The sequence below is a fragment of the Pleurodeles waltl genome, chromosome 6, assembly GCF_031143425.1.
Source record: "Pleurodeles waltl isolate 20211129_DDA chromosome 6, aPleWal1.hap1.20221129, whole genome shotgun sequence".
Taxonomy (NCBI): domain Eukaryota; kingdom Metazoa; phylum Chordata; class Amphibia; order Caudata; family Salamandridae; genus Pleurodeles; species Pleurodeles waltl.
Genome location: NC_090445.1, coordinates 204108528 through 204396885, shown reverse-complemented (window position 1 = coordinate 204396885; position 288358 = coordinate 204108528). Strand labels below are relative to the sequence as shown.

Here is a 288358-nt window from a genome sequence, read left to right as displayed (position 1 = left end):
CAAAGAAACAACACATGCAAGCCTATGGCAAAGGATCATTGGCTGCATGCACAAAATAGCTACCAGCCACATGGTCAAACAACAACAGCAAGGAGTAAGGAGAACAAAGAAGAACACATGCAAGCCTATGGCAAAGACACACTGACTGGATGCAGAAAATGGTTGCCAGCCACATGGTCAAACAGCAACTGTGAACAAGGAGACATGGAGAACAAAGAATATCTCAAGCCTATGGACATTGACTACACAAAATGGCACTTGGGCACACAGCATGGAGAACAACAACAAATGGTGGATGATGACAAACACACACACATACAAGGGTTGGGTGATTATGGGAGTTGACCATAGTGGCTGGGCACCCTAAAGGCGAACTTCAAAGGTGAAGCCACCTTTCTAAGGTAACCAAACTTGAGCAGGATGCCTTTTGTTCCTGCAGGCAAAGTGGAGACAGAGTCGAAGAGGGAAAACTCACCCCAAACCGGTTTTACCAGGGGCGTGTAGCCCAATGGTAACCACACCTCTAGGGTTGGCTACCATGCTCCTACCGACCGAGGAAAGGTCATGTGATCTTGAATGGGGCAAGGATGTGGCACTCTGGGACAGCCACATATCACAGGTACCTTATCACTAGGTAGGAGGGGACCCAGTAACCCATTAGCAAATTACCGTGTGGTCCCCTTGGGGCACTTTCCTCGGACAAATATTTCACCTTTACCCTCAGATCACGCTAGAATCAGAAAAAAGACCACTGTAGGACTCCCCAGCTGCCTTTCAATCTGCACAAAGAGGGGCTGCACTGTCGGAAGGACTGCACCTGCTGAACTTTGGGCTAGCAATGTTTGGACCATACCTGTGGCTTGTGGCTCCTGGCTCGGGAAAAAGTTGCTTCCCAGCCCCAACCTACGACAGAGATTCCCGCTCCAGAGTCAGCTAATCTCCTGGAACCATCTCCAGGGACACAAGAGCTGGAGAAGCCTTAACCGACAAGTTGGTAGCCACTGCAGAACATTTGTCGCTACCAGTTTTTGGGCACCCAAGAGGACAAATACAAGGTAGCCAAAAGTTGCACCTGAGTCGACCTGACCTGGGAGTGCTACCCAAATCTGGATTTGCCAAGGAACTCTAGCCCACACCTAAGGATTTCACCCCAACCATGGTGCAGATTGACCAGTAGCCCAGCATCGCCTGCTACTGCAATGTAGAGGACTTCAGGGATCTCAGTCTCTGTGGCTAAATTCATCCCACTTCACCCGTGAACCGAAGAGCAACAACAAAGACAGCCCCGTTGACAGCACCACATCTGGAGCATCCTTTGATCATCTCTTGCCTGCATCTCTCAGCCTCAGGACCACTCCACTGATGTCTATGGTAGTCGTCCTGTAAAGTTTGGATCTTGCCTTAAAAATACTCTGGTGGCCAGGTAACTATCCAAAGTGTCCACTCTGGCCCCTTAGACCTCTGTCCTTCTGGAATTGGTCACCCAACCCAGGCCAGAGTACTCAAACTAACTGTTTCCAACTTTTTAAAAGTTTCCAATGTTTTTATTGATCAATACTTGTTTGCAGTTGTATATAAAAGTGATGATATCTTCTGAAATCTGTATCTCTGGAACCCTACAGTGGATTTGTTTATCAAGGACTCTAAACATTCATAAAGATATAATCTATTTTAATAAGTTGGTGTCTTCTTTCTTTTGTGTGTTGTGACTTTCTTCTTGCATTGTTTAGTGCTGTTAAATGCCTTACACATAGGGCCTCATTACAATCTTGGCGGTAAATGCCGCCTAACGCCGCTCTGACGGCCGCCAACATACCATGACTGCGGCGGTATACTGCTACGGGTATTATGACCCACACAGAGAAATCCACAACTATACAGACACCCACACAAGTCCACCACACCAAAGGTCAGTGATAAAATGGCAATACCAAAACCCACACCGTTAAGCCAACAGTAATACGCCCACAGTATCAGGACCCACAAATCACTCTGACGGTCTTTCAACCGCGGTAAACCATCGGCGGTACACACCGCCGTGCTCAAAATACACACACACTTCAAAACTACACCACATTGGACAATTCAAACTACACACACCTGACACACATACACACACCACACCCACACAGTCAGACCACTATAAAACACACGCCCACATTACCCACAACCCTTTCAACAAAAAAAAAGATTGCGAACAGAGAGCGAGACAAGCCAGGAGCACCCACTCAATCTGAGCCACAGAACACCATCACCCATACACCATCCACGCACCTCACAGCACACACCACAACACATCACTCCACACATCCTCACACATACCACTCAAACCACATCCATGGCACCAGAAAGACACCCAGGTTTTCAGAGGAGGAGCTAGGGGTCATGGTGGAGGAAATCATCCGGGTAGAGTCACATCTATTCGGATCACAGGTGCAGCAGACGTCCATTGCAAGAAAGATGGAGCTATGGCGGAGAGTCGTGGACAGGGTCAACGCCGTGGGACAGCACCCAAAAACAAAGGGATGACATCAGGAAGAGGTGGAACGACCTACGGGGGAAGGTGCGTTCCGTGGTTGCAAGACACCAGGTAGCCGTACAGAGGACTGGTGGTGGACCCCCACCTCCTCCCCCACAACTGACAACATGGGAGGAGCAAGTCTTGGCAATAATGCATCCTGAGGGCCTCGCAGGAGTAGCAGGCGGACTGGACTCTGGTAAGTCAACTCTTTACTACTTTCACCTCCCCTACCTGCATGGCATCACAAACTTCTACCCCTACCCTCAATCCCATCACTCCACCAACTCACAAATACCCCTGCTATTAAAACCCACCCATCCCAATACCAAGCCCTGCATGCAACACCTATGCATGGACACCCATCACAGACCTGCATGGACAGCCATCACTAAAGCATGTCCATTAGAGAGAATCATCTAGCCCACAAAATCACCACGCACACAAAGTGAAGCTGACAGGGCTATCACAACCATACAGGGAAACACGCCCATGCACAAGATGGCACACGCAGATACAATAACACAGCATTTTCATCCCAACAGGACTCCCACTCAACGTCACCGGAGAGGAGATGCCACCAACATCCAGTCCCCCCACAAAGAGGCCCACAGTTATGACAGCAGATCTGCACGCCTAAATCACGATGACCAACCTGGCCCATCAGGGAACTCTGGACAGTCGGTTACAATGCCACAGTCCCATACCACCACAGAGCGTCCCCCCTCAGGAAACACCACGACAGCGACCACCCAGTGGGCCCATATCACTGTCCCAAGGACATGTCAATCAGCAGTGTGTCCACCACTACAGGGACCCCAGGCAACCCAACTAACACAGGACGATCAGGGACCTGGGGTCAGTGGCAGTGGGCACACGGTTCAGGGGACAGAGGCACAGGACAACAGGGAAGCTTGGAGGACTGCTGTGCGACACCGGGGAGGACAGGCCCAGGGAACCCACTCTCCACAAGGTACTTGCAGGGATCCTGGGAGCATACCACCATTCCCAGGAGACCATGGGCCAGATACTGGCCAAGTTGCAGGAGACCCAGCGGCTGTAGGAGGGACAGTACCTGGGGATCAGGGAGGACCTCAAATACATCCACACCATCTAGGTCACCATTGCAGGGGTGCTGGCTGACATGGCCAACACCATGAGGGAGGCAGTGGCCCAATAATGGGCCCCTGACACTAGGCACACCAATGAACAGCCGTCCACCTCTGCCGGCGCTAGTGGACAGGAGGCCCCGCCACAGGACCAACAAGCCACCAGCACCCTACCCCCTGGAGAAGGAGAACCAGCCCGCAAACGGTCCCTGCGATCCAGGCAGAAGCCAGAGAACATTGCCAAGACCCCCACCAGGAGATAAGGCTCTCCTGATTGTCACCCTTCTGTCCCACTCTGTCACCCTGTCCACCTTGAACTGCCATTGCTCCCCTTCCTAGACCCCATTGGACAATGCACCTGTGAGACCAAGAGACTGGACTCTACCCTGGACTTTCCTCCACCATCACCCCAGCCCATTTCACATCCACCTCTACTTATTAGCACTTAAATAAACACCCTTGGAAATCTGGAGTCTGTCAATTGATTGAATATGTATTAGTACAACATTCTGAAAACACTGCAAATCTTATGTACAGTAATTTATACATTGGTATGACCTGTAGTGGGCAGCAGTAAACATACCAGGAGCCAGAGTGGGGCACAGAGATCTGAAAATAGAGATGCCAAAGGGTACAGTAAGTGGCAATAGGCACAGGGAAATCATGCTGCCATGTACAATGTCGAACAGAAAACTGAAAAGAAAAGTGGAGTTACAGTGTCTTACCTGTGTGTCACTGGAAGTACTGCTGTATGATATTACTTCTGTTGTCCACATCTTCTTCCTCTCCCTCACTGTCCACATGCTCCACCGCTGCCACAAGACCATCTCCAGGCTCATCCTCCTGTAGAAAAGGCACCTGGCGTCTCAAGGCCAGATTGTGCAACATGCAACATGCAACGATGATTTGGCACACCCTCTTGGGTGAGTAGTACAGGGATCCACCTGTCAGATGGAGGCACTGGAACCTGGCCTTCAGGAGGCCGAAGGTTCTCTCAATAATCCTCCTTGTTCGCCCATGTGCCTCATTGTAATGTTCCTCTGCCCTTGTCCTGGGATTCCTCACTGGGGTCAGTAGCCATGAGAGGTTGGGGTAACCAGAGTCACCTGCAAATATCAAGGGAATACTGTTAGACACACACTAACCCTTAGGGACAACCCCAAACACCAACATATACTGGGTGGGGTCCTTGGGCTCACCTATTAGCCACACCTCTGGAGTTGAGCCATCACATATGGGATGCTGATATTCCTCAAGATAAAGGTGTCATGCACAGACCCAGGATACGTGGCATTCACATGGGAGATGTACTGGTCAGCCAAACACACCATCTGCACATTCATAGAGTGATAGTTTTTCTATTCCTGAATGCCTGTTCATTTCTCCGGGGGGGGGGGGGACAAATGCTACATGTGTACCATCAATGGCACCAATGATGTTGGGGATAAGTCCCAGGGCATAAAAGTCAGCTTTCACTGTGGCCAAATCCTCCACCTGGGGGAATACGATGTAGCTGCGTATGTGCTTCAGCAGGGCAGACAACACTCTGGTCAGCACGTTTGAGAACATAGGCTGAAACATCCCTGATGCCATGGCCACTGTTGTTTGGAAGGAACCACTTGCCAGAAAATGGAGCACTGACAGGACCTGCACTAGAGGGGGGATACCTATGGGCTGGCGGATAGCTGACATCAGTTCTGGCTCCAATTGGGCACTCAGTTCTTGGATTGTGGCCCGATCAAGTCTGTATGTTAGGATAATGTGTCTGTCCTCCATTGTTGCAAGGTCCACCAGGGGTCTGTACACTTGAGCATGTCTCCATCTCCTATTCATCCTTAGCGGTTGAGGCCTAGGGAGGTAAACGGTGAGCAGACGGTCATATTCACATATCAGTTGCAATCATGATGCATCTATTTATTTACAGAACCAGTATGTGATTCCGAGAGTCAGATGATGTGCCAATGTCTGCTGTGACGCAGTTAGGTGCCATCGTCTGTGCTCCCCTGAAGTGGCACCTGCCTGACCTGTGAGGAGGGACAAGTGGAAATTGTGAGAAAGTGCCTCTTTCTAGCCTTGTTACCCCCACTTTTGGCCTGTTTGTGAGTGTATGTCAGGGTGTTTTCACTGTCTCACTGGGATCCTGGTAGCCAGGGCCCAGTGCTCATAGTGAAAACCCTATGTTTTCAGTATGTTTGTTATGTGTCACTGGGACCCTGCTAGCCAGGACCCCAGTGCTCATACGTTTGTGACCTATATGTATGTGTTCCCTATGTGATGCCTAACTGTCTCACTGAGGCTCTGCTAACCAGAACCTCAGTGGTTATGCTCTCTCTGTACAAATTGTCACTAACAGGCAAGTGACCAATTTCACCAATTTACATTGGCATACTGGAACACCCTTATAATTCCCTAGTATATGGTACTGAGGTACCCAGGGTATTGGGGTTCCAGGAGATCCCTATGGGCTGCAGCATTTCTTTTGCCACCCATAGGGAGCTCTGACAATTCTTACACAGGCCTGCCACTGCAGCCTGAGTGAAATAACGTCCACGTTATTTCACAGCCATTTACCACTGCACTTAAGTAACTTATAAGTCACCTATATGTCTAACCTTTACCTGGTAAAGGTTGGGTGCTAAGTTACTTAGTGTGTGGGCACCCTGGCACTAGCCAAGGTGCTCCCACATTGTTCAGGGCAAATTCCCCGGACTTTGTGAGTACGGGGACACCATTACACGTGTGCACTATACATACGTCACGACATATGTATAGCGTCACAATGGTAACTCCGAACATGGCCATGTAACATGTCTAAGATCATGGAATTGTCACCCCAATGCCATTCTGGCATTGGGGAGACAATTCCATGATCCCCCGAGTCTCTAGCTCAGACCCGGGTACTGGCAAACTACCTTTCCCGGGGTTTCACTGCAGCTGCTGCTGCTGCCAACCCCTCAGACAGGTTTCTGCCCTCCTGGGGTCCAGCCAGGCTTGGCCCAGGAAGGCAGAACAAAGGACTTCCTCAGAGAGAGGGTGTTACACCCTCTCCCTTTGGAAAAAGGTGTCAGGGCTGGGGAGGAGTAGCCTCCCCCAGCCTCTGGAAATGCTTTGATGGGCACAGATGGTGCCCATCTCTGCATAAGCCAGTCTGCACCGGTTCAGGGATCCCTCAGCCCTGCTCTGGCGCGAAACTGGACAAAGGAAAGGGGAGTGACCACTCCCCTGACCTGCACCTCCCCTGGGAGGTGCCCAGAGCTCCTCCAATGTGCTCCAGACCTCTGCCATCTTGGCAACAGAGGTGCTGCTGGCACACTGGACTGCTCTGAGTGGCCAGTGCCAGCAGGTGACGTCAGAGACTCCTTCTGATAGGCTCCTTCAGGTGTTGCTAGCCTATCCTCTCTCCTAGGTAGCCAAACCTCCTTTTCTGGCTATTTAGGGTCTCTGCTTTGGGGAATTCCTTAGATAACGAATGCAAGAGCTCATCAGAGTTCCTCTGCATCTCTCTCTTCACCTTCTGCCAAGGAATCGACTGCTGACCGCACTGGAAGCCTGCAAAACTGCAACAAAGTAGCAAAGACGACTACTGCGACCTTGTAACGCTGATCCTGCCGCCTTCTCGACTGTTTTCCTGGTGGTGCATACTGTGGGGGTAGTCTGCCTCCTCTCTGCACTAGAAGCTCTGAAGAAATCTCCTGTGGGTCGACGGAATCTTCCCCGTGCAACCGCAGGCACCAAAGAACTGCATCACCGGTCCTCTGGGTCTCCTCTCAGCACAACGAGCGAGGTCCCTTGAACTCAACAACTCTGTCCAAGTGACTCCCACAGTCCAGTGACTCTTCAGTCCAAGTTTGGTGGAGGTAAGTCCTTGCCTCCCCACGCTAGACTGCATTGCTGGGAACCGCGTGTTTTGCAGCTACTCCGGCTCCTGTGCACTCTTCCAGGATTTCCTTTGTGCACAGCCAAGCCTGGGTCCCCGGCACTCTAACCTGCAGTGCACGACCTCCTGAGTTGTCCTCCGGCGTCGTGGGACCCTCTTTTGTGACTTTGGGTGAGCTCCGGTTCACTCCACTTCGTAATGCCTGTTCCGGCACTTCTGCGGGTGGTGCTTGGTTCTGAGAGGGCTCCTTGTCTTGCTGGACGCCCCCTCTGTCCCCTCACGTAATTGGCGACATCCTGGTCCCTACTGGGCCACAGCAGCATCCAAAAACCCTAACCGCAACCCTTGCAGCTAGCAAGGCTTGTTTGCGGTCTTTCTGCACGGAAATACCTCTGCACGACTCTTCACGATGTGGGACATTCATCCTCTAAAGGGGAAGTTTCTAGCCCTTGTCGTTCTTGCAGAATCCACAGCTTCTACCATCCGGTGGCAGCTTCTTTGCACCCACAGCTGGCATTTCCTGGGCATCTGCCCACTCCCGACTTGATCGTGACTTTTGGACTTGGTCCCCTTGTTCCACAGGTACTCTCGTCAGGAAATCCATCGTTGTTGCATTGCTGGTGTTGGTCTTCCTTGCAGATTTCCCCTATCACGACTTCTGTGCTCTTTGGGGAACTTAGGTGCACTTTGCACCCACTTTTCAGGGTCTTGGGGTGGGCTATTTTTCTAAACCTCACTGTTTTATTACAGTCCCAGCGACCCTCTACAAGGTCACATAGGTTTGGGGTCCATTCGTGGTTCGCATTCCACTTCTAGAGTATATGGTTTGTGTTGCCCCTATCCCTAGGTGCCCCCATTGCATTCTATTGTGACTATACATTGTTTGCACTGTTTTCTATTGCTATTACTGCATATTTTGGTATTGTGTACATATATCTTGTGTGTATTTGCTATCCTCATACTGAGGGTACTCACTGAGATACTTTTGGCATATTCTCATAAAAATAAAGTACCTTTATTTTTAGTATATCTGTGTATTGTGTTTTCTTATGATATTGTGCATGTGACACTAGTGGTACTGTAGGAGCTTCACTCGTCTCCTAGTTCAGCCTAAGCTGCTCTGCTAAGCTACCTTTTCTAACAGCCTAAGCTGCTAGACACCCCTCTACACTAATAAGGGATACCTGGGCCTGGTGCAAGGTGTAAGTACCCCTTGGTACTCACTACAAGCCAGTCCAGCCTCCTACAGAAATGAGGTAATTCCGCTGGCGTAGTGCGCCGTTGCGGTAGGCGGTCGGGGACTGCCACGCAACTTCGCATTGGTTATCATTGGGCCCTATGTGTTCCACGAGCCAATGGTGATGTACGCCAGCGGTGACGGTACGCACCAGCGCGGACGTGACTGATATTTTCTATCTGTTCACTGACTTGCTACCTGACCTTAAAAAGGAGAGGACCTACACTGCAAGTGCTGCTGTGGCCTGTGTCTGGAAGTAACAATGGCTCATGTGTCTGTGGAAAGGGCCCCTGTCTTCACTGCAGAGGAGTTGGAGAGACTGGTGGATGGGGTCCTACCCTAGAACACTTTACTCTATGGTCCTCCAGACAAACAGGTGAGTACACTGTGTGCATGATGCGTGGGACATCAATGTATGGAGTGCTGTGTGTGTAAGCCACATGTGGGGGGTCTAAGGTGTCCTGGGCAGAGAGCTACATGTATGGTGGTCAATGTATGTGCCTTAGTGGATGGGTGGGATACGATGGGCCATGAGTGTGATGGTCCGGATGGTATTACTATTCCCTTTTCTGCTGTCTTTTTCCTGCAGGTCAGCGCCCGCCAGAAAAAGGGTATTTGACGTGCCATCACCAAGGAGGTGCTGACCCTGGGGGTCTTTGACAGGCGGAGCACCCACTGCCGCAAACAGTGGGAGGACCTGCGCCGCTGTGCAAGGAAGACGGCGGAGGCCCAGCTGGGGCTGGCCTCCCAACGAGGAAGGGGTGCCCGTCGTACCCTGGCCCCCCTGATGTTCTGCATCCTGGCAGTGGCCTATCCGGAGTTGGATGGGCGCTTGAGGGCATCACAGCAGCCACAAGGAGGTGAGTAAAAATTCAGATTCATGAGTTGGCGCGCATTAAGGTTTTACCTGGGAGGGGGATGTGGACTGTGGGTGCCCCTAGGCCAGGGCGAACATGGCAGTGTAGGTCCCTTGTTGGACAGGCTCTCAAGCACTCCAAACACAATGGTGTTAGTGGGCATCTACTACTGGGCAGGGCCCTGTGGGTTTCAGGTGTGCAGCTGATGGCGTTATGCCATGTCCCCCATGGGCTGGTGACAAGCATTGTAGCTGGTAGTGCATGGCCTAGTGCATAGAGCTGTTCCCTGTGTGTTGTGTACGCCAACAGTAGTGTTGTTGCTGGCATTGACCAAGTGTATCCTCTGTCTCCCCCCCCTTTTTGTTTTGTTACCCTATCCTTGTGTGCATTAGCATCATCTGGCGGAGGAGCAGAGGCACCGGCGACGGAGGAAGCTGCATCCCACATTGGCCTGGAGGCCGAATCCACAGAGAATTACTTCATTAATACATTGAACTTGCATAAACTGTTGCAAAATTATACATTGTTGACACATTGTGCATATGTTTCTATAAAGCTGAACTAGTCTCTTCCTCTTTTTACAATACTTTCAGAGTCTCTGAAGCAATGTCCAAACTCAAAAACAATCAACTTGACTGAAGGGCTTCTTTGTGTTCTGGCATAATCTCTTGCCAATAATAGTTTTGATAAACTTGCTCAATTTCCAATCGCCTTATTCTCAGGGGAGCGCTTTTTACAGCCAATACAGCTTTTCTTAATGTCTGTTTAGCGTTATCTAGGATTCCCACCCAAACGATAAATCATGCTAGTTCTTATTGTCATAAGGTATTTAAAAGGCAGAGCTCTGTTTTGTTTCATTTAAGCAATTAATCTTTGTTTACCTTGAAATGAAGTTACTTGCTTAAAATTTTCACTAGAACCCAAATTACGATTTTTCACCTTTCTTATTTTCTCTCTTTTACAGGAAATACAGGCTCATCGGCAGAAGGCAGAAGAGGAGAGACGGGACTCTGCATGAAGCAGACCGGAGGGTGAGTATTACCAGAAATCGATTGGAGGCTGTCCGGAGGATAAGAAATGCTGGAACTCGACTAGAAGCTGGTCGGAGAATGAGGAACACTGGAACTCGACTGGAGGCAGGCTGGAGAACAAGGAACGTGACTTGCACTGAAACTTGACTGGAGGCAGGCTGGAGGACAAGGAACTTGACTTGACTGGAATCAGGTGAGCAGAGCAATAGGTACGAAGCCAAGCAAGGCCTCAGACTCACAAGCATCCTTAAATAATTAAATGTATACATGTGCCTTTTGGCAGTTGATTGCTTGTTAAGGAAATGTACAATTATCCTCCTGATTGTGGCCCATGTCAAATACAGATCACATTGTAAAGAGCACATGTTTTGGCAGTTACAGTTGGAGCAGGTGAAAAGGCAGTTAGTTGCTTATTCAGGAAATTAGCAATTAGCCTCCTGATTGTGGCACATGTTCAATGCAGATCACATTGTGGAGACCATATGTTTTGGCAGTTACAGTTGGAGCAGGTGGAATAAAATGTGCATAATCAACAAGCATTGGTTATAAAAACTGAGACATTTAACAAGCATTGGTTATTGCAAACTTGATATTCAAGGATGTAATTAATATACCCAAATAAGTCTGAATGTTGCAAGCAACCGCATCTTACTGTAATCGAGCTCTTGGAAGTGGTAGTGTACCGACAACACCACCAGATATCCTGAAGCAATTTCTCTTTGAACGTTTACTGGTCCTGCAGTAGTTACAGTCCTATTTGGTATTTGTTCCAGAGTGGGTTTTCCTACGGAGGTAATTTTAGATGAAGGCAAAATCTTCATGTCTTCCTATCTGAAAGCGATGTGGGATGAGTATGAAGTGACTTATAACTTCACAACACCTTACAGTACCCAAGTAAATTGACTTGTTGAAAGATTGACAAGACCATGAAGGGCATGACTATAGTTTTACTTGAAAAACTCAGGAGAAGATGAAACGTTATTCTGCCATGCCTCTTGTTTGCCTACAGGGAGGCTCCTCAGAAGGAAGTAGGTTTCAGTTGCCTTGGGCTTATTTTTGTATACTCTGTCAGGGGTATCTTAAGTTTGGTCAAAGAAGGTTGGGAGAGACCTCTCAAGGAGCCCAAACAGGACATCTCAGATTATGTATTATGCCTTTGCTTCAGGATGGCAGAATACAGGAAAAAAGCAAACAAGTATTTGAAGGCCAGCCAGGCACTTGTCAAGCACTGGCATTACCAAAAGTCTCCAACTTTGACAATTGGAATAGGTGTTAGGGCCTGTGCCACTCAGAGCCCTCCAAGACGAATGAACTGGGGCTTACCCCATCTTGGAAAAGAAGGGGTAATCATATACGTGATGGACATAGGTACCCCAAGGAACCATCATAGGTTGACACATGTGAAAAGGCTCAGGATACATCATGACAGAGCAGATATCCCAATCCTTATGGTGACAGATGTTGGGAAAGAGGAAGAAAGTGAACATCTCCCAGGCTGATGTCAACCACAGTCAAAGATGGTTCAGTGGAGGGAGTAGTTCTATCTTCTGATTTGACAAGCCAGCAACAAAAACTTTACAACTTCCTTGGTCAGTTTTCTGGACTATTTTCCTTGACTCCAGGTTTGACAACATGATGTATCCATGATGTGGATGCAGGTGACAGTTTACCTGTCAAAAGTAGAATTTACAGATTGTCAGGCCAAGGCAAGGCTAGCATTAGAGCTGAAGTTGCTAAGATGCTAGACTTGAGGGTGATTGGGCCATCTAGTAGTCCGTGGGCCCGCTCAGTGGTTCTGGTGCCCAAACCCAATCCAAAAAGAGGAAGACCAGAAATTAGTTTTTGTGTGGACTACGGAGGTCTAAATGCAGTCACCACAACTGATGCTCACCTCATTTCCAGAGCTGATGAGCTCATAGATAAGTTGGGAGCTGTAAAATATCTGAGGAGCTCGGATCTGATTTCAGGGTATTGGCGGATACTCCTGACATCGGAAGTCAAGGAGAGATCTGCCTTTTCAACCCCAGAAAGCCACTTTCAGTTCAAGCCTATGGGCTGGAAAATGCACCTGCCACCTTCCAGAGGTTGATGCATAGAGTACGTTCAGGTCTGGAATGTTATAGTGAGGCATATCTGGATGGCATTGCTGTCTTTAGTTCCATACGGGAGGATTACCTGGTCCACCTCAAGGAAGTGCTTCAAGCCCTTCAAAAGACAGGGCTGACAATCAAGACAAGTAAGTGCCAGATAGGGCAAGGGTCTTTAGTATACCTGGGCCATTAAGTAGGTGGAGGCCATGTACAACCTTTCCAGCCCAAAATCCAGATAAATCTGGCCTGGGGAACTCCTCCAAAGACTCAGACCCAAGTCACATCATTTTTAGGCCTGACAGGGTATTATAGGAGGTTTGTGAAAGGACATGGTACCATAGTGGTACCTTTAAAAGAGTAAACCTCCAAAAAGCAGCCAAGGGAAGTCATATGGACTGACTCCTGTCAAAAGTCCTTTGGTACCCTTAAGGAAGCTCTGTGCTTAGCACCTGTCCTAAAAGCACCTGACCTTATTATAGAGTTTAATGTCCAAATTGATGCTTCAGATCATGGGATTGGGGCACTTCCATCATATCTGAATGACCAGGGTCAAGATCAACCAGTTGCCTTTATCAGCAGGTGACTCCTCCCCAGAGAGCAGTATTGGAGTGCCATTTAGAGGGAAGCCTTTGTTGTGGCTTGGTCCCTGAAGAATCAAAGACCCTACTTATTTGGGGCTCACTTCACAGTTCAAACTAATCACAGGCTTTTCAGATGGTTGATGCAGATGAAAGGAGACAACACCAAGTTGCTGATGTGGCCCATTTCGGTACAAGGTACGGACTTTACAGTGGAACACAGATCTGGGACTGACCATGCTAATGGCCTTTCCAGGTTCTTCCGCTTAGCTCATGAGAAATGCCAGGATAAGGGTGAGTCATTCATCACCATCTGGAGGGGGCCATGTAAAGAAATGCCTCTTTTTGCATGTCCACCCTCACATTTTTGGACTGATGCTGCTGATTTTTCGACACTGAGGGCTGCTAACCAGACCTAAGTGCCAGTGTTTTGACCCCATTCAAATTGCATGTCGAATTTGATATATCCAATTGGCATGAACTAACTTACTTATAAATCCCTATTATATGGTATCCAGGGCATGTAAGTCAGAGTGTACACTCAGGGCTGCATCACTGTGTTTGTCACCCTGTGTGTGACAAAGTACAAAAGGGCACCCAGCCTGTCACTGCAGGCCGGAAGGACAGTGTTTGCATTCCCAGTTAGATTTGGCCATTCTCACCAATGGCAAAGGCTCCCTATCCCTTAACAATATATATAAATCTCCCCAAAGAATGGCTGAAAGAGCCCTGTGGCAGGGAGCTGTTTGCTGTTAAGTAGGACATATATTTTTAATATGTCTTTACAGCAGCATCCAAAACCGTTGTTTTGCTGTGGGTAAAGTTAGTAGCCCAATTGGCTAACTCAGGGTTAACGGCTGGCGCCCCAACCCGGCTACCTCATGAATGGGACTATCTAACTGGATCAGGTAATGTGTCACATTTATGGTGGCATTAAACCTGACCTGATGCCCACATCGAATTTAATGCCACAATTAAAGCTTAGCAACTTTAGGAAAGATGGCCAAAATGTACTCCAGTTAGCCCAGCAGCCACATAAAGGTCCTGGCACACAGAGAGCTTTCTGACCACCTGGGGAGTTGTGTGAATGACTCCCCAGCCCAGGAACAAAGGCATTTGCTGCAAAGTGAAGTGTCAGCTCCTCTCTCAGGATGTCCACTCAGAATGTTAGCCCAAAAAGTGAGCTTCAAAGGTGCAACTACCTTTGTAATGGAAGTAGCACCAACACCCCTGAGCAGGATTCCTTTTGTTCTTGCAGACAAAGTGGAGACAGGGCCATAGAAGGAAAACTCATCCCCCAAACTGTTTTTACTGTGGATGTGTAGTCCTCTGGTAGACACACCTCTGGGTGGACTACCAAGCTCATGCTGTCTTGAAAGGGGAAATAATTTTGCACTTTGGGATAGCCAGATGCCACACATTACTGAAACACAATCACTAGGGAGTAAGAGACCCAGTAGCCCATTGGCTAGTGACTGCGTGGTTCCCTCTGGGGCACTTTCCTGGGACAAATATGGCGCCCCTGGCATCCTGACTCTAAGATCATGCTGGAAATGGAGAGGGCGACTAAAAAAGGGTTTCCCAGCTGCCCTTGAATCTGCATAGAGAGGCTGCACCGTCTGAAGGACTGCACCTGCTGCACTCTGAGCTAGGAAACTTTGGACTGTGTCTGTGGCTGCTGGCTCAGGAAAAAGTTGATTCCAAGCCCATCCCTACAGCATTGACTCCAAGGATCAGTCAGCTGATTTTGTGGAGCCAGCTTCAGGGATACAATAGCTGAAGAAACCCAAACCAATAAGATGGTAGTCACCGGCCACCCAAGAGGACAAATCAGAGATAGCCAAAATCTGCACCCAAGTTCGCCTTACCCAGGAGTGCCAACCAAGTCTGTATTTGTTGCACCCAAGGGGCACTTGCCCCCCTAAGGAATTTGCCCCAACCATGGTGCATACTGACCAGCAGACCAGCATCGGCTGGCCTGCTACTGCAATGTGGAGGACTTTAAGGGACCAGGATCTCTGTGGCCAAATTCACCCCACTTCACCCATGGACCAAACAGCAACCACAAAGACAACCCCATTGACCGCACCACAACTGGAGCATCCTTTAAGCATCTTATGCCTGCATCCCTCAGCATCAGGATCACTCCACTGATGCCTATGACAGTTGTCCTGTAAAGTTTGGATCTTGCCTTAAAATGCTCTGGTGGCCAGGTAACTGTCCAAAGTGTCCACTCTGGCTCCCTAGACTTCTGCCCTCCCGGAATTGGTTGAACAAATTGTTTCAAACTTTTCAAAAGTGTCCAATGTTTTTGTCGACCAAAGCTTGTTTGCAGTTGTATTTAAAAGTGATGATATCTTCTGAAATCTGTATCTCCGGAACTCCACAGGGGATTGTGTTCATCAAGGACTTTAAAAATTGATAAAATACAATCTGATTTTATAAACTAGTTTCTTCTTTCTTTCATTTGTTGTGACTTTCTTATTTCATTGTTTGGTGCTGTTAAATCCTTTACACGTAGGTACTTTGCCAAGACTTACTGCTCACAGCCACAGCTTCCCAGGGTTGATCTTAAGGTTAAGTAAACAAGCCTGACTGGACCGAAGGCCATATCTGTGAGTATACTGCATGATAAGGCCCCTCAGTCCTATCATACTGAAGACCCAAATCCTCACACATGTAGAGGGCAACAGGCATATGGAGGACAACAAAACAGACACTGAACAGAAGTTTATTCTACATCTACTGGAATCAGAGACAGGAACATCTTTGCACCAATTCTTAATTAGGACTCGAAATTGAGCTAGTAATGCATTCAGAAATACTGTCTTGCTGCAAGTTTATGACCTTTTTTGTCTTAACAGAAGTACTCCAGAAAAACAACAACAGTTGTAATTTCCCAAAATACCTTAAAGCATAAACTGTACATAATCAGAATTTCCCCTTTGTTCTAAATTGTGAAATGGAAAGTTGATGGTAAAAGGCATTTGCATATTTTGGTTTTCTTTATTCTCTGGGGAGAAAACTGTTTTTCACTACTTCTGAAAGCTCTATTAAATATAGTGTGTTACCTTCTGATTTGTGCATAGTTCCTGATTGCTGAGGAGGTCAAATATAGGTCCTGCTCACAGAATACAAGTAGTAAAGGCCAGAGTGACCTAAACCATCAGTCCCACTCACCGCGGTAATCTGAAACAGTTCCTGCTCACAGAAATTGACAGATTTAGCTCCTGCACATAAGGATAGAGTGCCCGGCATGCATTTGTTCACATAGGGGTCAGACACAGCTCCAGCTCCTGCAAAGTGTGTCTTGGAGCCAGGGTCGGACTGGCCTATAGGGCAATCAGGTAGTGACTGATGGGCTGGTCTGACAGATGAGGGTGTGGGCCGATATTTTAGCATTTTGTGAGCCTGTTTTATGGCTAGGTGAACCACAACCTCACCAAGGCAAAGCCATTGGCCTGAATGGTATACAAGTAGGACTATATAAACTAATGGCTGCAAAACTTACTCCCCTCTTATTGTGCATGTCTCAAAACTAGAAACACTTGGGCTGGCCACCACTGTGGTTATAGCCAAGGAGGGAAGGCCCCCGGACAACTGTTCATCATACTGGCGTGTTTGCCTCCTCATTGTTGAAGTCAAGATCCTTGCCATGGTGCTGGTGTCTCACTTACTCAAAGTAGTCACTATCCTGGTCTACCTGTACCAACCGGGCTTCATGCCCGCCCGCAGTACCACTCTTTATCTGTGACACCTTCCTTCAGGAGGATGCGTTGGTGCTCTCTCTTGATGCCAAAATGGCATTTGATGTCATAGAATGGCCATATATGTTTGAGGCCATGGGCCAACTGGAATTTGGTCTCTGTTTTACCAGCTGGGTCAGTTTGCTCTATACACAACCACTGGCCCAAGTCAGAGTAAATGGGGTGGTATCTCAAGTGTTTAACCTCCACTGTGGCACTCTACAGGGCTGCTCCCTGTTGCCGCTGATCTTTACTCTTACGCAGATGCCCTGGCGGCTTGGGTCAGGCAAGATCCGCTGGTCAGAGGTCTTATCAGGGCAAGAGGACTGAGGCAACAGAATATTGTTATACAACATATATATATATGTAGAAGACATCCTTCTCTATGTTATGGACCCTGATAATGCACTCAACAGACTCACTCAAATTATTATGACTTTTGGCCGTTATTCAGGCTACACTATAGATTAAAGGAAATCTCTGGTGTATATCCTCAGGGACCTGGCACCCTGCTTGCCACAAGACTATGAGGCATCGTCCACGATAGAGCGGTTTTGCTACCTGGGAATATACATCACCAAAAGCCCTGATTTGATCGACACCAGAAACCACTTAACCCCGTTAGCTAGACTGAGATGAGAAATTGAACATTGGAGATCTCAGCCCCTATTTCATTTAGGCAAAGTGGCCCTCTTTGAAATGATGTCCCTGTCACACTTTTTGCCTTACCCAGTACAGGACTCCTATTTCAAGGCAATCAACACAGAACTTAGAACACTGCTCTAGAATGGAGGCTCAGCTACAATAATGTTAAAAAACTTACCAGGGGATGGTATTATGGAGGAATATCCCCTCCAGACCTCCAAAACTATTATTGGGTATCTCAGCTCATCATCATAAACTGTTGGGCTTACCGTCCTCCACATGAACCAGCATTTCACATGAACAGATTCCTTATGCAGGCATTGGGTTACCTTAGGGCACTGTATAGCCCCCAAAAAAGCTCCTGTATATCTGGTCCTACAAACACAGTAGTCACCATTTGGCACATGGCCCTGAATACATTGGGATGGAAGGGCAAAATAACAGAGCAACACCCTTATGGGACGCTGCAATACTGGTCACCCTGGGCACAGTGCTGAGGATTAATAAATGGAATCTCATTGGCCTCTCAAAAGTGAGGGAACTCTAGGCAAATGAGGGAGTAATCCTATGATCAGACCATAGATGAGACTAGCAACTTGCACCCTCCGAGGTTTATCGCTATCTCCAGGTCCACCATGCGTACATGGCAATATTGCCTAAGGGATCCTTCCTGCCCGAGTCTTTGCACCTGGAATACTATTTGATGGACGAATATATGCCTTGGAAGGCAACCGCCCTCATGTACAGGAAGCTACTCAACAATACCCCTGACACCTTAAAACACCTGAGGGAGAATTGGGTACATGACCTAAGAGAAATTATAGAGGACGAGTGGGTGGAGGGCCAAGCATCCCCACTGGAGGTCACCATACAGGCAGGGTTTAGATTAGTACAATTAAAAATACTCCATAGAACATATTATGCCCAATTCTTCTTGTTTCAAATGGGTCGAGTAAGGGGCATCGACTGCTGACACGGATGTGGGCATCCTGGTATGTTCCACCACACCTTTTGGGCCTGTCCCATATTCCAAACCTTCTGGAAAGAAGTGGTGGAGTATATAAGTGCAGTAACATGGAGCTCGCTCACGGCATCTGTAAAGTGGTGTCTCATGAATATCTGGGGAGAGATTGAAGTGACACGCATGATGCAGATATGGTGGGCATTGGGTCTTGTGGTGGCCATATGTAACATCACAAGAATGCAGAGGGTAGAGCAGTCGCCCTAGTCGGAAGACTGGAAAATAATATGGATTGGCCCATGCTAACTGAAAGGTTGGTGTAAAAGAGTTGTGGGTTCTCCGCAAATGGAAAAAGATCTGGGGACCTTGGAACACATACAGGGAAGCATCTGTAGTGACTTTACCTTTCTGGGACCCTCAAGAGTGGACCTGGGTTCACAGGAGCCCCGTATGAATGTCGACTAATACATGGGTAAGCTGGCCAGGATACAATGTATGGGTAAGCTGAGTCAGGATACAATGTATGGATCTCATTAATAATGTTATTAATACACCGTCAAATTCTGTCTCCACCGTTTAATTTACTGTCAATAAACCGATTTATGAAAAAACTAATAAAGAATGGATGGATGGCTAACCCCACCTCCCCCGGATGACTGCCCGCCATTGTCCAGAGTGCCCGATCACTTGATGACACCCTTGACAATCATCTCAATCTTCACAGCCACATCACAGCCATAACCAAAAGTGCATGACACAAACTTAGGCAGCTTCAGGGCATCAGACAATTGATCCTGGGACAAGACCTCAAAACAGTGGTGCAGTCTTTTGTTCTCTCCCGACTAGATTGCCCTTTCTCAGGCATTCCCAAAGTTCATGTACACTCACTGAGAGCAACACTACATGCAGCAGCGTGCTTCGTTTTAGGTCTCAAGTAAGTTGACCACATTTCCCCTGCCCTGCTAACCCTCGAATGGCTTCACATTAAAGCGTGAGCCTAATTCAAAACTGCCTGTATTACCCACAGGGCGCTGCACTCATCTTCACCCTCCTATCTAAATGATAAACTGAAAATCTTTGGTGCAAATAGGGGGTTCCAGAAATGCCTGGTCCATGCTCCTGGAATCCCCCCACCTTCAGTCGAGAACGATACAGGAGCCAATAATTCTCTGATACTGCTACAAGAATCTGAAACTCTAAGCCTCCCTCCACCTAATCACCTGCCTAGTTACCTTCTAAAAGGCCCTCGAGCTCCTCGTATCTTACAGACACCTTGGTGAATCACCCTCGACCATACTTAAGTACTCGCTTCACCAGAATCTAAACTTCCTTCATTATGTGACCCCACATTCTAAATCGATGTCATAACTGTGTACGACCTTTCACCATCTGTTTCAATTCTCTCATGTGGTAACTCCTGCGCGCCTCTACCAATGTAAATGTCTGGGTTTTATTACTGTAACTGGTACTCTCTGTAACCATGTACCCCGCTACTGTTGTAAAGTGCTTTGATGACTTCAGGCCATGTCCATGCTATATAAAACTGCAAAAATAAATTTAAAAAAACTGCCTGTGGCTTCTGGTGATAAAGAGAATGTGTCAGACACAACTCCTACTTACCTGGGTGGGGTCAGACAGAACTCCAGTTCATAGATGTTGTCAGACATCAGTGACCACTGCACATGACAGATAAAGAGTGATGGACACTGCTTTTACTCACAGAGGGCATCAGACATAGTTCCTGCTCATAAAAGGCAGTAGACAGCACTTTTGCTGACAATGGGCGAGTGTGTGTCAGATACCGCTTTTCTAACAGAGGATGTGACACTTACCTGAAGATCGAACCTCAGATTATCTAAAACATGGGGCTGATTATTTCATTACGTCCTAACCTACCATACAGTGAAGCTGTCTGGTTTGCTAAAGATATCCTAGGGACTTTAGGAAAGTTGATCCAGTAATGCATTCTACTCGTTGATTACCATTGGCTTTGTGGTTTGCAACTCACATTTTCTAGTTTTCCATTTGCTGGCTTTATTTGCTTTTGGGACTTTATGTTCAGTTTATCCTTCCCTTTGCCTAAATCATGTTTTTTGTATTCTTCACAAACTCGCCTTCTGTTAACAGGCCTTTAAATTTTGTTCTTATCTCAGCACATTTGCTGTGCATTCAAAGATCGAGGTCAAATGTCAGGCACTGTCTTGCAAGGGAACTTGTTTGCTTTTTTTTCTCTGACGTCAAAGTGAGAGGATTTATGTGAAAATCTTGCTGGATACTGGGGGTAGGAAAGAGTTTTTTTCTAGCACATGACAACTTTTAAATAAAGTGTGTTGTATTTCGGAATGTATCAGAAAAAAGGACACACAAATGAAGCAGATTTTTTTGTACTTCTGAAGTGTGTTGGAAACAAATACTTTAATATGATCAAAAGGAATCATTAAACTAGGTAATGCAATTCCCACACATTTTTGTCTGTGCACTGTATAGTTTCATTAGTAAACCTGTATGTCTGTGCAAACGTAATGGTCATATAATTTAAACCTTTACACCACTCCAGGCCACCGTGCACTGCACCACTCCACCCTATGCCACTTCACTCTGTGTCACTTCATGCGACGCCTCTCTATTCTATCCTGTAACACTGTACTCTCTGCCAAGGCACTCTTCGTCACTCTACTCTACACCACTGTACTGTTCAACACTGCACTCTTTGCCAATGCACTCAACATCAGTCCACTCTACTAAAAGCCACTCCAATGTATGCCGCTCTATGCAAAACCCCTACAATGCCACTCCAACGCACAACACTCTCTGCCACTCTATATTACTCCACTCTACTCCACTCTTCGCCGTTCCATTCTACCACACTCCACACCACTCTCCTCTATGCCACTAACTTTTAGCATGCTGAACAGCAGCCATGCTTGTGCACAACATAGCTAAAAAGGCATTGGATAAGCTAATAGTTTGTTCATAGGCAAGACCTATTGGCTTTGTCAATGCTTGTTTGGGTGTTGCTGTTTGCCTACAGGTCATATACAAAGTGAACACGGACGAAGGAGTGACAGTCCGGGATCCATGACCTTGTTATGATTTGTCGGATGGAATTGTTCTGCCCGTCACTCATTACGTGTTGACAAAACCCTAAAACCTTCAGTACAACATCACTACTTCCTTCATCTTCTTAAATCCCCCCCCCCCCCCGCTTCCGATGTCTCCCCGGTGACCCCTGGTGAGCTTCTGGATAACGGGACATTACTGCTGCAGCAGCTCCTTTCTGCACCTCTTTAAATAGCTTTCTAACTTTCTCGAAATCATAGGCATGATTGCCAGGCCTACCACAACTGAGGCGCTCGGGTGGCTGCACAGACGGGAATAGCCTGGGTGGGTACAGTGCGGCCGGCGTGTTCGCCACTCCTGCTCCGCATGGGCCTAAGAATTCAGCTGCACATCTGCAGTGAGGAGGTCAGATACTTGAAAGTGGGTGAGCTAAAAGGCACACCTGAATCGACGATTTCTTACTACACCACCCTGCGTTGTTGTCAAGACTCAGATATCACAACGTATGCCAGACTGATTAACTGAGACGAATGCGATTTTCGGCTTCTGCATACTTTTTTGTTGTTAAAAACGGTCTGCACCCTCAGGCTTACTATCTGGTATAGCTGTTGGTGATTTATTAATTTTAGGAATTCACACAGGTTTCCAGGGTGTAGTCCAAGGAAACAATGTTGATCTACTTGCAAGGTGAAGGCTTTCTAAATGAGCAATTGTACCAAAGGTAATATTGTGCATGTGAAAATGCGTTTCTGTGAGAGTGCCCTTCCATTTTTTACTTCTCAATGGAGAAATACTTTTTCATAGATAAACACCCTATACTACACCCTCACCAGTTATGAGAGAGTCCTCTAACCATTCCCACTTGGAAAATAATTTACTCCTGCTCTTGACAGGAATAAACATCCAACCGTTTCCTTGGTGGAAACAGGAAGTGGACAAGCTTGTCAATATACAAAAGCAAATGGGCTTGTGGGTGTTTACAATCTTTCCAAAACTTTCCATATCATCCCTATCCTGAAACACCCACTTCCCATCCCGGTAGGAGATTTAAGACCTGATCTTAAGATTCCCAGTTACTCCCACGTCCATCGAGGTGGTAAAGGACGTTATGCTTGCTACCCTCATAGACAACTGCTTGCCATTTTGCAGATCATTGCCTCCCAGCGGGATTCTCTTCTCCGTGCATAGTCAGCCACGGCTCAGAGTTTTCCGAGCAGTTGCCATGTCTGAGGTGGCTGGCCATCAACCGTTTTAGTTTTTCAAAAGCAAGCTCCCAAAGTTGTTTATTTTTTACAAACAAATAACTAACCCTGACACCTTGACGTTTTCTGTTCCCTGGCAGTCCTGACCTGAAACCTAAGTAGGCTGTGTGGTCTAATATGCTTAACCTGACACTCAGCAGAGTTGTCAGGGCTCCACCTGCAGAAACCTAATGGTCGCTTGATTCATAATACAGAGAGCGGACCAAAAGTTGAAGGACAGTGTACTCTGCTTACTTAGTGTACTTGTGGTGGAGTACCTTGTTCACTAAACTCTAAATCAGGCTCGTAGTCAGAAGCAATATTAGTGATGTTATATTTCGCCAGAGTTAATCGCTGTAAAGTGCAAATTCTACTTTGGTGAATTGCTTTTAGTTTTAATTAGAAACATCTGCATGCGTAAGTTGAACTTGCGTGCAAATAGCTTTGTGAGTTGGGACCTTTACTTTTTGTATGGCCCTTGGGTCTTATCATAAAAGACTTCCCTAGCTCAGCCTTATTGTTTGTGAAGTGTCCATAGTTCATACATACATCTCAGTAGTCAGAAACAGAAAGAGGCAAACTATGGTCTCTGTTTCAGAATTTTGCTGCTTATATTTCGTGTTGAAACTTGGATAAATTCGGAATTATGCTTCTGAACTTTAGACACTTCAAGCACATAAAAACAGTCACCCAGATCAGGGTTGAGGCAGCTCTGCTCTTCATGATACTGGCCCTGATCACAGTCACACGTTCACCAATTCTTCTAAAATGTGTACACCCACTTTCTTCAACAAATAAACAATCATGACCCAGAACACACCCAGAAGGATTGTTTGATCATAGGCATCAACCCTTGGTGATGATTTGAGTCGATCAAAGGAGTCAAATTGAACTATGTCAAAATCCAAGCTACTATTCAAATCAAGATTTTGAAATCAACCTGCCACAAAACGTTTGTCAAAATATTGACTACCACAATATCATTGATGTAAATATACATAGGCAAATATAGATTTACTATTCTTAACACCACGTATATGGTACTTAACAATCTACATATATATGTACAAGGAAAGTGTAGAGCTAAGGACAGTTCATCTACATTTACTTATAAATATGTACATACACTGTAGTAATCAATATTTTGACCACAATATTTTTGTAGGTTGATATTTTGTCCTTGATATACAACAGATTTCATTTATGCTGGAAGGGCAGGCTTCTTATCCAATGTAGTTGCATTTAGACTAGGCCTGGGCGGAGTTCACGGAGTTCTGCTCAGCGGAACTCAGCGAGGGGCAGACAGAACTCTGCCACCTCCATGGAGTTCCTCATGCAGCAGAATGTGGTAAGTTGCACTGCTCATGCTGATTTTTAGTGCCATGAGTTTGTCCCGCGCTGTAAAATCAGCACGATCGGCACAATGAGCAGCACAAGAGGGCGCTGCTTCTTTCTGCCGCTTGAGTAGATTTCCTACTTGAGCTGCAGCTTCCTCAATGCGAGTGGCAGGTTTCTCAACACGAGCAGTAGTGACCTGCTGCAACCGTTGGTGTTGAGAAATCTCGCCGGGAGTGGTCTAGTGTGTGATTTTTATTTGTCACCAACCTAACATTGGTGAGCTGCAAGAGAGGAAAAACTACGCTCCACGTCGCTCTGCGGAGTTTCTCAGAACTCTGGGAAAAACTCTGCGAACTCCGCCGGTAGAGCGGAATTCGTCACCCACTCCTAACTTAGACTGAATTCCTGAAACAACAAATGCCCTACAGTTGCAATTACATTAGGTTTCTTAACCACCACAATTAGGGGCCAGATGTAGGAAAAATAAAAATTGCGAGTCGCATTTTGCGAGTCAATGCGACTCGCAAAATGCGACTCGCAATTTGGTATGCCAGGAAAATAACCGGTCCGATTTAGCGACTCGCAGCCGGACTCGCAACGCTGTGTGCGAGTCCGCAGATTGCGAGGTCGCTGTTTGCGAGTGTGCAAAAAACGAACTCGCAATTAGCGAGTGGGTGTCGCAAATTGCGAGTACCCTCAAAATTGCTTGCAGGTGCAGCAGAACACTCCAGAAAGCACACCAGAACACTCTGGAAACACTTCCTGGCACATGATGATGACATCACAGCCAGGAAGTTAAAAAATACACCTGGGAGGAGGCAGGACCACACCCTTTTATAACTGCCAGTCTTCACACTGAACAAGCAGCAGCAGCCATGGAGGGAACCCCCCGAAAAAGGAAAATGAAATTCTCTGAGAGGGAGCTTGAGGTGCTGACCGAAGAATGTTGTCAGCACCATGATGAGCTCTTTGGGAGAGCAGCCCACACTGTTCCTGAGGCCACCAAAAAGAAAATCTGGCAGGAAATGCAAGAGAAAATTAATTCCCTGGGTGTGAGCCACAGGACAATTGAGGACATAAGGAAGAGGTGGTATGACCTCCGCTCCCAGACCAAGGAGAGGGTGGCAGAAAGGCTCTGGGAGATGAGAGGCACTGGAGGGGGACCATCATATGTGCCACCACCCACACCCCTTGAAGACATGATTGAGGAAACCTTTGAGCCGGAGGCAGTGTGTGGATTTGGGGACCTGGACACCTCAGAGCCCAGCACATCAACCGGTGAGTACCGTGTGACATGCCTGTACCCCTATCAATGTCATACCCCACCCACCATGTACACAGGTGCATGCACAACCAAAATAGCTCCATTTCAGGGTAGAAAAAGCCAGAATGATGCATTATGGGAAATGTAGTCCAATAGGCAGTTCATAGGCAAATGTTTATTAGGAATTGTGCAATAGATACTATACACTGACAGTGTGTTCCCCATGTCCCACAGGTCTCCAGCAAGACACCCCCTACACCCCAAGCACCCAGGCCCAGGAGGACACCCCAGGACCCGCCAGCACCCCCACATGCACAGTCAGCAGCATTCCTGCAGTGGTAACGCCTGCTGCAACAACAACGCCAGGAGCTGCCCCAGCAACAGCCAGGGAGGATACAGGTGGGAGCACAGGGCAGCCACCACAGCGCAGGCGTCACAGGGCAAGAGCGTCTGGATCCCGGATACTTCCTCCAACCAGCAGTGAGGCACATCTGCTGCGGGGTCAGCGCCTGCAGAACACAATATTGGGCAGGATTAGTGGGGTGCTGCACCGCTTTGTAAGACACAACCATGCCAGCATGCAGCACCTCAACAGACGCATGGACCTGATGTGCCAGAACACTGGGGACATTGCCTCTGCCATCAGGGAACTGGCGGCCGGACTGCTGGGCCAGGCAGAGGCTGGGCGGCGCAGAGATCGCCAGATCATGCTAAGACTGGACAGGATGGCCACATCGATCGGCAGGCTAGCCATCAACACAACAGGCCTGTCGAGGAGGACAGTTGGCCTGCAAATAGAGATGGGCCATTTTGCTGGGGATGTTGCCAGGGGCCTGGGACGTCTCACACATATAATAGAACTAATGAAGACATGGGAGATGTCGAGGGCCACCGGGGAAACACCCCAAGATAGTGAGGAGGGCTCCACAGTGAGCAGTGTATCTGCTACTGACAGTAGGGTGCTAAGGAGTGGGAGGCAGAGCACCATGGACGCAGCAGGGACCAGCCAGGCTGGCAGGAGGGGCAGGAGAAGCTAGAGAACAGCCCGGAGAAATAAATGTGGCACATGGCGTTAATGTGCCACATGACTGGTTGGCATTTCCCTGCCCATGGACAAATTCATCTTGTATATAGTTCATTCATTACATTATTAAAACAGTTATTTTTCTTCCACTTAACTAAAGGAGTGTTTGGTTAATGGGTGAGTATGGTGGGAGTTGACACGTACCGTCCAAAATATTGCGTTGCAATGTGTTCCCGTCTCAGTCTGCCTTGATTAGCTAGACTCCTATCCGTATGATGGCGATGTGGTTGTTCTTGCTCTTCCTCATCAGGATCTGGCTCTGCAGGGGTGAGAGGTAGCCCACGTCGGGTGGCTATGTTGTGGAGGATGGCGCATGCGACCACAATTTTGAATGCAGTAATGGGGGTGTATTGGAGGGCGCCTCCACTGCGGTGGAGGCATCTGAATCTTGCCTTCAGGAGTCCGAAGGTCCGCTCTATCAGGTTCCTGGTCCTCTTATGCGCACTGTTGTATTGCCTCTCAGATTCATTACTTGGTGTTAAAAACGGAGTCATGATCCAAGGCCTGAGAGCATATGCACTGTCACCTGTTGGGCACAAAAGTACACTGTTAGTAAGTCCAGATAGTCGTGCACAGTGACCTGTGTGTATGTCTGCAAGTGTCTGTGGCTCTACCTAGGAGGTATCCGTCTCCAAATTCCCCACGTTCCAGGCGTTGATGTATCCCACTATGCCTAAAAATGTATGAGTCATGGGTACTGCCTGGAAACTTAGCAACGATGTCCGTGATGACGTAATGGGCATCACAAACAACCTGTATGTTGAGTGAGTGGGTACACTTTCTGTTGCGGAAAATATGTTCCAGATTAGCAGGGGGGCATATTTGAATGTGTGTCCCATCTACACATCCAATGACATGGGGGAAGTGGGCAATGCGGTAAAAGTCCAGCTTGGTGCTGTTAATTTCTGCCTCATTCCTTGGTAAGTATATGAAGTGAGACCTGTGCGTGACTAAGGCATCTAGGAAGGCCCTGAGGAACCTTGACACTGCACTTTGGGATACCCCACCTGCCACGGCAATGACCCCCTGATAGCTCCCTGAGGCCAAGAGGTGCAGTGCGCATAGTACTTGCACATGCGTAGGGATGGCGCAGCCACGCAGAGTCTTGTGTTCTAGCTGTGGTTTTAGTAAATCTATTAATTCTAGAATGGCTGCGCTGCTAAGGCGGTCTTTATCATAGATCTCCTCTTCAGTTTGCTGGAAAAGGGTCTGCCTGGTTCTATATATCTTCTCCTGTCTGTGGCCCCTCCTCCTCCTCTGCTGGGCTGCGTAGACTCTCCTCCTCACTGCTATCAGGTATATGTCCGCCATCTTGAGTAACCCAGATGCCTTCTGGGTCTCCTTTTATACTTTGGTAATGGTTACCACCTGCTCTGAGTTAGTGGTAAATGCGACATGCAAACTGGGCTTTTTGCGACTAGTCGCAATTTGCGACTTGCAATTGCATATTGGTTGCGAGTCGCAAAATGCGAGTCGCAATTTGCGGGTCGCAAAATGGGGTCGCAACGGATGCGACTCGCAAACGGGTCCCATCGCTTTTTGCGAGTCGGAAATGGGCTTTTTGCATCCCATTTCCGATTTTGCACTGTCGCAAATTGCGAATTGGCCCGTTTGCGAGTCGCAAACGTTTGCTACATCTGGCCCTAGATCTCTAACAGAAGTGTACTTTGCCTTTGAAAAACATATTTTAGTCTTCTTTGAAAGGGTTTAACCATTTTTACAGGTACTCTGGCCAGTGTTACCACAGGAAGATTTACCAGTTTTTGCCTGCTACTGAAGCATTCCAAACTTATTGAGTATTGGCAGAGAAAACCTTTAGATACAAATATAGGGGTTCTTAATGTTCAGCAAGGATGCCTCATCTATCTCTTAACTATGTTTACGTCAATAACGTATTGCACTGTCACTGCATATCATTGGTAAGTACTGCTTGTGTGACTTTGACTGTTGTTTTGTGTTGTTGTTGTGTGCGTTGTTCGATGATGATTGTTTTGAGCAATTTACTATTGTGTGTGCTTGTAGGAGGCTGTCTCTCTATATAGTACACTAAAAAGAAGTACATCTTGCAAAGAGTCCAGTGGATCCCCAAGTGGTTTGCAGTGGCAAACGTAAATAGAGCTAATGCTCTATTTTGTAGTAGTGTGGGCAAGCAGTTAGGCTTATCAGAGGATAGTATTAAGCATTTGTTGCATTCAAAGAGGCACTACATGAGACACACACTGAAAGAATAAATTGGAGGCCAATTAAAAAATGAACACCTCTTTTTATATATATTTTAAGCCCAAGAACTTCATTACAAGGTAAGTACATTTTCAAGCATAAATACTTTTTATTTTCAAAAATCGACAAAGTGCAATTTCAGAGTTCTTCAATGTTAACCTAAGAAGAAAATCAATGTTCAGCAAACACACAGTTAACAATGACTTACGAGGCCAATCTCAGAGAGTTAAGGTATGTACTGGGCACTGATCAGAACCACACCAGCAGGTCACTCCAGGCAGCAGTGAGCAGCCGGGTGCAGGTGTGCAGTAAGGCGCCCAGTGGTCAATGGTTTTCAATGGGAAACAGTCCTCGTGAAAACAGGCTGCAGGCTCTGGCTAGGGGGCCAGTCGGGGACAACAAGCAGGTAGGTGACAAATGTGGGGAGCTCAGGCACATAGGTGCATCTTTGGACCTTTTCTGCCTGGCCCAGGGATGACGAATGCAGGGGTGTCCTTAGGCATCGTGTTTCTTCGTCCAGGAGCACTCGCGGTCAGGGAGTCCAGTGTGTTGAGGCTGCAGGCATCGTCAAGGGGTCCAGCAGGGGTGAAACCAGGGTGAACTTGAGCTCAAGGGAGCTGGGGGACATTGATGGCACTAGTGACCCACATCTGATGGGGTTCAGGGAGATGGGTGCAGTGGTTGCTGGAGGTGTTGGGTTTTCTCTCACCTCAAGACTGCAAGAAAGGGGCCCTTCGTGCAGAGGCTGAAGGCAACCTGGAGGAGTCCAAGATGGGGGAGACCACAATAGACTCAGACTCTGGACAGCTGGGGAACCTTGCTAGCACCGTTGGTTGGCTTAATCTCGGGTCATGGACATCAGGTGCAGTGGTCACTTTGCATGTTGGGTCTGTTGTTGTTCTGGAGTTTGCAGAATCCTTTCTTGAGACTTTGTTGCAGAGTAGATCAGCTGCTCACAGGAGTCTTGCGTCTTTGTGGAGGGCAGACAGTCCTCCAGGTTTCTGGAGGCTCAGCTGCAGGATGAGTTGTCTTTTTGGACAGAGTCCGCCAAGGGCAGCAGGCAGCCTGGTGGGGTTCGTACCAGGTCAGCTGCTTCTTCTTTCCCTCTTCTGCAGGTGCGATTCCTCTGTGTCCTTTTCTTTGTAGGCCACCAGGATCTGAGTTAAAGGGTTCAGGGATGCCACCTAAATACTCAATTTAAGGGTGTTACAGGGAGGGTCAGGTGGTAGCCAATGGGCTGGCCACCTTTAGAGTGACTACACTTATACGTTGCTGGACTTGTAGTCCGTGTAGCATTCTTAGATGATGCGCAGTATGGCCGCAAGGAAGTAACCCTAATAAAATAATTTTGGTCTCAATCTGGACCTGCTGTAACCCATAGTTTGCTTTCTCTGAAAGTCAAAAATACAATGTGTTACATTAGTCAATGCATGATAAAAGTATTTGGTTCATGATAGTATGTCCCCATGGTGTAGTAGGCCTAGTAACACAACCTGTGCTGTGACCAAAACCAAAGTGTGAATGCACTACCAGTGGTACCATTTACTAAGGACTTCAAATTCATCATTCCGGAAAGACGCACTTCTTCACAGACCCAAAGGCTTCTGCCAAGTTTGTTAGAGGTATTCCTACTGTTGATGCTGGTGGGTCATCGCCGTATTCAAAGTCAGACAGAGGCACAGAATGCTTAAAGTAAGAAAATGCCAACTTTCTAAAGTGGCATTTTCAGTCTTACAATTTAAAATCCGACTTCACCATAAGTTGTGATTTTAAAGTGTGAGACCAGATACGCAAAAACTATTTTGGAGAAGCCAAGGTTACGACGTTTAGAGTAAAGAGCACCTGCACTTTAGCACTGGTCAGCAGTGGTAAAGTGCCCAGAATTCCAAAATCCAGCAAAACTAAGGTCATTAAAACTGAAGCTCAGAGGATAAAAAGTTAGGGGAACCACATCAAGGATGCCAGATCTAACACAAGTCGCGGTTCACTCCTATTTAAAAGGGCGGGCGTGTGTGGCACACAGGGAAGGGGGGAGAGGGACATTTAATAATAAAAAAAATAATAATAAAGGAAAAAAATTTACCCCATCTGTTGCTGCCGCAACGGACTGCTCCTCTTTCCCTCATCATCACTGCAGGAACAGGCTCCCAGCCTGCCCTGTGCCAATCCTGACACTGCTCAGAGCAGCATCAGGATTGGCTGGGAGCTCCCTGGCTGGGCTTTACCTTACTGCGACTGCCTCTCATAGGGCAGCGAGGGGCTGTCCAGCCAGGTTCTTGTGACCTGAATCTGTTCTCACTACGCCCTGCTGATGTGTTATTCATGCCAGCCCACCTGCCAGCCCCTGCGCCCCTCCCTTCTCTTGCAACATGCTTCATGAATGTCATGCCCCTTCAACCATTCCCAGCACTCCCTAAGCTTTTAACCCTCCACTGTCAGCAACAGTGCGGAGGAAAACTTACAAAAATACACTGCCAACTTTGGGCTATGAACATATGTGTGCATGTGCATAACAGGGGCGTTCAGAGGGTTAGCACTAGCCAGGCACAGTCTTGGCCTGCACCACTGCTCCTCTGGCATGTACGTGGTGCTCTTGGCTGCCTGAAGGCCGCACTTTATTAAAACTCCATCTCCATACTCTGGACAGACCTATCTGAGCACCGAGTAAGAAGCAGTAGAAAATGGCCCTCAGAGCAGGAGGTGAGCCCCGTCTGAGCAGCAGCAGGTCTAGCCTAAGAGACACTTAATATAAATCAGACCACGGGTCTGGCAGCATTCACAGCACATTGAAGAAACCATGTTCAGCGGTCCGCTGCCTGTGCTGCTTTATTTTACACAGCCACATCCAAGTAATAAAAAATATGGCAGCGATTTTTTAATGCTGAATAGTTTTCATTAAAATTCAATGCACCCTAAGTTGTAATATTTTGTATAATAAATATGTCCACTGTCCATCACAAGATGGCTAGAACTGTTCCATAAAACACACAACAATAAACATAAATGAGACACGCAGGTGCCGCAATTACTTGGCAAAATGTCCCCAATCCTGCAGGGTCCCCTCAGATTCTGTTACCAATATGCTATTGATGTACTAGTATTTTCTATGCAATGATGCAAAGAAGTAAGACATGACGTGATTGTCACGTGATGTTTGTGAAGGGTCATTCCTTTTATAGAATCTAGTCTCTCTACCTTCTATGGGGTTTCTGTTGTGTTGGGTCTGGGTGTACTGACTACTCCTACGCTGGTGGCTAGTACTGACTAATCAATCATCACATGTTTAAGGTTGGTCATGTGGGTGCCGGATAACTCCACCATGTGGCGGGGTTTTTGCTGAACTCGGTGCTCTAAGCAGAGTAGGGAGTTGCAAAACTCAAGGAACGCCGCCTGTGGAGCAGAGTTTATCGCATACCCCTACTGAAGACCGCAATGTCATCTAGATAGGCAGCAATGAAGTTCCCTAGCTAGCTAGGACCTGATTTACGAACCTCTGAAAGGTGGAAGGAACATTTTTGAACCTGAAGGGCATGACCCAGAACTGGGAGTGCCCTTCTTGTGTAGAGAATGCAGACTTCTCTTTGTTCAGTCAAGACAAAGTGCCAGTACCCAGATTAGATCAAACTGACTGAGGAACTTAGCAGTCCCAAACTGATCTATGAGCTCATCAACCCTCTGCATGGGGTGTGCATCAGTTCTGGTGAATGATGGGGTGTGCATCAGTCCTGGTGACTGCATTGAGTCCACTGTAGTCTACACAGAACAGGAGTTCAGGTGTGATGCCTGGTGGGGCAGCTTTGGGGACCAGCACCACTGGGCTGGACCAAGGGCTGTTGGAGGGCTCAATAACACCAAGTGCCAACATTTTGGAGACCTCCTCCTTAATGTGAGCCCTCACTTTGTCAGACAACTTGTAAATGTTATTCTTCACAGGTATACTGTGAAGTCAGTGTCAATATAATTGGTGCACCATGTAGTGAGTTCTGGGGTAAGTGAGAATAGAGAGGCAAAATGCTCCAACAACTGGCAGGAGTATCTCTGTTGATCTAGGGTCAGTGTAGGGGAGAGGGCGACACCTTCCACTGACCCATCCTGCTCTTTGGAAGATAGGAGATTGACGAGAGGTTCACTCTCCTCTTCCACCCCATCATCAGTAAAGAGATGAGGGCGAGCAGGGCAGCCTAGCCCCATAGGCTGTCATTATAAGAGTTAAAAATAGAGGCTGTGCTCACCTTCAGGAACACAGACACGTCCTCAGTCACCATGGAACCCGAACCCAAAGTCTTCCAACTGCTTCTGTTGGCCATACTACTCCAGAACCAGCGACAGCGACGAAGACAACCACCGTAGGTACACCCACCTAGCACACACTGGAGGGAACGCAATTAGTAAACACCCATGCACAACACACAACCCCAGCACGGCTAGCCACGGCCACACAGACACGCAAACATACACCCGTACCAACACACAAACACATCTACGTACAAACACAACACACAAACAAGCACCATGGCCAACATACATGTGCCATATACACAGCACACACACACACCACCGCCACTCTCAAACACATCTACACACAACACCATCATAACCACACAAATGCATTGTCAGAGAGGCACACCGCACACCTCTACAGGAAAACACTTGCTGGCAGCAACATGTAACAACAACACACAACCAATACAAACAATAACACTGTCAAACAACGTATGTGTCAGATCACACACCACATTCACCCAACACACAATGTACATCACAGATGCATCACAACACACACACCACTACCACACAATGCCACACAACACCAACACAACACAACAAATCCATAGCACAATTCACCCACACAACTCATGCTGCTACACAAACACATCTCATAAACAGAAGGCACACACCAAATTGCACATTAACAACAAATACATGTGGAAGGAATGACAGGACAAGTTTGTAACCATCGACACCAACGGTTGAGTGGTGCAGATATAATGATTAAATATAAAATTATGGTAAATAAACTATATACAAAATGGGCTTACTGGGCAGTCCAAATGTTCACAGTGCCCCAGGCACACTGGGCAATGCCTCTGGGCCCAACTTGACTCCTGACAGCAAAGTGGCCTCCATATGGCAGAGGCATCAATGGGGCAGGCAAGCAACTCAGGGGTAATGGCGGGGCAAAGTGGGTGCTTGGGTTTGGGAGGGGTGTCCTTTGGTTTTGGTTTGGAGCGGGGTAGCCCTTAGACTTTGACTTAGGGGGAGGACCCTTGCTTTTGTGGGGGTCAAAGTCTTTTCTGTGGGAGGGGCATGGGCAGTACCAGGGGGCCATGGAAGGAATGGGAGGTGGAAGGACTGGGTTTAGGGAGGGTAGCAGGGCACTTGGGGCCAACAGGGACTGGGTCAGTGGGAGGGAATAGAGCAAACTCATACAGGAATCTTTTTTTTAGGAACACAAGGGCAGTCATGAGAAAAGTGTTTGGGAGTGGAGGGAGTGCTTGAGAGATGTTTACGTGTACGTGCCTTGGGTGCTGGTACATGGGTGGATGCCATGTGTGTGCTGTGTGTCTGTTGGGTAGATGAGTGTGGGTGTTTAGGTGTACTGGGAGGAGGAGGAGATGCAGGGAGATGCCAGGGTGGATGTGTGAGTGTCTGTTGGGGTGGTGTCTGAATATAAGGTGGATATACTGCATGTGGGGGTGGTGTTAGTCATGGTGGGCGTGCATGTGGTGTATGCAGTGGATGTATGGGTGTCTGCTGTTGTGGTGATGGTGGGCATGAGGGGACTGGTGGCTGGATCTGGGAGTGTTGATGTGGTGATAGCAGGTTTGAGTGGTGTAGTGTCTGTGAGGGAGGATGAGATGGGGGAGTCTGTGTAGGGAGTGGATGTTGTTGTGTCTGTTGTCTGTGTGCATGGCGGTGGTGTGACTTGTGGTGCCTGTGTTTGTCTTTGGTAACCGTGTCTGTTGAGGTGGATGAATGGTGATCTGATTGTGTGCTCTGGATGGGTGTGGGGAGAGGGATGTGAGATTGGGCACAGGTAGCTGGAGGGGAGGATGGAAGATGAAGGGACACTGGCTGCTATCAACGAGGAGGCCAGAGCCTGAAACGATCTCTGCAGGCCGCTCAGGGCACCAGGTGTGCCTTCCAGGTAGGCATTTGTCTGTTGCATCTTTGATGACCGTCCCTGGATGGCATTCACAATGGTTGACTGTCCCGCAGAGATGGACTTCAGGAGGTCAATAGCCTCCTCATTGAGGGCATCAGGGCTGACTGGGGCAGAGGTGCCTGCAGCGAAGGAGACACCCACCCTCCTGGGTGAGCAGACACTAGCAACTAGGTGGGGAGCTAGGAACAGGAAAAAAGTCTACTCCATCAATGTCCAGGTGGTGTATCTCCCAAGTGACAGCCAAGTTTCCTAGTTCTGTGCATTCGGAGGAACATCAATGTCCCACACATGATGGCACAGCTACAGAGAGGGAGGGCCTGGCTCATTAATATGTATCCAATTATATGTGTACATCTGTTATCTCACCTCTCTTCACATTTTGCCCACTGCCTCTACCGGTATTGGGATGTGTCTAATCTTTGTGCACACAAGTGACTCTGATGAACCTAACCTGCCATGGCTGCTGGCACCAGTGAGATAACCAACCACAGATGGGGAACACCGTTTCAATGAGGCCCACTGCAGGACGAGGCATGTCATCGAGAGGGCCTTTGGGCTACTAAAGGCCAGATTTTGGTGTTGACACGTCTTTGGTAGTGCCCTACTCTACGGACCACTAAAAGTCTGGCAGATCATTGTTACCTGCTGCATGCTACACAATCTAGCCCTGAGATGTCACATCCCATTACTGGATGTTGAGGAGGTGGCAGCTGGACCAGTGGCTGATGATGGTGACATAGATAGTGATGAGGAGGCAGATGATGAGGATGCAGCTGACACTAGAACAGAGTTGATCCAACAATACTTCCAATGACATACAGGTATGTGTTAATTTTGCTGTATGTGAACTGTACTGCTGTCTGCCTTGTGACATTGCTCATCCTGATGTGTGCCATCAGTGGAAGTGTCAAGTGCAGCTATTCCACTGTGTGGTTTTAGGGGGCAACATGTTGGCCTTCAGGAGAGGTGTTACTGTTCTGATGTCAGAGCTATTTTACAGCAATGACTTGGGAATGTTCCATGTTCCCTGGACTGCTTTGTCAACTACAATTAGGCTGCCACACATATTGTTGTTATAAGCATTGCTATCTAACCTCACTGTACACAAAGTACGATTATGGAACAGTGGGACTTGCCTTTAGTGGAGTAACATCAGCTGTGAAGGATGGACCATTGTGTGTTGACATTCCACTTGCCTATTTGCACTATGGAGCTCGACAATGTACTGCATGTGTGTTGAGTGTGCAACATTGACTCCTAGTGTGATGGTTGTCCCTGTCTTGGTCTATTTGCAGGTCTTTTGGGTGGTGCTACTCTGGTTCCTGGCTTGACTGGTGGATCCCTTGACACAAGAAATCAGGATATGTCTGTTCTACTGTCATACTCCTTGCACATTGCAGCCCCTTCTGTTCATCTTCCACACTTTTATTGGTCAATTTGTTAACTGCGATGACATTTTGTACAACTGTAAATCTTACTTGTTACAATAAAGACAGGTAAGCTGTAACTCTGCACAGTTCTGTGACTGTGATTCACAAGTGCAATGGGTGATGAATGGGGTCATGGTGGATGACATTATCAGAGAAGTGGGAGCAGCAGTAATTAGTCCAGGTCCAGTATCCAAGGGGCCATGGGAAAATGGAGACATGACAGTGGGCAGTCAATAGGGTGTCTCATTGGCACACAAGGGAGAATGTTCAGAAGAGGGTCACTTCCTGGCAGTGGTTTTGGTCTGTCTTGGCATCAGGTCCTGCAGGATGTGTTGATGGACGTCCTCGTTTGCGTGGCGGTTCCTCAGCTACAGAGGGAGGGGTTATGGTTATGGTGGTCTGTGGGTCCTCTGACAGGGCCTCAATTCCACTAGCTGTGGCAGAAGTGGATGGCTCAGTTGGTATGTGGCTAGTGGAAGGGTCCTGCTGGATGGTAGTAAGTTCCTTCAGCATCCCTGCAATGGTTGCCATTTTGGCATTGAGGGTCTACCACTGCTGCATGGCCTCCTGGTGGGATTTCCTATGCAGCCTTTGGTTCTCCTGCAAGATTGAGAGGATCTAGCCCATCTTGTCCTGGGATTGCTGGTATGCTCACAGAACTTTGAAGATGGCCTCCCGGCCAGTCGTTTGCCTTTGGGCCCCATCCCTTGGCCCACAGGTGCCCTCCAACTGCCGCTGACCCCCTGTGCCTGTGCCCCTGGCACAGTGTGCCCACTCCCAGTTACACCAGGACCTTCATTGTCTTGGGTGTGAGGGATTGACTCTGGTCCCTGTACTGTGGGGCACACTGCTGATTGTACAGTTTGGGGGTTGGATGAGCTGTTGTTGCCACTTGGGTGGGGGGACTCAGATATGGTCAGAGTGGGGCTGGTGGTGGTGGACTGACCAGTTGTCCCAGATGGGCCAGGTAAGTCATTATAGTCCAGACATCCACTGGGCCCTTCATCCTGTTGGTGGGGGGGTGCATGTCTTCGGTATCTTCTGCAGGGAGGCAGTGGCAGGGGTACCTGTGGATGGAGAGGGAGAGAGTTGCATTGTGGAGGTGTACTTGTTAGTTTCATAGTCAGATGCATACAATGGCTTGACTTGCTTCCCAGTGATGGCAATGACAGATGCAGCACTGCAGACATTGTTCGTGGGACATGGATTGTGACATTGGTTCCATGTTCAATTGAGGGTTGTGGATAGTGGATAGCATTGCTGTCATTGCCATGTAGTAGTACGCAGTCGAAACATCCAGTTAGTGTAGCTGGAGCGATGGTTTTAAGTGCAGGTATTCCACTGTTAAGTGGAAATAGCAGCTTTTCATGTGTAGGGAGCAATGCCTTGTGGGAGATGTAGTGCTTGCCATTGTGGGTGCTATCCGTGCACTAGGGAGGGACTGTGTGGGGATAGTGGTAGTGGGGTGGTGTGGCATGCAGGGGACGAAAATAAGGTGATTGGGGGAAATGTAAGATGGGGTGAATTGCGGAGTGATAGGGTGGTGGGGACGCATGCTGTACAGGAGTCGTTGGTGCCAGGGGTGTTTTGTTGGCTTACCAGAGTCCAGTCCTCCGCTTATTCCAGTCAGGCACTCTGGATGCTGGATGCATGATGTCCAAGACCTTCTCCTCCCACGATGTAAACTCTGGGGGAGGAAGTGAGGGTCCACCGCCAAACTTGTTGATAGCAATATGGTGTTGTGAAGCCATGGAACGCACCTTCCCCCGTAGGTCGTTCCATCTCTTCCTGATGTCCTTCCTTCTGCGTGGATGGGTGCCCACTGAGTTGACCCTGTCAACTATCCTCTGTCATAACTTAATTTTCCTGGCTGTGGATGTTTGCTGGGTGTGTGCTCTGAACAGTTGTGGCTCTACCCTGATGATTTCATCGACCATGACCCTCAACTCTTCATCTGTATATCGTGGGTACTTGTGAGGGGACATGGTAGTTATGATGTGGTTTGGAGGGCTGTTGTGTGCAAGGGTGGGGTGTTTGGGGCTTGATGGGGCGTGGGGAGTGGTTTGTTTGGTGTACTGGTGTGTTGTGGTGTTTGTGTGCAGTTGTGATGTGTGTATGGTGTTGATGGTGCAGTTGTGTGGTGTGTACTGCGTGTGAAGTGTAGATGTGCCTATGGTGCATATGTGGTAAGTGATGGGTTTGTGGGTCCTCGCGTCTGTCTGTGGTTGCAGTTGTAAAGGATTGTGGATTGTGTGAGGGTGTGTTTTGTAGTGTGGGTATGTGTGTCAGGTGTGGGGTATTCATACTGTCCAATGTGGTGTTGGGTTCTGGTGGAGGTGTCAATTTGAGCACGGCAGTTCACACCGCCAATGGTTTTCCACCATGCAATGACTGCGGTGCTGATTTGTGGTTCGTAATATGGAGGGCGGGATGTTGTTGGCATGGTAGTGCTGGTGGTGGGACCGCCTCTCTCCCGCCCTCGGTCGGCCTGGCGGTGTCGGATTTGTGGCTTTTTTGCGGCAGTTTTCAGAATGTGACTCGTAATACAGCAGTTGGGATACTGCCATCACTGCCAGTATTTTGGCGGCTGCCACCACAGCTGTCTTCCGACAAGACCGCCAAACTCGTACTGAGGGTCTAAATGTGAAAACAGTGCTTAGAAGTCATTAGCAGTCAAAAGGTTACTTGAGGACACAAGGTACTGGTGCAAATTCAAAGTTCAGGCTGACCGCAATGGAGGGCAGGCCAGCTACAGAACCCACACAGGGTCCGATGAAACAGCACCTTTTATGGAGCAAAGCGTCAACGTCAATGCCATGAAGCGTCTGTTTCAACAGAAATCAGCTGCAGAAGGCCCTTCTGAGGCCCAGGACTGGGGGGTACCTCTGGCAAGGGCAGGACTCACAGATGGCACAGTCCAGCAGCACCAGGAACATTGCAGGCAGTCTTTGATGTCCCTGAGACTGCACAGAACAGGGGCAAGCCAACACGCCCTTAGAGAATCTTGCATTCAAGGATGTAGAAAACAGGTCCAGTCCTTCTCACTCCAGGCAAGAAGCAGCAGGCCAGCCCAGCAAAACAAGTAGCAAAGTGGCAGTTCCTCCTACAGCACAGCACACAGCAAGCAGTGGGCCAACATAGCAATGCAGTTGTAGAGTGGCAGTCCCTCTTGGCAGCACAGTAGTCCTTCCTGGCAAAGTGTCCTTGGTTTCAGTAGGGTTTTAATTTGCTGGGGTGTGAGGTCCTGTACTTATACCCAAATGTGCCTTTGAAGTGTGAGAGACCTCAAAGAGGCTTTTGAAGATCACAAGGTCCCTGCCTTTCCTTCCATGACTTCAGACACTCTACTGGAGGTTATGCAGCACTTTGCGTGGGGAGAGGCACAGTCCTATTCAGGTGTAAGTGAGGCAGTACTGAGGTTCACTCCCACATCTAGCCACTAATGACCTATTTAGGCCCATTAAGTCACACCTAAGCTCCCATTGTGTGTTACTGTCAGGAGGGAATGCACAAAGTCTAGCAGTCACCAACCCCATATGGGTATTTATAGACAGGTAGTGGCACAAAATGGGTAAAGTAAGAAAATGCCAACTTTCTAAAAGTGTCATTTTCAGACTTACAATTTAAAATCTGACTTCACCTTAAGTTGTGATTTCTAAATTGGGAGTCCAGAGATATGAAACTCCAAATTTCGATCTTTTCGCAATTGGAAGTTACACTTAAAGGCTGCTTCAAGGTAACTCCAATGTTAATCTATAGGAGAGATAGAGATAGGCCTTGCAGTGGTGAAAAACGTATTTAAGAGTTTTTCACTACCAGGACATATCAAAGTTAAAAGTACATGTCCAACTTTTTAAATACACTGCATTCTGCTCTTGGGGCTAACTAGAGCCTATCTTAGGGGTGACATATATATAATAAAAAGGAAGGTTTTGGCCTTGCAAGTGAATGCACTTGCCAGGTCAAAAAGGCAATTTAAAACTGCACACAAAGGCTCTACAGTGGCAGGACTGAGACATGCATGCAAGGCTACTGTAGGGGGTGACACTGTCAGTGCTAAAGGCCCACTAGTAGCAATTAATTCACAGGCCCTGGATACATACAGTGCACTTTCCCAGGGACTTAAAAGTAAATTAAACGTGGCAGTTTTAGAGAAGCCAATGTTACCATGCTTGAGTACAGAGCACCTGCATTTTAGCACCAGTCAGCAGTGGTAGAGAGCCCAGAATCCTAAAAGCCAGCAAAAATAAGGTCAGTAAAACTGGAGGTCAGAGGGCAAAACGTTTGGGGAACCCCGCCAAGGATGCCATGTCTAATACCCCCGCCCCAGCGGGGTATTAGGCACAGCTTACCAGATTGGCATTTACTGAATATGGGCTTGCACATCTCCCCTCATTCATAGACTTCAATGTCGCCAATTAAATGTGTAACCTGGAATATCCAGGGGTTCAAAGACAGGTGGAAGGCACAACACGTGCTGGCATACTTGCAGCAGCACAGTATTGATACTTGTCTCATACAGGAGCTACATCTTATGGATGGGATTCTAGTGCACCTGCGTGCGGGTTGGATTGCGGAGCGACATGCTACTTGTTATTCAAACCATGTGTGGGGAGTAGCAGTGCTGATCCATATAGGGATGCCGTGGTGCATGTGCCAAGTTATGTGCAACAGGCAGGGATGATGTTATACTAGCAAGCACGCTCAGGGCCACCCATTGACACTACTATCAGTATAAGACCCCAATGGTGATGATCCTTATTTCTTCATATCGGTGTGGAGGGTGGTCGGGACGCTTGGACCAGGAGTGATTCTCTTGGCGGAGGAGGGCAGAGGGGGTATTTTAATGTGGTACTAGATGCCAGCACAGATAGATTCAGCATGTCCCGTCACCCTCACGTGAATGCCGCTGCGCAACTGCTCGCTATGACTGACAATGATCTTACTGATCTTTGGTGCTCCTGCCATGTGGACAGTGTAGAAGGTACATGCATAGCACCCACGCACAATACGTGAATTGACTACTGACTGGCGTGTAGGAATGTAGATATCTGGAACCCAAGGGTCCTGCACCTCCCAGGAAGCTGTCTGATCATGCCCCGGTCCTCTTAGAGATGACCCCCCTGGAGTATGAACTACAGGCTTTCACCTGGCATTTGCTGGACGCCCTTGGTGACCCAGTGTTTAGCGAAGTGAGAACGGCTATCCCAGAATACTTAGAGCATATTGTACAGTCTGTTCCATCTCCATCCACCTTGTGAGAGGCCTTTAAGGCAGTGGTAAGGAGGGTTCTACATTGCAAAGCAGGAGGGGGTGCTTAGAGCCCTGTACAGAGAGCTGGTGTGGCATGAGACAGAGATCCAAGATTTGGAAATCCAATACTTTGACACCTGTAGTGACTTCACACTAGCATCCATATGCAGTACGCTCTCAGAATATGATGAAGCAGTGCATAGAGAAACACACTATTTGGGGAGGGAAGTTTGAATGAGGTGGTATGGAGAGGGTGATAGAGCAGGTAAGGCCCTGAATAACATTCTTCGCAAACCCTGGACAAACAGTTACACAGTTGAATTGATAGACGAAAAATAGCCTTGCATGCCGCGATGCAACCTACACAGCATACAATAACCGCCTTCTACGCAAACTTATACACAGCCACGCAGGCTTGTCACAAGGCTTTACAAAGAAACGCAGATGACTGCCCCAATACGAATCACTGGATCCCATCAGGCGTGGGATGTGGATTTAGGGGATCTCATCACCGATGAACAGTGGAAGCACTGCTGCTGCTCTCCATCTAGAGCCCTCTCCCCCAAATTACAGGCTATGCTTAATTCATTTTAAATATTTGCAAAGTTTATTTCAAACACTTGAGAGGCTACATAGAACCGGGATGGTTGAGGATGCGAGCTGCGTGCGCTTCACCGCGCCATGCCAGTCAACAACTTTCTGCAGGTAGTGTGGGACTGCCCAGAAGGGGGCACTTCTGGGACACGGTCTTTGATGATATCGAGGCATTTGAGCAACAATATGGATTTCATATTAATTTAATTGAGTTTAGTGCCTGAGTTTCTGAAATTTGGCAATTTGAGGGAATTAAAGTATTTCTCCACATGTTATGTCTACATTCTCTTGGTAAGAATTGGGGAGGACTTGGACAGTCAAGAGTTAATGGCCTAATTATTTTTAAAAAGTGAAAAGTGGAAGTGAGTGGAACATGAGAGTGTGGAAAAGAGCTGTGTAATAATAATAATACTTTCTAGATATATGAGTCAAATCAAGGTTAGAATTATTAGTGCAACGTGGTCAGCCACTTCAGTTCCTTTTAGGCATCCATTTGGATAGAAAAGGGGGGGAGGAAGGTGCTTAGTATAATACTGTGGTACAATTTATGTAGCAATTGTGGGCAGCTGCTGTGCAGTCCTTGAAAAGGTGGGTCCCTTCTCAATAGCTTCTAAGTGTTTATTTGACTTAAATCTCCTGACTTCTCTAGGTGAAAGTCATTTGAGCTTTGTGGTTGGTTCAGAGGTCCGTTATTTTCCGTCTTAAATTCTAATCACATTTAGTTTTGGGAGTTTACCAAAATATAGGCCATAGGTTAGGCTCTTATTTATGCCTGTCAATGATGGCTTGTTAGAATATAAGAATATTGACCCCAGTGCATAGAAGAATAAGGGCCCAGCCTTTTGACATTTAACAGACAAAAAGTGTGTTACATGACTGGATGTCTCTGAAGCACACAGTAAATTCCCTGCTTCTGTAGGTACCCAGAGCCCTTGCTCCAGTGATCCTTGAGGAAGGTTGAGCGAGTCTTGCATTTAATTCCGCCCTCCACTGGTTGCCAGTGATATTCTTTCAGTATATGTGATCATGCGTTTTCAGGTTGAGGCTTAACTTGGCTGTTTGTTTTAATTTAGCCTTACAGCCTTTCAATGAGGTTTTGGAGAGGCATATAGAACATTGCAAATTGATGTCCCTGGTTGACTTGTTTGTGTTTGGAATGAGAAGGCTGAAGCAGAATGACATCCAGTGGCTTTTGTTTGCTTTGATGGAGCTATGTTCGTTCACAAAATGAAGTTCTTATAAAAAATTAGATTTTTCTTTAGCAATAATCACCATCAGAGTTCCTGTTTTAGCATCACTCAATTAGAGATAGTTGTCTTTCTTTTATAAGTAGATGAGGTTGAGGTAACTTGTGGTGGATTTCTGAGAGCACCATTTGTTTTTGAGGTGGAGCTAGATCTGTGCATGATCTGGGAATGATCTACATACAGAAATTAGTGTACCATTTACTATGCTGATAGTGGATATGTACGAACTTAAAGAGCCTGTTATATACCACATGTGCTCTTGCTACTGGATGAATCGACTCACCTAATTTCTATCACTTAGCTGATATTTTGTATGGAAGATTTTGGATCCATTCTAAGGTGCTAGCATAATTTACATCCTCACTCTCCACCTGTACATCAATATACCATTGTCTATAGAAATATGACATCTTCAAGGTTTTCTTTGTAAAAATGAATCAGACATTCCTCTATGATGTTAGCTATTGTAGTCACTGTACCAGGACGCATGTCTGTGAAGGTTTTGTTATTCCACATATTGGTAGCACTGCCATTTCAAGTCGCTCTTAAAGGTGTTTACTGTGACACAGGATGTGCGATTGGCTGTTAACTGGCAAGCACCTCTGAGTCTGATGTTGCTTTTATAGGGAGAGTGGGATGATTTTCCTCTAAAGGATGGATGTAATCACAGTTTTAACAGTGATGAGGGTGAGAGTGAGGCGAAACGTCTCTATGCACAATTTGTGACAAAGCATCTCTAAATATTTGATGGTTTGAACTTGTTAACAAGCCTTGTCATCATCTCTTCTTTTCTTGAGCTTTCAGATCACTAAAATTGCCTGGATAGTTAGTGTGTGGTTCAAGATGGGCAGATGTTTTAGGATTTTTCTTGATAGACTTTTAATTTTGCTGTTTAAGTCAAAGAAAAAAAGCATCTCTTATCAGTTAATGTATTAGACAGGCGCAGTTGCACCTCTGTAGTTAAGGTTAAGGTCTTGCCCAGCAGGAAATCAAATTTTGTATACTCAATAACCTTGGCACCCTTTGATCAAACTGCACCATATCTGGCAACCAAAATGTATATGATGGGATCCATGACATTACCACATTTGATTCAGGTCAGTCTTAAAAATTGAAGTTATGTTTTTTTTTACGTTCAGATATTTCATGGAAATTTTTTCTCTGAAACTGCTGGCTACCAATTTATTTTTATGGCATTGTATTTTATGGGTAATTTGGTAGCTTTTCCTGGTTTGGTGAAAATGTTTCTAGTAGGTTTTAGATCTATAAAACAAACTGTAAGCTTCTACTGTGCATGCTAAAGTATGTTTATATATATGTTTTTTAAATCAGGCATCACACCTCACATGCACAGAACTTTGCACATGCAAAGTGGGAAAATATTAATTTGAAGGATTGCAAACTTGGAAAAAAACGTATCACAAACATATGAGAGTAGACTTTGTGTGCCCTGGAGTTGTCACTGGTGACGCTCAGTATCTGCTCAGTGCTATAACAAACTAGAAATTATGTGCACATGGAAAGTTCTCAATTTTCATTATGGTAGCTAACAATTGTATTAATCTAAGTAGCAGTAAGTGGTTTACGGGATAAACCTGCCCAACGCTTAATCGCAGATCTCCGGGCCCTCAACCAGTTAAAAGTCCATACTGAAAACATGTAACAATGTCGTCTGTGGCTGTTGACTGATTCAATTGCCAATGTAGATAGATAGACTCTCATTTCAGTTTTGCTGGTGACACAGTATCAATTTGAGCCAATTTGCATGGCGGCTCCACAACCCACGCCCGGCCGATTGCATGTAGAGACACAGGGAGGTAACCAATGCAAACCCAGCTACAACCGACAGCACGTGCTTCAACAGAACCTGACAGGTATGGCAGGAACCCTTGTGTTCAAGGTCAAACCAAGCAGGCCTGTCTTTGGTTTTCCTAGTGGATTCTGGGAAGCAGCAAGTGACTGTCCAACACTTGGTGTCATAGAAAAACTTGTGGGATCTTGAAAGCATCAATCACTTGTTAGACTTGTCATCCGGATATCCTTGTACATCTGTCAGAGAAGCAAGGCAAGACCTTCTCTTACAGCTCACTATGACAAAAGGAAGACTTGTGTCATATCTAGTCTTAGCCAAAATATGTTTATTGTTTTGTGGGACCGGATTAATCTCACAAGGAGATCCGATAATGTTGGCAAATAATGCAAACTGTGTCTCCTATAGGGTGAACCACCTCAAATTTATTTCTGTAGTAATGATTCATGTCGCTACATAATTTAAATCGATAGAGCTCAAGGGGGGTTCAACCAGTAAATCTGCTGTCCTAGAAGTCTATGGAAAAATATAGTGTTTGTTACATTCAAACTTGAGAAGGCAGGTTTAGAAGTCAAACCATTTAGAACTTGCACCAAAAATATCTCAGTCAATTTTATTAGGCTTGAATCTGTACAAAATTGAAGAGGATGATGGTGAAAATGGCGATTCGAGTTGTCTCTCACCTCCAATATTTGTGCGTTGATTGCATCGTTACGTAGTGACGCAAGGCCTTTACTACGTGTTGCTTCTCATCATTCAGTGCCGGTAAATAGGTGCACAAAACACGACGGCTTCCTTATAAAGGCTCTCAGTGCAGGGTGTGACTGCATTGAACAATTCCTCGGTGCAGGTCGTGTGGCTACGTGCCAGAGCCTCTGGTCATAGATGCCGACTCCACGGAAACACATCTAGCTGCAACTGCTTACAGGATGAAACGGTTTCTGAGGTGCGGGTGGTGACTGCATAGGACGCTCTACCTCACACGGTGTAACTGCGTGGAGCGGGCCCCTTAGTTGATGTGGTGGCTGTAGGGAATATTCTCTCAGTGCTTCTCACTTCAAGTGTTTGCTGTATAACTCGGCATCTGGTTTCAGGTGGGAACTGAATTGAACAGTCCCACAGTACCTGGGTCGAACCCACTGGGTATTCTGCACGATATCAAGATTTTAACATTGTCCTGTCAAAACAATGTAGCCAAACTATTACTACAATATCATAAAGTTAAGTGTATACAGGTATGTTTTGGTCCCAACATTCTTACATGCATCCAATGCTTGAAACACATTTAAGTAGTAGTGGTGAATGTGTGTAACAGCCCGTCAGTGCAGGTTGTGACTGCACAGAAGTCTTTCAGTGCATGTGATGGATGCTTCGAACATCCCTTTAGGGCATGTGGTAAATATCTAGAATTGGCCCTTAGTACATGAGACAGTTTCAGCCACTCACTTGAGGTGGGGTTGCAATACACAGCTTGCAGTCCAGGTGGCGACTTTATGCGATATTCTGCTATGGCATTGGGATGTTAATATCGTCCTACCAAACAGTGTATCCAAAATATCGACTATCACAATGTTGTCAAGGCAAGTGTGTTTAAGCACATTATATATTATGAAATACAGCTATGCTTGAAAATACATGTAAGTAATAGAGGTGACTATATGTAACAGTCTTTCACTGCTGGTGTGTATGCAAGTGAAATGGTCACTCATCGAACAGTTTCTGAAGTGCAGGAGGTGACCACATTGAAAATATTTTCATGGCTGATGGTGACTGCAAGGAACAGGCTCTCTTTCATTGCTGGTGATGGTGACTGCACATTCAGCCCATAACTAATAGCGGAGAAGTCATGGCACATCTTTACATTGTAATGATACCCACATGGAACACCCCTTTTGGTGTAACTGGAGACTACATTGACCATCTCAGTGCAGGAAGTGACTGCATAAAACAGATTCCAAACTGAGGTAGTAACTGCATGAAACAGCCTCTCAGTGCATGTGTTAAGGCAGCATTAACCAGCCTCTAAGTAGAGGTGGCACCTTCATAGAAGCATATTGCTTGTTATGAGTACATGGTACAGGCTATCTGTGCAGGTGAAGACTGCATGGATAATCATCTATGTGCAGGGGGTGACTGCAAAAGGATATGTGGTGACAGCCACGCAGTATATATGGTGGGGTCTTCATGATATAGGCGGTCATTATGAACATGGCGGGAAAGACCGCTGACCCCCGGCGGCGGCGAATGGAAACCCGACATATAATGATTGAAAAACCCAACCCCGCCAAAAAATCTCAGACCACCACTCCCCGCCAGGACACTGTCGGTGGGAATCCACCGCCAAGCACACCCACATCCCGCCTTCCAAATAATGATGCAAAAATCACACGGCGGACAGTGGAGGCCGTACAACCATTGGCGGCTGCGACCGCCACGGGCGGCAAGTGGACTCAGCAGCAACAAGTGCACACATTGGATAGGCCTATCACCCACACACCTGACACACATCCAGAACCCCATAAACCCTGGACAACCAGCAACAGATGACCCAAGCAGCAGAAACAGCACAGGAAATACCCTCCCAGGAATCACAAGGGCCAACCATGCCACCCCAAGAAGCTCCACAGCAGGCGCCCAAACCTAGTCTCAGGCCAAGATATGGCACTGGAAACCCAGCTAAGAACAAGCCCCACTCTAACAATTGACACTGCTACTACTGCAAAGCAACCATCCCACCCATTCACCAACAACACTTAGCTGAGGGCAAATTGAAGTACTATACTACAAATAGGACCCACCTATGACATCTAACAGGGCTGCCCCCAAGCCGGTTTAGAGGACACCCAACCCTTACGACTTCCACCACTGTATATAACACAATTCACTGCATTCGACCAATAAAACACATTTCTAACCTGTAACATTGTCCCCTGTCTTCAATGTTGAACAAAGTGGAGTATGGATGCAACTGGCAGAGAACAACTTTATTGTCAATTTGTGCTTGGTGGTGTTAATGTGTCTTTCAAATTAGGCAAGGAGGGAATGCATATATTGTCTTTCAGTACCATGCAGAAGAGGTCCATGTCTCACCTGTCATGACCAATCCCCCCTATATGACATGGCAATCTGACAGAAACTGTCCCTAACCACAATTACATGCTTAAGTCCCAGACAGTTATTGGAAGTAGAGTTGTATCAGTTGGTTACTGCAATTGACATCTTCCCGTTCCTCATCCTGACCATCACTCTCCCCACCTCTCTGAGGTAGCTGATCAGGACCTATGCACCCTCCACCTCCAAAAGGGGGATAGAATATCTCACAGCCACATTGTGAAGCATGCAGCAGGCCACCACTATTCTACACACCTTATCAGGACCATAGGCCAGGGAACCCCCAGAGACATGTAGACACCGGAATCTAGCCTTCAGGAGACCTATAGTATGCTCTATCACCCTCCTAGTACGTCCATGGGCCTCATTGTATTTCCTTTCTGCATTCGTCCTGGGATTCCTCACTGGTGTCAGGAGCCAACGCAAGTTTGGATAGCCAGAATCACCTAGAAAAGGGTCAATACAGACACATCATTGTAATATCCCTTAGTCAGACAGGCTGTTTTTCTGCAATGTGTCAGTTAGTGACAGGCAAACTTACCTATGATCCACCCTCTGTCCTCTTGTAGTTGTTCCATCTTCTGTGGCACAGTACTGTTCCTCAAAACAAATGAATCATGGACTGAACCCGGAAACATGGCATTCACATGGGAAATGTACTGGTCTGCAGGACATACCAATTGGATGTTCATGGAGTGAAAGTTCTTCCTGTTTCTGTACACCTGTTCACTCACTCTTGGGGGGATGATAGCTATGTGGGTGCCATCGATGGCACCTATGACATGAGGAATGTTTGCAAAGACATAGAAGTCAGACTTGATGGCAGGGAGGTCAGCACTTTGGGGGAATCACACATAAGATTGCAGATGTTGTACAAATGCATTCAGAAATCTTGTCAGTACCTGGCTGAACATTGGCTGTGAGAAACCAGCACCCATGCCCACTGTCACTTGAAAAGAGCCTGTGGCCAGGAAATGGAGTGCGGAGAGCACCTACACCTCAGTTGGAATGGCATGCTGATTACGATTTCCGGGAGGCAGTGCAGGATCCAGTAATGCACATAGGTCCTGAATAGTTGCACGTGTGAGTCTGCAAGTGATAATGATCTGACGCTCCACCATGGTCCCCATATCCACAAGTGTTCTGTACACCGATGGTGCCCTTCCTCGCCACAAGGGGCGGTACCTATGAGGGGTTACAAAAAGGAGTGATGTGCACACATGCATTGGCATATTTGCTAAATACATGCAGTGCATTGTTCATAGTCAAGCAATCAATTAATCAATCAATCAAACAATTTATAAAGCGCGCTACTCACCCGTTAGGGTCTCTAGACACTGGGGGAGGGGGGTTAGAGGTCGAAGAGCCATGTCTTGAGGTGTTTTCTGAAGGCCAGGAGGTCTTGGGTCTGGCGTAGTTGGAGCGGTAGGAGTTCCAGGTCTTGGCGGCGAGGTAAGAGAAGGATCTTCCTCCGGTGGTGGAGCGGTGAATTCGGGGGACGGAGGCGAGGGCGAGGCTGGCGGAGCGGAGCTGGCGGGCGGGGGTGTAGAAGATGAGTCTGTTGTTGAGATAGACCGGACCTGTGTTGTGGAGGGCTTTGTGTGCGTGGGTGAGTAGTTTGAAGGTGATTCTCTTCGATACGGGTAGCCAGTGTAGTTCTCTGAGATGGGTTGAGATGTGGTTGTGGCGTGGGACATCAAGGATGAGTTAGGCGGAGGCGTTTTGGATGCGTTGCATTTTCTTTTGTAGTTTGGCTGTGGTTTCTGCACAGAGCGCGTTGCCGAAGTCCAGTCGGCTGCTGACTAGGGCGTGGGTGACTGTTTTTCTGGTTTCGACAGGAATCCACTTGAAAATCTTGCGGAGCATGTGGAGGGTGTTGTAGCAGGAAGAGGAGACTGCGTTGACCTGCTGAGTCATGCTGAGTGCTGAGTCGAGGATGATGCCCAGGTTCCGTACATGGGTGGTGGGGGCTGCTCTGAGGGATGTAGGCCACCAGGAGTCGTTCCAGGCGGAGAGATTGCTGCTGAGGATGAGAACCTCTGTTTTGTCTGTGTTTAGCTTCAGGTGGCTTGATTCCATCCAGTCGGTGATAACTTGAAGTCCCTTGTGTAGGTTGTTTCTTGCTGTTTTGGGGTCTTTCGTGAGGGAGATGATCAGCTGGGTGTCGTCTGCATAGGATACTATGTTGATGTTGTGGGATCGTGCGATGTTGGCGAGGGGAGCCATGTAAACGTTGAAAAGTGTTGGGCTGAGGGAGGATCCTTGAGGGACGCCACAGACGGTTTTGGAGGATTCGGACAGGTAGGGCGGAAGACGGACTCTCTGGGTTCTGCCGGAGAGGAAAGAGGAGATCTAGTCGAGGGCCTTGCCATGGATCCCGGTGTTGTGGAGGCGTGTTCAAAGGGTGTGGTGACAGACGGTGTCGAAAGCTGCGGAAAGGTCGAAGAGGATGAGAGCTGCTGTTTCCCCTTTGTCGAGCATGGTCCTGATGTCATCTGTGGCAGCAATGAGTGCGGTCTCCGTGCTGTGGTTTTTGCGAAATCCGGATTGGGAGGCGTCAAGCGCTTTGTTGTCTTCCAGGTAGCAGGAGAGTTGGCTGTTCACGATTTTTTCAATGACCTTCGCTGCGAAGGGGAGGAGAGAGATGGGTCGGTAGTTAATGGGGTTGTCTGGATCTGCTTTGGGTTTCTTCAACAGGGCGTTGACGTCTGCGGGTTTCCATCTCTCCGGGAAGGTGGCTGTCTCGAAGGAGCTGTTGATGATTGTGCAGAGGTGGGGTGCGATGATGTTGCTGGCCTTGTTGAAGATCTGGTGCGGACAGGGGTCCGAGGGGAAGCCGGAGTGGTTGAAGGCCATGGTGTTGATGGTGTCTTCATTGTTGACGTGGGTACAGGAGCATAGAGGGTTGGTGTTGCTTGATGCGTCGGGTTCTTGGTTGTCCGTGGTGGGCTGATGGGTTTGGGGTTCGAAGCTGTTGTGGATATATTCGATCTTTTGACGGAAGTGAGTGGCGAGGGAGTTGCAGAGTTCCTGTGATGGTGAGGGTTCGTGGGAGCAGGTCCTGGGGTTGGAGAGTTCTTTGATGATGCCGAAGAGCTCTTTGTTGCTGTGGGCGTTGGTGTCTATTCGGCTTTTGTAGTTGGTTATTTTGGTCGTAAGGATCAGCTGGTGAGGTTTGCGCATGGCAGTTTTGAGGGCGGTGTGGTTGGATTCGGTTGGTGCTAGGCGCCAGGTCTTCTCCATTCTTTGACATTCCCGTTTGGAGGCCTGCAGGTCGGGGGTGAACCAGCTGGCCTTGGGTCTGTGGTGGGAGTCTGAGGGTTGTTTAAGTGGTGCGAGGGTGTTGGTGCAGTCTTCTAGCCATTTGTTCAGGTAGGTGGCGGCTGTGCTGGGGTCCCGGGCCCTCGGGGAGGGTGCTTGGGTGAGGGTGGAGATCAGCTGTTCTGTTGAGATTCTGTTCCAGTAGCAGAAAGGGGGTTTAGTGGTGAGGTGGTGAGTGACCGGCTTCTGAAAGGAGAAATGGATGCAGCGATGGTCGGTCCATAGGAGTTCGGTGGTGTGGCTGAAGGAGACGTGGTTACTGGCTGAGAAGATGGGGTCGAGTGTGTGTCCTGCGGTGTGGCTGGGTGACGTGACAAGTTGCTTGAGGCCGAGGCTGGTGAGGTTGTCGATTAGGTTGGTGGTGTTGGTGTCGTTGTTGTTTTCTAGGTGGAAGTTCAGGTCGCTGAGGAGGATGTAGTCCGTTGAGGCGAGGGCTTGGGAGCTGATGGTGTCGGCGATGTCATCGCAGAACTGCGGTCTGGGGGTCTATAGACCAGTGTTCCTCTGAGGGTGGTGTTGGCGTTGATGTGTATTTTGAAATGGAGGTGCTCGGCAGATTTGATGGTGTCGTGGCAGCTGGTGGAGACTTTTATGGTGTTTTTGTGGACAATGGCGATTCCTCCTCCTGGTTTGTTGCTGCGGTCTCTTCTGGTGATCTTGTAGTTTTCTGGTATGGCTATGGCTATGTCTGGTTCCGAGGCCGAATTCATCCAGGTTTCGGTGAGGAATGCGACGTCGGGCGAGGATATGGTCAGTAGGTTCCAGAGTTCAATTGCATGCTTGTGGACGGAGCGGGTGTTGAGCAGGATGCATCTTAGGCGGCAGTCTGAGGCCTTGAGTTGGAGTTTGGAGGTTAGGTTGCAGGTGAAATTACAGGCTTTGCAGGAGAAGGGTCCTTTGGTGCGCGTCGGGGTGGATTGGAAGCAGGTGGAGGAGCGTCCTGGATTGAGGGCGTGGAGGTCGTAGGCAATGTAGTGGTGATTTGTGGTACAGGGGGCGTGTTGGCCAGGGGGTCTGGTGCTGGACGCAGTCTTGGTGCGGACGGGCGCAGACGGGCTTGCCTTTGGCACACCTTTGGCGCGCGTGTCCGCGCTGCGGCCGGCATAAGAGGGGAGGTGGGAGGGAGTGGCAGCTGGGAGGAGGGAGGGTTGGACCAATGAGAGGGCAGGGGGGCGGGGAAGCGGGGCTCTGGGCAGGAAAGAGAGACGGATAAAACGGACTGGGGAATCTAGGTCGGGGGAGGGTGGCGAGGCCGTGGGGACGCAGCGGCGAAGCCGAGTCGGGGAAGGTAAAAAGTGAAAGTTTTAAAATACCAGGATAAATATGGTTAAATATGGCAGCCGGGTTAAGCGGCGGTGAGGAGAGGAAGCGACCTGCCTGCAAGAGCAGGGTCAGAGGTCGCTACCTTCTCCGCGCTGCGACCGGCATAAGAGGGGAGGTGGGAGGGAGTGGCAGCTGGGAGGAGGGAGGGTTGGACCAATGAGAGGGCTGGAGGGGCAGGGGAGCGGGGCTCTGGGCGGGAAAGAGAGAGGGAGAAAACGGACTGGGGAATCTAGGTCGAGGGAGGGTGGCGGGGCCGCGGGGACGCAGCGGCGAGGCCGAGTCGGGGAAGATAAAAAGTAAAAGTTTTAAAATACCAGGTTAAATATGGTTAAATATGGTAGCTGGGTTAAGCGGCGGTGAGGAGAGGAAGCGACCTGCCTGCAAGAGCAGGGCCAGAGGTCGCTACCTTCTCCGCGCTGTGGCTGGCATAAGAGGGGAGGTGGGAGGGAGTGGCAGCTGGGAGGAGGGAGAGTTGGACCAATGAGAGGGCTGGAGGGGCAGGGGAGCGGGGCTCTGGGCGGGAAAGAGAGAGGGAGAAAACGGACTGGGGAATCTAGGTCGAGGGAGGGGGGCGGGGCCGCGGGGACGCAGCGGCGAGGCCGAGTCGGGGAAGGTAAAAAGTAAAAGTTTTAAAAAAACAGGTTAAATATGGCAGGTGGGTTAAGCGGCGGTGAGGAGAGGAAGCGACCTGCCTGCAAGAGCAGGGTCAGAGGTCGTTACCTTCGCCGTGCTGCGGCCGGCATAAGAGAGGAGGTGGGAGGGAGTGGCAGCTGGGAAGAGGGAGGGTTGGACCAATGAGAGGGCAGGGGGGTGGGGGAGCGGGGCTCTGGGCGGGAAAGAGAAAGGAAAAAACGGACTGGGGAATCTAGGTAGAGGGAGGGGGCGGCGCCACGGGGACGCATCGGCAAGGCCGAGTCGGGGAAGGTAAATAGTAAATGTTTTAAAATACCAGGTTAAATATGGTTAAATATGGCAGCCGGGTTAAGCGGCGGTGAGGAGAGGAAGCGACCTGCCTGCAAGAGCAGGGTCAGAGGTCGCTACCTTCTCCGCGCTGCGGCCGGCATAAGAGGGGAGGTGGGACGGAGTGGCAGCTGGGAGGAGGGAGGGTTGGACCATTGAGAGGGCAGGGGGGTGGGGGAGCGGGGCGCTGGGCGGGAAGGAGAGAGGGAGAAAACGGATTGGGGAATCTAGGTGGAGGGAGGGGGGCAGGGCCACGGGGACGCAGCGACGAGGCCGAGTCGGGGAAGGCAAAAAGTAAAAGTTTTAAAATACCATGTTAAATATGGCAGCCGGGTTAAGCGGCGGTGAGGAGAGTAAGCGACCTGCCTGCAAGAGCAGGGTCAGAGGTAGTGTCTGTACAATAACTGCAACCAGACAGAAGTACATGTACATCACTAGGAGGGAACAGAGCAAATCGTGTGTGCTACTATACACAATGTCTAGAGCCCTAGGTGCTTCATGTGGCTAGTAGGCCCTGCATTGTGAGTAGTATGAATTTCAAGATGCGTAGGTGCTGAAAAAATGTCTGCCCACTGTAGTTCTGCCCCTTCGTTGTGGAAGTGACCTAATACCGCTAGCGGTTGACGTCACAGCATATGGCAGTGTTGACCGCTGTTCGCACCCTCATTGGCTAACACGGATGCCAATGGGGAATCCTGGCGTATCATGATCGCCGCCGCCGGTGCATACCACTGCGGAACGTACGCGCGTTCGTCATCGTTTGATCACTTGACTCCCTGATCTCGTGCGGACAGGTACTCCACTCTGTGTACTGCTGTCGCCTGCCTCTGGCTATGGATGTTCCATGTGGTGCAGGGGAAAGGGCCCAGGCATTCACCCAGGATGAACTGGAGAAGCTAGTGTAAGGGGTCCTGCCCCTGTACGACAGACTCTACGGACGGCCAGAGGTACAGGTGAGTCTGGGTTTGGGGGGCACTGTGTGAGTAATAGATGGAGTGGCTTGCACATATGTGTGCTCCGGTGAGCCAGGATGGGCCATGGTGCATGGAATGCTGCGTGCCACTGTCCTGCATGTCTGAGAGTACTGTCAGTCCTATGTTTGACATTCTGCCAACTGTTCCCATCGTGCAAGTGCCTGACCTCTGTGTTCCATTTCTGTGTCACCCTACTAGGTCAGCGCCCACCAGAAGAGGGCACATTGGCATGCCATCGCCAAGGAGGTACGGACCCTGGGAGTCTACAACCGGCAGAGCACCCACTGTCGAAAGATGTGGGAGGACCTGCAGCGCTGGGCGCATAAGATCAGTGAGACCCAACTGGGGAAGTTCTCCCAACATGGAAGGGGTGCCCGTCGGGCACTGACCCCCCTCATGCGTCGGATCCTGGCGGTGGCGTACCCAGATCTGGATGGGCGCTTGAAGGCTGCACAGCAGTCACAAGGGGGTGAGTACTCACAGACCATACTTCTGTCTGGAAGGATGAGTGTGTTGTGATAGGGCTGATGCTGCTTAGAGCAGGGAATTTGACTGGTGTCCATCTACTGTATGTTCCCCAAAGCGTGTAGGGGTGTCCCTGTCAGGTTTCACCTACCTCAGCTCCAATACTATTTCAGGGGATGGGTGTAGGTCAGTATTCTGCTCAGTAGTCAGGGGCATGGCCATGCGCATAGTGCAAGGTGCTGCCTGTTGGGTGTGTCTGCTGGGTGGGTGTATGTCTGGCCATTGTGTATCAGCATTCAGCTATTTACAAGTGTCTCTCCTGTTTTGTCTCCCCATCCCTGTTCTCTTGTGTTGGTTTGGTACAGCATTAACATCAGACGAGGGAGCTGAGGCATCGGCAAGTAGGGAGGCAGTGGCCCACTGATCCTCCGAGGCAGAGACAAAGGACGCCCAGGGGACCAGTGGGTGAGAGGGCGAGGGGACTTCCACGGGGAGACTACTACCACAGGAAGTAGTGACTCAGAGACCTCCTCTGATGGGGGTCCTCCGGCGGTGGCGGACTCTAGTGGACACACCACTTCTGTGAGATCTTCCGCCACCACCCATACCATCACCGCCCTCCCTTCTGCTCCCCACTGAGTTGCCTGTGCCCGCCCACTCAGAAAGGTGGGCGTCTACTTCGCCTCAGGCACCTCCTCCCCTGCCCCAGTCAGCCCTGCTGCCCTCACAGAGGAGGCTATTGACCTCCTGAGAACCATCTCTGTAGGGCAGACAACCATTGTCAATGGCATCCAGGGTCTGGCATCAGAGGTGCAGCAGACCAATGCCTATCTGGATGGCATTCACTGTGCCGTGTCTGCCCTACAGAGATCTTTTCAGGCTCTGGCCTCCTCTTGGACAGCAGCCAGTTTCCCTGGCCATTCCGTCCCCCCTCCAACCTCCTCTACCCCTTCCGGCACCCCACTCCCTTTACCCATCCAAAGCACACAATCAGACCTGCTTACAGGCACATCAACACACAAGAAGCACACTTCAGAACACAAGCACCACACCTCCCACCACAAGAATTCACACAGCCAACAGATACCTGCACACACGACAACATCCACTTCCCCCAGTGTGCCCAACTCTTCCACCTCCCTGTCTGTCCCCTCTACATCCACACTCTCATGCACTGCACCTTCACTCACTGTTACTGCTCCTCTTCCTGCACTCACCATGACAGCAGACAGCCATACATGCACCACATACACCACACCTGCACTCACCACCTCTACTGTAGTTGACACATGCAGCACACTCACCAGACTTGCAGACACCCACCCAACATACATCCACATTAGCTGTCTGTCTTCTCCCACTGTGTCCACCCCCACCTCCCAAAACACACAAACGCACCAAGACATCCACCACATCACAGCATACTGAGCAGTCACAAGCACCCACTACACGCACACCTACACCCCATACATCAACTCCCTCTTTCTCCACTCCCACGCCCTCATCCACACCCACCCCAATTGCTCCCAAGAAACGTTTCCTCTCCCGTGAAGACCTGTTCCAACCCACTAGCCCACCCCGTCTTGTCCCCAAACGTGCCCACCTCCTTGCCCTTTCCGCTCCTTCCACATTACTGCCCACCCCGGTCCAGCCTTCCCATTCCTGTGCCCCTTCCCCGGTGAAGAAGAAGGCCCGCTCAGAGCCTAGGCCATCCAGCTCCACACGAGCCAAACAGCCCCCACCCCCTTCAAAGGAGAAGCCCACTCCCACTCCAACCTCCTCACGCAAGTCAAAGTCACACCCCCGTCGAAAATCCCCACCCCGACCCCCTTCCGTGAGGTGCCTGGATCCCCATATGGTGCCCCGTTCAGTGGAGTACCCAGCACTTGTGGGAGTCAGGTGTGGCCAGTTGTGGCCAAGGACAATGTGAATTTTATGGACTGGCTATTGGCCCTGTTGGCACTGTTTAGCTCAGTGAGCTACTAATTAAAGTTTCTGTGTGGCCTGTGTTTGGGCTGCACGCAGTTCCACCCTGGTGTTTGTTTTAATTTTGTATGGGTGTGGGGCTATTGTATGTACTATGGTCAAGTTGCAGTGGCCTTCAGTCGGGTACATACCTCTTGGTGAGGGGTGTATGACTTGTGCTGCTGGGAAGGGTTGGGGGGGCGTTGCAGAGTGGGTGGAGTGGGTGGGTATGTAACTGTGCCCTTTCCTCCCGTGTGTCGTAGGTTGCGGTACTTACCGTCGTCGTCTTCGTCGGCGGTCTCGGTCGTGTAGGTATATGGCAAGGAGCAATACTGGCATGATCAGCAGCTCTCTGTCCATGGCTGCCGCTGCACGTTTTGTGGAACTCCGGTGAGTCTTTCCTACTATTTGTTTCATTTCCACCTGGCTTTGTGTGGCGGGGTTCCCGCCCCAGAACTGCCGGCGGAATGGTGGTTCAATATTTGATGGACGGGTTGGGCCTTTCCGACGGCCTGTGGGCAGTCTCTGCCGTCGTCAGAGGGAACCCTTTCCTGGCGGTGGGTGGTGCAAGGGATGTGTGTGTGTCGTTTGGTTCATTATTTGGCGGTCTGGCCCGCTCCTCTGTTGGTGGTTTCTACCGCCAGTGGAACGGACCGCCATGTTCATAATGAGGGCCATAGTCTTTCAGGCTAGTTGTGACTACATGGGACATCCACTCATTTCAAGTGGTGACTGTGTGAAATAGCCTCTCATTGCGGGCAGTGACTGAATAGAAAAGTTGTTTCAAGCTTGTGATTACAGGTGGTGACTGTATATAGGATATCTCTGTGCACTGCTAAGCAGTAAGTATCAGCACTTTGTGCATGACTGAATGCATGTAAGGCAGTGAGTACCAACACCCTGTGTTGAAATGTGTGCACAAGAGGCGGTGCATACCAGCAATTCTGCAAAGCACTCCATGCACTTTCAAAGAATTAATACTGGTCCTTCTGTTTAGGGCTGCCTGTCCTATGAGGCAGTGCATAGCAGCACACCTGGGTAGTGCTGCATGCACTTTAGGACTGAGATACTGCCAACGTTTCTTTGCAGACCAGCAGAAGCCACAGGAGTGAGACAGATTGATTTGAGACTTTCTGTTATCAGTGTCATAGAAAATACAGAAAAGATAGAAGGGCCACTTTTGCTAATGCACAGATCAGCAGGAAAAAGTGCAGAATTGTCTGTGGTCAAGGCCAAACACAGGCCCAAACTGTTTACGATGTCAAAATAGAGAGCAGGTAGAGAATGGGGCCAGGGTGACAGGCAGACACAAGTTGAAGTAGATAAAATAATTAGTAACACAGCTGAAATGGAAGGTGACAGCATGAATCATAGGCCACATGGTAATACACATTTCTGAGAAAGAATATAGCTTGCAGAGCAGCAGACACGTAGGAAGGAAATGCTGATATTCTTCAGAGCATAAGACCAAAAGACACTGTACTTACTAGCATGTGCACTTCAGTCGCATTCTTGTAACATGTGATTAGACATTTTGCAGAAAACTATTGCTTCGTGCTGAAATTATTAGAGCTAACAATGTACTAAGCAAGCAGTTTAATTGATATGCAGGATACAAGTTTGTTGTGGTTTTGAGACTACAGAAGAGACTGTCTGTTATGGTGCAATTTGAGTGCAGTTCAGTCATAGAGCTGATCTGTCCTCCCGGCCGTATTTGATAAAAACCAATACTATATTGCAAACCAGAATTGTACTGCTTCTTCATTTCTCTCATCCGACAACACCAGTGGAGATGTATTCTTAAAATTAGGAAAGAAAAGAATGAATCCCATGTGTCTGCATCTGATGCAAAATAAAGGGCCCCAGATGCTCTGGGTCTGATTCAGTCTTCACTGAAAAGAGACTGCCTTGAAAAGAATGAGGCAAGAAATCAATGTGCTGAAATTATTATCACTTCTGCTTGTCAGCTTTAGTGGCTGCTGTTGTGCTGAGGTCTCCACTTCTCCTGCTAGAGCTCTTATAATTCAGGAGTCCACAATATGTTATGTGACCTGGCTCTAGGCATTCCCTATGGTCTACCTCCAAGACCTATGAGAAGGACACCTGATTACTTACTGTCTGACTTGTCATCCTTGGTGTGGGTTTCCCTAACGTTTTTGCCTTCAGACCTCCTATTTTGCTGACCATGTTTTTGCTGGCTTTAGGACTCTGGGTGCTTTACCACTGCTAACCAGTAATAACGTGCACATGCTTTCTAATTAAAACATGGTTACATTGGCGTATCCACAATTGGCATATTTAGTTTACTTATACGTCCCTAGTAAAAATGCAATACATATATGCCCACTGCTTGAAAGTTAAATGCTACTGATGGGCCAGCAGCAGTAAATGTGCCACCCATTTTATTAGCCCTTTAAACATGACTCAGGCCTGCCTCTGCAGAGCATGTGTGTGCAGTTTTTAACTACCAAGTCGATCTGACAAGTTAAACGTCTTGCTAGGCCCAAACCTTTGTCTTTAATACATATAACTCACCCATGAGATAGGCCCTAGACAGACCAATTACAGGGTGCAGTGTATTTAGAAAACAGGACATATACGTCTAAATTTTACTTGTCCTAGTAATGAAAAACTCTTCAATTTGTTTTTCAATACCGCATGGCCTATCTATCCCATAGGATAACATTGGGATTACCTTATTACATTTTATAAGTGCAATTCCCAATTAGAATGAGATGGGACCCCAGAGTTTGGTGTCTTTGGAACCACAATTTAAAATCACAACTTATGGTGAAGTTGGATTTTAAATTATAATTCTGAAAATGCTACTTTTAGAAAGTTGGCATTTTCTTACATTAACCATCTACTGCCTTCTGCCTGTCTCTAAATACATATCTGGGTGGATGACGCTGGGCTCTTGTGAATTCCCTCCAGAAAGCCACATACAAAGAGTGTTTAGGTGTGACAGGTGTGCCATCCACAGCCTGATGGGCCATCCTGGGCGGGAGGAGCTGACACCTAGACATAAATGGGCTGCAGCCTTATCCCACACAAAGGGCTGCATAACCCCCTGTAGTGAACCTGGAGCCAGGACTACAAGGGCAGGGACTCTTCCACGTCAGAGGCCTCTCTTCAAAGTCTTCCCCACTTCAAAGGCACCACTGGGTATAAGAACTGGGCCTCAGACCCCACCAAATCAGTACACTTCTGGACCTGTGGATACTCTGCCAGCAAGAAAGACAGCTGTGCTGCTGAAAGGACTGTCACTCTGCTGGACTTGGCTGTACTCTTGCTCTGCTGTGCTGACCTGCTGCCTGCTACTCTCCTTGAATGGTAGTGAGAAGATCTGGACCTGATTCTCTCCAACCCATAGCCAAAGTGACTCCAAGGGCTTACTGGCTTGAATCTTGTTCTTCAGAATCCTCAGGGACATCAAAGACTTCTCTTCATCCTGCAACAGCACCTGGACTTGCGCTGCCAAGTGGTGCCAATCCAGTCCTGGGCTGTGAAAGTTGGTATAAAATGCTGCGCATTGATGCTGTTGCGCGATCAGAACCAGTGCATCTCCATCAATGCTGATGCATCTTCGCTGCTGTGAGGAACACAAACAACCCATCACTCCTGACGCATCGCTGCGAGGATCAGGAGCATCTCTGATTTTGTGTGGCTCAGGGCAGACGCATCACCTACATCTGCGGGATCAATGCCAATGCATCGCCTTCACTGATCCTCACATTGAATCCTCAATGTTGACGAAATCCCAAACCAAGGTATTGTTTTTAGCGGGTCAAGGCTGGTCCTCGTATTGGACCCGTGGTCCATTGTGGTTGGCCTGACTTTTCAGATTTGACCCAGTCTTGCAAGACTAGATAGCCCTGGTGGTGCTTAATGCTTCTAGGCACTACAACTAAGTTTATTCTCAGGGGCGGGTGCTAGCAGGTAGGGATGGTAGACCAACGCACAAAGAGGGGGGCAAATAAAAAAAAAAGAACACTTACCTGCCGTGCCATCTCGCCTCTGCCGCTCCCGCCACCTCAGTGTTTCTGCCTTCCCCCCCGCCTACCCAATCCAGATGCTTTTTTCATGGTGTTACACAGCATGAAAGAAGCGAATGGATTGTCCTGAGTGGGCTGAAATGCTGCTCACAGAGGGAGTGGGAGCCTACACTTGGTCTCCACCCAGCTGTGTTCTTAAGTGCGCATGTCAGTTTGGCTGGACTCGAACGGCTGGACAAAGCAACATGCGTATTTGGAATGCATTTTGCACTCCTTCTCTCTACACCCCCTTATATGATGCGGAGATGGCTGGCCCCGCCCCACCTAAGCAGAAAACTAAAAGAACAATAAAAATGCATTTATTATCATTTTATTTTTCTGCTTCTTTGCTTCCCTCATTTCAGCAGAGGAGCGCGACGCTCCTTCCCCATAGCGGAGGGGCCACTCCTCCCCCATAGCGGAGGGGCCACTCCTGTTCATTATTTGAAACTTCACATCTCAACTTTTAGTTATTGGATTTTTGTCATTTTGGTCTTATTTTGGAAATTAAATTAAGATCTATTGTTCTAATCTGTAGTGGATTATTTTTGTGTGGTGTCTTCAGTGTTTTACTTTTTGGAGTGTTGCCCAAATACTTTACACATTGCCTCCTAAGTTAAGCCTGCCTGCTCTGTGCCCAGCTTCCAGAGGATGTGCACAGGTTAATTTATGGTGTGTATCTGACTTACAATGAGTAGGAGGGTGATTCCTGCTTGGAAAAGCTGTATACCTCTGCCGACCACAACCCCAGTTTCTAACATTGGGGATCAGCGGTGAGGAGAGGACCTGTATCTGTTTAATACTTTACAGTGACTTGCTGTACACTACCTTTCTACACTAAAACCAATTTGAGTTTAAATTCTTCCTGATTGGCCTTTTTGATTTTTCAAATCCATTCCTACCCTGCCTGAGTGCTTGTGCCAGTGACTACACCTGCAAACATGGAATTCGAGCTTCCCAATATGAAAAGTTACACTGTTGCTGAGCTCAAGGAATTTTGTCAGGAGAGAAGTTTGCCATGTAAGAAAGATTCAAGAAACAGCAGCACTGAAAATCTTTGAGAGCCTGGACAGAGGTCACCACTTGCCAGGCACAACAAGTGTCCAGCAGGAGGAGTCTGAGGATGGATCAGCGCTAGACCTATAGGAGGGTCTGGTACTACAACCTGTGGAAAGGGAAGGCAACATATTCCCAAGCATAGATGTGCCTTCCAGGGCAGGGATCAGTATGTCATCCCACAACCTATCCCCAGAGGAGCTGGCAGAGAGGAAGGCAGAGAGCGAGTACAAGCTAAAGATGGCTAAGCTTAAAATGGAAGACAAGAACCTAGTGGTGGAAACAAAAAGTAAGAAATTAGCCATAGAGGAGAAAAAAGTGATGTTGGCTCATGAAAGAGTCTGAGAGAGCTGGACCTTAAAGCCCGGCAGGCTGAGGCCAGCAGTGATAGTGGCAGCTATTCCTCAGTGTCTTCCAGTGAAAGGAGGATACACATTCACAAGGGTCTGTAGTCTGATGTTGTGGTGGAAGGTGACATAAATACATGGTTTGAGGCTTTATGAGTTTGCACTGCAAATGCACAGGGTCTCTGAGGGCTGTTGGGGTACTATGCTGTGGAGGCACATCCCTGGTGAAGAGATGGACCTTCTACTTGCCCAAAATGCAGGTGACAGAATGAGGTACCCCAACCCCCAACCAAAGCCCTTTAAAGAAGCCATGTTCAGGAAATTTAGTTTGACCCAGAGAAATATAGTCAGAAGTTCGAGGAAAATCAGAAGCTATCCAAAACAACCTGGGTGGATTGTGTGTATTCCTTTTGCAAGGCACTGGACGGTTGGGTGAATGGCAGTGAAGTAAAAAATTATCAGGGCTGTATAACTTGATTGCTTAGGAGCACATGTTCAGTCTTTATTTTCCAGATCTGCACCAACATCTTGTTGACAGTAAGCTCACTGACCCCAGGGAGCTATCTAAGGAGGGGGACAATTGGGCCAGCAACAGACTCACAAGAAGGTATCTGGGGAGATCACCACAAGAGTGGGCAGGGTCCTCTGCAGAAGAAGGAAGGGGAACAAAAACAAAAGCAAGGAGTTCTCTAAAGGGCCCCAAAATAATTATTTGGGTCAGGACACCCATCCTCCTCCCTAAAAGAAGAATAGATGGTTCCCTGACAGTAGGTATGCAGGGAAGGCACCCCACTAAGTACTTGGAATGTTGGCAGGAAGGGCACTTCAACGAAGATGCCAAGTGTGCCAAGTGGTCATGGCCCCCCCACCCAGTGGGGAGTCATGGGGGTTGATTAGTGTAGCGCTTGGGGAGGAGTTTGTCCCAGATAGTGTGGGAGACAGAGTAGAGGTTACCCTATTGTTCCTGGGAGATGCAGAAATGGTGCAGAGAACCAGCATGTCTAGCACAGGCAATGGGTCACCATTAATGGGCAGAGGGTGGCAGCTCTGAAAGACACTTCTCGGAGCAGGTAGTCCCTAATGTGTTCCACCAAGTTGTTGCAGCTGGCAATCGCGAGAGCCACAACTCAGTGGCTCTGCTTTTACTGGTCGTGGTTCCCTTTGAATGGGAAGGGGTCTCAGGTTCCTTGGGGGTTGCTGTGAGTCCATCTATGCCTGTGCAATGTTTGCTTGGCAATGACCTGGAGCATACCGCCTGGAAGGAGGTGGAGCTAAGGTCCCATTTGGAGATGTTGGGGTTGCTTGAGTGGGTATGCCTGACCACACGGTCCCAGGCAGCTTGAACAACCTGTAGCATGGTAGAATGGCCCAGGGTCCTGCCAAAAAGAGGAAGAGTAAGGTGTGCAGGAAACCCGCTCCTGAAACTCCAACCATCCAAGAGGAGGCTGACCTATGAGAGGAAGGCCCCAGAATCTACCAAGGAGGATGTGGCTGAACAGGGGAACCTGCCTGAGATGTCCAACTGGCACAAGGAAGAGGGTACTACTAGGGAGGAGTTCTGCAAGGTACAGAAGGAATGCCCTACTCTTGTAGGTCTGTGGCAGCAGGCTGAGACCCATGCAGCTGGTTGCACCCCTGGCAAACACCTGATTTACTGGGAGAATTGTCTCCTGTATAGTGACCCTAAGGCTCCTGAGCCTAGTGTAACTCATGGGTTGGTGGTCTCCAAGGAATACAGGGCCAGATGTAGCAAAGGGTTTGCGCCTCGCAAACGGCGAAAATCGCCGTTTGCGAGGCGCAAAAGCCTCTTTGCTATTCAGAAATGCATATTGCGAGTCGGTACCGACTCGCAATATGCATTTCAGAATCGCAAATAGGAAGGGGTGTTCCCTTCCTATTTGCGAGTCTGAGTGGTATGCAATACCATTTGCAACCGCGTACGCGGTCGCAAATGGTATCGCAGTTACCATCCACTTCAAGTGGATGGTAACCCACTCGCAAATTGGAAGGGGTCCCCATGGGACCCCTTCCACTTTGTGAATGGACCCAAAAAAAATTTTTCAGGGCAGGGAGTGGTCCCAGGGACCACTCCCTGCCCTGAAAAAATACCGAAACTAAAGGTTTCGGTTTTTTTTTTAAGTGCAGCTCGTTTTCCTTTAAGGAAAACGGGCTACACTTAAAAAAAAAAAAAACTGCTTTATTGAAAGCAGTCACGAACATGGAGGTCTGCTGACGACAGCAGGCCTCCATGTTTGCGAGTGCCTATACTCGCTATGGGGCCGCAATTTGCGACCCACCTCATGAATATTCATGAGGTGGGTCATTGCGACCCCATAGCGAGTTGCAGTCGGTGTCTGAGACACCGTACTGCATACCAATTTGCGAGGTGCAAATTGCGAGTCGCATGGACTCGCACTTTGCACCTCGCAAATTGTTACGTTGCTACATCTGGCCCACAGTGACTTCCTACTGGGGCTGGCTCATGATGTTCCCTTGGCAAATCATTTGGGGCAGGACAAGATGTTTGACAGGCTTGTCACCCATTTTTACTGGACCCAAATGAGGAAGGCCTTAGATGCATTCTGGAGAACCTATCCTACCTGCCAGGTGAGTGGTAAGACAGGAGGGAAGGGCAAGGCTCCCCTAAAAACGACTCTTTCCTGTCACTGGCACCCCCTTTGAAAGGGTGTGCATTGACATCGTTGGACCCCTGGATCTCAAGACAACCCTTGACAATAGATTCAATCTGGTCTTGGTGGACCATGCCACCCGGTACCCGAAGGCTATCCCTCAAAGGACTGTGGCTGCACCTCCATTGGCCAGGACACTGAGGGGGATCTTTACCCCCAAGGAGGTGGTATATGAGTGGGGCACCAACTTCATGTCAAGGTACATGAAGGCCATATGGAAGGAGTGTGGGGTAGCCTACAAGTTTCCTACTCGTTACCACCCCAAACTAATGGGCTTGTTGAAAGGTTCAATCGGACCCCAAAAGGCATGATTATGGGTCTGTCAGAGCCCATAAAGCGTACGTGGGACATCCTCATGCCATGTCTTTTGTTTGAAAACAGGGAGGTACAGCAGACGGAGATTCACTTCACCCCCTTTGAACTTCTGTATGGTCACCCCCCAAGGTGACCTGTTAGTCTGGTGAAGGAGGGCTGGGAGCAAGTGCCCCACATGGCCCCTCAGGATGTGGTCAGCAACATGCTGGCACTTTGCAACCAGACAGCACACTTACAAAAACTCACTCAGTAGAATCTGGAAGCCAGCCAGGAGACCATAAACCACTGGTATGACCAGAATGCCACTCTGATTGAGTTTCAGCCTGGAACAAAAGAGGGGGTGATGGAGCCTGTGGAGCCCACTGCCCTGCAAGACCGCTGGTCTGGGTCTTATGAGGGGAAGGAGCACAAGAGCGATGTCACCTGCCATGAGGGACCTCACCTCCCAGGAACTCTTTGAGGATCCTGCATGTCAATCACCTCAAGCCCCACTTTGAGAGGTCTGAGCTTACCAGGCTCCTGATTACTGATTATGGGGTGGAAGAGGAGAGTGAACTTCTCCCTGACCTCCTATCTTCCAAGGAGCAGGATGGGTCAGTGGAGGTTTGCAGTCTCTCCCCTACACTGACCCTGGACCTCAGACAGACTGCTTTCAGTTGCTGGGATAGTTTGCCTCTTTTTTCTCACTGAACACAGGACTCATTACATGGTGCACCCATGATATTGACACTGGGGACAGCACACCTGTGAAAAATAAAATGTATAGGTTGCCTGACAAAGTGAGGACCAGCATTATGGAGGAGGTCTGTAAGATGCTGGTGTTAGGGGTTATTGAGCCCTCAATCAGCCCTATGTCCAACCCAGTGGTATGGGTCTCAGGGCTGCCCCTCCCTGTGTCACACCTGAACTTAGGTTCTGCATGGATTACTGTAGGTTTAATGCGGACACAAAGACCAACTCACACCCCATCCCCAGAGCTGATATGCTCATAGATCAGCTTAGAGCTGCCATGTTCCTCAGCATGTTTGACTTAACGTCTGGATACTGGCAGTTTACCATGGCCAAGGGGGTAAAAGAGAGATCTGTCTTCATTATTCCCGAAGGGTACTTCCAGTTCGGAGTGATGCCCTTTGGGCAGAAGAATGAGCCTACGGTCTTCCAAAGGTTGGTCAACCATGTCCTAGCTGGATTGGAGAGCTTCAGTGCCAACCACCTACATGACATTGTGGTCTTCAGTTGTAGCTGGGAGGACCACCTGCGCCACCTCAAGGAAGTGCTTCAGGCTCTGTAGAGGGCAGGCCTAACCATCGAGGCCAGTAAGTGTCAGATAGGGCAGGTTTTAGTGGTCTACTTGAGTCGCCAAGTGCGGGGTAGAAAGGAACAGCCCCTCCAGACCAAAATCGAGACCATTCTGGCTTGGGAGCCCTCAATGACCTAGACAGAGGTGAGAGCCTTCCTAGGCCACGCTGGTTTTTACAGGAGATTTGTCAAGGGATATGGCACCATTGTCACCCCCTTGACAGAGCTGTCTTCCAGGAAGCCGCCACGTCAGGTGATCTGGAGAGAGGCGTGTCAGAAAGCTTTTGACACCATGAAGGAGGCCATGTGCACAGCACCCATACTAAAGGCCTCTGACTTCTCCCAAAAATTTGTTGTGCAGACAGACGCCTCAGAGCATAGCATAAGGGCTGGTCTCTCACAGCTAAATGAAGAAAGGGCCTGGATCAGCCTGTAGCCTTCATCAGTAGGAGGCTACTTCCCAAAAGAACAGAGGTGCAGTGCAAGACAAAGGGAAGCCTTTGCTGGGGTGTGGGCTCTGAAGAAGGTGAGACCATACCTGTTTTATACTCACTTATGGGTTCAGACAGACCACAGGCCCCTCAGATGGTTAATGTAGAATCCCAAACTGTTGAGGTGGTCCATCTCCCTACACTGAAGGGACTTTACAGAACACCGTCCTGGAACAGACTAGCCAAATCTGATGACTTCTCCATGTTCTTCAGGCCTTAGTGCAGAGAACTCCCAAGGGGTTGGGCAGCTCTCCCCACTTTCTGCTGTAGGGGGACACGTATTAGACTTGGCATCCTTGCTGTGGGTTCCCCTAACTTTTTTGTCTTCAGACCTCCTGTTTTGCTGACCTCCTTTGTGCCAGCTTTAAGACTCTGGGCACTTTACCACTGCAAACTAGTGTTAAGATGCATGTGTTCTCTGCTTAGCACATGGAAACATTTGCTTATCCACAATTGGCATATTTTATTTACTGATAAGTCTCTAGTAAAAGTGAACATGTACCTAGGGCCTGTAAATTTGGCGGGTCTACAGCACTGATTGTGCCCCCCACTTCAGTAGCCCTTTAAACATGACTCAGGCCTGCAATTGCAGATTCTGTGTGCAGTTTTTCACTGCCGTGTTGACCTGACAAGTTTACCCTCTTGCCAGGCCCAAACCTTCCTTTTCAATACATATGTCACCCCTAAGTTTGCCCTGGACAGCCCAAGGTCAGGGTGCAGTGTTTTTATAAAGTAGGACATGCACTTTTAAGTTTTACTTGTCCTAGTAGTGAACAACTCTTACATTTCTTTTTTCACCACGGCAAGCCCTATTTCTCTCATAAGATAACATTGGGATTACCTTATCACATCCCGATTTCCAGTTGGGAAGAGATGGTGTCTCTGGAATCCAAATTTAAAATCATAACTTATGGTGAAGTTGGAGTTTAAATTGCAATTCTGAAAATGGCATTTTTAGAAAGTTGGAATTTTCTTACTTTAATCATCTAGTGCCTTCTGCATGTCTCTGACTACACTTCTGGGTGGGTGACAGCTGGGCTCTTGTGCACTCCCTCCAAAAATCTACACACAAAGGGAGCTTAGTTCAGTGGTGTAATGAAACTTGAGGGCCCCCCCCCTGCAAAATACATAGAGGGATCCCCACCCAGTCAGGAGCTCTCAGGCACGGGGCCTGCACCTGTGCACAGTATTCTGTACTGAGGGGGCCCCCTGGAGCACGGAGGATACCCTGCACCACGATGGCTGTAGGGGCTATTGTTACACCAGTGGCTTAGGTGTGACTGATGGGCCACCCACAGCTTGATAGCCATCCTGGGCAGGATGGAAGGGAGGAGCTGACACACCTGAATGGGCTGTGTTCTGATCCCACAAAAAAGGCTGCATAACCCCCTGTAGTGAGTCTGGAGCTAAAGCAGGAAGAACATTGAACATTAAGGGCCTCTCTTTGAAGAAGGATTGTTGTGCTGCTGAAAGGACTGTCACTCTGCTGGACTTCTACTTATTGGATTTTTGTCACTTTGGTCTTGTTTTCTTCACTAAATTAAGCTCTATTTTTCTAACCTAGTGTTGAATATTTGTGTGTGGTGTTGTCAGTGTTTTACTATTTGGAGTGTTGCACAAATACTTTACACATTGCCTCCTAAGTCAAGTCTGCCTGCTCCGTGCCAAGCTACCCCACGGTAAATACAGGTTAATTTATGGGGTGTATCTGACTTACCCAGACTAGGATTGTGGTTCCTGCTTGAACAGGGTGCATACCTCTGCCAACCAAAAACCAAATTCATAACACCTGCAAACATTGAATTATAGTTTAATGATTTATAAAGCTTTGTTGGTGTGCCATGATGCTGCCTCATGGTATGGGAACCCGAGCCACAATAATTGACTATTCCATGTATTTTGACCGCCCCAAAAATGTACTCTAGTGGCTGAGCTCTAGCACCCTTGACCTAGCAATAAGGGTGACTGGGACCACTCACTAACTGACTTATAGACTGATAAAAAGTTAAAGAGCTTAATAACAAAAATCTCAAAATGACTACAACAGAGAAATACAGTAAAGGCCATTAAGGCTCAAATACAGAGTCCATTCAAAGTGTGGAAAATGTTCTTAAGTCCAATACGCAACAAATAGCATAAAAGTAACAGACAGAAACCATATCTAATAGTTTTAGGAAAAAAGTCTCTGATTTCAAAACCAAGGTTTTTTACGCCTAACCAACGAGTAAACTTGCACATTCAGCACGGCATGACTACCGATGACGTGTATTGGACAAATCAGATAAAAGATCGTCATTACAAGTCTTACAATACTAACCCATTTCTAAGGTACAGAAAAATATTCCATTAGCTTCCACAACAACAGCAGTTTGAAGATGTAAAACACATTATGAAGCATTCTCAAACAAAGACTCATATGTGTGCTAGTAAGCCTTCATCGGGACTTCCGGTGAAAGTGTCTTTCAAAATGATACTTTGGGATCATGATAAAAAGTTGAATTTACAAAACATGCTATCTGACGAAAATAACTATTTGCATCACAGTGTACTGTGCTCTGCGAAAACTGTGAGGAGATAAGACTCACAGGGAGATGTTGACTAGGAGGAGGAAAGAGCAGGAGCAGAATGAACAAAATGCTAGAAACTGCATCCATCTTAATAAAATGGTGACTCCACGAAAATGTGGCATAACTAAACTTCAATAATAGCACACTTCTAAACATCATAGTAAAATCATTTTAAGTGCAACATCATTAATTCTTCAGCTACGACTATATGCATCATACAAATCACTAATATGCACGAATTATTTGTTAAAATTGTGCATTAAAAAAACTTTGACAGTAGTAACTAATTTATGCTATGCAGATAACAGCTAAAGAATAGATCGAGAAAATAGGGGCCTGGAATGAAACGTGCCACGGAGACAGCAGGCGTGAAATGCTTATGAAACTTTTTCACATACAGGTTAATATCTTCGTGAAAGGACCACCCAGCAGCAGTCCTTTCAGGGCACAATTAGTGCTAGGCATGTGGAAGATTAAAAATTCATCTGAACAATATTGTTAATATTAACGTAGGAGCAAAAATGAACCTGTAGAGAAAGTTGGGCGTATGGGATAGGATGAGAAGAAAGAATGAAGAACTAATTCCAGTGTAATTGAATGCACATGGGAAGTAGATACCCCTGCAACAAGAGATTTTATATCACACTGGTGATTTTTGTAGAATGTGAGGGTTGTGGCAGAACCAATCGTGCTCAACATGTGACTGTCTTTGTCCTGGTCTTTCAGAAGGACATGTCAGTCCATGAGTCTCTTGCTACGCCAGAGGACTTCTTTCCCTTAGAGGGCTGATGCCCAGCAATTCTTCATTTCTGGTAGGTGCTTTTCACCTGCCATGGGCAGGGAACTAGTGCCACTAATCCAAGGGAGTGTGGTCTTGTCTTTGGCTCACAAAGGGTTCTCTTCTGGAGGAATGAGTCTTTGGTCCAGGACAAGCCACAGAAGAGCAGCTCCAGGAAGGCTCCCACAGGTTCAAGGTATCACGCCTTTTGTTAGTGCTGGTTCATGTTGTCGTCATTGCAGGGCTCTTCTTGTCCTGTCTTCGCAAGTTGTTACAGTTCTGGGGTTCTGGTTCCAAGGGAGCCCCTTAAATTCTAGATTTAGGGGAGCTAGGGGTGGGTGCAAGTGGCCAATGGGCTGTTAGCCCCAGTGGCTAATCCACCTCTGAGGTGACCACATCCAGTGGGTTGTGGCACCTTTTCTTCCCAGATTATCTATTTTGTCACTTTTCAAGATGAGAGACGTCTTCTTCAGCTGTAAAGACGAGGCTGCCCACTCTAGAAGTATGGCTAGCCTTCTGGCAGTGTACAGCTCCTGACTAATTAATTTTCCCACCTGCCTGTGTGCAAATGAGCCTGTGGGCAGGGGTGGAACTGGAGGACAGCCTGCTTGCAAATCAAAGGCGGTGTGCACTTTAAAGCTCACTGCCTTGATGTGCCACTTCACTAGCCTTCCTGGGAGGGAGAGAGGTGTGACCTCCTTCCCGTCCAGGCAATTTTCCTGACTCCCGGGAGTGTTCACACTATTGTCCATGGGGTCAAAATCCTGTCTTGGTGCAGCATCTTTTAGATGAGGAAAACTGAGGTAACTTGGTGGGTAACCCCTAAAGTTGGTCTCTGGGTCCAGGGGTGAGAAGGCACATTGTTTGATACCACACATTACCTGTTTCTGTTGTACCCGAACTGAGCTGGCGACCTCGGGTTTGCCCAGGTGGCAGCCCAGGTTAGTCTATGGACCAAACCAGTAAAGCGGCCTTGGCGCGACGATCAAAGCGCTTCGGCCACATGAGTAAAGCGCCCCCTTAGCAAGATAATCAAAGAGCTTCAGTCCACACGAGTAAAGTGCCCTTGGCAAGACAATCAAAGGTGCTTCAGGCCACACGAGTAAAGGGCCCTTGGCATGACAATCAAAAGCGTTTCAGGCCACACGAGTAAAGAGACATTGGCACGATGATCAAAGCGCTTCAAGCCACATGAGTAAAGCGCCCCCTTAGCACAACGAGCAAAGCGCTTCAGATCACAAGAGTAAAGTGCCCTTGGCACGACAATCAAAGTGTTTCAGGTCGCATGAGTAAAGCGGTCTTGGCACAAGGATCAAAACGCTTCAGGCCACATGAGTAAAGCGCCCCTTGCCATAACAAGCGTAGCACTTCAGACAAAGCAAGTAAAAGCGCTCTGTGGCATAATGAACAAAGCGCTTCATGTAGGATTATCGAAGCGCTTCATGAACAGTAAACAAGGCGCTTCTGCCCAACGAACAAAGTGCTTCAAGTTCAATGAGTAAAACTTTCAGGCCTTAGTAGTAAATGTGAAAATGTTTTGGAGATAAGCAAATTATAGTTTCATTGTTTTTTGGGAAGCATAATATGTGAGATACATATTTAAGTCTTTGAGAATGTCTAGGCTGAGATCAAACGTCTATGTTATGAATGCATAATTGTTACATGATTGATATTCAGAGTATGACCATAGTCCAAAGCTCTTGCCATCTCTAGGTTCAGAGGTTGCAGTTTGTTTTTGTTGCATGATTCAAAGAAGGGACTACGCCCAATTCACAAGGGGTCTCAATCTGATACCATGGAGACGCCTTTATTCAAGAGTCTATTGGTGAGTTTATACTGTTATGAATGAGTATATGCATATTTGTTCTAACCGTTTCTTTTCAGATCTCTCTCCCTGCAGTTCCCTACCCTAATTCCCTTCCCCCAGCCTGGCTTCATCATAACTCTGTTCTCTGATAGCTTTCTGAGTTGGTGACGCCGGGAGGTGGGCCTTTTGTTCAGCAGCGTGCGGATCCCGAGGAAAGGGCACTGTGATACCATGATTTGGGGTCCCTGACCTCAGTGTACAGAAGCATATCTCCCAATAGACCCTATGAGTGCCACAGTCATCACCCTCTTCTTGCCTTGCAGCCTGTTACCTAAGGTTTTCAGGATTAGGGCATGTCCTTTGCCCTTCATATAGGTTCTCTCTGGAGGGGCCCCCTGCACTTAGGAGCTCTGCCAGGTCAGGCCAGGCTCCATCAGCTGCGGCTTCCTTCTCAAATGTCAGGGCATTTCACTCAGGAGAACTCCCCACCTGATCCTGTGACCTCTTTGAAGCTGCCTTAGCGGCCTTCTTGCCCTTTCTCTTGGACTTAGAGTCGTGGGCCATTTTTTCAGACTCCAAGTCCTCTCAATTTTCCTGTCATGCTGTCTGTGCTCTGGTGGAACATGTATTTGAATGATAGTATTACCCTTGTGCTAGGGATTAATGGGTGCCCTTTTGTCTTTGGTCTGTTTCCTGGTTGTCACACACACCCTCCCCGGGAGACTTGGCATTTCTGCATGAGCCTTCCATCATCCTTGGGCCCAAAGCCCATCTTCACCCTTCTTTCTTCAAGGGCTAGTCTCCTTTCCTCAAGTTTCAGCTTTCTTTCCTTTAGTGAAAAATAGGTCAAACTTATACTTGAGGGTTTCTACCTTATCAATCTGTTACTGCTAGAGTGCTTATGTCACTTCCCACTGCTTAAGGGTGTCTGGTAAAGTAAGGAGGGTTTTGGTCTTCACTTTCTTCCCCATCTGTACCAGTTTTGGCTTGGGCATCATCCTCACCCTCTCTAGGGTTGTCTTCTGAGATATGTCCCTCCCTCTCTGGTCTCTCTTCTTCATAGGAGCTACGGAGTTTCTCAAGCCCCTCCTTTTTAGCTGTAGGTGTATAGCTAATGCCCCTTGCTTTGCTCAACACTCTCAGATCATTGATCCTCAGGGATGGGATGACTGACAAGTTCAGTTTCTTACCAGCCTCCATGGTGCACAAACTTTTACTTGAAAGTTGGGACCTTATTAAAATGTTACAATAACGTTTTTTAACTTTTGCCTAGCTTTCTAAAAACGTTTTTTAACTTTTAAAACACTTTTGGAATGGGAGTCTACACAGGGCCTTAACAATTCCAATTAGAAACTTGTTCTAAAAAAAAAATCAGAAAAATTACCTTAACTCTAATGAAAATTGAGGCTTTCCCACACACGTAAAATACTTTTGACCACTGATACTGTGAAATACAAGTTCAGGATCCCATCGCTGCCACCAATGTAGGAAAGTAAAGTAGGCAGTGGTGATGTTAGGCTTCAATATGTAATACTCTCACAATACCCCAAATATGGTCCTTTGGATTCAAAATAATAAATCTTTAGCTCAGTCCTGGTAGTGTGGCAAAGTAGTTGTGGGGGTGATCATTCAAAAAGGGCACTTTCCTACATGTACAAACTATTTTTTGCTAAAATCTTCAGATTATGCAGCAGATGATGGATTATGCAGCACATCCACAATTGTGTGTAAAACACAGTGACACTCATATCGCATAATTTGAGTGGCTCTAGTATAAGGTAATACAAGATTAACAAACTATGAACATTTTACTAGTATCCTTGTGTTATTTATGTTCCCACATTATGGACCACTGTAGTACCTCCATAACAGTAACACGCCTACATCACACCACCATTCCTATTACCTGGAGAGTTTTCAGTCTTACTATAGGGGTCCTTCAGTGGCAGGCCATTGCAGGACGCCTCAAGGAGACTCCATGCAAAACTCGCAGTTATCTCAGATTTGTTTGTTTGGGCCACTGCCATCTGCTCATTTGCTGCTGAATGGCTGCTTCACACCATCATGATAAGAAGAGGAGAAATTACAGGGGCAGTAGATAGCATATGAAACGTTTTCAGGTTATCTTTTTTCATGGGGTCTAATTCCTCCTGGCTTTGATGAAAGAGCACAATGCTCAGCTTAGTAAGACCCTTTAGATGGTGATGGCTTCAAATTGTGCCATGCCACTCTTTGTGCTCTGCCAAGGGAATGCTTTTGAATAAGTTTCTATTGCATAGCTTTCACGTCTTCTGTAGATGTCAACAATAGGGCAGTCTAAAATGGTGTGCCAAAAAGAGAAACAACACGCTTGACGAGACTTTCATCTAAACTTTTTGAAAATCATTTTGATGTCATGCATATTTGTGGGGTCAAGACTAAGAATGGATACTGTTTGTCTCATCTTACAATTTTGAACATGGTGATTGACCAGAAGTTGAGTGTCTGATGGCAAGTGTTACCTGGTTTTAGAGCAGCTATGTATGTGAAGAAGACTGGAGGAAGGCTTTTAAAGAGGATCAGGAGTTGAAAAGTCTGATGGAGTTTGAGAAGAAGGAATGGTCAAAGGAGAAAGGTTTGGCCCTGTATCTGGTTCCTTATTTGAAGGTTGGAACAGAATTGTCTATTGAGAGAAGACACATGGATGCTCCCTAGTAGCATCAAGGGAAGACTTTGAATCTAATTCTAGAGGGACATTTAGGTGTGACTCAATAACAAAAGAATAAAGCATAATGGATGCAGTCTCTATCAACTCCTAGAAAATTATCTGGTGGAAAGAATTAACATATAGGTGAATGGCTGTGTCAAGTGGGGATGTGTCTAGTGGATCAGATCTCAGTGAGATCAATGATGTGGGTCTATTGCAAAATACCTCACAGTGTAACAGGTACTGCACTTTTGAGGGCTGTGATAGGAGGATTAGCACAGACTTGTTTAGTCCAGTATAGCAGGGCATGTTCAATATTATGAAGTTGAAGGAGGAGAGACTCAAGGTCAAGGTAGGAGATGTTGCAAACACAATTATGGAAATTCAAAGAAAAGGCGAACACCAGTATCATTTGTACAAGTTTTTATAGAAAGTCAAAGAAAAGGCGACAAGCAGTCTCATTCGTACAGGTTAGTGAAAAGGTGGCATTATGAAGGGTGAGGGAAGAGGTAGGCAGAAGAGTTAGAATGTGATTAAGCATAAGATAATGCAGTTGGTTTGTACAGTGGTGGAATTGTGAAAGAGTGGTGAAGATTAAAGTCGGAGGTGGGGACTCCAGGAATATTAGATCAGAGGATGTGCTGGTGAGGAAATTGTCTCAAAATATATCTGATGGAGTGAAGATTGCAAGAAACATGTTGCTATCCTACCTGCTTAATTCAAAGATGATGTCACATAAGTCCCTTTCTTTTTTACTGAGATACTTTGATGTTTATACCTGGTACACATTGTTTTCACATGTTTGTATTCCCTAGCGTTTGTTGAGTTGTTTGTCCTGCTTTTTATGTGGCAATGTGTGTTTTTGTGGTTCTTTGATAGGGGGGGGGTTATGTCTTTAACCTTGTCCATGCCCTCCAGCAGGTCTTCTTTCTATGGGTATTGCTATTGGTCCTACTTGTTGAACGTTGGGCGGGACTGTGGAATATGTTGGGTTTGGAAGTGTTGCAGCTGGGGGAGGGCCCGGCCTGGGATGACTGCTGGTGTGGCTGGAATACGCTTGTTTTTAGCTGCACATGCATCTACTTTGTTACTTCTTCCCATCTCCATTCTTTGCACTCCCCCCGCTACACACACACACACACACACACACACACACAATATCCCCATCCCCGCCCCCCGGTTCCGCAAACACATTCTTACGATATTGCCAGGGGTTGAGCTCGTTGACTTTACTGACACATTTTTAAAGTTCGGCATCGGGATACTGTTTCTCTCCAGACTCCTTAGCCCTCTATATTGAATCACTGGTGGTCTGTTTTGGAAATATATTACCTAACTTGGTTTGCCTGGAAAAGATTCTCTGTTAAATGCGGCCCGTGAAGGACAGGTACAGGCGTGCAACCTCTGCTAAAAAATAATGAAAAATGGCTCCGAGATTGGTAGTGGGTAGAATTGTATGTTATGGCAAACTAGAACGTCTAGAACTAGTAATGTTATCTGGGTATAGCAGAACCCAACATAGCCATTATGCAGATTAGAATCACACATAGAAAATGTGAACCAGCAAAGGGACTCCAGGCTAGTCACTATTGTAAGCAGGGCACATTCCCGATGAAACTCATCTTGATGCGGCTCCACTCAATGAACCCAATGTGGATGCATAAAAAGTACCTTCTTCAAAGAAATTAACCTTCTTTATTTAACAAAATTGCATAACCAATGATATCACCTGATGAGGCATTTCTCAGATTTAATAAAGCATGTGGTATTGTCCTACAAGCTATGTATGCCCTTGGCTTCTGTTTAGCACTTTTAACCTATATTATGGCATCATGATGCATTCATAATCTAGACACCTTTGAGAGAACTCGATATTCCATGGTTCAGTTGTGGATGTTGTAAAGTGTTGTTTAGTTGTGTGAGATTAACAGAGAGTTTGTTTAATGTTTGTATTAGAAGCGGATCTGTGAGTTAACATGAAAGCGAAACACGTACAGTCTGTGAAAGACAAATGTAGCTTTATCCTTTATTGTCCTTGGATTGGTTGCTGACTGTCCATTGTTAGGCCAGGAGAAAGTGTGTTCTATCAAAGCATCACAATCCCAATTTGTTACTTACAGCACGATGTTGAGCACATGAAGGAATGATCTGCTCATGAGAGGATTCGGTGTTTCTAGAGTGTATGTTCATGTGGTGCCTGACAGTGCTGTTCACATGTCAACAGATTGCCACCAATATTACTTGGGTACTCTGTTCTGTGAAAGATGACAAAGTGGTACTGTCTAGTGAGTGCTGTCTGAGACTGGCCATTTGTGGGTGTGATTAGTAGGATGCTGTGTAGTGTGCTAGTACTGGGCAGAGAGTGCTGTCACATGTCCGCAGTAAGACAAGTATGAACTATAAAACGTGTGCTAAATGTATGCTGTCAGTGTTGCTTATAATGCATTGATTGGACAGTTGTGTGGTTGATTTTGAAATGGGTGATGTGAGGAGTTGGAATCCGGCTATTTTCTAAAACCAGATGCATTTTATAAACTGTGTGGGATGGTGAGTGTAGTTCCTGGGGATGAGTAGTCAGTCCTGTAGAAGTGGAGCAAAGAAGGCAGGCAGGCATGTTTTGACAAAGTTGATAGAGAAAATGGCCTTCACAAACCTCTTTTATCAATATCCTAGTCATAAAAGACTTCTTAGAGGGGTTAAAGAAGGTATTTCCTCCCAAAAGTCGCCCATCTCCTTCTTGGGAGCTCAATATAGTACTCTCACATCTTATGCAGGTTACTTTTGAGCCCATTCACAAATCATCCTTGCAAAACCTCTTGTTGAAAACTGCTTTCCTCGTAGTGATCACATCAGCATGTAGGGTCAACGAAATCCAGGCATTGTGTGGTCATGAACCGTACACTGTCTTCCATTCCAATAAAGTAGTAATGAGGACTGATCCGAAATTCTTTCCAAAAGTGATTTCCAATTTTTCACGTAAATCAGACAAATTCTAATCTTCTTTTAGCATCCTTCCACACTGGCTGAAAGGCGTGAGGCGAGTCTTAAAGTTTTATCCAGACAAAACATGAGACTTACGCAGATCAAACCAACTGTTTGTTAATTACGGTCCGGTCTGCACAGGCCTAGCTACTTCCATACAATTCATCTCCTGACGGATAGTATCTTGCATCCTTTTCTACTACAAGAAAGCCAACAAGACCTTATCAGATAGACCTAAGGCATTCTACAAGGGGCAAGAAGACTACAGCTGCATTAATGTGAAATTTCTCTATAGCTGAAACTTGGAAAGCAGCCGCATAGAAATCTGTTTACACGTTCAACAAACACTATTGCATGGGCTCTGTTTCTACAACAGATGCTCAAGTAGGACAGGCCTCCCTTAGAAATGTATTTAGTTAAACAGCTAGGTTCGGCCTTCCTATGTCTTTTCTGCTGCTCTTGGTGGGATGGGCTTGCTACTCTTTTCAGTGATTATGACTGTCAATGGAGATCCCCTGAGAGAGAAGGAATGGTTTCTTACCTGTCATCCTGTTTCTCTCTTAGGGCAATCTCTATTGAAGTCATAAGCAAGCGTCCAACCTCCCCCGTGAGATGATAGAGGCAATTATGGGACCTACCTATCACTCACACATCTTGTCAAAAAGAATTTAAGCAACTGCCAACTGCTGGGCATGATGGGATACTGGTGGTCCCTTGGTCCTTAAAGGAACAGAGGCTGTTTTAAACTCACATGACAACTTATATGGCAACACTGTCCTGCTATCCTTCATCTCTCTATGCTTACAAAAATGATTTGTGAAAGAGATTTAAGCTGTTTTTACTAAGCATCAGCATTATATTATGTACATATTATGGGTTTATGGATCCTTTTTTAAGTACAGTCTGAAGAATTTGGCCATTGTAGCCTGTTCCTATAGGCTGCATAATGTTTTTAATTCTTAAGTGATTCTGTAGACCTTCCTGTAGAAAGGCGAACATCTACACTCAAGAAGATATACTATGGAAAAGTGCTTTGGGATCCTTGCACATGGGCAGAACTATTCAGTGCTTATGACTATCAATGGAGATGCCTTAAGAAAGAAATAAGATTTAACAGGTAGAGAAACGAAAAAACAATAGGGCAATGTGAGTTATGAAAGAAATTATTTGACCTGTATCCAAATACAAACAAACCTTCAACAAACAAATGCATTTTGGGAGGAATAGAATGAGACACAAGTTTAAAACTAGAGAAACAGAAATTGAGGATAGACAGTAATGACAACTTTCTATCCATTAGAATATGTAACCAACAGCTTTCTTTGTAAATTGGTATTTTATGCTAAACACTACTTGTAGACTTTGCTGCACATGCATGCACAAGGGATGTATCAAGTGCTAGGGTCACAGATGGAGGGATTGCCAAGCAAAAACAAAATGACAAAAGCAACCAGGAAAATCTATCTGACTATGGAAAATGGTATTGAATAGATAAGGTGTTTATAAGGTATTGAAGCCCTTGAAGAAGGACACGTCTGAAACAACATGGGCTGGGGCTCACATAAGGAATGACCCAGATATCACAAATATGCATGTGCTGCAGACCCCTCACGGGTGCCCTGGTCCTAATCCGATGGCATAATACTTTTCACACTCTGACTGGCGATGGCCGTTTTTTCAATGTGATGGGTCAGTGGAAAGGTACTGGCCATAATTCCATTGCAACTATCCACGTGACCGGTCTTTGACACTTTAAAGGACAGAATGTTGTGGCACATCTACCTCTGGGTGAAAACCAGGCAAACTAAGATAAATCATCAAAGTAACGCTGCGAACAGCATTATAAATAAAATAAGGCATGCTTTAATACAGCGATGATTGATACACCACAGCAGCAGGTGGGACAGTGTGGCTCATGTGACTGAGTCAATGAGTACAACAATTGATCTTGTACCATTGAATGAGAAAGAATGGTATGGTCCATGGGTCCTAGTAAGTGAGTGTAGCAATAGTTTTTGAGCAACAGCAGGAGGTGGGACGGTGTAGTCCCTGGGCTCTAGTGAGTAAGTATAGCGTTGGTTCTTGAGCACAGAAAGATGTGGTATGATGTGGTAATTTGGGCCTAGTAAATGAGTACTGCAAATGATCTTGAACTGTAAAAGGAACTGGGATACGGTAATCCCTGGGACATTGTGAATGACTACACCAATGAAACTTATGCAACAGCAGGAGGTGGAATAGTATGTTCTGTGGGACCTAGTAAATGTGTTTGGCAATAATTCTTCCACCACATCAGAATTCAGACCAATGTGGTCCATGGGTGCCTGTATAAGACTTTAGCAATGGATCTCGCACCACAGCAGGAGCTGGGACCATGTGGTTCATCTAGGGTCCTAGTCCATCTATTCTTGTAAATGAGCACAGCAGTCACAGCAGTGGTTGTTGCACCACAGCAAGGGGTGGGACAGAGTGATGCACAGGTCTTGGTTCAGTGGTCTTCAAACTTTTTAATGCTGCGCCGGTTAGTGAAAACAAAAAAAATCATCAGGCTCCCCCCCTCCAAATTTTTCACAATTATTCTATTAAACTGGCAATGTTTAAATATGTCTACACTTATTTAAGCAATGCAGTTAAGTTATGTTACTGTTTTAAAAATGTAATCAAATACATGATGCCAAACATACTATTCTGGTCAGGCAGGCATTACTAACCTGTAAAAGTATTCACAGTGTGATAAATAGAATTGGGGTGGAAGTTTTGAAGAGTATTTGGAGTCCCTTCCCTTTTGACATATACTGCCAGCTTTAATATAAACAACAAAACATGCTAGTGATAACCCATTACACAGTGGCTTACTGCTGCTCATTTTTTCAGCTTAAAACAAAGCCCTGTTATTACGATAATGCTTCTTTTGGTCAGAGCCAGGTGACCCTCTTTCTCGCCCCCCACACCCCCCCCGATCACTTGAGGCCCCCTAAGTGTGCCCGGCACCCAGTTTGAAGACCCCTATCTTAGTTAATGACCACAGCAAGGATTCTAGCATCACGGTGTGACTGTGTGGTCCATTGGACACAGTAAATGAGCATAGGGTAGAAAAGGTGTAAATCAGAGGTCCCAGTAAGTAGGCACAGCAAAGATTTTTACACCACAGCAATGGCTGGACCTGTTGAGCTATCAGTCTGAGTGTATCGCTTGAGCAATTGGTTGTGTACTAAATAAATGGCTGAATTATGACATGTGTCAACTAAAATAAGTATAATTTAATGGTTTTTTTTATTTAAAATATCTTAAGTATGGCATAGAGTGAACTGCATATGTAAAGAAAGGTTGTACCACAAATGTTCTCCCAGTTCTGCCTTTTTGTTTAATCCAAGGGATGGACGTAAGAAACTTATTCTGTCCTCTGAAATGTCTAACAGGCTGGTTTTTGACGATCCTAATCTAAAAGTAATTCCATACAAGATTGTTGTCACATTTTAAAACTAAGCATCCAAAGACATTCTGTTTTGAACCGGTAGCCAATGCAGTCTCCTCCAGGCCTTGGATCCATGGCCTCTTCTGCCCACCTCTGAGCCATGTAGTCTGTAGCTCTTTGTACCCTCTGGGGATGATGAGTCTGGTTGGTGTGAAGGGCTGAGTAAAGCTGTTGCATTAGTCAGGGGAAGGGTTTACCGCCGCCCTCATTACCATAGCTTTGTGTGTGGAAGATAAGAAAGGAAGGGGTGTCTCACACTGAGGTGGTGGAAGCAGCTTCACAGGACGGCTCCTACCTGAGCATTGATAGCGGTCTCAAAGCCAGCCGAGATGCTTCACCTTGGAAGACAGGGGACGACCTTGCCCCAGAAGGTCAGGAGTAATAAGGGAAGACCTGGCAGGTCAGCGCTTGGTGACAAAGGGTGTGAACTCTGTTCTAGTGATATATTTAGATGCACGAAACTATTCTGCATAAAATATTTTGCCTCCTTAAGGCATTTCTGCAATTCGGTGACAAACTTTCGATCATTAGTCAGTGTAATACACACCTGCGTTTAATCATTTATGGACTGAATAACTACTTAGCAATCCCTGAAGATACTGAATAAGGCCCGTATATGCATGTCAAATATGGCTGGGGACAGTGGGGAACTCCATGCCACCCCACAAGTGAGATGAGGGGAGACGTGTTGGCTGGCAACGAGCGTGAAGAAGGAGTGTGTACCATTTGAGCTAATCAAGATGGATATGGGCCACCGTGGACAATGTCCCTAACCACTGTCTCAAACACAACAGAGAGATCCATCAGGACTACTAGGCAGTCTGCACCATCATCATAATGTCTCAAAACATCTTCACAGCCTCAAGAAGAGAACTTTCTATTCCATGTCTGGATCTAGAACAAGAACACAAGGGGGACAAAGATTCTAAAAGGTTTTGGAGTTGAGCAGATATCTTTGTCTTAGAATCTCGTGGAATGGAAATGGACATAAAGCTAAGGGCGAACTATGAGAAGCATATTACAATGTTGCTGAGGCAGGAAGTTGGTAATAGTGATCCGTGGGTTCACAGAATATTTCTGCAAGATGGTTCCTATTCGGAGGTTAGACACGTCGACTAGATCCCACCAGATATGAGCACATATGTGTCATTCCATTACATATAAGCCCCACCATGTATAACATATTCCACAAAAAGTAATGTCTTAATGTGCACCCCTGCTAAAATACACAGTGCCAACAAAACGCAGATAGCACCGTGGCAGAATCCCTCCAGGGTGGGCACTGTCAGCTATCATAGCACACAGGGCACACGCACTGCATTTTACTTCACTGTAAAGTCCCTTGGACACACATCCTGGGCCCTTTGTCGGAGAGATTTTGTTTCAAATAACTGATGAGTTTACCAGCCTTAGCATCTATCAGATCTGTCTTTTCTGCTGTTCTCACCAGTCACCGAAACAGACCGTGCATTCCAGAAAAGTGTTCAGCGCGCAGGCAGTAAATGGTGAGGTGGCACTCCCCCCACCCCTCCCACTTTACATCTCGCATATGAAAAAAATATTGCATTCTTCTCTTTTTCTGTCATGGTTAAAAAAATGAAAGACACATCTCCAGCCTGGAAGACATCCAGCTTTTTCAAGTCAGGGAAGCGGGGCCTGATTGGAGAAGCCCGGTCTTGCAACGTGTCTGTGGAGCTTGGATACAGATTCTTCTGACATTAAGCCAGGGGGATTTTTTTTTAAATACATACGTATTGCAGAAAAAAAACACAGACTTCTGCCTTGGTGGAGCTGCATTTCCATTTAATTACAGTCCACAGAAAAGCTAGAAGTTTGACTGTTTCCCCTGTCCCCTCCTCTCTTCCAACGTGTCCTCCTACCCCACGAGACAATGAGAAAAGAGAGGAAAGCTTCTCGAGTGAAGTAAAACGTTTTACGACCCCTTCCAGAGGAGCTTGCAAGTTACTCACGTGTTACCTTCTGCCCACGCACACAGGCAGAGCAGGAAGAGCCTCGGAGGTGCCCACAGAGAAAATGGCTTCATGTCACCATAGATTGTACCATACAAAGCGTCACCATTTGAAAAACACTGCAAGCATCACATCACCAGAGACACGTGTCATAAACTGCACGTTTGTAGCCTCTTAAGAAAAGTCTGAGTTATAAATACAACAAATACCACGTTTCAATTGTCAACCCCTCGTACCCAGCAGATGCACTCGTTTGCAAAGTGTATGTGCCACAAAATGTCCAACAAAATAAATGTCAATTCAATAAATTGCACAGTTGCATTCCATTTTGAATTGAATAGGCAACATCAATAAGTGCCATAAGTGACACTGGTGCACTTTCTATATGTGTATCATGTAATAATCTACAGCTTAATGCCCAGCAAATGTACGTTCGAATGTAATAAACTACTCTCAACTAGATTTGCAATAACAGTATGCAAACGAAATTATTTATGCACGCGTGTACCCATTTGAAAAGAGTTTATACCACAATAAAAGTACATACAATGTAGAAAATGGCACATTTAGACCCCTGAGAAAAAAGGGCGGATGGTTGTTATGAGGTGGGTGGGATGATGTCTGGAGGTGAGTGTGCGTGGTTGTTTGTAAAATGTGTCTGTTTCCTACTTGGGTGTGGGGGTTAAAACGATCGGGTACATATGGTGGGGGGGGGGGTTCATATTGTCAAGACATATTTTTTTTGGGCAGGTGCATATTCAGGGCCTGATATGGTCAGTTTCACGTAGGAATCCTGATACGGACAGGTGCACATTTGTATGTTCATATGTACAAATAAACCTGGGGACTGTTTATATGGGGCGGTGCACGTGGCGATTTTGAAACGCACAAATGCACGAAGAGCTTCACAACGCCAGGTGCACACGGGGCTCTGATACGGCCAGGGGCAAATGGGGTATCTAAATAGCCAGGTACACATGAGAGTATTTACATGCCCAGGTGCACGTGGGGTCTTGAGATGACCAGGTGCACATCGGGCTTTTGACATGGCGGGAAGCACGTGAAATGGCCAGGAGCACCGGAGGTCTTCACATACACGGGGGTCTCTAAATGTCCAGGCGCACGTGGTCCATGCGCGAGAGAGGGCCATGTCTGATTCCCCGTTACCAGGCCGCCCTTGTGTGGTAGCCCCTCCCCCAGCCCCCAGTGTAATTACAGCTTCTATAAGCGGTGCGCTGGCACCCGACCTGCGTGTTATGGTGAAGATGTCTGCCTTTTTTTTCCCCTTATTTCCAACGTGGCTCTTTTACATATAAACAGCTGTGGCCTGGTGCCAATTATTTTCTTTCTCTTTCTCACAAGAAATAAAAAATATATAACATCCTGATGTTTTTTAAATCAACAAGCAAAATAGGCAGAAATATATGGTCGCTTTCAGCTGTAAATGAAACTTTTTTTCCTTTAAAAAATACATTTCACCCAAGAGGTGTTTAACAGATGGTAAAACTATTGTTCAATTGAAATTGCCTTTATTTCGGTTAAAATACTACATTTTTCTGACTGTGAAAGTTAGAAACAGAGATTTTTGAGGCAACAAGTATGACTGAGTCTTCCTGAATACCTGAGAGGTAGTGTGTGAAAATAGTGTTTATATATATATATATATATATATATATATATATATATATATATATACACACACATACACATATATATGTATATATATCTATATATATATACATATATATATATCTAGATAGATAGATAGATAGATAGATAGATAGATAGATAGATAGATAGATAGACATTATTGTCACACACTACTTTCATCGTCGGTTCATCCCACAAAACGCAATATACTGTTAATTTTGTCGCAGTTCTGTTGAGAGAAGCCCCTGTGACCCTGTGAGCAGTACAAAACACAATCTTGAAAACACACTTCAACGAAGTTTGCAAAAATGTATTTGTAGTGCAGCCGATCCACAATGCACAACATTAAACATTAAAGTATCCCTTTACACTCCAATCCCTCAGTGTAATTTCTCCACTAAAGTGACTATGTTTTGCAGAACTGTGTATAGTTAGGAAAAAATGTCACTATGCTAAGAAGTAAAGTTCATAAACGTAGTTAGGCTGGATTGTGGCTGCAGCTGACACTCTGAGCATAATCTGATAGTCCTGACTTTGATGCAACTGTCAAACTTCCCCCAAAGTTTAGATGTTACGACGTTTGTATTAGAATAACAACTGCCCCGAACACTGTCCCACCGCTGGCAAATTTGGGACTCAAATTTGGTTCCTATTGAAGAATTGTGTTTTCTGCCTCCTTTGAATCCATCCAGCACGGTGTACTTCAGTGACCTTGTCACACCTGTCTCACCTCCTCGTCCAGCCTGTCGCACCCTTTATCGTGTTAGTGTCGAGCAGTTTTTAATATTGAGAGGGCTGCGGTGTTCTCGTTGTACATCAACCCGCTGTGAGTTATAGGCTCGTTAGATGTAGGCTCGAGAAAGCTTCTTTGATGGAAAGTCGAGGGTAAAGGTTTCCCCAATGCAAAGTTTCCTGCAAACTTTGTCTCTTGGTAGCCACGGGACAACGGGCATCAAACCTCTGCCCTGCAGCATCAGGGCTGTGGCGCCTGTGCAGAGTCAGGAGCTGTTCCCCTGCCCTGTGCTGAGTTGGAGAGGGAGGGGCCGCTCCAGATCCACTGCTGCACGACGTTTTTTTCCTTGTCCAGCTGGGCTGCCTCTGATTGGCTGAGGGGCTGGTCCAGGTTTCCCTGCACACTCATCGGCAGGGCCCGGGTGGTCCCCACCCTCTCGAGGGTGCTGCTTGGGTATAAAAGGGGAGCCAGCCAGTGCAGAGACAGTAGGAAGTTTCTGCTGGGGGCTTGGATTGAACAATACACAGCAAGATCACCCCCGTATGACCGGACTCTAAGAGAACCAAGGGGCCCAAAGAGTCTACATGTCTCAGATTTAGACATGTTCAGCTTTGTGGATAACCGGTTAGTGGTCCTGCTGGCAGCCTGTGTGCTCCTGGTCAGGGCCCAGGAGCAGGAGGACAGTAAGTACATCTTTTATTCTTAAACTGTGATCGGGCATCTTAAGCCTCTTGAAAGCAGCTAGAAGTGCTAAACGCTTTTCATAACTTTCTTTAAGTCAGCAAAGTTACCTAGTATCGATGACAACTGTGCAGTTAACTGTACAATAGTCCTTTGTTTTAACCGGCAAAATGATCTAATATTGATTGTAAATGTGTTTGAGTAGTTAGCAATGCAACAATCAAATAAAGCATGTACCAGCGGGACAAAATGTGGGCACAGTAAGTTGCTCCCACATTTAAGATGTGCACGAGCAGCAAACTGAAGCAAGCGTCCTTTTCAAACGTTTACTTAACTGTAAAAAGGTACAACATTTGTAAACGTTCTATTGAGCAGTAAGGCCATTCAGTTTGTTAAACTTGTTCTGATCAGAAAGCTAATGCAACAAACTTGGTATAACTTTTTTTTGGGACAGTAAATCAACATTTGGAAACTGTCTTTGAGCAGCCCACCAATGCAGTATCGGTTTTATACTTTGTCTGGGGATCAGAAAGCTGCTTTTAAAAACGTACTGTTTGGCTTAAGAATGTTCATGCAAAATCAAGGGCAAGACGTCCATATTTTAGTGATGAATGTACTTTACATTTTGTAAAAATAATCAATGTATGAAAAATTCATTATGAAACAGAGAAAGGGTGTTAGTATTTGAAGAGAAAACAACCATTGTATTGGGAGTGATGGAGTTACATGCTCATCAGAAGTTACTAATATGTGACAATGCATGGTTTTCATCGTAGAGCGTGAACAGCGGGGATGTTTTAAAGTTAGGATGTATATTTTTTGCAAGTTGTTGCCAAAGGTGTTACAAGTAGTGTGAAGTTAATTCTTTGTCAAAGGGAGTTAAATATATTAGAAATGATCAAAAAAAGTTGTCACTTGCCAGTTACTCTGTAGATGTTCGCTCTGTTGGTGCCTTCGGGTCAGTATTTGGTACAAGGGGCGGGCACAGAAGCATGGCCTAGGGAATGTAGAACATGTTCTGATTTGAAAAAAATAATGGAAAAACAAAGAAGAACAGAAAAAAGAATGACAGACTCGAGCTGTCCAGCTGCAGAGAGGGGGAAAGGGTGTGTTCTTTCTCTTAAGTGGCCCTGGGGGGCTGTCCACGAGTTTGATCCGTTTGGGCAAGTTTTTCGTTTCTGTCACTGCCAAGTTCTAAATGAGGGAGGGGTCGAAGGGTGGGAGGTACAGGAGGCAGGCGCAGTGTGCACGGCATGCTAGAGAAAGTATGTGTAGGAGGGAAAAAGGAGGGGGTTCTCTAAAAGTTCATCTCATAAACAATAGATGACAAGACAGATGTGATTTCTGTGGTAGAATATGAATCTGTGTGGGGTTTTCGGGGAAGGAGGGTGAAATCTGCAAAGACCATCAGGAAAGAATTTAAAAAGGGGCCTGGGATGATTCATAGGGAAAATGTTTTAGCAGGCTGTAAGCAAGTACAAAAGTCTAGACATCACTTCACGAGACAAAAAAAAACAGTATTGAGGATGCTGGAAAGTTGGGTTTTTTTCGATGAGCGCAAATGAAAGGCTCTACCGCCATCTACTGGCGAAAAGTATAATTGTGCTTTCTGTACTGAGCCATTAGTGGTGGCTTCTGCTGTATGTAGCTTTTCTTTAGTGCATTGTAAACTGTGTTGTCTTTTAGAATGTCATTAACGGGACAGAAGGCGCTGCACACCGACTTTTTAAAAGGCTTTTGAAGTTGACATTCAGCGTGATTTGTTAGTCAGTGACCGGTTTGTGTTTGGGATTAAGTTTCTAGTTTAGGGTGCGATGAGTAACCTAGACTGCAGTAGCCGTAAAGATGCACCGCGTCCTAAACAATAACACAGCTTAGTGTGTAATTTAGACTAGACATTCTGATGTTACCTTATTATGTTAATTAGTATGGCACTATATCTTAAATCAGATGAAAAAGATGTGCCTTGTGCAGCGGCATTGTTTATTTTCTGTCATTTTGTCGCTGTTAGTCGTGTGATATACATTGTCAAATGTTCCTCCGAGGAGCACTCGGGTTTTTGCAGTCAGTCCTTAAGTGGCTGCATGTGGGAGCCAGAATCTCCTCTCGATGTGCACGTCATATGCCCTAAGCATGTCCAGGGCGCTAACAGCTCTGCTAACCTGCTCGTCTGGAGAGGATGTTCCCATTCCAGCAACCACCAGTGCATCTGCACGGTCCTAGGAACACATGCCCTCACCCCACCCACCATTGTGCCAACATGATCACCAGGGCCCCCTCACCAACAATCACCCCCATCTTCCTTGGAAGGGGCTGTGGTTTTGGCCCAATTGGCGGCAGGTCTTGCTCTGCTCTCAAGCCCGCTAAGAGTGCTGTTTTAGTGTTTATTCCTTGTCCCAAAGCGATGCTGATGAGAAGCAGATGCGCTTCAAAACTCCGGAAAGGACTCCTGCCAGAAAGACCACGTAGATGGAAAACTTGGGCTCCTATTATCTTGGAAGGGAAGCGGCAACGGGTCTGCAAAACATGACCGGGGAGACGCCCAGACAAGCCTAGGCATTCTCATTTCTTTCCTTCCTTAGATATCCTGACTAGGCCATAGCCTCTAACACAACATCTGCTACTATATATGGCGCCAACCCCAGTTTAGAAAAGCCCCGCAGACCACCAGGTACTCATCCCATCGGCTTCAGCAGGCGCGAGGGTCAGCCAGGGGGCACGGTGTATTATGGCTGAGGTTCGCCCCAGATGAATGACCGCTCTCCTTTCATGTCTCGTTTAGTTGAATATGGCCTCTGCCACCAAGAAGGAGTAACATACAATGACAGGCAAGTCTGGAAACCCGAGTCGTGCATCATCTGCGTGTGCGACAATGGCAGCATCATGTGTGATGACATCACCTGTGGAGACGACCCTATTGACTGCCCCAACGCTGTGATCCCCTTCGGAGAGTGCTGCCCAGTCTGCCCCAACAGCGACGGTAATGCCCACCTCATGGTTCCCATGGGGGTGAAAGGAGTGGCGGGGGGAGGGCCTTATGGCAGAAGGTGTGAAGGGTAGGGTGGACAGAGATGATCGAGGTACCCTCACCTCCCAAGAGGCCTCCATTATTTACTGTCTCCACAAGTGCCAGAGAGCTCCTGTGTTTTTAGCATGTATAGCTATTTGCCACCATCCTCTAAGGCGCAACAAGGCCCTAATAAACAATAGGTACAGTAATGTTCCCACAGAACAATGCTTCTTTCTTGCGCCCAGAGATGTTCTTCTCAGAAGTGGACTTCAGGGGGATGACGCCCACACAGCGTCACTAGGGCACCTTCAGTCGAGTCAGGAACGAGGAAGTATAAAGCGAAGCAGCCAGACATAGCATGGTGCTACCCCTAAGTTCATCAATGTCCTCAATCCCAGTCTAGCAACTCATGGTTTGTTTTGTTGTGGGAGACAAGCTACATATCTATTGCTCTTCCTTTGTCCTTGTTCGGCTACCAAGATAAGTTGTCATTGGTTTCGAACCAGTGTCTGCATTGAGCCATAACTTGCCGGGGACACTCTATGGAAGTCTAAGACTGCTATTCCACTTCCATTATGTGGACAAAATGGCTGCCACTTGCGCAAGGCAATGCGATGCATACAGTGTAGAGGGAGGAGGCTCGGGAGCCTTGGATTTTATCTCTTAAAGTGTCTAAGGTGCCTGAAGGTTTAAAGCACAAAGGTGTGTGTGTTCAAGTAGATAGCTACAGAATCTGAATATTTATTGAAAGAATATAGGCCCACTAACATCACTAGAGTAGAGCACAACAAATATGTGATGTTTATGCGTTTCTTTCTCTTTATAGGAACTTCTTATTCAGAACAAACCGGAGTTGAGGTAATGAAGAAATCTTTCTCATTTAACTTGAATGATTGTTCTCATTTGCTTACATTGCAAAAGGTCCCTCAGGATGACTTATTGCTTTAATATAACGCCCACACAACAGCAGATGTGCATTGTATATTTGCACCCTGCTCGTTGTATCCAATACTTTCTGCCAAGCTTGGTTGAGCAATGGATTTTAACAGGCCGTGTTGTTTATTTCCCGCAGGGACCCAAGGGAGAAGTAGGCCCCAAAGGAGATCGGGTAGGTACCCAGCCACAGCAGCTATCTTCTGCACCCATACTCACACCTCTTACTTTCACATCTTGTCTACCTCCCACTCTATTTCCAAGATCTTTTTCTGTCTAGCCTCTCCTTCCAAAACCCTCATAAGCTCAATATATGAAGGTCACTCATATCTCATCCACCTTTTTGTACTTACAGGGACTTCCTGGCCCACCCGGCAGAGATGGCAACCCTGGCCTTCCAGGTCCCCCTGGCCCTCCTGGTCCCGCAGGCCTTGGTGGAGTAAGTTGCATATTCTATAGATTTGCAAATAGATTCTTCCTTATCAAATGTATTTTGGTGACCTATACAATGCCCTTTTGAACTCACATTCTCATGTTGTTCTTACTTCTCTACAGAACTTCGCTCCTCAAATGTCTTATGGTTACGATGAGAAATCTGCTGGTATGTCCGTGCCTGGCCCAATGGTGAGTGCTTTCTTTTTTGGTCTTGGTCCAAAGAAAGGGAGAATGTGAAGGGGAATAAAGTACATGCTTAAACTGCGGGAAATGTAATGAGTAAAGGCGTGCAAGTTTGCTTTGAACTTACCAGTCTTACAGAGAATGTGAATGGGCAACAAGCATGGCTGAAACCCTGCAGGCTGACGAGGTGTGTGACAGCATTAGAGCGCCCTGCCCGCCACAAAGAAAGAAGCAGTATCTGAGACTTCCTAGAGAATGATGCTCTTTAGATACATACGGTGTTTTTAGCATCAGACCATAGGGAAGAAATATTTTAAAAAGAAATGGAAAAAAGTAAGATGGCGGGCAAGAAATAACAGTTGCATTAGACAGGAAACACAATTTCAATTACAGTTAAACAGGAAACAAGATGGCAGACAACCATCAGGAAACAAGATGGCAGATACCAAGTCAAAGGAAACAAAATGGCCGATTGCAATGCATGTAACTGGCAGCTGGGTGTCAGAATACAAATGGCAGGAAAGCAAACGAAACAGAGAATTGAAAAGTAAACAGGCTTGTTGGCTGTAACTGGCATAAATCAGGATGAAAGGTAGGACTGGGTGAGATATCTGACAAACTCTGTTGGGAAAAAGTAGTCTCTCGTAGTGTCAGACAAGGGAAAGGATAGCAAAGTGCCATTTACAAAAAAAAAAAAGATGTCTGCTGACTGATGCTCCATTTTGTAGTCTTCACTTATTAAAAGGTGTTCTCTTTCTCTTCTTTTCTAGGGTCCAATGGGTCCCCGTGGTCCTCCCGGCCCTGCTGGTTCACCTGTAAGTAACCTCTTCTTTCCAGCCTGTACCCCCATGTCACCCTTTGGCATTCCAAACTAATTCCTCTAATATGGGTTATAGGGGTGTAACTGATCAAACAGTGGTCAGTGGGGAGTGTTTTCTTGTTTGCTTTGATAGGTCTCCCTTCGGATTCTCCCATTCCACCCTCTTCACTACTGCACCCCACTCCCCCAATTGGACTGAACAGCTTAATTTCTAGACATACACTTATGTATCTGAAATAAACTCTACTATAATTCCATTAGACTTTCATTGAAGAATTTGTATTTGTTTATTTCTCACACATATTTGATTGTTCTTTAGATATTGCTGATTATTTTCAATGTCTTGGTTCAAAACGCAGTTTCACAAATGTAATCTGAATGTCAATTGGAAGAAGCCAGAGTACAGCTCTGTGCAAGAGGGTTATATCCTAAGGAATAGTGTTGCAGTTACAAGAATTACAGATGTTGGCAGAAAGTTCATTTCTTTATTAACTTCTTTCTGTTTTCAATCCTCCAGGGCCCCCAAGGCTTCCAAGGCCCCCCTGGCGAACCCGGCGAGCCTGGCGCATCTGTAAGTACTGCATTCTTGGGGTGCTCCTATGAACTGTATACTGAGTGACGTGTTTCCGGCTTTTCTTGTCCAACTCCTGTCCTTCCTCTGCTGAGATCAGGGAAAGATCCACTTGAAGACGGTGCTTGGGTATATTCTGACTGTGCCCAGTTCTTTGGACGTAGTCTCCTATCTTTCTCCTGTGGGGGAAGGGCTCTAGTGGTGGCACCCAAATTTATATGTGTGTCTTATTTCAAGTTCCGTAAACAAATCACTGACCACAAAACTTTCATGTGACTGCTGTATGCCCTCCCATGGTCCACATGGACTGTTAAGATTAGCTAGTGGTGTACTATTCTCTAAGTGGGACCCCTTTCTCAGGGATTGCTGGATGCCATTCCAGCTATACCCTTTTCAATGTAAAAAAAAAGACTTATAACACTGGTCAGCAGATCTCAGAGTAAGAGCAATGGGCAGTTCTATGTGCAATTAGATTTGTGATTGATGCTCCAGAAGTACTTCTGGATACCGCTAGAGGGGGCGTTGCAAAAGCAGGTCACAGCTCACTGTCTTTGACGTAAAGCTGCTGTTCTATTTCTTGCCAGCAGGTGTCCCCATACAAGCCACCAATGCACAATGATTATGTTACAAATATCAAGACCAGACATAATTCTTCTGTAAAAACAACATTCTTACTGACTTTACTTGTGGTAACAAACATAAGTGCCGGCTTTATGGGCCTTCAGGATTAACATGTAAATCGATCATATGTGGCCCAATATCCAAAGGTGGCTTCTTTGGAACTGGAGAACCATGTTCAAGTGCCGGCGTCTGCTCAACATTCTGTAACTTTGGAAAAATTACATTACCTCCCTGTGCTTTGAAACAAGAGTATGGCCCAGGGGAACGTAGTGCTCATGTAAAGCACTCCAGGGCCCTCGGGCCGCGTTCGCAGTGGTAAAGACAAACTTGAGGCCCCCCTGCAATGTAGATGAAGGTACCCCCAACACAGGGCCGGCTTTAGCGCTGGTGGCACCTGTGTGCCAGTCTTTTTTGGCACCCCCATGACCTCTTTCTCCACAAATTCCCTCTCTACCTCTCTCCAAGAGAGCCCCCCACCTTTACATAGCCCCTCTCTGACACGCATTTCATTTTTTTTAAGTGCTTCTCATAATTCAGTCACAGTTTCGTGATCTACATGGCAGATGTTCTTTGCAGCAGGCACTTTATCCTCGTGCTCTACTTTATGATGAGTAAAACCTGCCACTAGACAAAATTGGGATATTTCACCAGCAGTAACCTTAATCACCAGAGTTATTTTGACATTTTTATTGTTGCTTGAAAACTGATGGATGCACAAGCAACTTCAGGGCTTCTATACCCAAATGTTATTTTTAAACACAGCGCCCGCACCAAAGTCAGTGCACTGGTTGAACCGCCCTAAAGCCGACCCCGCCTCCACGCTCCAACCCCACTTAGCTTTCCTGCCTCTAATCAATGAAGATTTCTGCTAACTGCACTTCCAGCTGTGACCCACAGATGTCCCTCTTGGTTCAATAATGGCCCACCCCTTATTCTGTTCTGTATGTCTTTGCTTTTAGAACTCGTGTAAAGCGAGAAGTACATATGAATGTCCTGTGTATGGTTGTAATTCACGTGCACGTGGTGCAATCATTTAGAAATGTATCGCATCCTAACATAGTTGCTTATTTCTTTCTTTTAGGGTGCTCTTGGTCCCCGAGGTCCTCCAGGACCACCTGGCAAGAACGGTGATGATGTAAGTAACGTAATGCCTTAAAGGTCAAGCAATTACACTAGATGTGTGCGTAGCCTCTATTCCAGTGTTCCGGCCTCGTAGCACTACTGAACACGTGTTATTATTCACCCGGTGATTGCGGCCGTGAAAGGCTGCCACTGGACTCTAGCATGCAACGTGAACGCACATGCATTGACCTACTGGCCACTTGTACTTGCGCTCCAAGTGTATTCACTTGAAGGTATAAGGTGCCTGACCCGGGCCAGTGGCCCCCCAATATTGTGAGGCTTCAGCTTCCTCACTTAGGTCCCTGCTGGAGTCGGGTCTGTAGGTTACAGCAACCGCGAAGCGCCTCACCGAGGCATGAAGTTAAACACTGAACATCTATTGAGATATATTGCGAGATGAACTTTCCAGAATATTACTTCAGATTCAAATCAGTTTTTGAACAGTGAGATTTGTACATGCAGCTTCTAAGTTCTGGGAGCAAACCGTGTGGTGTGCCACAGAGTAAATACATTACAACATGGGTATATGGATCCCGGATCTGAATTTCAACAGACATGCACTGTGATCCTGCGCAAATCATTATATGTCCACCGACTAGGCACGCGCTCATCGGCTGCGCTGTAAAAATGTATCAGCAATTATTCCTTGATGCATGACATGCCAATGCAACTATATACACCATCCCTCCTCGTTTCAGCTTGCAAAGTTCGCGTAGTTTGACAGTTGCCCACCCTTTAGAGCCCGTCTGAATATATCCCCATTGTTGACGTACTTTCTTGGAGGACCCATCACGTTTATCCTGACTTTTTCTTTCCTCTTTCCACAGGGTGAATCTGGCAAACCAGGCCGCCCTGGTGAGCGCGGAGCTCCTGGCCCTCAGGTAAGATCGACCTTTGGAGTTTAATGCCCCTTGTGCCCTGCTGACGGCGCTAGACTTGGGTAACAATCCTCCCCTACAGCTCATTCACCCAGTAACTTTAAATCTCAGACTCCTGTTTGTTATAACATAACACCATTTTTCACACTTCTTTTAATACATTGGCAATGTTTAAATAAGTCTATACTTATTTAAACATTGCAGTGAAGTTCTGTTACCCCTTTTAAAAATGCAATCAAATGCACGTTTTCCACACATACTATTCTGTTCAGCTAGGCCTTACTAGTATATAAAAGTATCCGCAGTGTGATAATCAGAATATCGGGGGCGGCGTTGAGGAATATTTTGAGTCTTGCAGACTCTTCCCTTTTGACACATACTCCCAGCCAGATAGAAATGCCTAAAGATGCTACTGATGGCCTATTACAGAGTGGCTTACTGCCGCTCATTTTATTCAGCTTAAATCAAAGCGCTGTTATCAGCATAAAGTATCTTTTGGCTAGAGCCTGGCGCCACCCCGATCAGTTAAGGCCCCCCCAGTTTGAAGACCCCTGCCCTAAGTAATGACTTATGGAAGCAGCTTCCCTCAGAAAAAAAAGTACTGATTCGAGCAGGAAGTACCACCTCCTTGCCACACAAAAGCAAATTGCACTCTAGACACTGTCAGACAGCGCCCCTTCCCCCACACCACCACTCTCACCTACACAAGAAGCACTAACTCTGCTTTCCTTTGCCCAGGGCAAGCATGCCTAGGGTGCCTCCTTCACAATCGAAGCCACACTGCCTCTGGGGAAGGGCTCGTGCCCACATGTGCCCTTTCAACTTCAATATAAAGCTCTTCTTTTCCTCCACATATCAGGTGGCAGCTCCTCCTCAATATGTTTTCTTTCCCTTCACTACAGGGTGCTCGTGGACTTCCCGGAACAGCTGGCCTTCCTGGCATGAAGGGACACAGAGTAAGTTCCTCGTCTTCATTCATTTTTGGTAGGGGTTGGTAGTGCAGCTATTGTTGCAAATTCTTTCAAATACAGATAGAAGAGAACAGGTTCAGCCCAGAGGAGTATCCTCTCCCTCCTCATGCTACTGGCTGTTTAGTGTTTCATTCCGCCTTCTATGGAGCACTTGTACTGCAGTGCACGAGGGACTACTTTACTTCTCAAAGCTGCTCTGAATTAGCTCATTCAATTCTTTAAATCATAAATATATTGTAAACAGAAAACAATTGTTTTTTTGTTTTGTACTTTGAAAGCAACAGGATACTTTTAATGTATTGGCCAGGGCTCAAATGCAAGCCAGAACTATTGTTCTGCCAATGCTTGCTTGATTAGCCCTGGGAAACTCTAGCTTTCACTAGCCCCAGTAATTGCCACTGTCACTAACATTGAATCTGTTTGGGGTTGTGTCGAGTTGGAGGTTTTGATCCTGTTGACTGGCCTGATGTCTGGCTGTCTGTTTAATTTTTGTTTCTTCTTCTTCTTCAGGGTTTCAACGGTCTGGATGGAGCCAAGGGAGACTCAGGCCCTGCTGGCCCCAAGGTACAACACGAACCTCATTCTCCTCAGTCCTGTTCATGACTCACCAAAGAAACTTCTCCATCCTGGCAGCATTGGCAGGGCTGTACTGATAAACTGTACCCTTTTTTTTCTAGGGCGAGCCTGGCAACTCTGGTGAGAACGGCGCTCCTGGACAAGTGGTGAGTGGCCTTGGTTTAACTTGCATTGATCAAGGAGTGCGGCACAGCAGTGGCTACCGCAGGATAGGAGTAACCTATGAGTTTAAAGGAGGTCATTTTAGGCAGAGACAGCACAGGGATATATTACACAGGAAGAAGAGTGGAGGACACAATGATGGAAGTATTGGGGACTTTAGTTCTGTACACATTAACATTTCCACCAATAGGAGGTGGGTGGCAGTTATGTGCCAGCTTCTTCTTGTGACTCTGACCAGGGGTGCTAGTTGCCACTAAGCGGATACAGTGTGCATGTATCTATAGTCCCAGCACCAGTTAGTAGAGAGACAGTGCCTCAAATACAAGGTATTTAAAAACAAGGTTTTCAAGGAGTAGGGTGAAGGGTGATATCTCTCTCTTGAAGTTTGTCCAGCTGTTGATGCCTGTGTTCTCTCCTACCACAGGGACCCCGTGGCCTGCCCGGCGAGAGAGGCCGTCCCGGTGCCCCTGGACCTGCTGTGAGTATCCCATCATTTTTCCTCTAGAATCATGTCGGCCCCTGTACTACGAGTCCTGTTACGACAATGACATGCCCACTCAAAACTAAACTTGTTCCTTTTCACTCCTTCTGCCTCACAGGGTGCTCGTGGAAACGATGGTGCTCCTGGTGCAGCTGGTCCTCCAGTAAGTAACATACTTGTTGTTTCTGATCAATCTGTGCCCCTATCAGAGAAAACAGTTTGTCTTTTGGTGTTCTTCGAAGACCTTGATATATATAAACAGATACAATATTGGTTTGATGAAATATAGGATTTCATCTCTCCTTAATCGAAGTATCCTGTCTGCATTATATACCTTCTCATAGTCTCCAGCATTATAGCCTTTCTAAATTATATTCACCTCTCCAGCATACTGTCCAGCGTAGCTCCCTCTCCACCTGAACTATGATCAGTCACCTCTCTCTCACATGCCTATAGTTTACTCTACAGTCCCTATAAGATCATAGCCTCTCTCCATCATATTAGAATAACAGACCCCTCATAATATCCCCAATATAGCTCATAGCCTCGTTCCATTATGTTGGGATCCTAGCCCCTTCATAATATCTCCAAAATAGCTCACAGCCTCGTTCCATTACATTAGAATCGTAGTCCCCTCATAATATCCCCGAGATAGTTCATAGCAGCTCTCTGTCACATGGGGAAAATAGTGCTCTCTCATTCAAACCCCGACTGTAGCAGCATCTCCATCAAATGAGGATCATATCCCTTCTTGTTCACATCAGAACTGCAGCCCCTTCTCCATCACAGGAGGATCATAGTCCCCTCTCGTTCATGGACCTCAATCTCTCCTCCATCATATGAGTGTCATAGCCCCCTTTCGCTCACATCAGGAATGCAGCCCCTTCTCCGTGACCTGATGACTATTGCCCCCTCTCGTTCACCTCAGGAGCACAGCCTCAAAACCATCATATGAGGATCATACCTGCCCTTTTCACGCCCATCAGGACAGCAAACCCGTCTCCATCGTATGAGGATCATACCATCTTTTTGTTCACATCAAGACCACAGCCATGTCTCCATCATATGATAATCATAGCCCCTTTTGTTCACAGTGGGACCAGAACTCCATCTTCATCTTTTGAAGATCATTGCCCCCACTCATACCAGGCTGAAGCCCCATCTCCATTATATAACAATCAAAGACCCTTCTCATTCAAATCTGGACTGAAGCCCCAGCTCCTTCTCCTCTTGCTCCCATCAGGACCACAGCCCCATTCTCCATCATATAGGGATCATCATCCCCTCAACCTCCAATCAGGACCACTGCCCCATCTCCATCATATGAAGATCATAGCCCCCTCTTGCTCACATTAGGCCTGCAGCCCCTTCTTCACAACATCAGGACCATTGCCCCCTCTCGCTCCCATCAGGACCGCAGCCCTAGCTCCATTTTATAAGGATCATAGCCCCCTTTCCCTCACATAAGGACCGCAGCTCTATCTCCTTTATATCAGGACCATTCTCAATCATAACTGCTTCATTACGTGCTTGATCATAGCCTCGCTCTATAATACCCCTAAAGAAAGCTCCCTGCTCCATCATATCCCCAAATATATGTCCCTGTCTGTTCTATTCAGGACCATAATCCCCATTCACCATAATCTCAAGATTGCCCCCCCCCAATAGTATCCGGATCACAGCTCTGCTTTACATTAAATCTTATAGCACCCTTTCTATCACATCCGATCGTCACTGTCCTTATTATCAAACCACCCAGGGGTAGCCGCATCTCCTCCAAAGACCCCTGCCCATGTCAGTCTTCTATCATGGACACTGTTACCCACAGTTCTTTCTGTAAAAAACAAATGCCAAAAGTGTGGGCGTTATTCTTTGAAGAGTGTATTGATTACATTTTTTTCTTTTCCCCTCTTTTAGGGTCCCACTGGCCCAACCGGACCCCCTGGATTCCCCGGAGCTGTTGGCGCTAAGGTGAGTCCATGTAAAGCTGTGAGCTTGGACTCCTGTAAGAGTCATGGCTGCTCTTTTCTCACATTGTGTGATCTTAGTTTGGCAGACTTTTCTCACTTTCTTTCTCACATAGTTCCATCAAAGCATCTCTACTTTGCTCTGCAAGCAGACATGCTGTTCACCTTTGTTGCAACACAGATCTCCCATTGCTGATCTAGTAATGGGTGACATCCCACACAGCTCTGCCAGTGCATCTGTATACTAATACGTCCATCTTTGCTGTTACAGGAGCCAGTGGTACCCCCACAGCTTTCCACTTACGCCTCAATTCCAACACTTATTCCCTATTGCAGATCTAGTACTGGGTGACACTCCACATAGCTCTGCCAGTACAACTGTATGCTAACACATGTTCCCTATTGCGGATTCAGTAGTGGCCAGCACCACAAACAACGGTCAGTGCACTTCTTCTCCAACACGCATCTCCCTTTGCCGACCCAGCAGTCAGTGATAATCCACACAGCTACTTTACTGCATCTAAATTCTAGTACACACTACCATTGGTTGTGGGTGCCACCACTCATAGCATTGCCATGCACATCAAATTCCATCACACACCTTCCAGTATTAGTGGCACCCTATATAGCTCTGCTTTGCAAATCATATTACATCACACACTTCCCAGCAGTGAGTGGCTCCCCACGTACCACTGCCAGCACACCACATTCCATCACACATCTCCTATTACTGATCCAGAGCTGAGGACATCCTACCGAGTTTTGCAGACGCAACCCTCATTCCCACATACATCTCCCATTGTTGATCCAGCAGTGGGTTAACCAACAATGCTACTGCATCTGTTCTCTGAAAAGACACAAGGACATTTTGCCCCAGAAGCACCTCTATCCTGAGCTGCAGCGTACCCTCACACAGCTCTGCAATTGCACTTTTGATCAGGTGCTCTACACTGTAGTTGAGGGACCCACAACCATTCACATGGGCCTCAGCACCGTTCGACTCCTGCAAGCCATCACAAGGGCGTCCTCATATTGTGATGGTGCTACACATCTCTACCAGTACATCTCAGCGTTCACCTTTGATAATGCACATCCTCCCTATCCCGCAGCAGATGTTGTTATTCCACTGATGGCTTCAGTCTTGCTCTGAGCCTTCAGCACTTTTTGCTTGCCTCTTGCAGTCTTTGTTAATTCCTTTGCAGAGTAGATCAGAACCGGATACTATGAGTTTCACCAAAGACAAGTATGCCCCAAATTATGCAGCAAAGATTACTGGCTTAGGCACCCATGTCATTCACAAATCAGAAGAAACATTTGTCATGCACTCAGCACCTGGCCTTTGACTCTTGATGGGCCACCTCACTCCTCAGTCCAGTATGCCCCATGCTTTACAAACCTATTGAACAAGTTGGTGTCTGACCATAGCTGTTAAATATGCTCTGTTGCATCCTTGCTTGACTTCCACCTACAAATACCACTACATACATATTTATACGCACACATACATACATGCTTATTGTCTCTGATCAGATGCAGCTCTCAAATGCCATATCCAAGGGAAGCTTCTATACAAGGCTCCCTCTTACAGATGCATCCAGATGAGGCCTCCACTGGCAATCCACTTAACTCCTTCTTCTTCCTTCATCCAGGGTGATTCTGGTCCTCAAGGTTCTCGTGGTTCTGAAGGCCCCCAGGGAGCTCGTGGTGAGCCTGGTGCACCTGGTCCCGCTGGCGCTGCTGGACCCTCTGTAAGTACAGCCTACATTTTCTACTGATAAATAACCCCGCAGAATGCGCTGTAGACACTAAAACTCAACTATGATTGTCTCTTCTCTCTTGCAGGGAAACCCCGGAACTGATGGCCAACCTGGTGGCAAAGGTGCTACTGTAAGTATCCACCAAGGAAAGGTTGCTGATAAATGTGCTGCCTTCCAATACATGGGTGGAACTCTGGAACTAACGTTCTCTTCTCTCTCTGATAGGGCGCTCCTGGTATTGCTGGTGCTCCTGGTTTCCCTGGTGCTCGTGGTACTCCTGGACCACAAGGCCCTGCTGGAGCTCCCGGTCCCAAGGGTAACAACGTAAGTGGCTTTTTATTTACTCTAGCAGTCACCTGTACCTGAGTGACCTTGTAGTACATTATATGTGAGTCTTGATTGCAGTAATTCTGAAACGCAGAAGTAATAGAAGCAGTTTACTGAAAAACATTAAGAACAGGCTAGTTACTGACAATTATTAGCAATAAGGCATAGGGAACTTAAGGTCTGGAGCATTGAGTCTGGATCTTATAAATGTGTGATCTCCTTCAGACCTATCAGTAACTAGTAAAAGCCCAACAACTGTAGCTTAAGGCCACGACCAATTATGTTTTGACAGTATTTGACACTATTAAATCATGCTGTCTATGAAACTTTCCAGGAGGGCTTATCTTATACATGTTTTCCTCCTCCAGTCCTGTATCTCAGAGCCCGAGTCTCATCAAAGGTTGGCCATACTTCCCTTTATATGAAAGCTATTTGAGGCGATTTTTTGCAATCTTGTACACTCTTGAGTCCATTCATGGTTACTCTACACGCCAGGTGTCTGCAGTGGTTTTTAATATAGCACCAACCCTGCTGTGGAGTGGTCAAGTCCTGTATTAGTGAACCTGAATTTTGGGGAATTGTGATTGGCCAGCGTTAGAAAGCCTAGTACTCAGTAACTTAGGATAGGAAAATATCTGTGCCTGAGAACATGATTACAGTATTTTTTTTAATAGTTTAGGCCTTAACTAGAGATCTTGACAGTCAATGAATTGGTATTTCATTTGCTAGTATCACAGGTGTATTAAACTTGTCACTTGATCCACTACAGACTGTCAAATTTTTTTCACCGCATCGAGGTCCAAGTGATCTCCAATTCTACTTCATACACTAACTGCACCCTCACCCATCTTCTTTCCCAGAAGGTTGCATTTTACAAATGTTACAAACCTCACTATTATTATTACTCTCTAAAGACGCTCAATCACTGCTGACTACATCTTTTAAATGTCCTGCGACTCTATGGATGCCAACCACAAATGAATATAGCTCTTTCTTACCTCAGTATTGTACACATTATGGAAGGTGTCCTTCACTGGCACATGTTGTGCAAGTTCTTAGCCTACTGCTATCTATTGCAAACACTCTGTCACTCTGCTGTGTAGCACAGCTATATAAAACATCAGAAATAATAGATAAATAAAATAAATCAGGCCCATACATGAGAGTGCCAGAAAACACACCACCCATTCTAAAAAGTGTATTCTCTTTTTAAGAGAACAAAGCTTTACTGAATTTTCACAAATAAAACGAAATGCATTCAATGATTCGATGTCTAGAGAATGCTACATAGTTTGGATTGTAACTTTTTCTTTCTTTGGTTCTTTAGGGTGAACCTGGTGCTCAAGGTAACAAGGGAGAGCCCGGAGCCAAGGGTGAACCTGTAAGTACAAGCAACCAGTTTTCTTGCTCTCTTCTACCATGGCAAAGGTACAATGCTTGACAGATTCTCACCTGCGTCTCTGACATTTTCCCTCTCACAGGGCCCCGCTGGTGTCCAAGGCCCACCTGGTCCATCTGGTGAAGAAGGCAAGAGAGGTTCCCGTGGTGAGCCCGGCCCCGCTGGCGCACCTGGCCCTGCTGGCGAACGTGTACGTATCCACTTTAATATGCACTATATACTCCTCTTATAATTCCCTTTTTGGGCACTGACTGACCATAGGGTCTCTTGGATTTTGTTAAAACATTCAAGGGATGGACTGAACAATGTGGTTGGTGTTTAGTGAGTCAGTTTGGGGAACCTATGCTATTCCTGAAGTGTGTCTCAAGTTCCTTTGTGTCTTATCTTCTCTCTTAGGGTGGCCCCGGAAGCCGTGGTTTCCCTGGATCTGATGGAGCATCTGGCCCCAAGGTAAGAAGTTACTGAGCTCAATTTCTTGAATCCCCTCAGCCAACTGAGATCAAAGAGGCACAGAATATGGAATCACTGCCGTGAGTTGGCAGGGTTGTATCCCACCTTGTGAAGAGTCCAGTGTATTCCCGAGGATCATGGATCTTAAAAGGGGGCTCTTTAAAGTTGCAAAAAATATCTTGAACACAGCTACACCCCCTGCTTGGCTATCACAACCTTGTAGGGCAGTGAGTTAGCAGTGGTTCAGCTGCTAACTGTGATGCAGTTCAGTGTCTGGCTTACTTTGATGTTTTGAGCAAACCACAAAAAACTTGCTCACATAAGAGTGGCTGATTTACACAGCTTGATATGTATGCAAAAAGCTGTGGGAATACACTGTAGAAATAAATGAAATTCTCAAATTGTCCCATAACAGCAGAATGAGACAATCTCCAGTGCGGTAAATGCGCCTGTGGTACAATCCGCCAAAAAAGACTAGCACTTTTACATGTCTATCTAAAATTTTACCTTGGTCAGAGGATGCCATCCACTTAAAAGGGTTTATTATCCATAATGGCTGATTCAACGTAGTATATTGATAATAAATTCCCATGCTCTTTTCCACAACATATGCTGTAGGATAGGCACCACTATTTAATTATTTGTTTTTCTCCATCCATAGGGTGTACCTGGTGAGCGTGGTCCCGTCGGCCCTGCTGGTCCCAAAGGATCTCCCGGTGAATCTGGCCGTCCTGGTGAGCCCGGACTTCCTGGTGCTAAGGTGAGTATTCAGAATGTGCCCGGGAAATGTCATGATCATCTGCAAACTCCAAGCTGGTCGCAATGCTAGAGGGAGGTGACAAGAGATTAGACCTACAGGTAAAAAATAAGGCGAGCAGGGACATAAGTTGGGAACAGGTGGCTTTGCAGAGTTAAGGGCAGGAAAACTTGAAATAATTAATTCGCCATGTTGAATCATTAAAGAAAAGTGCTTAGAAATCCATGCAACAGAAATGTTCAGTCTTCAGAATGCTGACTGATTATGAATCATAAGTCTTGCCTCATAAAATAATCTGTTTTTTTCTGACCTTGAATCTCTAACGACGCTCGTCTTCAAAATTAGTTTCCTTTCCAGTTCTTTCACACTTCTGCAAAGAGTGTGAATAACCACAAAGACCTGACCCTTCCTTTCTTCCCTCCTAGGGTCTGACTGGTAGCCCTGGCAGCCCCGGCCCTGATGGCAAGACTGGTCCCGCTGTAAGTAGCCTTTCCGGTTTGATAAACGGATGTAAACCTTCTCAGTCTCATTCCTTCACAGGCTGTTGTCTAACCTGTTTTGTCTTTAAACTGACAGGGTGCCCCTGGTCAAGATGGTCGCCCCGGCCCCCCTGGTCCTTCTGGAGCAAGAGGTCAATCTGGAGTGATGGGTTTCCCTGGCCCCAAAGGTGCCGCTGTAAGTATAAACATGGAAGTATATGTTGACTTGGGAATGGAAATGTGATGATCTCTGTCGTAGAGTTGGTACCTCCTGCTACACTGTACATGAGGAATCTTGCTACGAGTTCAAGAAAGGCGTCAAAAGCCAATACAAATGAAGCATTCTGTTCATGTGATGTCTCTTTCTAGTTCTTCAACAGTATACATCTCACATGCCCCATTTAAATACGATCCGTCCTATCCCCATACGTTGTCACATTCTTTTGACAGTGGTTAGTAGTAAGAACTAAACTTTATATATTTCTTCTTTTTGGCCTTACACAACATTGACATTGTCATAGACGAGTGACGGGAAAGTTGTCACTTCCAGAGGCAAAAAAGTTATGATGTAACTTCCTACCCACTACTTAAATACTTTAAAGACTTTCTGGTTCCTAGACAACTGGTTGAAAGGCAGTCCCCTTTTATGGGAGACTAAACACCTCATACCTTGCCACCGGTAGTGATGTCCCTCACTGCTGATGTCATCCACATAGCTGACTTCCTGTGTCTGTCTCTGCCTGATGAGCTAAATATTGTAATTCCAGATGCTAGATGGGCAATTCGGAAAACTATTCGTCTTATTATGATTTTACTGGAATCTATTGCTTCTATCCAGTAAAACAAAGATACTTCATAACAGTATGCATTTAAATATTACTCCAATACAAAATATCTTACCTTAGGATTTCCTGCTATTTTATTATTTCCAACTTAGAGAAACCCCTAGTACTGTCCCAAAATTTCCACTGCCAGCAAAAATTCATGTGTCTAGTAGCCATGTGCAATAAATGTTCTCTCAGATTTATAACTATATCTCTCCTTGTGTCTTTATTCATCGTATACCTCTCTTAGAGTGCCTTCTCTTAACTCACTGTTTTCTCCCGTAGGGTGAGCCTGGCAAGTCTGGCGAGAGAGGCGTGGCTGGTCCTCCTGGTCCTACTGTAAGTACTGATAACATTTATTTGCTTCTTGCTTTGTACGCCTTGTAGTAGCTGTTGCAGTTCGAACTCTCAGCACTTCAGGTCGTTTCTCAGCTGTTTGTGGACTTGAACTATGTTCTCCTTATTGAGATGTGGCATGCAGGAGTTGTTTCCTTGCAAAATGAAAATTATGATTCACAGAATGGTACAAGGCAGCAGTGAATAGGAGTATTTAGTAGCAGTTCATGAGCATGCAGATATGGGTGTGGCAATTACTGGATGAGCAATTTCGGCAATTCATGGCCCTGTAGAAAAGGATGGGGCATTTAGTGGACAATTCCAATTAGTCCATTGGAATATATATGTAGAATCAGATAAGCTTCATGGCCAGCACGTGGAAAGAGAACCCCTTATGTATTTACATTTTCCACTTTTAACTTTGTCCACCCTAAGGTGCCTGAGAGTGTGTTGAACCTGTCTCACTCCTTCCACTGTTTCTTCCCTAGGGTGCTCCTGGTAAAGATGGTGAGGCTGGCGCTCAGGGTCCTCCAGGCCCATCTGTAAGTATACGTCTTCTTCTAACCTCTGTGTGTTTGCTGCTGTCCACTCTTGAGGTGGTGTAGAAAGGACTCACATTGTCTGTGTCTCTGTATAGGGTCCTGCTGGTGAGAGAGGTGAACAAGGTCCCTCAGGCTCCCCAGGATTCCAGGTGGGTGATGCAAAATAAAACATACTTTTCTATGCCCATGATACAATATTTTTTAGTGGTGATGTGAGCTTACATTACATTTTCGTCTTATGATTTCCCCTTTGCAGGGTCTACCTGGCTCTCCTGGACCTGCTGGTGAAGCTGGCAAACCCGGTGAACAGGTGAGTAAGTCTGCGCAAGTTACAAATAATGTGAAGACTCAAGAACACAGAAACAAATAAAGGCTTTAAAGAGAACCTTCATATGTCTCCTCCATGAAGAGTTGCAATAATCATTCAGCAGTTATCATTTCCTCTCACAGTCTAGCCATCATATGTGTACAAACCTCTTCCACTCTAATTTCTTCATAAGGTTAGGGTAGTGTTTAGCCCTTCACTGCTCCCCTGGTGGCTTCAATTCACAGCCTTCGATCAAGAGGTGGGTGCCCGGGTTCTGATAAGGGCAAAGGAGGAATATAAATGACTCTACGGGATAGTCAAATAAGAGATTAACACACAGACTGAGCATTCTCCTTTCCCAAGAAAGAAACTATAAAGCTTTTATTTGCAGGATTCATGAAATATAAGGACTAAAAAGTGGAATGAGCATGTGTCATAAAGATACAGGGGCTCCACTTCTTGCTGACAAGTTTTCCACTTATCCTTTAACAGTCACTCTGTCACTTCACCTCCAGTGCCTCCCGCTAGCTGCCCCACCGCTTTCCACTTGCCCTCGGCTCAAATCATGGAAAAAACCCTTAAAAAGCTTCCTTTGCTAATGTTCTCCTAATCTTTCTGTTCCTTCTCTTGCAGGGTGCTCCTGGTGATGCAGGTGGTCCTGGTCCCGCAGGCCCAAGAGTAAGTACAACTCTTTTTCTCCCTCGTAATAAAAATGCCTTCCCAATTTGATATCTTGTCGTCTGTTGCCCTTACTCTTTGTAACCTGCATCTTCTATTCCTCTCCACAGGGCGAAAGAGGTTTCCCTGGTGAACGTGGTGGTCAAGGTCCTTCCGGCCCTCAGGGTGCCCGTGGCTCTCCTGGATCTCCTGGTAACGATGGCGCAAAGGTAGGTATTGCCCTCCTGCCTCACCCCCAAAACTTTGATTAAAGTTGCAAGAAGCAGAAAGCTTCCTCATGGTTAGGGATCAACATGCCACCACTCCAGTTACAGTAAAATGCCCAGAAATTGCCATACATTTCAGTATGATAGTGGATAGCCCAAGATACACTACTAGATATCCTAGCATGCATTAGAATAACACTCCTAACATGGCGAGGGAACACCTGGAATTTATATTTAAATAAACATTTTTAAAAAACGTGTATTTTTATAGAGGTCAGCTTATGGTTCTTTTAGATTTCAAAGCAAGACCTTGAGACTGCTCTCAGCTGGGAGCCATCTTGAATGACGTAACTAAGACTCTTTGCTGTGTACTGGTGACCTAGGCACAATTCATTATTATGGCATCTGTGCTTTGGCAAAGGTGCTTTCAGGTCTTGTCTTCCTTGACCTGCAAACTCTCCTATTTACTGATCCACATCTACCTAGCTACATTGCATCAAGGTTGACATTTGTCTATTGAAACCTTAGTGAGCATTGGTGCCACAACACCAAATCCTTTGTGGCCCTTACAACTAATTAGAATATTAATGGAAGGCTATGGACTTCGTAGCTTCAAGATAATAAACTATTGCAACTATAGCTGGTCAGTGATTTCCTCACCTTTATTTTTACACGGCAGACCACACCAGTGTCTTATTTGGTCATGCTTTTATCTGGGTGGCTCTTTCACATGTTGCATGTGTTGCCTCGGTGGTACATCACCACTACATGTCTGAGAACATGGATGAAGCTTATTTTGAATGTAAAAAAATAATAAAAAGTGATATAGACAGACAGGGAGACAGATAGATATGTATGAATAATTGATGTTTGATTAATTGGCCAGCGGGTTTCCGCCATAGGGCAGGCAACCACTGCGGATCCTTCAGCAGAAGTTTAAATTTGCTGCTCTCTCCTGGACAAACTTGCTCATCTGTGTTTTCAAACATTAATCTTTTTTAGGGTGAAGCTGGTGCTCCTGGTACCCCTGGCGGTCAAGGACCTCCCGGTCTTCAGGGTATGCCTGGTGAACGTGGATCTGCTGGCATGCCTGGTGCTAAGGGAGACAGAGTAAGTATCAGAAACATAATATTTTTACCCCACTAACTAAAAGATTGTCTATCTCATTCAATGTTGCCTTATATTTTCTGCCACTTTAAGAAGGCAAATAATAACAGCCATCTACCCAAAAATACTAATGTCATCAAAACTCTCCCAATTCACACTAATTCCCACTACCTCCCAAGCAGCTTTATCCTTATTCCTCTCTCTCTCTCTCTCTCTCTTTTTCAATGACTTACATTTCTCTTTCCTCCAAGTTATGTTCCCCTGCCCTGACAGCAACCTTCTCCCTCTTCTTGCTCTAGGGTGATGCAGGTCCAAAGGGTGCTGATGGCACTCCTGGCAAAGATGGTGCCAGAGGTTTGACTGGTCCAATTGGTCCTCCTGGCCCATCTGGTGCACCTGGTGATAAGGTGAGTTGGAAATAAGTTGGTTGATACTTCATTTTTTCAATAAAAATTAACTTGCACCAGCACTGAGAAGGTAGATGAAAGTTATAGTTGCTATAGTCATGCTCTTAACTGTGGGTAGATAGCCATCATCTCATAACTGCTGAGGGCCACAGAATGTCTTCTTAGTGCTGCTTTGTTGGAGCTATTTGGGTTCTGGGATAGGGAATAGTCTTAACATTGGGCACTTCCTTCTTGGTCCTTGTTATCCTGTAATCCATAACAGGTTTCAAAGGGTTGAGGGTTGTCTTCATGTTAGAAATATGTGCTGTTTCCAGAGCTGCTGCCTTCATTTACTAACAAGTTTTCTTTGCCTCCATTGAATAGGGTGAAGCTGGCCCAGCCGGTCCTTCTGGTCCCACCGGTGCTCGTGGATCTCCTGTAAGTTGTCCTTCTTCTGAAGCCACATTGGAATAGTGTGCCTTTTTTTTGGATATTTTACAATGAAATGTATACACTGGCCAAGTTACTGATCTTCTCTATGTCTTATTTTCCTTAAGGGTGAACGTGGTGAGCCTGGTGCCCCTGGCCCTGCTGGATTTGCTGGCCCCCCTGTGAGTAATGATCTTTGCTGTCATTTATAGGAAAGGGCTTGTAGTCAGTTTATCCACAATGGTTGGTTCTTTTAAGACAGGATCATGCCTGGTCCCTCAGATTGCATTTCCACAGTACAGCCAATAGCCTCCAAGTAACACATCCAGTCCTTAAGAGGTGATGGTGCACCTATGGGGCACACATGTCAAACCAATGCATACCCAGCTGCCTCTTCTAGTTGTTTGCTGTATTCAGATGAACCGGTGTGTGAAATAGAGCAGACAGCAATGGAACAACGACTTAGAAGTGAAAGTTACCAGAAAAGAACATGTGAAAGGAGTCTCTAAGTTTTGACTCAATATACCCTTGCCCAAAGTGCACAAGGGTGAACTTCATTGCCTTTAGGTTTTTGCAACAGTGCATCCTTGACCTGAGCAGTAAGAAATTGGGATGGATGCTATAGTAAGCCAAGCTTTGACATAGTCAGTGTCTAAACATGTTCTACAGAAACCTTTTTCACATGTCCCGTTCTCTTTGGATGATATGCTTAGTATGAGTAAAATTAATGGGAGAACATGCATGCTCTTAAATATACTGTTAATTGACACTATTACCTATTTTGGCTTTATCAAAAATAATATTAGCCTAGGAAAGAATTCCATACGTCGGTATTCATTTGAACAGTGATAAAAAAGTTTGTGAATTCGCTGGCTACATACAATGATTCATCTTTCATCTTCACAGGGTGCTGATGGTCAACCTGGAGCTAAAGGTGAAGCTGGTGATGCTGGTCCTAAAGGTGATGCTGGTGCTCCTGGTCCTTCTGGTCCAACTGGCGCCCCTGGCCCTGCTGTGAGTCCTGTTACCTTATCTAGATTGTCTGCTCTTGTTCCTTTGTATCTCTCAGTGCAGATTTCACCTCACGACTCCTCTTTTCTCTAACTCTTACAGGGTAACGTTGGTGCTCCTGGTCCCAAAGGTTCTCGCGGTGCTGCTGGTCCCCCTGTGAGTATTTGCAAGACTCGACACATGGGCTTATATTTTTAACGGAAGGTATAGGTCAGCCAGCACAGCAGTGCAATGATGGGTAGTGTGAATTATTTGTATAAACTAAAAGGGGTTCTCAGTCACTTCTCATTTAATGCACATGTGATCCTTGAGGGATGACACTCGGGCATAATCTGTTTGGAATGGTAGAACTCATCTGACGATGTGGATATTTCAGAATGTTACAATAAGGTCTGCTTCCACACAGAACAGGTGCCATTGATGTCAGGTGTAGTTCTACAATTGGTGCAGACTACGAATACTTCTCTATTTCAATAATCTAACTCTTTAAGTAAAGCGTGAAGTTACAGTGACATGGCTGAGACCATGATCAAAGTCACTTTTGGGGGTGGGGGGCTGTTAAAGTCAGGAGCCCTCTCTTCTCCCTTTGTCTTCATGGCTCTCTCACGTTACTAAAGAAGCATAGACTAAAGGTCAGCTTTAGCATAAAGTAATAGATTCTTATGGCAGGTCTATTACCCTGCCTGTCTGCTCAAATCTGCTTAGAGGCAAGCTGAGGAGCGACAATAAAAAAATATTAAATAAAATGCAATGATGATTTTCCAATCTCTGTCTCTCCTCTAGGGTGCCACTGGATTCCCTGGTGCTGCTGGACGATTGGGACCCCCTGGCCCATCTGTAAGTAATAATTATTTTGTGTGTCCACTTAACATGTGCTCTTTCATTATAGGGAATGTTGGATAAATGTGCTCAGCCTACACTCTGATCTTTCAGTCACTAACCCGTTTTGTGGGAAGAATGTTCCACCTACCTGAAAGCATTACTGAATACCAGTACTCTCTCAGTATAGTTCCAGGTCCTCTTTTCCATGGGGTACAAAAGAAATAAATGGCCTTTGCACAGCCAAAGCATACTAGAAACAACATCCTTTTCTTAGCTCATCTATCAGTGTATAAACAGAGGGTGAAGATGCTAGACTCTGAAATCCGAATCATGGGGTGGTGTGTCGTTGCATAAGGTACCCTTTACCAAGATGGCAGGCATGTACACCTGTCCATATTGCTAATGCCAGAAGGTGTGAGGTAGTTTCTTCCCATTACTCTACCTGTCAAAACTAACAGATACTTGTCCTTCTTCTCTTCTCTCACAGGGTAATGCTGGACCTCCTGGCCCATCTGGCCCTGCTGGAAAGGAAGGCGGCAAAGGCCCCCGTGGTGAGACTGGTCCTGCTGGTCGCCCTGGTGAGCCTGGAGCTGCTGGACCACCCGGCCCCTCTGGTGAGAAGGGATCTCCTGGCAGTGACGGACCTGCTGTAAGTACTGACATCACTTCCAGAAAGCAGCACACTGACCCCTCTGAAACTCTGTAATGTATAATAGATGCCCATCTTGATAATCTGTTGGGTAATGTCTTTTCATTATCCCAACACTTTCCACTGTCTGTGGGCTTTTGGGGGCTCAAACTGAAATGAAGGTCATCAGGAAAATTGTACACATTATTAGTATAATCACCATCTTTAGGGCATAGGGTGATGTCCAGTTAGGTGCTGGGTGACCCCCCAAAACTAGAGTTCATTTAACCCAGATGGTAATCACCCTATCTCGTTGTGATGTTCAGTACTCCTTGGACCCATTCTGTGAAGTTTCAGAGCCAATGCATTTATGTGTTTCTTCTCTTTAGACTACAGTAAATGGTGACGTCATTATAAATGAGGGAAATGTAAAGTTTTGCATTCCGTATTCCTGTTGGTTGTGAATGCCATGTTTACCTCTGTAATGTGTTACCTTCTAGGGCGCTCCTGGTATCCCCGGGCCTCAAGGTATTGCTGGACAGCGTGGTGTTGTTGGTCTTCCTGGTCAAAGAGGAGAAAGAGGTTTCTCTGGTCTTCCAGGCCCATCTGTAAGTATTCCTTTCTTCCATCACCTGAATTCTAAAGGTCTGTTCTATAGCGTTAATGACACCAGCTGCCACTTGAGTGGCCATTTCCAAGCTTGTTGCTATTTCCTTGTGTCAGCTTGCATCTTGCCCTGCAGGGGACATTGGCTCAAATTACAAAATCATTAGCTAATTAGGAGATGAGACAGGCTGAGGGCACTGTTAGTGCATTTTCAGGAAAGAAAGTCGAGAACAGGAGCCAAGGAAGTAGCTGTAATGAATGATGGGCAGAATTAAAAATAAATGATTGAAAATGCATGTTTTATGTACCAGTAAAATGTCTCTTTGCAAGGGTGCTTTTGTAGAAGACAGCTTTCAAAATGTTGCGAATTCACCTGCTGCTAATAAACTGTCTGCAAATAATATATAAAAGTTACAGAATAAGACAAGAGAATCTGAGAGGTTGGTGCAGTGGCCTATAATTCAGGGAAGACAAGTTGATTTGCAATATTTGTATATTGTGCTTGAAGCATTGTTGTAACCTGAAGAGCCATCTGCAATTCACCACAACTCTAAGGGGAAATCATATATTTCTTCTACAGGGAGAACCTGGCAAACAAGGTCCATCTGGTCCCAATGGTGAACGTGGCCCACCTGGCCCCAGCGGCCCACCTGGCTTGGGCGGACCTCCTGGAGAACCTGGACGAGAGGTGAGTGACACACATTGTAGACTGGAAATGCATCACCAACCCAGTAAAACTCTTGACTAGATAAAAGTAAAATAAACACCTGATTATGATGCTTCTACATGGGCTAAGTTAGACAATGCCACGGTCTTAAGCAATGGATGAAATCAATTAGAGCCATTCTACATCCTACTATTCCATTATTCAATGTAAAGGAATGAAGGGAGAACTCTTCTTAATAAATTCCAGGTCTCTATTAAAACGAGGATATAGTTCTCATCACTCAATAAGGAACATTTTGAGCAGTAAGTATTTAGTTTTCAATTAAAAGAGAAATACTGTGTTCCAAGAAATTAATCACTTCTAGGACTCATGTCACCCTCTGGAAGTACAATTAGTGTTCCACAAGAGAGCTTTTGATCCTTTTGATAGATATCACCAGAAATTCAATAGATTAACTCCATTAAATATTGGACTTTAGAAATGAATGCATCCCTCAGTAGGCAGAAGCCCCCAATACCATACAGGACATCTTCTGTATGTATTAGAAGATGTATGGATCAGGTATGAGCAGACTGCAGTCTCTTCTGATACATTGCTGTTTACATGAATCAGAAGATCGTCTCCTAATATACTGTTCTCCAGGAATCAATAGATCTTCTTTACATGCACTGTTGCCACAAGGAACTAACAGATCATCTTCCAAAACATTGGTGTTTCCAGGAATCAATAGGTCATCCTCTGAAAGACTGCTATCTTTAAGAATCAATAATTCTTCTTCCAGTATACTACTGTCTCGAAAAACAATAGGTCCTCGCCCAGTAGACTGCTATTTTAAGAATCTATAAATCATATTTCAATACAATACAATGCTTTCTCCATGAATGATCATACTGCGAGAGGATAATATTGCAAATGCCTCTGGGTATTAATAGACCATCTGCCAATACACCCCAGTGTTCATGCATTAACAAACATTGTTCCAATACAGGGCCATCTAAAGGAATCAACACATCACCTTCCAATTAGACTGCTATCTCTAGTAATCTATCGATCATCTTCTATTAGACTATGCCAATAGATCCCAGGCTGGAAATGCCTTACAGACATTTCCCTTTGTGTTTCCCATCCAGGAATTCCCCTAGGACTGCACAGTGGTGTTGATCATCTGTGCTATTTTGTGGCACAGACTCTTGGCACACTTCATGCTCATATATATATATCTCTTTTCTGTTTTCAGGGATCTCCTGGTTCTGAAGGCGCTCCCGGACGTGATGGTGCTCCTGGACCCAAGGTGAGATGTACCTTCATTACTGATTAGGGCACAGCTCCTTCACCCTGTGTCTACTTCCGGTGAGTGATAACTACTCTAAAAACATCTTCTTTCTCCCTCACAGGGCGATCGTGGAGAGAATGGTCCTGCTGGTCCCCCTGGCGCTCCTGGTGCCCCTGGCGCTCCTGGCCCAGTCGGTCCAGCTGGCAAAAATGGAGATCGTGGTGAGAGTGTAAGTACTATTCACTATAATTTTGAAACTTAAGTATTTGTGGGGGCTTAAACTGTGGATGTAGGTATGAGGAACACAGTGCAGGGAGAGTCCCAATAAGATTAGAACAGATGAGAGAATGTAGCCATTAGCACAATAAAATAAACAGATCCCTGTAAAGAAAACATGCAGATGAAAATTGGATGAATCAATTCACTTCTTAGCAGTGCCAGCAGAAAGTTATTTTAGGAATAAATACACAGGCTCATGGCATGGTTGGTTATAGATATTTAGCGTCACCCCAATAAATGGCTTTCAAAAAATTGTAGAGGAATTGCAAATAAAGGAAAAAAGTTGTTAGACAACAAAACAACAAATGAATAAGTATGAGCGGTAACAGGAGGAAAACAATATTTTCATATGTCATTAAAGCCTACTGCTTGCATATCAGTCTGTGTTGAATAATCATAATAGAAAGGGGAGAGAAAGTGGCATTGTTATGGAAAGAGACAGACGTATCCTATTGTACACCAGAAAAGCAGTAGGCTAGTTTAAGATTAACCATCATATCTTAAAGCACGTTTATAATAACCCTAACTAATCTTTTTGCTCTCGATTGTCTCTCTTTTTTCCCAGGGCCCCGCTGGTCCTGCTGGCCCCGCTGGTCCTGCTGGTGTCCGTGGCGCTCCTGTAAGTTGTCAGATGAAATGTAGTTGCAACTTCAATTAAATGCACTCTACATATGCTTGATCTGGGAATCCTTGGCTTTCAGATTCCCCATATGTGAGTCATTGACTGTACGCGCCTTTCTTCTTTTACAGGGTCCCGCAGGCGCCCGAGGCGACAAGGGTGAAGCTGGTGAACAGGGTGAAAGAGGCATGAAGGGTCACCGAGGCTTCAATGGCATGCAGGGTCCACCCGGTCCTTCTGTAAGTTTAGGAATATGTTTCTTCAGTGCAAGGGGCACACTTGGGGCGTTTGGCATGTCGGCAGCTGAGCAGGACAAACTAGGAGACACTGTGTCTGGTGAGGGCAGGACTGAGATGTATGTTTTTAAGGAGGTCGTGTTTTGAATAAGTAGCTATCTAAGGACGGGCACTTGTACATCTGGAGTACAGGGCAGGTCGTGCCTGCGTTTTTATCCAGGAAAGGGAATGTACTCTCTGTTTGACATGTGCAGTCCTTATATGTCGACAGATAACTGCAGATGCTGCTGGGTAGCTTTAGCGGCCTCCACATCTTGGATCTGAGGCCTGCCTCCGAGGCCCTATAACCTAGGAGAGAAGGCTAGGGTTATCACACCTTAAAAGAAAAGGTGATGGAGAGAGGAAATCATAGGTCATTTTTAAATGACAGAACTCCGGAATACCCTGGAAGATAAAAGTAGGCCTGCATATTTCCACAGATAAAATAGGCGCTTCCTGTATGCACAGTAGCAGGTCGGGGCATCTCCGAATGTCAGATATTAGGTATCTGCATCTCGGAACGGTCGGCCATGAGTCTCTGGACTTGAGTAGCACAGAAACTAGTTTCTGTTGGGCAAGAGTAAGACGTGGGGTAACATGGCTTGGCTGTATGTGTCTGTAGAGGGCAGATATTTGCAAGGGCGTGGTGGAGGAAGGGAACGTTAGTGGTAAGAACGAACCGATCATTGTAATTTCATCCTTGCGTGTATGTAAATGAAAGGAGTAGAACTTTGGTCACGAGAAAGGTGCACCATGTTTGAAAGCAAGTCCTTCGCTCCTTCACATTTGCATCTTGCTGAACTATAAACTTTCTGGATCTCTATGGGAAGTCCAATGCCACTGAAAACTCTCAGAAACCTTACGAATTTACACCTGTGAGGGAGTTGTCCATTACGAAGCAAGCTAGATAATACCGAACTTTCTATATTGACTAGCCCATGTTAATCTATGACAGTGATCTGATATTGTTGTACTTTGTTTCTCCCTTATTAGGGTTCCAGCGGCGAACAAGGTCCCCCTGGTCCATCCGGCCCAGCTGGCCCAAGAGTAAGTAAAACTTTTACATCAACAACATCCACAAGGCCACCCAGGAAGACAAAGTAAATCTGATCAGATTCCATGCTGAGGATCTTAGATCCAAATTTGCTATAGTAGAAGAGAGAAAAATTAATTTTGGGAAAGATATATATCTTATGCAATCAATTTGGAAAAACTCACTCTTTAGAAAGTACAGCAAACATATCATAGTTTTGCATGAAACAGCATCATCATTGTGATGCTCTCTTATATGAATTTATGCCTACACGTTAGCTGACAGACACTGGAGCTGTGCACTATGAGATATTCATATTTCAACATTTCTCTCGGTGACAATTAGCTGTTTTACCTCAGTATTTTGATTATGAAGTTAAATGACGCTCTTTTATTACTTTAATTTCCTCAATGAAGCAGCACTCTGTACAGAGCTGTGACTAACCTATGGTTTACTTACCCTCTCCAGGGCCCCCCTGGCTCTTCTGGTTCCACTGGCAAAGATGGTGTAAATGGTCTGCCCGGTCCAATTGGCCCACCTGGCCCACGTGGTCGCAATGGAGATGTTGGTCCTGCAGTAAGTAGAATGCACTTTGCTTTTCCCTGAGTCAGGTGGAAGAATTACTTTGCTTCTCTGGGTACCACGGCATATTGGTCTCATTGCCACTTCACTTTACAAAACAGGGTCCCCCAGGTCCTCCTGGCCCACCTGGTCCTCCTGGTCCACCAAGTGGCGGATTTGACTTCAGCTTCATGCCTCAACCACCTGAGCAGAAATCCGATGGAGGTGGACGCTACTTCAGAGCTGATGATGCCAATGTAGTCCGTGACCGCGACTTGGAAGTAGACACTACCCTGAAGAGTCTGAGCGCACAGATTGAAAACATCCGCAGCCCAGAAGGAACCAGGAAGAACCCTGCCCGCTCCTGCCGGGACCTGAAGATGTGCCACTCTGATTGGAAGAGCGGTAAGCTCACAACTGACTTGTGAAGGCTCACATTATATCTAAGAATAAGGACTTTGTTAAAGAAGTTCTTCAATAACCATGACACCGTGCTTGCCATATGGCTTTTGTGAAAGGAGATGGCCTAGCTCTACCAAAGAGTTTGTGACTGTGGCTACAGTAATTGAGAAAGATTTTGGACAGGACAGCAAATAGAGATGAGACGGTTTGTCAGTATTAAACTTGGTTATTTGTGTCTGATTCACCTGTGACTCACTAAGCTAAGTGTGTATGGTTTATTGTTAGTTTCGGTAAGATTTTTAGTTGACTTACTAAATCTGTCCCCAGTGTGTAATTTCTCTTTAACTGTCTACCTCTGCACAGTTCAAACATAAGGACAATTTCCATTTGATTGTTGCTTCAACACCTTCTGTGTTGCTCCAGAGCTTGCCCATCTGACTTTTTCTTTGTTTGTTGCTTTCCAGGTGATTACTGGATTGATCCTAACCAGGGCTGCAATTTGGATGCTATCAAGGTCCACTGTAACATGGAGACTGGTGAGACCTGTGTCTACCCATCCCAGGCTCACATCCCACTGAAGAACTGGTACATCAGCAAGAATCCCAGAGAGAAGAAGCATGTATGGTTTGGCGAGACAATGAGCGATGGCTTCCAGGTGGGTGAAACCTTTGACATGATGATGCAGAGCTTCTTATAGTGTTTGCACTAGCTCTGCAGGTTGTGACAAATAACCTTCTAATCCATGTCCCTTTCCTTATGTTCATTCTGCAGTTCGAATATGGTGGTGAGGGATCTGACCCAGCTGATGTTAACATCCAACTTGCATTCCTGCGTCTCATGGCCACTGAAGCCTCTCAGAACATCACCTACCACTGCAAGAACAGCATCGCCTACATGAACCAGGAGACTGGCAACCTGAAGAATGCTGTTATCCTTCAAGGTTTCAGTGACATTGAAATCAGGGCTGAGGGCAACAGTCGCTTCACATACAGCGTTACCGAAGATGGTTGCACGGTATGTTCCCTTGCATGCACTCTCAATCTATCTCCACCAGCTCCCAGCATGACTTTTAGACCTGGAATGAGAATCCTGTGGACCATTACTCTTGGCCTTAAAAATACCCTAGTATTAATCCAGCCAACTTGAAGGAGGCTGCATAGTCACACCATTCTAGGGCTGGGTCTTTAGGTGACAGCCTTGCGATACAGAGTCTGGCTGTCACAGAATATGCAGCCCCGTTTCACATGGTGTGACATGGGGAACGGTTCATGGTAGGCTACACACACCCTCATGCATTGAACCTACTATCTGTTTCTACGTGCTAGAAACTCTATGGAATTTGAGAGCAGAAACCACCCAGGGGTACCAACTGCTATGAATGTTGGGATTCATTTCACATTAAGGATCTGCATGTTTTGATGTATTTTGTTGCACAGTGCCTATCTATGAGCCACTGTGGCCGGTGTATCTCTTATGTCTATAACACGTGAATCATGATGACCCACATGTGCCTCTGGTTACTCAAGAAAATAAGCATCCCTATAGGTTTCTAGCGCGTGCACATGCAGCTGCACACCACAGGGTTAATGTGCATGCCCTGCACTTGCCTGTGCACATGCGTATTTTTCAGTAACATAACATCAGACTGTAAGCACTCTTTTTTTAATCTCTGTATCCTTGTCTTTATAGCAACACACCGGCGAATGGGGCAAAACCGTCATCGAGTACAAGACAACGAAAACTTCCCGTCTGCCCATCATTGATATCGCACCAATGGACATTGGCACACCTGACCAAGAAATTGGATTTGACCTCGGCCCCGTCTGCTTCTTGTAAATCCCTACAGGAAAGAATTTCACATGGACTTGAATTCATTTTTCTATCCGTCATCTCTCAAGCGATTTTTGTTTCTCTAAAGCATTCCACAACCCAAAACAACGAAGATGGAGGGGGCTCCACTTGCTTGACCTTTCACACCTGAAGACAGCTTTGGGTGGGGATTCTTTGGACCACTGACCTACACGACTGCCCTCCCACCCTGCGATAGAAAAGGAACACTTTGAAAAATTGGATCTTTCCATGGCAACACAAAAACGGTGCTAAACTTTGTCATAAGTTAAAAAAAAAAACGACAAAAACTGAATCCTGGAGATGGGGGGAAACAAATAAAGAAATCCTTAAGTTAAAAGCTACAGGTGAAACCTTTTTGCGCTGGGGTCGCACATTTTTGATACCAGCAGGAGGCGGAAGTTTAGTTCCACTGAATCGTTGTAATGTAACTTTTTTTAATTTTTTTTGTTCCGGTGGCAAAATAAATATAAAAAATTAAATGCAACTTGTCGTAATTGTTGTCCGAGAGTTAACACAGCATAAGGAAAAGAATCAGAGCGATAACAAGGGGGCTCGTTAAACACGGGTTGAGTTTTGCAGTTCGGGCGGCAAAGGTGGTGTATTTGACTTTTTCTTAATTGTTGGCTGGGCCCCAGCACCTCTGCATGTCCTACTACACAATGTCATCCAGGTCCAATCTTTCAACTTTTAACTGGATGCATTCGCTGTCTGCAGTTCTGGCTTTTCTCTAGGACTAATACCACAAGAATGCCCTTGGTGTAAAGGTGCAAAGCTCCTGGGCCTGGGTTCACTGGGGAGGTGTCATGTTCTGGGCACAATATGACATAAGTGCATTTTGGCGAATATTACTCTCTGCTGCACACTATGTCTGGAGTTTGGCAGGAAAGACTTCAACCGGTTCTAGCATTTCCTTGAGTGCCACAGTAGAGCACTTTAATTCTGGACAGAAAGGCTTCTCCAAAAGGGAACCCCCGACGTCAGGTACAGGGGTGCCCCAACAGGGCAGCTGAGAGGAAAGGTAGGCCTCAAGTCTGGCTGCCAAGAAAGGCTTGGGAGTATCTATCTGTAAGGGTCCCACATGCAGATCTGCATGAAATGAGTCTTTCTAGAAGCTACCTCAGATGCAACCTCTATCGCTCCTAGTGCCACCACTTAGCCAGTGCCAAGTCGCCATTTCCTTTTTTGTTGAACCCCAGGAGGCCGCTCTTTTTCAATTTGTATTGTTGGACGTGGTCCTCGTAGAGATAGATAAAGAAGTGATTTTGTGAAAAGCGGTGGGGGGCTGCAGGGCCTGATGGTGCTATTTGTTCACTGGAGGCGTAGAGTCCCTTCTCCCTCCTGCCCCAGGGACATTGTAAATGGTGCTAATTTTAGAGTGTACAATTTTTAAAGCAAACTTTTTGAAAAAAGAATCCAAAGTCGTGTTTTGAAAGTGAAGCAGGTGGATCCTAAAATGCTGTTTTTCTACTCCGTCCTTTTCTCTCTCCTCCAAACTTATTTTCAAACTTTCTTGCTCTCCTTCTGACCGCATTTCCAGGTCTTTTCTCTCCTTCCCACTTCTCTCTTTTTCATATCTTGCCTTCTTTTCTCTCCCTTCCTCTCCCCATGACTTTCCAACTGCAAGAGGGGAGGATGGGGGTGCATTGGGGGTATATCATGACCGTGGATCTGTACCTATTTTGTATGTATAATAAGTTGAGATGTTTTTAATTATTTTGGCTGCTGAAATAAAGCATGTGAAATGATCCAAAACCAACCCGTGGTGGAAAAATGTCTTTTCTTGCCCGCAGCCTGATGGGTACAGTGCACGTGGGGTGTGGCAGGGCAGCTTTGCATGCGTTGGTCTGGGTATGATAATATGCAAGGGGAGCGGGAATAAACAAAGTGTCTGTGATGTTAACCTGCCCTAGAACTCCTAAAAACCTCCCCAGGTCTCTTTTTGGGTTGCACAAGGCCTTATTTTCCAATGCCCCACCGTTGAAAATGTACCTCCAATCCCTTGTCTGCTGCTCATTTCCTTCAGTCTGTTATTATACAAGCTGCCTGACAAAGGCTCTCTGATTCCTTTAAATCTCTTATTCTATCTGCCTTTGCTTCCGTTTCCCGCCCTTCATTAAAGGATCTTGGGCATTTTAATATCAGTTAGATGATGGATCTGGCAAGGTTGGGGAAGTGAGAATGCAAGAATTTTCATAAGATCTGGTTAAATTAGCTACAAAATTTAAACAAATAACTGAAGGTACAATAGAACTTTATGAGTTAGTTAAAGATTGCTATATCATACCCAGGGCCCGAGCATTCCATCCATAGTCATGGAGAAAGGTGATACATGCCAGGTACGTATCCTGTGCATTCCTGATCTACAGGACACATGTGGCTTAAGGTTTACAACAATAGTGTAATGCAAGGAGGAACTTTCCATTCCCAGAGGATAGGGGCCTAGGACACCTTCTTTGACAATCCCCTCAAACACTGAGGGCTACAAGTGAAATGGTGGTTCTCCTTATACCAGTCTCATAAGCCAACCTGGCCTATGGTTTATGTACCTGTCTCCTGGATCAAATACTTATAGAACGTAAACACTGCATATATTTGCTAATTTTGTCAAACTATCCAACAATACAGAGGAAAGGCTCACTATTCTTACACTATGAAGTAAATGAAGTAAACACATTCACCCCAATACCACTCACCTGAATTATACAGCCATGGAAGTGAAAATCCACTTCCGTTTGAACAGATCAATTGAATCTTACACTCATTAAAGTAAATGGCTCTTACCAGGCACTTTATAATTCCATCTATTAAAGGGAATCGTTTTATATTCCTGTAATAGTTAAATGAAAATTCCAAATATTAAAGGAATTCAAAGTGTTTGCGGACCCATGACTTTCATAAAACGTTCCTGAAATACAAGGTGAACTATCGTTTTCTAGATGTGAAAGGCTATGCAAGTCAGCTACTTCTGCAGATGTGACTACCAACTCCATTTTATTAGGACTCTCATGCCTTTAAAGTTAAATAGGCTCCTTGATAGATGCCTTCATTGGGTCCCAGTTCAATTGCATGACAAGATAAACCTGATATCTGATTGGCTGCCGTAGCACCACTGCCATTATCGATCTGCACAGCAAGTGACTTCCCTGCATGTCTCATCATCCACCTGTACTAGAAGTGACATCACTGGTTCCCTGCAAAAACCATCTCTAAAAGAAGAAGCCAGACAACAGGAGTTAATTTCCCATCAGCACAGGAAGAGACATCATTGAATTCCTCATCATTTATCTGCACAGGAAGTGACATCACCTCGTACTTGCTTCTTAATTCAGTCATCTCCTCAGGGTGTCCCACCACCAGGGAGTCTCCAACAAAGGGCAGACATAGACAAAGACAGGGATATTGCCAGAAAGCGCCTTGGGGCAGAACCCCTGTTACACGTAAATCTAGCTGGTAATTACACCAAGACCAAAACCACACTCAAGTATCATTGGCTCAAGACATAGTCCCAACTTAGTAAAAATCCCACGAACTACCACAAACCCTGCAATGATGAACACGCATTCCAACTCATGCTTATTAATGCTCGCTCTGCAGTTTTCCATGCATGAGATATCATAGACCTCATTACTTATCAAAAGCTTGATGCACTCTTCCTCACAGATTCGTGGTTTACCCCCACATCCTAGATGTCCTTCTGCTTACAGGCTAGAACATCTATTGTGGGGACTGTGTACATAAGTATGGAGAAGGCCCGCTCTGATCCTTAATTCCGGCTGCTCCTGCGCCCTAGGCAAGCAAGTTACACTCTATTCCATGGAGCTGATGACATGTCGCTTACCACTCTCTGCAGCCCAGACATCCACCTTCCATTTCATTTACAGGCCTCCCTGCCAGAACAATAACTTAACTGATGAATTCTTGGATCTCCTTACCACCTCATCCATCTAACACACCACACCACTTTCTTGGATGAACTGAATGTCCCAGAACACACCAGCTAAAAAACACAAAACAACTTCCTTAATCTCAGTGAGACACAGAACGTGATAGAGCATATCAGAGAGCCAACACGCTCCAAAGGTCGCACCAACTATCACCCCTTTTCAGGATCACCAACAATCCAATGCAAACCATCCACACTCCTGGACCAAACTGACATTCTCTCCATCCCAATGTCCCTGCTCAGCATCCTACGAACAAACTGAGGTCAACTCAAAAGAGATCATACCTTCAGATCATTCGCAGTTCTCTCCATCGACAACCTAATGAATGAATTTATCTTTCCCTTGCCAACTCCACATATAATACCAACACCTTTCAAAATGAATTCAGTACCTGTTTTGGAAAACTATTGGTACATGCGTTCTCCAACTAAAACTTACAAGTGCACGCCAAAACCTTCAGTATATCAATACTCTAAAGACCTCAATGATAATACTCTAACGGCCTCAATGACAATAAATGCTCTATTTGCAGACAGGAAAGAAAATGTAAGAAAACAGAACTCCTGATGACCTCATGATACCGATATCCCTCTTCACATCACACAGATAACTCATCATATCAGATAAAGTAAACTACTAAAGCAACACCATCAATGAAGCTACCAACAGAAGCATTGCAATTTTCAAGACAATTAAGCACTGCATGTATCCCCTGTCTGACCTATCTTTCCCACACTTCATGGACAAGTACAATGCCATCAACCTCATCTTCAGTGGAAAAATAAAGAAGATCCAACAGCACACCGAAAACACCAATCCTGCTTCTCCACTTACACCCACTCATTCTCATAGAATCCCACACTGGTCACCAATAAAGGCTCTGTCTCTCACAGATCTCACCAACACACTCAACTCCCTCAAAGTGAATACTTATGAAGATGTTGTCTTGGCCACTCCTTTAAGACTATCATAAATTTGTCAACTACCTGTAGATTACTCGCCTACCTTTCGTTAGCAAGACCATTGAAAAACAGTCTATGCTCAACTCAAAGATCATATCAGTGCTAACCGTCTTCTGCATGACAATCAATCTGGCTTCAGATCAAGTGCAGCACAGAGGCTGCTGCCTTACACATTGAAGATGATGCTGTCCAGACCACAGATGAAAATGACCCAAGACTCCTGATATTGTTGGACCTGGGAACGACTTTCAACACAGTTGATCATCTAACCCTCATCCACACCCTGGAGTCTCAAATGGTATTCACTGTCAATGTGTTTCATTGTTTTTTCTCCTACCTTTCCAACCAACACCACTTGGGAACCTCCAAGTCCCAAAAGATGCCTATAGCCTGCATAGTCCTTAGAGTTTCATACGGTCTCCTGTCATCTTCAGCCTCTACTTGGAGCCCCTTGCAGCTGTGCTCATAGATTACAGCATAAAGGTTCACTGATGTTGCAATGATACACTAATCTACCCAAAAGTCTCCTATAGTTCAGACATTTAACACCTCAAACACTGCCTGCACCACATCCAGCCATTGATGTCTACTGCCTAACTAAAGCTCACCCCAGCCAAGACACATTTGCTGGTATTTGTCAAAAACAACAAGCAAGGAACAGTACAAACCTAGCGCAGTTATATGAAACTTGGCAGCTTCCAAATTTCATCAAATGCAAAGTCACTTGGATTCACTTTTGACTCTAACTTCACCCTTCAGGAGCACGTTTGTTAAAAAAAAAAAAAGATGTCCTGATACCAGTTCTCTTTTCTACAGAAACGGAAACTGTTTTCTCCAGAAAGTGACTTCAGAAGTGCTATTCAAGCCCTAGGCGTCTTTCACCCAGATGGTGGTAACACCCTGTTTCATGGCCCCTCAGACTTCACATTTCACACCACAGCATGCCTCAACCAGAGCTGGAAGAACAATGATCATATCAATCACATCCTGATGGAACTCCATTGGCTCCTTTTGCCGGACAGCACCATCTTGAAAACTAGCAGTATCATTTACATAGCCATTACAACTAGTGCCCCCGTTTATCTTGCACACAAGCCCTTTAATGGCTCTCTTCACACCTACAGCCCTGCCGCCATCGGAATCCAGACTAATTAGTGCAAAAAAAAAAAAGGTCAGCAGGCCTTTCCCATCTTTGCATCCAGGATCTGGAACATCATTTCTGTATCCACAGGTACTACTGCAACTCTGTTCTAACTCCTCCTTAAGGAATACCACATCACAATGTAATACAAATGTATTAATCAGCTACTTCTATGATCACTCGTTGACTGTGCTTTCCTCACTCCTTGTACAATGCTTAGTGTCTTTTCAGTTAGGTTCATGCTATACAAATACCACATGTGTAAGTGTGTCTGTTTACCTCTGCTCACAAACCCTGCACCACCTTTGACCTATATGACCCACTCATCATGCATCCAATATTCAGTTTTAGGCAACAGGCATAGAAGTGAGCCCTTCCGGAATTGTCTCAAGCACTTCACATTCACAACAAAGGACCTCTTTACAATAGTTCCAGTTACTACAGGCCTGATTTAGATCTTGGCAGAGAGGATACTCCATATGACAAGTTCCAAAGGCTATTATGTAATTGGAATAGGGCAGTTGGGACTCTGCCAAGATCTAAATCAAGCCCTAAGTCTCAAAGTTTTCTTTAAAAATAGGTTTCCAGTACTAAATTGACCACTGACCTTCACGCTTGACTTCTAACCATTCTCTAAATGAGCACTTAGCATTGAGGACAAATAGGGTTCAGACAAGCTGATGGATCCTCCAGGTGTACAAACATTGTGAACATACCATAAAAGGCGAATCTAATCAGTAGTGTTTTTACAAGGATGGCCACTACAGAAACGGCAGGCACCAGCAGGCCAGGGAAGAGGTACTGAAACCGGGTGATTTATGGCAGCATTCCCAGCACCCCGCAAATATGTTCTCTGCTGAAGAAGGGACTAACCCAGAAACACATGTGTCCAGAGATGCACAGTAAAGGCTGTACCTACTTAAAGGTGAAATATTTAAAAATTAATGGAGTTCGTTTTTTGAAGATACTACATCTACCATGATGCAATGGGGCAGATTAATTGCTGGGATGTCAGGCAGGTGCGCTCCTAACTGTTTGTGACTTTAAAGGCTCCCTTGAGCTATTGGGCTGACGAGCTCTGGAGCAGGCACCAGCAGGCCAGGGAAGAGGTACTGAAACCGGGTGATTTATGGCAGCATTCCCAGCACCCCGCAAATATGTTCTCTGCTGAAGAAGGGACTAACCCAGAAACACATGTGTCCAGAGATGCACAGTAAAGGCTGTACCTACTTAAAGGTGAAATATTTAAAAATTAATGGAGTTCGTTTTTTGAAGATACTACATCTACCATGATGCAATGGGGCAGATTAATTGCTGGGATGTCAGGCAGGTGCGCTCCTAACTGTTTGTGACTTTAAAGGCTCCCTTGAGCTATTGGGCTGACGAGCTCTGGAGCAGGCACCAGCAGGCCAGGGAAGAGGTACTGAAACCGGGTGATTTATGGCAGCATTCCCAGCACCCCGCAAATATGTTCTCTGCTGAAGAAGGGACTAACCCAGAAACACATGTGTCCAGAGATGCACAGTAAAGGCTGTACCTACTTAAAGGTGAAATATTTAAAAATTAATGGAGTTCGTTTTTTGAAGATACTACATCTACCATGATGCAATGGGGCAGATTAATTGCTGGGATGTCAGGCAGGTGCGCTCCTAACTGTTTGTGACTTTAAAGGCTCCCTTGAGCTATTGGGCTGACGAGCTCTGGAGCAGGCACCAGCAGGCCAGGGAAGAGGTACTGAAACCGGGTGATTTATGGCAGCATTCCCAGCACCCCGCAAATATGTTCTCTGCTGAAGAAGGGACTAACCCAGAAACACATGTGTCCAGAGATGCACAGTAAAGGCTGTACCTACTTAAAGGTGAAATATTTAAAAATTAATGGAGTTCGTTTTTTGAAGATACTACATCTACCATGATGCAATGGGGCAGATTAATTGCTGGGATGTCAGGCAGGTGCGCTCCTAACTGTTTGTGACACTACAGAAACGGGTCTATAAGTCTTGCTTTTCTAGAATTTGTGGAGTGGATTGGATGCATACCGAGGAAAGAGGATTTTCAGATTTTGCAGTTATTTATAACACGACAGCAATACTGACTAATGTCACCTTATCTGTTGTCCTCTGCGTCAAAGCTTCTATGATGGCACTTCTGCTAACCAGTTAAATTCTGAAGAAACAGCATTGCATTGCTCACACACACAATACAGCCTCTTGCTCCAGAAATTGCGAGTTGTGCCATAGCAGAGGAGAAGAGCTCCCTTTAAGTGTTTTCCTTTGCACTTCGGTATTTGTTTTACTACATGAATAATGGTAAAGCCATGCGTCAGACAAGACATGCTAACGAAAACTAGCATTGGCAAAGCCAATAGGCCTCACCTCTGCAACCTATTACCTTTGCGAATGGTTTATAGCCATTCTGCACAGTACCCCGGATGGTGTGCACAGTGGCGAAAGTTAAAGAAAAAGGCATTTGACAGGACCACAGTGACATTTTTAGGTGGGTACACTACAGATCTGCATCCCTACAAAATAAAGAAGGTTGTGTTTTTATTTTTAATTACTGCGAAGAGCTGGACCAGAAACTAAAAGAAAAATAAAGTATACAAAAGTGTTTTTTGAAACAATTTTTAAAGTGAGCCTTGTGGGAGGCAGAAGCAACTCAGGGGAGGATAGCGGAACCCAGAAGCAGAATGATGGAGGGCAAGGGGGAATGCAAAAGCAATGCATGGAAGGTTGAGGTGGTGGCAAAGCCACACGTGTCAGGAAAGGAGGGACACAAAAGCATCATAGGGAAGGCAGGAGGTAAGGGGAAGCAAGGCGAAGCTTGGAGGAGAGGAACACAGAGGCGAGAAGGTGAAGGAACAACGGGGAGAAAGGAGTAGAGTGCAGATGGGGTGGAGGCAACATAACGGGTGGACGGAGGAAAAGCACATCCATGAGCACAATATGTAGACCGACTCAGGCAACAGACAGCAACATGGATTGCAGGGGGACGAGAAATACATGAGGGAGACAGCTCGAAAACAAATGCACTCTCATGGTGGTCTTACCACAAAAGGAAAAATGTACTGCTTGAACTGCAAGCAGTAGAAGCAGAGATGCCAGCCAGTTAAACTAATGGGAAAGAGACAATGCTGCATGGGAGGGGCAAACACAAGATTGACAAGCGGTGGCACAAATAAGAAGCAGCTCAATGAGAGTAACAGGAACCAATATTAAGCAGTGAGTGGGCTTCGAGCCCCTCTATGTTCTTGGTAAGCTACTATATTCCTGTGACGACTGGGGTATTGAGGCACCAGGACAATCAGGGGTTACTGGGCTCCAGCTGCATCAATTGCAGTTATTCACTACTGTTGTCCTAGGTCCACAGCACTACTAGACCCCCTACTAGACCCCACAGGACTCCTCTCCAGCACTTCATTCTCTCAGGGTAGCAAGACAAAACAGTCCAATGCTTGCTCGAGGAGGTGAGGTGGGTTTGACATTCAGAATACAGTTCATACCACAATCCTGGCTAATAAGATCAATGTCCAATCAGTGCTTTACTTTATAAAAGAAAAGTACTTTAATACACAAACAAGGAAAATATACAACACATAAAACTAAGATACACAGTGAAAACCCAAAGTTTTCACAGCTCTCTGGGCCAGAGTTTTGACACCAGGCAGTAATATAGTGCCTAGACAGTAGGCACTGAAAAATCACAGTTCACATTGCATTAAACAGACCACCCTGCACAGGGTTCTTATTCAAAGCTAGTGTGATGGCACCAGTACTTGTAATGCAGTGCTATAGTATCAACAGTTGATATGGAGTCAAATGGTCCTGGTCCACTCCCTGTTCCACCACCTAAATCAACAGAAGCACCAACCATTCTTTGGCCAGGGCACTGCTCTGGTGGTATCAGGGGTCTGGATAAGGGTGCCTTGTGTAAGGGTTCTCTAAAAGGTTTTAAATGTTAAGCATATATACCAAGATGCTACAAACGTTTCTCTACTATTAAGGAGTGATACTATTTGTAACATATATTATGTGAGTGGCTGTGTGATTGTGTGTATCCATATGTGAGTGGGTGTCTGAGTGCCTGAATGTATATATACAGACAGATTCATTCATTTAATGCATGTATATATAAACACTAATGTTTATACACACACTAATGTATATATTTACACAGAAAATAGATGTTAATGCTTATATTGTGTGGTTAGGAGATTATGAGTCTAAATCTATGTGTGCGAGTTAAGGCATTAGGACTAAATATATTTGCAAATAATAAGGAACTGTGAAGGCTTGAATCACAATCCAGCACCGGTAACTAAAAGCATTCAATCAGACAACAGAGTTTTGCTTGTGAGAGGACTGTAAATGAGTCAATCCCAAGCCATTATCATCTTTCCCTAGAATCCAAAAATTTGGAAGCAAAAGGACGCCCTGACTGCCCCCTTCCTAAGGAAGGCCCTGGGACATCTTCCTGCTAAGGCTAAACAAGACAAGTATAACTCTTGTTAGGTCTGAAAAAAAGCTCTGTGCCAGAACCCCAGAATGTCAAACCTTTGATAAACTATCACCATGTACCATTTCCCACACAACCTCTGCACTATACCCACACTCATACAAACAAACCCATCCCACTTCGATACACGCTCAGCCAATCACAACAGTTTTATACCCCTGAACCTTACCATCTCTCATTAAACACAGATCGCACTCTGCTGCTTATGCTTATCAAGACACACTCTGCACCACAACATGCAAGTGACAATACAAACCTCATATCAACACACAAAATTGACTTTCTTGTTATCACTGAAAATTTGCTCCATACTACTCCCACATACATTATTGACATTCTTGTCCCATCTCGATACAGCATCCAATACATTGATCACTCACGCAAAACAGGAAGTGGTCCTGCTGTCATCCACAATGCCAGACAGTCTCTACCAGCTATCCTCAATACAGTCTTTTGAACTTCTCATATTTCACTTCCTATTATCTTCAGAAAACACAGACACATTTCACCTCATCTACAGACCCCCAGAACCAGAACTACCTTCATTACTGAAACTTTCAATCTCAGCTCCTTGGCCTCACTCACGTAATTCAAAAACATTTTCCTTAGGGACATTGTAGAAAGCTGGCTCTGTATATACTATATCAAAATGAGATATAGTGTGCACAGAGTCCAGGGATTCCCCAGAGGCATAACAGAGGCTAAAGTAGTTAGTACTAATGACCTCTTTTGTGGTAGTGTGGTCGAGCAGTTACGCTTATCAGAGGGTAGAGCACAGCATTTGTTGTACACACACAAGCAATAAATGAAACACACACTCTCAGACTAACTCCAGGCCAACGTTTTTGTATAGCAAAAAATATATTTTGTTACCATATTTCTAGAACCACAAAATTTAAGCTGCAGGTAAGTACATTTGCAAAGAAGTATCCAACATATGTATGAACGCCACTTTGTTTTAATTTGGCAAGTTATACATTTTTTGAATAAATAGCAATAATCTGTTTTTAAGGTTCACAGTACAATTTTCAGAAACAGTTGTGGGGGGAAGAAAAGCTAGCACAATTTTGTGGTAAGTACAAGACTCACAGTTCCAGTCTCTGGGGGTTAGGATGTCCACAGCTTGGGGTTCAAGTTAACCCCAAACTCCCACCACCAGCATCATGGGCCGGCCGGGTACAGAGGCCAGAGTTGAGGTAGATCGAACATGGGCTCCTACGGAGACTGGGGGCAATAGGAATCAGGCCTGCTTGCAGGTAAGTACCCGTGTCTTTGGAGGGCAGACCTGGGGGTTTAGATTAGCAGCCAGGGGGCCACAGGTCAGCACCAAACACACACCCTCAGCGGCGCAGGGGCGGCTGCGTGGAGGGTGCAAACAGTGTCCGGCTCCCAATGCTTTCCAATAGGGGGACCCCGGAGGTCACAAAGATGATGCAGGCTAAGTTTAGGGGATCTGTTCCAGAAGACCAAAGGCTGGACCAGGCGAAGCGCAGCCTGCTGGACATTGCTGTACTGGTGGTCGGATTCCCAAAGGCCAGGGGATTTGCAGGTGCAGTGGTACCTTTGGGCGTCGGGTATATTTTGTTCTCTTGCGATCGGGGGGTCCTCTGGATTTAGGCTGCAGGCATCGTCGTGTTGGACAGGAGGGGGACACTAGGTGAGAATCTCCTGGGGACCAGCTCTAGTCTGCTGGGCCACCTGGACACAGGCCGTGGGCGTTGGGTGCAGAGTAGGCAGGACTTGCGGATCAGGGGCGGTTTTGGGTTCCTTTGCTGGTGTCTAGACAGGGCTGCTGTCCACTGGAGATCTTGGTCCCCTGGGGTTCAGGCAGTCCTCTTGAGGCTTTTAAGAGGTCGGTAGTCCTGCAGGATGCATCGCCTTGATGTCGCAGGGCTTTAGAAGCTGGAGAAAGGCCTGTAGGGCTAGGGGCCAAGTCAGTTGGTGTCTTTAGTCTTCTCTGCTGGGCTTCAGCTTGGCAGTCCTTTTTCTTTCTCCTTATCTTCTTCTTGAGGTCGCCAGGAATCTGGTGAGCTGGGTTCAGAGAGGCCCTTAAATCTTGAATTGAGGGGCGTTACAGGGGCCAGGGGCAGTAGCCAATTACTACTGTCTCTGAGGGTGACTACACCCTTCCAGTGTGCACACCCTATGGGGAGGGGGGCACATACCTAACCCTATTGGTCCATATCCTCCAAACCAAGATGGAGGATTCTGCAGGGAGGGATGTCACTTCAGCTAAGGACACCTTAGGGGTGGCCCCAGCTGAAGTGGTCACTCCTCCTTGTTTTTCCTAAGTTTCCCACCAGACTTGCTGCCAAAAGTGGGGCTTTGTCCAGAGGGCAGGCATCTCCACTAGCTGGAGTGCCCTGGGGCACTGCGACAGGAGGCCTGAGCCTTAATGGTTCACCGCCAAGTGTTACAGTTCCTGCAGGGGGGAGGTGTGAAGCATCTCCACCCTGTGCAGGATTTATTTCTGGCCTCAGAGTGCACAAAGGCTCTCATCCCATGGGGTCAGAAACTTGTCTCTTAATGGCAGACTGGCACACACTGGTCAGTCCTGTACTAAAGGACTGGGTAAAATACAGGGGGCATCTCTAAGATGCCCTCTGTGTGCATTTTACAATAAATCCAGCACTGGCATCAGTGTGGGTTTATTGTGCTGAGAAGTTTGATAGCAAACTTCCCAGACTCCCAGCCCTTGTACTTAATATAGCCACACTGCACTTACAATGTCTAAGAATGGTCTTAGACACTGTATGGGCATATTGCTCATGCAGCTATGCCTTCACCTGTGGGATAGTGCACCCTGCCTTAGAGGTGTAAGGCCTGTGAGAGGGGTGACTTACCTATGCCACAGGCAGTGGTTTGTGGGCATTACCTTTTTCTCCCCACCAGCACACACAAGCTGCATTGGCAGTGTGCATGTGTTTGGTGGGGGGTCCCTTACGGTGGCACAATATATGCTGCAGCCCATGAGGACCCTCACTGGTAACAGGGCCCTTGGTACCACTGGTACTTTTTACAAGGGACTTAGTTGTGGGCCGGTGGTGTGCCAATTGTGGAACAATGGTACAGTTTTAGGGAAAGAACATAGGTGCTGGGGCCTGGTCAGCAGGATCCCAGCACACACTCAGTCAAGTTAGCATCAGATATCAGGCAAAACATGGGTGGTACTGCAAACAAGGGGCCAGTTTCCCATAGACCTCAACATTCTTGAGAATGTAACCACTGTCAGCTTCCTGAACACAATGAGCATTAATCACCACATCTCACTCCTGACCCAAATCAAAGGAAAGGCGCTCAACCTTGCCCTCTTCTCCATGCAGATCCTTACACGTCATGTAATCCTAGCCCTGGACATACCACACATGCCATCCACTTACTCATTTTGGATAATCACATTGTGGTTAACCACACCCATCTTTAAGGCAGCTACGTTCATTCATAGACTACCTCACCCACAATCAGAAACAAGGACTGCTTCATTAGACTTCTTGTTCCAAGTCAACTGCCAAATCGACCTCCTGAAACCAAACACAAGACACTGTAGAAGATTCCCACTCTTGCATGAATCCTTCAGCACCCACTATATCCACAGAGAAATGGGAAGATAATCTTCCAGCTGCTATGAATCAGTCAGCAAGTGCTGAGATCAGAAGGGCGATGGATGCAGTAATGCTCACCAAATGGGAGGGGCTACTGTTTCTGCAGGTCTACATTAGGGATATAAAGATACTTTAGTAGCACAATGGAAATGCAACAAGGTGTAACTGCCCAGGGAGGTTTGGGAAGATCTCAGCTAAGGTCATGAGTTGGCTACTCTTTTGTCTTATTTTGACTGGTTGGCACAAAACCTGTAAGTGAATGCCGTGATCTATGACAGATATTGTTCTCCAAACTTCCAAGTGCTGCCCTCATCTTCCCTGCACCACTGAGTTCTATGCATCCATCAAGCATTCGGCTAGAACTCTACTGAGGCTCTCGTCTGAATAAAACTTGATGCACCTTAGGGAATCTTCCCTTGCATAGGTGAAGTCCTGAAACATTTCAAGGGAAGGAAACGGTCTTCCTGTGAAGACCATTTCCTTCCCTGTGTGCGATACCTGTGGATCCACTTTACCCACTGGTGAGAAATATAGCCAGGACGTACCAGTTCATTAAAAGACCTGCATCTACAAAATAGCTAAATGGAAGAATGCACCCAGACAAAGAAAGATACAGAAGCTGCATTGCACCTGAGTAGACCTGGAGGCTCTACTGAGGATGCACTTTGTGTGGAGGCTTTAAATATCTCCAGACAGCAACACAGATTGCGAGAACCTCAAGCTGTGTCATCATATCAAACCCCAAACATGGCAGACATGCTTACAGTGACTACTGAAGAACTATAGTATGATATCAGCAACACTGAAATTATGCTGCACTTCTTGTTTAGGAAACACAGCATGTTGGGAAGCCATCAAGACCAATAGGCATTTAATACAAAAATATCAAAGAGCACAGCAGCTAATCAAAAGGCAACTGTCATTTCAAGTGACCAGAAAAGGATTATTTGGTGCCTAATGCTATAATACATGAAAATTAGAACAACACAATACAAGTATACTGAATGTAATCACGAGACAGAAACTAGTTAGCAAAAACGTATCGATTGAGCAGGTGGCAGGAACTTCTGCTAGAGGACAAGTGAGACGTGCTTGAGAAGGATATATTATTCATGACTAGAACACTGAGCCCATTACTTTCCTGTTCGCCTGCTTCCCGTTCCCAACACTGAAAACAGGGTTCTGACTTGTAAAAATGTACAAATGTAATACCCTTTATGAAATGGCTTCTAGGCCTACTAGAGCCACAAAACTTAGAAGTATAACAGAGGCTGCAGGTCACTTCAGGTCAATAAGAAACAACATTCATAGTTGAATATTTGATTATAAAGTATATATGTATACATAGAGATATGCAGACATACAGTATACATTAACTGAAATAAACAAAGCTTAAGGGGATGTTATAGGTGAAAATGTTATTTTAACAATTTCTTTCTGAACTAACAAAACCAATGAAATTCCCCAATTAGAGTGTCTCAAGTAACTATAACTCATGCCCTAAAGTAACTATAACTTGCTCGCCCATGCTTAATGTTGTCATCAATGATATAATTTCAGGTGTTGTGATTTTGTCAATGATGTCACAGAACAGGTCATGAGTGATGTAATATATGAGATCATAAGCAGTGCATAACGTCCCTTCAATATTTGCTTTTTGCATGAATTTCTAAGGTACTATGGGCCATACGTACGAACACTTTTTTCCATAGACACAGAATGGGTAAAAACCTTTGCTACATCTGCCCGTATATTATTACCATACTTAACTTCAACATCACTGTAACTGTTGGTTATTTCAGTTAATTATTATTTTGTTTTTTAAAGTAAAGCAAGACGTCCGTTGCCAATGGCAAAGATGTGGGGTTGTGTGCAGGGCCTGTTGCCAGGCCCTGCACCCATCCCCACACTGGCACCATCTCCTTGCTACACATCGCCTTGCATTCAACCCCCGATGGCAGCCAGCAACTCACCCCCTATACTCAATCCCAGCTGGCAATCAACCCTGCACTGCGCGAGGTACAGTGGGGAGTTGAACACAGGGTCCTGCACCCAACCCCTCACTGGTCTGCACAGCTCTGTATAGCAATATAAAGGATGTAATTTTAAGTATGGAAAATATGCTGGCTTTGTCAAAAAGCTAACAAGAACTATAATAAAATTTATATTTTATATATTCACTCATTGTAATGATTAATAAAGGTGGTTGTCAAAAGATATGTCCAATAAACATGAACATGTCTTTGAGTCTTTTTTCATTTTGTTAAAGGCACAAAGAGCAACCCTAGAACCAACAACTAGAATTCCTCGCACTCTAGATGAAGAGCATATACCTCCAGCTTGGAGTGCTTTTAAAAGTTGGGGTAAGCTCTCCTGGGGCACTCCTGGATTTATTACCCCAGGAGACTTCCCTCAGCCTCCCACAATATTAAAAAATGTTTGGTGATGCCCCTGCATCTTCAAGGGGTACCACCAGCTAAAAAATATGTTGTTGGAAAAAGCCCTAGGCCATTATGGGGCGCTCTTTGCTAGGAGCAGTAAGAGGTTCTTGCCGCTCATTTATTTTTCATGTTTGGCTTTTGTTTTAATGTAGGGTTGGGTGGTGTGCAGCCTTTCTCCTGGAGCCATTGCTGGCCACAGGGACCCCATCCCCCTGGGCAAGTTATTTTTTATTAGGAGGTGGTGTACTGCCCACTCCCTAAGCCTAGAAATACCCCTTGGGACTATATTCCCCAAGGCCAACATTCATTAAAAGAGGAGGGGGGCATGTGGCCCCCCTTCCCGATCCAATATTGACCCCAGGGATCCCATACTCTGGGGCCGACATACAGTTAAATGAGAGGGGGTGTATGCCCCCCCCCCTTCCTGACCAAATACTGACCACGGGGACCTCATCCCCTGGGGTTCAACATATATTTAAAGAGGAGGGGAGTCTGGCTCCCCTCCCAAAGCCTATACTGGCCCAGGATCCCCACTCCCTGGGGCCTAGAGTGGGCATCCTGTCCTGCAGAGACAATCACAACATAATACAATGGGGGAGGAAGAGGAAGGACCATGGCCCCCGCAGGCCCTCCTGCTCCCGAGCATGCACCCAACCTGCTTTGCTCCCACTTGGCAGGAACATGTTTTTTCATAGCTCCTGCCAAGTAGGAGCAATTTCTGTTTCCCTGCCTACAAAATCGAGGGCAGGGAAAAAAATGTGTGCCCCTCCCAGCGGGAGCATTTCTGTAGCATACAAGTCCTCCCTGACTGCACTCTGATAGACAGGTAAACAGTGTGCCGGAAGTGGGCTCTCCTAAAACACAACATTGAGCCTGTCCAGGGGGATGAGGTCCTTGGCGAGGCTCAGTGAGAGGGGCCATGCACCCCCTCCCTTTTCATTAACTATCGGGCTTAAGTAGATGGGGTCCCCGGGGCCTTTGTAAGGCTCTGGGAGGAAGGCCACATGCCACCTTCCCATTTCATTTAATATTGACCCGAGGCATGGTGTCACCACTGCCTCAGAGAGGCTCTGGGAAGGGGGGTGCATGCCTACTCCCTACAAAAGACTTTGCATCCCCTGGGCCCTGCCCATCCTGGCAGGTGGAGAGGTGGCTTGCTTTTTTTTAAGGGGCGGGAGCCTACACTTTTGTTTTTAATTTAAAGTTAATTTTGCATATCCACAGCACATTTGTGGCAACATTTAAAAAATATATATTTCTGGCCCCAGGAGGAGCTCCATTGAAACCCCTTGCCAGGCCAAGGGGGCAAGGTATCCCGTCCCTGCTCCCTTATATCTTATTTTACCATTTTTGCCAGGACAAGGAACAGAGTCTTGAGTCCTAAAATGGCTGCCGCCACATCACTGTTAATGCTAATCCTATTTTATCTCAAGATCTGCCAGCCCTGCAAATTCTCAGTAGAGTGAAATAAACAAAATATTTTAGCCTTAGACTGTCAAAAACTACTGAATAGATTTACACCAAATCACAAAAAGCATGCTTTCTGGACCAAGATCCAGCTTTCTTCCAACTGTTGTGTAATTCTGTTCAGCCATTTGGGCTGTAGCTGTGTCTAATATTCCTATCGAAAAGTGAATGGGAAAAAAGGTGTTTTGGGTCTCCATCTTTTTCTCTGCCCATGCCTGACTGTTCACTCAGAACAAATTCCAGTTATGAGCTGAGGTGGAAGAAATTTTTTTGGAAGGTTTCAAGAAGATCTGTCAAACACTGCCCAAAGTATTATGAAAACTAAAAATGTTTTTATCATGGAAATATTGTCCTACCTATAAATATCCAGTAATACTATAATATTAAAAAGCTGAAGTGCATAACAATATAGGATTATGTTTTCACATGACTGGACACAAATTATAAATTAACGGACTTTGCAACAACCTGTTGACTTAGAAAATACAACCATTTAAGACATTAGACTATGGAGACCCCACTGGATATTAGACCATTCGTAAAGTCAGGCGGTTTTGTGTAGTATATTTGGAAAAAGCCTCAGTGTTTCAGTTTTTGGGCTCCTTACTTATGTAACTGGGATTGGTTGGCCTATACTGCTGAGAATATGGATCCACATTTGACAAAAAGGTGGAATCCTGTGGGAGTTGGGCACATTTGAAGATAAATCTGGCTAAAAATCATCTGATATGACATTGAACTGGTCCATGTTTGTTGGGGTTTATATGCAAAGACGTTTCCTGCACTATACTTATCCCTACCTGTTATTTTCTAGCTACAACATCAACTATGATAGGTCACGCCTACCCTTGGAGGTGCAACCCATCCACTTAGAATAACTGTGCTTAAGTAGTGAAACTGACCCCCATTGAAACGTAGGGCATTTTGTAACCACCAAGGACAACAATCCTTGTCAAGGCATTCATCTCCTATGACAACACTGTTCGTCTTTCCCTGGTCATCAACTTGATGTATTCATGCATGCAGAATTATCACATTGGAACGAGAAAGTCAACAGGGAGCCAACAGGAGTTGACAGACAGGGCTATATTTACAGTCCAGTGCAACACTGAAGGGGTGGTGAAAGGGCAAACCCAAACAGCCCAAAGCAAAAGGTGAGAGATAATTACTCCAGTGGACTGAGCCAAAACATGACTGACAAAGTCTCCAACTAGTGACTGAAAGAGTCTGGTCAAAGAAAGCAAGAGGATGAAAGGGGCATGACCCAAAACCGACGATGTATTATATTAGAAACAGCTCTGTTTGGCAGTTGCACTATCAAACCTGATACTTAAAAGGAGCAAAGTTGTGGAATAATACTCATTTATTGTTCTGTGTATTTATATGTGGTGTGCTTCTTGCTATTTCATAACCCTGGTATAAACACTTGTGATTCCTCTGCATACCTGGTATGTGAAAGCTTAATTTCTTGGATATCCTAGCATGCAAATGGGACATATTCAAATTACCTTAAAATTACGAGCAGGCAATTATCAAGGTACAAAGAGTGGAGAATGACGATTCATGGGTATCAGTGCAGTGGCAATGTGGAGAGTCCCTGGCATAGCATGTGACCCTTCATGGGTATCCCTGCATGTGCGGATGCCATACCAAGATAACTGGCATGCAGAGGGGGCATCCTGTCACATGTAGCATGAGCCCTACCCTAGGAAACTCCAGCATGTATATTAGCAGGTACCTCACTAGAATTAGGGTCATCCACTAATAAAAGGCTTGCAGAAGTGCACACCACAGTACTCTAACCCTTACAGTACTCAATTTACACCCCAAAGTAAGCACCATTTCCAAGGTCCAAGGATTCAATTTACATATTGATGTATAAGCATACTATGGCATACTGCAACCGATCTTTTAGAGCGCACCAAAGCAGGACTGAAGAACGAAATGCAACCCTAGCAAAAAAGCTCAAATTAGACCCTCCTCCCTGCCCATCTTCACTCTGGCGCGCTTCCCATCATTCTCTCCTCTCCCTCTTCTTCCTGTTATCTCTTTCTCTCCACCTCCCTCCCACCATTTCCCTCTCTCTTGAAGCCCCCTGTGCCAGCTGCAATCTATGTCAAAAAGCTTGGGAAACTGATGGTGTCACCTGCTGCAGACCTTGGCTTTTAAAACCAACCTCCAATGGCTCCAGCCTCCCAGGGAAATGCCCAATGGGAACAAGCATTTGCAATAGGTCTTGCATTTGTTTGAGTTAGAGCTATTGGCGATGTAAATTTATAACTGGACTTTTCTTGCCACATAAGTTGGTCAACCGTGCCTCATAATGTTATCTTTTCCTGACACATAATTCTAGTGGCCCTGCATATAACTAAAGCACTTTCATTTACCTTCTTCCTCTACCTGCAGCCAAAAAACACAAGTTACAACCATGAAAGCACTTAAAAAGACACCTATTGGTGGGAGGGGTAATTAATTTGGGGTCCCTACTAAGCTAGTGTGGGGACCCAGAGATGATGTAGACAGAAAGAGCATGTTGTGGTGAATGTTTTGAAGGTGGTCTCATTGTCCTAGGACCACCACAGGATGAGTTATGAGCAACAATGTTTTGTAAAAGAAATGCCATGCGAAGCATTAAGGTTATTATTTTGGGGTCCCCACTAACCTATTGCGGGTATCCAGAGAAGATGTAGACAGAAACAGCACATTGTCATGAACATTTTGGTGGTGGTCCCATTGTCCTAGGACAACCACAGTTATGTTATCTATGACACTTTAGTGGCATTCCAGTGTCATGTATGTACCACTAAAAGTTCAAGATAAGGCAGCTGGATAAATAAGCAAAATGATCACAACTGTGTGGAATGCAAGTACTTTTTGTGGAAGCACACATCTCCTGCCCAATCAAATCATGTATTCCTGGCTCCCAACATGTGGGCGGGGCCAAAGCCCCTCTCTAGTGATGCTAATATAATTGTCTGGTGACAGGCGCGCTGTCAGGCCAGACCACAATGATCCCAGCTGCAGAGGATGGCAAGCACACAACTTCTGCCCAATCAAAACATACACTCCTGGCTCCCACCATGTGGGTGGACTCAAAGCCCCTTTCTAATGATGCTCACATAATTGTCTAGTGACAGCTTTGCTCTCAGGCCAAACCATAATGATCACAGCTGCAGTAGAGGGCAAGTACTTTTTAGTGGAAGCACACAACTTCTGCCCAATCAAGAAATGTACTTCTGGCTCGAAACATATGGGTGTAGCCAAAGACCCTCTCTAGTGATGCTCACATAAAAGTCTAGCAACAGCTGCACTGTAAAGCCAGACCATAAAGAATGTGCACCGGCTTTGGGAAAATTTACCTCATGCCCTTCTCATGAGCTGTGGAGTTTTCCTCACTGGTTGACATTTTGGATTTGGACATGGAAAAGGTTGGTAAGAATAGGATTGTATTAGCCGCCCTAACTATGTTGTCCACTTCAACACAGTTCTTGCCGCCACCAGGAAAACCACCATTCTCTACAACTCTAAATGAGGCAAACTATGCAAGAGTTAGGTAGATGGGACAGCCTCCACAAATTAGCAGCTGTGCAATGTACCATCTAGCTCTAAAGTAGGTGATTAAATAAGCCTGGGACGAACATAAAAGTGGTCCCTCATTAGTGAACCAGATAGCTAAAAAAGTGTCCCATGTTTGCAAATGGTAAAGACTTATGTGTATAGGTGGCTTGCAACGTATGAGAGACTGCAAGCATTTGTGTTTGCTTGGAACAATGTTTGCAGTAATATCATAGAAAACAATAGTGAAACACTGAAAACCGGCCCACCAGTCCGTAGAACTGGAAGACAAACAAACCCACATGGTAACCTCTCAGGTCAGCCCTTCTAGCACTGTCAGATTGTCCTATAGGTCTGTCCCTCCCTAGCTGAAAATGTATATCTCTCCTGTGGCCACTGCTCATATCCTAAACACAGAATCTGACAGCAGATCGGAAACAACGGCTCATAGTCTTCTAATTTCTGTAAATACTTTTGGCACTCATATCAGCAATGATCTCCAACTTTATAACTTATATCTGACACATGGGACAATCAATGTGACACAGAAATCTCTACATCTGAAGCCACTCGTTTTAGGAGCAAATGGGCGCAAGTCATTATTTGTGAAATCTGACTCCCTGGAGAGAAAGTGTGCATCCCCACACACAGGCAGACAAATGCACGTCTCATGAGAACACCGACTGCAGCACGCTGACACATGCACGACATGACTTGTGCACAGGCTGACAGAGGCTCAGACAACACAATCCACAGATAACTGCTGGTTACACAACTGCTGTCTGTCTTCAGATCACAGCGGTGACTCTTGCTCTTCTTGGCCCGTCACAGATCTCTCCCATGTTCCCCTTTCCGATGGGCCTCCATGTCGCCCCCTTTCTTCTCGGCCACTGCTCTGTCCTGCTGTCCCGCCTCCCCCTGCACACGCTCTCCCTGCTGGGCCCTTTCAGTGAGCTGGTGCTGTTCACAAAGCGGGTATTGTACCCTGCAGCCCCACCTCCATCCCAGGCACAAGCAGAGCTTTTAACACCGTAACCCCAGGAAGTACTGAGTAAACTTCTTCCAGACGGGAGCTTGGAAGGAGAGCGGCTTGTTTCGGCTTCAAATCGCCCGTGCTCCTACGAGGCCGGGAGTGCAGCGGCTTTGCTTAGGAGTCTGGACCCAACAGCCCTCCCTTCAGAACAGCCCATGCAAGGACCGGAGTCACATCGGTGTGCAAGGGCCAAACTGCATCTACCCAGAATTCACCAGGCTTGTTTGGGATCAAGGAGTGGCAGCTCTACGTTCATACGGAGGCTCACAAGGAGAAGGCTGTCCGCGTTCCAAATCCCCGGACAGGCTGCATGGTTGTACCTTCACACAGGAGCCTTCAGGGACTAGACTGAGGTTGCAACGATTCCCTTCCTTGACAAGGCCCAGCTTTTCAGTTCTTCCTTGGGGAGCTTGCAAGACCCGTTTGTGAGCTCTCATCTGAAGCAGGGGCCTGTAAGGACTAGGCTCGGCTTTCCCCGCAGACAGAAGCCTGAAGTGACCTGAATGTCAGCTTTCGTCTGAAGCAGAGGCCTGTAAGGGATAGTCTCGGCTTTCTCTGGAGGAAGAAAGGACCGGACTGTATCAGGTGTTTTTGCAGACTACGTTCTATATTTTCACGGGTACGTGAAACGGCCGCCCTGCGTGACCTAGTCTTTCAGCCACAACCCGGCAAGACCTGCCCTAGATGGGACCCTTTTTTAAGCAGTATCAGGGCGGGTAGTCTTCTGCTATCCTGACACAACTGGTTCGGCAAGGACTTGCATGTTTCAATTCACCCATGTTTGTCTTTACACAGGACTCTGCAAGGACCAGCCTGCTTGGATACTGGCACAGGACGAGCCTGCAAGGAATGGCCTGTTTCCGCTTTCTTCTTCTCCCTTTACAAAGGCGAGGCTGTGTCGGCCACATCTTTGCACTACTCCTGGCCTGCAAGGACCAGTCTACAAGACCGCAGATCACCGGTTTATTGTCGTTCCAAATTCAAACAGGAGCCTCTGCGGACTATTACCCCAGCCCCCCGGCCTCTCTGCAAGGACCGGCCCAAGACCGCCGTAAGGAACTGCCTGTAGGCGTACCCACTTCAGTGAGGGCCCTAAACGCCTTTTAGCAGCCCCGATTGGGCCTTTCGAGGACCCTACAGGGGCCAGCCTATAGGGACTCAAATTCAGTTCTCTGCAAGGATGCAGGGCCCTGCCGCCTGGGGCTTTACACTCCCGGCTCTCGCTTTCACTTCTGTTGTCAGGCTTGCCCTCTTCTGGCCTGCCTGCTCCTTTTCTCCCAATCTCCTAGTCCCAGCATCCCGTCCTGCATGGTTTGTTTATCCCCCTTCTTTATATCTCAGGCTTCTTCTTTGTCGTCTTATTCTTCCCTTTTCGTCCTCCTTCTGTGCCTCTTTATCTTCCTGGTGTTCCCTGCCCTCTTGCAGTTTGCTTCTTTCCCACTTCCTCTGTCCGTTTTTTAAAGGGGATCCTTTATGGACCCCAGCCATGCATCATCCCTAGTGCCAGTGGTGTAGGATTGGATGGCGATAGCTTTTCTCAAACCCAAGTCCGTTTACCCCTAGCTGCTGGCTCATGCTCTCATCAGTATCACGCCCACGTGTGAGAGCACATATCCCCCTGCTCCTCATAGCTCCTGCGGGTAGTAAACCTCCCCAGACTCCCTCGGATGGAAAGGTGCCTGGTGAACCTCCGAGTCCTCCACGCTACTTCCGTCTCATCATATGCCACTGCGTGAAGACCCTCCTCGGTTGCCTGGTGTGGTGGTTCTCTGAGCAGAAGGGCTTTCATCTCTGGATATTTATTTATAATATGGTTTGAACCTAGAAGATCTCCTTGAGCAGAGGATTTCTGTGGCATGTAAATCCCCGGAGCTAAACAGGGAGTCCTGGACAGAGATCGTGACTTCTGATTTATTTTCCTCAAATTGTTTGACATATTTTTGTGTTTTTTGTTGCTGGATACAAAGTAGGCCTCAGTTCAGGGAGGTGGATTTAAAATCAAACGGAATAAAAGAGGAAACTTTGGACATGGAATTTCGGGTTCGATTTAGTCTCTTGGGAACTGAATCCCTAGCAGTTAGGATGCACCGCCTTTCCTCTGTTGTAAGGGACTGCTGCGCTCATTTGCCTTTCCACTTTCACGCCGATCGTCTCACCACGGTACAGAGAAAAGATGAAACAAGTTTAAGCTAAGTCTCAGGGGTGTATTCCTTTATCTCAGATTCCACCCTTCCCTTTTCCGGTTTACCTCAAATCACCCTTTTCACTACCTCGCTTTCTCTGTCTCTCTTTACTGCCCTGCCGAATCTCTAGCACTTTCTTGAATATTCCTGCTTGTAACATTTTGGTTCCTCCTCTTTTTAATTTATTTCTTACCCTCACCACACCCTGTACTCTGTTCCTTCATCTCTTTTCATTTCCTGCCTCTTTCCACATTTATTGTGCACCTCCTGTGTGGTCTTGGTTTTAGGCGGCCAGCCGTAGAACCAGAGGACACGATTTCTAATCCCAGTTTCCCAATCTACCCACAACATGTGGCACTGTGCACATCACTTAGTATCTTCGTGTTACACGTTTCTTACCTGCAGACACTGGAAGCGCGTACAAAGAGATTGAAGACCAGCCGTATGTTTTTAATTTTAACAGTGTAAATGCCCTTGCGCATCTTGCCTTTCCCTTCCTTTGGCCCTCTCCGTTCACTCTTTTTTTCTTTCTATGGCTCACCCTTCTCTCGATCTAGACTAGAGGATGGTCCCAGTGTTGCAGTGCTGCAGGCAGCTGTCCTGTAGTATATAATTCTTCCGGCGTCTCGCACTTTTTCGGAAATGTATACGTCCTCTTGCACATTTCTGATTAAAACATTTTGTACTGCGAATATAACACATTAATAATAACTAACCACGCAAATGTTTGTGCCGTGGGAGAACAGATACCGTGTTAGGACTACCAATTTACCTTCATTGCCCCTGGGATGGTGTCCTACTATTTGCTTTCAGAACAAAACTTGGAAACATTGTAACACCACATCTTCAATTAAAAAGCACATTGCAACAATTCAATTCTGAACGAAATGCTACATAAATCTAATCTTTTCCTCACTCATAGATTCACCCATTTATTCCCCAAGACATTCTTCCAGTTAAAGGTCATCAAGTTAACTCAATGGAGAGCTTAGGCTGGGCCAGTATTTGTCCATCTGCTCTCAGCACAACTTTCGCAAGTACAGTGTGCAATTTTGGTTGGGTGCAGTGATCCTTAGTGTACCACTCCTGTGGGCTCTGAGGGTGTAGGAGTGTATTACATCAATGTGTGCTATTGGATGGCCACAGGAGGAAGTTAAATGTGTGAGGGAAGTTGTAATTATATATAAATATGCTATTGTGACGTAGGCCGCATACAGTAATGCCGGCATGTAGGGATGAGAAGTAGGCAGTCACGGGTGCTACTAGGAAGGGGTGGGGGTCAGCATGTGGAGCAGGGGGGGCAAATAGGGCAGTAAAAAATTAAAACTTGCCGGCCCCTCCGTGATCTGCTTCTCCCACTCAAGCCGTCTCTAGTCTTCTTCCCTCCCCAACCAATCCCGATGCTTCTCTCATGCTTTTACACAGCATGAAAGAAGTGCTGCCATTGGCCTGAGCAGACAGAAAGGCTGCTCAGGGAGGGAGTGGGGCACTGTGCTTGGTCTCCACCTGGCTGTAAAATAGAGCCCAGGTGGAGAGTTTCTAAGTGCGCATGTCAGTTTGGCCGGCCTAGGACAGCATGCCAAACTGACAGGCGCACTTAGAAACGCTCCTCCTCCACTTGATGACATGGACGAGGCCGGCTCTGCCCTACAAAAGCAGAAAAATAAAGGGATAATAAAATATTTTGATTATCCCTTTATTTTTCTGCTTTCAGCAGCGGGGCGACACTTATCCACCATAGCGGAGGGGCCACCCCTGGAAGTAGGGATGATGAGTAAGGAATGAGGATGTCCTAAGATGGATTCCGCCTTTCTCCAGAATAACTGCCTAATGCCTTATTGCATGTATAATCTACTACCTTTGTGTCCAAGTGTTGTCCTGCCTTGGTGCAGTTGGAGGTCATAAATGAGCACAGCTTAAGAATCACAACTGACTGCAACACCCAGCAGCCTTTAAGAGGAAACAGAGACATCCTGTGGAGTGTAACTGTGCAAGTTTAGAGCTAAACAGAGACTTTAAAGTGGTTTTGACTTTCTCAGGCTTTGGGTGAACATAAGGAACCATGTTCATTATGTACTCTGTAGAAAGGCTAGAAATGCCTGTTTATGCGTGTAAGTACACTAATAATACAATTTTACATAGCACACAATACAACATGTATTTTTGGCACATAGTGTTTAATAATACCCACAAGAAGGTTTCACCCATATGTATTTCAGCATACATTGTGCTGTTTGAAGCAGGTACATAGCCCAAAAGCTGTTTTACTGAATTGCATTGGAAATAACATGATTATCTCTGCAGCAACATGATTAAGCCACTGAGATGTCTTTAAATCACAAATAGTGACCTAAACGTACATGGTACATGCTGCAAAATGAAGACTAACTTGTGGAGCTATTTTTCATACCTGTGACCAGAGTGCAGAAAAAATCTATTGGCAACTGCACTGGCAACCCTGTATTACATGCTGACATTTGCTCTGTACACACAGGCCCTGATTACGAATCAGCCAGTGTTTCTCTACCCTTGCGTTAACCCGTTTGTGGAAGGGCCAGAATTGTGAGCTGGGTGGTACTAACTACATACGGTAGTTACCCAGTGCATTAAATACCTCATCTTTTGGTAAATTTCGGTCAGTCAAACCTACCAGAATTTAACAGGGGAAAAGTGTACTGTATTTACCGTACAATGAGGATTTTGATGCAGAAAGCATTAAAATATGTATGTTATGTCTCACAAATCCGTAACTGTTTCTATTAGTCGCACATAATAAATAATGTGCCCTCAGGTATCATTATTTATCTGGTGCAATAAAAAAGCTTTTGGATTCCGACAAACTCGAAATCAGAGCACTATTTTTGCAACCGGTGCCTTAACCGCCTAATCAAGTTTATAATATGACCTTTTGTCACCAAATTATTTAACCAAAATGTTTCCCTTTGGGGGCAGGGAGTTTCCGAGAATAACGCATACGTTGTAATGGACCCTACCCCTTTCTGCCACCAACTCCTCACCCCCATTTATACATTTCGGAATGCATTTTCTCCTTTTCCTGTACTCAATGGTACCATGCTTCATACACGTCAATACTCCTATTTAAGGCGGGAGACTTTATTTTTTCAGCAACAAAGTTTAACTTTCTCTTGATTAAAACTACCCTCTCACCCCCCCACCCCCCCCCCCCCCCCCACCGCTCACACACACGCTAATGAAAGTTAATAGGGGCATTAAGTTCCCTCGATTTTTAACAGCATCTTTCATCCAGGTGGTTCCAAAAGTTGGCACATCTGATTCGAAAGTGCTTTAAGTGGAACTATGGAAATACAGGCACTCGCTTTTTAGAGAACCTATGAGCTCTTGAGAAGTGCTGGTACTCTCCATTAAATGAATTGCGGCAGAACACGCACTCTCCTCTTCAAATTAAAACAGTGCAGGTACTCACTCAGTACCGGGCAGTACCTTGACATTTAAAGCATTGATGCCAGCATTTCAGTACAAAAAGAGCCTCGTTCCGTCTTTGCAAAGATGAGCACGGTTATAGTTACCAGGTGCCTCAGTGTCCCGAAGGATATGGTCCTCCAGTCATTGGCTTATTTTTCACAAAAAAGACAATATTTTCTCTACTAGTTCTCACTTGATTAATTAAAGTGCCGCGTGCCGTTTTTGTGAACAAATGAAAAAGAGATTTAGGAAAGAAAATCAGATTTTAAGTTCACCAGTGACTTTCATGAAGAGGACTTCCCTTTAAGTTGTACAAAGCTAAAATGAACATAACATTGACTTTAAACGTCGAGTAAGAAGCAACTAGACTACGACTCCTAGGATTAATTAGTTTGGAGCCATCTGGTAACCTTACAGACTACTGTTTAAGTAACGCCTCTGTAGGCATCGCTAAAAGATAAATTATAAGAGGGTGGCGGCGTCGGGCACACTGAGGCGGCGAGATAAATCCCCTTGGAGGCAATGAGAACTGGTATCAACTTCAAAACAGGAAGAAAATCAGAAGTGGTGCATGCGCAGTGTACATCTGACAGAAACACTAACCTTCACGTTCGACGTCCGTTTAGTGCCGCGTTAAGCAGCCAGCCAATCAGAACTGAGTCGGTCTCCCGCGGCTGCGCTGTCAACCACTCTTCATTTGAACTAAACTATTTTCTAGCGAGAGTCGGGTACTTGGATTGTGTGAGGGTTGTAGGTCGGGAATAAGCAAAGAAATATAAATGAAATGTTTCTTAGGAACTTTTTTTTTGTAAAAAAGAAAAGAAAACTCGTCGTAATGTTATTTTTGAATGAAAATAGTTTTATGACTCGAAGTGTAGGTTACAAAGCAAAAACAAGTGATGGAAGGAATGCTGAACATTGTCAAACATTCACCCCCAGTACAGTGATCTGGGCCTAAATCCATCGTTTTTTTGCTGCCCATGCCATTCCAGTAGGTTATTCCGTCCTTGCACCTTACCGTTTCAGTGGCAACAGCACACCGGAGTTCTGGCATTAGGAAAAAAAAATACTCTCGGGCCCCGTAAATTGGGATGGAATTATAGGGACGGAACTTGAAAAGCAGAGGCAGTCAATTTATACTTATTAAAAAAAAAAATCTGCATCATGAAATTGTCAATAAAGACATACTTGAGTCTAAATGTATTCTAGCTTACTCAGTTGGTCTCAAAGGGGCTGCATTTTAAAACATCCCACATGGTTAAAACACATGCTGCAGAGATCTTTGTGTGCCCGATAATTTCAAGGGGATTATAAAAGTGGAAGATAACTCTAGTGGTTAACATGGTTCTTGCAGAGTCACGTGTATGTCCAGTCATAGTTTTGAGTCCTAAATTAGCCTGGAGGGTTAATGTACCTGCTGCAAAGCACATCCTGTAACATGCAAATCACAGATTTGTATTTCATGTAGCTAGGTAAGCGGGCTACTTTTGTTTACAATGACATCATGGTTTTAGTTCAAGGTCATAAGTCACAATTCTACTAATATAGTACAGGGATCTATTTACCAAGATCAAGGAGCTTCATGCAAACTGAACGTCATGGGGTTTAATTATTATTATTTTCTTTCTAAATCTGTTGGTTATTGTTAGACTACAAAAGGACAGATCTATTGGGAAGTAATAAAGTCTTAGTACAAACAACCACAGTCACTGCCTTGCAGTTTATATTCAGACTGTGTTTCTCCTGACCATTCACTCCTAACTTATTATGCCTACAAATGTGAACAATATGTGCTTCCTACAACTTATAACCCCCATTGTCTTTTGTTATATTTCAAGGACATTAATTTACACACTAGTACGATTTATTGAGCCTCTGTGTATGACGTAAAGCTCACTGACACCTTACATTGGGACGAGTAATGCTATAAAAGAATTACATAAAGAAATAATAGATACCTTTTAAATCATTATTTGTGTAAATACCCAAACACAGATAAACCTTTCATTCTTACAGTGCATGCACATCTCTTACTTATAGGGTTCAACAAAGTCCAAAACCTTCTCCCAAGTCATAGTTTCTCCAAAGTGGTGCGAAGTTAAAAGATGTGTGCCTTTGTTTCCTCGCCATGTAGCTGTTAGGCTCCAGATGGCTCCCAGCCAAGATTAAAGTTGAACAAAAAAGAAGGGCTGATGGCCCTTTAAAACAGACCTTTGTTTTAGGCCCAGCTGGATGTAAAAATAATCAAGCCCCCTTATTGCCTGTATGTTGCTGTTCCTTACAGGGCGCTGTTGAATTGTGTCCCCATGTTTGAAAATTAGACCATGACAAATTCAGCATGTTGGCCATAAATAGCTGGGGGAACTAGGTTCAAGCGGGTCTCCCTAGTTTCAAGTCCTGCTACAGGCTCCCCTGAAATTTTATGGATGCACAAACTCCATGCCCCCCCACAGGCCCGGGGACTGCCCCTTCCAGCGACACTAGAGAAATATGATGCAAGGGGGGTGGCCAGCCTCTCCCGCAGCCCCAGGGATGCCACCTCCCTGGGGCAAAAAACATATATGGTGCGGGGGCCACATGCCCCCCGCAGCCCCGGGCACCACTACCTCCACAAGGCACTAGAAAAGTGTGCTTCCCCCGCAGTCCTGGGGACCACCACTTCCCTGGTGCTTTTACAAATTTAATGGGTGTGCTGCCTGCCCACCCGCAGCCCTGGTACCTCCATCCCCCAGGGCTTCAATAAAGAAAAGAAAGGGTGTCCGTTTTGGACCCCTGAGCCCCAAAGACCACCACCTCCCGGGGGTTATGCTATTTGGAGGGGGGGCGCAGGGCCCCCACTCGAGGAGCCACTGATGGCCCTGGAGACCGTCACCCCGCATGGCCAGCTCCAGCTATGTTCTGTTATGCCCACCCGAGACATAGCTGTTTGCTTTTGCTTAGTGGGAGCTGACAGCTCCCACCAAGCAAAAGCAAACAAAGTCTGTTTTCTGCAAGAAGACAGGTGAAAACATCACTCCTGCAAGCAGGGAACTGCTACTTAAAGCAACTTCCTGCTTCTGGGAGCAATGCCGGCTCCCGTCGGTCCTTGAGGCTCCCCCCGCGGTCCTTTCGCTCTCTCTCTCTCTCTCTCTCCCTTCCATCCCACAATGGGAGGGAAGAGAGAGAAAGAGAGAGATTGTCATTGCATCGTCTGTCCATGCAATGACTTCCAACAGTTTAACTAGCAAGATATGTGGGTCAAATGTTATAGTTACTATTTGATACAAAGCAGAACGGCGTTTCTTCTGACCTACTAGTAAAGCTCTTGGACTGTCACTCAGTAGACTGAAGGTTCAAATCATAATACCGCATGGCAGTGTGCTTGTTTATTTTCTAGTGTTTTGACTGTTAAAACTTCCTAAAGATGGAACATTCACATATGTGTGCTATCGCAGTCCTTGGGTTAAATTTCATACCTATGTGTGTACATACAACAGTGATGAGTCACCTGTGGCATAATGCTTAAGATCTCAGGCCCTTGCACTGAAAGTTGAGGGTTCTACTCCAGGTGTGTCTGTGGCGATTTTCCTTCTTTCATTTCTTTTACACTTCAAAAGTTTAAGTTTCATACTGAAAAGTTATCTCACTCTTTTTAATTGACAAATACATTTTTCTTTTCAATGTGTCCAGAAATATCTCTCCCTCTGTTACGCTCTCTCTCACAATTTCTCTTTTTCAATCTCTTTCTCCCACTCACACACCTACTCAGACCCTTACGCAGCCACTCATATACCCACTCACAGACCTGCGCAGACACTGATGCATCCACTAAGACACTGATGCACACACTCTCACACACAGACAGAAACTCTCACAGCCACTCTCATCCCTAGATACACCCTCTCACACCTATTCTCTCATCTAGAGAGACAGGCTGCAGCCAGCTCCCGCCAAAGGGCCGAGCACAATGTAGGGTTGGGTGGTTGGGGGGGGTTGTCCACAGAGTGTTGTTGCAGGCCTCGCTTTGCGGGCAACCCCTGCAGGGCACGGACAAAGGCCGTGCAGGGTGCAAGGTTGGGTGCTTGTAGGGGTTTGGCCCATGGCCAACCGCTGCCGCACACGGCCAAAGGCCATGCACGGCAGTGATTGGATTAGTGTAGTAATAATAATTACTGTATGTTAAAAAAACATAGAAATTCACTAAAAAACAAAGGTTACAGGGATGTTATAATTAGGAAATAGAATTACAAAAAAAATAAAAATTCACTGAAAAAGCCAAAGGTTACAGGGACGTTATAGTTAGGCTCACATTTTAAATGCACAGACCCATAGAAATTCACTTTTTAGAGTTATCTCAAGTAACTGTAACTCGGACCCTAAGGTATCTATAACTTGTGTCCACGCCATGCACTGCTAAACAACACTCATGACAACTTTGATGATATCACTGATAATATCAATGTAATATTTGCAGTAAAATATTTTGTGAAAAAACTGCGCATGGCGGGGGCGTGAGTTATAGTTACCTTGGGACATGAGTTACACAAGATAACTCTTACTATAACAGGTGAATTTCTGAATTTCTATGGTTTTGTACGTTTAAAATGTGAGCCTAACTATAACGTCCCTGTAACCTTTGTTTTTTTCAGTCAAATATATATATCTGCCACTCAGTCACTGATTCCCCGTCACTTTCCGATGGTTAGCCTGCAGCAGGGTAGTGGCACCCTTTATATCCCCCCGTTATAAAACAACAAATCTGCTTCTGTTTAGGACAGTGTTTTAGAAGTGGCTTTAGACAGTAGCATAGATGGCATCTTGGTGGATCACTGCAGCTCAGTCCCTTACTCGGGTTATGGAGGACATCCCTGAGGCAGGATCAGAGATTGAAACAGCATCTGAGGGAGAGAAAAATGGAGCAGAATCTGGAAATTATTTTTTCAGTTGAGGGATTTCCACCCGATGACTTATCTTCCAGTAATTCTGAGGGACGCAATGCTGGCATTCGTGCTGTCTCTTCACAAGCACAGTATATGTAGCAATGCAACCATAGCAGGTTAGACCATCCCGGGGAGCAGGAACATGCGGCGGCAAGCACAGATGGAGGGCTCTGTTGGCAGCCCCCCAATTTAGTTCCTCCCCAAATTCCGCTGTTCACTGGCAATGCTGGATGTAAAGTTGATACAGCCAATTCTTTGCCAATTGACTGCATCCATCTCATTTTGGATGTTGACTTCCTTGAGCAAATTATGTAGCAAATAAACTTGCATGTCAAACAATTTCTGAGGGAGCATGAAGGCACTCTAGGGCCTCATTCTAAGGCACACCAGTGGGCTCCTACTTCGCTTGAGAAGTTGAAGATATTTCTGAACCTTACACTGTAGTGGGGTCAGTGCAGAAACGAACCTTGCAGTCCTACAGCTCTACTCACATGGATTCGGTAACCTCCATCTTCCCATCGTACATGAGCACAGATCGTTTTTTTGCTATTGCTGTGCATACTGCATTTCAATGACAATTCTAATGCATTGCCCTGGGAGCATCCAGACGGTCTGTCTTAGAACATTTATCTGGCAGGTTTCCAGACATTTATACTCTTGGAAAGAATATAGCCATCAATGAGTCCTAGATATTTTACAAAGGGCAGCTACTGTTTGGGCGGTACATTGCGAGCAAAAGAGGTCGCTATGGCATCAGGCTGTACATACTGTGTGAGAGCTCTACTGGGTATGTATACAGCTCGGAAGTGTATGCAGGGAAGGACTCCACTCCAAAGCCTGTAGGTTGCCCGCCAAGCTAGCTGTCACAGGAAAAGATTGTATCGGAGATTGTCTAGCCACTGCTTCACAAAGGTTATAACCTTTATGTGGACAATTTCTATACGGGTGTAGAGCTGGTCAGTGAGCTATACAAAGCTGGCACTGTGGCATGAGGTACAGTGCGTTGTTGCTGCAAAGGATTCCTGCAGGAGCTTTTTTGTGAGAAGGTCCAGTAATCCAGAGTACTGCGTTGGGTTCTAACAAACTGCTTGCAGTCAAGTTGTCTGATTGTCGTGATGTGTATGTGCTCACTACAATTCATGATGAGGATACTTCCCTGTCATGGTTTATGGTCAGATGGCCAAAGTTCACAAACCCACCTGTATACTTGATTATAAGTACATGGGCAGAGTGGATAAGAACAACCAGGTTCTTCAGCCATAAAGTGTGAGTCGTAGAACTTGCATATGGTACAAGAAACTGTTTATCCACCTAATCCAGATGGCAGCATACAATGCATATGTTGTTTATCGTCAGACAACCACAGGAAAATTAATGTCTTTCTTTGACTTACAGTTGTCTGTAATTGAAAGTCTTACTGCTACAAAAGCAGCAGCCTCTACTTTATAAGGTCGGGAGGATGTGGCAAGGCTGCAGGATCGACATTTTGCTGATCACATTGTTAAAACAGCTAAAAAGACTTAACCATGTCGTCATTGTAGAGTCTGCTCCAAGCAGGCAAAGAGGCAGGAGAGTCATGTTTACTGCCCCAGTGCCCATCCCAGCCAGCCCTGTGTTTTCCTACTTGCTTTATGTTGCACAATACAAAAGTAAAGAACTGGGAAATTGACTGAGGTGGACCTTCTACTAGGTGAACCTTTAAAATGGCTGTGCATGGATATCTACCTTCCATGGGCTACCACTTCACTAGGCAAGCAGCTGTAGAATTGTAGTTCCTGTACTTGATGAAATCATGGACTTCCTTATGGCCTGCTCAACACCTTTGTGTGGCAGAACATGGTAGGTAGTCTGTTCACCGATTGACATGTAAATTATAGACCCTACATTGCACACAATGGTGGATGGAACATAAGCCATGTTGTCACAGAGTATCCTGTGTGGTAAAATCTTGAAGGTATGAGTACATTATGAAGTGCTTTCTAGGGAACGTATGTGTTCAACAATAGGACCACCCTGATTGCCCACAAGAAACAGAGTAAGTGTAATAAGTCAAACAAATATCCTGTGAAACTTATCCACCAACATTTCTACTGGCTTTAAAAGTGTGAAAACTCAATTAGTAACTTGTATCATAACCAATGTTATTGAAAAAGGGTTATAGGACACAATATCTTGTTTACAACCTTGAAATCTGTTCAGTGTCTTGTTCTATGTTATTGTATAAATGCTTGTCCACTGTCTGAGCACTGCATCGTCTGCTCAATTTTGCAAGTAAGTTGAGAGCACAAAATAAAGGAAAAATGGGCTACCTCTTTGAAAAATGCCAAAACTGTGGTGCAAAATTAGTTTTTTTGATTCAGCTTTGCATGCTCCTGAAAGCTGGGAGGATGGTGACTTCAGTACAGCAAACCGTCCATTGATGCTACTTTTAGGAAAAAACCAAACACTTTGATCTGGAGCACTTTATACATTTGTTTTATATTTTGCCTATTTTTGTGGTCCCCTCCAAGGGATTCCACAAACCATGGATACCTCTAGAATCCCCAGAATGTTGGGACAAAAAAGGCAGCAAACTTGGCACAGATACCTTATGCAGAAAAACGGTTATGGAGCTCTAAGTGCGAACTACCCAAAAAAGGGAAAAAAGACCTCTGCATAGTGGGTGGGGGAGTGGATGGGGGTTTGCTGGGGAGGTGTGTCAAGGCGAGGCAGCTAAGGGGTTGATTGTGGGTTTGTGGGTTCATGTTTTTGTTATTGTTATACGAGTTGTGTGTGTTTTTCCGTAGCCCTAATGTATGAGGCTTGTTATATTGGCTGACTGAGCCTCCCTGTAGCCCTTTCCTAATAGGCTGTTATAGTGTTTGTCTGAACCTCCATGTAACCATTTTAACTCATTAAGCTCCCTTTATTAGTGGTTACACAGAGTTTGTTGTTTTTATATTGTATTTGAAAGATTCCATGTTACCATTTTCGATTAGACTTATTATAGTGTCTGTCCACGTCTCTCTGTAACACTTTTCTATTAGTCTATAATATTGGTAGTCCTCATGAGCCTCCCTCGATGCCTTTTCTATTAGGCTTCCTTTATTACCCCAAAGGCAATTTTTGTAGTTGTAATATTGTTTGCCTGACCCTGTATGTAACCCTTTTCTTTTTGTCTCCATTTAACAGTGGCTATAATAGATTACATCGTTTGTCTGAGCCTCTCTGCAGCCCTTTTCTTTTAGTTCCTTGAAACACTGAAGACCAAGCATCTTAAGCCTAAATCTGCATGACGCCCGTCAAGATGAATATGGGATGCCCGAGCAATATGCAGCAAAACTTTATATATAGCAGATATGCTGCACTTCTCACTGGCCATGCCCCATTTGTGCTACAAAGCAACCTGTTGTAACTCCATCGTTCATCTGGAGTCCATTATTACTCCCAGCGCCACATCTGGCAGGATCCGGCTGCTCCACATGAGAAAAACAAACAACTCACCTTCTCGACAGCCGAACCAATGATCGACACGCTGATGAAGACAACCTCCGTGTCCAAACGCTGGCAAAGCCGCCTTTCCAAGGTTCAGATCCGCACAGTAGTTTTCCCCTTTCTTCTATAACACATCCCCTAACCAACTTGATATCTAAAGAGTCTTAAAACCCAACGTCTTACCCAGACCAACGTTGCCTGGCTCAACTGCCACAATATAGAAAACATGTCAGTCTCTGTAATATGTGATAGTTATTTCTCATTTACTATGTATCTCCCTACACTTATCTATATAATAACCCCGTCTTTAATGCCATTTTCATGTACCCACTTTGAATGGCATGCCCGTTAAAAGGCTAGTGAATATTTACAGTAAACATATTCAAATGTTCTCTAGGTTTCTAGGACAAATGTATTTATTTATTTGATTTGAAACGTGTAACATGATTACTTCGCACCATGTGTTATGGCGATTCTGGCATAGATTTAACACATCAGGCTCAAAGATGGGACAGGATCTTGGGGAATTTAGCAATCGACACAGACATGTTGGGGTATTAAAATAAGTTTTAACATAAGGTGAAGGTTCCTGTTCCAAGATGGTGAGGGGATGTTTCACTAGAGTATGCCTATCGATTGTAGGTTTTCTTTAATAGATATGCACTTTTTTGAAGGCTCACTGTTCTGGAGGTGCTCAACGCGATGGGGCCAAGGAGTTCCAATGTGGCATTCTAAAATGTTCTCCATGTTTTATTCTTCTATGTTTAAGCATGTTGGTAAGGTTGGTGTTGGAACATAAACTGCCTCATTCTAGTGAGTCCAGAAAGTTCTCCAGAATTCTCAAGTTAATGTCCGTTTTCTGCAGTAGGCTCAATGGAGTATAAGTAGTTTTTCTTGTTTCTGCAGCAAGCTCTAATAGTTTATATGCCATATCCCCACTATTATGCCACAGTTTTACATTATCCGTGGTAGATTTCCATTCTTGTACACTTTCTTTATAATTCCTTTTCAATATCTGTTAAACAGGTTCTCCCAATTTATATGGTTCCTTCGTCTATGCTGCAGGTTTCACTGGTAGGATGTCATGCCTGATTTCTACAGACCCTTTGTTTCCAGCTGCTGGTTTTCCATGTTTCACATATTTGTGTTATATTCCTATCTCTGTGAAACTGGTTCTCTTACTATGGTACTAAAGTATGGCTCCCAAATGTTCTCCGTCAGGATATCATGTCTCTGGAGCAGTGTCCCCAGTTTTCCGTGGAAAGGAAGGTTGTGTGCTCGGTGCCTAGTTTGTGTAGCAGGGTCGGTTACCTTGCGCATACAGGTTCTCCTTGTTTTTTCGGGAGGTCCTCCTGTCATACACACCAGATTAATCACGTACAGCATGTTTTCTTCATTTATACAATTAAATCTCTGTCTTACATTGCTAAAATAACGAAGGACGAAATGCTTGAATTAATTTCAGGCACTGGTAATAACTCTGGGAGCATTCTCAGTCGTATGGCACACCTATTATCAAGGCCCACTTTCAATGTACTGCAGTCCCTAGTAATTATGTATAAAATATGAAATGTCTTTCAAGAAGTGCTGGCGAAATAATAGACCTGTTGAAAAGTGTTTGAAAGTATTGCACCAAATCTGAAATCCCCAGAAAGCCATTGTACCCACTAGGAAATCCTGCTGGGAAAGTAATGCAACTTTTGTTAAGTGGGGTTTTTATTACTGCAGTCGAGGGGGGCCCTGATACCATGAAAGCCGGCGTCCTTTATGAGGTGGTTGCCTCATTGTCTTTAGAGCTGTTGGAGTATTGTCTGGGTACTACTGCCAGCGCATATGGTTTCTTAGGGACACAGTAGGTTGCAAGGAGCTGTAAGCTCAGGTTTTGAAGTCTGATCCACCTTTTGACCATTTTTCTGGCCAATCTCTGGTGATTCTTGTTTTGATTCCTTTCTGTTGGCAGTGGTTTTGGTGCTGACCTAACTTGTTTTGCTGTAATAAAAACGGTGGGTTGGATGTAGGTGTTTGTGTTCCCACTGCAGTGATGCACCAGGTTTGGCTCCTTCTCTGCCGAGGACTACAGAGGTTTAGTGTCTGGCGAGTGGTTCAGAATTAAAGTCAGTGCTTTAAGGTTGTGGTGGATGTAGTGCACCAGCATCCACGAGGGAAGGGCAGTTCTGCTGATTGCCTCCTATGAAATTGTAGGCTGTGTCATTGTTGGTGTCGCTCATTTGTTCATTGCTGGATGCACCTGCATGGATGGCAGACTTCGATTGTGGCCTACAACAGTTGATGCAACACTTGGCAGCTCATGTGCAATTTTGGCACTCCGAATGGCTGGCATAGGATGCCACAGTGGGAGAAGAATAGTGCCCTCTAAATGTTTCTTGGTCTGTCTTTGGTTGCAGTTCCCATGTAAGATGGGACTGGCCTTATGCTGGGGAGAGGTGAGAGTGGTCCCCTTCTTTACTGGGCTCAGTTGTAATGACAGGGTTGGTGCATTCATATCTGCTGCACTGGCCATACTCTGTTCTATCTAACATTTCTGGTGCTACACATCTGTAACCTCCTACAGGAAGGGGCTTCCTGTCACTGTTGAGGAAGTGATAGCAGGCAGCTGTCTGCAAGCATGGGGCAGGAACTGGAAACCTACTTTCATATATCCTCTCTTAAGAGAGGGTGCTAAGTGGGTGGGTCTCAGCTGTTCTATAGGGTAGTGAGGGCAGGTTCCATGTTCCATACTTGTCAATAATATGTGAACAAAAAGAGATAGGATATCACATGTGTTCAGATCATGTATTGGCATAATGATACTGTTAAGAATGAATCCCACATCCGTTGAGGCTTCTTCAGTTAGTTTAATACGAGAGCACAACCTGGCATCAGTCTCATCCAAGGATCCAGATCCAACTGACTCCCTGTGAACCCCCTGCGCCTCACAATCTAGAATTCTTTAAGTTACGTCACAACACATCCTCGCCTGTTCACTATCAAAGACTTTAACAGACATAAAAAAATAATAAACAAAAGAACTACTATATTAGGGCTACCAAATATCAATAAAACAAGCTTACAAATACCCACTAAATATAAGTATACATATTTAATCTAACAATTATGCAATAATTAAATCAATTCATTATACAATACTGAAATTTGACATCACTCTCCTTACTGTCTCACAAAGTCCTGCAAATAAGACGGTGGCATACAAACTCTTTTTCCTAATACTGAATCCTTTCCATCATTCTTACTCGTCCCTTGTACTACATTTCCACACTCATCAGCATTGTATGACATGCCTACTCCATTTCTTCTGATCACTTCATCATCTTTCATGAACATCAAACAGAGCAGTCTTCATCATCATCCCTCATGCCCTCTCCTTTCTTTTGGTAAGAGGCCACATTCCTAAAGTACCACCTCTCACCATTATCCAAAATTACAAAAAATATGCCTACCCGCTAACCCGAAAAGGTCCTCTGAACTTGAACAATCCTCTCTGAATTCTGCCTGACCTCCCCTTGACCCAATCCCCTACTTCAACCCGTCGCTTGGTTTCAACGCTATGTTTTTTTAAAGTACTGACACTGGTGTGATTCCCATCATCACCCCATACTCCTTCTTTCAACCAGGCTGGAACTAACCTAGTACCTGGCAATCACCCGCGCATGGACACGAAAGGAATTTGTTGTGTAACACTATGAGGTGTGGTGCAATATGCGCATACCTTTTTAGATATTGTTGCACGGACATCGCACTGATTGGCTAATGCTAATTGAATAGTACCTTTGACCAGCCTATTTGCTCTCTCAATCAATCAATCAATCAAAGGCATTTGTATAGCGCACTGCTCACCAGGAGGGTCTCAAGGCGCTGGGGGGGGGGGAAACGCTACTGCTCGAACAGCCAGGTCTTGAGTTGCTTCCTGAAGGCGAGATGGTCTTGCGTTGTCCGGAGGTGGATGGGGAGGGAGTTCCATGTCTTGGCTGCCAGGTAGGAGAAGGATCTTCCTCCGGCGGTGGCTCTGCGGATGCGGGGGACGGTGGCGAGAGCGAGGCTGGCGGAGCGGAGCTGGCGGGTGGGCTTGTGGAAGGTCAGGCGGCTGTTGAGGAACTTGGGGCCCAGGTCGTGGAGGGCCTTGTGTGCGTGGGTGAGGAGTCGGAACGTGATTCTTTTGTTGACGGGGAGCCAGTGCAGGTCTCTCAGGTGTTTGGAGATGTGGCTGTGTCGGGGGATGTCCAGGATGAGTCGTGCTGAGGCGTTCTGGATCCGTTGGAGTTTCTTCTGGAGTTTGGCGGCGGTGCCGGCGTAGAGGGCGTTCCCGTAGTCCAGCCGACTGGTGACGAGGGCCTGGGTGACCGTCTTCCTGGTCTCGGTGGGGATCCACCGGAAGATCTTTCGAAGCATGCGTAGGGTGTTGAAGCATGAAGATGAGACGGCGTTGACTTGTCTGGTCATAGAGAGGGAGGAGTCCAGGATGAAGCCTAGGTTGCGAGCGTGGTCCGTTGGCTTGGGGGTGGCTCCCAGGGCGGGGGGCCACCAGGAGTCGTCCCAGGCGGATGGTGATGATCCCAGGATGAGGACCTCCGTCTTGTCTGAGTTCAGTTTCAGGCGGCTGTTCTTCATCCATTCGGCGACGTCTTTCATCCCTTCGTGTAGGCTGGCTCTGGCGGCGTCCGGGTCGCTGGTGAGGGAGAGGATCAGCTGGGTGTCGTCGGCGTAGGTGATGATCTTGAGGTTGTGTTGACGTGCGATGGTTGCGAGGGGGCTCATATAGACGTTGAAGAGGGTGGGGCTGAGCGATGACCCTTGTGGAACTCCGCAGATGACTTCGGTGGCCGCTGACCGGAACGGGGGGAGGCGGACTCTCTGGGTTCTTCCGGCGAGGAATGAGGCGATCCACTCCAGGGCCTTCCCCTGGATGACGGTGTTGTTCAGGCGCTGTACCAGGGTGCGGTGGCAGACAGTGTCGAACGCTGCGGAGAGGTCCAGGAGGATGAGGGCCGCAGTTTCCCCATTGTCCATTAGGGATCTGATGTCGTCTGTGGCTGCGATGAGGGCGGTCTCCGTGCTGTGGTTGGCTCGGAAGCCGGATTGCGAGTGGTCGAGGGATCCGTTGGTCTCGAGGAAGGCAGCTAGCTGTCTGTTGACGGTCTTCTCGATGACTTTGGCAGGAAACGGGAGGAGCGAGATGGGGCGGTAGTTCTTGAGGTCGGAGGGGTCTGCAGTTGGTTTCTTCAGCAGGGCACTGATCTCGGCGTGTTTCCAGCACTCCGGGAAGGTGGCGGTGTTGAAGGAGGCGTTGACGATGTCACGGAGGTGGGGTGCGATGATGTGGTCAGCCGTGTTGAAGATGTGGTGTGGGCAGGGGTCCGTAGGGGATCCGGAGTGGATGGTGTTCATTGTGCGTGTTGTGTCTTCGGTGCTGACTGGGGTCCAGGTGCGGAGGGTGGCGGTGGGGGGCATCGGTTCGGTGGTGGGGTTTGTGGTTGGTGGGCCGAAGCTGTTGTGAATGTTGGCGATCTTGTTGTGGAAGAAGGCTGCGAGGGAGTCGCAGAGGTCTTGCGAGGGAGTGATGTCATTGTTTCCGGCGTCGGGGTTGGAGAGCTCTCAGCTATGCCTCTCCCCCGAGGATTATACAACGAGGTGCAAGAGTGCCTAACACCCCATCCTCTCAAAAATTTCACCATTTCATGCAAAATAAATTGTGTGCCATTATCAGTAATAAGAACCAGTGGCACACCTTCCCCTGTGAAAATTGTCTCCAAAAATTCAATTGTAGTTCTTGTAGTAATATCTTTCAAGAATTCCACAATTAACCACTTAGAATGAACATCCACAACAATCACCACAAATTTCACGTTGCCTGGCAACTCTGCAAAAGGCCCAATAAAGTCCAGGCACACCGTGTGCCATGGTTTGCCCAGATCTTCTAAATGACCTTCCCCCCTTTTACCTAGTTATAACCTTTTTTTCCTCTCCCTACACATTTTGCATCTTTCCACCCAATCCTTGATCTGATTATCCATACTTGGCCACCAAAATTCTTCTTTTACTGGTTAAACCTTGTCATAGATGTCCTTCATGTGCTAACTGAAATATCTGAAACCTCAACCCTACAGGAGGAACAAAACGATCCCCCTTCATGATTACACTTTCACCACATATAGATAGCTCATCAAGAACCTTTAAGTATGGCCTCACTTTCCTTTGCTCCACCACACTGTACCATTATGATTACATGCTTCATGGCCACATCTTTTTCCATATCCTCTTTCCACTGCGCCCCAGTGAAAGATCCAGCACCACCATGTACTGCATCCTGGACAGATGCCACTGCCCCTTCAATCTCAGCCTCTTTCACTCTTACATTATCAACTGTTTCCCAGTCCAATGACACCCTAAACACACAATTGGCCTGAACGTTCCTCCAACTTTGTAAAAATTCAACTGAATATGTATATTCTTGAGGTCTGGCCGCTAATCTGGCCCGCCTAGCAGAACCTTTGCCAGCCCCTCCTGGAGCCAAAATCCTCACTAATGGCTTATGATCGGTCCTTATGACAAAAGGTAGCCCCCACAAATACATACGAAAATACTCAGCTCCCCAGGCGGCAGCTAAGGCATTTCGTTCCAGGACAGAATAGTTTTTCTCAGCAGTCGTCAATGTTCGAGATGCGAACGCCACAGTTCTCTCTTCTTTACCGTGAATTTGTGAAAATACCATCCCAATGCCAGATGCACCAGCACCCACCGTAAGTACAGATTTCAAATCTTTGTTGAACACAGATAAAATCTCTTCCTCACATATCTTTCTCTTTCTGTTCTCAAAACAAATCTGTTCTTTTTACCACAAAATTGTACTTCCTTTACGTAACATTTTCTTTAAATCTTCAGTTTTTTCTGTGAATTTCTCTACAAACTTAGCATAATATTCCACCAATCCCAAGAATGACCTTAATTGAGCCTTATCTCTTGGAACAGGTACTTTGCTTATGGCATCCAATAATGACTGTTTCAGTTTCATTGCACCCTTAGAAACAGTGTAACCCAAATATTCTATTTGCTCTGTTAAGAATACACATTTCTCCTGATTTAACGCTAGCCCAAAGTCCTCCAATTTTCTCAATACCAACCTCAATGCAACACTGTGTTCCTCCCTAGTTTTTCCCATAACTAGAATGTCATCTTGAAAGTAAATCACATTATTCGTTCCTTCCAGAATTGTTGCCATCACTCGATGAAAGACGCTAGCGGCGGACGCTAACCCAAAAGGCATCCGCCTAAATTGAAATGTTCCCTCTGAAGTTACAAAGGCTGTGAGTGGTTTGGAGTCCTCGTGCAGCCTAATCTGGTGATAGGCAATTCTTGAATCAACTTTAGAGAAGTACCTCCTATCCTTCACTAAGGTTAACAATTCGTTGGTGTTGGGGAGAGGAAACCTGTCAATCACAAAATTTTGGTTCACAGATCGCAAGTCCACACAGAACCTGAGACGTCCATTAGATTTCCGAGTGATAACCACTGGAGAGACCAACTGCAAGGCTTCTACAGGTTCAATAACTCCCTCATCCAACATGCTCTTCAACAATTATGTCAACCCATCTCTTACAGATAATGGAACTCTCCTCAATTTATATTGTACAGGGATAGCATCCTCTCTCACCATGATATTGTGAACATAACCCCTCAAACATCCTAGTCTCTCATTAAAAACATTCTTCGCACCACTCAACACATCCTCCAGAGAAATTTCTTCCACTACCATCACTTGTTTTGGAGCTCTGGGATTCAGTACTATATTTAAGTCAAATTGGTGCATTCACACCAAAATCGGAGGTCCTTCAACTGACACATACCCCTCGTAATTCTCGACCCATACTGTATGTCACCCTCCATGTATCCCAAAATGTCAATCAATTCACCTTGGTAGCCTCCCGGATTAATATCTTTAGGTTTAAGCTTGAAACTCTCCCAAGTATTGAAAAGATGTTCCAGGATGATAGTATACATGGATCCCGAATCAACCATAAGTTCAATATTTTCCCCACACACCTTGAAGATATCAATAGGTCTAGACATTCTCCCTTTGTCATTCTTCTGCACAGAATGGTATCCTCAGTATTCCTTATTCTGAGATCATTATTTACCATAAGCACTCTATCAGCTACTAAGCTTTCATCTGAATCTTTAATTATCCCCTCTCTAAAGTTCATATTCTTAATTGCTTTGCTATTTTCCTTGCACACCCTAGCAAAATGGCCTTTACACCCATATTTCCCACAAATCTTATTGCTCGTAAAACGTTTTTTGGAATCTGAATCATGATAAATACTACCACAATGGGTACAATCTCCTTTGTTTTTAGATGCTGGAAACACCTGCTCCTTTTTCTCTTTCCTCCTAACTATGCTGACTTCACATTCGTCACTGCCCTGAACGTCTGCACTGACAATGGATATGTCACTCATTTTGTCTCTCTTGTTTAGTTCTCTCATACAACATTGAGCTTCGTCGATATCCTTGGCCATTTCAATGGCCTCCAAGAGTGTCGGATCCTTCGCTGACCATAATCTCTCTTGTATCTTCTTTTCCTTGCATTGAACAATCAACTGATCACGAATTAATTCTTCAGTCATATTTCCAAAGCAACACTTGATGGAGAGTTCCCTGAGTCTAGCAACAAATTTGTCCATGGATTCATGTTCAGCTTGAGGCTGAGTATAAAATTTGTACCTGGCCATTACTAAATTGACTTCTTTCGGAAATCTAGTTTCTAATCTTTTGATTGCTTCCTTGTAGACATTATCCATGGGTTGACCATTCGGGCCTAAAGCCACAGGTAAGTATTTGAAAATTCTCTGGCCCTGGTTGCCTAATGCACTTAATAAAAGTGCTTTTTTTCTGGTTGGTGAAAAATTCTGATCATCAAGAGCAATAATATAATTTTCCAAAATTTCTACCAAATCCTTCCAACAGTTGTCTGGTGGCCCAGCTTGTGATAGAAAGTATGGTGGTGTTATAATGTTACCTTGCAACGCCATAATATAAATGACACTCAATAAAATATTTGTTCATAAACACTATCACATATATATTGTTGGGATTTGAGTCACTCCCAGTATGTGGACCTTGATGGGAACAGCAGTCAGTTTGGTTTCCCTCTGTATAAGAGAACTTCCTGTTTCTCCCCGTTGTAAAAGCAGGCAATCGTCTGTCTATTTTTTTTTCCTCCATAGAACGCGCGATATACACGCGCGACGGTTCGATAGTTTGCACAGGTTCCTTTAGTTGACTGCATATCAGCTAATGCAATCGGCACTCTAGTTTTTTTTTATGTGCTGAGGACGCACGAGCGGGACGAGCACATGAGGAAACGTCGACTCACCTCCACACAAGTACGACGAAAGTGAGTGCGAGATGCTCCAACAAATATCTGTAGGGATCCGGTGTCCTCGGTAAACCCAGCAAAGAAAGCAAAGGTAAGCTGCTAAATGAATTTCTTCTGCAGTTAAAGTAGAGTTGCGCTCAATGAACACTCTGCCAGAAACAGCCTCTAACATCAGGTTGTGCTTATAGGTGACACCGCACCTCGGTCTCCATAACTGCTTATCGCTCGTCGCTAGTCACTCATTGCCAAAAAATTTTAAGAATGAATCCCACATCCGTTAAGGCTTCTTCAGTAAGTTTAATATGAGAGCACAACCTGTCGTCAGTCTCATCCAAGGCTCCAGGTCCAACTGACTCCCTTGGAATCCCCTACGCCTCACAATCTAGAATTCTTTAAGTTACGTCACAACAGATACCATCCTTGAAAAGGACGTCACACAACTCCTGATCCGATGATCACATACTACATACCATAGAACCTGGGTCAGGATAAATTACCATGTGGCTTATTTGCCAGAATTGATCATGAGATTCAAATGTTATAACACTAAAGAAAGTGAAACTGTTCCTCCCAGAAGGCAACTTCAGAACTGTTATTTATGCTCTCCTACTCTTGCATCCGGATACTGGAAACTGCGTAAACACATCTGGGCCTGGAAAATATGATTACATCACCATCCTGATGGAACCCCACTAGTGCCCCTTCCCATCCCACACCATCTTCAGAACCAGCCTCATCATTTACTTATACATCACAACCTCCACCCCATCTATTGGCAGATAAGCTCACCATCTCTGATGGCTCTTGGCACACCAGCTGCCAGGACACAATAAGACTGAACATAAAGAAGTATAAAAAGTTAAAGAAGAAACAAAGAAGCAGGCCTTTTGCATCTGTGCACCCAGGATTTGATACACCATCTCAATATCCTTTAGGATGTCTGAACCCTCCTCCGATTCAGGAAGGAGGAAAGAGTTAAGGACATGTCTTTTTAGAGAACACGAGCTCATGATGCAGTAACTGTCCACAAAACAGGGACCTCTCCAATCACTTGTTGGCGTTACCACTGCCATTGAATCTGTTCATTGCTCTTCTGCCCTTTAGCTATAATCACACTGTACAAATACCACATACATACATTCATATATTGCATGAATGAGTGACCAGTGTGCACTGTTGATAGTTTTAACCTAATACATCTCTTTAACATAGAACATACCAGTGTGCATCAGCAACAGAACCAACAGGTGAGGCATGCATTTCAGAACAAATCATGTTTATCAGTAATTCTCTTTATACTCAAGGAAAGTGTTAAATGTTAACTGGTTTAATCCCCAAAAGAAGTAAGAAGTAAAGTAACTTAGTGAAATATGTAAGCTAAAGAGTTCTGCAAAAGCTGTAGCATACCTCCTAAATCAGTAGGTTTGCTACATATTTTGTCAGTGAGTATATAGTAACATAATATCATGGGTGAAACGTTGTCTTACAAAACTTTTATTGTGACCTAAACATCGGCTACCAACAAATCACAAAATCACAAACATAAGCACTTAAAGGGGTAACTGTGGGCCAGATGTATCAAGCAACTTTGCATTCGCAAATGGTGCGAATCGCAAAATTCGACCATTTGTGAATGCAAAAATGCCTTTCGAAATGTATGAAAGGCATTCGCTGTGCAATGTGAAGGAATTGCAAAAATCGTGATTCCTTAAAATTGCTGCCCCATTTAGTGATAGGAAATCGCAAATAGGGAATTCCTATTTGCGATTTCCAAAGCACATGTATCAAGCATTTCCTAAATGCAAATTGGGCATTTAGGAAACGCAATTACCACCAAATCCAATTTGGTGGTAAGCATGTGCAATTTTTAAAAATGCATTTTGAAAAATGACATGTAGTGCACACATGCCCCTTGAGCATGTGTGTGCTTCACATGTCTGCAAATATTTTTTTGGGGTGCTTCAGAGGGGGCCAGCACCCTGGGGTTTGCATTACCTAATATGTGAATTCCTAAATTGAATTCGCAAATTGGGAAATGCAAAACCATTCGCACCTATGGGCATAAAGGCCCACAGGGATGAATGGAGTCCCATTCTCTAATTGTGACTTGGTAATAGCGATTGCGAATTTTAAGAAATCGATATTACCGAAACAGAAATTTCATACATCCCATTTTACATTTCTTAAATATCGATTTCTTAAAATTTGCTATTTAAGAAATGGAAACCGGTAGCTTGATACATCTGGCCCTATATGTCTACTGTACTTCACGCTACCATATTTTCAAAGTATATGGATCAGCAATGTGCAATTAAATATATATATATATCTCGCCCAGTGGTGGCTGCCACTAGGTAGTTATAGTTAGGACCTAGTTTCTATATAGAAAGTTTTTTTTACTTGCCTATATCATCGGCGCAGTTTGAAAAATCTTCACAAAACTTTCCAAAAAATGTTACCAGTCACGTCAGCTGCTGTCTGGAAAGTTTCGGGGTGATCCGTCTGGGGGAGGGCAAGAAAAATTGAGGGTCCCAAAACATGTTGTCCCTATTAATTTTTCCACAGAGATTTTAAACAGTGATAGCACCGAAACTACTGAACGAAATTACACCAAATTTGGCAGAAAGGTAGGTCCTGGTCCGGAAAGCAACCTTTTTTTGTTGTGGTGCAATTCTATTCAGCAGTTTTTGAGAAATTAAGGTGAAAACAAATTTGTATTTATAGGGATGCGAAAGATTTGCGACCCCTCCCGATCTCCTACTGAGATCTGATTGGCTGACAACACTTCAACAACAGAAGTCGTTGAAATGTTGTCAGCTTTCTTGGGACTTGGCTGAAACTGAATCCCAGAAAAAAAGTGAAAAATAAAGAAAAGGGGCCTGGGTACGAAAACCCTGACCTCTTAGCTCTGGTGGTGGGGGTCCCAAAGCAACCTCCCAGGGCTGACAAGCATTTTTTTTTATTTTACATCCGGAGTCGTGGTGGATATGCAGATTAGCAATAAAATTAAAAAAATTAAAAAAAACAAAAGCAGACTCCTGTGCTTCGGTTTTTTAAGCTACGGGTGGGCCAAGTCCAGTGCGGGGGGCTGCCAGCTCCCTCCCCTGCAGCCTGGGGATCACCACCCCCCTGGGGCTATGATTGCCATGCGGCCCCCTATCAGGAAGCCACTGATGGCTCTGGGGACTGCCTCCCCCCAGGGCCTGCTATGTCCCTGGGTGCCCACCCCCTGGACATAGCTGTTTGCTGTGGCGTGGCTGAAGCTTTGCAACTGCAGCCAAGTCACAGGCCCGCTGTCAAAAAACAAAGCTTTCATCTCTGTCCCCTACATGTGTGCAGGGAACAGAGATGAAATGCTTCAGCAAGGAAGCAATGGCACCTTGAGGGAAGCCTTAAGGCTATATATATATATGATACAAACATTTCCACCATATTACCATATTCGTCCACTAAATGGGGCTGGTGCTGGCAAATGTGTGTGGATCTCGTTTATAATTAACAAATAAATCCTTCAGCGATGTAGCACCAAAAAAGAATGCCGCACTCAACATGTCATCATCTTTCAAAAAGTTTTTATCCGGCTACGCGTTTCAACCCAAAATGGTCTTCGTCATGGCCTAATTTGAAAATTAGGCAATGACGAAGACCCTTTTGGTGTTACATCGCTGAAAGATTTATTTGTTAATCTATCTATCTATCTATCTATCTATCTATCTATCTATCTATCTATCTATCTGTATATATATATATATATGTATATAAATATATTCTATAAAAAAAAAAGGTTAAAGATTACTTATCATTAGGAAAACTTAGTTTCCCTATGCATAGTGGAGTTGCAAGTTATAGTTAGTGTTGTCTGGTTAGGAAGCCGACAAGAGTGTGTAATGAGGTACACTACTCATAATATTTTGAAGGTGGTGGATAAATTGTAAATTAAAGTTAGAACTGTCACTTCAGAATTTTCAAAGTTTATGTAGTTTAAACTTGGTTTGTGAAGGAAAAATGATTTTCGTTGCTACAACTTAATTGAATTTTTCTTTTTTTATAAAAATGTGTTTCAAAGTGTAGAGTCCAGTGTTGCAAGGGGAGAGTTGTGATGTGGAGTGTCTTACAGCACAGTGGAGGAGAGTGTTGTAAAATCTATTGTTATAGACTGGAATATTCTACATTGGAATCGAGTGGAGAAGAGACTAGCAGCGTATCGTACAGTGTAGTAAAGTGGATGGGCGTAGAGTGGAGTAGAATGTCATAGAGTGTCATAGAGTGTAGTACAGTGGTGTAGAGTAGAGTAGAGTTTTGGACAGTGGACTGGCATAGACGGGGGTAGCATACAGTACAGTCAAGTGTCTTAAATTGGAGTACCATGTTGTACAGTAGTGTAGTAGGGTGTCGTACAGTATTAGAAAGTGATGTAGACTACAATAGAGTATAGAGTAGTTGATTTTTAGAGTGGAGTGGTGTACAGTACAGCACAGTGTTGCAGAATGTGCTAGAGTGGATTGGCATACAGTGGAGTGGCGTACGGTGGAGAAGTGAATTAGAGCGGAGTAAAGAGGGATGCAGTGGCATCCAAAGAGTTGCATACAGTGTCGTATAGTAGACTAGAGTATAGTGGAGTATAGTGTTGTATAGTGGCATACAGTATAGTACAGTCTTGTAGAAAGGAATGAAGGGGTATAGACCGGGGTAAGTGTTGATGAGTTGCATATAGTGTAATAGAGGGTTGTAAAGTGGAGTTGCACAGAGTACATTAGTGTGTGAAACAGTGGAGCTGCATAGAGTAGATCTTTGTATAGTAGTATAGAGTGAGGTAAAGTCTAGTACAGTGGAGTAGAGTTGATTGGTGTAACGTAGTGTGGAGTAAAGTACAACAGAGGCCCGGTTTTAGAGCACTGCGACCAGTGCAGCCACACTGGGTGCTGACCTGGAGGGGGGCATAGACATCAGTGTGGGGCATTGTATTTAGCAATTCAAGATTTAAAAGCACCTACTGCAGAGTTCCCTGTGCCTCCAGCTTTCAAATGTTCTGCTAAAAATAGAGATCAGAGTTTTGTCTAGTGGGAGTTTTGATTCGCCATGAAGTAGTCCAGAGGATTAATATGCCTGCTGCAAAGACCACATCTGTATTTTATGTGGATAGCTGGGTGGATTAGTAAGGCCAGCCTTTACCAATGCTCTAAAACAAATTAAAGGTATGTGAGAGAGGAGCTGTGACAAGATGAGGGGCACTTTTGAAGGGTGGTAGTGAGTGAATCCGAGGAGGAGGTCATGGGTGGGGGGTGCCAAGAAAATTATTGCACCAAGTACCACCAGCGCTAAAACTAACCCCAGGCGTAGCGCAAGTAGTGAACTGTTATAAATTGGACTGGGTTCTTGTGTAGTAGAGTGGAGTGCAGTGTTGTATAGAAACGTATTGCATAGTGAAATAGAGTACATTGGAGTTTATGGGCATAGACTGGAGTATACAGTTGGACAGTGGAGTGAATGGGAATAGGCTAGACTAGAATGTAGTGAAGTGCCATGAAGTGGGATATACCTTTATAGAGTGAAGTTATATAGAATGGAGGAGAGTGTCATACAATGGAGTGGCGTAGAGTGGAGTGGCGTACATTGTAGTGGCAGAGTGGATTACCATGAAGTGGAGTAGCATACAGTGGAATAGCATACAGTGGACTTCTGTACAGTGGAGTGCAGAAGGGTGGAGTGGCATACCATGGACTAGCATAGAGTGGAGTGGTGTAGAGTGGAGTAGGTTACAGTGGATTAGCATAGTGGGGTGGCATACACTCAAGTGGCGTAGTGTACAGCTGAGGAACCTGCTATAAACTGGAGTGGCATCTCATACAGTAGAGTGGAGAAACTGTTGTAGAGTGGAGTAGAGTTTTGTAAAATAGAGTGAATGGGCATAGAGTTGAGTGCACATTTGGACAGTGAAGTGTACAGGGATAGAGAGTAGTAGAGTCTAGCAGAGTGACATAGAGTGTAGTTAAGTTTTGTAGAGTGGAGTTATAGAGAGTGGAGGACAGTACACCAGAGTGGCATAGAATGGAGTAGGATACAGTGGAGTGGCATAAAGTGGAATAGCATAGACTTGAGTAGCATAGACTGGAGTGGCATAGAGTGTAATTGTCAGTAGATTACCCATTAAATCAAACTCCACAGGAGCAGATGCCTTTTACCCAACTCCCTCCAACAGATGCATCCTCAGACTTTACTGATTATCTGAAGCCTGCATCCACTAGGGGGAAAGGGGAATGGGAATAGAAAAAGAGAGACTGCCTCCAGATCCAGTTCCAGCCTGTGTTTCGCACTTGAAGATAGGAATTCAGTGTGTGCTTCTGTAACCTGCACCTTTCTTCTTATTTGGATTTCTTTAAAGGAAGGACCTGCAGTCGGGTGAAAAGAGCATAGATAAGTGCATTCCTACTGCGTATTCAACTGTTCAGCCATTCACATTCACCCAATTCTATTGTTCTCCTAACCTGGATCTTTTGAGAGATTAGCCTCTCTCTAAGAGAACAATGTTTACTCAATATCTTCTTTTCACCAGGAGTCAGAGGTATCCAAGGTTCTCTGGAGAACAGTTCAAAAGTTCACAAATATACAATCTAAGCTTTTAAATATTTATGTACATATATATATTGACAAGTCTGGAACTCATACAAAAGGATTCCTTACTGCAGTTGCTTGACGTTCTGCTAAGCCAAAACGAATTCTCCTCAGAAAGCCAATAGCCAGTTGTTGGAAGAAGGAAGAAATTCAGCTTCTCCAGAAGGGAAAAAGTAGCTTGTGTGCACACCGTAACAAAAAAAAGAATTAATTACTCAAAACTGGAAGAATTCTCCATGAAACGAAGCGCCTCAGGAACACTGCTCATTCTCCTCAGGATGACAATTGAAGTGCACCGCTCCCAGAAAGAAACAGCTGGAGGGAAGCTTCAGCACAAGACTAAAGTAGAAACAATAGAGCACTGACCTCACAAAGATTTGCGGCCACCATCTTGAGTGGCAGTTAGACCTGAAGAAGCTAGTTCTAAGAACAGCCTCTGCGAGAGCCACCAGGAGTGAGGATGCCGCTGCAACCAATGTGGGTACAAGGAAAAGGGGAATCGTTTTTGCTGAGGGAAGAACTTAACAACACTGGCAATGGTTGTCCTGACAGTGATAGTGCTTAGTGTAGTAGCGTACAGTGGAGTGGCATAAAGTGTAATAGAGTATAGTCTAGTAGCATACAGAGGAGTGGGTCACAGTGAAGTAGTTTATACTGAAGCGGTATATTGTGGGATAGGGTAGAGTGTAATAGCATACAGTGAAGTGGCGTACAACAGAGTGAGGTAGAGTGGAATATCATACAGTAGATGGGCAAAGATTGAAGATGCGTACAGTGTACTAGCAATGGAGATGAGCCCAGTGTAATAGCGATGAGTAATGGAGTGGCCTAGAGTGGAAAATCATACAGTAGAATAGCATAGAGTGGAGAGGTGTAGACTGGAGTATTGTGCAGTGGAGTGGGGTAGACTGAAATACATATAGTGAAGTGGCTTAGAGTGCTGTGGTGTCCAATGGACTAGCATAGAATGGACTGGTGTAGAGTGGAGTGGTATACACTGGAGTGGCATAGAGTGGAGTAGCTTATAGTGGAGTGGCATAGAGTGGAGTGGTGTTCAGTATAGTGGTGCAGACTGGAATAGCAGATAGTGGAGTAGTGTGCAGTGCAGTGGTGTAGACTGGAGTTGCATACACTGGAATGTTGTAGAGTGTAATAGCATACAGTGGAATGGCATGCTCTGGAGTGGCGTAGAGTGGAGTAGCATACAATGGCATAGCATATAGTCTGGTGGCATACAGTGGAATGGTGTAAAGTGGAATAGAATATATTGGAGTATTGTATAGTGAAGTGGCATACAGTGAAGTGGAATACACTGAAGAAGCGTAGAGTGGAGTTGCATACAGTGTAATAGCAGAGAGTGGAGTGGTGCAGATCAAAGTGTTGTGCAGTGAAGTGGCATAGAGTGTAATAGTGTATAAATAAGTAGAGTACAGTGGAGTGAAGTATAATGGAGTGGCGTACAGTGACAAGGGGTAGAGTGTAGTAGCATACAGGGAAGTGCCGTACATTGGAATGGGGTTCAATCAAAAAGCATAGAATGAAGTGTTGTAGAGTGAAGTGACATACACTGGATTGGCGTAGAGTGGAGTAGCATACAGTAGAGTGGCATACAAAGGAATAGCATCCAGTGAAGTGTTGTAGAGTTGGGTGGCGTACAGTGGAATAGAGTAGAGTGGAGAGGCATACAATAGAATGGCACAGAGTGGAGTAGCATTCAGTGGAGTGGCGTGAAGTGGAGTTATATAGATTGGAGTGGCGTACACGGGTGTTGCAACTAATGTAATAGCATATTGTAAAGTGGCGTAGAGTGGAGTCTGATACAGTGGAAAGGCGTAGAGTGGGGTGACGTAGAGTGGAATAGCATATAGTGGAGTGCCATATGTATATATGTGAAATTTAGCAATAAATGTAGATTGTGGTGTGCAGGGTAATGCAAAATAGCAAATTGCTCTGCCTTGCCCTTCTCCAGATTTACCAGTCAACACATTGCCATGTGTGATGGCCTTGCATTTTTCTGTAATTCAAGTATTGCATTGCCAGTGCAACATCATAAATGACACAAAGGTACCACAATCCAATACTACAGCTAGGCCTTAATTATATTTTGGGTCAAGGTATACTATCATACCTTTGCAGCATACCATGGTACATAGCAATGACAAACCAGCATATATTTTGGGTAATGACTGAGTTTTGAGACTGAAAAGGCAGCCATATTGTTTATACTACACTTTGGTTGTGTTCAGTATTAGGGTGTTAAATATAGGTAAGTATAGGTCCCTACCTATTACCATTCTATTAAAGTGGTAATAGGTAGGAAAATGTATTTACATTTTTAACATGTTTTAAATACATTTACGGCAATCTACCATGGTAGTTTCACAAAATTTAGTGAAATTCTGCAAAAGTACAACAGTGAAAGATATCACTGCATTTAACTGTCTTCTATCTGAATAAAAAGCTTGCCCTACTAAACTGGAGTACCCAGAAAGCATAATCTCTGCAATGTATAATTCTGCCAAATATTATATAAATCCATTTGGCCAATGTTTGCGCTACATCAAATACAATAGTCTATGGAAAATGCACTGGTGGAAAAATATGGTATTGGATCCCTGTTTTTATCTTTGCCCCCTTAACGATTCATCACAAAAATGTACATCATCTCAAAATGTAGAAAATCCTTAGGTCTGGAAAGATTTGTGGTGATTCGTCAAATGGGTGGAAAGTTATTAAAGAGGTTACATCTGAGGAATTTCTATCTTTGGGAAAACTAACTATACTTACAGAGTGGCAATCAGATTTGATATGTTTTTTTTCTTTTTCTTTTTTGTTTTTGTTACACATTTGTTTATTGGTTTACATAATCATGTGACCATTAATGTGTCTTTTAGCTGTTCATGCAGTAATTCTGAAACTTTACATATGCAGTTAATGTTTTTGGGGTTCCTTGCTACTTTTAGTTGGATTATGCTAAATATGAACCCCAAAGTGAATGAACGTCAATCATTGTTGTTATAAAAACTGGGATTATTATTTTGTTTCCTAATGGCCAATTATCATGTCCTCCATATAGTGGGTTGGGTAGCTTACTGCTAGGTTACTTCTCGATTTTCGTACGCAGGAGTACATAAGGAAGATGGTTTTTGTTTGGCTTGTTGGGCCCAGTTTTATTTTGTGAGCCAGAGAGCATGCAAAGAAAACTTATGTTGACTAAGATGTATTCTATTCATTATGTATTTATTTATAGGTTTCTATTAGCATGGGACCATAAATAGGTATTTCAGTTGTTCAGGTAGTTAGTCTGAAACTTTACAAATGCAGTCTAGTTTATTCTGTGAGATTCCATGCTACTTTTAGTATGCTTGTGCTATATATGATGGCCAAAGTGAATGAAAGGAAATCATTGTTATTGTTATAAAAGCTTGAGATTAATGTTTTTTCCTAGTGGGCAATTATCATGTCCTCCAAATAGTAGTTTGTGTGGCTCACTGGTAGAGCAATTTTTCATTTTGTTGAACAAGGGTGCATAAGAAGGATGTTTTTTATTTTGTGAGCCAGAGAGCATGCAAATAAAACCTATGTAGATGTATTAATGTATTTTATTCGATATGTATTTGTTTATACGTTTCCATTAGCATGGGACCATAAATGGGACTTTAGTTTATTGACTGAACAATTACAATGATGATCTGTTAAGTAAATCTTAAAATCGGAAACTTTACATATGCAGTCCAGTTTATTTTTTGGCATCCTTACTACCTTTAGTAGGATTTTGCTACATATGAAGGCCAACATGAATGTAAGGCAATCATTGTTATTTTTTTAAATCTTGAAATTATTTTTTTTCTTTGTGGCTAATTATAATGCCCTCCAAATAGTAGTTTGTATGACTCACTGCTAGGTCAATTTTACATTTTGTTGCATAGGGAGTAGAAGAAATAATTTTTTGTTTGGCTTGTTGGGCCAGTTTTTTTTATGAGCTAGAGACCATGCAAATAAAACTTATGTAGATTAAGATGTATTCTATTTGTTATGTATTGTTTTTATAGGTTTCCATTACCATGTGACCATAAATGGGTCTTTCAGTTGCTCATGTAGTAAACCTGAAACTTAACATATGCAGTCTAGTTTATTTTTCAGGCTTCCTTGCTACTTTTAGTAGTATTGTGCTACAAGATATCACTAAGTTTAAAAACCTTATAACGTAACATTTACTTACTCTACATACCTGCAGCACCCCCTAGAATCACCTGCACCCCCTAACATGTAATACTGCTAAATTTAATAAAAAACAAGCTGATGAGCTTTTAGCTGTGTACAGTAGAAACGTCTATAGAAAATGCATTGGATTTAAAGCCCTTTTGATATCCCTTTTTTTCTTTCACCCCCTTGACCAAATGCAGTGAAAAGCACAGCCCTCCCAAAATCCCAAAATGAAATTGGAGCACAGGTCTGCAAGGTTTCACACACATTCGTCAAACGAGTGCAAAGGTATTAGGGGACAAACATTTGAAAAATCCCTATCTCTGTTCAGCCTAACTATAACTAGAGAGTGGCTCCGCCTCTCAGTAATATATACACTTGACAGTATTTTAACTGTCAATATGTTGCTACAGTATTTTTGTAGGACTACATTTCTATAGTTTTGTCCAAAATATTGTGACCTGAACCCTCAGCAAACTCTTAGTGTCAGGAGAGGGATCTCCTTTGGACTTTTCTCTTTTTTTGTTGTTTTTCCTGGCACGTAACCCTACTTCTGATTGGATTATAAGGGATTGCTGGTTCTGGACTGGAGGCTTTGTCTTTAAAGACCTTATGGATATCTCAGGCTGGCTTTGTTCTGATGCCGGGTTAAGCTCCGAGTTGTGATTTAAAACCTCTTGGGACCAGTGGTTTGTTGATAAAGAGAGCCCACTTGAAAGTATAAGTTTAGTATGTTGGTTAGAACTACCTGCATGTGAAGATAGGGACTCAGGTTCTGTGTAAGAAAGTGGGTACATCATTGTCTTGGTGGGCATAGGAGGTTAACAGAGAATATGATTGACAGGCCTCTGCAGTATATGTCTATCAGCTTTTGTCTGTAGAAAGAAGGAAACACACAAAATATTGTCTACAGATGCTGGCACACGCTTCATTTGTGAATTTTATTTAACCACAAAAACACCCCTACATGTAATTTCCATTCATTGCCCTCAAAGGCCACACTGAGAAATATTCCCTCCCAATTCCCTTTTTTGAGTCCTGCATATCCCCTTCTACTCTTGAAGACCCACAGTTCCTTCCCTCAGCCATCTCATTAAAAGCTTCCTCTACACGCCACTCTAGGCCCAACCATTTCCTCATTCTTTTAGTAGATGCTCCGCTCTGGCACTGGATGGTGAATTTTGCATGTTCACCTTCTGGATACTCTGCGAAAGGAGCGTCTCCATTAACTTGACCTATCTTCACCTGGAACCAAGACACAGATGTTAAAAGCGAGAAAACAAACACTCCAGACATAATAACAGTGGAAGATACATGCTATTGTTGTATGCCACACACATGTTAATGGTAAGAACACACCAGACAAGGAACTCCATTTCACCCCAAGCCCCCGACCAAGAGATATTCAGTCTAACAGAATTGCCCAGGGAGAGGCAGGTCCACACTGAGTGTTTGGAATCCACATTCTATATGTGTGGTTGAATGATTCCATCACTGACAAGCTCAAGTACAGTTGCAACATGATTGAAATCTTATGCGAGGCTTTTACTCCAAATTCTGTTGGTTGCAGTCAGCACCTAGCAGTTCTAAAGGTGATACTGCATGTTCAAATGTCTCAAATGTGTAGATATTAGTTTAATGGCGACTAATTTAATTGACTCTGTTGTAGTAGCCATCGTCAAACAGTCAAAGCCAAACTCGTGTGGTGGGGTAAAAGTTGACACCAGATACAAAATAATACAAAACCATCACAATCTATGAAGTGCAATGTGCAGCTGCAGATATTGTTTATAAACATGTCTTTAATACATGCCTTGATTGACTGAACAGTTAAAATGATGATCTGTTAAGTCCAGAAGTCCTCCTGGTCATACAATTCAAAAGTTATGATCACCAAACAAATTATTCACAAAGGCAGGGACTATCTCCATTTGAACTAGGTAGCACAATATTAAAATATGGCCAGACTCTTTGCAAATGCCTGGTTTTGGTTCTTCATAGAATTAAGAAGCCAGATTTTCTAAACTCAGTCTAAGATTGCTACAAGTTAGAACTGCTTGAAAGATTTCGACACATCACTACTTTCAACACACATGTGGGTTATTCCAATGGAAAAGGTTAAGCACAATTGGATCGAGTATTTTATGAGGCCATCAGGATTGTCATCTGCTATACGTCAATGACTTTATCTTCAGGGATGACAGTCTGTTTAGGTTTTCACAGAAAGAAAATAACGAGGCCTTTAAACATGTGCATCAAGCTTTGCAAGGTTCTAAGCTCACAGTGAATGCCAAGATTTGTGGCTTCTAAAGGCATGTTTTCTCTGAGAACGATTTAGCCCCTCTGCAGGAAAAACTGCAGCGCAGAGAAACACACTTATAACAACAGATTTCAGGAAAATACTGTTATTTTGGTGTATGGCCAGTTGTTGCACTTGGTACAATAGAGTGTATCCTATTCTAAGCCTAATCTACAAAGCAAATGTTGTGTTTGTTATTGCGCAACGGATGTCATCAACAAGCAAAGGCAAAGTGACCCATGACCTGAATGAGCTATTTGCAGTTTGGGGTCTCTGGGAGGAGGGCATACCAGACATTGTCCTCCTTTCAGTGGACGGAGATTGTGAGACCTTGCACCCAACCAGAACTTCCAAGACTATATCATAGCTCTTCTATGGTAACAAGAGTGAAATGGTTGCAAGATTCATGTGCATGCTAAAGAAGACCATATAATAAGCAGAATTAGATAACATGGCAATTCAGCAGGCATTAAATCAAGTCCTCCCTGCAGCACAACTGTAGGGAGGACTTGGCCATGATGCTTACCCTGTTGTGAGAAATATGCACTTGTTTAGCAAGCTGGAAAGGAGATGTCAGAGTGAGTATTGGCAGAGAGTCCAATGAAGAATTAAAGCAAGGGAGAGATAACAAAAGGAGAAGTAGAAGACGTTACAAGATGCGCCAGCAAAGTGGATAATGAAGGCAAATGGGTGTTTGTCTCTCAAGTTCAAATGATATAGTGAGATTCTGGTCATGATAATATCCAGCTCAATGTAACCACCACAAAGGGTTCATGGTGCAAATCCAGAATAACTGCAAATACATCTCATTGTGAACGGTATACATAATTGCCATGCCCCGTGGAATCTGAGCAGGAGAACAGCTGACATTAAGGTCCTCATTTAGAGTCTGTCAGTCCTTGGACCGCCAGACTCGCTGTGGAGGTCTTATCGCCACCAGGCCGGTGGTAAAGACCGCCATTTTTCGACTTTGGCAGTTTGGCTGAAGCCAAACTGCTGAAACGTCAATCGTACCTCCAGGGCAGTGGGACCGCTGAGCCGGAGGTGAGGACCTCCGGCCCAGTGGTAGCTGCAATATCGCCATCAGCATTGCGACTCGGCAGACCGCCAGCATTTTTGTGGCCATCCTGGCGGTCATGCACCCGATGACAAGAATCTCCATTCCTGTCGCTGGCAGACACATGCCTACATTTACGCACCCCCACTCACCCACGCATTCACTTACAAACACCCCCTTACTCCCACACACTCTTACCCAAACACTCACTCAGATACACCTATTCACTCGCATGCATGCACTCAGACATGCACCTTTACTCGCATGCACGCACTCAGACATACACATTTACTCGCACATGCACGCACTCAGACATACGCCCCCTACATTCACAATAAAATACGCACACTCACACACACACACACAGTGCCATAATGTCAAACAACCACTACAAGGCAGCTACAGAAGAAAGGGTGGTCTCCTTCTGTGGAGTAAAATGTAGGGTAGGTCGAGTCCAACTGGATGTGAGTTGTAGCATCCCACCCAGAGTTCGCTGCTCACTGCATTTATAGTCCCAGCATGGCACACAAAAAAATTAGTTTTTCACAAATTTCATGAAAGAAAGGAAATTTGCTCTCAGGCTCGGTTTTCAAGGAGTCTGGGACACTGGAGACAGAGGCCCTCATTCCGACCCTGGCGGGTTACACGGAAGCACCGCCAACAGGCTGGCGGTGCTTCCTGGGCTATTCTGACCGCGGCGGTAAAGCCGCGGTCAGAAAAGGGGATCCGGCGGTTTCCTGCCGGATTAGCCCTGGCCCAGGGAATCCTCCATGCCACTGGCATGGGCAGTGCAGGGGCCCCCTAACAGGGCCCCACAAAGATTTTCACTGTCTGCTTTGCAGACAGTGAAAATCGCGACGGGCGCCCGCCGGCCCAGCGGGAAAGTTAAAATGACCCCCGCGGTCATTTGACCGCGGTGCGGTCTTTGGGTGGTTTCCGCCCGGCGGGCGCCGCCCGCCACCCGCCGGGGTCGGAATGACCCCCAGAGTGAGCTACCTCCATGTTTCGGTCATTTGAAGGTTAATAGCTGGATGAGATCAAAGTTGGACGAAATTTAGTTTTTTTGGCAGTGGCAAAGTTGGCCAGATTCTGCTGTTATGCCTATTGGATGTTACAGAGGTTCTTGAAGTTAACCCTAGACTGTATTTTTCTATCGAGTCCATCTGAAGGTAGTAGAGTGCTTTTAAAGAAACGTTAGGAATAGTATAGTCTCCTAAAGAGTAGGAGTAGTTGCTATTGGCTCAGGCATTTAACGCGGGGAGCGGGCCTTTAATAGCCGGTAGAGCCCGCTACGGCGGGTTCTAAGGCTATAGTAAACTACATTGATAAAGTCCAACAACCAACCAACGTATGTTTTGCTACAGTTGCACATAGGATTTAACACAACCTGTGAACCTCTTCTCAGATGCTTTATCATGGGCATTTCACGCTTGCTGTTCTTTTCATAAGGAGTATCCTTTGAAACTGTAAGACCAAAAATACAACATTTAACAATATGGGTGACAGCTCCAGGGTGGGGGGGGGGGGTGTTGGGGTTTAGGGATTGCGCCATTCGTATTTTGGGAGTTTATTTCAGAAAACCTAAAACATTTGAAAAGTTTGGTGAACAGCCATCCAAACGAGTGGCGGCTGTCTTCCAAACATTTTTCACAACAAAAGAAACGGATGTGATGGTGGTTAATTTCAAGTTTACAGAGTTGACAGCAGAGCTGCTGGTCATCTCTAAAGTTGATGGACAGTAGTCTATCACGATGGCAGATGTCCTTCGCCACCCTGACAGAAGGAGCACTATCCGTCTAAATCAAGCCTACAGCCTTAAAAAAGCATGAATGGAACACAGTTGTCTGCATATCAGTCACTTGGTAGGTAGGATAGCCAGCTAGTATTAGTTAGGCTGCTATATATTGGTAAGGTTTCACAATCAAAAATACAGTCAGAGCATGGTAAGGCACTTTGCCCTGTGGAGAGCATGGATGGCTGTGACTCATTTGAGGCACCTACCTCCCATCCTACACAAAGTGTATTATGAATGGGTTCCAGGTAGTATTAAATAGGGCTTTACAAAGTTTGCAGTCTACCCCACAAATGCTGCACTGTAGCACTGCACTTAAAGTGTTACGTTCTTAGTTGGTCAGCCCACTTCTGCCAGCTGATGGCAGGAGTCCCTGGTGGTGTGTGTGGTTCCACAAGGTCCACCAGGAGCATTTAGGTTGACTCCGCCCTGGCCTAGCCCAGGCAGGTGGGGCCCCTTGCCTTGCATAAGTTCTGCAAGCATGCACTCTGGCTGAAGAGGCTGGATGGTGCACATGCCTGAGAGATGAAGGCCATGATCCACCAATGTCGCTCATAGGTCTTCGCAGATGGTTCTTCATTGAACCCAGATACAAACTCATCATCCAAATAACTTGAAGAGCTCACCCTGAGTTGTTATTGTGATTCAATGAAAGCTGATAAAAACCAGTGTGTTTCTGGTATGTGTTCTCATTATTGAGTCATCCTTCTCTATGCACCATGGCTTCTGTTGATGTGACAAAGAGCAGTCTTAGTTCCTCAAGCTCCACTCATTCAAAGGTGCTTTATCTTGTTAAGGAGAGATGTAGGATGTGTTCACTTCCATGAAAACAAGTCATCACAGGCACCTTGGCTTCTTGGTACACTGCTCACCACATTTCCCAGTAGTGCAAATCCTTCACAGGGTTCCAGTTGGTTCTGCCTGCTCCTCCAAATTCAGATCCTCACAGTCCTTCTCTTCTAGTTAGCACCTTCTTTATGCTAGTGTATCTCCAGCACCCTTCCTCAGCAAGCAGTCAGCTTTTTCTTCCTTTAAGGGAGGCAGAAAACAACTCCTCCTGACAAGTTGCTGAACTTCCTGTTCCTCCACCTGACGATCCGAACCCTGGAGCAATAAAGAGTTTCTTAGTCGGTGCATTTGTGCGACCCTGGATTCTGGTACAGAAATATTGTCACACTAGCTGGTAGTTTCTACCCCATACTTATACAAAGATTTGTAGATCAGAATATTTGCAAGTCCAATCCTCGGATCAGTTTCAGACATAGCCATAGTCTTTGTCAAACATTTTCAGCAAGAAGATGGATTGGATTATGTTGTCTTCTTTCACAGGAGACTCAAAACAAAGTCACAAAAGAGGTAGAGCAGGAAAGTGCACATATTTTTCCTACACTGATGTAGTGTGCCACACAGCATAATGCAGTGATGTGGACACATATGCCCAATGGCCATGCATGGCTCACAGGGAATTAATAAAGGTAACCATGAGGTGCACAAGTCTCAGTCTGCGACTGAACTGCAGAGTGTATTGCATATTTAGGAAGTAGACGCAGCATGCCTTCCCTGCATGTTTGCCCTGTGATTACTGCCACACGACATTGGTTACAATGATCTAACCAAGAATGCATTAGCATGCTGGTGTTAGGGGGGAGAAAATGGCATCCACAGTCACATCTGCTGTGCCCCAAAGTAGATAAACCCATGTAAACTTTAACACCATTTCGCTCCAGTGAACAAGAGAGCTACTACATTCTAAGTACAGAGAGCAGCTTGGAACCCATTCCCTCATTTAGCAAACTGGCCAATCCAGCAATAACAGAGCCTATGTGGAATGTTTTGCTAGCCATCTTAAACAACTGTTTCACAGCCACCAAAGAGATAAACAGTGGTGTAAATATTCACTGCTCCTACATTATGCAAGTCAAGGAATATTCAAGCTATTTGGAAACAGGACCAACCCGAGGGGGAGAAATGACAATGCCTTGGTGGTGGAAGCACTAGAACTTCACTTCAACTTCCAACTTAACCCTGACTATGAATGATTCACAGTGAGGCAGCAGAACAACAAGAACATGTGACACTTGAAGGGGCCTACGATTGAACAGGTCAGCACATGCATGGAGGATAACACTACCAAAGAAGTTAAGAGCGCAATTTATTCAGGAATGCTGATTGTCAGTGCTTCCAGGACTGATCCTGAGAAAACCTGGGATGTCACTAGATGATATCCCCATACTAAGGAAATCACAAAAACTGTTGAACCTGCATTCTGAACACATGGAACTGGCCCTAGTGTAGATGAACATTAAAAAAGAACGTGATCTAAACCTACCAATCAAAATGGAGGCAACTGTAGCCATCAAATGAGAGGGGTGCAGAAAAACCGACAAATAACCACAGATAAAGCGCTGTGGGTCTCAGCCACACCCAGCATCACACTGCCCAACAAAATGCAACACCTGGCCAAGATGTGGCTATCAGAATTACTTTGCATATGTCTGCAGAGGAGGAGGCAGAGGGCATGTCATAGGAGGCAGGGTTGTCCGAAATTTAACTTCCTGGTCGGCAAACCTGATCCACAGCACCTACCCAGAAGAGGGAATATGGTGACCTCAATCACCAGCTGCAACAATAAAATGGAATAAGAGAGCAATATATTTCTCCTCTCACTCACAAACTGCACCAAAAGACGAAAAGACCTACCTGTCAACTGCAAACACTAGTATACCACATACTGCTGCTGTAGAGCATCAATGAACTTTACGAGCACACACCAATTCCAAAGAATAAGCTCAAAACAACAGTTTAAGAAGGCAGACGTGCATGTAAGCAGAAGGTAGCAGTGAACCAATCCAGTAGCAGGTACATTCACAGCTAATATCATACATGCACCACAAACAACAGAGGTCAAGTTTTACATCACAAGAGCTGGCTCAGATATGATGATCACGTGCCAAACCGCTGAGACTCTAAAACTAATTTTCTATGCTCACCCTGGGTGCATGGCAAGCATTAATGAAAGAACCAGTGAGTTACAGCCAGTGTTCCAGAGTGAGGATGCTTGAAAGCAAAACTGATAAACCTGTACATTCAGCAGTCAATACAACCCACTGCCCTCCAACACAAAAGAATCCCTTTTCAACTCAAATCAGTAGTAGAGCAAGAATTAAATAAACTGGAAGACGTAGACATAATTGATAAAGTGTCAGACCCGATACTGTGAGCCACAATAGTAACAACAAAGCTATAACAAACAGGAATGGTACGAATCTGTATTGATATGAGTCTACTAAACAAAACAATCTGACAGGACAGCCACATCACTCCCACAATAGATGATATTCTTCACAAATTAATAAAGTGCAATATCTCTTCAAGAGGGATCTTAAAATGGTTTATCATCAACTCCAGGTAGATAATGCAAGCCGATATGCTTAAGAAGACACAAACTTAAGTATTTCCTCTGCTGCAAAGATTGAAAAGTTACTCAACTGTAATCCTAGTTCTTTTACAGGGGAATCCTCATCAAAGTCATAAGCACTGAATAGGCCCACCCACTTGCAGGAATCCCGGAGTACTTTCAAAAAGTATACACTTATGTATAATAAGAATTTGTACCATGGTACTTTATGTATAAGTTTGCAGCCTAAAGAAGGCTAAAATTGGCCAGATTTCATTTTAAAAAGAGTTCAATTGCATAAATATGCATCACTATAAAAAATGACCATAGGAACTCTTCAACAAATCTTTTTACAATGAAAAGGAAAGAGAATATAAGACATTGTGAGCTAATAGGCTGCAATGCACATCATGGAATAGAAAACTGGCACTGTGCCCTTAAGAACCTCACAGTGCCCCCTGTATTGCATCATGCCTCACAGGTGAGAGTTAGGTTAGGTCCTATTTATGGAAATTATAATTCCTGGGTGAAGCAAGAGTTGAGAGCTTTAGTAGTTTTTGTCCAGGGAGGTGGAGGGCTGCTTATTACTTTGATGAGGATTCCCTTGGAAGAGAAATAGGATCACATGGAGTAACTTTTCTTCTCTTCAAGGGGATCCTCATCAATAGTCATAAGCACTGAATAGAATAGCAAGTCCATCCCACAAAACGGCAAACATGAAATATAAAAAGCTCCAGTCATCACCTGAAAAGGTTCCTTAAAGAAGCCTGCCCTACTTGAGTGTCCACTCTGGAGTTTGCATCTAGACAGTAGTGTCTATTAAATGTATGAACAGCTCTCCAAGGAGCTGCCTTACACAGGGACATTTCAAAGAAGAGCTATGGTAGCAGCCTTTCCCCGTGTAGTATTTGCTTTACGCCTAGCAGGCAGGGGTTTCTTTGCTATCTGACATGAAAGAATAGTTCATAATACAATCCATTTAGATATATATTTTTTAAAGAAGGCAAGCCTGTACATGTTGCACCATAGTCTATGAAAAGACAATCTGACCGTCTTATAACCTTGGTTTTGTTGAGATAAAAAATTCAGGATTCTTAACATCCAGAAAATGCAAGGACTTGTCTGCTTGTGTTGAACAATTAGGGAAGAAAGTGGGTAGGGAAATAGTTAGGTTAATGTGGAAATCCAAAAACACCTTATTGAGAAAACTAGGGTTTGTTCTCATAACCATTCCATTGCTATGGAATACGGTGTATGGTTTAGTGGCGCATAGAGCCTGAATCTCACCAACACTACATGCACTATGGAATATTGGATATGGTTTAGTGGCACATAGAGCCTAAATCTCACTAACGCTACACACAGAAGTAATAGCAACTAGAAAAGCTGTTTTCCATGTAAGATGTTGTAAGGTGGCTTTGTGTATGTTTTCAAAGGGGCGGATAGGGTCCCATTGATTTAGAGGGTATTATGTTAAGTTCCCAATGAGGAGAAATTGATTTAACTTGTGGGGAAACCTTTAAATACCTTCTAGAAAATCTTTAATCACAGGTATTTCTTTTTTTTAAAAGAGGTTTGTGATGGAGACTTCCTATAGGTAGTTATAGCCGCATGGTGAACTTCAGTAGAAGAAAACTGTAAACCAGACCTTACTAGTTGAAGAAGATATGGTATCAGTACATTTTCCTTACAGGAGGAATGATTGTGGCTGTTCTGGATGCACCAAATGCAAAATCTCTTCCACTTCAAAGCGTATGATTTTCTTGTGGAAGGATGCTTGGTTTCTTTTAGAATGCTTGTACACTCTTGTGGAAGACCTAGATAACCATATTGCAGGAATTCAGGAGCCATGCCGATACTTTCAATGATGGAAGGTTGGGATGCAGAATCTGACACCCAAACTTATACAGGAGATCCTGTCTACTTGGAAATCTCTTGTGTAGTTGACCTGAGAGGTCAAGGCCATTTCTGTGCAATTATTATCATCCTGGTTTTGGGTGAAAACAGTTTGGCTAGAACTATTGGAATGAGGAGAGCTGGTGTAAATGCGTACAGAATTTTTTTCAACCAGTCTTTCAGAAGAGCATTCCTCTTCGTTCCTGGTTAGTAATATATGGTGCGTAGCCTTGGCATTTTTTGTTTTTTTTTATGTTAGCAAATAAGTCTATTTGAGTATATCCCAATTGTGGAAAATGTCATCTAAGACTTTGTCATTTAGAATTCAGTTGTTGTTTCCACCAAATATTTGACTGAGGTTTTTGGCTTCCCTTTCTTGAGTACCTGGAAGATGGACAGCTGTATTTGCCAAGGTTCTTGATAGGAGCCATTTCCATATGGCTTGTGATTATAGGGATAGAGATCTTTAATGCATTCCTCCCTGTTTGTTTAGGTAGTAGTTTAAAGCCAGATGAACTACTCTCAACTCTACTAAGTTGCTATGGTAGGTCTTCTCTACGTTTGACCAAGGATGTGCTCCAAACCTTGTAGGGATGCACCTGTGACTAGATTCTGAGCTGAGAAATGCTGATGGAATGAGGTCCCTTTCATCACGTTTTCTGATTTGGTTCTCAATGGGAGTGATTGGCTGTCTGACTGTGTTAGAGTCAGCTTCTTCTCCCAAGTGTCCAAGAACTGGTTCCACTGGTCTTCCAGACATTGCTGCAAACGTCTCATGTGGAGTCTGGCATGAGGAACTAGAAAAATGCAGGAGGCTGTCAATCCCAACAAAGATAAAATCTGCAGAGCTGTTGGGTGAGGGATTGCAATAGTGCATTGCACTTCAGTTGGATTGTTAAGAGTCTCTGATCCAAAGGATACACTTTTTTGGGCTGCATATCTATTATAGCTCCCAGATAATGAATGTTTTGAAGTGGGGATGTTGTTGATTTTTTTAGGTTTAAGTGAAGACCTAACTTTGTTAGAGTATGTTGACATGTTTGAAAATGGCTTAGTGCTTCTGCTGATGATGTTCCTTCAATGACCTAGACCTCTAGGAAGGGGTAGACGAATATTTTTTTCTCAGATGTGCTGAGGCGACAGCCTTACATTTTGCAAATGTTTGGGGAGCTGACTGCAGCCCAAACGGAAGGACTTTGTACTGAAAATGCCTTAAGCCTACTGTGAACCCTAAAAACGTTCAATGTGTTTAATGACTGGAATATGGAGATAGGCATCCTGAGGATCTATTGCACACATCTAGTCCCCTTGATGTAGTTGAGGGTAGATCTGATGTAATGCGAGCATCCTGAATTTTTCTTTCCTTATGTACTTGTTTAGTACCCTGAGGTTGAGAATGGGTCTGAATTCCTCTTTTGGTCCTTTCTTTTGAACCAAGAAGTACAGTAGCCTCCCCAGCTGTTTTGATATGAAGTAACGTCTTCCAGTGCAGTTTTCTGTAATAAAATGCTCACCTTCTTCTGTAATAGATCTTGTTGATACAACAATGTTTTAATTAGAGGAAGAGGTAGAGGAGAAGATTTGAAACATAGAGAATAACCATTCTGAACAATATTCAGAACCCATCTGTCTGTAGTTATCAGCTGCCACTCTGAAAAATGTGTTGCAATACTTCCTCCATCCGGAGTGACTGACAGATTGGGGGGGATGATGTGACTCATTGTTTTGTAGGCTCACAAAGAAGGTACTTATTTTATTCATTTCTTATCCAGCACTTTATACGAGTGCATCTGCAGGCCATCTACTCTCCTTGCAGCTTGTTGTTACCCTCCTCCCCGCGTGCCTGCAGAGGTTCATTTTTTTAAACTAAATTGCATCTTAATGCATTGTTCCAGCTGTAAACTCAACATCTTGAAATTATGAGCAAATCACTTAATCTCTCTGTGCACGCCTGCATTTTTTGTTGGTTGCCTGTCTCCCCGACACCTGCCCATTGCTGCTTGCCCCCCTGAACTCCCCTTGCTGTCCACAGATCCCCTCCTCCCCTGCTTTTCTCAATTATTTAAGTTTTATATAGCGCGGACACCACCCAAAAGTATTGGAGCGCTTTACATGAGCATCAGTTATTTTACATAAGGACACTTTCATATTTTTGTAGGCACAGGAAAATTAAGTGATTTGCCCAATATCACTGGGCGTTGAACTCACGCCAAGACTTGAACCTGGTTTGCTAGCTCCATAGTCAGCAGCTCTAGCCATAGTGCCACATCCCCTGTTGAAAGCACCAGAGAATGACTGTTTTCTGAGTCTATGCAGAAGTTAAAATTGCCACATTATCTAACGCTAGCCACTGTGAAAGGCTTCATTTGTGCCAGCTTGCTTGGTGGGTTATTTTAGCTGATGACCTATTTTATGTGTGTCTCTGTAACCTTAGTCTGGGGGCTGGAAGGTTTGTCATAAATCTAAATCCCGCGAAAGGCCAAGTCCAGGTTGCGCCTAGCATTCCCTGTTGTGTTACTTGCAGAGCTGGACAATTGTTTGATGTCGATTTGTTTCTCAAGTGTGCAATTCAGGATTACATAATGCAAGATAGCAGTAAAGCGGTGCATGGTTGGAACGAAATGAATGAGGAGTTGAGGTGTGTAGGGTGTCCATAGGTCATGGTACTGAGGAAACCACAAGCAAAGCAAAGGACCATGGAATAGCTGCGCCCACCAAAACACACAAGAATTACATTTGTATGCCAACACAGTATTATTATTATTGGGGCCTTCTAGTTTTAAAAACTAAAATCTCGTGTTCACGGAATTCCCAAACAGCCGCCAGAGATACACTAGCAGCCTGTGCTTTGGAATAGTAATAGGTCACCACCCGCCTGCTCCTCTGTGTGCTTGTGGCTATCATTATGGGCCCCTCAGTCTCCTGGGACCGTATTGATCTCTGGAGGATGGTCAATTATTGATATCTAGCTGCTCGTTCTCTTGGGGACCCTTTTTTCATGTGTGTGTGTGGGGGGAGAGGGGTGTTTATCTTCGCTCTTGCACTGCTGCTCTGCCCCAGGAAGGACCCTGGGAGTGGGCTCACTGGGAAAAGGGTCATGTGTACGCCTGTGTAGTTTAGACCCCTCATCCAGGCAGGCCGGCTTTAGCCATGCGACGGTCTTTTTTGGCACCTCCTACCCCATGACCACCTCCTCGGATTCTCGCACTACCACCTAGCAAAAGTGCCCCATATCTCCATAGCCCCTCTCACATGCATTTTGTTTGTTTTTAAAGCGCTAGTGAACGCTGGCTTTACTAATCCACTCAGCTATCCACATAAAACATAGTTTGGTTCTTTACAGCAGGCATATTAACCCTCTGCGCTACTTTATATCGAGCCAAAACTGCCACTGGACAAAACTCCGATCTCTCTCTCTAGCAAGAATATTAATCAAAAAAGTTATCTTGGCATTTTAATTTCTTCCTGAAGGTTGGACGCACAAGGAACTTTTCAGCAGGTGCTTTTAAATCGCAAGTTTTGTAAGTTATTGATAAACACAGCGCATCCCTGAGGTCCACTCCCCCCCATCCAGGTCAGCACCCGGTGTGGCCGCACCGCTTGCACCGCCCTAAAGCTAGCCACTTCCAGGTGGAGGGGACGTGGCCCTAGCTCTGTGACAAAGGAAGCAGTGCTTATGAACCAGGCCACGCTGAAGCACACCGTGTGCTATCAGCTGCGATCTGTGGTATATGTGCTGGGAGGTAAAATGTAGCAGGGCAGGTTTTAAGGCATGTGGGCAGAGACTACTTATCGCCAGCTCCCGTAGGCCTCTAACCGCAAGAGAGCGCCCACTCTTACCGCCTTTCTTTCCTTTTGCCTCTCCCACTCTAGTTCTCATCTCTCTTGTCTGCCAGCCTGTGCCATTCTCTCTGTGGCATTTGTCTCTCACCACATGGCCAGCGCTCTTTTGTGCTAATTTAAAATGAAGTAGGATATATGCATTGGGGAGCCTGGTTGGGGTTTTGTGGACATTACTTACCTTTTGTGGTTGGAGTTCAGTTTTCTACAATTCAGTTAATTGTCAATGATAACAAAATTGGCCTACGTCAACAATTTGGCCTACATCGAAAAATTGCCATATTTGGTGTATCACATCATATAGACCAACTGTGACGTCATGTAGATTTTCACCCCTTCTCTCAATTACTGGAAGCCTTCATTTATAGTCGTCTTTCAAGAGACTATCTGGTGACACTGTCTGTTTTTGTTTGTTGAAACCACGCACTCAAGCTTATTGACTCTGTTTCAGATAAGAATCACACAAACACTCAAACACTATCCTTTCTCGTTCCTTAAAAAGACTGCACTTCAGTATGTACAAAAAACACTGACTCAGAGCCTTGAGACCCTGGCAGGTGATTTGACGTGCTTTACAAATCTTCATTAATTGACAAAGTCAATAGAATTCGCATAGGTGAAACCTATTGGCTTTGCCAATGCTTGTTGTGTAAAGCACTGTGATATCCATCTCGACTACTCTGCACACCAGTTAGTTGGTAGGCTTGCTCAGTGATCTGAGCTCTTACCACTCACGAGGTGTTTTGAATGTTATGAGTTAGAATCCTGGCAAGGCAGACTCTGCCCCCCTCCTAAGCGCCTTGAGACCCTCACGGGTGAGTAGCGCACTCTACAAATGCAATGATTGATTGATTGATTGCCTTCCATCATTCCAATGTAAACAGTGTAATCTGTTACTTAAATCGCATAGAAATGACAGAAGTGCTCTATAAAAGATTGCTTTATTAATAATGTCGTCGCCCTACCTAGGACTGATGCACCAGTTACCAGACAGTCGTCGGTAGGCACATGCTATGGTTCCTAGGGGTCTAGCTATCAGCAGTGCAGCAGGTGCAGCGGCACCGGGAACCAGCAGCCTCAGGGGCACTCCAAACTCCAAGGCCGGGCAGAGGAGACGTGGCCCTGCTTGGCTTGCGCTAGGGTGCATGACGTCTTTGCTACGCTACCGAATGTTTCTGTTCCTGTGTGTACTGCTCACACCTATGTAGGCACAATTCGTCGACCACATGCACACGGCATTGCCCCGGCGCCACCCCCACCCTCTGTCGCGAGGGCAGCCTGAATAGTCACTTACTTTTGGGCCATGATGAGAGGCACACGCGCGCTGTCTCTGTGCTGGGGCATGGGAGAGCGTCTCTCGCCTGTGCGCACGTTAAACATGGGCAGCGTGGAGAGGGGTCTGGGCACGTCCCGGCCACGGGCCATCTCCCTCAGCTCCTCTGTGTTGGCATGGATGGTGTGGTGATGCAGCATCTGTATACTGGGAGGGTACAGCAAGAGGTCAGTGAACCGAGACAAGACACGGACAAGGAGAAAGGGAGAGAAGCAAGAGAGCAAATGAAGGGAGATGGATGGAGTGGGGAGAGACAAGGAGAGCCACAGGACAACATGGATGACACAGATAGGGGGAAATGAATCAGAAAAATGAGGGGGAGAGTGAAAGCTGACTGGAAAAGAGAAACCGCTACATCACTGAGCACAGTAGCAAAATCATATCTCACTAAGGTGCATATTCACACTGTGACCACGCAGGAGCACAGAACAACGCGCAACAACACAGAGTACAGAAGTCCAAGAGCATGTGGTATGGCCGCGCAGAAACACAAAGCATATCATTTCACGGATCCTCAGAATGTAAGTGAATGTGCAAGTCGCACAGAAGGGCAGCCAATGGCAGTGCAGGGCCACATTATATATGGAAGTGAACACACAACTGGAAGCGTAGAGCCAGTGTCAGGAGAGGGCACATAGAACAATCACATGCAGAACAAAAGAAAAGCCAAACAGAACACTCACTTGCAGCAGGAGAGGGCCTAGAGAGCAAGCACTGACAGCAGGAGAGGGCACATAGAACAATCACATGCAGAACAAAAGAAAAGCCAAACAGAACACTCACTTGCAGCAGGAAAGGCCCAGAGAGCAAGCACTGACAGCAGGAGAGGGCACATCGAACAATCACATGCAGAACAAAAGAAAAGCCAAACAGAACACTCACTTGCAGCAGGAAAGGCCTAGAGAGCAAACACTGACAGCAGGAGAGGGCGCATAGAACAATCACATGCAGAACAAAAGAAAAGCCAAACAGAACACTCACTTGCAGCAGGAGAGGGCCTAGAGAGCAAGCACTGACAGCAGGAGAGGGCGCATAGAACAATCACATGCAGAACAAAAGAAAAGCCAAACAGAACACTCACTTGCAGCAGGAGAGGGCCTAGAGAGCAAGCACTGACAGCAGGAGAGGGCGCATAGAACAATCACACGCAGAACAAAAGAAAAGTCAAACAGAACACTCACTTGCAGCAGGAAAGGCCCAGAGAGCAAGCACTGACAGCAGGAGAGGGCACATAGAACAATCACACGCAGAACAAAAGAAAAGCCAAACAGAACACTCACTTGCAGCAGGAGAGGGCCTAGAGAGCAAGCACTGACAGCAGGAGAGGGCGCATAGAACAATCACATGCAGAACAAAAGAAAAGTCAAACAGAACACTCACTTGCAGCAGGAGAGGGCCTAGAGAGCAAGCACTGACAGCAGGAGAGGGCACATAGAACAATCACATGCAGAAGAAAAGAAAAGCCAAACAGAACACTCACTTGCAGCAGGAAAGGCCCAGAGAGCAAGCACTGACAGCAGGAGAGGGCGCATCGAACAATCGCATGCAGAACAAAAGAAAAGCCAAACAGAACACTCACTTGCAGCAGGAGAGGGCCTAGAGAGCAAGCACTGACAGCAGGAGAGGGCACATAGAACAAACACATGCAGAAGAAAAGAAAAGCCAAACAGAACACTCACTTGCAGCAGGAGAGGGCCTAGAGAGCAAGCACTGACAGCAGAAGAGGGCACATAGAGCAATCACATGCAGAAGAAAAGAAAAGCCAAACAGAATAGTGACTTGCAGCAGGAAAGGCCCAGAGAGCAAGCACTGACAGCATGAGTGGCAACAGAGAACAAAACAATAAGTGCGGCACAGGTATTTAACCTATATGGCAAAGGAAAGCATCGGTAACTTACTCTGATGTCTTGGCGTCTCTTTTATCTCTGAATAAAAGGAGAGAGAATGAGGAATATCAACATTAGCATAACGTGCAGCATGGAGCCTTATTACAAATAGATTATGTTTGGTACAGATTCCCGGAAGATCGGGGGGGGGGAGGGCTGCTAAAGCCTCATATATTAATTTCATTATACACCTGTGCCTGGTTCTCTTTCTCCTTTCACCATTTCTGTGCAATGCACAAAAGGTCATTCTGCCCTGCATATCTATGTCATTCATTTTGTAGAAACTTCAGTCACTTTTGCAGGGGTTGCAAATTTGCAGAACTTCATTTTCATTTAATATTTCCTCTGATTGTTTAGAACTTCCCAGTTAGTCAAAGGTTTATTAAATGTGTTAATGCCCAGACCCCCACATTTACAGTAGTGTCTCTTGTGGGTATTCCTAGCTTTATTGCAGTCGTTAGCTTTGTAGAGACAGTTTCAGTTTTATGCAAGTCTATCTAATTTGTGGGAGTATTCTTAGGTTTATGGGAGCCAATTAATTTTGTGGAAGTATTCCTAGTTTAATGGCAGTCTACCTAGTTTTGCAGGATTATTCCTAATTATATAGCAACTTAATAGGAGTTTACGTACATTTATGGTTGTGTTTCTAGTTTTATAGAAATCTACCTATTTTCTTGGGAGCATTCCTAATTTGATGGGAGCCTGCCTCGTGTTGTTGTTGTTGTACTCCTACTTGCATGGTCATTACATACTTTTGTAGTTGTATTCATAGTTATTAGGAAAGAAGTATGTTTGTGGGAGTATTCCTAGTTTATGGGAGCCTGCCCTGGTTTGTGGGAGTATGCTTAGTCTTGAGAGGTTCTTCTTAGTTTTGTAACTGTATTCGTAGTTTCAGGGCATTTTTTCTGGTTATGTTGGAGGATTGACCCTACTTTCTAGGAATTTACGTAGTTTTGTGGCTGCATTCCTAGGTTTATGGAAGTGTTCTTAGTTTTGTGTAGGTATAATCCTAGTTTTACGATACTTTACCTTGATTTTTGGAAACATTCCCAGTTTTTCCTAATGACTGGAGTCTGAAGAAAGCTTCGTGACGCTACCTACACAGTGAATTCCTTAAGAAATAGCAAATGAGCTCCGTGACATTCAGCTACTTAGAGGAGTGTTATGTTTGGTAAACGGGTAATAAACTACCCCAAACTCTAACTAGCTAACCTCTAGTGACTCTGCCATCATCAATCCATATTTACCCATTGAACACTGTTGTGTGGGGCTCCTAAACCACATGCAGTAGGTAACTGACTGTTGCTCTCCTTTGCATCCCTGCCATGCTGTTCTTCTGCCCCCCCCTCCCCCGGCATGTACTGCAATCATAATTAATTTACTTAATGAGAGATCCTGAAGCACCACTGTAGGTCATGTCACTTACTACCTAACAGAGACACAAATCACCTTACGCGACCAGCGCCAAACCAGGAAAGAGTCCATGGCCTTTCTGAAGATGAAGAACTGCAAACCCCCGGAAGCAGACCTTCTCCAGCTCCACACCCGGGATCCGTAACAGTACCCCCACCAATGCCAGGGCCCATGTCAGGACACCTTCTCTCCTGCAATTGTACAAGGACTGAAACTCTGTGTCCTGAAAGAGCATTATCCGCACAGGCACAAAACACCTACGTTAATCAATCCCCCTTTAAACAAGCAGCTTGAATACAACCCTAAAGTTTATTTCTTTCGTAGCTATATTTAAGCTATTCACATATACTGTGATTTACACTGAATGACAATGGACAGGAGTCTCTAGCCGAAAGTGTCAACATCATCACAGACCACTAAGCAGAGATCCCGAGCAGGAAATGACAGCCTGGGCTTGGCCTCATTAAACCTACTGATAACTAAGTGCTGAAAACAGGGATCAACTTGAACCTGGACTGAGACCCTATTTCTGCGTGTCCTGGGAATTATGATGCACCTAGAACTACTGTTACTGTGGGCATTGGTGGTACTGAGGTGCAGGAATACTGTGGTATTCAAGTTGTATCCTGAACAACGGGATTACTGGGAGAATTGGTGTTTCCACACTTATTCCCATAGTAGTTCCTAGTTTTGGGCAGCTTTACATCTGCATATTTCATTCTTTTTTTGCTAGTGGAATGTCCATTGGAGGGGGCGAGGGGGGGACATTGGTAGTGTAACGTGTAATCCCAATTAAACTGGTTACTCGTGTTACCAGCCACCTCAGAATGATGGACTCTTCTATGCTGAAATATTATGGAGCCTTTTATCAGGCTAACCCATCACACAAGTCTATCTGATGAAAGCGAGGCTTACTACAACCTATTAGCCCGAAATATCAAAACAGCTGTTTTTTAAGCAGCAAGAAAGAAACAGTGGAAGTAAGTGTCTCAGCGAGTTTGAGATTTAAGGCCACATGTAGAAAGCTTTTTTCTCGTCGAAAACCCAAATTTGCGATTTGGTAATCTCTTTACCGAATCGCAAAAAGGGTTTGCGAGTCACAATTAGGAAGGGGCGTTCCCTTACTAATTGCGAGTCGCAGTGCAATATGTGATTGTTTTGTGACCGTGAATGTAGTCACCTAACAATCGCAGTTAGCACGAATTTCAAATTGGTGCTAACTCATTCGCAAACGGGAATGGGTCCCTGTGGGACCACTTACCCTTTGTGAACTGTTCCGAGAATATTTTTTCATTTTTGTTTTTGAAATGTGTTTCATTTTCCTTTAAGGAAAATGGGTTGCATTTAAAAAAAAAAACTGCTTTATTTTTAGGCAATCACAGAACTGGGGGTCTGCTGTCCCCAGCAGGCCACCATCACTGTGAGTGCGGCCATTCCCAGTGGGGTCGCAACTTGCGACCTACCTCCTGAATATTAATGAGGTGGGTCAGTTGTGACCCCAAAATCACACACAATGTGAGTCACACTGTTGTACCTTTGTTATTGCGACTCACAATACCAAGGGGTCGTACATCTGGCCCTTAGTTCTAGTGCTTGGAAAAATGTAATACCAGCATCATGTTAATGGGAGTCACACCAAGAGCCTGCTGGAAAAAATGGGGTAAACTGTGCATTTCTTAAACACTTTTACAAAGAGATTGGCTATATAACAGGAGGTCTACAGATAATTCTGAAAGGAAAGATGAGATGTTCTAGTCGGGGCATGCCACAATACACAGGTGCTATATTTTTCAGTTGCTGGAAAATATGGATGTGCATATGGCTCTCAATATGATACATTTGAGGCACACTAGCCAATAGTTAGTGACACAGGAATAATTGCCTATTTCGCGTAGTGTGACCCATGACCACACCAGTTTTCAATACTGTAACAGGTAATAATGCCCATTAGATCACTGGAATGTTGGGAGCTCCATTGCATAGAATAGAGTGGTTCAGTGCCCATAAATGCAAATCAAAAATTCAAGCGTTTGCCTTTCAGTTTCTCCCTGTTTGGCTTAGAACATTTTGATCTCAGTGAGTGGAATTTTCTAGTAGTCTTACAGCCTTTCTGCCTCTGGCGATACTAGTAGTTAAGGCCTTTAGCCTCGTTATAGGCCAGAGCCACAAGCACTACGGTTCAAGATGGTACAGCCCTAAGCAGCGGGCTATAATGCAATATTTTAGGTAAAAACCTATCAGAACATAGAAGCCAGCCCAGACATAGCATTGCACCATAAATCACAATAGACCACGCTTCGAAATCACCTATATGCAATGTATAATTCCCTCACGATTATCCACATTGCCTCAGTATATGTATACGGAAGTATATCTATTTTATTGACCATAATATCCCAGTATTTCAAATATCATTTTCAGGTCACTGTCCACTTTGCCCCAGTTTATTTACAACCTTATAATTAGACCACTATGTAAAGCTAGGTCAGTATCAACATTGCCTCTGTAAATTTTCAGCAGTGTAACCAGGCCGCTATATTTACAGCAGTATAACTGGCTCACCTATGTAACATAGCATAGCCATGTCAGTATCAACAATGCCTCAATACAACTAGGCCAGTTTCCACAATGCCCCAATTTTCACAAAAGCACAGTATGTGAAAGACCAGAGCCAGGTCAGCAGCCACATTTCTCCAGTATGTAAAACAAGCAGAGAAGGAGGCATTGTGATTAAGAGTAAGGTATTACATCCCTCTCCCATATTATTAAGTTGATTTCAGGAGTGCCCTGACATGATGTTCAGTTATCTGCAGTAAAATAAACTACATTCCATTTGCTCTGGCAGAGAATAGTTTTTGCTGAGGCAACTTCCTATTTCTACAAGTCCTCTGTCACTGTTAGATAGGGAACAATGTCCTGGGCTTATTAACCTGTGAGACGGATGAAGATGTTATCCCTAAAAGCTACAAATGTCTTGTAACACAATAAACGAGCTTAATTATCCAAAAACTTCTAATTGCATTCTAGAAATCAGTTAGAAGTAGGATGTTCACAGCAATTTACCTTCCCATTTCCCCAAAAATACAATAAGACAGAAAGTGAGAATTCCACCCACCAAGACCTTGTTTTCTCATCAGCGTGAGGTGTGCTCCCTCTTGCATCAATGAACCTTTTACTTACACGCCCTCTCTGCGGCAGCACATAATGTAGGACAGGATGAGGGCGAGGAGGAGAGCCAGCAGAAGCGGAACTAGAAGTGTTATCAGGTAATCTGTGAGGAAATCTCTCTCTTTCGGAGATTCTATGGGTGGGTTGAACTCGCTGCCAGCCTCCATCACCCCATCTCCTGGAGTAAGCGGTGTCTCTACAGGCAGGATGCCTGTCAAATTATCCTGAAAAAATCAGAAGAAGAAGTTAAAGGTTTTAAAAAGAAGAGGACCCCTCAATAGCTAGCTCACATTTCAAGAGGGAAAACACAGAAAATAGACCAGATTTTCACCTCATGAGGCGTGTTACATTATTTGTTACTTCTTGAACGTTGGTTCACCAATCAGTTTCATACTGCTGTACCTATAAAACTAGGCAAGCTCTTCCCCCAAGAAGTGAAATTCTTGTTCCTCTGTCAACCCTGACCTCACGATTCCTGGTACTGACCCAACTTCACTCCAAGGAAAAAGATTAATGAAATTCAACCAAGTATCACCTTAAGGAGGAAGCTCTTGTGAACTTCAGCAGCTCCGGGTCAATAAACTACTTACTTGAAGGAGCACCTTAGAAGTCCAAACAAGGAGAGAGTTTCCTGAGGCTCACACACTATTCATCTCGAGGACGGAGACCCTAGAACACAACCATATCTCATCTGAAAGAAAAGGCCCCTAGAACTATACCACATCTCACCTCAAGAAAGACAAACTTTGTCACACAGCCATATCTAAACCCAAGGAGGAGTACTTTTGGAATTTAGCCCGCTCACTTCAAGAAATTATATCTCTCAAACTCAATGAGCAATTATTTAAAGAAGGAAGAATCTTGGAACTATAAGTGTTCTTCCAGGAGTATCGGAGACGTATGGAACGCAACATGTATGGAAACTCTTAAAAGTCAACTAATTGTCTCGACCAACAACAAACATTTCAGGTACTGACACAATCTCACCTCTAGAATGAATAGCCCTAAAACTAAAATTCTCATCCGAAGGGAAAAGAACCTTTGGACTCACCACAATCTCACATAAAGAAGGGTGAAAGCTATAACTCAACCGTAGATCTGAACAAGGGAGATACTTAGAACTCATGTAGCTCTCAAGTCAAAGAAAGAGGCCACTGAAAACCTGACCATCTCAACAAAAGGAGGGAGAGCCCTGAAACTCAACTAATTAAACTAAGGTAGAGACAACTGAAAGTCAGACAGCATTTACTCCAGGAAAGAAGTCATCAGAAACCTAACCAGCTCTCACCTGAAGTAGGGAATTACCTGAAACTCAACAAGCATGCAACTCAATGAGAGAGACAGCTATAAGACCACCGTCTAAACTAAATGAGAAAAATCCTTAGAACTCAATAAATCACCTCAAGGATAGAGGTCCATAGAACACAATACGTTATCATACCAATGGGGAATACTACTGGAAATTAATCACCTCTCACCTCAAGAAGGGGAGTCCCCGAACACAATCAGCTCCTATAACAGAGAGGAAGGAACTAAACCAACTCCATCCACATCGATGGCTGTTGATAATATGAAACCATTTCTCTGCTTGATGATAGGTACCTCAGGGGCTCAGCCAGCCACCACTTCAAAAAAGGAAACTTCTGATGCTCAGTTTGCTGTCATCTCACATCTAGTGCTACCACATGAACAGAATGTACCCAACTCTATGTTAAGAAGGAAATCTTTGGAAACCAATTAGCTCTCAGCTCAAGTAAGAAGACACTCACAGCTCAAGCAACACTCACCGAAAGAATGGAGAGCTCTGGTGCCCGATTGGATTTGCCTCATGGATGAGGCTCCTGGGATACTGACCACTTTTGTGTCAAGAAGGGAAATCCTTGTAAAGCAACCAACCCTTACCCCAAGAAGGAAAAGCTCTGGAACCTAACTTCATCTTATTGTGGGTCACCACTAGACTGAAGCTAGCTCTTGCTTTAAGGAAGAAAACCCTTCAGCAAGGCCCTTGCTGAGGCTTCTAAGGGCCAGATGTAGCAAAGGTTTTTACCCATTGTGTGTCTATGGGAAAAAGTGTTAGTACATATGGCCCTAAGTCACAAATAATGAAAGGATTTATTCTTCCTCATTGGCATGTAATTGGTTTCTCAGGGCTCTTGACTGTTTATGTTAGGACCTCTCAGTTACATGCATTTCAACAGTTTTTCACTTGGTTAAGTCAAGTTCCTTCAATTATCAGCTTGTCAAGAGGTGGAAAAAACATAAACGGGAGCTATTGTGGATGTTGTGTACTCCATCCTCTGAGATCCTAATTAATGTACTTTTTCTACATCCTGGACTCGTCCTGCAGAAAAGAACATTTTTATGCGGTTTGGTGCTCTGTAGTGAAGGGAGACCTAAGCATTGAGCACATGAGGAGTTGGGGTTTTGGCTTTGGGAAACTTTCTATGCCAATATGCCAGCTTATGCAGAGTGGCAGCTGGGGTGAACATCTACATTATGTGCTTGTGAATGTGATTAGCTGTGTTTTAATTTGTATACGGAGGTCCAGCACAGGTTTTTAAACCCCTTTATACAAATTTGGTCATGCATAGTCAACTTTTGCCCACTACTTTGCAAATCTCATGACTCTTGAAGTGTGCCATAGGTATGTAGGTGTGGTATTTTTTTAGCGCAAACCTAACTGAATGCAGCCGAGCCCTGTACAACATCAATGGCAAGGATATATGGGTTATGCGCCAATGATGGGCATTTTCAGGACTTTACTGTATATCAGGAATTTACCCTACAATAGTGAGTAAATCGCCATGCCAGTCTTCCATTTCCATTTCCACTCCATACCATCAGACATACCATCGGGGTACAAATCTAGTCCTGCACTTTTCATTCACAGACCTATATTATTCTGCTAGTCATAAATCTGACCATGTGCACTTTAAATAAATCAGAGATAAAACAGAGAAATCCTACTTTTTTGGAGCACCAGCATAGCATGGTTGCTATTGGTCCTAAGGCAAGTAGGAAGAAGAACTGCCAAAGCCAATAGATCTGACTTTAATGTGCCTTTGCATTAAAACCTACCATCTTGGTTTTCCCAGTGAGGATAAACATTGTAGCAAAATAAATCCGCACAGGATGCACATAGGAGATAAAGAATTTAATGAGACTAATAAAGTAATAATTAAGTGTAATTTTCAGATGTAAAATAGTCTCTCATTCATTCCAATGAAAGCACTTTCTGGAAGTCGGAATGAGACGCCAAATAGTCACTACCATGAGGTGAGAGAGTGATGCATTTCTGGTTGCAGCCCGAGCCCGCTCTATGTATATTATAAGGATTTTTAAAGAATTGGTATCAGTACGTTCTGCAAATAATATGCTCACAAATGCAGACCTAAATATCGGCCTCCATCCCTCGGTTTGGTTGTTAAAACACACTATGATTGGCGTAGAGTAGGCGTTTAACCTCATGGACTCTGTTTTCACTGCACCTGCTGCACGTTTGATAGCTGCACCCACGATTGAGGGTCTCTGTCTAAAACCTTCATTCCAGCGGGATGAGTGTTTCTTTTCCCACACTGCTGCCCATTGACTTTTGTCCTTTCCTTGCTTAACGAAACCTAATGAATAATACGGTATCTGCTGTCCTCTACTGGTGAATGTTGGATTTCCAGCAGATGGAACGAATGTCATACACAAACCGCAATGAACGAGAATACTCAGGATAGACTTTAAAACCTTGGTAAACTATACAAAAAAAGCGCCAGGCTCTCCCCTATTATATGTTGGCTACCTCATGTATATACTCAGTACAAACCAGATATGTCACAACACTTTGTTCTAATGTACTGTTTATATGAGAGCCATCTTCACAAAATAATAGTGGGTCGTAAATCACGTGACCCAATTTTCAATATAAATTGGGAAGAACTGCACGGTAGGTAATGGAGCGTATCCATTTGTGAAATGTATGAAATTGGTCAATTTTAAGATTGGTCAATGCCGTAAATTTTATTTCCAGCTCCACACACACACACACACACACACACACACACGCCGCCCGTGCTCCACCCTCTGAACATACATTGCCCTCTCAGCTCCCTTTCTCGTCTGTTCATGGGGAGTCCTTGGTACTTGCTCCTCCTGCTCAAGTACTATCCCTCCGTTACTTGTCCCGCAGGGGCGGCCCCTCCACGAGAGCGGAGGAGCGTTGCCCACTAAAACAATGCCGCGAAAAATGCCCACAAAACTGAAAAATAAAATGGTAACAAAGTTTGTTTATTACCATTTTATTTTTCAGCACCCTTTCCTGAATTGAGTAGCAGGGAGCTGTGCACTATAGTTTAATGTGCTCATGTCCCTTTGGCCTGTCAGCCTGACATACGCACTTTAAACTTAGCTAACCCAGCTGACCTAAAGCACAGGCCTCCAGCCCTCTTGTGAGCACTGAGAGGCCGCTTCCACCAATTCTGATGCTGCTTTCATGCTGGTTTCCAGCATGAAAGCAGCATCAGGATTTGTTAGTGCTGTTTCCAGGTCCCTGTGGATGTGTTGGAGCCATGACGAGAAGAGGACGCCGTGAGGAGAGGAAGACACGTCGCCATCAGATAAGTGCCTTTTCTTTTTTTTCTTTTTTATTATTATTGTGGTCTTCCCAGCCCCCGCCATAAATACAAGCCAGCCGCCACTGCCCTTTTGCTCACACACTACTCCCGTCTAAAATACACTATGAAAACAAACTAGCTAGCACTCTCCTAAGTCTACAAGACAGAATCATCAGACCTCACTGGTGCTGGGAAAATGTTCAGAGTGGTAGGTGCTATGATCAATGTGATGTTACTTTATTGCTAAAGGTGATAAAAAAAACCAAGGCCCTGATGTAGGAAGAATAGGAATACATCACATAGAAACAAACATAAGTTCCCAAATCCCAATACAAACATTTTAGGCTAGATAGTTGTACACAAATGTAAGTAGTGAAAGGCTTAATACATGACATGTTAAAAAAGACAGACTGTGGGATCAATAGAAAAGGCAGGTCATATTTAGGACAAACAAACACTTATTATTTAGGAAACTTATACACATGCTGCATTGTTAAGTTAGCTGTGCTGAAACACACAAGAGGCCCAAGCCACATTAGAATGAGAGTTTTTCTTTAAAGCTGCACCAACTGTTGCTTTCAAAATGTTCACTTAGCATGAACAGGGTGGAACAGAAGGGTGTATCCTTCCTTAGCACAGGGGTCCTAAGAACCACAAGTCATTCATATCGTGTTAAACGGAACTGCGTAAAGGTCAGATAAGTATTTGCAAGGCAGGGCTACCATTAGCAGCACGCAACATATAGGGCCTCATTCTGACCCCGGGGGTAGCACCGTCAACAGGCTGGCGGTGCTACATGGGCAATTCTGACCGCGGCGGTAAAGCCGCGGTCAGAAAAGGGCAACCGGCGGTTTCCCGCCGGTTTACCCCTGCCCAAGGGAATCCTCCATGGCGGCGCTGCTTGCAGCGCCGCCATGGGGATTCCGACCCCCTTCCCGCCAGCCTGGTTCTGGCGAACCTGGCTGGCGGGAACGGGTGTCGTGGGGCCCCTGGCTGCCCCTGCAGTGCCCATGCCATTGCCTAACAGGGCCCCACATAGATTTTCAGTGTCTGCGTGGCAGACACTGAAAATCGCGACGGGTGCAACTGCACCCGTCGCACCCCTTCCACTCCGCCGGCTCCATTCGGAGCCGGCATCCTCATGGAAGGGGGTTTCCCGCTGGGTGGGCGGGCGGCCTTCTGGCGGTCGCCCGCCCGCCCAGCGTGAAACTCAGAATACCTGCGGCGGTCTTTTGTCAGAATGACCCCCATAATCTCTTGTTGTGCAGAAAGATAGATATGGTGAATGACGTCAGTGTAACTTGCCCACCCATGAGGCCACCAAGTGCAAGTGCTTCTTTCCAGAGGCACCTCATTATCTTATCTGTACTGCTTGTAGTTGCTTACGTAAATGCTGAACTCTTGACCACAATTTTTTGTGGTTTTTACAGTATAAATGCTACTGGTGTTTGAACCAGAACTTTGAACTTCAGTCATGGCCTCTATGTGAGACTGCCTGTTGTTCCCAGCTGAAAATCGATTAAACCTTTATTATTGTGTCAAAATGATTTGTTTTATTTTATTAACAGATTTCCCTCTAACAGCCCATATTTACAAGCGGCCTGAGCTGCTGGTGCGTCACTTTATGTGATGCACCAGTGGCGCAGGCTGCAGGGCCATATCTACAAGGCCACGCAAAGCCACTTTCCTTGGCTTTACAGGGCCTTGTAAGTCTGGAGTAAGGCAATGCAGTGTAAGTCACTGCGTTGCTTTACTTTGCGTCAGGGAGGCATTTCCATGGGAATTGCGGTGTGTGTTTGTAAACCTGGGAATGCGTCAAATGCCTACGCCACCCCTGGGGTGGCGTAAGAGTGACGCAAAATGGAGAAATGTTTTTATTTCTCCCCGTTTTTTCCTCTTTCTATGTGTGCTGCATTCTGCAGCACACATAGAAGTAGGAAATCGCCTCCATTGATTGTTTGAAAGTGTCCCTTCCTGCACAAAAACGATCACCCCACAAGGTAGGTGCCCTTGCATCATGGTGCAAGGATGGCTGCATTGGTGCATGGCAGCAATTTGTGCACCAGCGCAGAAGGAGAGGACAGAAATGCACCTTATCTTGTAGTTACGGTTCATTTCTGCCGGTTCAATTCTGCCATGCCCTGCACTATAGGCCTTGTAAAAATGGTCCCAAGTGTTACACAAAAACAAGTGTAGCAAAGGAGCAATCCCCATTCAGCAGGGAGTGTAAGGCAAGTAGTATGTGCCCAGTGGTGCATTTTGAAGCACAGATTCTCAAATACATAAGTCAAGCATGGTGTGGTACAGTAACACCATTTACAAAGAACACATTTTCCATTGAAATGGCTTTTTAAAATGGGCACTAAATATGCATCAAACATGCTACTAGACTGTTCATGTATATGGCTTGCAAACAATGAAGTGTGGATGTCGGCCTGGGTTGGCCCCCCTAGAGGGCGTAGATTGGTGATTAGCCCGCATGGCCCCCCCATGAGATAGATGAGTCCTCTCACGTATGACTTGTTCAACTGAACTACCTTCACTGCACATACATCACTCCCTTGAAACTGTGGCAGACAGGGAAGCTACAGACCCCCATTTGTTTCTGCTGCCCTGATCCAGATTTCTTCCACGTGATGTGGTTGTGTCCACTAAGCTGTAAATACTGGAAACAAATAATGCACTCACTCCCTCTTCAGGTCCTGGGGTACACACTCACACTGTCACCGAGATAGGCTCTGCTGGGGGTTCTGGGTGATCTTGGTAATACCAGAGGAGGAAGATACCTCAGTGGGATGGCTAAAATGGTGGCGAAAGGAGATATCACCCGGAAATGGAAATTGGCTATCGCACCAATGGTGGCTGAATGGAGACAAGGGATGGACTGATGCGCGGCACAAGAGAAACCCATATATGAGGCATGCTGTTCCCACAAACATAAACGAGTTTGGGGAAACGGTTGGACCACTATGGTCTGCAGGTTAATTTATAAATGTTACCATCTGCACTACTGTGCAAAACGCCACGATGAGTGTGGCTGGTTGGGGATGTCTCAGCTCAAATGTTTGTAAACTAGTTTGAAATCAATAAAATTGGCTGTCAAAAAAAAGTGTGGATACTGGTTTCAGTGTATGTTTATCACTTGTGTGAAATCTTTGTTTCCATCATACGTCGGAATGATGAAAAACTGTGCCTCATTTTTTTTTTTTTTGCTTCTGATGTTAGTTTGAAATATCAATGTATTTCATTTACAACTATTTAAATGTTGTTGTGTGTTATAAAACAGCTGACATCCTACAGCCTTTCCTTTCATGCTTTCTGTACTCCAGCAAGACTGTCACTCTGGTCACATTACAAATTTCCCTTAAAGCAGTTTGTCAGAAGACATTGTCTGACATTTGACCTGTGTCTTTGGATGCCCAACAAGTGAAACAAGATAAACACAAAATGTAAAGGCCTCTTTCTTTCTGAGTCTCCTTCTGAAACCCTGCAACGTAATTTTAGGGGTGCTGCAGCACCTCCCACACCCTTACTTCCAGCACCCCTGTTGCCGTTCACATGTTTTGAAAAATCTGAGACCCCATTACTTTAAACCCCACCGTGGATCTAGAAATCGTCCACACTTTTTCTTCTTTCACTGTAGTATTGATATTGAATTGCTTTCCAAAGATTGCAGGATTTGTGTATTTAGAAAGGTTCTGATTCACAAAATTGGACTGTTTGTGAGCACAAAAAGGCATTTTGGTATGTATCAATTGCAAATTGTGATTTTGTAACACATTACCAAATTGCAATTTGTGTTTGAAAGCACATGCCACTTTGGTGTTTGGAATGGGGCATCCATCTCAAGCAGAGATTCAGAATGGAGTGTATTAATGTTTGTAACTGAAATCTGGTCATAAAACATTAATATATTACTGACTGCACACAGGTAACAGTAACCTATTCGCAAATAAGGAGGGGTTGCTATGGGACCCTTCCCCTGTGTGAAGGTTGGCAATTTTTTTACGACTAGGGAGTGGCACCACAGGATATTCTTAAAAAAATGTTACTTTAACTTTTCATTGTTTTTAAATGCATCCTGTTTTCCTTACTGTTTCCTGTTTCCTTTAAGGAAAATGGGAAGCATTTTATAAAATTGACAGCTTTAGTTACAAGTAATCAGACATGATAGTCTGCAGATCTGAGCAGATTATCATCCCTGTGATGGCTGCAATTCATAGTGTGATCTACCTAATTAATATTCATGAGCTAGGTTGAGTTGCGACCCACTAAAAATCAGGTCAGTTTGGAAAAACAGAATGGATTTGGTAAGAGTCAGTGTGCAATTTGTGACCACTTTTACCAAATCCATTCGTAGTACATCTGGCCCTACAAAATTTCCTAATCATGGCAAACAGCAGTTTTTCCATTCCGAAATAAACTTGAAAAAATGCTAAATTTTGAAGTTCCTTTCTCTCCGTGGGTACATTATTTAACCATATTGTCCACAAAAAAGTCCTTCACCCTCATTTGTACTTGACCGAACATGTGGTCTGTTTTTTGCCCAATTCTGCACAACAGCACAATGGGTTTCCGTCATATTTAAAGAGAACCAAATCTAAACTAAAAGATGAAAGGGCAGATTTATAGAAAGTGGCGCTGCATGGAGTTCAGTGCCACTTTCCCTGCGCCCCTTAGCACCCCCTTACTGCCACCATGTGTGTGCCGTATTTAAAATATGGTGCACCAGGTGGCAGGGTAGGGGGCAATAGAGTCATTTTTAATGAGCCACGGGTAGGTCGCTCCCCCTGCCGCTGCAGCTCCTCCAGGTTCCTGAGTTCCTGAGACCCACCCCACAGTAAGTACCCCCCACCTCCCAGCCCCTCGCTCTGCCCCGCGCTACTCACCCTCTCTCCTGCTCCTGCTTCTTTTCCTCTTTTCTTCTTCTCTGTTCTTCCTCCTCGCTCCTCGTCTGTATTCTTCTTCTGTACTCCTCTTCTCCCCGTCTTCTCTCCTCTTCTCTTCTTCCTCATCTTCTGCTGTGGTCTTCTGCCCTCTGTTTCTTCGTTTTTTGTATCTTCCTCCGTGTTCCTCTGTGTTCTTCTGTGTTCCTCTGTCTTCTTCTGTCCTCCTCTGTGTTCTTCTGTCTTCCTCTGTGTTCTTCTGTCTTCCTCTGTGCTCTTCTGTCTTCCTCTGTGCTCTTCTGTCTTCCCCTGTGCTCTTCTGTCTTCCTCTGGGCTCTTCTGTCTTCCCCTGTGCCCTTCTGTCTTCCCCTGTGCCCTTCTGTCTTCCTCTGTGCTCTTCTGTCTTCCTCTGTGTTCTTCTGTATTCTTCTCTGTTCTTCTGTCTTCCTCTCTGTTCTTCTGTCTTCCTCTGTGTTTTTCTGTATTCTTCTCTGTTCTTCTGTGTTTCTTCTGTTCTTCCGGTCTTCTGCTCTTCCGGTCTTCAGTCCTTCCGGTCTTCTGTTCTTCTGTTCTTCTTTTCTTCTGTTCTTCTTGTCTTCTTGTCTTCTGCCTTCGGCTCTTCTGCCTCCTCCGTCCTCTTCTCCCCGCGCCTGCCCTCCTGCTCCTGCCTCATCCCCCTCCCCCACTCGCACCCCCCCCTATCTCCCCTATCTAACCTGTTCACTTTCTACCTCCCTCACTCCTCCTATCTACCTATCTCTCCATCTCTCTATCCCACTATCCAACTCCCTCACTCTCCACCTCCTCCTATCTTCCTATCTCTCTATCTATTTCCCTATCTATCGATTTCTCTATCTACCTTTTCTCTCTACCTATTTCTCTATCCCTCCCCCCCTCCCACCACCCCCTCTATTACCTATCTTCCCATCCTCTCACTCTACCTCTCACCCTCACCCACCTCTACAACCCCCCTCCCCTATCTTCACAACCCTACACCTATCTTTCTCCCTAATCTCCTAAACCTCCTAACACTCACCCCCCTCCACCCTTAAACCCCCCTCCCCCAGCTCTTCTCACTCTACCTGTCCCCCCCCCCTCCCTCGCGCTTTCCCGCCGCGACCTCCTGCACGCCCCCGCCCCCCAGCTCCCATTCGCCCCCAGCTGACCCCTCCCCCCCCCATCTACCTCATATGGCGGCCGCTGCAGGACAGTGGTAGCGACCCTTGACCCAAGGGTAGGTCGCTCCCCCTGCCGCTGCAGCTCCTCCAGGTTCCTGAGTTCCTGAGACCCACCCCACAGTAAGTACCACCCACCTCCCAGCCCCTCGCTCTGCCCCGCGCTACTCACCCTCTCTCCTGCTTCTTTTCCTCTTTTCTTCTTCTCTGTTCTTCCTCCTCGCTCCTCGTCTGTATTCTTCTTCTGTACGCCTCTTCTCCCCGTCTTCTCTCCTCTTCTCTTCTTCCTCATCTTCTGCTGTGGTCTTCTACCCTCTGTTTCTTCGTTTTTTGTATCTTCCTCCGTGTTCCTCTGTGTTCGTCTGTGTTCCTCTGTCTTCTTCTGTCCTCCTCTGTGTTCTTCTGTCTTCCTCTGTGTTCTTCTGCCTTCCTCTGTGCTCTTCTGTCTTCCTCTGTGTTCTTCTGTCTTCCCCTGTGCTCTTCTGCCTTCCTCTGGGCTCTTCTGTCTTCCTCTGTGTTCTTCTGTCTTCCCCTGTGCTCTTCTGTCTTCCTCTGTGCTCTTCTGTCTTCCTCTGTGTTCTTCTGTATTCTTCTCTGTTCTTCTGTCTTCCTCTCTGTTCTTCTGTCTTCCTCTCTGTTCTTCTGTATTCTTCTCTGTTCTTCTGTGTTCTTCTGTGTTTCTTCTGTTCTTCCGGTCTTCTGCTCTTCCGGTCTTCAGTCCTTCCGGTCTTCTGTTCTTCTGTTCTTCTTTTCTTCTGTTCTTGTCTTCTTGTCTTCTGCCTTCGGCTCTTCTGCCTCCTCCGTCCTTTTCTCCCCGCGCCTGCCCTCCTGCTCCTGCCTCATCCCCCTCCCCCACTCGCATCCCCCCCTCTATCTCCCCTATCTAACCCGTTCACTTTCTACCTCCCTCACTCTTCCTATCTACCTATCTCTCCATCTCTCTATCCCACTATCCAACTCCCTCACTCTCCACCTCCTCCTATCTTCCTATCTCTCTATCTATTTCCCTATCTATTGATTTCTCTATCTACCTTTTCTCTCTACCTATTTCTCTATCTCTCCCCCCCTCCCGCCACCCCCTCTATTACCTATCTTCCTATCCTCTCACTCTACCTCTCACCCTCACCCACCTCTACAACCCCCCCTCCCCTATCTTCACAACCCTACACCTATCTTTCTCCCTAATCTCCTAAACCTCCTAACACTCACCCCCCTCCACCCTTAAACCCCCCTCCCCCAGCTCTTCTCACTCTACCTGTCCCCCCCCCTCCCTCGCGCTTTCCCGCCGCGACCTCCTGCACGCCCCCGCCCCCCAGCTCCCATTCGCCCCCAGCTGACCCCTCCCCCCCCACCTCATATGGCGGCCGCTGCGCGACAGTGGTAGCGACCCTTGACCCAAGGGTAGGTCGCTCCCCCTGCCGCTGCAGCTCCTCCAGGTTCCTGAGTTCCTGAGACCCACCCCACAGTAAGTACCCCCCACCTCCCAGCCCCTCGCTCTGCCCCGCGCTACTCACCCTCTCTCCTGCTCCTGCTTCTTTTCCTCTTTTCTTCTTCTCTGTTCTTCCTCCTCGCTCCTCGTCTGTATTCTTCTTCTGTACTCCTCTTCTCCCCGTCTTCTCTCCTCTTCTCTTCTTCCTCATCTTCTGCTGTGGTCTTCTGCCCTCTGTTTCTTCGTTTTTTGTATCTTCCTCCGTGTTCCTCTGTGTTCTTCTGTGTTCCTCTGTCTTCTTCTGTCCTCCTCTGTGTTCTTCTGTCTTCCTCTGTGTTCTTCTGTCTTCCTCTGTGCTCTTCTGTCTTCCTCTGTGCTCTTCTGTCTTCCTCTGGGCTCTTCTGTCTTCCTCTGGGCTCTTCTGTCTTCCTCTGTGTTCTTCTGTCTTCCTCTGTGCTCTTCTGTCTTCCTCTGTGTTCTTCTGTATTCTTCTCTGTTCTTCTGTCTTCCTCTCTGTTCTTCTGTCTTCCTCTGTGTTCTTCTGTATTCTTCTCTGTTCTTCTGTGTTCTTCTGTGTTTCTTCTGTTCTTCCGGTCTTCTGCTCTTCCGGTCTTCATTCCTTCCGGTCTTCTGTTCTTCTGTTCTTCTTTTCTTCTGTTCTTCTTGTCTTCTTGTCTTCTGCCTTCGGCTCTTCTGCCTCCTCCGTCCTCTTCTCCCCGCGCCTGCCCTCCTGCTCCTGCCTCATCCCCCTCCCCCACTCGCATCCCCCCCTCTATCTCCCCTATCTAACCCGTTCACTTTCTACCTCCCTCACTCCTCCTATCTACCTATCTCTCCATCTCTCTATCCCACTATCCAACTCCCTCACTCTCCACCTCCTCCTATCTTCCTATCTCTCTATCTATTTCCCTATCTATCGATTTCTCTATCTACCTTTTCTCTCTACCTATTTCTCTATCTCTCCCCCCCTCCCGCCACCCCCTCTATTACCTATCTTCCTATCCTCTCACTCTACCTCTCACCCTCACCCACCTCTACAACCCCCCCTCCCCTATCTTCACAACCCTACACCTATCTTTCTCCCTAATCTCCTAAACCTCCTAACACTCACCCCCCTCCACCCTTAAACCCCCCTCCCCCAGCTCTTCTCACTCTACCTGTCCCCCCCCTCCCTCGCGCTTTCCCGCCGCGACCTCCTGCACGCCCCCGCCCCCCAGCTCCCATTCGCCCCCAGCTGACCCCTCCCCCCTCTCCTACCTCATATGGCGGCTGCTGCGCGACTGTGCCGCTGGCGCGCCAGAGGCGCGCCAGAGGCAAGCCCGTCTGCGCCCGTCCGCGCCTGGCCCGCGCCTGGCCCGCGCCCAGTGCCACGACCCCTGGTCCCCAGCTCTCCCAAGCCCCGCTGATCCGCTACGACCCCACCACCCTCCATGCCCTCAACCCAGGACGCTCCAACACCTGCTTCCAAGCTCACCCCAAACGCACCCATGGACCCTTCGCCTGCAACTCCTGCAAACGCATCTTCCACCACGCAACTACCACGACCACAAGCCCACGCGCCATCAACCACCTCAAGTGCATCCTAGTCAACGCTCGCTCCGTTCACAAACACGCCGTTGAACTCTGGGACCTCCTAGACTCCACAGCACCGGACGTCGCCTTCATCACGGAGACCTGGATGAACGCCTCCTCTGCTCCAGACATCGCCACTGCCATCCCCGAAGGCTACAAGATCTCCAGGAAAGACCACACCAACCAAGTAGGAGGAGGTATCGCCATCGTCTTCAAAGACTCCATCAGCGTCACCACCTCCACCGAAGACACCCCTCTCGCCGCTGAACACCTGCATTTTCAGATTCGCACCGACCCGAGGACCACCCTCAGAGGATCCCTCGTCTACCGTCCTCCCGGACCTCGCGCCCCTTTCAGCGACGCCATCGCCGACTTCATCTCCCCGCACGCCCTCGCCTCACCGGACTACATCCTCCTAGGCGACCTCAACTTCCATCTGGAACAAAACAACGACCCCAACACCACCACCCTGCTCGACAACCTCGCCAACCTCGGCCTCAAACAACTGGTGAACACTGCCACCCACATCGCCGGACACACACTCGACCCTATCTTCTCCGCCAGCAAACACGTCTTCTTCAGCCACGCCTCTGCCCTTCATTGGACCGACCACAGCTGCGTCCACTTCACATTCCGACGCGAGACCCGCCACCTCCGCACTCAACCCATCCCTCGTCGACAATGGAACAAGATCCCTGAAGAGCAACTCTTCTCCGCACTCGCCGCCAACCAACCCACCCTCACCACCGATCCCAACGACGCAGCCCTCAACCTCACAAACTGGATCTCCAACTGCGCAGACAACCTTGCTCCCCTCAAACGCACGCAGCGACAGAACAACACCAAGAAACCTCTCTGGTTCTCTGACACCCTCAAAGAATCAAAGAAAACTTGTCGCGCACTTGAGAAAGCCTGGCGCAAGGACCACACCGCTGACAACATGACTGCCCTCAAGAACGCTACCCGCGAACACCACCACCTGATCCGCGCTGCCAAAAGGAATTTTTTCACCGACAGACTGGACAAAAACAGCCACAACAGCAGAGAACTCTTCAGCATCGTCAAGGAGTTCTCCAACCCCAGCGCCAACGCCGTTACGCCCTCACAGGATCTATGCGAATCCCTCGCCACTTTCTTCCATCGCAAGATCAGCGACCTCCACGACAGCTTCGGACACCAGACCCAACCAAACACCACCGAACCCACATCCCCGACCATCACCCTCAACAACTGGACCCACATCAGCACGGAAGAAACCAAATCCATCATGAACTCTATCCACTCCGGCGCCCCTTCGGACCCCTGCCCGCACTTCATCTTTAACAAAGCCGACGACATCATCGCCCCGACCGTCATCAACTCTTCTTTTTCTTCTGCTACCTTCCCCGAATGCTGGAAACACGCCGAAGTCAACGCCCTACTAAAGAAACTTACGGCTGACCCGAGCGACCTGAAAAACTTCCGCCCCATCTCCCTTCTGCCTTTCCCAGCCAAAGTAATAGAGAAGACTGTCAACAAACAGCTGACCACCTTCCTGGAAGACAACAACCTGCTCGACCCCTCACAAACCGAATTCCGAACCAACCACAGCACTGAAACCGCCCTCATCTCAGTCACAGACGACATCAGAACCCTGATGGACAACGGTGAAACAGTCGCCCTCATTCTTCTCGACCTCTCGGCTGCCTTTGACACCGTCTGTCACCGCACCCTAATCACCCGCCTCCGCTCCACTGGGATCCAAGACCAGGCCCTGGACTGGATCGCCTCCTTCCTCGCAAACCGCTCCCAAAGAGTCTACCTCCCTCCGTTTCGCTCAGAACCCACTGAGATCATCTGCGGCGTACCTCAAGGCTCATCACTCAGCCCGACACTCTTCAATATCTACATGAGCCCCCTCGCCAACATCGTACGCAAGCACGACATCATCATCACCTCCTACGCCGATGACACCCAACTCATACTCTCCCTCACCAAGGACCCCACCAGCGCCAAGACCAATCTATAAGAGGGCATGAAGGACGTCGCAGATTGGATGAGGCTTAGCCCCCTAAAGCTGAACTCTGAAAAAACGGAAGTCCTCATCCTCGGCAATACCCCGTCCGCCTGGGATGACTCCTGGTGGCCCACGGCCCTCGGCACCGCACCGATCCCCACTGACCACGCCCGCAACCTCGGCTTCATCTTGGACCCTCTTCTCACCATGACCAAACAAGTCAACGCCGTGTCCTCCGCCTGCTTCCTCACCCTCCGCATGCTTCGCAAGATCTTCCGCTGGATCCCCGCCGACACCAGAAAAACCGTGACCCACGCCCTCGTCACGAGCCGCCTGGACTACGGCAACACCCTGTACGCCGGGACCACAGCCAAACTCCAAAACCGCCTGCAACGCATTCAAAACGCCTCGGCCCGCCTCATCCTCGACGTACCCCGCAGCAGCCACCTCTCTGCACACCTGAGACACCTGCATTGGCTCCCAGTCAGCAAAAGGATCACCTTCCGACTTCTCACCCACGCACACAAAGCCCTACACGACAAGGGACCGGAATACCTCAACAGACGCCTCAACTTCTACGTCCCCACCCGCCCCCTCCGCTCCTCTGGCCTCGCACTCGCTGCCGTCCCTCGCATCCGACGCTCCACGGCGGGTGGGAGATCTTTCTCCTTCCTGGCGGCCAAGACCTGGAACTCCCTCCCCACCAGCCTCAGGACCACCCAGGACCACTCCGCTTTCCGGAGACTCCTAAAGACCTTGCTGTTCGAGCAGCGATAACCACCCTCTTTGTCCCTAGCGCCTTGAGACCCGCACGGGTGAGTAGCACGCTTTATAAATGCTAATGATTTGATTTGATTTGATATTGATGTACTCTGCAGGAGTAGTGCCAAAATGTTGGCGCTACTCATGCAGAGTACATAGGGTCCCATTCTAAAGAATGGAAGCCCCCTTTTAATGCCTGCTCTTAAAAGTGCCGTAATAAATAGTACAAGGAAATCCCATAGATTTGGCGCAGGTATAATGTAGCGCAAAGGGTTACAGGGTGATGCAATGCATACATTGCGCCACCGTGTAAATACAGCACAGGGACTTTGGCCTCGTTGGGCCACATTAACGTAAAAATAAATGACGTTAATGTGACGCAAGTTGGCGCTAGGGGCCTATAAATATACCCCGTAGTTTTCTTTTGGTTTTCTTCACCGCACAGCGGGAAACAGGCAGCAGCATTGTCTCCGTCACGTAATCGAGCCGGCAGCAATGATGTCATCTGCAGACAGTGGACACTGCTATGGTGCTGGGCAGGGGGACCCTTGCACTGCCAATGCAAAGTACATGGGCAGTGCAGGTGCCCACCTGTGGCCCCCTGCACCTGTTCTCCGCCAGCCTTTTCATGGATGTGAAACTGCCATGAGAAGGCTGGTGGAGAATGAGGTTGCAATCCGCAGGGAAGCACTGCATGCAGCGCTGCCTTGGTGGATTACGATCTCCACCTGCTGTCAACCCATTGGGATCACCGATCCGAGCAGAGACGGCAGAACCCTAGTGGTCTGATCACCAGGGTCTTAATGTGGCAGTCAGACCGGCACAGCAGCGGTGGTCCTGATTGCCACCACAGGGCTGGTGGTCTTAAGACCGCCAGCCTCGTAATGAAGCCCTTAGTGTTTTGCAAGGCATGGAAGACTGCATGGATTTGAGCTTTATGCAGGCGATGTTTGTTTTAGTGTCGAGGAAATCAATAGTAAAAACTGACCCAACAGACCATAAAACAGGCCTACAAATAGCCAAAAACGTACCCACACACAGTTCTGTCAGACCAGCCCATCGGGTAATGCCTGCTTGCCCTATAGGTCAGTCCGACCCTGTTCAGAGCAAAACTACAGAGGAAACCCATTGCGCACATTCTGTTGCCTTAATTTTCCTCCTTAACACAATTTACCCCACATTGTGTGCTTAACAGACTTTGCTTCATTTTTCAGACACATTTTATATGAATACTCCTACGTAATCTGCCATTGTTTTCAGTGAACATCTCAGTGAAAAGTGAAACCACAATAATGATTCAGCCAGTAGCGGCTCGCAGGGCAAGGAAGGGGCGGGGCGGGGGGTATAAACATTAATGAATTTTTTTTTTTACACAACCACTTACCTTCAATCGCCGCCGCGCTGCTCCTATCCTCTGTCGCAGGCTGCAGCCACAGGCTCCCAACCTGCCCTGCGGCCAATCCTGATGCTGCTCAGGGCACTCCCAGGCAGACTGGGAGTCTGTGCATGCTCTGTCCCGCCCGGCAACTGTGTTGCTGGGCTGGAGAGAGCCTACAGCGCATGTGTGTTTGGCCGGCCAAACATACATGCGCAGTGAGTGGGAGTGCTGTGCACTCCCTTCACTGCTTGTCACCTCTGTGACCCCACCCCTTTACCAGAAAACAATAATCAACTCAGTTTATTATTGTTTTCTGGTAAAGGTTTTGCAGATGCGGCTGCTGGTGGGGGGGCGATGCTCCTCCGCCCTAACAGAGGAGCCGCCCATGGATTGAGTCCTCTATTGCACTTCCCTAGCGCATATGGGTCTAATTTCACATACAGATTAAACCAGTATTTATAATAAACATATAGGGCCTGATTACTAGTTCAGCAGACAGGATAACTAGTCTGCCAAACTTCAGGCGGGGAGGCTGCCGCCTTACTAACTACTTACATGCCGGGCCCATTACGACTTTCCCGCTTGGCTGACAGGTGGAAACCAAGCATGAAAGTGTCGGCAGCATTGTCAACAGCTTGTAGTTGAGCCGGCATCAATGCTGCCGCCTACGTGCTATACATGCACCCTTGCAAAGCTCACTGTCTGCACAGCAGACAGTGAGCATGTGCAGACAGTGAGCATTGGGAGGGTGCTGGGCAAGGAGACTCCTGCATTGCCCATGCCAAGGACATGGGCAGTGTAGGGGCCCCCCTGCGGCCCCTTGCACCTGTTCTCCACCAGCCTTTTTATGGCAATGAAACCGCCATGAAAAGGATACTGCAGAACCAGGTCGTAATCAACAGGGTGGCACTGACTTCAGCACCGCCCTGGCTGATTCCGACCTCCGCCACCGTCAGCCCTTCAGGATCGAGGATCACAGTGGAGACAGTGGTAAGTCAGCGGGGGCTGCCCGCCAACCTCGTAATGTGGCGGTCAGACCACCACAACTGTGACTGTCCAACAGCCACATTCATAATCAGGCCCTCAGTGAGTAACCTTTCCTTTTATGTGACAACTTAATCAATGATAATCAAATTCTAATATTCACTTTAGCAGATAACTTACTAAAGGTAAGCCACTGTCAAGCCTGGATAATGGATGGAACCTTCAAAATGGGTCCAAAGCATTCACTCAGATATACACCAAACCTGGTGAATATCAAAACGCAAATATCCCTTTTATATGCCCTACTACCAAACAAACAAAGCAGCACTTACTATGAATTCTAAACCACATTAAACATAAAACAAATAACTACTATCCACAAAAAATAATCATAGACTTTAAACAAGCCATGATTCAAACCATTAAACATTTTTACCCCCACACAGCCATACAAGACTATTACTACCATTTTATTGAAAGCATATGAAGACACCCCCAGCAGTCTGCACTAGGGGCCTCTTTATGAGTTTGGCGATCTAAGGACCACTAAACCCATGGTTTCAGTGAGACCGCAGCATGCCATATTATGACCTTGGCGGTCTGACCGTCAGGGGACCACTGCCACAGCTAGGATCATAGATCACAATGGGTAGGCGCTGGACAAATTCGTGCTCAGCCACAGTGGTACTTAAAGCGACACCGCCGTGCTGATCATGACTTCACTTTCCACCAGCCTCTCATGGCAGTGTCCCCAGAATGGAAAGACTGGCGGAAAGCCAGTGGTAGGGGCCACTGGGGGGCCCCTACACTTCCCACAACAATGTTATTGGCAGTGCAGGGGCAGTGCACAGTTACACTGTGCTGACTGGTGGAAACCTCCGATTTCCGCCAGTCAGCCCTGTGAAAACCTTGTAATGGGGCAGAGGAGTAGTCCCCCAGCCTTGCAGCGGTCTTTTCTCCAAGGGTCTGGCAGCCCGTGTTTCGGACTGCCAGACTCGTAATGAGGCCCTAAGTACAGACAGCTAATTTGCCTTTGAAATAAAAATAAATGATAGCAGAACCTATATCCATTCTACAGAGGTAGCTAACCACTACAATTTGCTAATATGGATCCTTGTCTACCAACAAAACAAAGACAAACTAATCCCCCTAATGGATTATTTCAAAGAAACTTGGGTAGGCAACTGCATCACCCCAGATACAGACGCCAACCCAAATTTCAAATACCATGGTGGAATGTCTGTGACAGCACCTTGGCACACAAAGCCAAAAACAAAGAACACAATGCAAGGATGGCACAATGCCATCCAATCCACACTAGGCAGAACCCAACCTACACCCCATTAAAATTATAGAAGCATTACAAAAAAGGCAAAGCTACCAACAACTGCGGATGGAGCGATCTGTAACCCAAATTGCACCTAAACTCAGCAAACAAATCAAAAGAATGTACAACAAACTACAATTTAAAGTCAGACTCTTCACAAACAACAAAGGAGTAGTTACTTAGAAATAATAGCAAAATTCATATTAATAAAATAGATAGTAAGCTACAAAAGTCTCAAAAACCGGCACAAAATCTAAACTAACATCAAAAATATTTTTTATATAAATACCTCAGTCTAAATATTAAATAAAACTCCAATGTTAAATAAGACTGAGATAATAAAACAATATATACATTATTTACATGAAAAATGTAAACCTCGCCAACCAAAAAGCTCAAAGGACAAACTCAATCTCTCACGGAAAATGAATACAACACATAAACCACACATTTCCAAATAACATTCACATAATATTTACACAAGCAATAAAATATAACATTTCCTACCGCAAACAAATAAAATAATTGACTTAGGACCTGATTACAACCTTGGCGGAGGGGATTACTCCTTCACAAGTGTGACGGTTATCCTGTCCGCCGTATTACAAGTTCCATAGGATATAATGGAACTTGTAATACGGCAGAAGGGATGTCTGTCACGTATGTGACGGAGTAATCCCATCCACCAAGGTCGTAATCAGGCTCTTACTGTTCTATAGCAGTAATTCTTCCTCTGTATCCATGTAATCAAAAATAATCCACCAAAAGCGGGAAAAAGATTTTCAAAAAAGTGGACGGTGATGGGCCCTAAAGGGTGATATTTACTATTCCCACTCCAATGTAAAGAAATTTGGGGAAGGTGTTGGACACTGAAGGAGTGACATTCACTATTCCCACTCTAATCTAAACCAGACTGGGGAAGGTGTTGGACACCATTTACCATTCCCCCTCCAATCCATATCAAATTGAAGGAGGTGTTAGACACTAAAGGGGTGACATTTATTAATCCCACTCAAATCTAAACAATTTTTGGGAAGGTGTTGCACATTAAAAGAGTAACTTTTACTATTCCCACTACAAGCTAAACCAATTGGGAGAAGGTGTAAGACACTAAGGGGGTCATTCTGACCCTGGCGGTAAAATCCGCCAGGGCCAACGACCGCGGGAGCACCGCCAACAGGCTGGCGGTGCTCCCATGGGCATTCTGACCGCGGCAGTACAGCCGCGGTCAGAAACAGGAAACCGGCGGTGTACCGCCGGTTTCCCGCTGCCCTGGGGAATCCTCCATGGCGGCGCAGCTTGCTGCGCCGCCATGGGGATTCCGACCCCCTTACCGCCATCCTGTTCCTGGCGGTTTTGGCCGCCAGGAACAGGATGGCGGTAAGGGGTGTCGTGGGGTCCCTGGGGGCCCCTGCAGTGCCCATGCCAATGGCATGGGCACTGCAGGGGCCCCCGTAACAGGGCCCCACCATGATTTTCAGTGTCTGCCATGCAGACACTGAAAATCGCGATGGGTGCAACTGCACCCGTCGCACCCCTTCCACTCTGCCGGCTCCATTTGGAGCCGGCATCCTCATGGAAGGGGGTTTCCCGCTGGGCTGGCGGGCGGCCTTCTGGCGGTCGCCCGCCAGCCCAGCGGGAAACTCAGAATTACCGCGGCGGTCTTCTGACCGCGTAGCGGTATTCTGCCGGCGGGACTTTGGCGGGCGGCCTCCGCCGCCCGTCAAAGTCGTAATGACCCCCTAAAAGTGTGACATATACTATTCCTACTCCAATATAAACCAATCTGCGGAAGGTGTTGTACATTGAAGGGGTGACATTTACTATTCCCACTTCAATCTAAGCCAATTTGGGGAAGACTTTGGAACCTAAGTGTGAAATTTACTATTTCCACCACAATGTAAAACCTTTTGTGTAAGGTGGTACACACTAAGGGGGTCATTCTGACCCTGGCGGCCGGTGACTGCCAGGGTCACCGACCACGGGAGCACCGCCAACAGGCTGGCGGTGCTCCCTCGAGCATTCTGACCGCGGCGGTTCCGCCGCGGTCAGAAACGGAAAGTCGGCGGTCTCCCGCCGACTTTCCGCTGCTTGGGAGAATCCTCCATGGCGGCGGAGCGCGCTCCGCCGCCATGGGGATTCTAACACCCACTACCGCCATCCTGTTCCTGGCGGGTCTCCCGCCAGGAACAGGATGGCGGTAGGGGGTGCCGCGGGGCCCCTGGGGGCCCCTGCAGTGCCCATGCCAATGGCCACAAAGTATTTCAGTGTCTGCAAAGCAGACACTGAAATACGCGACGGGTGCAACTGCACCCGTCGCACCCCTGCAACTCCGCCGGCTCAATTCTGAGCCGGCATCCTCGTTGCAGGGGCATTTCCGCTGGGCCGGCGGGCGCTCTTTTCCCGCCATGGGGATTCTAACACCCACTACCGCCATCCTGTTCCTGGCGGGTCTCCCGCCAGGAACAGGATGGCGGTAGGGGGTGCCGCGGGGCCCCTGGGGGCCCCTGCAGTGCCCATGCCAATGGCCACAAAGTATTTCAGTGTCTGCAAAGCAGACACTGAAATACGCGACGGGTGCAACTGCACCTGTCGCACCCCTGCAACTCCGCCGGCTCAATTCTGAGCCGGCATCCTCGTTGCAGGGGCATTTCCGCTGGGCCGGCGGGCGCTCTTTTGGAGAGCGCCCGCCGGCCCAGCGGAAATGTGTAAATGGCCGCCGCGGTCTTTTGACCGCGGTGCGGTCATTTGTCGGCGGTACCTTGGCGGACGGCCTCCGCCGTCCGCCAAGGTCAGAATGACCGCCTAAAACTTTATATACACAATCAATACTCCATGCTCACACATACATTTTCATCTATAAAATAAAATAAAATTTACTTAAAAGGACACTAACCAAAACTACAGACATATACTCATAACTTGACATTAACGTATGAAAGAATATTTTATCAGTGTTAATAATGAATGTATTATGTAAAATATTTACTACCATTCCTAAACTTTAAACCAGAAAATAAAAAAATAAAATCACACTTCAAAATTAACAATCATAAAATTAAAAAAATATAAAACAAATCTTTAAACGAAAAATGATTTCAAATGTATTTTTACAATCACATTATAATTTCAACTGAAAATATTTTCGTTTTGATTACATGTTTTTACAAAAATTATAAGATTATATTTTTAAAACTTAAAAACATTATTTTACTTTATTATATTCAATTTTATTAAATGTTAATGTTTCATTTGTGTTTTAATTCAAATATTTTAATATTTACAAAATATATAATAATTCAGTATCATTGATAAATATTCTAAAATGCAAAATTCACAAGAGACTACCATAAAGCCATGTACAAGCAAAAGAGAGATAGACGGTGCAGTGTTTAAACAAAGTATCGAACCCAACACCTGAATTCTACACAATATTCAAACAACCCTGAGTGCAAGAGCCTGGAAAATGCACCAATGGCATGATGCTAGTTGTCTAATAACCGCCTATTTTTTTTTTCTTTTAGAAAAAACTCAATAAGGTACAGGAGGTAATTGTGGAGAATGCATAATCTTCAGTTTTCTGCCTTCAGCTCTCCCTACTCTCAGGACCAAGGCTTGTGCTTTCAATCTGATTGACCTAATCAAGCCTCAAACATTTCATTTCTAAGCTTCAAACTTCCATCAGCCTCATAAATGTCTCTTTGCTGCAGAAGTCCTCCACAGATCCCAAGCTCTCTTTCAGAGACAGGTCAATTTCGAATTTGCTGTGCCTATGAAAAATAATGGAACAGAATGTAACAGAATATTTCAAAGCAGACCTATGTATATGGAAGTCAGCAAACTATCCCATGATTGACACTTGGATTCAGACCTTTGATAGCCAAGTAGCAATAAGGACCTTCTGATTACCATGGATGATGGCTCAATCACCACCCTTACCCTTCTTGAACTAGTTACTGTTTATGGCTTCGTAAATGACCAGGTTCTATTCAAACATCTGCAGGAGTGGATAGTAGTGACAGGCACAACACTGGACTTGATTGGGTGCTTACTCTACAAGTAGGATCAACACATCAGCTGGAAAACACTCTCATGTGGGATACCTCATGGATTCTTATTGCACTTTTAGTTACTCACCATCTTACCCAGCTCATAGATCCCAACCACCTTTTGTTCCTGGTGTACGCTGATGATATCCATATCCAACTCGAGCTAGAGTAAGTCTCTGGGAAGCGATGTAACATCACTATATATATTATGGATATATTTTATGCTATAGAGACTGACCGCAGCACCACACTATGTATCCCCATTAATTGGGCCAAGCCCCAACTTGGTCAAAAATGATAGAAGATGTTGTTGTCCTTAATGATACCAAGCTGTATTTCATTTCCGAGATTCATTCTGTGATCATACTACCAACTCTTGCCACTGCAAAGGGAGGTCCTGGTTTTGCTAAGACTTCAAGGATTAAATAACTTCACAGCAGGGCATGTCAATCTGTGTGCAAGTGAGTAGAGTGAATACACACAAAGCACAAGAATAACAGAAAAGAAACACTGTATTGAAGCTGAAGCAGAAGCCCTAATTTAACAGGATTTCAACAGTATTCAAGCACTACCAATGTGATGCCATTGATGTTTGCTAATGAAGGGAAGACTATCTTTCCATTTGTAGGAACATTCCATATGTGACCTAGGGACACTTAGCCCCAAGAAACTCAGGGAGTTCAAAGTTACAAGCCTGTTTCTCTCCCCCTTCTCCGCCATCACCTGTGGACTTTTATCAAGCAACTCTGTCAAAGAAGGTCACTTGCAGGCACTTAAAACCTTCACCCTTGAGTTCTTCAATCATCAAATACTGAACTTTTCTAACTGGTACTGAAAGACATACCTCAACCAGCCACCTTCCAGAATATCTCGCAGGCATGAAAACCTAGTGGTCTCTGGTTTTCAGCCCCAGGGCTTAGACTAAGGGCCTCATTATGAGTGTGGCGGTCTTCAGACTGCCACACCCGCGGTGGAAGTGGGACCACCACACTCCTGGTGGTCCCTCTGCCACATTACAACTTTGGTGAATGGGACCACCTAAAGACCACCGTCACTGCCAGAAATGTGGTTCCCAACAGGTAGATGGCAGTCTGAGTTGTGCTCAGCCACAGCAGTGCTGAACTTAGCACTACCATGCTGATTACAACTCAGCTGTCCACCAGCCTTTCCATGGCAGTCACCCTGTCATGGAAAAGATGGCGGAAAGCCTGTACCGGGGGCCACAGGGGGGCCCTTGCACTGCCCATGCACATGGCATGGGCAGTGGAGGGGCCCCTCTGCCCAGCACTGTCGGAATGCGCATGGTCTGCTTTGCAGACAGTGCGCATTCCACGAGTGCTGTAGTGCTGATACCAATACCATAGCACTGTCCTCGCCAGTCAGCCCGGCATCCTGTTGGGATCACTGATCCTGGCGGAGATGGTGGTCTTTTGGCGATCCGACCGCCAACTCTTAATTTGATGGTCGGACTGTCAAAGCCGCAGCGGTCTGGACCGCCACCGTGAGTCTAGCGGTCTAGTGACCACCAGATGCGTAATTAGGCCCTAGGTACTAATTATAACTACTTATCGGCGCCCGCCACTAGATAATGTATATATATATATATATATATATTCAATATATTCAATTAAAAAAGAAAGGTTAACCTTTAGACTTTAATTGTTCTTTCTATAAAAACTAAACTTAAACTACACAAACCTTAGAAAATCTAAAGTATAGTTATACTTAAATGTATGATTTCTGCACCACTTTCAAATTATTGTAGCATGCACACCTCTATACACAGTGTTGTGAACTCGGTAACCACACAGCATTAACTATGACTCACACCTTCTCCATGCACTGCTTAAACCCTTTCATATTACATCACTAATACCATCTGAAATCATAGCATTCATAACAACACTTATGACATTGCAAATCATATTATTTGTTAGAATACAGTACATAGTAGAGTTAATGTACTGTGGCTACTGAGTTCACTTCCCTGTATATGGAGCAGTACGAGTTATAATAATTTGAAGGTGATGCATACATTATAAATTTAAGGTATAACTATAAGTTTATATATTTTTGTGTAGTTTAAGTTTGGGTTTTATAGAAAGAATAAATACAGTTTTCCTAACTATATCTAATGGCTTAACCTTTGTTTTTTTTATTGAATTGCAATTTTTTTTCTTTTTATAAAATGTGTTTCAAATCGTAGAGTCCAGTGGGATTGATTGGAGTGTCATTAGGTGAAGTTTCATGCAGTACAGTGGAGGAGAGTATGGTACAGTGTAGTGTCATAGAATGTAGTGGTGGAGATTGAACAATAATAAGGTGGTGTGGCATACAGTGGAGTATAATGTCGTAGAGTGCAGTGGAGTTTTGTAGAGTAGAGCAGCATGGAGTGCAGTAGAGTGGAGTGGCATAGCATAGAGTCAAGTAAACTGTCAGAAACTGGAATGGTGCGTCGTACAGTAAAGTGGAGTAGTGTGTCAAAGAGTGATGATGGAAATTCTTCTAGAGTGGAGTAAAGTGTTGTACAGTGGAGTGTTGGGGGGATAGAGTGGAGTAGAGTGTTGTATAGTGGAGTACAGTATTGTAGAAAGTATAGTAGAGTCTTGTGGAGTGGAGTTGCCTAGAGTGGAATAGAGAGTTGTAGAGTGGAGTGGTGTACAGTGGAGTGTCATACAGTGGCATAGAGTTGGGTAAAGTATTGTACAGTGGAGTGGAGTCAAGTGGAGAGCCATAGCACATAGTGGAGGAAAAGTGTCATAGAGTGGAGAGTTATGCTGTATAGTAGAGTGCCGTGGGGTGAAGTGAAGAGAACTGTCATAGCATACAGTGGAGTAAAGTGTGATAGAGTGGAGTGGAGTGTCAAACACTGGAGTGAACTGGACTGGAGTGTTGTAGAAACTGTTGTGGAATGGAATAGAGTGCAGTGCCACAGAGATTAAAGTGCTGTAGAGTGGAGTTGCAGGGAGTAGATTAGAGTGCAGTACACCGTGGTAGAATGGAGTGGCATAAAATTGTCATACAGTTGAGTGGAATACAGTAGCATAGAGTGGAGTGGTATAGAATGGTGTAGAGCACAGGAAAGTAGAGTAGTGTGTCATTGAGTAAATCACATTAAAGTAGGATGGGCACAGAAGGAGTTGTGTACAGTATAGTAGAGTGTTGTACACTCACACACACTTGAGTACACTCTTGTTCAGTGGAGTGCTATAGACTTTAGTACTGTGTGGTAGTGTGGTAGGCCATAGAGTGTCAAGCGGAGTAGAGTGTCATAGAGCGAAGTTGCGTGGAATGTATTTGGGAAGAATGGGATGGCATTGAGTGAAGTGGCGTAGAGTTGAGTGGCGTATAGTCAAATAGCAAATAGGAGGGTGGCATAGACTGGAGTGGTGTACAGTGGAGTAGTGTGTCATAAATGGCTTTGACTGGACAGGGGTGTGGAATTCCTATAGCCCGACACCCAGGGGTAAAGGACAACAAGTTTTCAAGTTTATTTTGTCCTTGGGGCAAGTGGGCCACCTGCAGCACAAACCTTTTGGCTTCTAATTTACAGTATCACAATAAAGAGCAGGGAAATGAAGTTGAGATAATATGTGTCCATATGTTAATGCTATTCAAAATTGTATTTAAGGTTCATTAATGCAAAGCCTTTATTATTAGGGTGAGCATTCTAAATAAATGTTGTAAGCTAGTACTACACTACTGACAGTGGTTCCAGTAAAAAAAAAACATGTACATACGTTTGCAAAGTTTAAAATATGAGGCTACCTATAATGATCCCAGATTGCTCTCTGATTAAATGCAACTTTTTGCAGAAGCCTGAATGCAAAATTGATGACTTTTTCTTTCAAAATAAAATGTGCACAAAAAATGCAACTAGGGAAAAAACATTTTGCTAAACTAATGTGAAATTTAGGTACATTTCTTTGAAGCATCATTTAATAAAATGTGTTTATGCATGCAAAAAGTATTCATAATGGAAAGTCAGTGTAACCAGCTTCAACAAGATTATAGGAAACATTAATATAAAAAAGCATTGGCAAAGCCAATAGGTCCAACATTGGTGGTCATTCTTTTGGTTTTGTCAATGAGTGTTTGTTTTGACATGATTTTTGTAAAACTTTATTGTTGTGGGACCTGCTGGGCCCTCACCAATGTAGCACATTTTAGCAAAAAGCAAAGAAATACTTTTTGGTCGCAATAAGCACACATTGCCACAGTAGTTCCTGGCACTCAATAAAACTACTTGTGTGCCGGTATGCTCCTTGTGAAAGAACAGATTGTGATCATTGTAATGTAATGCAACATGAATTTATACAGCACGGAACTTGTCACGTGTGAGTGTATCCAGCCGCTGAGAAGAAGCGAGTTCTGCAAGTAGGATCAGTCACAGTGAAGCCAGCCAATAGATGGATAAAGAGAGATATCATTTTAATAAAATAAAAAGTCTTGGTTAACACCAGACCTCCTTAGGGGCCCAATTCTTAAAGAAAGTCACAAAAGTACACCCATGGTATGTGTCTTTGCAGTAGTGCAGATTTGTGTATTTCATGAATTCACAAGAATTTACAGAAGTAGACCATGAAACCATAGTCCTAGAAAATATCTTTGAACTGTATTTTAGCACAAACAAATATGCAAGTGTAGATTTGCTCATGTGAATATCTGTTGAGCGTTTACAAGTTCACTTTCCCTTTAACCACTTTTTTCCCAACAATGGAAGAAGTTTTACATCCTACCCTTGTTAGGAGTAAGTTTCCAACCTTTCTCAGTATGGGAAATGATTAGAGAAGAGCTGGTGAAAACTCTTAAAACATGCAAGCTAATAGGTTTGCACAGACTAAAAAAGTCATTCCAACCTTGGAACCATTGCTTACTGCTACCTCCCGCCCCAGTATGTAGATTTGCACAAACATGGCAAAAGAAAGAAATTGCTAGTATTCAAGCCCAACTATAGAATGAACCCTGGCAAAATCAGAGAGGCTATTGTCAGAGCTCTAGTATGAGATTGCTGCCATAATTTGTTGCCGCAGTTCATGGCACCAAAAGGACAAGTAGATTATTTTTACAGGACAAGTAGATTTATGAAGCAACCTGTCCCATGGACAAGTAGATATTTTATTAAATTACACACCCCTGACTGGAGTGCCATAGAGTGTAATAACATTGACTGGAATGTGTTTTGTTATCCATCTGTGTTCTGTTATCCACCAATGTGTTTTGTTATCCACCAGAAAAGGTTAGCGTTATGTCGGACCTTCCAGACAGCACATCTGGTTGTAAAAGACATATTCTGAGGTTACTAAGAAAATACAGGGGTTTGGAGCCCACCCATTGCTTACCATTAGTTTGTTTCCTGTCACTGTCATTTGCCTGCTTCTCATTAGATGCTTTTTGTCAGTCTTGCGATGATCCCTGCCATGAAGTACAGTCTCTTTGGTCATGCCTTTGATTGGCTGGCTTTTGTGGTTCCTCAGCTCGCTTTTGGAAACTACTTCTTTCTTTTTGTTTAAGCACCCCATGAAAGTGCATGTAATTTCTCTCTGTCTATGTGCTTCTCTCCCACCAACCAACCACCACACTTGGGCTGCTTTCTTTCCCTTGTGCTTTTGTTCCTCGCAATCCACATTGCTCTCTTTCTCTGTGGGCTTCTGCTCCCCAAACTCCACGTTGCTCTCCTTTGCCCATGTTCCCTCCCACTTGTTGCTTCTCTTCACCTACCATGTTGCTTCAGTCTCAATGACTTCTTCAACCAGCTCATCCATTAGTTTTTTTTAAGTGCTTTGAGCTCCGTTTTAAAACAGCGTTTTCACACTACTTTACAAATAAGATTACCAATCCATCTAAAATTGGTATATAAAGGCACAACAGTGCCCTTTGTAGGTGCATTAATGTGTGTTGAACTCATGTGTGTGACTACAAAATTATGCGACAGCAGTGAATTTGTTTCTTTTTTTACCCTGCAGATCCTGTTTAACTTTTCAAAAAACATTTAAAAAAACCAATGTACATTTCTACACGCATTTCATTTGCTTAGGTTTATCCGTTCTTGAGGACTGTACATGCATTTATATTTAAATTTGTCTAGGCAATACCGTTTCCTCAAAAATGGTACATAAGTTTGTGAAGGCTTCCTTACCAATGTAATGTTGCACCAGTCGATCCGGAATTGCACCATGGCGAAGGTGTCATAGCAAGGCAGGGCTGGCTGTGCCCCCAGACTGCACCGCTCCAGGTTCTTCTGTGAATGTGCTGCTTCGAGGCAATCTGGGAACGGGACGTCAGAGCCCACTTTAACATACACCCTGGAAACAAAGGACTGGACATTACTGGGAGAGAACTGCACCAGCAGTCTGTTATTTTTGCAGGTGGCGGCTGGTGAGGGGTGGGCAAACTCATTTTTGGCAACTGAGACTTATTTTACCTCGGATGAACTTAGTCAAAAGCAAGAAAGAAAAGGGGACAACACATGGAAATAAAGAGAAAGAGAAATATCAGAGTACAGTGACAAGGGAAGGGTGAAAAAGACCCTGTAAATGTGAGATGAAGAGGCAGGAAATCCAGGAAGGCAGAAGGAAAAGAGACGGGAGGTGAAATCAAGACTAGGCAGCCTTGGTATTTTGCGGCCCTGTCATTGGGAAGCACCAGTGGCAGGACCCAAAGAAACACTTCGGGCCTCTGCACTTATTTTATTACCAATTAAACCACCTGCACTGGACGAGCAGGCTATTGTAGAAAGAATGTGATGTGTACACACATTTACTCCAAGCAGGGGGCGCAGAACTGAAAGGTGAGAAGTCCTTATCTGTGTCCACCAGCAGATAGTGCTATGCAGGGTGCCGAGAATATCACAGGAGAATTAATCCCAGTTTCCAGAGAGGAGACGTTCCCTGGAGGAGGAAGCGTGGACGAACGGACGTAGGTAATAGTCAAAAGCTTCAATGCTAGGTTCTGACAGACTGATTCTGTCTGGTTTTACCTTCTCGTCCAATAGCTCCAGTTCTAGCCTCTGCCAGGGCATTGGTGATGTCAAGACCCTCGTGATGGAGAATGGAGGAAGGCTAACAGGATGAGGGTCGTTGTGCAATTGACTGCAAGTTATGCAGCATCAGGCTGATGCTCAATGGGGTAAGAGCTCTGAAGAGTGCACAATGAGCAGGTATGCTGGTAGAATGCTGAGATAGTCATAATGTGCGAGAATGATATAAGACCTGAGATGTATCCACGATGAGCAAGGACAGTGTAAGTGCAAAGATGTGTCCCAGTGCACGATGTGCAAGGATGTACGGTGGACAAGATGTATACACGCAGACGTGTGCACAGTTGACAAAGATGGTGTCAGAGCTGAGGTGTTTGCAGTGCACTATGAACCAGGATGGTATAAGAACAATGAGGCGATCACAGAGAGCAAAGGAGATGCAAGAGGTGAGGTGTGTGCATCATGAGGAAGGATGGTAGAAAAGCAAAGGTGTGTGCATTGTGAGCATGGATGCTGTAGGAGCTGGGATGTGTGCATGATCAGCAAGAATGGGGTAAGAACTTGCACGATGAGGAAGGATGCTATAAGGGCAATGAGGACTGGTCAATGTACAGTTATGATATGAGAGGTGAGATGTGTGAGTGAGTAGCACAGATAGTATACGAGCAATGAGGTAAGCACATTAGCAAGTATGAGGGTGGAACACAAGCACTATCTTATGGACAATGTGCAAGCATGGTAAAAGAGGGCCAATAACTGGACTTTGTACAAGGATGTGCAAGAGGACTGCACTACTAAGACGGAGTAGGAGCACAACAGGAGCGTAGTTGTGTCTGTGTCTTAAGAAAGCTGAAGCAGGACTTCTGAGGTAAGTGATTGACTTGATCTCCTGGAGGAACCAGCAGGCCATACCCTTCCTTCCTGTCCCCTATGGGCAGGGGCACGCGGCCGCCCCGGTCAAGGGCTGAGGTAATGTTGATGATGTTGTGTTGTGCCAGGATCCACAGGCTGTCCAGAGAGAGACGGAACCGCTGCTGACTGTCAGGTGGCAGGATCTCCTCCACGTTGTGGTTCTTCACTAAAAACTCAACAATATAAGGCATCTGGATGTCTGAAAGAAGAGACATGTCATTATCAGTAGGATGGGGCAGAGTTTCAACTACGCCAGAGTAATCAGAGTCATTTCCTTAATTTCATGTTACTAAATGATGCGGAATTAGCGATAATAACTCGTTTACTCCTGCTCATGTAATTAAGAGTAATATGGGGGGAAACATCCTATTGTACGAGCACACTTATGCCCGCCACTCGTGTCCTGCTACATTTAGAGCTATTTCTTAACGCAAAATTTTGAACGCGAGTGTGCATTTTGAAATAAGGAAATAGCTCTAAATGCTGTAAGTTTGGGGAAACTCCTACCCCAAGAGCACATTTAACGAGGATGAGCAGCTGCTTGCTCTTGCTATTTGTGTTCTGTTGCATTCAGTGCTATTTCTTGGGCATTAGGGGGCATCTCTGTGCTAACAAATTGCGCTAAATGCAGAATTACTCTTCTTGCCTAATTATGCGTAATCTTGTGGAATTCTTAGGTAATGCCGCATATTTAGGCTACACTGAATTACACGTGTTACGACCACCCCTAATCACCAGCAGCCATAGAGAAAGAAAGCACAGCAAAGAGGCTTCTGACAGACCTTGTAAGAACAGTGATCAGACTACAGACACCACTGCCAATAGCGTTGTAGTATCTACAGAACATTTGGTCCTCTTCATCACACTTACATAGGTTAAACGTGTTGCTACACTGCAATGGCATTAGAAAATTATAAATTAACAAAGAAAGCTACAGAATAAACCATAGATAAGTCAAGAGAAACAAAATGTAGGACAACAATATGAGTTGTGCAATTGCACCTGTAGCAATAACTCCAGATGAAACTGCGCTACTCATTATTACAAGAGTCGCGGGGCCGGGAATAAGCAGGTCCACAAACTTTGGGTTTGACATTTATGGGCATGGAGACACCAGGACTCAAACTGCTGCTACCCAGGCTGCAGGCTGAAAAGCAGCCTGCCCCCCCCCAGCTAGCCTGCAGCAGCAGGGGTGCAGAGGATGCTTCTCATGGACAAAAGCCTGCCTTGAGCCCATGCACCCTTGCCCCGAGGGCCTCTCACAGTAACTTTCTGCCAGCTCACAGGAGGTTAAAAATGAGAATGGATTTCTCTCCAGAGTGGGGAAACGTGCATCATGCATGTATCCCCCATAACAGGGAGGGAAATCAGAATTACTGAAATTCTATTCTATTCTAGGTGACATTGAAGATTCCGAAACCTCTACACCAAATTGCGGCCTAAAATGAGTTTTTAAGCACATGTGAGCAGTGGGTACAATGTCCTCAGTAAGTTCCTATTGTGACCCATAGCCTGGGCTAATGGAAGTATGCGAATCTGCAGCTGCAGCAATTCTAGCATAGTTGTGGTTTTGCAGCATTCGCCATGTAATCCATCATCTGCTGCATAATCAGCAGATTTTAACAAAAACAATGTTGTTTCCAGCTCAAACGGATCTAAACTTACAAAAAAGATGGCACCTCCGGTTCCTGCGCACCGGGCGGCTTTTTGCAAAGGTTGACTGCTCGTCTTTCAGTTGCTAATCACTGTATTTAGATGTTACATTTGTACTAATTTAGGTGAACTCTTTTCTCAGACAGTGTAACTAGGTGTAAAAATGATAAAATAAGGAGATAATACTGTGACAAAATGTGCTACATTATGCCGCATAATTTGTCTTTTCTTGCCACATGATTTAGTCAACCCTGCCACATAATTTGGTCCTCCACTGCCGCAATATTTTAGTGGCCCCGCCCATAGCTGTCGCTTCATATCACTGCTTCAGACACTATAAGGCTCTCTCAGTGTTGGTCACAAACACTGAAAGGCACGCTCACTTCTTGAACACGTTAATGGCTTTATTTATTTAATTATTTGCTTTTAAGATTCTGTTTAGCGTGAACATGACCCAGTACAGTTATTAGCAATCATTGTGAGAATAGATTTGAGATACAGCACAGGAATAGTGAAAAACAGATATTAGAGAGTGCGTGGGAGTTCATAGCTCAAGTGTCTTGCAATGAGAAGAGTCTTACGTTCCTATTAAAAGTAGCATGGCATGGAGTTATAGAGGGTCAGAGAATGAGTTACAGATTCTTGTAGCTATTCTCGAGAATGATTGGTTCAATTATTGTTCTTGTTTGAAGGTGGGAGGCTCCAAGAGTAGCGATTGTGTGTTTTTTCAACCCTGTTTTGCACCTGAGATTTTCAAATTTCCTTTTAGATAGAAGAGGGAAGAGGAATGTAGTGCCTTGAGTGTGTTTTAAAGTGAGCTCTTGCCTCAAACTGGAGGAAACACAGGATAGGTCTGATGTGTACAATTGTATTGTGCCCAATAACAAAGTAGGCCATAACATGTAGAACTGCACTGAGCAAAGCTAAGTGTGCTTTGGAGACGTCTGAGAGGAGTGACTTTGTGTAGTGTAGTCTGGAGAGACCCAACACCTGAACAACTGATTTTAAGTCCTGTTCTGCTACAAGCTGTCTGATCCCTCAGAGTAGCCTTAGTTGGAATAGGGCACTCTGGTCCATGGTAGTGATTTGACTCTAGGGATTGAGTCAGTTGCCAAGGATTAACCAGGTGACTTCACGTTCTGAACAATGGTGAGTTGGCACTCCATCTTGTACAGGTAGGTTGGATTTCTTTGGAGATATAAGAAGGAATTCTGTTTGGCGCTGTTAAATTGGTGGTGAGTTGACATCCACGTTTGAATTTTTGCCACGGTATTGGAGAAAAGGGTAAGGTCACCTGGAGATAAGATCCTCCAGCAGCTCTGGGTATCACCAGCATAGAGAAGAAACAGGATCCCAGAGTTCCTAAGTGTCTCACAAAGTGGTGCAAGATAAAGATTAAAGGGGGTTGGTGATAGCATCGAGCCTTGAGAAACCTCTTATTGCAGGATGACTTGATTAGAGACAGAGCACTAAATTTTCACCAGTTGTGAACGGTTCGTCAGACAGAATGTAAGCTAGTCAAGATTTTTATTTATTTATTTATTTAGGAGTTTTATATAGTGCTGGCTTGACCCGAGGGTATCAGAGCGCTTTATGCCCATTCGATTCCTTAGGATGCTGATCAAAGAATGGTGGTTGACTGTATAAAAGACAGCTGAGGGATCAAGGAGAACAAGAAGACATGAGTTTACAAAGGGAAAGATGTGGAGTGAGTCATCAATGATATGCAGTCTTGATGCTGTAAGATTTTCTGAAAAAGTCTTGGAAGGTATCTGGATGGATGTGAGATGTTAGGTGGGAGGCTATGCAGCTTTCCGTCACTTACCTAAGACCAGAAGGGTAGAGGCTAGACAGAAGTCGTTTAGGTCATCAGGATCCAGTGAACGTCTTTTCAAAAGAGGTGAGATTTGTCCAAATTTTAAGGTAAGTAACCTTGTTCATGAAAAGAGTTGAACAGGGTGGACCAAAAGGGGAGGAGCTGTATGATTAGCTCTTTACTGATAGAACCAGGGATAGCATCAAAAAGGCGGATTTGGATTAATGGTATCACCTTAGTTAGGGTCTGCGGTAGTTCTGACTCTGAAATTGAAAGCTTGTGTTAGGATGTAGATTTTCTTTTTCAGACGGGATAAAGAGGACAGTTGTTCAGAGATGGGGGTCATTTAGCACATTTAGCAAGCACGAGGGACTGCTCGTACTCACTATTCATTTTCTGTTGCATTTAGTGGTATTTCTCAGAGCAACTTTCATCCTCATGTCCATTTTGGATGCAAAGAGGCTTTTTTACCCTACGGAATAGCGCTAAATGCAGAATTACTCTTCTAACATAATTCATGTGTAATCTTGTGGAATTCTTAGGTAATTATGTGCGATTACATTACAAGGAATTGCACAACTTACGCCTACCTCTACTGGTTAATATCAGGTTGTTAGGGGAGAGAAGTCAGAATGTGAGGAAAGAGTATAAGAGAGGGGTGAAAGGGTAGAAGGAGGGTGATTAGTAGCAATTTGGAGAGACCATTCTAGAATCCAGAAGGGGAAGGGCAATGTTCCAGCAAGTGGGATGTGGAGTGAGAGGAAAGTGCAGGGGGTGGAAAAACGAAAGGTGGAGGGCTGTATGATATATGGGGTGGGCATGGGGACAGGTTGTTCGGGTTAGGTTAAGATGTTGAAGGTCCTTTGATGGAGCAGCAGGGGTGGTAGGATTTGGGGGGGAGAGGCTCCAAAGGAAAGGGTTTTTTGTTAATGATGGGAGGCAGGGAAGTGAAGGAGTCAGGGAGAAGTGCTGTAGCTAGTGGACTGACGGGAGTAGGGACTGAAAGGGGTGTGGCCAGAGTTTGTGAGGTATTATCCAGAGGATGGTGGTCATGAATCAGAGTAGGACGAGCAGGAAAGAGACTGTAGACCATGGACAAGGTTGTGCCATTTGCTTGGAACATGATTTTCTCTGTGTTCAAGATGACAATCAAAATATTACCATTTAAGCAGTAGGGTGATACCCATTTAGGTTTAGGACCTAAGGCAATGTTTGTTAACGAGGAGACAAGCAAATTATTTGCAAAGAGCTGTACCATAAGTTGATGCTGTACATGGGTGAGGTGGGATCAGATTGGTTCAATGTCATAGTTAAGGGATGGGAGTCTTGGTTCAGATGGATTAGGCCAGCTGAAATAGAAAGACTTGAGCTCCTTAGAGATTCAAGTCAGCTGGTGGGCAGCAGAAATATGTAAGCAAGGATATTAAAAGGGGATAGAGGGTGTCTCTAATGTTTCATTTGGAGGGTGATGGGAAACATATGTGAGCTTAAAGGATGTGTCTAGGGAAAGCCAAAGGTATCATGTGAGGGAATTTAGAATGTTTATTTCCGGTGCTATAGAGGTGTGAAGAGCTATAGGCTATGATCTTGCTGGAGGAGGGTGAAGGCCTTATTTAGAGTGGGTTCTACTTACATTTCAATTTCTGGAGGTGGGAGAGGGACATAGGGCAATAGGCTTTGTTTTCCAGAGGAAATCTGCCTGCTGCTGCTGTGACGAGAGTAGAAGGTGGTGGACACAGATGTTTCGAATCACCTAGTGGAGCCACTGAGGAACACAGGGCAACATGGGGGGCCCAGGTCTGGTACCCTACATGTCTCCTCTTTATCTCCCAGCCCCACACTCTTTTTTTCACATCACCAAACTAATCTTTTTTATCCCCCAACCCTGTCCTCCTAGCCCCAGGTGGCGCTCTGTTGTTGTAGCATTTTGGTGGAGGGGGAGGCCCCTATTTAATACTTCATATTTATATACTGTAGTATGAAAGAGTTTTATTTTGGGAAATCATAATTATTCTGTTACTGTATTAATTTGTAATCTGCTCCTCCAAGGTCTTGTACCTATGCATATATGTAAACATGTTTTGGTATTTCTACAGCGGGAACCTAGCCAAAGGGCAGCTGAATGCTCTACAAGGTCAAAGCCAAGAATAAAGTCAGCAAGTTACTGTATTAATTTGTAATCTGCTCCTCCAAGGTCTTGTACCTATGCATATATGTAAACATGTTTTGGTATTTCTACAGCGGGAACCTAGCCAAAGGGCAGCTGAATGCTCTACAAGGTCAAAGCCAAGAATAAAGTCAGCAAGTGATTGGAGAGGTAGCTGGGTTGTGGATGGTTAATGCATTTTGTTATAGTGTTCTCCAACAATGTACATCTCCAAATCTTTCTTAAATGGGAGCAGAGCTGGGGTGGTCCTGTTGGATATGAGAATGATGTTCTAGATCCTGGGTGCATAGACGGAAAAAGCCTGCTGCCTTGTGTTTTTACTATTTATACTTTTTAGTTTGCAGTGTGATGGTGTCCTGGCTGTGGTTGAGCCATGCACCACCAGAGATCGTGCTCTAGTCTGCAAGATAAGCAGGGTTGCTGGTCAAGATGGCTTTGTAAATGATGCAGCTTGTTTTGAAGATGGCGCCATTTGCCAAGGGAAGCAAATGGATTTTTTATCAGGAGGGAGGTGATGTGATCAAATTTCTTTAGGACCTGGATGAGATGTGCTGCATTATGTAGGATGCCTTTTATAGGGTCCCAGTGTGGAGGTCCTGAAGCAGGACACTAACACCATCCAGATGGATGTTCCTAGGCCTTTAGAACAATTGCCAAATTTTATATTTAATACCAATTGATCACAAAAGGTACAAAATGATGAGCTTGGGTTTTAAGGGGGTTTAAGGGTTAGTCACAAAATGACAGCTGGTGTGATCTTTCTAGAGGCGTGTAACAGTAATAGTAACTGTTTATATATCATATACTGCAAAATGTCCTCTCTTGGCACTTAGCAAAAGGTGTCATTATAACTCATCTATCACTCATCTAAGTGGTTCTCTATTAACTGACCAGAGAATAATGAGCATTTGAGCCACTCTGGCCATGAACGGACCAAGCACGTAGACCACAGTATCAGGTACTCAGTACTCAGGTAGTCATTTTGAGTTTGCTAGATTCAAGGCTTACTCCAAAAATGGTTGATGTCCCGTCTGCAAAATGCAAGGTTCCTGTGCTATATTTTGAAGCAGTGGGACCATAGCGTTTCTGGCGTTGGAGCCACCTAGTAATAGTGATGTTTGTCACCCAGTCTAACCATGACCCGCTTTAGTTGCCCAGATCTGCCATGCAATGCAGAGTGGACCTGGGCAGGTAAGTTCACAATGGCCCAAACGCACTGCGAGAAAACGCACTGTATATCATTTATTTTCCTTTTTTGTTTCAGTGAAATAGATTCCAGCTTTGGGAGTGCATTTCACTAAAACAAACAAGTATGGTGAGCGGGGCCCAAAAAACTCACTCGCCATTCTTCACTGCCTTCAGTGGATCTGCTGCACTAGTGGATGCTCTATGTAAGTGAGGTGTCTTAACATGGCAGAGGATCCTGCATTAGGTGAGTATGGCAGGTGGACCTGCATCAGGAGAACAGAGGACTGGACTGCCACTAACCTAGCATTTTGGCCCATTGCACTCCCAGGTCTAATTGATTTCCTGGGACGGCATGGCAGAGATGAAACGCAGCAAGCAGCATTGCTACTTGTACAAATTGTTTAGCAGCAGATGTGTTAATGCACCACAGGTTTAGAGTTTGGCGGATGGGGTTATTCCGTCACAAATGTGACGGATATGCCATCTGCCATATTACAATTCCATTATATCCTATGGAAATCATATAATGGCCGCCGGATTATCGGTCACATTTGTGACGGAGTAACCCGTCCTCCAAACTTTAAACCAGGCCCTAAATGTTTGGCAACCCCACTGCATATACATACAAATGGTATGTCAGATGACAGACCAAGGGAAATCTAATTCTAACCTCTCCATGCTTTTATGATCAATAGACAAAGATGGGTCTTTGTTTTATAGAGCTAAACAAAGTGTGTAAACCAATGTTCAGAACAAAGCATGTATACAACATATTATACAAAGCAGGGTGAAGTGGTCAGCTGATTAATAAATAAAATAAAAAAGAGGATTTGTTAAAATTAACAAATATACAGAAGATACGTATAATCAACTCTTCTGATAATGTTTTTCCAAGCCTTAGATGGCCTATAGTGGGTGGAGCAAATACTCCAATGTTCTTTTACCACAGTGGAGAAACAGGACCATTGGCAAGAGCTGCTGGGAATGCACATACAGCCATGCATGGTAAATTCCAGCAAAAAGTCACAGTATTGTTGGGATTGCCAAAGTGCTGACCAGCTGCTTCACCATTACCTTGGATATCCTTGATGTTCATCAACAACAGTTTTTCACAAAGTAGCAATGGCAAGTACTGTGCAGAAGCTTATTATGTGAGCATAGTTCAGATAGGCTGGGTTAGCATGCCAAGCCTGTTTTAAGTTTCTGATCTTATTTCATGAAGGAAGACCAGAACACAAGTATCTCTGTAGCCTGTACCTGCCTTAGCTGTGCCATGCCAAAGCAGGTGCATGCCCTATCAATGTGGCATCCCAAACTACATAGCTATTGCATGACTGTGCCAGGCCGTGCTCTATGTATGTATGTATGACCGGAAATCTGTCTGTGTCATCCACTACTGTGCATGTTAACTAATCCTACCCTATGCTGAAATAAAGGATGGCCAGCCATGCCACTCAGGGATTTCAGGTTCCCCACTACTAAGGTCTTTGTGTATGCGTTACAGTTTTAGTACCGGCCCCGCCAGGGTTTGCAGGGGGCTTGTCATTCTAACTAAAATCTTTGTCTCTGCACTCTTATTTACTGACCTCCACTTCCAGCACACATTGGCAAAGACAACAAAAAAGCATTTGTCAAGCTGGTGCAATGGTTATTTGTATTTGATTTTTAATTCCACGTATATTCCACAACTATAAATATAACAATACAAGAATACATTCCATGTCCTAAATGTGACAGCCATGTTTGCAGTAAAAAAATAAAAATAATTTAAAAAGATCATTAAAACAGGGTAGGGTGTAATTAAAACAGGTCAGTGTGTCTCCCTGTTTGCAGGTGTACTTAAAAGTGCTAGATAAACTCATTTTAGTTTTAATACAAATAACGGAATTGTTGTTATTGGAGCAAAGAAAATGTACTATTGGTTTTCAATTCACCAGTAGGTAGTTATAGTTAGGACCATGTTTCCATAGAAAATAGTTTTTTTACTTGCCTATATCTTTGGCATAGTTTGATGAATCTTCCCGAAATTTTCCCCCCCAAAGTGGCCCAGTGATTATTGTTGCACATGGGAAGTTTCGGGGTGATCCGTCAAGCAGGGCCGAGAAAAAGGGGGGGCTCAAAAAACATTGCGTTTCCCATGTTAACTCCAATAGGACCTGTTAACAAGTCTACAGCCCGAACCACTGGACCAAATTCACCAAATCTGGCAGCAAGCTAGCAGCCGGTACGCAGATTGTGCTTTTTGTTATTTGGAGTAAATCTGTTCAGTAGTTTAGGAGATATTTAAGAGCAAATACATTAATATATCTCTATCCACAAATAATTCACAAAATTCGTGAATTTTAATGAGTACGTGTGTGAAAAAGGAGAGTTGTAACTTGCTGACCACAATCTGACTAGAAAATTTATTTCACTGGACATGGTCCCCAGGGGTGAAAATTCAAATTTAAAGAGGCATAAGGGGTCAGGGTAAAGGTACCCTGACCCAATGGGTAGGATATAGATGTGTTTTAGGGGTGAATTATAGGTTTAATATAATTTTGTGTCATGGCATGTGATATTTGCGAAAATTCACGAATTTTAAAAAAAAATTGCAAATTATTCACAAAATATTCGCAATTATGGAAAATTTTGAAAGAAAAACCACAGACATTCATACACTCATTCATTCACTCATACATGCACTCAAGGGCTCAGGTACCCACTCAGACACCCACTCAGACCCACTCACAGACTCATGCACCCACTTTCAGACACACTCACGCTCCCGCTCACACATCCACTGACAGAGATAGGCCCTGTGGCCAACCTGCACTGCGCATGGCCAAAGGGGCGGGGTTGGCTGGTTAAAAGGGCTTAGCAGCAAGACCTGGCTGCAAGGCCAGGCGTTTGCGACCAACCCCCACTGCGCACAGCAGAGGGCCCTATGCGGCGGGGTTGGAATAATGTATAGTAATAAAAATTAATTTGCGTTAAAAACCCATAGAAATGCACTAAAAAAACAAAGTTACAGGGACGTTGTAGTTAGGTTCTGAATTTAATCGTACAAAACCACAGAAATTCAGCAGTTACAGTTATAGTTCTTTCATGTAACTATAACTCACGCCTTAGGGTAACTATAACTCGTGCCTTCGCCATGCACAGCTAATTACTCCACATATTATGCCATTGATGAGATCTTCTATGGCATCTTTGATATCACTGCAACATTTGCAGTAACATTATTGATAAGAAAACTGTGCATGGCAAGAGCGCGAGTTATAGTTACCTTAGGTCGCGAGATATAGTTACTTGAAACCTATCCAGCAGAGGAACGCCTTAAGCCTTAACAAGCAGCAACTTTGTTCAACATCTTCAAAGTGTGACAACCAGCCTTATATCCTGACGTGTTTCATCTCTTAGAGCAAGACTTAATCATAGGTACACAGTTCCTCAGATTTAAAAGTGACCAAGTTAAGGATTACGGCCTACTCCTTCTGCTGGAGAGGTTTGTTTGAAAAAAATATATATATACCGTGATCAAGACTGCGATAGTTGAAACGCATTGGTGGTGATGATGGGTTGTTTTGGAATACATTAAAGAATTATAAGAAGTCTTTTGGAGTGCTGCGCTTTGTTTTTGGAAGAAAATGAAACATAGGGAAATGGTCCATCCCTAACCAAGCACCAAGTGTGGAGTGAACTGTGAGAGGGCTGTTTTGTTTGAAGAATATATATCTATATTTATATATATATATATATCTATATATATATATATATATATATATATATATATATAGATATATATATATATATAAATATAGATATATAAACACACACCCACACACATATACACAAATATGCACATGTGCAGAGTGCAATATGCTATTTATTGCTACTGAGTGTAGAGTGGGGCCTTCACTCAGAAAAAGCGAAGCCTCAAGTGGATAATGATGGCATTTACCTCCCTCAACAATGGTAATAAACAGATTATGCTTAGTGTGTCGACATTTATGGATTTTGCCATGGCATTTCATCATGCGTATTTGTTTAAACAAAAGTGACTTAAACAATCACATTGAAGGGATGTGACTATTAGAAGAGTTGTTTCTATGGGTAGAGTAATAATTGTAACATGCAATCTCATTGCAGTGAAAGAGCCCCCATTCAGCAGTAGGTGGTTGCCAATGGGCACAAAGTCCATTTGCCCTGGATCAATGCAAGATATCAAGCAGTAAAAGTTACAACCCAATAAATATCGGGAAACCTTAGTGCCAGTGTTGAGAATATGCTGGTCAAGGGTGCGCATTCCTAAACTTGCTTAGGATGCCACTAGGGAGATTTAAGGAGGGCTCGGCCACAGCTAAATCATGTCTTGCTCAAAGATGCCACTATTATTTAATTCTGTTTCAACAGGAAAATATCGAGTGCACCATGATGTCTTAATTCACTGCTCTGCTTGAACCCTTGATGAATGACTCACTTTCAGTCTGCTGTGAATCTATTTTCCAGTACAGCTATTGTTATTAGATTTTTGATTTTGTTATGGTTACAGAGTTTAAAGTTCTCTGTTGTGACTGATTTCAGCAAACTATGCTCTTTTAACAACTGATTTACTAAGCAAATAACGTTTCTAGTCAGAGATGAATGAGCCTGGGCATGGTAGCTGCAGGACGATGGAGAGACGCGAGGGCAAGGATGGGTCTGGGGACTGGGATTTGCTGTAATAAGTGGTTGGTTAGCCATTGTAGTTCTTTAACTATTGATAGGTATTTTGGTTGGCTTATGTACTACCGTGGAGCAATGCAGAGGAGCAGTCAATGGGAGAGCCTGATGTCTGTGGGAAGAAATATGAACCAACGATATTTTGTATAGAACTAAACCTAATGCCAGGACTGACTAGGCATATAAGGGAAAAGGGATCCTGTTCCCACTAAACTCATCAGTGTGTATAGGTGGACATATCAGTACTACTAGAACCTGCATAATGTACTTCTGTCCTCTCAGACCCTCATTACGAGCCGGCAGCCTCGCCTTGGCGGTCCTACTGCCGCAGAGCCGGCGGTAATGACCACCACATTAAGAGTTGTGAGGCTTGGCAGACGCCAAGTCTCGACAACCCCGCTTGGCCCACCGGTGTGGCTGGCAGTGAGCACCTCCAACCCGGCGGCAGGCCTCTGCCTGCCGTCCGGATTACAAGGCTGCAAACCACCAGGCTTTCCGTGGCAGTCACCTCGCCACGAAAACCCTTGCAGTCACGCACCCTGCAACAGAAATCTCCATTCCTGTCGTCGACACACACATGCACACATGTCCCCACACATGCACACATCCCCCCACCCGTCCACAGGAATCTCCATTCCTGTCGTCGGCACACACATGCACACATGTCCCCACACATGCACACATCCCCCCACCCATCCACACACTCACAAACACCCCCACCCTTTCACGCATGCATGCATTTACATACACACCCATTCAGCAGACGCAGTCATGCACTCAGACACCCCCACTCACACACAAACATGCACACAGACACCCCCACCCAATTGCATTTATCAACACAGACAGCCCCACTCACTCACATTCATCAACACAGACACCCCCATACACTCCCACACACATTCACATTCACAAGCACGCATACACCACCCCCTCCCCCCGTAGACACACATCCAAACACACAGGCACCCTCACCCCGTCACCCCCCTTCCTTTCAGACGCCCATTTACCTTCTCCGTCGAGGAGGACGTCTTGGAGGGGATGGTTCCTGGCTGGCTTGCATCGCCAGCACCAACACGGCAGCAGGACTCTGCAAAGCCTTATTACGACTCCTGCTGCTGTGGTGGTGCTGGCGATGCAACGCCTCTGCACTGCCGGCCGCAAGCACGAGTTCTGGCAACTTTCCACCACAAATATGACGGACAGCTGCCAGAACTTGTAGGATGGCGGTCTGCAGACCGCCTGCACTGGCGCTCTAGTGGCGGGTTTGGGGGTCAGGGAAATTGACCGCCAAAGTCCAAATGAGGGCCTTTATCTCCAATATTAATACAACATAATTCTACATATGTCTCAATTTGTCTATTCAGTTCAATTATTTTACCTTCACCTTTGTCCAGATCCTCAGAGCCACTTGAAATACTTATTTCAACACTTGACAACCCCATATGGTATCAAATATCACAACCACATATTGCACCGGTAAGGAGCACGGAGGTCAGCTTTCCTATTAGAGGCACAATTTTGTACCAAACTCTCACCTTGTTCTGATTTGTGATGCAGAGTAGCACCATGGCCCTACTGGACCACAGTGAAAAAGATGCCCTCAACCTCCTCGACCTCTACGCCGCTTTCAACACTGTCTCCCACACCACCTTGTGCACCAGAATGCACAACGCCGGCATCCGCGGCAAAGCCTGGAGTGGGTCTGCTCCTTCCTCAGAGGCCAAACCCAGAGAGTTAGGTTCCCACTTTTCACCTCAAAACCGACAGAAAACAGCTGAGGATTACCCTAAGGCTCCTCTCTGAGTCCCACCATCTTCAATGTTTACATGACCCTGCTCGCCAAGATCGTCAGACCCAACATCATTTCATACGCCGAAGACACTCGGCTAATTCTCTCCCTTACATCAACTATTGACAGCCAAAAGCAACTTTCACAATGGATGGAAGACAGCTATCTGAAGCTCAACTCGGATAAGACAGAGATACTCATCTTGGGTCCTACCCCCACCGCCTGGGACAACTCCTGGTGGCTCTCTGCCCTCGGAACTGCCCCAACTCCCACCGACCATGCACGCAACCTTGGCATCATTCTCAACTACTCGCTCTATATGACCTACCAAGTCAATGACGTCTCATCCTCGTGCTTCTACACACTCTGCTGGCTCAGGAAGATTTTCAAGTGGATCCCCATTAACGCGAGAAGATCAGTCACCCGTGCATTCGTCAGCAGTAAACTTTACTACGGCAACGCCCTCTATGCGGGCATCAACAAGAAACTCCAAACAAGACTCCAGAGAATACAGAACACCGCAGCAAGACTTATCCTGGACATCCCCCTACAGCCACATCTCCGCCCACCTGAGAGATCTACACAGGCTCCCCATCAACAAACACATCACAACATTGGACCTGCCTATCTAATAAAGAAGGCAGCTCATGCCAAAGGACAAATGTATATTTCTTCAGGTATTGATTCCATTATTGTTCACATTTTAGCCAGTTTTTTGTGTCGTATCTTTTCTATTCCCATTATTTTAGTAGCTATTGATATGTAGGTTGATTCTGTACATGCTGCAGGTTGGACTGTAGCTATCGTTGCTCAAAGTGCTTTTGAAAAAAAGTAATAGGTTCCATTCTTAATTTATTCAGAAGAGTTTGGCCAGTGAAAACTACTATGATATTGTGCACCATCTCCAAAAAGAAATGTGAGGGGTTCATCTTTCACACCCATGACGTTGGTAGGACAGGTGAGCAGGTGTAGTACTGATAAAACAAACTCTGACACCAATGCAGAAAACATCAGCCTATTTAAAGCTACTAAACATGCCCTCGCACTGAGAGGACATTCATGCATCGTGGTATTAGGCTGAAATTCTTCACATATGAAGAGAAAAGCCGGTCTAGGTAATGTTAACTTACTGGTCAACTTATGTGTCCTTTGGTCCTTCAAAACAGACCTCAGCCCTTTACAGATGGCTGAAAACTGTTTGTCAGGCTTCAATCCAGTTTTACCAATTTGACCATGTGATCAGGGCAAAATAAATACAAAACATGATTTAATTTAAAGTTCCATGGTAAATCTTAAAGAATACCTTGCCCACTCTCACTCGTAGCTTCCGCGGACTCAGGGGCTAGATTAGTCTCCAAGCTATATACAATGTGTATTGAGTCCCTTCCGGTTCAGGATGCTGCAATCAGGGAATCCTGGGAAAGGGATTTGGGACTCCCATGCCCCAAAGAGTCTGGGAGGCATGCTGTGGGCAAAGTTTATTTGTCTCGCTCAATCAGCATCACAAGCTTATACACTTAAATTCATCAGGCAAACGTACATTACCCCCAGTGCTTAGGCCCGTAACAACCAAGCCCGCTCATCAGCCTGCCCCAAAATTCCATGCACCGACTGCAGACTTTCTACACATATCATGGACCTGCCCTAACATTAGTCGCTATTGGTGTGAGGGTCATGATCGCTTATCGGTCATTGTGGGGTGACCTCTCAGCCCTGACCCACTTACTGCCCTGCTTGCTTATACTGTCGCTTTGCCAAAGTCTATTAGGTGCCTTACGGCAATATCGCTCCTGTTAGCAAGGTGGGAAATATCGCTTCAATGGGGATCTAGGATTGTGCCTAGCGCTGCCTCTTGGTTGGCCACTCTCACATACTGCAACACCACCCGCGAGCTGTACGCCTCGCTTCAGCCCGCTATGTGTGGGTCTAGAGATATCTGGCAGCCACTGAGGCACTTTCCAGCTACAATTGCTGCTTCGCCGCTGCCCAAGCAGACCTTGACTGAAACAGATTCATGCTGATACCCGTATGACGCAGTTTATTGTTTACCCTTAATCCCTTCTGAGCTTTTTCATGGTTTAATGCCCAACTACTGTTTATAGAAATCAACGTTACTGTATAAATCTCACAATGATAAACTGTTGATCATGTGTGATACTGTTCTGGTAGATGATACTGCACTGCCCTGTATTTGTTATATGTTATGATCGAAAATGAAAACTAAAATAAATTGTTTTTAAAAAAGAACGCCTTGCCCTCAAGCCTAAGTACCTGACCCACAGTGAAACCATGGAACACTGCAGAGTACCATTCAAAGTCAGAGCTCAATGTTTATGGGAAGAGGTCTAAACCAACATCCTCTTCTCTAGAACAAGAAACCAGATCAGATCTTGATGACCAGTCAAGCATTGACTTCTAAAATTGTTCAAATCAAAGTTCAAAGAGGTGGAGGCAAGCCTTTTCATGTTTAATGCCTAAGTAGCTCCCCTCAAAACTGAGCTAACGTTCTGATGTCTTTAGCAAATGCTCAGAGTTTTATTATTTGAAGGTACCCAACTTCTGTTCTTCAGCGCTTTCTGTCTGATCTTATTTATTTTTTATGATTTTTCTGTGGGTATGGTAGGCTTGGTGGCAAATAACCAGTACAACCACAAGGTTTATAAAGTAATACCAGAATCTATAAATTATTATCAAGAAACAGCATATTTGCATTTACCTAAAGCTGAGTCAATGTTGAAGTTGATCGTCTCATTGACAGTCTCATAGGTGTATCTGTTGTAGGCTGTCACCTAGAAGAAAGGAAAACAGAGTTAACAGCTGAATAAAGATAACTGAGCTGGGAAAGAATTGAAGGAAAACTAGCTAAAGTCAGATTGTGAAGAACGTCAATGGCTTTGTGAAATTTATGGCTAGCACACCTTTTATATTTTGTTCTCTTCGTTCCTTGCAGTCCTTTTCCCAGCTAGGCCATAGTTGATTAGATTAACTGATAGCATTGTGTAGAATGTGTATTGCATGGCATTTAAATGTCACTTGCAACAGGTTGTTGAAAGCTTTCTCCTCATCATTTACTAGTTCATGTCATTGTCTACTTTCCTCATTAGTGCTATAGTAAAGTTTGTGCACACAAGGGCTCAGCGGGTTTGATGCTATCAGTGGGAGCACAGCTTGATGTTGTACAGTAAAGATAGAGGAGGCACAACAGAGAATCTTCAAGTATGGAGCACCTCCCCTATACTCTCATTTATGGCCAATCAAACTGCACTTAACAGTTGGTATGCTCCAACATCTAACCATCACTTCGACTTCAAAACCTCCAAGGCTGTGTCAAAGTCCTTCACCTTTTAGTTGTCTTCAGTACCACAGTACAGTGTATCCTGGCACATCTACTTAGAATGGTCAGTCAGCTCCTTTCCTGGACTTAATTTGACTTTAAAATAATCAGTTTTTTTCTATTGATTCAGCTTCCTTTTTCCATTTTTTATTTGTCTTTTGATGTCACTTTCTTTGCTTTCTATGTATTTCTCTTCTTGCTTTCTTGCTCTCTTGCAAGTCACAGGTATTTGTTCATGGAATCAATTAAGAATGGTCTCTCATACCTCTTTTTCTCATGGCAATGCTATTGTCTCCTACCAGCTGTTTCCTCCCCAGTACAGCACCCAGTGAATGCAGAAGCCACAACACAGTGAAAGCAAAAACTTATTCAGTGCGAATCTGCTCCCTGACTTTCCCTATTTATCAGCAGACCTCAAATGTTAGGTGACAAAAGCCTAGAGAGCTATTTACTGTATTTCTTGTAATATTGTCCCTTGTGCCAAATTAGAGCTTAAAAGTCAACAGAAGATTAAAAAAAATCCAGGACCAGTTTCTGACAACATCAATATTTGTGTCAAAATGCAAAGAAAGGTTTCTGATTATATTCTTCAAAACACATTGCTATTACCCTGTCAAAGAAAGTGTGAATTGACCTGTGCAACCATTTTGAGAGGAAGAGGCTTAGGGTTAAAAAACAAATCTTGGCTTTGCATCTTACTCATCCTGCAGAATTTATCCTCACTGGAACTTCTTCAGAGTTCTTTACTCCCTTGGATGAGCCTGGAGTGACACACGCACAAGTCAACTTGAAATTTGCAGCCCCAAAGGACCCTTTCCTTGATTTTCAGATTTCATGCTCCCTTCTTATTCAAGCTCTTACTCCTATTTTCAACTTTTCATTGATATTGACTTTGGTAAGTAAGCCTGATTCTGGAAAGCCTATTACCCGATGAAAGAAGAGATATGAAACCAGGTCCAGGAGCACAGCTACCAAATGAATATGTATATGATTTCTGATGTGAAGGTAGTTAACCTATCTAATAAATGCATAACTAACTAAATGCTTTCTCTGTCGAGGGTTGCATGCTAGTGTGCATGCAGGGGGAGTACTCTCCTGTGGCTATTAAGATTTCATGTACATTTGACTATAAAACAATACATGAATTAAACAGAGTGGAACTTAATGTTCAGTATACATGAATACAGTGCAAACATCCTGGATTCAGATATATGTATCAGTCAGGTATAATTTATGAATGCAGTGAATTTATTCATGGCAAAGCCGTAGGAGACCAAACCACAGTGACAAAAACATGCGTTGGCTACATTGTTGTAATCAAGGTGGCTACACTGCTGTAAATAAGGTGATATTAAGATGACTACATTTATTGCAATCAAGGCGATACCGTGATATTCAAGAATAAAAATACTACGAATAAAAGACCAGTTTGGAATACAAGGACTATCTGGTGTGGAATTTCATCAATGCCAAGCTAGAATGTTACCTTTTTAGATGGATTCAGAGTTGGCCAGCTTTGATTTCTGAATATTCCTCTACTCAAAAGACTGGACTGGTCTTCTCAGTATTTGCCTCCACCTTTTACAGCATCTTGCCTCTCTCCATGAGACCAACTCCTAACCACATAAATGTCAACAACTTCTCAAACCCTGGTGTTCCTTGTACTAAACCAGGGGGTAATTTACTGTATTCTTTGGGCAAGCTAGGAGGGGTCTACTAAGGTGCACAAAAAGCTGGCAATGTCCATGCCTGCAAAGCACGCATGAGAATATAATCACTTGTGTTTGTTTCACTTTGGCCCATCAACACTTGCCTGCAGCATTGATCACCACTCAAACCAATAAAAGCTCCTGTCAAAACTCTCACTGCTCTGTTCCATATCCACTCCCTTTAGTTAAGGTTTGCAGATCTCCCACTTGAGGTTATAATAGAACTTTATTGCATTCCTGCATGTTAGTGCATTCTTGGCTGGCACAATTTCCAGACTGTGGTAGCCCTCCCAAATCTACCAGGGTCTTCAGCTGTGGACAAGGCAGGGCGAAATACTGTGATGTCAGCATAATTATCGGCAGTGGTTTCTCTGGGGGGGTAAGGGGGATCACTCCCCCCCCTTGCTCGCTGAGATTCGCACATGAAAAAATAAAATGGCAGAGAAACAATTTCATTGCCATCTTATTTTTTTAGCATTCTGTGTTCCGCAGGGCCCCGGGCCAAGAGAAAAGCGGGGGGTGTCCTCTGATGCTGATTGGCACATGGAGAACTGGTGCAGTGGCTGGCCAGATGCTTCAAATTGCTCATGTCAGTTTTGCAGGCTGTTTTGCGACTGCCAGCCTGACATGCACAATTTGAAGATCTCCATCCTGAGCTGTCCTACACCGCTGGGTGGAAAGCATTCACAGGCCTCTAGGGCTTGAAGGAGAATCCAGCCAACCCGCTCCATCTAATCTGGGTGCTTTACTCATGCTGGTTAATAGCATGAGAGCAGCATCTAGATTGGTTAGGAGAGCTCCACAGCAGACTACAGTTCCCGACCACCGAGAAGCATGTGTAGCAATGGGTAAGTACCATTTATTTGGTTTTTATTTATTTTAAATGTTAGTGTAGTTTTATTTTGGGCTTTTGGAGGAAGGAGTTGTTTTATTATGGACTTTTGGAGGGAAGGGGTGTTTAATTTTGGGCTTTGGAGGGAGGGGGAGTTTTATTATCGGCTTTTAAAGGGAGAGGTGTTTTATTTCGTTTTTTGGAAATGGTCGGCCAAATTTGCTTGCCTCACCACTTTCAAAGGTTAGCAGCCCCCCATCACTTTCAAAGGTTAGCAGGCACCCCAGGTAATCATGCATATTACAAAAAGGATAGGTAGCTGGGAAAACAGAGGGAAAGAAATGGTCAGGAAGAGATCTGGAGAGAGCAGACAGTGAATGAGGGAGTAGGGAACATCAGTTTACAAGGTACTAAAAATAGCGAGGGCGAATGATGGATGCGTGAGTGTGAATGAAAAAAGCTAGCTGTGAACAACTGACAAGAAGATAAGAAGGGAGGTTGCTTGGGTTAAAATGGTAGGCGATGACTAATTTAGTGATTGAGGGAATTTGAGTAAGTGAGATATAGAGCAAGTGAGTAAGCAAGAGTGTAGGAAGGACAAAGACATTTATGGCCAGGGATGGAGAATGGAGGCCCTGAAAGAGGAAAGACAATGAGTGACGAAATGTAAGTGATGGAACTATGGAAGGGCAGTCAGAAAATGAATACAGAACAGGGTCTATTGTAAGGCACCACAAGTGCATTGTATATTGAAATCTTATCTAACTGCACAAATTAAACCATCTGTTCCACTAGCTATTGAACTTCCAGCCCACCAAGCTGGGAAAGACGTTTATAGTGAGTTTCTGCAATGGTGGGAAAGAAGTTTATTGTGAGTTTCTGCAATGGGCAGTAGTTATTTTGTTTCAATTGCTTTCTTTTGGAAACTATTATGTTCTCAAGTAGGATGCCTTCCTTGCTTTAGTTGCTTTCTTTTCACAAGTATTCTTTTTATGTGGATGTCACTCACTAAAAGACCCTCTCCCACCATGATTTACCTCAATTACTTGCATTCCAATATCAGTAGCCAGAGGGGAACCATACAGGTAGCCATTCTTGTAAGGACTCCTCTGGGTGTAGCGCAGCCATCTGGGTAGATCAGGGAAGTCTTGCAGTTTGGCGTGAAATGTAACTGGGTCATTCCTGGCATCCCCTGAAACATTAGAAATAATTTAAGTCACCACAAACTACTCCTCGCAAAATGGCTTATTCTGCATAGTGGCCCATCATCCAAACAAGATCTTTGTGCGTGGAAGCTTCATGTACAAGGTAGGATTGTATAGATATACATGGTGTGTAACATATTGCAAGGTGCTTTCTTTGCAGGTCTGTAACTATTAGAAGGACACTAGTAATGTAATTTCATGTGCTCTATGATTACCTTTTAAATGATTATCTGAGTGCAACATTGCTTTCCAAATGAATCTGTGCAAGACTTTATGGGGTTTACCGACCCCTAATAATTGTGTTTTGATGTTGTGAGTCAGGTCCTGGGAGGGTCTGATAGCATCTGTCAGGTTTTACATGGGACATGCAGCAGGACTATAGCATTCCTATAAGTGGTGCATATGCAGGGTGCCACTGAAAATCTCTGGGGCACTACTGAAGAAAACCTACTGTTCAGTCCTGGGCTTATGGCACAGCTGAGTATATTTATTTTAAAATATTCTCTCACATTTTTGTTGCCCTGTGACACGTCTAAAGGAGTTCAGACATTTAGGGTCCGATTCACAAAGGTAACCTTAGACCAAAAGACTACGCTTATGACCTTCGATATTCACAAAGGTAAGTTATGAGTAGTATCTTTACATCCGCACTCAGGGTGGAATCTACGCATTCGGGGTGGAATCTTTGCCTCAAGTGCAGAGATTCCACTCCACACCCAAAGCAGAATCTTCACACTGGGGTGGGATCTCCCCACTTGGGGTGGCGATCCGCCCCAAGTGCAGAGATTCCACTCTGAGTGTGGAGATTTTGCTCCAAGTGCGGATGTAAAGATACTACTCGCAACTTACCTTTGTGAATACTGAAAAGTAGTAGAGTTAGACTTTTGGTCTAAACTAACTCTACCTTTGTGAATCAGTCCATAGAGTGGAAAAGAATTCAAACAAGATGTATGGTCTCTGAACTCTGTGAAAGGAGAGAAGTCAAAAGAGTTCAGCTCTGGGAAAGACAATACGATAAGACAGTTAGTAAAACAAAATGAGGACTAAAGATTGTCTCAGGGTGCCCTAGATACCCCTTTGCAACTGTGAAGTGGATTCTTGTTGCTAAGTAAAGTTGATTATTTTTTTTGTAAGTTTGAAAAATAACAGGATTATTGAAAAATACCATATCAATAAACAATCAGTATTCTATTACCATATCAGTAGACCGGGATATCTTGAAAATGTGAGAAGAAGAAGAAGACAAGTTATTTTGAGGAAAATATGCTAAAAATACATTCTGTAAGTAACGAGAGAGCAAAAAGAGAGAGCAGGGAGAAAGGAAAGAAGTAAAAAGAGAATATGGCAAATCATGAATAAATACAATATTACAATATAAAAATAGGTAAAATGCTCAAATAAATAAATGAGTAAATAGACAATTAGAGGTGTAGATAATATATAGGCAGTGAAAATACTGTATTATCAATTCATGCAACGTGATGCAGAAATATAACAATTATTAAATAAGCTTTCAAGGAGGTTTCGGAACTTCTTCAAGGAAGAGTTGATGTGCATTACAACTCTCCGAGGATAGGTCAAGAAATATATAAATCAGTCACCAAATAATATCACGCAAGATATTAAGAATAGGTGGGTAAAAGTATGTTCTGTCCAGTCTGTGGTTATAACATACATCCTACATCAAGCCTGGAAAGAAATATTAGAGGGCTTTTTCCAATTTTTAGAAATCTGTTGAAATGCAACAGCAATTAAGAAGTCTAATTTTCAACACTGAATGAACAACCACACCATTCATCCAGGAGGCTGCCCAAAATTACATTTGTAAAGGGAAAATAGTTATTGGCATAAAATATTTCTTTCCATACTTTCCCCCAAAATTCATATTTATATCGCTAGGAGAAAAGAATATGTTTAAGATCTGCATAAGTGCTATTACAGGACCAGCAGGAAGGCATAATAGTAGACTTCATTGTGTGCAGTGCAACTGGTGTGATCATGAGCCTATTATAAATAAAAAGAGGGTCTAAATGGTATTTGCTGATCTATAGGCTTTACAGAGTTTGAACCACAGTTTGTTCCAAACAGTAGTGGGACAGGGTACTTTAAAATCCTGTTCCCATTGTAACTCAAGTTCTGATTCATCTGTATTATCTGCAGATGTATTCAGGGTCTTGTAAACATTGTAAACATTGGAGACAGTGAGAGGAATAAAGTAGGTGTAATAAGCAGGAGTTGCAAGGGGTGATAGGCTTGTGTGTTGCGAGTGTAAGAAGTATCCGAGCAATCCCTTGTATTAGAGTGCTAAATTTGCATTTGAAAGAAGTGGGGAAGTCAAAAGGTGTTTGTGCCAAGTCAAATGGGATAATTGTTTGATGCATCCACAGTAACCCCTTCTATCTCCAGGCATGCCAAAGAGCATTCGGTTATTGATTTTGATACGTTTGGAATACCAAATGGAATAATTGAGGAACTGATCTTTATCTGAGGAATGAGATGCAAATATGTAATCAAGCAGTCTGCAAATGTTTTATGTATAGTTAGGGATAAAGATTTAGGTTTTTGAGTTAAGTATAGCATTTTTTTTAGAAAAAGGATGGATAAGAAACAATTTAAGATCAAACCACAGAGGAGAAGAATCTGAAGCAGTAGCTGTGAAATATTGAGAGGTTTGTTTGAAAAAGAAAGAGTTATGGTAGGATTTAAAATCTACAATATGTACACCTCCTTGTGTAGTGTTGTCCGTCTTGGGCCGAGTTAGTTCCTCTTGTTTTTTTACCTTTTCACATTTGCACATTTTACAAGTTGTACATGAAAGCTACATTGTGCTTTAGCAGTATTATTTTTTCATGTACTAGCTTGTGCGATATTATTCTGAGAAGGCATGGTATATGACATTTGTTTATAGTTTGCTTTTTTGCCACACAATCAGGAACACTTCGTCCAAGGCTACATATGGAATAAGATATTCTGGGTGCTGTATTCCCAGTTTCAGTGACAGCCTCTAATACCAAGACAAATCGTCATCACATCAGAGCTGCGTCTTTTAACACAGTGCAGTTTTATTACTTAAGCAATGCGCTGTGTGAGGGGCATTCCAGTTGTGACCATCCTGGGACTGCTAGGCTTGACAATGCAGCTTTACTGGCGCTGATCCACCAGCCTTCTGACGAGGATTGCCGTTCACCACACAGGCAGACTCCTGACACCAGGTTCAGGTATGAGGCTAAGGCTGATCCCTTGGATTGGGCAGGCAGAAGGGTACACCCAAATATGCTCTCTTTAGGATATTAGGGCCGAGTAGGAATATCTAGAATATATTGAACCAGCTAACAATGGTGGGAATATTCATTGTTTTCACCCTATTTATAACACTGTTTATGTTGCTCTTATCCATCTGCCTAATTATCTCAGCTCACGCTCTCTCTCTCTCTCTCTATATATATATATATATATATTTAAGATTATGTTAGTTTCAATATACCTCAGCATGTATGAGTAATATGACGAAAGAGTGAGATCTGGTTCCACAGCTTCCCTGGGAAATCAGAGTGTCATGTTTCAAGTTGCCACAAATCACCTTCTCCCCTCTAGGGTTAGAGTTCAGGTGAGGTGGAGCGAGCTAGCCAGGAACTGGTGTGGAAGGACTCAGACCCCCACATTCTGAAGATCTGCTATCACAAGTTTGCAGTGATGTTTAATAATTTTTTATTATTTCAGAGAAATGAAGTTAGGATGGTGTAAATCTTTTTGAAAAGGAAGATGGAATGATAAGCAGAATTATTGAAAGGGTAAAAAGGACCACCGGGAAAAGCATCATTTTAATAGAGTCAAGTCTACCTCACCAGGACAGAAATGAGGGGTGCCATCTAGATATAATGGAACTTAATTTGTTGTTCACTATCAAAGTATAAACAGATCGTCTCTGTAATAGAGCATGTGAACCAAAATCCTACATATTCAATTTCAGTAGGACTGCAGACAAAATTAGAAAATGTAAAATCTTGCTTGAAGCACAATGTATTTAAGTGGAGAATTTCGCATTTGTCAGAATTAAGTTTATAACACAAGAGTGTAGCAAATTCTGAAACTTCGGTGAGAAAATTAGGGAGCGAGGTGGCCGGATTAGATCAGAACAATAAAATATCATCTGTTGATGCACTTTTTAACATGTGTGTTTTCATAAAAGAAATCGTGAATGGTGGGATTTTGTCTTATCTTCATAATTAAAGGTTACAATCCGAGATTAAAGAGTAGAGGAGAGAGGACACCCTTGACGAACTCCTCTTTGTAATGAGAAGGAAGATGACAGTAACCCATTAACAAAAATCGAGGCCTCAGGAAATGCGTACCTAAGAAATAGCATTGTTATAAACTTGGGACCAAAACAGGATAGGGTCTAAAAAATAAAATTCTAATCTAAATGTTTAAATGCCTTCTAGGCATCTAAAGAGATAGCCAATAATGGATGTTTATAAGATTTGGCTTTACTAAGGATCTTAAAAAAGAGTTTAGTTTTATCTGTAAGTGCGCGTCCTTTGATGAATGTCAATTTTCTTTTCTTATAAGTATAGGTAATAAGGGGGTCAAGTCTAAGAGCAGGGATCTTTGTAAACATTGTATAATCAGAGTTGACAAGAGAAACAGGTCTATAATTTTTGCACAGTTTAGGATTGCATTCACCTTTAGAAACCATCCATTGTGGAAAGTACTCCTAGCTGATTTGGCACATATAAAATTGGTAAACAGTTGAAGTAATTTAGGAATTAATAACTTAGATAAATTAATGTGAAATGCTATAGGAAAAATGTCAGTACCCGGGGCTTTACCCAATTTAACGAAATGCATTGCTGTAGTACTGTCTTACTTAGAGATGCTGTGTTCTACAAGAGGTAAATCAATTTGATTATCAATGGAATTATGACTGGACTATGAATAGTTGATTCATTTCTGAAATCATACAATCTGATTGTTTGACATACACCATTTTATAATTGGCTATTGGATTCCATAGGTTGTTGCAAGTAAAAAGTTAATAATTGTTTTCAGTTTTTCTCATGCATGCTAATAAGATGTGCTCCACATCTCTACCTCAAATAAGACACAAAAACATTTTGTGATGGGCTGCCTAAGTTGTGTTGCTTCCATAATGCCTTCTCAGGGTGTGGAGCAGGTGTAATGATGACATGAGAGCCTGTTTGTGATGTGGAAAACATCCTGAGAGTGGCTAATACATTCTGCTGAGTATCATCCTTCCATCTCTCTCCTCGTGTTGAGTATTTAAGGAAGGTGAATGTGTGGCTGTGGAGGGTGAACCCATTGAAATCAATGGCGATAAAATTATAATTAGGATTTTAAGGGTGAACCCGTTGTAATCAATGGCAATATAATTATAATTAGGATGAGGGGAAGTTTTTATGAGCAGATGATAACACTGGTCAGTAGAAGGCATTTTGCTTGTTTCGAGGTGACGATGAATACGTGGAGTGTTCATACCCTACAAATAAGAGACAGAGGTTGGAGGTATTGTGTGCTACCTGCAGGAGGCCAAGGGCCCACAGAAGGAACACTAATGCCAACCACAGACATGAGCAGAAGCCCTGTGCAACAGCAGAGTGGCCAATGATACTCGGTTAGTGTTCGGTCGGTAAGCTGCATTAAGGTCTTTGTGGACAGCGCCCAGTTGTTTAAACCTGTCCTTCTTCACTGCTGATCTTAGCATCCTACCTTATCAGTGTCAATAAGCAGAAATATAAGCTGTGATATGCAACAACCAGTGTGTGCTGCAGCTCCTCCCTTCCAACCTCCCTCTAAACAAACACTAGTCACACAAAGACGCTTTCACACAGCTCCTGCTCTCATTGTGCGTGGCCACAAGAGCCGTCGCCCTGGACTGCTCAAGGCAGCTTTGTCTACTCTTAGCCCCAAACACCAGACTGGGCCTACTTGTGATCATGATTAGCTGAGGTGGTCTTTGGCTTACGTAGGATTGTGTTTGCAAGGCTGTGAGAGAGAGATGAGGACCTGTCGGTCCATGAGAATAGCCTGTGTTTTTGTTTGATAAAGCTATTGGGTGAAATCGAGAGGGAAGCAAGATAATATTGACAGTTGGTACTAGAGGCCACAATTATTTCAACACACTTTTATTGCTTTTGTCCATTTGAACAATAACCATAAAGATTGCGTCTGGTACATTTTAATAAATTTTTTTGCATTTATCTATTTGAACAATAACCATAAACATTGCATCTTCTACATTACATTGTTATCATTATTAATATAATGACTCATTTCACTATCAATCACAGTTTCAATATTTAATCACTTTTACAGTCTCTTGCAGCCAAGGAGTCCATCGTCAGAGGCCTGTCGGCACTTATTTAGTAAACATTGGGGGGACTTCCACCTGTTACACACTTTCCAGCCCAGATTTACCTTGTACTATCCATTGTACCCGTCAATTTAAGGAATGGTGTTACTTCCTTTGTCCAGCAGGCGAACACTATGCAGCCTCAAACTCTAGCAAAATCTACTGACATCAGCTCCCTTTTCTCCTATCAGTGCAACAGGGACCCTTCTGCCATCATCCAGCCTTTTAAGTTCTCGCAGCCATCCACTGCTACTAGGACACCTTGTATTCTTCCAGTTCTTAATGGTCTGCTTCTTTGCTAATATTAGTGCCAGGTCGTTGAACTTATTGTTACTTGCTTTGCCTTGTGCCTGGTATAGAGTCCGAATTGAAACACTTCAAGGGAGGGGGCCTATTCCTGTCTGTTACAGTCTGTATCACTCTGGCTACTTTGTCCCAGTATCCCTCCTGTCCTGGGCATTTCCTGATCATGTGGTAAAATGGTGCATCATGGTGAGAGCATTTAGGGCATTTGGCTTGTGTCGGGGAAAATTCTATGAATCTTTTGAGCTTTTTGTATGGTGGACTTGTGCTTAGTACCTTGAAGTTATTGCTTTGATTTTGCGACTCGTGCTGCACACTAGCTGTAGCCCCAACATGCTGAGCTGGGTCCATAGTTTCCATCATCCACAGTTTTTGAATTGTCCTCCTGAGTCCCCTGTGTAATAGAAACTGCCCCCCTTGGATACAATATTCTCCTTGTGGGTCCTCAAAGAATTTCAGGGTGCCCTAAATCTCTACACTTTGTTCTACCCATGTCAGTAGTTCTCCCCCCACTACCCTGAGGTTGCTGACTGAGCATGCGTACAAGACGGAGGTCCGTGGCATTGGGCTTTTTGTATGTATTCTCCACTTTCCTCCAGCAGTTTTTGTAGCCATTCTCCACTTTTTCCAGCAGTGGCGGAAAGCCTGTATTGATCTTTCGTCCCGCTGTCTCCCCCTGAGATTGATCGCTAGTGTCTCTGTGAGGCTCGGTGTGTCAGCCCTTAGATTTCCTGTCTGGCAGACTTCTCTTCACCCACCTTGTGTCCCACTGCAGCTGTGAGGTAATATAACTTAAGATGTGGGTCTGCCAGCCCCCCTCCTGTGTCTTTAGCCGCAAATTTGTCAGTTCAAGCTATACCCACCTCTCCCCGCATCAGATCCACTAATATGGACTCCATTTCCCTGAACATTGGCTTCTTTTTCCTGACTGTGGGTGTCAGGAAATGGTACAACAAGCACAGTGGGGGCACCATTTTCGCTAGGTCTGTCCTTCCTGCTGCAGAGAGAAGTACCATCTTGCAGAAGGCCACACTATTTTCGTAGCCGAATGACTGGCCTAATATTCTCTTCTACTAAATCTGCTTTAGCTCTATAGATTTGGACTCCTACCTACTTCACGCAGTATCTTTCCATCTCAGACTTTCTGACAGGGCCCAAACCCTGCCTCTGTTTCTCCCTGATGTACCAGGAATAGCCCAGTCTTGCTCCAATTTAATTTTAGCCCCTACACTGCTCCAAATTCATGCAATGATTCAACCACCCCCTCTAATCCTGCCTGTCCGCTGCGTGTATAAAGCAGGATGTCATCCACGGATAGTGATGGGTAATGTGTCATCTCTCCCAGGGGTGACCTGTATTTGTACCCTCCTTTCAACTACATCTACCAATGGTTCCACTGCTATTGTCAACAGCGAGGAAGCACCTTTCTCTTGTGCCCCTTTCCACTGCTTGATCACTGCAGAGGATGTGACCGGTTCTCAGCTGGGCTTTCAGGTTTGTACATAGTAACTGTGTCCAGCCCCAGAAGCCTGCTCCCAAGCCCATTCTGTCCAATAACGTAGTCACATAGATTGAGTTAACAGCCTTCTCTATGTCAATGGAAAGCACAATAGCATTTGGGTACCTATCTTCTGTATCGATCAAGTATTTAAAGTTAAGGGTTGTGTTTCTCCCTGGGATGAATCTATTTTGACCCCCGTTTATTAAATGTGCCTTATGTGGCAGGAGCTGGTTGGTCAATCTTTTACTTAGGACTTTATAGTCCGTATTTAGCATTGATGGGGTCCATACACTGCGACTCTGGTGCATTTCTGCCTTGTTTGGGAAGGGTTACCATGACAGCCACAGGCCAGAATCTTAAAGCTATGTGCCCATGTACGTCATACATACACACTCAGAGTTACAGTTCTGACTCTAGGTGCAGGCAGGGATTAACTTTCTTACGAGGAAGAGGCAATGTCACTGCATAGTAAGTTTGCATTTTTAATGCTGTTAATAGAGAAGTGACATAATCTGGCTGGTAATTTATTTGCGTTTGGGCATACTACTCCTAAGTGTGCGTACAGGGCAATTAGTGCAACTGGCCATTAGCAAGCTTTCCCTTAATCAACAATGAAGGCTTGGGGCGTCTTTAGAGTATGGCAGACAGTGTAATGTTCCTCAAATGGGGCGGAGTGCCCTGTCCACCAAACTGTTTGTCCAACCACTTTATTTAGAGTCAGGTCAAATGTTATGATTCTGTCGGTAGAGCCATTGCAGATGTCCCAGTTTAATTTGTTTCCTGTTTGAGACCGTCTGGGAAACCCTGGTGGTCCTAAACAAGTAAAAAAAACTTCAGCCACATACGTTGGGGAAAAAACTCCTACCATGTCAGGGATGTTAGTTTTTTGTTTTAAAAAACAAAAAGAATTGCAGAGTGGCTGTGTTAACTATGGCAGCTCCTTAACAAATACATATTTAGAGATCCCCCCCTGCCTTGGCGGTGGGTCCTCTGAAAGTACAGAGATCTGTAAATATGGTGGGCAGTGGTCCACCAAGGTAATTCACCCACCAAACTCTAAATAATCCCACATGCTATTAAGTACTATCCAATTATTAGCCTATTATATTGATATGCATGCAGGTTATTTAATGTTCTCAAAAAAGATTTGTTGGCTTTTTGCCTTATACCTGTTCTGAGGGTTATGGCTTTAACTCTCCCATTGGCGATGGAGGGAGGAGAGAATACGCACACACTACACATACACACCCACACAGCTCCTCCATCACCCACAGATCAACCCTTCACCTACTTACTTTCACACTCTCACACACCAACCACCGCCCCTCCACTCTCTCAGAAGCAGGCGTGGCTCCTCTGCATGGGCAGAGGAACATCGCCCGCCCCCAGCAACCGCTGCAAATCCTTTTACATGGAAAGGATAATAAACTCTGTTTATTATCCTTTCCATGTAAAAGGGACGGGGCACTGGGGCTGACGAGCTGAGGTGAGTGCACTGTGCACTCCCCTCAGAGCGCATGTGTGTTTGGCCAGCCGTCTTCGGGCCGGCCAAACATACATGCACACAGGACTCTCTCCAGCCCAGCAACATGGTTTCTGGGCTGGAGAGAGGCTGCACAGGCTCCCAGTCTGCCTGGGAGCACACGGCCAATCCTGACGCTGCTCTGAGCAGGGTCAGGATTGGCGCAGGGCAGGTTGGGAGCTTGAGCCTGCTGCAGCGACGGGAGAGGAGTGTGGTGCGGGAGCAAAGCAGGTACGTTTTTTTTTTATTATTCCCCCCCCCCACACACCTTTGCCCCGACCAGCCCCAGCCACACGAGCTGCTCCTGCTCAGAAGTAGCTAAACACAATATACGGACTCGTTATCAAAGTGCGATGGTGCCTCACAGAGATGGTGTTTATCTGACTTTTTTAGGGTTCACCAGCGTGAGGTTCAGCCCCCAGAGTACGTGTGAAACACAAGCACGGACATTGACAAACAAACTTACGCAGCTGATGCATTTATCCACCAAGCTATCTTACTGCCATGGGAGCATGTGACCTGCACATTATACAAAGACCACTGCAGGAGGCTAACTTCCTGAGGTATCTCACTGAGTGTGGATTCCATAAGTTGTAGCAGACACAGTTTCTAAGGCATGTACTTAATACATGAATATGTTTATTGACAGCTTTTCTCAGGTTCATTTAATACAACACACTGATACCTCAGTTTTTTGATTGATCTGAGGGATTCAGAATGTTGTTTTCCCTTCAGAATAATATCCCCCCTCCCAGTGACATCTCTATACTCTCCCCTATGACCTCCATCTTCTAGAAAACTATCTTCAATAATTATTCTGCTCTACGCATCAACCCCTTTGCTCAATGTACCATCTTTTTTGGTTCAGTAAGCTGTAGCGCTTGTTGAGAAATGTCTCACACTCCCTGAATCTCACTGACAAAGCTGTACTCCTGTCTCTAGCATGTGCAAGGCATTTACCTTTGTTAAACTTGCAATGTGAATTTCTCTCAGTGAGACCTGGGCAGGCCGATCAAAAGGGGTCACAAATTAATGAATCTGCAAAGGAACTTGTGGGCAGAGCCTTGCATAGTGAGGGTCCCATGAACTTCGCTGATTCTGCTGTAATCAAAGTTGTGTCCACAGAAGCATGAGTATCATTGTTGCATGATTAATACACGAGTGCACATGTTTTACAGGCTAGTATATATACGTAATACATTGGTTCATTTTTGTAATGTGCGGGTTTGCATGTGTAGTATATTGGTTAAATGTACAGTTTATTGGTTTGAAAGCATTACATGCTGATTTGCATCCATAAAGTATTGGTTTGTTTCATTACTTGCTGGCTCGCACGGATACCATCCTAAGTTGCATGCATAATGTACTGATAGACATCCATCATTGTGTGTTTCTCATACATAACAAATTGGGTTGTAAACACAATACACGTTTTTGAACAATATACTATTTTCTAAGCATCTCTATTGATTTATCTATACAATATACAGGTGCATTTGTTTTGTTTGCTCTTTGGATGGCATTTGTTGCACTTGCGAACTGACCTCGTTAAGTAACTGTAAACACCTTGGTGTTTACAATACAAAGTCTGTACAAGATACATTGGTGTGCTTGCACTACAGTATGTTTGGTTTCATCATGGAGTAAAGAAAATTCCAGGAGGCAGAAGGTCCCTGAAAGCTGGAGGCTTCTAATCGTACTCTGAGGAAGTCACTTCCTGTGAAACAATGTTGGCCTACAGAAGTAGATTCCTTGGGTCTTTTATGTTTGTTATTTGTTGACATCTGGAAGATTATGTTTTTAAAAATAATATTTTATATTTTATACTCTTTTGGATTACTCGTGTGTTTTAGCACTTTCCAAAATAGATTTTCAACTTATTTTATGCTCTAAATTCCCTGGTTTCATTACTATTGAAGCCAGAGTGATAGAAGAAGCAAAAAAGGCAGCTTCAGATAGTTCACGTCGGATGTTTACGTAAAAACACATTTTATGGATTTTTTTCATACTTTGCTCTCCACTCTCTAGAACTTCTTTCAGTGAGGGTCAGTTTAAGCCATCTTTATTCCCACCACCTCGGCCAATAGCCATTCATGGACTACTTCACATTGAGGCTTCCTGGGTGTAAAGCAACACATCACTTTCCTGATGGCAATGCACTGTCTGAAATTTCAGGTGGCCACATATGGCTAGCACTTTAGCTGGAGGGTCAGCAGTGGCAGGGAAGACTAGAGTAACTTGGTTAATATAGTCCAGGCCCCTACGTGTTCTCCTTAAATATCAGGTTAACACTTAATCCAACTTATGCTTGTGCAACTAGATCCCAATATTTAAAACAGTGTCGAAGAAGAAGGAGATAGGATAATGTGGTGTCTGCACACAATATAGAATACAATATCTACAACCCTACATAAAATGATATTGCAATCACCTTGAACAGTAGGCCACGAAAATTATGAAATCCCTTTAATGAACCACCGAGCTGTTCTTGGTGGGTTTGTTTTGATTGATAATGGAAATGGCTAAAAGGTCATTCATTTCTGATGGTTTCGGATGTCATAATGTTGTTAACAGAGCTGGAGCTTTCTTCAAGTGCAGGGAGGGTACTTGTTATTTGTAGCTGTTTTCTATGAAAAAGACAGTAGTATACGATATTAGTGTGGGTGTGTTCCTATGTATGCGCATGTGTGGCACACGCAGGGCAGGTTTGTGGAAGGGAAAGCTAAAAGTGGTCAGTCACTTCAATAAGTTAGCTAATGTGTTTATATAGGGTAGTTGACTTGGCACAGGCATACAAGTTACCGATTTTTAATACTCTCCTAGGAAAAGTATATATTTTCAAGACTTGTACATCTGATAAGACAAGCCTCTGTAAGGGGGAATTCATCATCTCTGTGCTGGACATTTAAGTTCTGTAAGTTTCCAGCATACCACTAATGTTATTTTAATTCTGTTAGAAAGAAACTGAGTTTTGCACTGAAACATTATAACAAAGAGGTGCTTAATTTCCAAACGCATGCAGTGAGTATATTGTAAGTCATTTTTGAATTTCCGTGACCTTGAAAAAATTCTGCGAGGTTCCGTAGTTGAATTCTGTTTATGAGTAGGATAGCATATAGCAATACCCTTTCTGATTTCATGAGTTCCCTAATATAGAGAGTCCCATGAGTACCATAGTACAGAAATGCCCATTTAGGTTTTGATTACATGAGTCATTCGGTTGGTGTGTAGTGTGTACCTGTGCATTTACACTGATGACAGATGAGCGGACTTTCAGATAAAGACCTTCCTTTGGATCTCTGTTAGTCTATAAAGGCCCAACTGTGTCTACGTCTATGAGATCATATCAGATAAATATCGATCATTCCCATCACAAGATGTGTCATTTGAGGATTTTCAACAATAAGGACCCATCACAGGATATGCATATGCAGTCCCAAAACAGCACGCAGTCTTTCACCCATACATTTTGCCTACGGACAGCTTTTAGTTGTCTTTTGTCAAAGACCTAATTTGTACAATACCAGCCTTTAAAATGGGCTTTTGGTTCAGTCTATTGCTTACGGTGGACTTTGTAGTTGATTTTCTTGCCAGTCTCATTTGCTTGTTTCATATTTAATGGCTTTAACTTCCTTGTGTTTGACCCTCCACTGGAGCATTGTGCCTTTTCCACACTTTCAGTTAGATGACTTGTATCCTTCCATTGTTTACATTCAAAGATCTACTTTTTTCTTTTGCTTTCAGCACTCCATGGGAGTGAATGTGTTTTCTTGATCTTGTTTTCTCTCCCGTTTCCTACTTCTTTCAACCGTCCCACTCTCCGTGGGTTTTTCTCTCACCCAGTGGCATAGCAATAGTGCCATGCGCCCTATTGCAAGAAAAAAAATTAAACCCGACCTCCGGTTTGAGAACTGAAATACAGCCATAAGAGCGTACACAGGGTTAATCACACCCTGGACCCCAGCGGCACTGCACCTGCTACAACACTGATAGCTGTGCCCTGCTCCACTCATGTATTGCTCACTCTAACCTACCCCATTCTGCTCTGCCTTTTTTTTTATTACCCAGACTTTCTCACCTGACCCCCAAGGGGCTACTCCATTGGTTTCCCACTCTCCTTGCTCACAGCCATTTGCTTATACATCCTTCCTCCACCACTCACGCCTCTGTTGTTCTCCCACTGCCCTCGCGGCTCAATTTTTAGGTTCAGTCTGCGAGTGCATTTGCTAGCACATGTCTAGCTTGAGAGAGACTGTTGTGTACAGCAAAGGGCTTTGGGCCTCCCTGTTGCTTACCATTTGTTGGCTTGCATGGCACTCTGATATACAGCTTTTTATACATCACTGCAGGCCTGGCATCATTTCCATTCCTCTGTGTGGAGCAGCGAACAAGCACTGATTGATTCAACTTAATCAGTGCCTGTCCGCTGCTCCCTACGTGACTGAAGTACTATTTTGTCCTTTAAAAATTTTAGTGCCCTACAAACAGAAGGTGTGTGACTGTCAAAAACATGCCCAGCAGGACAAACAAAATTGCAGTTTTCATTTTTATAGCTAACTTTCTTTTATTTTGCCAAGTCGTATTTTCTCACTTTGCACTCATGTTTTCATTTGGTTTTGCTTGTGGGTGCTGCTCTCGAAAGATGATGATTATCTTGTTACAAATATTGCAAAGCAACATTGTTTCTTTATTATGTGTAACTTCTGAAATTATGCTTTAACACATAATCTGGCAGTACACCCCAATCCACCCACTCCAATCTGCCCCACTATAATCCACCCCACTTCACCTCACACAGTCCACCCACCCCACCCCAATCCAGCCCTCCCCACCCCTCACCAATCCTCCCAACCCACCCCAATCTAATCTGCCACACTCCAGTTCGACCCACTTCAATCCAAAACAATCTACACTACTCCAAAACAATCTGCCTCACTCCAATCCAAAACAATATGCCCCACTGCAAACCAAAACAATATGCCCCATTGCAAACCAAAATAATATGCCCCTCTCCCATCTACCTCACATTATTCTGTCCCACTCCATTCCAAAACACTCTGCCTCACTACAATCCACAATAATCTGCCCCACTCCAATCTGCCCCACTGCAATCCAAAACAATCTGCTCCACTCCAATTCAAAACAATCTGCCCCACTCCAAACCACCTCAATCCAGTCTGCCCCACTCCAATCCAAAAACAATCTATCCCACTCCAAACCGCCCCACTCTAACCTGCTCCACTCCAATCCATTTCAATCTGCCCCACTCCAATCTGCCCCACTTTAATCCAAACCAATCTGCCCCACTATAATCCACCCCAATCCACCCCACTTCACCTCACACCAATCCACCCCACCCCACTCCAGTCCTCCCAACCCACCCCAATCTAATCTAACGCAATCCAGTTCGACCCACTTCAATCCAAAACAATCTACACCACTCCAACACAATCTGCCTCACTCCAATCCAAACAATATGCCCCACTGCAAACCAAAACAATATGCCCCATTGCAAACCAAAACAATATGCCCCGCTTCCATCTACCTCACTTTATTCTACCCCACTCCAATCCAAAACACTCTACCTCACCACAATCCAAACCAATCTGCCCCACTCCAATCTGCCCAATCTAGACCAATCTGCCCCACTGCAATCTGCTGCACTCTAATCCAAATCAATCTTCCCCACTCCAATCTGCCACCCTGCAATCCAAAACAATCTACCCCCCTCCAACGCAAAACAATCTGCCCCACTCCAAACCACCTCACTCCAGTCAGCCAAACTCCAATCCAAAACAATCTGTCCCACTCCAATCTGCCCCACTGCAATAAAAAATAATCTGCCCCACTCTAATTCAAAACAACCTGCTCCACTCCAAACCACCTCACTCCAGTCTGCCCCACTCCAAACCACCTCACTCTAGTCTGCCCCACTCCAATCGAAAACAATCTGTCCCACTCCAATCCACATCACTCCAATCCAATCCACCCCACTCTAATCCTCCCCACTCCAACTCCAATTCGCCCTAATACAATTTACCCCACTCCAATCTACCCCACTCCAGTCCAAAACAATCTGCCTCACTCTAGTCAGCCCCACTCCAATCTAAAACAATCTATCCCACTCCAAACTGCCCCACTTTAACCTGCTCCAATCCATTTCAATCTGGCCCATTCCAATCTGCTCCACTTTAATCCAAAACAATCTGCCCCACTCCAGCCTGCCCCATTCCTGCCTGCCCCACTCCAATCCCAAACAACCCACTCTAATCCAAAACAACATGCCCACTCCAACTCACCCCACTGAAATCCAATAAATGTAAATCTACCCCACTACAAACCACCTTAATGCACCCCACTCCAATCCAGTCCACTCCTCTACAATTAATTCACCCCACTCCAATCCAATCCAATCCACCCCACTCAAATCAAATTCACCCAACTCCAATCCAACCCACTCCAATCCAATCCACCCCAATCCATTCAACTCCAATCCACCCCATCCCACTCCAATCCACCCCACCACAATCCAGTTACCTACCCCTATCCAATTCACCCTGATCCAATACACCACACTCAATCCAATCCACCCCACTCAACCCTAATCCACCCCACTCAATCCAGTCTAACCACTCAATCCATTCTACCTCACTCAATCAAACCCACCCCACCCCACCCCAATGTGGTCCACCCCACTCTGATCCATGCTGTTCTCCATCACAATAGCCATTTATTTTATTTTTTCGGTGATGCTGAGCAGCATTTTCAGAAAGCATTGACAAATGCAAAAGATGAGATCTATTGGGTGCACAAATGCTTGTTTCATCTTCCACAGATTATTTTTGTTATTTTTCTATTTTAGCTCCATATTCTTTCTCACAGAGAAATCACCACCTACTTTATGTTGTCCTCTTCTTAAACCTGTCTTCCGTATGTCCATGTTAATGCATTTCTTTAAAAAGTTTAATATTTTTAATTTGAAACGTTATTTATAAATTATTTGATTTCAAAGCGATAATTTTGTAGTTTTGAAGCAATACCTCTCCATCATGGTGACAGGGAACCTGCCCCGCTCACTCACCTTGTAGATGGACATGCATGTCACTAGACTTACCATTGTTGGAGGGGAATGCCTTCAGGAAGTAGGCCCTGTCCAGTTCATGAACAAACAGGATCCCAGCAGAGGGGAAGACATGCCGGTCAGCAGAGGCTAACCACAGGATACCATGGAGTACTGCAAGTAGGAAAAGAGACACTCAATAACCCGGCTCAGTGAGCAATGGACACCAGTGTACAAAGAGGAAATAAAGACTAAACACAACCTATCATGGTGAAGCTAAAACAACACTTAACACACCTGCACTTGGGTTTCAAATAACCTGACATATCATATGTGGGAGGTTATTCTAGAACAGAGGTTCCCAGCCTGTGGTCTGGGGACCCCTGGGGGGTCCACGAAGCCTTCTCAGGGGGTCTGCGACTGCTTAGAAAATCAAAAAAATATTAACAGATTAGGTCCCCAGCTTTCAGTAATGACTCAGTGGGGGGTCCCTGGATTCCAATAATGATTCAGTGGGGGTCCCCGGGTGCCAGCAATGATAAAGTGGGGGTCCAGAGAAGTCAAAAGGTTGGGAACCACTGTTCTAGAATATGAGGCCGTCTATTCAGATGTGTCATTTTGATACATTATCCCACCCTCGTTTGTTACCTTATTGTACCCATCTCTTCTTTTCTTTGTTGCTTTAAGTTTAGGAGCATAGGTGCCGGAAGTGGAGGGATGTGTATGTGGGGTGTAACGGGTCCTGCAGCACCTTCAAAATAACAATACTGGAAATCAGAAGATGGACGAGCAATAAAGATGCCTTTACATTTTGTTTTTATCTTGTCACAGAGGCCACATGTTAGACTTTATCTTCTGACAAATTGCTGCTTATTGTTTTTTTACATGGAGATGGGTGATAACTTTTCTTTCTCTGACTACAAAGTGAGAGGATTTTTTAAAGTGAACTAAGTGACAATCCTTCTCAGTGTGAATGGAAAGGCTGTGGGATGTTTATGTTTTTTCTAACTCCAACAAAACTTGAAGTGTATAAAGATTTCAAAATCTATCAGCAGTAAGGAAACCACAAATAAAGCACATTCTTTGTAATTCTGAAGAATGATGGAAACAAATATTTTAATAGGATCAAAGCAACTCTAGACACTTTAGTTGGTGATGCATAAATATTAAATATTTACTACAACCCTATTTCCAGCACGTCATTGTTTGTGTGCTGTATCGTTTTATCGGTAAAAGTATATCTGTGCACATTTAGTGGCCATTTCAATGGAAAATGTACTGTCTGTAAATATATTTGCAACAGTGTGCTTCACTCCCCACATCTTACCACTCTGTTGCTGAATAGGCATGGCACATTTGCTATATATATATATTCTGTATGTGAAGCTAGGATTTTTTCAGAATCACTATGACTACAGTGATGCAACACTGATGGCAGCACACACACTCTGAAAATTGGTACAGCACCATTGTTTAAGAGTCTTTTTACCTTCTAAATGCCAAGCACGCTCTGAAGATGAGCCTAATTAATTAGTTATGACATTGGTCTATGGTTGGAACGACAGTGAATAGCTCTGGCCACAGTTCAGGATATTGGCACACTACTGACTAGCTCTGACGGTGATACATGATTAGGACACAGCATTTAGTAGTGCAGATATTAGTGCATAATCTAGTCTCACCATTAACTAACTCTGATATTGTTGCAGCAAATAACAAATCTCTGATATTAATGACTAATGTGTGCATGCTTTTAACTAGTGTGATATGCCCTGGGCACACGTTTTACTATCTCTATTTTTGAAGCACAATATGGGGTCACTATGAACTGTCTCTGCCATTGATGCAGATGTGGGCACAGTACTAATCAGCTCTGATGTTGGTTCTGGACTTGGTTGTGCCATTAAACAGCATTAGTACATGTTCATAGTATGAATTCACCAGTAGTTAGTTCTTTATTTACGATGTAAGAACTGATATTTATTCTGATTTGCACTAAAGCATTATTCAGATCTGATAATTGTTCAAAATAAGTGTACACCAGTAATCAGCTCTGGTATTGGTGCATAATATGCATAAACCAGTAACTAGTTCTGATATTATTGCACAACATTGGACTTTGAGAGTGCACTGAAACCTGCTGTCCAGACCTCAGTGACAGTGTTTTTTCCTTCTCAAAATGGTATGTTTAAGTGGGTGTCCCCAATTGGCATGAGATGACCTACTTTTACGTCCCTAGTATATGGCGCCCAACTACCCATGGCATGTAAGGCTGGTTGTCCACACAAGAAATGCAGCACTGTTTGTGCCACTCTGTGTGTGGCAATTTGAAAACCCAACTTAAAGCTACCATTACAGGCTGAAGAGTCTGTGCATGCACTGCACACACAACGTTGCCATTACCACTAATATCAAACTGCACTAGTCCCTTAACTATGTATATATATATATATATATATATATATATACATATGGACATTCTGTGCAGGAAACTGTGATACCATTATATGGAATAAAATTGATTAAATTCAACTCTGAACTTTGAATTTTACTTTGTCCTTACGATCTGGAGACAATCAAGGGATTAGTGCAGCCGTCGGGTGGATAATGTTCCATCTGTTGAGGATTATTTATTATATATATATATATATATATATGTATATATATATATATATTGCTCCTCTAAGGCAGGCATATGAAGCCCTTTGGCAAGGAGCTGTATGTTGTTGTTGAGATAGTCATATATTTTTGATATGTCTATACAGCAAAGCTCTAAAGTTTCGGTGTTTGCTGAGGACAGTTAGGTAGCCTTATAAAGTAATTGCAGGGTTAACGGCTTAGACTACAATGTATATAACTTCTGACAGAGGCTACCTAACTATGTCATGTAAGGTATCATATCAAAGGGAACATTAAATGTGACTCAGTAGTACAGTTGGTGTTTATGTCAAAATGTAACACTGGCAACTTTTGTGAAAGTTGCATTCTTTGTCCCAGATGGTCCAGTAACACTACAGAGGCACTAGGACTGAGACAGGTTCCCCAAGCCAGGAACAAAGGCTGTTGCCGTGCCCATCCTGTGGGACCCCCCCTCCCACAGGATGGGCTGAAAAGGTTGTTAGCCCAAAAGCCAGGCATTAAAGGTGAAGTTGTTGCTGAAGGGCCGCTTCAGTCGCTTCAACAACACTCCTGCACAGGAAGCCTTTTGTTTGGTAGAGCCAGGGCCAAGGAAAGGAAAACTAGTTTCAGAACCAGTTTTCCATAGGGGTGAATCCCCTAGAAGCCACACCCCTGGGAGTGGGCTAGCAAGGTCCTTACACCTAAGGACGACTTTAGCCATGTTGTTTGTGGCAATCAAGATACACACTGGGATACCCAGATGCCACACATCACTGGAACTCCAGATAGGAGGAGACCTACTAGCGTGTTGACTAGTGACCTCAATGTCCCCTCGGGGCACTTTACTGGGATATAATGGGCACCCTTGGCACCTAAGACATCAGTACTCACTCGATGTGGATCAAGGACCAGAAGAAGACCATTTTGCACCTATTGGAAGTGTACAAGAAGAGGCTATGATGTTAGAGTGACTGCACTTTGAGCTAGCAGTTTAGACTCTAAGGGTCACTTGGGTGCCCCCACCAAATTGGCAGTGGAGACATTAAAGCTGGAAGAGCCCAAACTGCATCTCTGGTAGCCACTGCATCCGTTTTGCTGCTGCCAGACACCGGACACTTCGATGGACAATTTGGAAATAACCAGAGGTTGCATCCAGGTCTGCTGGACTGGTGAGTTTTGGTTGTGACCAGATTGATCTACCCTAATGGACACTATCCCCCACCAAAGATTTGCACTGTGACTACTGTGTTGCAAGAACGAAAGGTCTGCATCATCAGCCCTTTGACCCCTGCATACAGGACTTTGTGGGACACCAATATCCATGGCCAGAGTTGCTCCCACTCATCTTTGGACTGAGGACTCAACCAGACTTCACTCCTGTGGATCGCACACCATCTGGAGCATCCAGTGAGCAACTTTAAGCCTGCATCCTTCAGCATCAGGACCACTCCATAGAAGTCAATGGTGGTTGTCCTGGAAAGTTTGGAACTCGCTCTAAAAATTCTCTGGTGGCCAGGTAACTGTCCAAAAAAGTATTTTAGGCCTCCTAGACCTCCATCTATCTATTTTTATAAATCGTTGTTATGTCTCTTTCTTGTTTAGTTGCTTTCTTATTGCATGGTTTGGTCCTGTTAAATGCTTTACACATTGTTCTTTTTCCAAGCCTTGCTGCTCTGTGCCATAGCTACCAAAGGGTTAAGCTGAAGGTTAAGTAAATAACTTTGACTGGATCAAAGAGGATATATGTAAGTGTACTAAAGTGTATGAAAGGGCCTCAACCCTATCATAAAGTACACCCATTTTCATACACTATGCCTGAAAATCTCGTAATAAGAGCAGTTTATCACACGTGATAAATTCCTGCCTTGGGGAGTCAGATTTTATTGGGTAATTTAAATGGCGCCTGCCCCGCTGGGGCATTCTTAATCAGGGCCTCAATTGGGAAAGCTAATTACTCAAATGAGTGCTACCTTGTGTTCTGGGAATTTGACGGAGACCCAATTTGAAGTAGCTCATGCAGCTGTCTCTGCAGGGGTGAGTGAAGTTAAGAAATTTGTTTTATAACACTTCACATACATTCTAAGGTAGTAAAAATTGCAGCCCTTTTAAGTAGCCATTATGAGCTGTAAAAAGTAGTGAGTGGCTCTCTCAACACTGCAAAGGTCTGAACTACTTAGCAGTAATTGCATTACTCTGAGTCCAATTCCCTCACTTGTAGCTATTGCATTTGAGGCCCTCTTGCCTCCCTAGACACCAATCTCATGCGGTCTTGTTAAATAAAAACCACTCTTCCTGACTTTCCGTGTCTCCTTACCAGACTATTGTCAGCGATGGCGGGGCCTCGCGGACTGACGTACGGATCGGAGAGCTTTCATTGGAAGGTTAATGGAGCAGTGAGATTTCTTGCAGTGTAACAAGGTTTTTAAATGCTGGGAGCCAGCCACATGTGATGGACCCATCATGGTGCAGGAAACCATGCTCCCCAGGTGTTTTCTTCTGCAGGGCAGTGGAAAATTGTGGCAGCATAGGACGCCTGGATATGGTCGGGCTTTTCCATTGTGGCTGGAGCACTGTTTCCAGGTTATCTGGTGAACTGAGGTTCACTCATCAGGGCAGAGTCAGCAGACTTGCTGAGGGGACTGGAGCTTCCTAATTAAAGTGGTAAGGTCAAGTATGGAACAGTATTTATGTTTTTTGCTATCAGGATGTGTAAACGAGTCATTAGAGTACTTGATTGGCATCCAATAGTTCCCTGAGATACAAGCCAGGGAAAGACAAGGAGGTAATCCCATCTACCACGAGGCCTGCCCCGCAACAGGCGGTACCTCTGGTCACCTGGGGTTGCATTGCAACCACCTGAAACGATAGGACCCCCTGCGGTTCTTTGCCACTGATGTCCTGTCCTCCTTTGGTGGGGCATCCGTCTGCAGGAAATCATCATCTCTAGCTGATCAGCTGAGAAAATCTAGCAGTGGATAAAGTCAGACAAAGATAGTAAATGCTGTCAAAGCTTACCGTTTGATAAAGTGTTAGGTTTAGTTAATCCTAACTGAAACCCATATTGGGTACCAGCCTTCTAGACAACCTTACAGGACACAAGAACTGCATGACTATATTGTTTAGTAAACGCAATTCCACCAAAGTCAAAATTCCAGATTAAAATAATTTTTGGTATTACTGCAAAGATGAAGAATATCTCACTAACACACAGCGCCAGGAAGAGTCTTTGTAGAGGGGTTAGAAAAGAGGAGGCAGAATGGCACAAACTATAATGTGATCAGGTATGAAAGTAGGATAGTATGTGTATACACTGTTTTCCTAAGCATCATTTTTTGCTTAAATCTCTTTTGCAAACACCTTTAACAATAAACTTGACTTTCATAACCTCTAAGACAAATTTTAAGATTGCGTTCTATGTCAAAACAATATCTTCCCAGCGTTTGGGTAATTGGACAATGACTTTCAAGAGTTAGATTTATTGTCGCTCAGTAATGGAAACGCAACTAACATATTTAAGACATTTTCTTTTAAAATCTGTAAGAATGATCCTTTATGATGTAAAGAGCTAATGAAAAAGTTTGAAACACGTATTCAAAACTGCAAAACAAAGTTGCAATGAGAATATGTTTTGAATGCCTTTCTTAAAAATGATATGCAAAAGGGTGTGGTATTGTACATAAATATATATTCGCAGGGCCGCTGGTCACATTTCTGTTGTTTATTTCTTTGTCTGGGTGGTATTCGGGTTCTGATTATATGCAACCTATCCCCAGACAGTTTAACAAGTGTAAAAATGACAAAATAATGGAGTAATATGTCACATTATTTGGCTTTTAGTTTTATTGCTGCATAATTTAGTCAACCTAGCTGCATAATTTGGCGCTACCCTGCCACATAATTCCAGTGGCCCTGTTTACAGGTGTGGAGCACATAAGAAATGTGATTGTAAACGAAAAGGTTTGATAGTACGCCCACCTCCCTTGTCCCCTCCCCAAATCCTTTCCACACTGGCAACTTTGGACTTTGTTGCCTATGTACCCATGTGTAAAGAGTCCGTATGTTGAAGATAAAAACAGATAACACATAAATAATGCAAAAAATCGAAATGAAATTAAAAGGTATTTAGGAGAGATTGAAAATCATATTTGGTCAATATAGTGGAGTACATATAAATACAATGTTATTATGAAATATATTACATTAAATGTTAGCAAAAGATGTTTACTCTTGTTTACCCCAGAAAAATAAGTATTATACGTTGGGCAAAATACGGGAGTTTGCCCCATGATTTGTGTAAAAACCTTATGCAAATCGTATGTGATAGTTGGAAACAATGTCCTGTTCTGGGGTGGGGGGGGTGTTCAGCTTGAAATGAGGTGCAAATTGTTTAACCGCTGTTAGAAATGGGGTCCTTGGTTGACAGTCAGGTTGCCCCCTGTTCAAGCAAAGACCCTCACTCTAGTCAGGGTAAAAGAGAATCACCCTCAGCTAACCCCTTCTTACCCCCTTGGTAGCTTGGCAGAGCAGTAGGCTTAACCTCAGAGTGCTAGGCGTAAAGTATTTGTACCAACACACACAGTAACTTAATGAAAACACTACAAAATGACACAACACAGGTTTAGAAAAATAGGAAATATTTATCTAAACAAAACAAGACCAAAACGACAAAAATCCACCATACACAAGTCAAGTTATTAATTAAAAATCAAAAAGAGTCTTTAAGTAGTTTTAAAAACACACTAGCGCTGCTAGAGTGAAAATGTACCTGGTGTGCGTCAAAAATAACCCCGCACGGGCGGGCGTGCGTCAAAAATAACTCCGCACGGCGGTACTCGAGTCAAAAATCCAGCCGCACAATGAGTCGAAGGTCCAGCCGCGCAGGTTGCGATCTCCCAGCCTCCGTCAGCGATGCTGCGCGTCATTTCTCCTGCTCCGTGCGTCGATTCTTCGGTCGTGTTTCCTGCGAGCGTCGTTTCTCAGCTGCGGAGCGGGCGGCGCGTCGTTTTTCAGCCGCAGATGGGATTCGCGTCGATCTTTTCCCCGCAAGGCGCTCTGTGCGTGGATTTTCTTGTCTTTAGGCTGCCAGCTTCTCCTTTCAGGGTCCCAGGAACTGGATGGGCACCACAGGGCAGAGTAGGAGTCTCTCCAGAGACTCCAGGTGCTGGCAGAGAGAAGTCTTTGCTGTCCCTGAGACTTCAAACAACAGGAGGCAAGCTCTAGATCAAGCCCTTGGAGATTTCTTCTCAAGATGGAAGGCACACAAAGTCCAGTCTTTGCCCTCTTACTCTGGCAGAAGCAGCACTGCAGGAAAGCTCCACAAAGCACAGTCACAGGCAGGGCAGCACTTCCTCCTCAGCTAACAGCTCTTCTCCAGGCAGAGGTTCCTCTTGATTCCAGAAGTGTTTCTAAAGTCTGTAGATTTGGGTGCCCTTCTTATACCCATTTTAGTCTTTGAAGTCACCTTTCTTCAAAGGGGACTCACACCTACTTGTGAAATCCTGCCTTGCCCAGGCAAGGCCTCAGACACACACCAGGGGGTTGGAGCCGGCATTGTTAGAGGCAGGCACAGTCCTTTCAGATGAGAGTGACCACTCCACCCCTCCCTCCTAGCAGAGATGGCTAATCAGGAAATGCAGGTTACACCCCAACTCCCTTTGTGTCACTGTCTGGTGTGAGGTGAAAAACAACCCAACTGTCAAACTGACCCAGACAGGGAATCCACAAACAAGGCAGAGTCACAGAATGGTTTAAGCAAGAAAATGCTCACTTTCTAAAAGTGGCATTTTCAAACGCACAATCTTAAAATCAACTTTACTAAAAGATGTATTTTTAAATTGTGAGCTCAGGGACCCCAAACTCCACATGTCCATCTACTCTCTAGGGGAATCTACGCTTTAATCATATTTAAAGGTAGCCCCCATATTATCCTATGAGAGAGACAGTCCTTGCAACAGTGAAAAACGAATTTCAGCAGTATTTCACTGTCAGGACATATAAACCACATTACTATATGTCCTACCTTATCCATACACTGCACCCTGCCCTTGGGGCTACCTAGGGCCTACCTTAGGGGTGCCTTACATGTAAGAAAAGGGAAGGTTTAGGCCTGGCAAGTGGGTACACTTGCCAAGTCGAATTTACAGTGTAAAAATACACACACAGACACTGCAGTGGCAGGTCTGAGACGTGATTACAGAGCTACTTATGTGGGTGGCACAACCAGTGCTGCAGGCCCACTAGTAGCATTTGATTTACAGGCCCTGGCACCTCTAGTGCACCTTACTAGGGACTTACTAGTAAATCAAATATGCCAATCATGGATAAACCAATTACATACAATTTACACGGAGAGCATATGCACTTTAGCACTGGTTAGCAGTGGTAAAGTGCTCAGAGTTGAAAAGCCAACAGCAACAGGTCAGAAAAAAATAGGAGGCAGGAGGCAAAAAGACTGGGGATGACCCTGCATAAGCAAAAGTCCAACACGACCCCCTACCAGCCTAAAGCCAGGGGAGAACAATCAATACCTTGATGTACTTCCCTGATTGGGGCGATAGAACAAGGACCCAGGCCCACAACAGCAGGGGCATGTTCCAGTTCTACGCCTTCCTGACTCCAGTTGGATCCCTCTGTCCATACTCTCAGGGCCCACTAAGCTAACCCATGGGGAACCCTTCTCCACATCTACAGACACCATCTGTGCAGCACCTAACTTTACTTTGCTCACAGATGAATTGCAATGGGCAGATAGTACCACCAGGGCCAACACAGTGGTGTTGCCCACTCCACCCCCGGGGTGTGACTCTCGTCCCCTCCCCAGGGGCAACTCTGTCCACCAGGACAGCAAGTCACGGTGGCCCCGGACAACTGTCAGGGATGAGAGCCCGATCTCAGGCCTCTCCAACCACTGTGACTGCGGAGAGTGGGGGGCGGTAGCCCCAGGTGCCTGGCACCCTTTGACCACTCTCTCTTCCACCAGGTCAGGGATGACAACCTGACCCTGGTCCTCCCCTCTGGGGCTCTGTACCCTCCCTGCCGAAGCGGCACCCCCAGAGTCAAAAACTGTCAGGGTGCTTGTAGAAGCAGTCCTGCACAATTCTTCCACCAGTGCAGGGCTGTTAACCTGCAACTGGTCCGCCAACCTGGGGTCTGTACCTTCAGGTTGGACCAGGGCCAGGGGTGAGGCTCTTTCTCCCCTGTCCCTACTCTCAGGGTTCTGCACCCCCCCCTCAGGGAGAGTACCCCTTGAAATCACACCAGGGGGGGTGATTGGGCAAACCGCCCACCCCTTCAGGTCAGGGTTTACCCCCTGCACCTGATCCTCCAGTCCAGGGTCTGTACCCACAGACTGGACCACTGCCTGGCAACCCAGGACTTCCTGGGGGGCATACCTACCCCCCACCAGGTCAGAGTTTACCCTCTGAACCTGGTCATCCAACCCAGGGTCACCACCCTGCGGTTGAACCACTGCCTGGCACACCAGGACTTCCAGGGGGGCACACTTACCCCCCTCAAGGGACACACTGTCCCCAAGGGCCACACAAGAGTCTGGCTGGTGCAGGTCTCCTGACCTCTGCCCATCTGACAGAGTCTGGATTCCCCCCAACCCAGAAATGGTCTTACCAAGGTCATTCCTGGGGGGCTCTGCTCTCAGAGCTGACCCCTGACCCTCCAGGTTCTCCACTGGGGTCCGCAACCCCCTCTCAACCCTCTGTCTGGACTTCTGCACCCCGTCACTAGGAGTGGTACTGCCAGACACCAGAACTGGTGGGACGCTGGCTACAGCCGCCCCCCCAAGTTCTCCTGACACTGTGGGGTCTCCCTCAACAGATGGCCCTATGGTACAGGCTAGGCTCCCCTCCTGGTGTTCCTTCATGGAACCCTCCAGGACCTGGGACCGGATCTCGGGCACCTTGGACCTCAGCCCATCCCCATTCCCTCTCCTCAGAGACTGGACATGGGGTCCCTCACCCATCCCACTACACTGGGACCTACCTGGGACACTACAATCCTTCCCTACCTCACCTGGTTGGGAAATACCTAGACCACTCCTCTCAGGAGCACCCCCAAATGCCTCTTCAGACTCTCTGGTACTCACCAAGAGGTCTGCCTCCATTGTAAGCTCCCTGGGGTCAGAGAACTCACACTCCACCTGGTGTTGGCGTAGCTCTGGAAAATAAGGACTAGACATATGCTCTCCAGCAATTACATCACTCAGCCCCTTACATGAATTAACCAAAGTACCCTTCACCCAACCATCCAGTGACTCTGCTTTGAAAAAGCACCCCACATCACCCTCCTGAGACTGGTGAGACAGTACCTGACTGTCCCTGACACTCAACCCACACTCTTCTGGGATGTTTTCACACTCCATAACCAGGACTTCTACCTGTGGGGAACCCCTCTCCCTGTCACTCTCACCTAGAGTCAGTAGAGTGTCCTTCCCACCAGTAGGAATATGACTCCCCATGCCAGTTCCCCAATCCACCTCAGGGACCCTGTGCATCACTGGAGCTACCTCATACCCCTGAACCTCCTGGTGTGTGTTAACTCCCTCCTTCAAGTAGGGCACCACATCTCTGGGCATGTGCATTTCTTCAGCAGCACTAGATATAAAATTGTTGCTGCCACCATTCCAGCTGGATTCAGCCCTCATGACTTCCAGCGGTTTCAATTTAAGCTCGTAAGCATAAATCATCTTTTGTATCTCGAAGTCCCTTTCCCACTTGTCATACTCCCTCCTCAACTTTTCTGCCTCCAACCGGCGAACCCTTTCTGCCTGTCTGTCCTGCACATCTTTAGGAGTCAGACCCTTAGACGACACCCTGCTACCCCTCCTGGGGACCCTCCCCCCAGGCGTAACAGGTACCTCCACTACACCACTGTGTATCCTCTGCACTTCCCCACCCACATTCTCCTCCTCTGTGTGCCCTCCAGCCTTCTTGATTGTCACCCCGGCCCTCTGTGCCTTTTGCAGCTCCCCCTCCCTGGTGGAGCTCTTAGTGGGACAGTCAAGATCTTTAAGGAACTGTTTCAATTGAGCAACTGAGTACTCCTTCAGTTTCTCCATTTCAAACACAGCTCCAGCTGTTGCATCTCCAGATTGAGACATGATGGTCACAAGTGCAAAGTTCCAAAGGCAGAAAATAAGTTCCCAATGAAGTAAAAAGAATCAGTCAAGGGATCAGCAAAATCATGGAAGTAGAACAAAAAGGAGTCCTTAAGAGAAAAAGCAAAAGATCACCAAACAAGTAGTATGTGGTCACGTAGTGGTCTGAGATCAAAACAGTAGTGTACACTTAATCACTGTATGTCAAGTACAAATACAAGTCCAAATCCCGACCGCTGATCACCAATGTTAGAAATGGGGTCCTTGGTTGACAGTCAGGTTGCCCCCTGTTCAAGCAAAGACCCTCACTCTAGTCAGGGTAAAAGAGAATCACCCTCAGCTAACCCCTGCTTACCCCCTTGGTAGCTTGGCAGAGCAGTAGGCTTAACCTCAGAGTGCTAGGCGTAAAGTATTTGTACCAACACACACAGTAACTTAATGAAAACACTACAAAATGACACAACACAGGTTTAGAAAAATAGGAAATATTTATCTAAACAAAACAAGACCAAAACGACAAAAATCCACCATACACAAGTCAAGTTATTAATTAAAAATCAAAAAGAGTCTTTAAGTAGTTTTAAAAACACACTAGCGCTGCTAGAGTGAAAATGTACCTGGTGTGCGTCAAAAATAACCCCGCACGGGCGGGCGTGCGTCGAAAATAACTCCGCACGGCGGTACTCGAGTCAAAAATCCAGCCGCACAATGAGTCGAAGGTCCAGCCGCGCAGGTTGCGATCTCCCAGCCTCCGTCAGCGATGCTGCGCGTCGTTTCTCCTGCTCCGTGCGTCGATTCTTCGGTCGCGTTTCCTGCGAGCGTCGTTTCTCAGCTGCGGAGCGGGCGGCGCGTCGTTTTTCAGCCGCAGATCGGATTCGCGTCGATCTTTTCCCCGCAAGGCACTCTGTGCGTGGATTTTCTTGTCTTTAGGCTGCCAGCTTCTCCTTTCAGGGTCCCAGGAACTGGATGGGCACCACAGGGCAGAGTAGGAGTCTCTCCAGAGACTCCAGGTGCTGGCAGAGAGAAGTCTTTGCTGTCCCTGAGACTTCAAACAACAGGAGGCAAGCTCTAGATCAAGCCCTTGGAGATTTCTTCTCAAGATGGAAGGCACACAAAGTCCAGTCTTTGCCCTCTTACTCTGGCAGAAGCAGCACTGCAGGAAAGCTCCACAAAGCACAGTCACAGGCAGGGCAGCACTTCCTCCTCAGCTAACAGCTCTTCTCCAGGCAGAGGTTCCTCTTGATTCCAGAAGTGTTTCTAAAGTCTGTAGATTTGGGTGCCCTTCTTATACCCATTTTAGTCTTTGAAGTCACCTTTCTTCAAAGGGGACTCACACCTACTTGTGAAATCCTGCCTTGCCCAGGCAAGGCCTCAGACACACACCAGGGGGTTGGAGCCGGCATTGTTAGAGGCAGGCACAGTCCTTTCAGATGAGAGTGACCACTCCACTCCTCCCTCCTAGCAGAGATGGCTAATCAGGAAATGCAGGTTACACCCCAGCTCCCTTTGTGTCACTGTCTGGTGTGAGGTGAAAAACAACCCAACTGTCAAACTGACCCAGACAGGGAATCCACAAACAAGGCAGAGTCACAGAATGGTTTAAGCAAGAAAATGCTCACTTTCTAAAAGTGGCATTTTCAAACGCACAATCTTAAAATCAACTTTACTAAAAGATGTATTTTTAAATTGTGAGCTCAGGGACCCCAAACTCCACATGTCCATCTACTCTCTAGGGGAATCTACGCTTTAATCATATTTAAAGGTAGCCCCCATATTATCCTATGAGAGAGACAGTCCTTGCAACAGTGAAAAACGAATTTAGCAGTATTTCACTGTCAGGACATATAAACCACATTACTATATGTCCTACCTTATCCATACACTGCACCCTGCCCTTGGGGCTACCTAGGGCCTACCTTAGGGGTGCCTTACATGTAAGAAAAGGGAAGGTTTAGGCCTGGCAAGTGGGTACACTTGCCAAGTCGAATTTACAGTGTAAAAATACACACACAGACACTGTAGTGGCAGGTCTGAGACGTGATTACAGAGCTACTTATGTGGGTGGCACAACTAGTGCTGCAGGCCCACTAGTAGCATTTGATTTACAGGCCCTGGCACCTCTAGTGCACCTTACTAGGGACTTACTAGTAAATCAAATATGCCAATCATGGATAAACCAATTACATACAATTTACACGGAGAGCATATGCACATTAGCACTGGTTAGCAGTGGTAAAGTGCTCAGAGTTGAAAAGCCAACAGCAACAGGTCAGAAAAAAATAGGAGGCAGGAGGCAAAAAGACTGGGGATGACCCTGCATAAGCAAAAGTCCAACAACCGCCAATTACCAAACCCATGTGACTAAACAGCTGGGGTGCAATTTGCACAACAACAAAGCACGTTCTAAACAGGAGAGTACTGAGGGGCAGATAAAATCCATGCTCTCCTTTCCAGCAATAAATTAGCGAAAGTCTCAGCTCTTCCACTAAATACTGTGCAGTATATTCTGCTCAAGTGAATATTATATGACCACATCCTAAAACATCGTACTGTAATATGTACTCTTTCAAATAAAAATTAAAAAATATTTGAAATCAAAAAATAATTGTTATCAGGTTCTAAACAGAAAAAAAGTGATAATGAGTATGAAATAGTTGACAGTAGTGAGGGGCACATAAAATCCAGAAACCAAGAAAGTCAAGGACAGTAGATGAGAAAATAGAAGGCACTAAGTGGGACATAGCAACTCAGGGGGATGAGAAAATAAAAGAAAGGGGGGCGGGAGGTTGTGAGTGGTGAAATGAGGAGAGGACACAGGCCAAAATGGGCGAGATCTATTTGGGACCACCTTCCCAATCTTTATTAATCTTAACAAAACAGTTCCAGATTTTTTGTTGAATAAAAACTGCTCCCAAGCAGTTAACACCGACCCTGAATTGCTAAGAATGAAAGGAGGGGAGAGTGTCTCTTTTATTGTGAAGTGAGAGAAGGGGCAGACAGCTTAAGAAGAAACATACCTACTCTCCAGGGTGTCTGTTACCTGAAAGAACTGTAAACGTGTGCGAAGGACTTGGGAGCCTGTATGTGGTTTTAATTGACGGAATCCACCGATACTTTGTGTTGACAATCCGTTATTCTTTAATGGGTACTCTACAGTTCTTACCAGTTCTGGAACTGGACCTTGTAATGAAAACCTCTTACAAAAGGTTTGCACTGAGCACGGTTTGATTGCTTATATTTAAAAAATATATCTTTGAAAGCACCATAGGCACTTAGGGCTACATGTGCGTAGCTTTAGGTTGGTCTCAAGCAAACTGGCTCATTTATAACAAAAATGCGTTTCCCTATGTACAAATCCCTATTTGAAAGTCGGTATGCAGTTACTAACTCGCAAAACGTGGTTTGTGACTCGCAATTAGGAAGGGAGGGACGCCCTCAGGACAACTCGCAGGGGAATGTATGATTGTTTTGTGACCATGAATGTGAATGTGGTCGCAAAACAATTGCAGTTAACACCAATTTCATATTGGTGCTAACCCACTCGCAAACGGGAAGGGGTCCCTAAGGGACCCCTTCTGCTTTGTCAATGGGGATGCAAACATTTTTTTCAAAGCAGGCAGTGGTCCAACGGACCACTGCCTACTCTGAAATAATGAGACTGAAATGTTTAATTTTGTTTTTTAAATGCAGCCCGTTTTTCTTTAAGGAAAACGGGCTGCATTTTTTTAAAAAATGCTTTATTTAACAAGCATTTGCAATGCAACGGGTCTCGCGTTTGCTCATGTTAGAGCTGATCGCGTTGTAAACTCCTAACCCGACTTTTCATCTATCGACAAAAGTGTTTTTATGTACGTAAAAAAGTGAAATTAACTGTGTAAGTGCTCACCTTCTGCCAAGCGAAATCGCGCTAGGAAAATAGAGAAAAAGTAGTCCACGATCCGACAGAAAACAGCGAGCCACGCATGTTTTCTGTACTTGGTCGCTGCGCTCGAGGAGGGCTAACCACCGGAAAAGGCATGACGTGTGCATGCCTTCCACTAATGAACGCAAGCAGATTTTACCAGGCAAGCCCACGAACCAATCAAACACACTGACGTGACGTCGACAGGGCTCTGAGCCCTTTTCTAATAACTAAAGCGTCTTGCTGCGATACGCATGCGCAAGCGCATGCAACGCAGGCTCGACCCTAAAAAGCAGTCACAGACATGGTGGTCTGCTGACCCCAGTAGGCCACCATCCCTGTGAGTGTGGCCATTCCCAAATGGGTCTCAAATTGCGACCTGACTCATGAATATTAATGTGGCAGGTCCCTTGCAACCCAACTGGGAATCACTAACAGTGTCTCAACTGTTGTACATTTTGTTTTGCGACTTGCAAACCTTAAAAGGAAAACGGGATGCATTTCAAAAATAAAAATGAAACATTTCAGTTTCATTTTTTTCAGGGGAGGCAGTGGTCCTTGGGACCACTCTCTGTTCTGAAAAAATGTTTGCGCCCCTATTCACAAAGGGGAATGGATCCCTTTGTGACCCCTTCCCTTTTGCAATTCAGTTAACACCAATTTTAAATTGATGTTAACTGTGATTGTTTTGTGACCGCATTCACGGTCACAAAATAATCATACATCTCCCTGCAAGTTGCTATTAGGAAGGGACGCCCTCAGGATGTCCCTTCCTAATTGCGAGTCGCAAACCCTGCTTTGCGAGTCAATAACTACATACCGACTTGCAAAATAGTGATTTGTACATAGGGAAACGCTTTTTTTTTGGTCACAGTTTGTGACCAACAAAAAGCTAGGAACATGTGGCCCTAAATCTTTTTGCAGCTTTGGAAAAGCCTATCTTGTATTGAGTTCAGCCTATCAAATAGTACGAGTGGTACTTTTTATGGGCGAGCGCTCCAACTCGAGCAAATGCGAGCCCTGTTGCATTGAAAATGCTTGTTTAAGTGTGGCAGCCTATCTTATACTGTGTATTTTTTTAACTAAGGTATTACATATTCACAGTGCTTTGTGCCCCAGGCTGACGCATGCTGAAGCTATAAAGACATCACTATTCCCTAGAGCATCAACAAGGATTCAAACCAGGGACTTTCTCCTTACACCCACAGACATCGGATCTGCAGTGATCGCATTAACCAACTGAGCTTTCCCACTGAATTGCCCAAAGGTTAGTTTATCTTGAATGTAAGTTTTGTTTCAGGTGTTCACTTTGTAGTTTACACGCAGTTAACATGAAGGCGAAAGGCAAGCAAAACAATCACAGTTTATTTTTGTTTTTTGGATCACGTCTTTGACCCTTCACCCACACTCACTGACCCCGCCCCCACTGTACCCCGCATTACAGGTCTCATCCTTTTAGTGCATTTTGACAGCTAGGAAAGAAGGACATAGCAAGAGGCGAGTCATGAAAGTGTTGAGCGTCCTCTGTGCGGCTGACAGGCCATGTCGCCCGCCACGCTCTGACATAAGAGGCTTTATTTAGATTCTGGCAGACTGCTCACATATAAAAGTTTCATGTTTTCGCCGGACGCCGCGGTGTTCCGCCGGTAGGTGTTAATGTAGGAGAGAACAAGGGACACACGCCTGACAAGTTCAATGCGCATTAAACCGAGGGGCACGGAGGTACTTGCCTGCCAGGATGGGCGCCCACAGCCTCGGAGCTGACATCTTTCCCGGAGCGGTGAGAGCTGCTATGATTCAGGGTCTGAGTGACAGGAACAGCCGGTGGCGGCGTGGGGGGAGAGCGGGCCATGGTCCAGGAAGTGTTCACCTGACTCCCAGAGCGACTGGTCTGCGGCTGTCTCTCCTGACTGACCCTCTCGGGCCTTCTATTCTACTAGCGGGCGTCTCATTCGCGTCTTCGGTGTCACCGCCACCTCACAATGCAAACCCGTCCCCCTGCATTCTCGAACGCCGTGAATATGTACAGTTTTGAGCTGAGCAAGGGGGCCTCTGAGGGGGTTGCCCTACTTCCCCTTCACCCAATGCTTAATTTGAACCGGCCGCACCGGCACTTATTTTTGAATCACGGCCCTTATTGTTCCGCATCAGGCATTTACTGCGAGCAAAAGACACACGTGGGAGAAGTGGGGGTTAAGAAAAAAAGAGAAAGCGCCAGAAAGGAGGAAAGCTGCAAGAGTGAGCTGACGGGGCAGGGAGTTGCTGTAAATAGATTAAGGGGGCCCGAGATGGCTTGCACATTTAAAAGAAGCTGCCGCGTTTTTCAAAAGAGAACTTTGGGCACTGGCACGTTTTTATTTACAAATTAATCACTGCCTGCCCCAGTAGGAGCCCTTGGAAACCTCGTTTAGGCCCGTCGGAGTCTTGAGTCGCGTCCTTTGTTTGATTCCCTCTGGTTCCTACCTATGTCTGTATTGTATGCCCATTGCGTTTACTTAGAGTTTACTAGTCATACCGAGGCGCTGGCCTTTGTCAGTTAGTGGAAACTTCACTGATTCTCTGTTTGACTTTCGCTGACTTTAAGTGTTGCCTCATGTGTCTCTCGTCGGTTTCCGCTGGAGGGTGGCCTGTTGAGTCTCGCTGTCTGATTTTAGGTGTTCTTCAGTCGGTGATTGTCTCGCTGCCCCATCGGTCTCGGTTCACAAAGGCTCTAATTTGAATACGACTATGTCTTTTTTGTCATCTCGAAGCGCCTACCTCTTTCTAATCTTCCTGTTTCTATCTCTGTTCATGACATATCGTGTCTTATCCTCTCAAACCGATTTAGGTCTCCCTTTCTGTCACTGCTGAGTGTGTCACACTGCCACTGAAAGTAAACGTGGCACACTCTCTGTCACCGATGAAACTAGGGGCATAACGCAGCCCCTAACCCTCCAAGGGCGGGCCCGATTCAGCCCAAGGACAACAAATATCTGTGAGTTATATAGGGCAGGTAACACCAGCTTCCACCAGAGGGCGCCATGTGCTGGCACTGCTTCGAAATACGTCCAAGGACATTGTTTTCCTTTTGAACGCGGTCCTCGTGCACCAGGGGGTCCCTGCATGGCGTTAGTCAGGGATTCGGACCCATACACGTTTATGGCAGGCTTGTGTCTTATCTGTCTCAGTTATTAAATGTCTCACTCTTTGCTACTAGTTAATGTGTCCGACTATACATGTCTCACTGTCTTTGCGGCCTATGTTAGTGCCTTACTCTGTCTCGGCTACTAAATGTTTCACCCTTTAATTAATGCTCCGCGTTTTACCATCTCTCATATTAAAGGTCTCACTCCCTATCTCCTTGACTTCAATGTTTTTGTCTCAGCTATTTCATTTCCTACTCTTTTGACTAATTTTATGTCTCTGATAGTAAACATCTCACCCTGTCACTGATGCGCATGCCTTATCCTGTTTCAGCCGCTACAGGTCCTCTTTTCCCAGCCAATGGCGTGTGTTTGACTCTGTGTTCCATTGTCCATTTCTCAATCTTCATGTCACAGATGTGAATGGCGCACCCTGTCTTAGGTATTGAGTGCCTCACTCCTCGCTATTGATGTGTCTTCTCTTTCTCTGGTATTAAAATATTTTTTTTTGGTATTCAATTCCTCACTTTCTTTGTTGGTGATGAAAATCTTACCTTGTTACCAATGGTCTCTACAATCTTCCCACCTATGTGTGTCAAAGGGTGTCTCTGATATTGAATGTCTCATTATCACTGTCTCTGACGATAATGTCCTGCTAATCCCTGAATGAAAACACAAAACCCAGGCAGATGAATTAACTAGAGTTATCTAAGACACACAGCGTCCAACCCAGCCAGAGCAGCATCTCCACAGGTACTCGCCTACCCAGGATTCTTCTTGGGCCAACCCTTTATGTTCCACATTTCACAATGGAGAGAACTTCAAAACAACCCAACTCTATTCAACAATAAAACCAAGCGCTTACTAACTTAAAATAATTATAGCATAAAATAATAACGCATATCACGGTGGATGGCATGTTAACCACAAAAAAGTCAAGAGAGATTGCATGTCAGCATATCAAGTTGTATAAATCCGTATTTATGAGTGTACAAGGTAATCCCCAGTAACTTTGATACTTGTCCTTGCATCCTTAACTTGGAATATAAGGGTTTACTCTGCATTTCATGGAATAGAATCTGGACCGAGTAACTACTGGTGACTGAGAGTAATTACTGCGGTGCTCACTATGCCAGTGCCTCAGGAATCAAGTTACACCTTCCTGATGAGGCTTAACTAGGCCAAAACCCCTCTGGGTTGCTTGTGTTCCCTTCAGCGGTGCCCTGAACTGACAGTTCAGTCTGGACTCTTCCTAGTATAGCGGGACCCAGGTTAATATGCACGTGGCTGGTTCTGTCTGAGGTCGCATGATGAGCAAAAATCAATGAAGTGGAATGGCGTGCCAAAATGACTGCGATTAATTCAAGTATCCCACCCATAACTTTTTTTATTTTTCACAGAATCATACTACTTACTAAGTCCCTGATTACAAGAGTTGAGGTAACTTTGCACCAGTGTTTGATGTACTGATAAAACAACTTTTAATCAGAGCAGACACATAAAAAACGCAGGCACAGAGTTACTTCACATCAAAGTCTAAAGGAACTTTCCTATGTCTTTAATGCTCTCAATGTAACGGTGTTATTAAATGAGAGTATATTTATCGTCCTGACAGTGGAAAGAGAATCGTATTGAATCATTATGAAATATGTGAT

At 45.2% G+C, this 288358-nt stretch overlaps 2 protein-coding genes and 1 long non-coding RNA gene across 4 annotated transcripts; 2 read left to right on the top strand and 1 right to left on the bottom strand.

The window, feature by feature from the left end:
* The first annotated feature begins 86735 nt into the window (after nucleotides 1–86735).
* Nucleotides 86736–121533, top strand: COL1A1 (collagen type I alpha 1 chain). Its single transcript, XM_069237828.1, has 51 exons — nucleotides 86736–87038; nucleotides 89819–90016; nucleotides 90873–90904; nucleotides 91119–91154; nucleotides 91335–91418; nucleotides 91535–91603; nucleotides 92368–92412; nucleotides 92935–92988; nucleotides 94691–94744; nucleotides 95559–95612; nucleotides 96512–96565; nucleotides 97091–97144; nucleotides 97258–97302; nucleotides 97743–97796; nucleotides 97918–97962; nucleotides 99717–99770; nucleotides 101416–101514; nucleotides 101609–101653; nucleotides 101749–101847; nucleotides 103178–103231; nucleotides 103332–103439; nucleotides 103646–103699; nucleotides 104361–104459; nucleotides 104882–104935; nucleotides 105033–105131; nucleotides 106045–106098; nucleotides 106584–106637; nucleotides 106733–106786; nucleotides 106894–106947; nucleotides 107578–107622; nucleotides 107733–107831; nucleotides 108831–108938; nucleotides 109235–109342; nucleotides 109706–109759; nucleotides 109879–109932; nucleotides 110657–110764; nucleotides 110864–110917; nucleotides 111545–111598; nucleotides 112071–112232; nucleotides 112712–112819; nucleotides 113398–113505; nucleotides 114722–114775; nucleotides 114879–114986; nucleotides 115602–115655; nucleotides 115787–115894; nucleotides 116924–116977; nucleotides 117432–117539; nucleotides 117647–117929; nucleotides 118391–118581; nucleotides 118698–118940; nucleotides 119616–121533. Exons 1-51 carry the CDS (start codon nucleotides 86957–86959, stop codon nucleotides 119760–119762), a joined length of 4353 nt encoding a protein of 1450 aa, XP_069093929.1. The 5' UTR covers nucleotides 86736–86956; the 3' UTR covers nucleotides 119763–121533.
* Nucleotides 121534–142350: 20817 nt separating this feature from the next.
* LOC138299531 (uncharacterized) lies at nucleotides 142351–156847 on the top strand. Its single transcript, XR_011204768.1, has 2 exons — nucleotides 142351–144596; nucleotides 156154–156847. It is a non-coding gene; the product is annotated as an uncharacterized lncRNA (long non-coding RNA).
* A 20740-nt stretch (nucleotides 156848–177587) lies between these two features.
* Nucleotides 177588–285590, bottom strand: SGCA (sarcoglycan alpha). Of its 2 annotated transcripts, XM_069237826.1 has the most exons (11): nucleotides 285312–285590; nucleotides 268007–268126; nucleotides 251029–251183; nucleotides 246833–246905; nucleotides 230797–230995; nucleotides 229045–229210; nucleotides 198759–198970; nucleotides 194178–194204; nucleotides 192241–192426; nucleotides 179491–179523; nucleotides 177588–177910 (listed from the first exon to the last, which is right to left on the bottom strand). In XM_069237826.1, the coding sequence occupies exons 1-11, from the start codon at nucleotides 285346–285348 to the stop codon at nucleotides 177907–177909; spliced, it is 1212 nt and encodes a 403-aa protein (XP_069093927.1). In that variant the 5' UTR covers nucleotides 285349–285590; the 3' UTR covers nucleotides 177588–177906. The 2 variants fall into 2 exon arrangements, with proteins under 2 accessions (XP_069093927.1, XP_069093928.1); XM_069237827.1 differs by lacking the exon at nucleotides 179491–179523 and having other exon boundaries at nucleotides 285312–285587.
* Between the last annotated feature and the right edge of the window lie 2768 nt (nucleotides 285591–288358).

What these genes read in the sequence shown, in the direction of transcription:
- COL1A1 (XM_069237828.1), top strand. Translation starts at nt 86,957, where the DNA reads ATGTTCAGCTTTGTGGATAACCGGTTAGTGGTCCTGCTGGCAGCCTGT. An exon ending in CTGGATTTGCTGGCCCCCCT is followed by an intron (nt 109,933 to 110,656) that starts GTGAGTAATGAT and finishes TCATCTTCACAG; the next exon opens with GGTGCTGATGGTCAACCTGG. An exon ending in TGGGACCCCCTGGCCCATCT is followed by an intron (nt 111,599 to 112,070) that starts GTAAGTAATAAT and finishes CTTCTCTCACAG; the next exon opens with GGTAATGCTGGACCTCCTGG.
- SGCA (XM_069237826.1), bottom strand. Translation starts at nt 285,348, where the DNA reads ATGTCAGCTCCGAGGCTGTGGGCGCCCATCCTGGCAG. An exon ending in ATAGGGGACAGGAAGGAAGG is followed by an intron (nt 229,211 to 230,796) that starts GTATGGCCTGCT and finishes CTTTGTTTCCAG; the next exon opens with GGTGTATGTTAAAGTGGGCT. An exon ending in AGAGACGCCAAGACATCAGA is followed by an intron (nt 192,427 to 194,177) that starts GTAAGTTACCGA and finishes GTACCCTCCCAG; the next exon opens with TATACAGATGCTGCATCACC.